The sequence below is a fragment of the Elgaria multicarinata genome, chromosome 16 (assembly GCF_023053635.1).
Source record: "Elgaria multicarinata webbii isolate HBS135686 ecotype San Diego chromosome 16, rElgMul1.1.pri, whole genome shotgun sequence".
NCBI lineage: Eukaryota > Metazoa > Chordata > Lepidosauria > Squamata > Anguidae > Elgaria > Elgaria multicarinata.
Window position 1 is genome coordinate 23,394,326 of NC_086186.1, and position 240,780 is coordinate 23,635,105.

At 43.2% G+C, this 240,780-nt stretch overlaps 2 protein-coding genes across 2 annotated transcripts; one reads left to right on the forward strand and one right to left on the reverse strand.

Moving 5' to 3' along the window:
- Positions 1-7,189: 7,189 nt before the first annotated feature.
- Positions 7,190-212,528, forward strand: IGF1R (insulin like growth factor 1 receptor). The gene is made up of 21 exons (XM_063142159.1): positions 7,190-7,355; positions 35,911-36,456; positions 157,627-157,936; positions 165,375-165,520; positions 169,753-169,897; positions 174,012-174,226; positions 176,576-176,702; positions 180,174-180,412; positions 183,679-183,846; positions 184,141-184,345; positions 188,214-188,500; positions 190,846-190,982; positions 192,396-192,555; positions 194,048-194,153; positions 196,588-196,658; positions 198,792-199,021; positions 200,883-200,993; positions 203,468-203,627; positions 204,167-204,296; positions 207,044-207,178; positions 212,123-212,528. Exons 1-21 carry the CDS (start codon positions 7,262-7,264, stop codon positions 212,487-212,489), a joined length of 4,089 nt encoding a protein of 1,362 aa, XP_062998229.1. The 5' UTR covers positions 7,190-7,261; the 3' UTR covers positions 212,490-212,528.
- A 2,454-nt stretch (positions 212,529-214,982) lies between these two features.
- Positions 214,983-238,237, reverse strand: PGPEP1L (pyroglutamyl-peptidase I like). The gene is made up of 7 exons (XM_063142657.1): positions 238,201-238,237; positions 232,139-232,191; positions 229,574-229,690; positions 228,468-228,697; positions 223,319-223,471; positions 220,875-220,977; positions 214,983-215,105 (listed from the first exon to the last, which is right to left on the reverse strand). The coding sequence occupies exons 1-7, from the start codon at positions 238,235-238,237 to the stop codon at positions 214,983-214,985; spliced, it is 816 nt and encodes a 271-aa protein (XP_062998727.1).
- Between the last annotated feature and the right edge of the window lie 2,543 nt (positions 238,238-240,780).

Genomic DNA, 240,780 nt, shown 5'->3' on the forward strand with positions numbered 1-240,780 from the left:
CTGCAGTTGCTATGGATATAATATTTCCAAGCCCAAAATGAGAGCAATATTATGTAAACCTATGTTTTCCTGAAACCTGTATGTTGGATCAAAACCTTGTGTTGAGTGTTTCAAAGCTCAGGACAGGGAGAGAAGGGAGTCCAAATACCTGAAAAAGAAACTGATTTCTGAATTCTTGTACTGCTTATTTCCTGACCACTCATCATTGCCGAGAGAGAGAGAGAGAGAGAGAGAGAGAGAGAGAGAGAGGGAAATGTATCGTGCTGCCACTCCCCACCCCAAAAAATACAGAAGAGGACCCAGATTTGCATTCATTTTGCATATGCAAACGTTTATCTATGAATACTATTTTAGAAATAATTACTGTGATTTAAACAGAAGTACAATATATTTCACCATAGCGGGAAGAATGAGACCAAGCGACCTGCATACCTGTTCAATCTGTTGTCCAGGTGCTGCTAACTTGACGGACATCTTCAAAGTGCCTGTTCTCACTTCCTATGGCTCCTTATCTCTAATCCAGATTTGGAATGGACAACCCAAGACAGCTTCAGCTATTGAGCAGTATAGAAAGGTAGTAATTCATTCATTCAATCAATCACTCAAATAAACCCTTCAAATAGAGGATGTCTTCAAAATAAAAGGTTTCACACAGAGGACTGTCCTTTGTAAAGTAGGACACACAACCACTTTAGGCTCTAGATGTGGAGTCTCCAATGTGGTGGCCATGGACACTAGTGTGCCAATGGACACCTCTCAGGGCCCACCAGGATCTCTGCTTGTCCTGTTCTATTTTTAACTGGGAGGCTAATATGATGCCAAGTGAAGTGCTGCCATCTAGTTCCATTTTTATTTGGGTTCAAAAGAGTGGGCTTGTATTTTGGATCCCAGCCCCAATTATGACCTCATACTTAGGTTCTTGGGCAAGTTCCTTTCCTTTTAGTCTTACCTTCCGGGAAATCAGTGTTTTGTGATTGGCCATGCCCACCATGGCAGCCATTTTGTGAGAGCGCCCATGACACTCTCTCAATATTCCAAATGGGCCCACTGACCCAAAGAAGTTGAGGATTCCTGGCCAACACCCTTTACAGCTGCCATAATGCTTAATGTAAAGGCAAGCTAATTTTGGAGAGCAAATAATAACACCAACAAAACTTCATTGTTGAAGAGCAGGCTGGGGCCAGAACCAAAAAACTTGTGATTGGTACCTGCCCGGACCCTAAGGTCATCCTCAGGGGCCCTTCTCCGTGAGCCCCTGCCAAAGGAAGTGAGGCAGGTGGCTACTAGGAGGAGGGCTTTCTCCGCTGTGGCACCCCGGTTGTGGAATGAGCTCCCCAGAGAGGTCCACCTGGCACCTACACTGTACTCATTCCGTCGCCAGTTGAAGACCTTTTTATTCTCTCAGTATTTTAACACTTAATTTTAACTTAAATTTAAATTTTACTGTTTTAACTCTGTATTTTAATTTTATATCAATTTTGCTGTGTGGTATTCTGGTTGTGCTTTTTATATTGTATTTTGTATTTGTGCTTTTAACCTGTTGGTTGTCTTTTATGGTTTTAATTTTTGTGAACCGCCCAGAGAGCTTCGGCTATTGGGCGGTATAGAAATGTAATCAATCAATCAATAAATAAATAAATTGTGAGGCTTAATGCTACACTTGATGGTGGTGGCAAGGCAGGCCCAAGATATTTGCTGCCTGAAGTGAAGAACAAAATGGCACCCCTTCTCATTCTATGTACAAAAGCCAGCTTGACTGGCGGATGTATCTGTTTTCAACACCAATGAGATAGCATCTTCCCCTGCAGCTGAAAGCAGTAGGTTAACTAATGGGCTGCACAGCAGGCAGGCCACACGGCACACAGATGCCTCCTCCAGTACCTTGCAGCCATAGCGGTCTGAGGTTACCGCTTCATTCTGCTTAATGGTAGACGTAAACAATAGGACTGCACCCTTAATTCATAAAAAGAGTAGTAAGGGAGGCCTGTCCCCTCACGTTAAAGGATGTGCAGGATGTTGAGACTTTTGTGAGGTAATGTCAACCTTAGGCATTATTGCAGCATAAAGTCAGAATGGCACCTTTTTCTCCCAATCTTTTGTTACCAAACACAGAAGTGGGGTTTAGAAATGATGACCACACATCTGGGATTAGGAAACAGGCAGGGCCAACCCATTATTAGACTCTAAAGTGAAGCAGCTTTTCCGAGTTGGGAGATTCTGAGGTCCTATTAACAGGTAGGAACTTATTCCGTTACTTAGCTTATATTATTATATTTTACCAAACACACAGGGGAGGAGGAAGTTGTACTGAATTTGTGGGAGATTCCGGGGTACTATTAACAGGCAGAAACTTGTTCCATTATTTAGCTTATATTATTGTATTTTACCAAACACACAGGGTTCTACTGAATTTTGCATTTCTGTTTCAGGGTTAAATCTCTCTGTCTCAAGTTAAGTTGGGCTGCCTTTAAGAGCAAGGTAAGAGAGACCCCAAATATGTAATGTAACTAGGTGCTCCTGTACCTTTCTCCAAGAGCATGTCCAGAGGACTCACAATGTCGTTACCTGTTGAAGCTCAGCAGGTTTGGGTGCGGATTATGCCTGGGTAAGGACCAACTTGGAACCCCATATATGCCCTTTGGAGTTTCATGATGGAAGAAAAGCAAGGTATAAATGAACTAAAATAAACAATTATTTTAAATAAATTATATATGGGACTTCCTCACAAGTACGTGTGTACAGAATTACTGCCTTAATTGTGGGGGAGGAAGGAATTTGGGTAGGTGCAGAGAAGCTTGTATATGCAGATATGATGAGGGTTGTTACATTTTAAAAAATACTGACTGCTGTTTTTCTCTTAATGGTCTAGCACATAGAAATCAAGCAGTTGAAACTTTTTGGAATCATAGAATGGGGAAGTACGTCATAGAGCAGGGGTGGGCAATTTTTCGCTCTCCAGATGTTTCCATCAGCCAGCAAAGCCAATGGAAGGGTAATGGGCATTGTAGGCAGACTAAATATAATTCGTTCTGGTGAAGAATCCAGCCAGCCTATGGATTCCACTTATATCTTGGCTTGTAAGGTAAAGGAAAAATATCAATAATTTGATTTAAGTCCAATATGTGGTGTGTGTTTTTCTCTTACTGTTGGTTTGTTTGGGAAAATAAATATTTTTTTTAAAAAAAGGAGTTGTAGGCTAAGTCATAAAGCAACTAGTGAATTTTCCCCCATCTGGCATTCCCCACGTTTGGGACTACAACTCCCAGAATTCCTGACCATTGACCATTCTAGTTGGGGCTGATGGGAGTTGATAGTCAAAACATCTGGTCAACACCAGGGTGGGGAAGGGCTTATCAAACCTATGCATTATTTCTTGTCAAAGTTCCATGGAACTCAGTGGCTGGGTTCGGAGAACATGATAACCAACAGTGGTTTAAGTAGTCAACTGTCAGTTGAGTGGTCGACTGTTGGTTATTGGCTGAGTTCAGAGGACACGCTAATCAATGGTTGTTTCCCGTTCTGTTCCTATTACCCCGCCAGTTGATTAGCGTGTCGTCCAAACTCAGCCATTGGCTGGGTTTGGATGTCACAATCAACGGGGGTGGGGGAAGAGGCAACTGTTAGTTGACTTGATTGTGTCGCGTGTGTTTGGGGGGAACACAATGCACACACAACTGAGAGTACGCTATTTCACCATTTTAAGCAAAGGAGAAAAACAGCAGGCTGCTCCGTTGCTTATCAAATAATCAATTGATTAAGATGTTGTGTGGAGGGCTCCCCCCCTCCGAGTGCAGTATTCCATTGGCCCTAGAGTTCTCTGGCAGGAGCAGCTGAAAAACACCCCTGCTGCTCCTATACAGCTGGCAGAACTTGCAATGGCTGATGGGATGCAGCCAGGAAGACTGTGGGAAGTTGGAGCACAGGCAGCCCAGAAGGACGCTGGGAGTTTCAGCCACGTGACGGGGCAACATGTCAAGTGAGGAGTACCAGGAGAATAATGCATGGTGAGTGCGTTATTACCCCCTCCAAATGACTAATACGCCATTTGAACTCAGCCATTGTGTTGTCCGTCAGGCAAAAAACACCCCAAGGTTGACTATTTCCCCAAAATAACCAACTGAGATAACCAACGCTCTGCAGAGTTGACTCTTTGCACAACCATTGGTTAGCGTGTTGTCTGTCAGGCTCAGTAGATTATTTTGCAGGGTTGAGGGGGCTATTTTGGCTGGCTACAGAGTTCCCGGGCAAGAGTGGCCAAAACTCCGCAGGCTGCTCTGCACAACTCACAGAGGCTGCTGGGATAGCACCAGGAGGACGGAGAGGGGTGGGGGCTGTGTTGGTCAAAGGCCGAGTTGACTATTAGTCCACTCAATGCCAGCCCAAACCACTCCACAGTCGGGTAGGAGTATGTGTATTGTTACTTCCAGATAAGTCTCAGGGGCATTTACTTCCAAGTTACAATGCACAGGATCAGCTACCATCCTTCGCACAATCGATTGCCATTCAGCAAAGCCACGTTGAAAGCAACACACACCCCTTAAACGCATTGACATTTACTTCTGAGTAACCAGGCATAGGATCGCGTCTTTGAGGCTACAATCCTACCCCCAGCTCTTGCTTCGTACGCCATCCCGTTGCAATTGACGCGAGACGCGTGCGTTGCGTCCAAACGATACGACGCACGGCTGCACCCGAATTAAACGCGCGCGAGGATCAGGCGCACTTCTTACAGCGCCCTGCGCGGCGGTTGTGACGCAAACGTGGCTTTTAGCGCTTGTTTCCAGTTCCTACGCAGGCTTATACAGCTTTGGCGGATTTCTGTGTGTGTGTGTGTGTTTGCGCGTTGCTTTTGCCTCTAGCTTTGCTGTTCTCTGCCTTGCATCTTCTTTCTTTCTTTCGCCTGTTGGCAAGAAGGCGCAGCCGCCGGTTTTCGCGTTCCTCCTTCCCACACAGCAGCCAAACGCTCCAGTCCCGGACGCTGGAGATTCCCGGGTTCCTGCTCTTACCGCGCGCCTGCCCGGGCCTTGCAAACGCGGTGCCTGCTTTCGCCTTCGCGCGCGCGCGCGCGTCGCCGGGGCTTGCTGCTCTCTTCCTCTCCTTTTTGTTGCTGTTGCTGCAAATCTCCGCCTCCTCCTTACGCTGCGCTTGCCTCTGCGACCCCGCGAGCGCGTCTGCGTGGCTCTCGCTCTCTTTCCACACCCACCGCCCCGTCTCTCCACCGTGTTGCGCGCGCCCCTGTGCGTGCCAGGAGAAATCCCCCACACCCCCGTTCCTCTCTCTAGTTATGGTCTCTGTGCCATAATCACAAGCAACCGCCGGAGCAGAGGCAGCGGCGGGAGGGCGAGCCCTGGTTGAGCCAGTTAGCATTTTGCAACCGGGCTCGGCTTTTGCGCAAAGGAGCAAAACACCCACCCACCTTCTCTCTTTAAGCACATCTATTTCTATATTAATGTGAATCCGGGGAAAGGCGGGGGGGGGGGAGAGGCACCATCCCCCGAAAGCGAGGCCGGGGAAGGCAAGACAAGACCCAGCTGGCGCGGCTGTCTCCGCAAGAGGAGGAGATCCTGTGCAAAGGGCCGGCCTCTGCAACGAGGAGGTGGAGAAAAAGGCGGAGGATTTCTGCGGAGGAAGAAAGCGCGCTCCCGACCCCCCTTTCCCTCCTCCTCCTCCTCCTCCCCTTATCTCTGCCAAGCCCGGGGAAGGAGCTCCAGAAGAGAGTTGGTGGCTTTTGTTTGTTTGGCTCTTTGCTCGCTTTGCTACGGAGCTTTGACCTTCAGAGACCGGATCCATCCACGCGTCCCTCCCCAACCGGCCACCGGGACGGCCGTCGCTTTTCCTCCTTCGGCGAGCGATACAACAGCCGCCTCTTTCTCTCTCTCTCTTTCTCTCCTTTGCAATCGGGAGTTTTGCTTTGGGCTTGGCCGGAGAGAGAGAAAAGGAGAAGCGGGGGGAACGGAGTAAAGAAAAAGAAGGCGAGCGAGGGAGACGACTTCTTGTTGGGGTTCGTGTTTTTGGGTGGAACAGGCGACCAGCAGGCGGTTTGCAAAAAACAAATAAAGGCCCTCTCGTGGATTTCATTTGTGTGTGGGGTCCCCCTCCTTCTTGTCCTCGTTGCAAATGGCAAACCGGCGCCTTCTAAGGATGGTGAGCAAGAAACAGCCGTGCTGAGAATCCATCTCCAGCCCCCCTCCCTTTCGCCTTCGTGTGCTGGGACTCCTCGCTCTCATCTTTTCTGATTCCCTTCCTTCCCTTTTGGAAGGAGCCTGGGAAAAGGGGAGGGGGAGAGAGGAAGGGGAGCGGGGGAAGCCTCTCTCTTCTCTCCATTCATTTTGATTCCGCATTTTGTCTCCAACTCCCAAGCAAAAAAAAAGAAAAGAAAACAGCAGCAGCAAGCAGGCTGAGTTGGTGATATCGGGAGATCCCTTTAAGGCAGCCTCAAGATTCCTTGCAAGACAAATAAATAAATTAAAATTAAACCTGTCTTTTTGGGGACTCCGATTTCCGCTCTCGGCAATTGTGGATTTTTGTTTTTTCATTTAAAACATCGCATTTTTTTCCATTTATTTTTTATTTTTGTGGCCTTGAAGACTGCTCGCCGCTCCTTGCATCTTGGATCCGTGGAATCCTTCCTTTTTGTTGCTCGGGAAAAACGCGCCCGACTCGCCTCTCCCCTGCCTCTTGTGTTTTTATTTAGAGAGAGGTGGGGGTGGGGTGGGGGGAAAGCGAAGAAAAGATGGAGGTCGAAGATGCGGACTGTTTGCTCCAACGTGTTACATGTTTGCTACTTCTGGATGACTGCAGGCAGCGCTGAACGCAGCTACACCGACCTTTCTCTAGCCTCCCGTAGTAGTTGGAGGAGGAGGAGGAGGAGGAGGTGGCTCGGAGAAGAGGGGGGGAGGCTGTTATTTTGCAAGCACCAAAACAGGCTTTCGCTCCCCCTCCCCCCTCTTGGCTTCATCCAGAGGGGGACAGAGAAATTCGCTTCCTAAAGAGCGGGGGGAAACCAACCTATTATTATTTTTTTACTCCAAATAATATTTTCCCTCTTTTCAACCTCTCCCTCCCCCCCCCCTTTCTGAGCTGCTAAGGGGAAGCTTGGATTTCCCCTCCCCATTATTATTATTGACATTTTTTCCTGGGGAGGGGAGACGTATCGAGGACTTAACTGTTGGATTTGTGTGTGTGTTTTTGGTGTGTGTGTGTTTTTTGTTTTTTTGCAAAGGCAGTTTTGTTTCCAAATTAAAAATATCCAAAAAGAGGAATGAAGTCTGGCGCCGGAGGAGGGTCCCTGACCTTATTTTGGGGGCTTCTGGTGATTTTGACCGCGTTTTGCCTGTGGCCGGCAAATGGAAAAAGTGAGTATTTGCGGGGGGGGGGAAGTGTTGTGTGTGGGGGCTTTCCTACATTATGGGACCTGGGTGGGAGGGTTGTTTGGGTGGGTGTGCATCTGTTCCTCGCATTGCGGTGGCGAAGGGGGTGACTCCAAACGCGCGTGTGTGTTTGACTTGTTGTTGAAATAGGTTCTGGAAACACGTATTTTGAATCACTCCTCCCCCCCTTTTTTTTTCTTGCTGGTGGTTTCCAATTAATTAAATGCACGATCAATTTTCTGAACCTTTTTATGAGAACGGAACCCGGTATTATTCGTCTGTTGACATGCATTCCAGGACTATTCAAACCTGAGTGTGTGTGTGTGTGTGTGTGTGTGTGTATATTTATATATTTTTTAAAAAATGGTTTCCCATCAGCCTGATATGTAAGCTCCCGAAATTCCATACTGCGTAGCAAACATTTTAAAGGCTGAACAGGAGAGACACTAGTGTCCTCTTAACACGCTGCTGGCCGTGGTATTCCAGAAATAACGATTTGAATCGTGCAAAGAAAAGAACAATAACCTATAAATCATCCTGGTGGGGGGAAGCATTTATGAAACGGGATTAGATTAGATTTCATTTTTCATGACGGTGGTTTGGAGTTGCCCAAAGGGATGGTGGTGGAAAGGCGAATCGGTTTCCGAGAAGAACCTTGCGTAAACAATAATGCAGGCTTAAGGTTGTTTTGAAGGGGGGAGGGAGAGAGAGTAGATGGTTTGTGGATATATTGATGTCTGGAAACACGAGTCTCGACAGTATTTGAGCAAACGGGAAGATCGGGAGATGAATCTGTAAGCCGAGCCGGGAGAGCTGGCTGACGGTACTCTGCCTTCCCCAGCCTGCGTTTCGTTTTTCTTTTGTGTCTAAACGTGTCTTCTTAAGTTCCTGCGTTGCGAAAACGTGGTTCATCGTGTGCGCGCCCTGCTGGTGCGCATCGCTCTGCAAATGGTTAAAGTCTCCGTAGTGTGTGGACAAAGATGTCTGGGGTGTGCGTGTGTGTGTGTGTGTGTATGTCACGGTGTCCCTTTTTAAAATAATAATAATACATCTTTTCGGGATCAGCGTCTGCTTTGGCTGCTTTAGGGGAATTTCGAAAGTCCGAGTGAGGCTTAATTTGGATTCCTCAAACCTTTGTCCGCCCACTGGGGTCCTACAAGAAATATTGGGGAGTGGAGGCTAATATATAAATACGTACAACTTGCAAGTAAAACCCTACTCCGCTATGGCTCACCCATCTAAATAGCCAAGATCTGAGAGAGGAGAGTCCTCTTTACTTTGCTCCCTTTCTTTACCAGAAATTTGGTTTATTCAGCCCTCTCCCTTCAGAGGATAGGGGTGTTGAGTGGGCTTCATCAGTTCAACCATTTTAACTCTGTGCTTTGCCTCCCCCTGTCTCCTAATGCTTTGGAACTGTGTGTGTGCGAGCAAGAGAGAGAATATTTTTTGACCCTGCAATTTGCAAATCCATAAAAACTGAGAAAAATGCATGCACAAATCAAAGCTAAGGATGGGGTTTCTTGTTGATCCTGCAACTTGGTGATAAAATGTCCTTGTAGAAAAGGGAACTTGCCTCCTTTGTCTTAAACATTTTTCATCCCAGAGGGTGATTTATTGTTATTTGGAAATCATAAGGGAAGGGTTTTTCTTTCTTGGACATAGGAGGGTTGAACCAGTTACATCAAAGGTTGAAGGAGGCAATGTCATTTTGTATATGTTGATTTCTTTTTTGACCATGAGGTGAAAATAGGGTATAGACCAATTTTTGAAGGGGTTGTGTTTGACCTTCTTTAAATACTTGATGGCCCAAAGCCTCAGAACACCTTGCCTTTTGGTGGGGAAGTAATTTTTTGTTGTTGTTAAAGCTACTTTCTGAATGGAATTGGGAAGTAGTCAGGTAAGCAAGTGTATGTGCAGTCCAATACCCTACACATTTACTTGGAAGTAATCCCCATTGAGTTCAATGGTCTCTGTAGTGTGGTAAATGCAGCCTTAATGTCTAAGAAGAACCACATTGAGCCTGGCATGATTTTTAAGATGTTCGTGTAAAAAAGTGAACTTTCACTGCCCCTGTTTTAAACTGTTTTCTTAGTTGTATTAGTAGCCAGACACCCCCCTGCCCACAAAACACAGATTCTTTTTTGATTAGTTTGGATTCCTGTTAACATGAATCCTTTTGGCTGTTATTTTTTTAAAAAAGAATAATTTGAGATGAAGGAGTCCTTAAGCTGAGTGTTGTAGATAGTAAACAAGATAGTAGATAGTAATAAACTCTTCCTCTTAATGTTTTTGTTGATGCTTGTGTTAAGAAAAATGGTTTCTTAAGTAGATTTTCTCTCTTTCCAAACTGTATTATTGCTCCTCCTCATAGCAGCGAAGGAACATCTAGTCTTAATTTTTATGTGGATTTTTTTTTTTTTTTACATAGAATGTGTCATAGTCGGCTCTTCCATTTTCGGTCATAAAAAGCGATGCATTCCAAAATAGGAATACACAAACGTTGGAACCAAGATAATGTGGGATGGCGGTATGTGTGGTGTGTGTAATGTTCAATTAATATACTTCTGAAGTTGCTAGAATGGGATTGTAGGCAAAAGAGTAATGAGAATACAAATTGGAAAGAAAGGAAGAATCTAGTGTTGACCCTTAGAGAAAAAGTCCTTTTTGCTGAGAGATGTAGCAAGTACACGTTTGAGCACAGGTGTTTGTGTGTTGGTACAAACAGCATGTAAGACTTTTTATCAAGCAGATGGGAGGATCCTTAATCTTCAGGTGGGTTTCACATGGACCCTAAAGCTAAATGCTCACCTACTCTTTAGGTTGCTACTATAGAGAGAATTGAAGGTTCCTTCCACCCTCCTTTTCGTGTTGACCAAGACAGCCTTCTCCATTTCTCATTGATCTGTGTGACCAGGGCTGGAGTTTGATGGGGAAATTATCCCAATTGTGGCCTGTGTTTCTGCTCTGAAACTGTTATTTATTAGAGCGTGTTTCAGCCCGGTTCAGCCAGATCCCTATCTCACGATACTTAGTGAAAACCCCTTATAGCTGTAATTACTAGTGTGTATAGTATCAACATCAATATCTCTTAATGTACTTGCTGATAAAGCAAATATGGTTAGCTCGAGCGACTGTATCGGGTAATTCCCTGCGTAATTTAGATATTGGAGTGTAAAAGGGTTTCACCACTAAGGGAATCGGTGTGCCAGGCGGGAGTCTAGAAGATGAAGAGACAGAATTTCTTTGCAAACCATCAGTCAGGCATTATGTCAGTGAATTCAATGCTGTGAATTCGACTTGCTCCTTTCAGTTCTTGCTGCCTGCTTGCTCTGCAAACCAGTCTATTTTCAAATTGTGGATGTTGCAAAATGTTTTGGTACCCGAGAAAAGGATTGCCTAAATCATTAGCTTCTACCATGATTGTGTAGTTCTCTACCTTACAGTGGATATCTCTTTATGAAATTGGGGATTGAGGACGGTAGTTCAATTACATGAGCAAATATTGTCAGCAGGGAATTCATGGGTCAAAAGCTTTGTCCAAACATACAACAAAAATAAGACTACCATTTGGCTCTGGGTTTTATGGCACTGAAAGCAAACGTTTTAATGGGGGCTAATACATAAGAAGATGCAGTATTATATTTCTAAGAATGAAAGCTTAAGTGCATCTACTTGGATATGTTCACTTGAAATAAACAGGGCTAGTTTCCAAATAAATGCATTTTTAGAATCGGTGGGACAGTGCAACATGTAGATTTTAGAGGGTTTAGCTGCCCTAAAGTGATTACAACTTTATGATCTGATCCTAAATATGTTGTGTGGATCTAGAAGTTACACTGGAAGAGCTTTGCAAATAGGTTCACAAATGTAAAGCTAGTGAGAAATTAGCAAGGTATTCCTATGTTAAATGCTTATGCCCTAAAAGGAAACACTTTTTTGCAAGGGAAAAGAATGCTTTTGAAAGCTTTTTAACTTGATCATTTGGAGGCAATTCCTGCCTCAGGTGACTAGGCAGACATCTATTTACAAGCTTGCACTGACTGGAGTAGAACATCTTCAGAATGCATGAAGAATTTGTGTATTTGTAGGCTTAGATCTTCGACTTACCTGTGTTGTGGATCAGATAGCTTAAAACAGCAAAAACAACTGGACATACTAAATTTAATACATGGATCTGCTTTCTGTACGTTACTAGTTTAGAACATTTTTATTCTGTGGAGTAGCTTTTAAATTGATTTGAAATTGACATCTTGGAGGAACTGATCATTGTGCTTTGATTAGTAGAAGTCTTTCTGTTCCTTGAAGTCTCTTTCATCAAGACTCTGTTTGGTTATAATGTTCGAACAGAGACTTCAATCGTTTCTTGCAAAGCTAGGGTTATTTTAAAGGCAAACTTTATCTTGGACATGCGATACATTCCAAGTTTTGTTGATAGTGTCTTAGTAGTGGTAAGGCTGAAATAACCACCTCACTACCTGTTCCTAAATGCTTTAAGGAGACATCTACTCTCAAAATTTGTTGCACTGCCTTTTAACTAGGTGCTTCAGATAAGAATGGGTGTCTGGTAAAATATGGATCCATTTGGACATTCTTACTGGAAAAGAGATGGTATTATTATTATTATTATTTATTCTGGAGGGTGGACCTTTATAATTTGCTCAGTTGACGATTCTTTAGCAGAGGAGAGATATTTTCTCTTTACCTGCTTAGTTAATCCTGCATGAGTATTGATATCTCCTAAGAGAAGTTTAGCAACAAGTGCTTTGGTTAAGCAGAGAACAGAGAATACTGGTTTGCATTTGATTCCCCCATCTGTTTTTTTAAAAGAATGATTTCATCATTGAGATCTTAAATATTCAAAGCTTGAACGCCCTTCCCTATTTCACCATATGAAGACACTTCCTTAAAAGAACAGTAGTATTGCAGCTTGCTCAAAACATTCTTGTGGTTATGGTTTTCGAGGTAATATTTCTTAGAGAAAAATCTCCACTCAAACTTTACTTGGAAGCATTTTGTAATCTTCGCAGGCAGTAAAATAGTAAGCAGTGAGAAGCACATCTCTTTAAGCGAAACTTAAATGTTTTGGGTTTTTTTGCTTCTGCCATTTAAAGAGTTTTTAAATGTGTGTGTGATTTTTGGCTTCCTCCCTAGTAAGTGTGCTAAATAGTATATTTTAAAAATGAGCAACTGCAATTAATTTCAGGTGTCCATGAGCTAGAAAACTTACTTGGTAACTCCTATCAAAACCTCACAAGCGCTTTTGTGTGTGGTTTAAAACCTGCTTCTAAACTTGCCAATTGCCTTCAACAGGCTGTTTAGCATCCTAACAGAAGTTGAGGTTTTCTTAGGAGTTGAGTAATAAGGGAACTTTCTGTTCAAGTTAATTTCGAAGAACAATGACCAGGTCATTTTGAAGGGTGGAGATAGTGTTCAAAGCTTGCAAATGTGGTCTTGCATAAAGTTGCATATTCTGTCTTACATAGGTGGAATGTTTGTTTTGAATTTTTGAATGCGTGTGTGTTGTTGGTTGATGCTTTTTAGATCTCAGTCCTGTCTATGTTGACTCAGAAGATATCTACACATAGGATTGAACCTCTGTTTCAGTAAGATTAGAACGATGGCATCTTCAGCAAGAGGTACTGGTTCTTTAAGAATAACCGCTGCGGAAGTTATCGTAAATCTCAAACTGAATTCATTTTCTTAGCGACTATGGACGCAGATAAAAGATAGCATTTTCTGTTTACAAAATCCACAGAGACCAATTTTGCTAATATGATTGGTGTATTCTAAACATGGGATAAAACATGGTAAATACTAAAATAGATTAAAGGCCTTCAGAAAGAAATTATCCTCCCCTTCCCCCTCTTGACACTTGTGTATCTGATTTTATGGGTTCAGAGTGTTTCACTTATATAATCTTGCCCAGAATGTGGATTGGGTAGAATGTCTGTATAGCGGATTTTGGGGCGGAGTGGGTTTGCTTCAGATACAGTGGTTTATTTTAAGCCAATTGTTAAGTCCGTGGCAAGATTTGAACCTGGCACCTTACTTTTACTGTCCTGTCCAGGAAATGTGTTCCTTATAGTGGTCTGGGTTTCCCCATATCCAAGCAGTTCCTTATGTGTTTGTTTAATTAAACTTCACAGGGACCCAATGTATATGTGATGAATTTATAACACATAATATGCAATTGAGTAGTTATTTTTTTTAAAAATAAAAAATGGTAGGCTTATGTTGTATAGCAGGTATAAATCGAAGTATTCTAACTGAAATAGCTTGGGGGGAAAACATGTTTAATAGCTTAGGCTGAACTACGAAGAGGTAATCATCAAAAGGAATTGTATCGTTTAGATTACGCCTTTTCCTTAAACCAACACCTGAGAACGGAGCGTAGGATTTCTGAACAACGCAGGGTACAGTAAGTCTGCACAGTGCTGCCTAGGATTGCAAAATGGGGATTAATGTTGAGCAACTGCCCCACATTGCAAACAGATTGCAAGTTGTGTAGGCTTGGGAGTGCAGCATCTCATGTTATTAGAATTCTCATCAAACAGAAAAATGCACTTTCAAAAAGATTTTGCTGCTGCAGTTTAGTGCTAATTCGTAATTGTTTGGTGCATTTTATAGTTGTTTTTATTTTGTAAGCAGCCCTGGATTGTTTATTTTTTATTAAAGAGGTGTGCGTGTGTGTGACAATGATTCCAGTGCTAAATCTTAAGGGGATGAATATAAGTTTCTATAGACTAACACAAGTCATCGTTTAAGCTTTATTTGTTTAAAATACTTAATCCTGCCTTTCCTTGTCCAGTTCAAGAAGGCTAATTAGAAATCACAACATAGGATACAAAACAACAAAATTAGAGGAGAAACTAGCCAGAATAATAGACACAGAAGGAGGATTGCATACCAGTTAGGCAAGCAGTGAGGGCTAAAAGCTTTCTTAAACAAGTTGTCTTAAAGTGTTAGCTCTGTGGATCCTGGTTTGAGGATTTTAGCCAAGATGCTTAAAATGTACTACAAAATATGCTGGTTTCTCAAATAATCCCTGATGGTTGAGAGCTGCCCTTCTTAAACCACCTGTTCCAACAATACCAAGCTTGAAAGCAAAGTTTGTTTTATTTATTTGAAGGATTTTTATCCCATTTTCAGCTGAGAAGGGCTCCCTTATAAAGGTCAGTTAAAAGACAGACCCTGCCCTCAGGCTTACACTCTAAAGATATGACACAAGAAGAAAAGGGATTGGGAGGGAGGAGGGGAAAAAGTAAACTTGGGCACTAGTTATTAGTTACGAAGTCCTTATAAATGACCAGCTGGAATAAAAACATTTTAAGGAAAGGGAAGAGTGAAACATTCCTGGTTTCTTGGAGGCAATGGGGAAGCCTTGCTTCCTGACGCTTTCTCGCTTCAGCCTGATGGAGTGTTTGGGATACTCTTGAACGTACGTCTACTTGGTTGGCCTCTTAATTGAGCGCAGAGTTGGTTAATGCTATTAATATATGTTAACTTAATTTTCCATAAAAAGAAAATTAAAATCTGTGAAATGTGTGTGTTCCACATTTGTTTGCCAATTCTTTTCTTTGCCTTGACATTTAATAGAAGGAATTTTTTACTGGTCTTAGCCAGGGATCCTAAGCATACTTAAAGGAAGATCCTATCAATTGGAATTTATTCTTGTTTAGGATTAGGGTGTTGTTGTTTTTCCTATTGGTTCAGCAGTTAAAGCTAGTAATAGTAGTTCAAGTTGCATGTCTCCATTTTGTGTTTTTTTGGGGGTCTTTTGGATGAGTACTTGAATCTAGTGACTTCATCTCCTGTGTGATGCCAAGAAATGGGATTAAAAAGAAAGTTATGTGAAGCGGTCGGTCTAGATGTTGTCATGTGCAAACCTGGCAAGCGCTAACCTTGTTTACTTAGAAGTGTGAACCGAGTTTGTGATCCATCTGGCTTTGCCTGCCTCTGCCATGTTTTGACGTTTGCTCTTGTTTGCAGTGGTGGTGCGGGGAACCGATTTTTTGGGGGAAGGCAGCTGAAGTGAAGTGCTGCGCTTTCTTGCACACCGCAATGCAGCGGTTCTGGCGCAAGATGCGGGAAAGTGATGCCGTTTGAGGCGATGGCTGCCGTGCTTTGGCAAACAGATCACTGACCTTCTTGACTCCTTCCTATCTTCACTATTTGAACAATCCTGCTATTAAAACAAAACACACAGCAGTGACAATCTAGCTTTTTAAGCTTTCTAGATATAAGGGAACTCTTTTATAGCAATGCCAGCCAGTCGATGTAGCCCAGTGACCTCTGCTCCAGTTGCCAGCAGTCTTGAAGAGCTGCTTCTAATTCACTTCCCCAGCCGTCCTATGTGAACTGCTTGACCTAGAGACGCAGGGAGCAAGGGGCTTGAACTTAGCATTGGGTCCTTCTGCTTACAAACCACACCTTCTACCTAGAAGAGAGGCTCTGTTGTAGTAAGTCAACCTATCGCCAACCGGATGACTTCCAGATGTGTTGGGCAGGCTCGGGGACGATGGGAGTTGTAGTCCAACTACAACACATCTGGAGGACGCCAGGTTGGAGGAGGCTGTAGTAAGGGCTGCAGTAACATTGTGCTAATCATAGAATCATAGAATAGCGGAAGGGGCCTACAAGGCCATCGAGTCCAACCCCCTGCTCAATGCAGGAATCCACCCTAAAGCATCCCTGACAGATGGTTGTCCAGCTGCCTCTTGAATGCTTCTAGTGTGGGAGAGCCCACAACCTCCCTAGGTAGCTGATTCCACCGTCGCACTGCTCTAACAGTCAGGAAGTTTTTCCTGATGTCCAGCCGGAATCTGGCTTCCTTTAACTTGAGCCCGTTATTCCGTGTCCTGCACTCTGGGAGGATCGAGAAGAGATCCTGGCCCTCCTCTGTGTGACAACCTTTGAAGTATTTGAAGAGTGCTATCATGTCTCCCCTCAATCTTCTCTTCTCCAGGCTAAACATGCCCAGTTCTTTCAGTCTCTCTTCATAATGGAATTGTGACGGCACTGTTCCTTCGCTGAGGCTCAGGATGGAGTAGGGAAAGGGCTCTAGGTTGGAGTCAGATGGAAAAAGGCCACATAGTTCTGCTCCTGATTTCTTTGGATAGGGCTGGGAGGCAAAATCTGGCCCTTTGGACTTCCCCAGAAGGCCACGCACGCTTTCCTTTACACCCTGTTTCCCTCAGGTTTTCTACCTTTCCTGCTGTTTCTCCCCCATTCTAAAAGTTTGAAATATCTCTTCTTAGTTACTGTCAGAAAGAGACCTAAGCTACAATATACTGGTATTTTTTGTGGTTTTGGTTGTACCCCTTTTGATTAGGCCCCACTCACCTGTGGGAGCTTCTCCAAAATTGAATTTGGTCCTTGGGCTGTCTTATGAGATTTGGGAGGAGGCTGTGGAATTCCACTCTCTTCCACCATTGCTCTTCTTTTCTCCTACCCTCCTTAGACAGTGTTCTCTTTTTAAAATCTGAAATGCCTTAAGGTTTCATTGGCACCACTGCTAACCAGGTTCCCTGCCTAACCAGATTTCTTAAGCAGTTTGGGGTGCAATCCTATGCATGTTTAGACAGAAAGAAGGCCTTCAGCTCCTAGTGTTCCTCAGCTAGTGTGGCTTGATGGGAATGCTGGGAGCTGTTGGACTTTTTTCCTGTCTAAACATGAGTATTATTATTATTATTATTATTATTTATTTATATAGCACCATCAATGTACATGGTGCTGTACAGAGTAAAACAGTAAATAGCAAGACTCTGCCGCATAGGCTTACAATCTAATAAAATCATAGTAAAACAATAAGGAGGGGAAGAGAATGCCAACAGGTACAGGGAAGGGTAAGCAGGCACAGGGTAGGGAAAAACTAACAGTAGAAAGTAACAGTAGAAGTCTGCACAACATCAAGTTTTAAAAGCTTTAGGAAAAAGAAAAGTTTTTAGTTGAGCTTTAAAAGCTGTGGTTGAACTTGTAGTTCTCAAATGTTCTGGAAGAGCGTTCCAGGCGTAAGGGGCAGCAGACGAAAATGGACGAAGCCGAGCAAGGGAAGTAGAGGCCCTTGGGCAGGCGAGAAACATGGCATCAGAGGAGCGAAGAGCACGAGCGGGGCAATAGTGTGAGATGAGAGAGGAGAGATAGGAAGGAGCTAGACCGTGAAAAGCTTTGAAGGTTAACAGGAGAAGTTTATATTGGATTCTGAAGTGAATTGGAAGCCAATGAAGAGATTTCAGAAGCGGAGTAACATGGTCGGAGCGGCGTGCTAAGAAGATGATCTTTGCGGCAGAGTGGTGAACAGAAACCAACGGGCTGATGTGAGAAGAAGGAAGGCCAGAGAGAAGAAGGTTGCAGTAGTCCAACCGTGAAATAACCAGTGCATGAACAAGCGTCTTGGCAGAAGAGACAGACAAAAATGATCGAATCCTGGCAATATTATACAGGAAAAATCGACAAGATTTAGCTACTGCCTCAATATGAGGAATAAAGGAGAGCGAGGAGTCGAAGATAAAGCCAAGGCTACGAGCTTCCTTGACCGGAGTAAGCGTAACATCATTGACAGTAAGAGAGAATGAGAGATGAGGAGAAGGTTTAGGAGGAAAAACAAGCAATTCAGTCTTTGCCATGTTAAGCTTCAAGCGACGATGAAGCAGCCAAGCTGAGATATCTGAAAGACATGCCGAGTAGGATTGTATCTTTGATGGCTTTGGTGTCTATGTCCTTTAACCCTAGCTAAGTTGGAAGAGAGGGAGCATCTGACCCCAAAGCCCAATTTCGTAACTGTGGCTAAGATGCAGGCTATTAGGTTTAGCCCGGGCAAGGACCAAAGTAGACGCGATGACAACTGCGTTGTTGGAATTCACATGTCTAGTTCTCAAAATTAAAGCAGCAGCCTTCGAATTTCCATCTGTGAAGTTGCTCTTTGACCCTGGGGCAGAAGCTTCCACTGGTGCCAATGAAAGCTTAGCAGATTTACCACATGGAGGATGGGATCCATGCCCCGCTCGTGCTCTTCGCTCCTCTGATGCCATGTTTCTCGCCTGCCCAAGGGCCTCTACTTCCCTTGCTCGGCTCCGTCCATTTTCTTCTGCTGCCCCTTACGCCTGGAACGCTCTTCCAGAACATTTGAGAACTACAAGTTCAATCACAGCTTTTAAAGCTCAACTAAAAACTTTTCTTTTTCCTAAAGCTTTTAAAACTTGATGTTGTGCAGACTTTATACTGTTAGTTTTACCCTACCCTGTGCCTGCTTACCCTACCCTGTGCCTGTTTGCATTCTCTTCCCCTCCTTATTGTTTTACTATGATTTTATTAGATTGTAAGCCTATGCGGCAGAGTCTTGCTATTTACTGTTTTACTCTGTACAGCACCATGTACATTGATGGTGCTATATAAATAAATAATAATAATAATAATAATAATAATAATAATAATAATAATGCGGAGGGTTGTGGCATGGACAAAGGACTGACACTCTCCTTCCTGCACACCACATCATGGTGCTTCTTCAGCAACTGCCATTTAACTTTATTTAAGTCAAATGCTTTATTTTAAAAACTAAGCATGTACATTACAATCATGCAATTAATGTCATGTCTATCTAGTTAGGCTTCAAAGTGTGGCTCAGATGAGGCAGGTCTTTTTTGGCATTCGAGGATGTGTGTGTGTGTGTTATAAAAGTTGAGTGACTGCTTAAGGTTAGCTATCAAAGTTTGATCAGGGCATTCTGTCTGAATTCAATGTACTGTACCTTCCATCTGGATTTGAAAGCCAAATTTTGCACAAATTAATTAACGAATGCGTAAGGTTGCATTGTGCATAAATGATGGCTCTAAAGAAGTCCGATAAAGTGCATGTTCCTTGGTTGAGTTCTTGAGTGATGCATTTTGTTTCCAGAGTTGAACTTTAGACATTCAGACTACAGAAATTCAACAGAAGTGTATAGAGGTTGGGGGAACATTTGGAAAGTATTTGTTCAGTAATAAAGGAAGTTCTCAGACTGACTTTTCTCTGTTCCTGTTTCTCTAAGGAAGCTAAATTTTCATGAAGTAGCAGGGTATTCTTAACCTTTGTTTAGCCTTTTGCAACTTGGTGCCCTCCGCGTAAGTTGACAACAACTCCCACCAACCCCAGCTGGCTGGGGATAATGGATGTTGTAGTTGAAGGTTGGGGAAAGCTGCTTAGCTTGTGATGAACAGTAATCGCTGGGAAAGCGGAAACTGACCATTGAACTACAAGTTTAACTGTATTCTCTTGGAATTTAATGGTGTACTAATTTTCTACAGTTTTGCTCTGTTTAATGTACCAGGAAAATAGATTTATGTTATCTTTACCAGGGTGGGGTGGGGAAATTCAGGTTGTAGGGCAGCAGTACTAAGAGCCAGCATAAAATGTTTAACCGTTGGTTTTGCACAGGGTTGAATGAGCATTTCAACATTTTTCTAGATTTTGTGGTGACCAAGCAGATCTGATTGTTGTCCAAGCCTGGTTATGCATCTGTTAAGATTTTCTTATACAGTGGTAATTTGAGGGTTACAGCGAAACTGGAGTGCCAAAGTGTATTTACAGATGGCGGGAAAGCACCTATTAGTTTAAGCAGAATGAGGAAGGGATGTGAACCGCTGCTCTGTTAACAGAACTGGTGTCTTGTACATCTTCCATTTGTAGACATGAGCAGATGGTGAAATTTCAGGGCTTGACTGGAAACTGTTACTGACATCCCTGATACAGTTGCAAAATTGTTCTTGGAGGGGGCTTATATCTTAGACAACACTAGGCCAAAGCTCATTGCCTCTGTGTGATAAGGTGCATGGTGGTTTAGACCAAGGGTGGGCAGAAGGTAATTTTATTTATTTATTTATTTATTACATTTTTATACCGCCCAATAGCCGAAGCTTTCTGGGCGGTTCACAAAAATTAAAACCATAATAAAACAACCAACAGGTTAAAAACACAAATACAAAACACAGTATAAAAAGCACAACCAGGATAAAACCACGCAGCAAAAATTGATATAAGATTAAAATACAGAGTTAGAACAGTAAAATTTAAATTTAAGTTAAAATTAAGTGTTAAAATACTGAGAATAAAAAGGTCTTCAGCTGGTGATGAAAGGAGTACAGTGTAGGCACCAGGCGGACCTCTCTGGGGAGCTCATTCCACAGCCGGGTGCCACAGCGGAGAAAGCCCTCCTCCTAGTAGCCATCTGCCTCACTTCCTTCAGCAGGGAAGGAAGTGTTTTGTACTTCAAATGTTTTGTACTTCAAATCCCAGCATAGTCAATGCTCAGGAATGGCTGAAGTTGAAGTCCAAAACACCTGGAAATTTAATTCCTGGCCACCTCTAGTTTAGACCCTGGCCTGTAATATTTCCAGTGTAGAGTAGAAAATGGTGCTGGGGCAACACAAAGAATTATTACAGCTTTCTTGTGTAGTGGCAAACAAAGTTCTGTTTATGTCCAGCTGTAGGATGTATATGCAGTAGGGTGTGGGATGAGACTTGAGCTTGTGTGCGTTCTTCCTGCTGGTATAAAACCCAGTCTGGTATCCTCCAGATGTGTTGGACTGGAAGGCACCAGGTTGGGGAAGGTTGACTTAATATGAAATGGGAGGAGAGAAATATGTAAAAACACAAGAACCTCCTTTTTCATGTTGGATGGAGCTCATAAGTGAACCATATAAGCTCACACTTAAGTTACTAGGGTGACCTTGGGCCAGTTGTACGATCTCAACTTCCCTTATTGTGAGGATAAAATGGAGGAAGGAGATCCTATGTACAGCACTTTGGCCTCCTCTTAAGAGTAAATGTTCTCTCTCCAACCAACCAACCAATAACCCACCCACCCCCACATACACCCTGTGAAGGTTGCTGTTTTGATGTGTGAAATCGAACTAGAGGGGAATTTTCTGCAATTGGAGAACGTTTGTTGTTGGTGGAAAGGTTATAGGGAACAAAGTTGCATAGGTGAACGTTGCATTGATCATGCCTTCCTTTTCAGTATATTTGTATCCTTCCTGCTCCCTTCACCCCCACAAGTGGCCCCAAATAAAATGGGTTTCCCAAAATGCAGGCTTTCCCCCCTCAAGTATGCAAGCCTTTGGTTCCAAACGACCAGCGATAATCTGGTTGTGTAATACTCTAGATCTCCAAAGAGCGCTGGGAAAGTGTTACAAGATGGGAAGAGAGTTTAGGGTGGGGTCACTGTCGGAACATCAAAAGCAATTATGCTGGTTTGGCTTGGCTAAAGTGCAGTGCGCTTCTAGAAGGGGAGGGTGGTGGTGGTGGAGGAGGAGAACGTGCCATCTTAACAGTTGCAGTGCTTATTCTAGAAGTTAGGTTTAAGGTATGCTTGGGCTGAACTTAAGGGAGTGGAGAAAGCAGCTATTGAAATGCAGGGCTGGTGTGTCAAGGGTTGGCAAAATTGGGCCATTGCCGAAGGCCCAGACTGCAGCAAAGGCCCACTGAAAAGAGCCTCCTGGAGTAGCACCCCCACTTCACTTGCTTGTTCCTTCTGCCTGCCCATCTGGTCCAGACAACGGTGGCGGTGGTGAGAAGCAGTAGATCCTTCCTTGGCTTTCTGCCTGCCAAGCAAGCAAGGGGTAGCAGCGCTGAGAAAGAAGGAGGAGGCGCAATGGCACCTGGTGAGAAGGGAGCTGAGAAGGTAGACTCCTTGAGAGAGGGGTGAGGGTGCCCATCGAGGGCGTCTGGCCAAGGGCCCTCAAAACCCTTTTCTGCTTAAAAGTAACACTCCCCCTCATCGGTGGCTGGAAAAACAGTTCTCATTCCTTGACACAAGATACTCCCGTTCTCAGACTTAAGAATTAAATTCCTAGGCCCCTTGGTCAGCAACTGGGGTAGGGAAAGCGTAACATACCCTCCTGGCCTCCGGTTTAAACAACTTTAAAGGCCCCTTTTCCAGGCACCATTCCAACAGATTTATCCAACCCTTTATTTTTGTGTCTGGTGGGTTGGCAATTGCGGGAGCAGATTTTATTTATTTATTTATTTACCCACAGCCAAAGCTCTCCGGGCGGTTTACAACAATTTAAAAATGGTAAACATTTAAAGTATACAAAATTTAAAAACCATCAAAAACATAAAAAAACAGTATAAAAACAGTATCCATTTAAAAACAACAATTTTGGGGTCCATTAAAAACAACTTAATGTTGTTAAATGCTGTTAAAATGCCTGGGAGAAGAGAAAAGTCTTGACCTGGTGCCGAAAAGATAACAATGTTGGTGCCAGGCGAGCCTCATCGGGGAGATCATTCCACAGTCGGGGGCAACCACTGAAAAGGCCCTCTCCCTTGTTGCCATCCTCCGAACTTCCAAGGAACCCAAGGCGGCCTAAATAATCCTCCTCCTCTCCATGTTATCCTCACAACAACAACCCTGTGAGGTAGGTTGGGCTGAGAGTATGTGACTGGCCCAAATTCACCCAGTGGGTTTCCATGGCCAAGTGGGGACTAGAACCCAGATCTCCCAACTCCCATTCCAACACCTTAGCCACTACACCGTTCTTTAGCTAATGGACTGTATTCTAATTCCTTTATTTATTGAATCTGATACTGTATCAAGTAAATATCTTTTGGAGCTCCTGCTTTCTGAATATTTTTCACAACCTGCATTTTGTTCACGTTATCAGTACTTCAGAATTTTATTTCCTGGGCCAGTTCCCAAGAGGAGAGATGCAAAACCAGAAACAGTTTAAGCTCAGCTGTTCCTGCCATTTAATGATGATACATCTCTAGAGATGTGAACACCTGGATCTTTGCATCTTCATGTGCACGATGGCGGCTGCATCTGGAGTTCAGCATGGGTGAGCACATATTCATGTTTCTCAGTGTGAGCCACCCTAGCATGAGTTCATAGCTTTGTCACTAAGTCCACAGGTGTTGCTGGCTACAACATACCTGTACTGGGTCATTAGAGGCTTCAATGAGCGAAATAACTCGCTCCAGGAAAGCTTTCCTGCCTGGTTTCCTGGAGGTGTTGATTATTTGCCATAGGTGACTACTTACTCACCAGCTTGCTTTATAGAGTGTATTGAGGAAGGCCTCACCTGTGAGTTGGTTTTCAATTTGCCAGTGCTGGGGCACATCAGCAGACCTATCAGAGGCAGCACCTCACGATATGGTTCTGGAACTGCTTTCATTCAGATGACGCCTTTTGAATATGCCATGTACCCAGACGGTAGGGGTGAGGGTGAAGCATCAGATACGGGATGCTGCAGCGGGCCTGCAGGTGGCTAAGGGAGTATCTCTTTACAAAGGGGCTGCATTTAATATACACACAGGAGCGTTTTGTCTGTAGTTTCTGTGTTTGAAGAAGGGACATAACCTTGCCTTCTCTTCCGTCGGAGGATTTTCCTGAATGATCCAAGGGCACTCAGCCTGGTTTTTTAATTTTATTTTTAAACTCACAAAATGGCAGCCTCTTCTGGAAGTGATGCATTATTTTTTAATTTGGGTTCTCATCTGTCTGTTCACATGGAATGAGAATAGGAGGCTTAATGGGGTGTTTGAAATATTACTTGGTCAGTGCCGACTTTGGCACACTGCAGTGTAGTCATGCAGTTGCTTTGCAGTGAACTGAGCCAAATCACAACCCACACTCCGCTGTGTCAGCGCAAAGACTTGCCCAGCAAATATACATCAAGTTGCAAGCTGAATGCATGCGGAAGCAGTTGCACCCCCCCCCCCCCATTCTGTCACATGGCAAAGGTCGTCGTAGAACTTGCTGAGCCCAAGGTGCAAATGCAAGTCGTGAAAATGGATTCTTGGAGACACCTGAGTATGGAGGCTTTTGTCCTGAGGCGTGAGGTGGTATGGTTGCCTTCTCTTCCAGTCCTCTGGTTCTATGTACAGTGCTGTCCTCCCTCATGACGGCTGTTGCCGAAATCATGCATAAACAGGCTTCTCAATAGTTTTGCAGACCTGTCTGTCACTAGTTCTCTGGTTCCTTGGAATAGATTGTAATGTTGCAAAAGTGCATGTCCCAAGCCTGGTTGGGAAATGTAGTGGTAGTATGGTTCGTGTGCTAGCATAAATAAGCTTTAAGAATCGCTTTAAGTATCTCTTTAAGCATACAAGTCCCCTGTTAAAACAGCTTCACTGGTTTCTGGTCTGTTTCCGGGCACAATTCAAAGTGCTGTTTATCCGCTCGTGCTCTTCGCTCCTCTGATGCCATGTTTATTACCTGCCCAAGGGTCTCTACTTCCCTTGCTCGGCTTCGTCCATTTTCTTCCGCTGCCCCTTACGCCTGGAACGCTCTTCCAGAACATTTGAGAACTACAAGTTCAATCACAGTTTTTAAAGCTCAGCTAAAAACTTTTCTTTTTTCCAAAGCTTTTTGAACTTGATTTTGATCTTACTTTTATACTCTATATAAAGAGTTTTACTCTACCCTGTGTCTGTTTGGTGCATTCTCTTCCCCTTCTTACTGTTTTATTATTATTCTATTAGAATGTAAGCCTATGTGGTAAGGTTTTGCTATTTTATTGTTTTACTCTGTACAGCACCATGTACATTAATGGTGCTATATAAATAAAAATCACTTATAAAGCCCTCTACGGCTCGGATCCAGGCTATTTGAAAGACCGTATTCTCTCATATGAACCTGCCCATGCTCTGAGATCTTCTGGGGAGGCCTTTCCCTTAGTCACACCAACATCCCAGGCATGCCTGATGTGTATGCAGGAGAGGGCCTTCTCGGTGGCTGCTCCAAGGCTCTACAACTCCCTTCCCAGGGAGGCCAGGCTGGCTCCCTCTGTGCTATAGTTTCAGAGCCAGGCAAAAACTTCTTTGTTTCAACAGGCTTTTGGAACTACACCCCCCTTTAAATTTGTTACAGTTTTTAATTTTTTTAAACATGTTTTTAATTTTATTGTAGGTTTAATTCTATTTTAACTTTTGTAATTTATATTTATATATTTTAATTGTACATGTTTTAATCTTGTAAACCGCCTTGAGTCCCAGTACTGGGAAAAAGGCGGGATATAAATAAATAAATATAATAATAATACCGTATTTCTTCGATTCTAAGGCGCCATCGGTTGTAAGACGCACACTAATTTCAGTACCACCAACAGAAAAAAAAGCTTTGATTCTAAGAAATAATAAACGCACCCGCGATCCTAAGATGCACTCTATTTTTAGAGATGTTTATATGGGAAAAAAGTGTGTCTTAGAATCGAAGAAATACAGTAATAACCTCTGATATTAAAAGTTTTAACTGGAGTTCCCGTTTTTGGTTGTTAGGAATGCTTGCAAAGTAGATTTCCAAGGCTGGCAACGATTTTACAGCTGCATATTTTTGTTACTATAATGCTCTCCTTTTCAGCTTGCAAAACTTAAAGTAGGGCTCGCAGTGGTTTCCCATCCAGTTACCGATCATATGCGTGGTAACAGCTAAAATGGTGGTAGCTTCCGCCATAAAAACACAATTTCCTAAAATCATGTGTTAATCCCTTTTAGAAGTGAAGGTAATGAGTGTCCATCTATCCTGTTGTAATATAATGGCTTTGATGGGGAACGTTGAGAATAATGTTCAGGATGCCTTCTACCTAACCAACCTGCCACTGAGGTCATTGGAGGGTGTGCTCCTGGTGGTTCCACAAGGACCTTTGGCCTCATTGAAATCCACCAGGAGAAGAGCCTTTAGTGTGGTGGCCCCTCCTCTTTGGAACTCTCTGTCCCTGAAGGTCAGGCAGGCACCAACACTAGGGTGCTTTTGGCGCCCCCTGAAAACAACTCTTTTCCAGGGAGCATTCCTCACTTGACCAGCCACTGAATTTATTGGCACTTAGCAAATTAAAATTGTTCAATTTTAAACAGTTTATTTTTATTGTTTTATTTCTAAGTTCACCGCTCTGGTACATCATCATTATCATCAATATGGCCCCTCAGGTGAGGCCTTACCCCTGGAAGCAGCCAGGGTGTGGAGAGAAGGCAAGAAGACAAATCCCCAGTGTTATCAAAGTTATATGATTGCTCTTCACTCTTTGAAACACAAGATGGAGGAGAGCATGTGTGCCTTGCTCGGAGTGACTTCAGTGCACAGGGGCTTTCTCTGTTTTGTTTACTGCTCCTTGAGACACTAAAACAAGGGTGAGCAACGTCTAGAAATCCGGGGACCACTTTTGCCCTCAGGGCTCCTGCTGCGGCCTGTGGGGTTTATTTTTTTGTGTTTCCAGTTTTGCCATAGTGTGTCAGACTTTTTATATTCCTCTACTTGTGATACTTTGGGCACAGGAGAGTTCTGTATATACCTAGAATGGAGTTTTCTCCGCCCCTGCCTTACAAAGAAGCAATTCTTCATAAGGTGCCACATACTTTCTGAGCTGTCTTCTGTTTGCGCCCTTTCCTCCTCCTCCTCCTCCTCTCTTCTTTTCCCTCCTTGCCTCCCTCCCTCTTTCCTGGCAACAATGGGATTCCAATAAGGAATGGAATATTTTAAATTTCTGCATAACTGGAATAGGGCTGTGATGACATAATCTTGTTGATTGAAGTTCCTGTTTTGGTAACTCTTGTAAAATATGCAAACCTCTCCCTGAGGGACAGTCTGTATGTTGGTTTGTGTGTATGTGTATATATCCTTTGTAAGGTCATAAAATTCTCCTCCTTGAGAGAAAACCCTCCTGGTAGCATAAGGGTTAAGTCAAAGTTCCACTGTGCGGTTTGCTTAGGATTGGGGGGTGGGGTGGGGGGAGAGGGAGATGCAAAATGCTTTGAATGTCTGAAATTCCTGACCCTACTACTACTTTGCTGGATGAAGGAGCTGGTTTATTCACGGGAGGCTCCGTTTTGCACCCTTAGAACTCCTTTCCCTCTACTTCCTGACTTGCCCGCTTCCAAGATTTATAGGGGGTCCAATGCTGATTGTTTCCCTTTTCTTCCCTATTGAAAGGTGGCCTTTGAAGAGGGGGAAATCTGTGCTTCCTGTCGCTGTGGCTTGAGGCTACAAAGCGAACAGATCTTGGAAGTTAGTCACTTGTTTTGGGCCATTTTGGGAGGGAATTCGTAATGGAGTCTCTCGATGCTCCCTTCCTCTTGAAAGCTGTTTTACATACTCACGGAATAAAGCTGTAGATGAAATGGCTGTGTTGGACTGTACCACTTACGATTGCGTTCTTGAATCCTATGTAAACCATACAGCTGAACTGAAATTTCTTAGAAGACTTCTTTCCCCCTGAGAAAATATTCGAGAGATTTTTTTTCTCTTACCCCCTTTGCAGAATTTTCTTCACTGTGTTTGCCCCACAGTGGGGTCTGTTCAGACAACATGTGAAGCCATGGTTAGGCTGCTAACCTATTTGCAGCAAATGGTTAGCGAGTGTGTTGAAACTGTGGTTATGTAGCCACCAGGGTTAGGAATGGTTCGCACGACACGCTAAGACACGGTTCCCATGAAACACTAAAGCCATAATGTTTAGCTCAAAGTGCTTAACTACTGTGGCTTAGCGTGTGGTCTGAACGGAGTCACTACCTTGGAACCTTACAGGGAAAAGTTGAGCTATTGCAACTCAGAGCTTTTGAAAAAGTAAACTAGTAAATCAGCTTCCCTCCCTGACGGGTGAGCTTTTAAAAAGCACATACCCACCATGGCTTATGACACTTCCTATTGGTACAAGTCGTCAATACTTTCAGCTTTTGCTTGTTAAATAAAAAGATGAATAGTCATAATGAACGGAAAATACAAGAGGAAATGTAAGAAAATTGAATGGTGTAGAAGGACATATTCTTAAGGTTCAGTTCTGTGTTGGAGTTTTTAAAGTTTCATTGTACACCGATTTTCTACCCAAAGCTCCCTCCCCACGGTCCAGTGATGCCAAGGCTTGAAGCAGAGAAATAATTAAGTATTTCCCCGGATATTTTTCTTCTGAACTTGAGATTCTGTCTATATGAGAGAGATTGAGATCAAATACTAAGGAATAACAAACTGAAGTTGAATCCAGACAAGACGGAGGTGCTCGCTGGCAAAGGCCACAACCTGAGTTTGGAGGTGTGTCAATCAGTTCTGGATGGGGTTACACTCCCCCTGAAAGATTGTGTTTGCAGCTTGGGGGTGCTTCTGAATCCGTCGCTCCAAATGACAGCTCAGATATATGTGATGGCCAGGAGTGCCTACTATCAGCTTCGGCTGATACGCCAGCTGCGCCCCTTCCTAGAGTAAGACCTAAAGACGGTAGTGCATGTGCTGGTAACTTTGAGCTACCTTTGTGCCTAGTCCGGAAACTTCAACTAGTTCAAAATATGGCAGCCAGGTTGGTCACTGGTACAGCTAGGGGTGATCATATTACACCAGTCTTAAAATCTCTTCACTGGCAGCCAATTAGTTTCTGGGCGAAGTATAAAGTGTTGGTAAAGTCCTACATGGTTTGGGTCCAGGCTACCTGTGGGATCGCCTTTTCCCGTACAATCCTCCCCGCACACTCAGGTCCTCTGGGAAGAATCTACTTCAGTCAGCAACGACTAGGCTGACAGGTGTTACCCAGAGGACCTTCTCTTCTGCTGCTCCCAGACTGTGGAATAGCCTGCTGGAGGAGACTCATCAGCTTGACAGTCTTTTAGCATTCAAGAAAGCTATCAAGACTGATCTCTTCCGGCAGGCCTATCCAGTAGAATTTTAAGATACTTTTAGTATGTTTTTAGTATGCTTTTAGGATGTTTTTAACAGTGTATGCTAGGTTTTTAATCAGTATTTTATGCTTGCTGTTCCCTTTCAAAACACGGGGCGTTTTAAGGGCACACTCTTTAAGGGCACCCTTGTTTTAAGGGCACACTCTTTGGGTTCTTCTAGGAATGTGATTTGCTCACCGCGTGCCTTGTTTTAAAGGGGAAATGTGGTTTCTTTGCTGCTGCTGCCATGCTGCCAAAATTCGGTGGTTTCGGCGGTAGGCGGTGTGCGTGTGTGTGGCCCCTGCTCTTGTAGGCTGTTTAGACTTTCTACTAAAGAGAATTTCTAAACTGATGATGCAAAAGTTTAAACCTGGAGGAGAAGCCTATCAATATTTACTAGTCCTGATGGCTATGTGCTACCTCCAGTATCAGAGACAGTAAGCCTAACACTTAATTTTAACTTAAATTTAAATTATACTGTTTTAACTCTGTATTTTAACCTTATTTCAATTTTGCTGCGTGGTTTTATCCTGGTTGTGCTTTTTATATTGTATTTTGTATTTGTATTTTTAACTTGTTGGTTGTTTTATGATGATTTTAATTTTTGTGAACCGCCCAGAGAGCTTCGGCTATTGGGCGGTATAAAAATGTAATAAATAAATAAATAAATAAATAAATATATACACCAGTTGCTGGTGGGAGGGTGCTGTTGTCCTTATGTCCTGCTTGTGGGTTTTTGGTTGACAGATGGTTGGCTACTTTGTGAACAGAGTCCTGGACTAGATGGACCCTTGATCTGATCCAACACAACTCTTATGTTCTTAACCTTAGTCTTCTGCGTGCAAAGCACAGGTGTGAGAGTGCCCTTCCAATCTGAGATGTAGGTTGTGTTCACAAGGGAAAGAGCCTTTTCAGTGGTGGCCTTCCTAGAGAGACTGCCTGGTGCCTTCCTGCATGTATTTATGGTGCTAGGCAACGGCCTTCTTATTCTCCAGCCTTGTAAACCATGGTGAATAAGGCTTTTTGCTTTATTCACTGTGGTTAAAGCTGTGGTTTAAGGTGTCTTCTAAACACAACCTGGCTTTCTGGCTTAACCTCGGTGGTTAAAGTCATGGTTGAAGGTATCGTCTGAACGGGGTCACTATCACAACGCTGGATTTGGTGTTGGCTTATGAATCCTGGCTTGTCCGGGAGCAGCCAGTCAGGATGTTGAGCGTAACAAGGAAGTCTCAATTTCAGATCATTTACCTGTCTGTGCGGATGGGAGGAGCAAAGCAGAAGAGAACAGGGTGTGGCCATGCCAGGAATCCTGGCTTGCCATTATGGGTGAACATGGCCTGTGTTTGTTTTGTATTAAGCCAACGTTTTTAGAGATCCACTAGGTGTATGGACCAATAACTTTTGCAGAATATTTTCTCAAGGCTGGTTTGGATTGTTCTTAGCTGGGTAATTCCAAAACTTGTCCTGTCAAAGAATTACCATGTAGCTTTTCTCCTCCCTCCCCTCATGCGTAGAGAGAACCACTGTTAATATTTTGTGAACTTCGCCTGTTAAAGTGCCTGCCTAGTGAAGGTTTGTGGTTAATAGGAGCTGGAGTTCAATTTGTTCTAACGAAACATTACCATAGAAGGCCAAGTAGAGTTGTTTTGTTTTCCTTGGGCAAGAGCTGAATAGTGATGTTTGTGCAACTGTATCTTGTGTATTGTTAGGTGGGGGAAGCTATGCACCTCTGTGGTTCTTGAATGAGCTGAGACATGTTACATCTCCTTTCCGTTCCCCCAAGTCTTTTAACTTTAAAATTGCAATTGTAAGGATTGCGGTGGTAGAGAACATTCTTCGCATGGATACCGTCCCACGTCCAATGCCCAGCGTTTCCAGATAAAGCTGTGAAAGGCTTCCTGTTCCGAAATTCCGAAGAGTTGCTGCCACTCAGTGTAAATAATGCCCAAGTAGATGGACCTACATTCCTGGAAGACTGTAGTTGGGTGTAATGATTGGCAGCTTGAACAAAGGACTGTGCGGGCCTTGCTTGGACTGGATCACGATTGCCAATTCAGTATGCGCTTCAGTGTAGATTGTATGTTCCTGGTGTGTGTTTTTTAATGCTCGTGTTACACTGTAACGTTGGGTTCATCAAATTCAAGAAAGGTGGGCTATAAATGCAAGGAATAGACTATGGTTTTGGGGTGTAGGAAAGATCTGTAAACTAAGTTTAGAGGTGGATCTTGACAAATGTAAGAACAGAAGAGCTGTGCTGGATCAGACCAAAAGCCTATCTGGTCCAGCATTCTGTTCCCACAGTGGTCAACCAAGATACCTGTGAGAAGTGCACAACAAGGAAATGAGTGCAATAGCATCCTCTTGCTTGCGTTCCCTTGCTACTGGCATCCAAAGGCATACTGCCTCTGAATCTAGAGATAATATTTAATTATTTATTACTACATTTATATACTGCCTTTTTTTCCTTTTGAGATGAACCCAAGGCAGCTTACATGTTCTTCCTCCTCTCCATTTTATTCTCACAACTCTGTGAGGTAGGTTAGGCTGAGAATTAGTGACTGGCCCTAAGTCACCTAGTGAGCTTCATGGCCCAGTGGGTACTAGAACTCAGACCTCCTGACTCCCAGTCCAGCATTCTAGCCGCTACACCAGACTAGTAGCCATTGCTCGCCTCAGAGTCCATGAATGTGTCCAATCCCCATTGAAACACAACTTCAGTTATCTAGAATTCTTAAGTTTATTAGCATTCTCCACCAATTCCTTTTTCTTTCCTGTGTAGAAAATGGAAATTATTATTATTATTATTATTATTATTATTATTATTATTATTTATATAGCACCATCAATGTACATGGTGCTGTACAGAGTAAAACAGTAAATAGCAAGACCCTGCCACATAGGCTTACAATCTAATAAAATCATAGTAAAACAATGAGGGGAAGAGAATGCAAACAGGCACAGGGTAGGGTAAGCAGGCACAGGGTAGGGTAAAACTAACAGTATAAAGTCCGCACAACATCAAGTTTTAAAAGCTTTAGGAAAAAGAAAAGTTTTTAGTTGAGCTTTAAAAGCTGCGATTGAACTTGTAGATTGAACTTGTAATTATCAGATGTGTTCACTTGGTAATTGTAGCTAAAAATGTGCAGAAGTGTCTTGATCATATTTTGGTTTGTTTGTTATATCCTTGTTCTTTCCCAGATGCATAAGTCAGGTAACGATATACCGATTATATACAACAATATAATAACTTTTAAATATCTTCCCCGTCTCTGTTTTCTATTTTTTGTGCCACCAAATGCTTTTCCAGATTTAAAAAGGAACAAAAAAAAGAACTGCTTTTGAGTTGTGTTCATTTTGGGCTCTGGTGAATCTCAAGAGTAAAGATATTTAAATATTGAGAAACGTGACAAAAATATGCATTGAGGTTTGAACCGGGAATGTAGGTGGTTGGGTGTGCTTTCAGGCTCATGAATTGGACATAGCAAAAACAACTGTTACACTATGCAATTGGAAATTGTATTGACGCTGGATAGGTTGCTATTGGATGTGGTAGTTGAATTGCCCTAAGAATCCCTGCCCCCAAAAGTGAAGGTTGATTATTCAGGATATCTGTGTCATTGAGCAACCCTGTCCTTGGGAGTCTGTTTGTCGCAATCGTGACATATATCCTCTTTTTTGGACACCTCTGAGTCGACCTCGGCAAGGAGAATGTGTCAATTGGAGATAGAAAAATGAGTCTGGAGCACTTCAGTAAATCCTTTATTTCCACTGGGTGCCATAGTGTTGCGTCAGAAGAAAGACTTGATATTATACGTAGTTATATAAATTATCTGAATTACGTAGTGGTAATGATGGAACTACAAAGTGTTTGCATAAAATGGTGAATGACGGGCATTGTGTTGGGTTTTTTGCTTTGAAAGACATCACGGTACGCACACAGACGCACACCGTGTTCTGTGTGTGTGCGTAAAATATAGTCCAAAGAAAACATGCAGCAGGCCAAAAAGAAACTTTAGTACTCTTTGAACTGGGATTAGTTTGTCTTTTTAAATACATTAATTTCAAGGCAAAATGAACAAAAATAAGAACTGACGTGTTATGCAATTATTAGCTATTGCTGAATAGATGAATTTTCTAGAAGGCAAAACAAGATAGGACAAAAGGGCAAACCCAGGTGCTAGATCTGATTTATTGTAAAAAATATTCCAATCTTCTTAAATCTTCATGTGAATTCCTATTAAAAACTCAGAATTCCTGATGCATTGTGAGTTGTAAGTTTTCCTTCAGGGGACTGGATAGGGAAGGCTTATTAAATTGCTATAAAAGCAAATGATTTATCTTCCTGGGTATATCCTCTCTCATTCTCGCAACACTGTTGCATGGTCAAAACACAGAACCCAAGTGGGGTTTTGTAGCCATCAGCTGACTTGGTGGTGGCTACCAGTGGCCTGACTTGCATATCACACTAAACCATAGGACAAAGATTTAAGGTTCATACACTTTCCTGTGGTGTGAATGTGAGCAGGAAATGTGAAGCTTATGCTATCAGTTACAATTAACTGCAGTTATTTGTTTGACCATGTTCAGACGTCATACGGTGGTTAAGTATTTTGAGCTAAACATTACGGCTTAGCGTGTCGTGTAAACCATTCCTAACCATGGTGGCTATATAACCATGGTTTAAAAATGCCCACTAGCCATTTGTTGCAAAAGGATTAGCGGCCTAACCATAACTTAGTAATTTGTCTGAACTAGCCCATTATTTCCAAACCCAAACAAACCATAGTTAGTGTCTATTGTTGTTTATGGCAGGGTTGGAATAACCTTAGGCTTTGGGGGTCTACTTTATTGTTTTAGTAGAACCATGAGGTCCACCAACTAGAGCCAGGTGCAAAATAGTGGCTCAGGAGGGTGGGCATATGCTAAGAATTAAGGAGGGGGTACCTCTGAGCACCTGCTCAACACAGCTGTTGACGTGGTTTACATGTAACAAACCGTGGTTAACAGACCATGGGTACAAACTCTGGGTTGTTGGCTCCCCAACAAGCCAGCGTTCCAGGTTCCTGTGTCGCGATAAACAACTCTGGAATGAAGTGTCCCTGGGTTGTTTATTGCAGTAGGAGCAGGAAAGTGGGGGTGGGGGTGGGACCAGCCTACATTCTCATCCCCACTCTCAGCAGTCAACTATTTGTTGCAGGAAGTCCCGTCTGCCCAAGCAAGTTCCATCCAACTCATTCCTTCCTTCTAAAGTTTTAAGGGTATTGTTTTGGTAGGCTTGGTATTGGTTGTCCTGTATGGGTTTTTGAAACTAACACAGCCCTTTTTGTGTGGAATTACAAATTCTAATTCCACTTGTTGGTTTGGGTAACATCTCTGGAAAAACTAGCCTTGCATTTCAGCACTGACCTGGTAGCTTTACTTGAGGAGAAGTTGCATGTAGATGAGTAGGTGAGCTGGTGGAGGAGAGACGGAGAGCTCATATTTCTTCAGCACGCAGCATAAAACCCAAGTGGGGGCTTCCAGAAGAAGAAAGCCCCTCCTCTGTGCCCAACATGAAAATGGAGCAGGCTGCTGCAGGAAAGATGAAGTTCTCTGCCAGGTTGCAGCAGTCTAGTTAAAACCAAATAAACCTTTGCATGATAGTGGGCTTATTTGTAAGGGAGGACAAAGTCACGTTTTTGTGGTACTAATCCCCCCTATCCCCCAGTAAGCATGGTGCACCCCGCCTTGTTGCTGGCAAAATAGACCCTGTTAGAATCCTTCAGGAGTTGCCTGGGCTCTTGATTTTGTCAATACCAAAGTTGGTGAGGTTTCTAGCATGTTCAGGTTTTGGAGGCATCATTTAACTCAGTGGAATGTGATGGAAATTATGGGTGTGGCCCCACTAAGGCTGTGTTTACTGTTGTGCAAAATGTATGTTAGGGTAGAAAGATTTCGCTTTATTACCATTTATATTGTGCCTTTAAGGATACAGTCGCTTCCAAGGTGGCTTACAAAATAAAATAATAATCAAAATATAGCCCTTCATCCAGGATTCTTTCCGGTTAGACAGCAATTAGTGGTAGATTGACCCATGGTGGGAAGCAAACAGGCAGGCTGTTTTTTCGGGGTGTGTGTGTGTGATGTTCTCCATTGCTGTCTTTGCCTGCCTCCTCTGTCTGTGTTTGGGACCTTGAAGAACCATCTGAGACTCTAGAAAAGGGAGAAAGAATGGGCCCTACCCTTGGGGCCTCTTTTAGCCCTTTATAATATGGGAGTGTGAACATATTCATTTATTTTACTTATTTATTATTACACTTATATCTTGCCTCTTTTCCTCTTGCAAGGAACTTAAGGAGGTTTACATGGTCCTCCCCCTCTCCACTTTATCCTCACAACAACCCTGTGAGGTAAGTTAGGCTGAGAATCGTTGACACCAGGGAGTTTCATGGCTGAGTGGGAACTAGAACCAGATCCCTCAAGTTCTAGTTCAACACTCTAACCATTACACCACATTGTCTGTCCATTGGCAGTTGGGAGCACACGGCCAGCAGCGTTGGATGGTGTTTGTACTGGTTGTCTATAAGAAGAATGATTTCTAATGCCTGGTATTAGATTTATTGATTGATTTGGATTTGTTTACAAGATGGTTTACAAAACTTCAGAGAACAAGGAATATAAACTAATGCAACCATAGTAAAAGGTTAAAAACAACCTTAAAAAATAACAATGTAAAAAGCCAAATCAAAACAATGCATCTTAATCACTCCCTGAATGCAGAGAGAGTGTTAACACCTACTCAAGAGTGTGTGTGGACCAAGAAATTGTTTTGTTTAACGTACATTTTCAAAGAAAACAGGTGTTTGTTGATAGTTCTGAAAACCTTTACTTATATCTTAATCTTGTTTTTTTTTACCTCTCCCCCCCCCCCCCTTTCATCCAGTGTGCGGGCCAAACATCGACATTCGCAACAGTGTGGACCAACTGAAACAACTGGAAGGTTGCACAGTGGTTGAAGGGTTTCTCCAAATTTTGTTGATTCCCCAAGAAGAAGACTTCAGCAACTACCGCTATCCAAAACTCACGATGATCACAGGCTATCTGCTGCTGTTCCGTGTGGCAGGCCTGGAGACCCTGAGTGACCTTTTCCCCAACCTCACAGTGATTCGTGGCAAGAGCCTTTTCTACAACTATGCGTTGGTCGTCTTTGAGATGACAAACCTCAAAGAACTTGGGCTGTACAACTTGAGGAACATCACCCGGGGTGCCATCCGAATTGAGAAGAATTCTGACCTGTGTTACCTCTCCACGATAGACTGGTCTCTAATCTTGGATGCTGTCTCCAACAACTACATTGTAGGAAATAAACCGCCCAAGGAATGTGGGGACTTGTGTCCAGGAACAGCAGAGGAAAAGCCACTGTGTGAGAAGACTTCCATTAACAATGAATACAGCTACCGCTGCTGGACTTCCAACCACTGCCAGAAAAGTAAGAATTGATGGATTGTTAAATTCTGCCCTTGTTTTAATTCAGCCTGTTTCTTATAAATGAAGGCATTTTTTAGAAGCAACATACTTCACCTAGGGATGGGAGAACCAGGGCTGGTTGAGCTTGCCGAAATTCTCCGAGCTTCTCTTTGAAGCTTGGTTTGGCTTGCTTCCATTTTCATTTGGGGCCTTGTTTTTTGATCCATTCGAACAGGGAAAGTATGCATTTCTGGACACATTTTTCAAAAGTGTGCACTACCCCCTCCCATTGACTAAAGTGTGAAAAAAAATGTAAAATGAACATTTCAAAAATTATTTTTTTGTAAAATGAGCATTTCATAATGCGATTTTTAAAAGAAGTATAGTTTTTGTGAATGTGATTGCACATTTGGAAATATGCTAAAAAAAATAATTCTCCTGAAAATGCTCCTGAAACAAAATTCCTATACATCCCCATCCTTACCCTCTAATAGCATGCATTCCCCATGTACTAGTGTTGTATTATCTGTAAGGGCAGAAATGTTCTTGACACAATTGGCGGACACATAGAGATGTTCTATGTGTCTTCTAATTGAAACAAATTTTAGGGAAGGACAGAGAATGGATAACATCCATACCTGCTTAGTATACTTTGGACTGCAGGTGGGGAGATTGCATCCTAGAATGCTCCACGAAAAAAATAGTTTACCATGGGGGGGGGGGGGCTGGGGGAGTCAGGCAGTATCCTTTCCCTCTTTTTAAGCTAGTTTTTGCTGAGCAGACTGCTTTTTCTTCATGGGGGGAGAAACACACAAGCATTCAATCCCTCTCCCTCAGACAGCTTCCTCAAATGATATCGTCCAAGGAAAAGATAATCATAAAGTTACTTTGGCAAAACTAGCCTTAGGTACTTCAGTATATGTGAAGGACGTCTTTCTGGACTGGCAGTTGAATGTTGTGGATCTTGTCCGGCCAATGTTACTAGCATTATTGCTAATATCCTGAATTTCATCACTGCCTTTTTCCTCGGATTGACTTTGTGGGTAGTGTGCTGTCATAGAGCCAGTGTGGTGTAGCGGCTAAAGTGTTGGACTGGGAGTCGGGAGATCTGGGTTCTAGTCCCCACTTGGCCATGGAAACCCACTGGGTGACTTTGGGCAAGTCACAGACTCTCAGCCCAACCTACCGCACAGGGTTGTTGTTGTGAGGATAAAAAATGGAGAGGAGGAGGATTATGTACACCACCTTGGGTTCCTTGGAGGAAAAAAGGCAGGATATAAATGCCATAATAATAATAAAATAATAAATAGAGGCATTTCTGTGCCTGCAGTAGCTATGAAATTACCTGAAATTTGAAGTAGGGACAGAATATAAGCCCCACTGTTTTACCCTTTGCTTCCTTAAAAGGATACAGCCTTCTAAGGGATTCTTTTTGCAGAAATGGCTTCTCCAGTGTTGTTGAGGAATACTTCCACACTCCAGTGTTTTGTTATTAAGCTGCAATGCTCCTTCCCTCTTGGCCATATTTCCATCTGTCACAATGATCTTTCGCTTGTCACTATCCACAGCTACTTTGATTGACGTTTCTTGAGTCAATATGATGAGCAGCGCATGTAACAAAGCGTGGTTTTTTAGTAACCGTTACAAACGAATGCATAGGTGAAGTTGCAGTGAAGTTACTCTTGTCACTTCTGTTTGCAGTTTTGTTCTTATCTGTGGCTGAGTTTGTCTTCGATAAAAACAAAACAAACAATTAGGCTGAGCCTTTCTGCTTTCTTTCTTTGTTTGTTTGGAGCGGGGTTGAGTTAGGGCAAATAATAATGGATATCTCATCCATTCAGGTGTTCATCCGGTGTTGAGAACATTGTTACAACAATGTGTTTGAAGCACTACAAATAAACATTTTTGAGCAGCGGTATACATTCTGTACTGTAAACTTTAATTAGTTTGGTGGATAGCAACAAGTCTTGAGTAGAAGCTTGTTATATATGGTATGTTATTGGTAATAGTGAGGCATTTAGGCTTTTGGGCCTTCTAGGTTTCTGTCCAGGATTCTCAACTTTGCAGACATGGGCTGGTTCCATCTCCTCCATTTTGGAGAGAAATTTCAATGAATAAATTTCATTTATTTAATATAGTGAAAATGAATAAACTTCAGTTATTCAGTCTAGTGCATTCCACATCAGTAATCTTTCCAACAACTCTGTGAGGTAGACCAAACTTATCCACGAATTGTTGATGATGGTAGCTGAAGCTACGTAGCTTTATCAACGGCTATCAAGTTGGTTCTTGGCTGAAGCGATTGGATTGGAGAATCCCAGCTGATTCCTAGCCATTATACTGTGCCAATTTTTGTCTGAATGTGGTAACTCCCTATCCTCTTTGTATCTCCCTACTCCTGGGATGGTTGTGTGGATTGGAGGAGACCCCTTGGTCCAAAACATGGTGCAGTCCAATTTATTCATTAATCTCTCCGTGAGGAGCATTCTGATGGCTTTGCCCCTTGATTAGGATCCTTTGATTTATGCAATAAATAAATAAATAAATGAATAAGAAGAAATAAAGTACAACCAAGGAGGGTGGCATCACAGTACTCTCCACACAACATGTTCTAACTCCACCATTGTGTGACTGTGGGCTACTGTGGAGTTGAGTAAAATCCTTTGTGGCATCTGATTGACAGTTCCTCCGCTCTCTGTCCTCCCCTGGTCCTTCTGATGGTATCCCATCTGCCATTGCTGCAAAAAAAAAACCAGACAACCCCCCCCCCCCCAACCACCACCAATCCTGGCAGCTCTTCTAGAGTGACACTTGTTCCTTTCGCCACTCTTGCCAGGGAACTCTGTAGCCAGTGGGAAAAGCCAACTCAGTGCCGTGGAAAACTCCACAGAGCCTGCCACACAATACACAACACAACGGTTGTGCCAGGAACACAGTGCAGATACTCAGCATGGAGTGTTTTCCAAAAAGCCTCCGCCGTTGCGTGGAGTTTTCCTGCCGGGCGATACAATTCTCAACGGTGTTGTAAAAACTCCACCATGGACTTCTAAAACCACTGTTGTCTGAACTGAGCCTATGAGTGTTGGTCTGGTTGCCACTGACTGGGACATGCTCTCATGTTTCTGCTGGTGCAGTCTGGATAGCGAGAGGTTGGAGCTTTTCCCTGCTCCTGTCGTACATGTGTTTCTTGTGGCAAGACTTCTCCCTACAGTACAAAGATTTTGCCAAAGGAGGAAGGGCAGCATTGTTAGCAATGGTTTGTTGAAAGAGACAGAGCTGTATAGGACACCAAATGTATTTCCCAAACTTAAGCAAAGATTGCACATTTGTCAAGATTCCTACGCATACATGAGGCCTAGAAACATTATAAACCAAACCGAACCAGGTAGGGATTGGAACAGCAAAATGGCAACCCAATAATGAAATCGTTAAGAGAGTTATAGGTCATGATGGAGGATGAAATATAAAGTATTATGGTGTTGTAGGCAGGAAATATCACAGCAATGCGCTTCAACATTCTACGTATTTCATGACTGAAGTTCCTCGAGAATAATCTTTAGATCCATGTTATTAAAAGGACTGATGGTAATGAGCCTGGACTGCAAGAAGGGAAACTTGGTCTTTGCCAGCACTGTGCTTGGAGGGGAACCACTGCCCTTTTGCAGGGAAAACAAGGGAAGTATAAATGTTCAATTGTTTAAAAGACAGCTTCCTGTTTACTCTGCTTGGTTGTTTGAGCACATTAGCAGAGGAGGAACAAGGAACACAACAGCAGCACAGCAGAAGGAGGGGGCAGAGAACGAATGCTTGGTATTTGGGGGTAGTAATTAACTTGGAGTCTTTACACTCCACATAAGCATCTCAGTCCGGTGGAACCATTTGCGACATTTCCCCAGAGCCAGCTAAATGGTTTTGTGGTAAGGAAGCAAAGTACGGTATTGGGCATTCAGGTCCTGGTGGCAGAGCAAAAATACAATGTGATGCTCATCCCATCCATCTTGCAGCATGAATTTGTATAGATTTATTTATTTTAGCATTTTTATCCCGTCCTTTAGCCAAAAACGCTCTCAAGGCGGCTTACAAAAACATTTCTTAAGACAGTCCCTGCCCACAGGCTTACAATCTAGAAAACATGACACAAAAGAAAAGGGGATGGGGAGGGAGGGGAGGGGGTAAAGAAAAGCAAATTCAGGCACTAGGTCTTTAGTAGCAAAGTTCAGCAGTGACAGTTGGTAGCAGGAGGGAGGGGGCTTTTAGCTGGACCCAGGCACAATGGAGAGATGCTTCCTCTCCCACTGATGGCCTCTTTATAGGTTGGGTATTAGCTTAGACTGTGATAGCTAATGGAGCCTCCATGTTCAGAGGTAATATACTCCTGTATTTTAGATCCTGGGGATGAACAATATGGGAAGGTTCCACCAATCTGTGGGATTAGATGGTGTAGCAGTATGTTGAGCGGGCACTTTGACCTTGTTCTTCCATCTGTATTGGTAACAAATTGTGAGCCGTTCCAGTTAATGCATAGAATCATGGAATAGTAGAGTTGTAAGGGGCCTATAAGGCCATCGAGTCCAATCCCCTGCTCAGTGCAGATATTGAGAGATGGGTCCAGTGCTGATGTTCTCAGAGTTCCTGCAGAGGGTGGGGGATGTAACTTGAACCCTTATCTTCCAGATTTTAAGTTTATTAAATGTGTGCACCTAGGGTAGATGGCTTCTGGGCTTGGCTTGGCTTCCTTCTAAAAGGGGAGCAATGCTTAGCATAACATTCCAAAATGCATCCTATGTAAAGAAACATTTGGGTTTCCAAGTGATTTGCCCTATCCGTCTGGACTTACATTTGAATCTCTGACCTTCAGTGTTCCAGTCTTACCACCACGAGCCACCCCAAAGCCTCCTATTCCCTTAAATGGGGTTGCAGAACCTCTTTCAGCCTGTGGGCCGAAAAGCTCTCAGGGCCCCGAATTCCAGTAGTGGGCATGACCAAAGGCCAAAAGGGGCGGGGCCAAAACACCACCTTAGTTTAGCTTAAAGCTCTGATTGCCTGTAAGTAAGCCTTTGAGAGGCATGCCAGCCTTTTAGAATCGAAGGGAAAATCTGCACAAAACCCAGGAAATCGAGTGATCCGTGGTTGGGGGTAACGGGATGTCGTCGTCTGGGAAGTTCCGGTGGGCTGGATTTCGCCTGCTGGCCTGGCCTTCTGCAGCCATTTGCCTTTGATGCCTTTTATGCACTGAGCTCTTCCAGGCTGCCCATTCCTTCCTACAGAGAACGCACACCTGCATTTACTCCTGATACTTCGCCCTCCGAGTCCTCCACTAACGGGAATCTCCACGTGGCCAGGAACCTGTCCTTTTGTTGTCGTATTGAGCGCTTTCAAGTGGCGTGCTATATAAATAAGTACATTTGGGTGATTTTTGAAAGGACAGCTTGCACGCGTGTCCTGTTTGCAGGCTCGTGGCAACAGCATGCTGGATGAAATGGGCCGCTGGTTTCACCCAGCACAGCCCTTTACGTCCTTCAGGCGGCTTCCTTTTTTATGCTTTCTACTGGCTGGCTTGACGGGGGTGGAGCAGGGTGGGGGTTGTTAGTGCCTCCACCCCCAGGAAGCCTGTATTCGAATCAGTTTGTCCTCCTCGAGGCCTCCCATTAAAGGATATCAAGTGGGTGGGTGGGTAAAAAGCTGCGTTGGGAACACTCGGTTCTTTTTGAGCAAGCTGGCTTGTTTAATTTTGTCACTGAGCAGAAGCTGGTTATCGCAAACAAAGGAGAGGAAAAAAAAGCCTTTGCTTCCTTCAGGATAACTTTCTCATGGAAACAATTTCGGAAGCGGGCATTTTCCAACAGCCAAGCGGCGCTTTGTGAGGCTTTTATAACAATAAATAAACTCGATGGAAAAGCGAAACTCCCCCCTTGTTTTAGTTAAAAACAACGACAACAAATTGGGTGTCTCCCGCTGCCTTTCCTCACCCCTTTCCTTTAAGTGTTTGAGTCCTTAAATCCGCGTTCGTTCCCACAGGCATTTGTAGCGTTGATCCTGCAATATTTACTCTTTGCTTTCTTCTGGGGCTTCAGGGAGGATGCCAAATGCGTTCCGCTTACATCTCCTTTTGGCAGTAGAACTGGAGAATGATGTTGCGATTCCGGATTTCCGGAAAAGCAAAGTGTTTGGATCTTTGCCAGCAGCTGCTGAGATGCATAGTTCGCTTCTCCCTCCCCCCCCGCTTTTTTTTTTTTTGCGGGGAGAGGGGGAAGAAAAATTAGGACACCGTTTTGGAGGAAAATTGGCACCGGAGTAAATTCTCCTGGAGAGCAAGTATTAGACTTCTGTGTTGCAATGCTGAGTTAAAATGTTAATGGGACCGTCTTTGAAAAACAACAATAAGCTTTTGTAGTTCTTGAGGGTTCTTCACCCCACTTCCCCGTCTTTTAAAAACCACCCAGGCTTTATTTACACTATACTAGTTCTTGAGGATTCCTTTGCCACTGTTCGGATTAGGAATGTCAAAGAAATCTGCAACAGAATCAAATATGTTTGGATTTCTATGAATCCCAACCGTGGATTTTGCAGCAGACCGGCCCTTTCTGAGTCACATGGATTCTTTTTGTTTTGTTTTTAACTTTCTGGAATTTTGCACAAATGTTGTCATTGAAAATTACAAAAGTAAATTAAAAAAAAACACCACCCACTGAAAATGAGCATTTCCCCCATAGGCTAAAGTGTGAAAATGCACACGTTGGGGGAACTTGTGAATTTGCAGAAGTGCAAATTTGCACAAGTGTGGATGAACACAAGTTTGGGAAACTGAGAAAAATAATATAACAATAATAATAATTTATTTCGTACCCGCCTCTCCGATCGGATCGAGGCGGGGAACAACAGAAAACATAAAATACTGATTAAAAACATAGTATACACCGTTAAAAAAAACATCCTAAAAACATCCTAAAAGTATCCTAAAATTCCACTGGATAGGCCTGCCGGAAGAGATCAGTCTTGATAGCTTTCTTGAAAAAACGAAAGGCGCCTGACAATTTGTGAAATCCAAACATCTATAGTAAGGATAAGCCTACTTTACGGTGTGGTAGGAATTGGCAGCTAGTGTTCTCTGGACCAGATAGGGCCTCTGAAGGAATGAGTGTTAGATATAATCTGGGGGCTTTATTAAGCCCTTTAGTGGCTTCTTTATGTGGGCTCCAGCACCTAACTTCAACCTCTTGATTTCCCCAAGGTTTTAAACATTCTTGCTGATCTGTTTTGATCTGACTTGTGCCTTATATTGTTGTATTCTTTGTATAGACCTGATGGACTTAGTCCAGGGGTGGGAAACTTGTAGTTCTACAACTCCTAGCAGCATAGGCAATGGTGAGGGATCATGCGAGTTGTAGGCCAAAACATGTGGAGGGCTACAAGTTAGTTATCCGCCCATGGCAGCCATTTTGTGAGAGCACCCACAACAGTCTCATATCCAAATGTGCTCACTGAACTGAAATAGTTGGCAACCCTGTACTATCCTATGTTTCAAATGGGAAGCTAAGATGGAGAGTGACTCGCCCAAGGCCACACAGTAAATCCGTGGCGGTATTTGATCCCAGATTGACATAGCAAAAAAGTTTAAACGTTTGTCCACTCCTGAATAAGGCATCTAAAACAGAATTCTCACCATAATGTGGTTCCACCTTTTAAGATTTTGTCCATTTGGCAGAGCAGCTGCTGCTGTGGTCAGGAACTGCTTTTATTCTTGGGAGTTAATGGCCGTAGTAGAAAAGCAAACAAAACGGATGAGGAAATTAGATGGCCCCATTGCTGTTGGTGTGTAGCTCAATCAGGTGGGCCTTCGTTTGTGCTAACGATTTACGTCTGTAGAAAGGCTTCCGCTGTCAGCTTCGCAGGACGGCTGAGTGAACCAGGAGTCTCCGGTCTCTGGTTCCCTCCTTCTCTTTCGGCTCTCAGAGCATGTTCTTTGTCCTTTAGAAAATATTGAATCTATGTAAAGTATGCAGGCATGTCTAGAAAAGGGAAGGGAGCCTTCGCCCCTGAATTGGTTCCTTCTGTTTTATTTATAAGCTGCAACGTGCATATGTCTTCGGCCCGGTGGAATGCTGCAGAAACCCGTGGAAGAACCTTAAAAGGAGCAACTTAATGTGTATCCCTATGTCAGAGTCAGTTCCCAGCTTCCCTGTTTGCCCTCCCCTTTGCTTTTCCCTGTATAAATTGCAATCTTCTCTGGTCAGGGGCCCGTTCTCCTGTACTCAGGAAAGCACCGTACATAGGGATGGTCATACATACACAAATATAAGTCTTAAACACTTGTGATCCATCATTGTTAAGAAGAACCAGAAATCAGGATGGGTTTGCACACAAATGCAGGCTAGATTTTAGCATTGGGACAGGCTGAGGACATGACAGCAGTGGGACATGACTAGAGTGCACCGCCTTGCAGTTCTCCCGTATAAATGAGAGAGTCTCCGTTCATTCCTATGGAGGAACAGTAAAGTGGTGGACGGTGTTAGGAAGAGGAAAAACCTTTTCCCTCTGTGTACTGGGCATTCCAACCTCCTCTCTCACAGGAGGCTTCCATATGGTGTGGTGTAGTGGCTAAGGTGTTGGACTGGGAGTCGGGAGATCTGGGTTCTAGTCCCCACTCAGCCATAGAAACCCACTGGGTGACTTTGGGCCAGTCACAGACTCTCAGCCCAGCCCACCACACAGGGTTGTTGTTGTGAAGATAACATGAAGAGGAGGATTATGTACGCTGCCTTAGGTTCCTTGGAGGAAAAAAAGGTGGGATATAAATATAATAAATAAATATGGCAGATGGGTGGACACTGCAGTCTTTTTAGGATGGGCAGAAGACCTCTTTCAGCTAGGCATTGAGTTCAATTTCAGAGAAGTTTCTGGACTGCATTCCAGTGGTGGGTGACTCCAAAGGGAAAAGGGGTGAAGTCAGAATACCCCAAAGACCAGCATGTCATAGCGTAAAAGCTCTTACTGACATTAACTAGGCGTTAGGAGGAGCATTTCCACTTTTTAGAATATAGGGGGAGGGAAAACATGTAAAAACTGGGAAAACACCAAAAGATTGGTTGTTGGGGAAATGGGGGTGGGTCCATGGGAAGGGGGTGGGGCTTCCTGGCAGATCCCAATAGGGAAGATTTGAGGTTAAACGTCCTTGTTCCATATCCGTCACCCATCAACATATCTGTTTTTCTTTTTGTTTATATAAAAAGGGCCTTATTTTAAATGAGACACTCTTAGAGTTGCCTTCCAGAGATCAGAATGCATCCAGTGTCAGGCATTACTTGCAAGGCAGTAATTTTAATTGAACTCTGTAATCAGCCTGTATTGGGAGCATGTGGATTGTCGCTGAACTGGGCCGTCTGCTTTCTGGGTAAACCCCTCTATTAAAGGTGCCTTGACAGCGTGGTGGAGAGCAGGTTGCAAAACAGCGGCCCTCTTCCCGTTTTTGTTTCTCTCCAAGCAAAATGCCTCTTTGAACAAGTGTGGGGAAGAAGTTTCAAAATCTGGACTTGAAATCTGGGTTCCTCCTCCTGGATACTTTGTTAGCATTTGTCATTGAATAAATTGTCCTGAATGAAAGCTACTTAGCCTTTTGATAGTGCTCTGGAGTGTTTGAAAATGCCTCACATACATTATCAAGTAATCCTTACAACAACTCTGTAAAGTGGGGTTGTGAGGGCTACTACGTGTTCTACGTCTCCTTGGCTTATTGCAGCTGGTGAAGGCCAGTCAAGCTGAGCTTGGTAAAGCTACTGGCTGTGATAGTTGCAGGAGGCACTTAGCCAGTCTCCTTAAAACAGGGGTATCAAATCTCAGGCCCGTGAGCCAGTTCTTGCCTGCCTGGGGTCCCAATCCAGTCGTCTGTGTTGGCATGTCATCCAGACCCAGCATGCAACATGTCATGGGTCGTAGGGTAGACATGAAGCCACCCCACCATGCTCCGGGTTCAGAGGGCACGCCAACCCGCCCTGCATTGCAGGGGATTATGGAGATGGTGGGCAAACCTGAGAGCAAGGAGAGAAGCCACAATGCCTCCTCCTTCCTACTCAATTGACTAAACCCAGTCACTATGTGGCAGAACCGTAGAACACCTTTAAGGATTTGGGAGTTGGCCAAGCGTAGCGTTCATGCGGCATGATGGAAAGACCTTTGTCCAAAACCTTTTGCTTCTGGGTGGTGATAGTGAGACCCACATAACCCCTCATGATACCATTACCCAATATTTTCTGTGCACGGGTGGGAGCAAGTGAGCATGATGCTCACTTTCCCTTTTAATCGCCAACATACGATCGTCAAATCATACGCTGTTGAGCATGACGCTGTGTCGTTTAGGGACTATACTAAACTACCCAGCGGTTAACCCAACAGCAAACCACGGTTAAACGCTGGTGGTTCAGCCCCTAAACAACCCAGTGCTTTCGGTTCACAACAATCTGTTCTTGTAGGCTAAGTCCAGGGGTGTTGCTAACCCTTGTCCTATGGGACTTTGGCTCTGAATCTGTTCCCCAAGGCCGCTGGTCTATTCGCCAGATCCCTACACGTCTATTGGTGCCAATAGCAGTTCCCCCCCCCTCTTTGCTCAGATGCCACACAGGAAGAAATTTTCAAGGGGAATTGCAGCTGGAGAAGGAAGGGTTAACCTTGGGTATGTTAACCTTGTGGGGGACGCTCTTTCCATGGGTGCCAGAGAGATTTTTACTAAGTGTAGCTGTCATGCCTGGGTGGGTCGGTGGGGGTGTTTTCCAGGGAATCATGGTTGTGGAGAGTAAGGTTAACCCTTTCTTTCCTGTCCACTGGGGTCCCCAAGTCCTCTCTTCACATAGCCATTAGACTTAGGAGGGGCGGGGGAAGAGCATTGATGCGAAAGGGAAGATTGGCTCCAAATCTTTTAAGGGCCTAGCAACTCCTCTGGATAAGTCTACCGATGGCTGATAAGGATGAGAGCCAGTGTGGTGTAGTGGCTAGAGTGTCGGACTGGGAGTCGGGAGATCCGGGTTCTAGTCCCTACATGGCCATGGAAACCCACTGGGTGACTTTGGGCCAGTCACAGACTGTCAGCCCAGCCAACCTCACAAGGTTGTTGTTGTGAGGATAAAATCGAGAGGAGGAGGATTATGTATGCCGCCTTGGGTTCCTTGGAGGAAAAAAGGCAGGATATAAATGTAGTAGTAATAATAATAATAATAATAATAATAATAATAATAATATGGTGCATACCAAACTTCTAAGGTTCACAGGCAGGATCCCACATGGAGCATAAGAATCTGCCTTGTACCAACCCAGACAACTTGTCCATGCTTGCTCAGTATTGCCAGTGGTGACTGACAGTGTTACTCTAGAGTCTCCGGCAGAGTTCTTTCCCATTGGCTGCCACCTGAACCTTTTAACTGGCCAGGGCCGGTCCAACCGTTAGGCAGAGTGAAGCAGTTACCTCAGGTGGCAGATGCTTGAAGGCAACAGCGGGGTGTTAGAAGAGGGAGTTGTATGCCAAGGGACCTGCCCAGTGCCCGCTAATCTAGCTGTCTTGCCTTCAGGTGCAATGGAGATGCTGTTCCATTGCCAGTACTGAAGGAACAATCCAATTAGCTTCTGTACATAGAGTGGAAGAGGGCGCCATCTTGTCCTTTTTCTCAGGCAGTGGAATGTCTTGGGCCAGCCTTGTAATAGTAGCTGAAGTTGGATAGCGGCAGGATGTTTTTTGCACGCAAGATTTTTTTCGGCATGTGCTCTTCTTTTCTGCGCTAAGCGAACTTGGAAGAAGGTGGCCGTGCCTCCAGGTTTAGGTGTGTCCGCATCCCAAACCGTCCCAAAGCAACCCAGCTTTCTCTACCCATGTCACACCCCTCCCCAATGTCCCAGGCTCGGAGAAGCCTTATGGTGCCATACACCCTTTTCTTCTCCAGTCAGGCTCTTAGGAGAACTCCTTGAGGGTGGGGAATTAATCCCCCCTCCACTTCTTGAAGCAGGTTTTAGTCTTTAAGGAGAATTGTAAGTTTAGGTCTGAGCTACACAAGCAGGGCTGTGGAGTCCTAAAACATAAAACCTCCAACTCCTTTATTCATGGCACCTCCGACTCTTTTAATTATATATCGATATAGGAAATAAATTTTCTATATATTTCCTACATCGACTGCAAGCACGCAACTTTTTAGAACCCTACCCTGTTAAAGCCCGGGTCTAAAGGCTATAGCTAAGACATTCTGTTTTTTTATTATTATTTATTAAAGAAGCCCCAAAATGAAAACAATGAGGTTATATTTTCTAAAACCCAAATAAAAATCTCCTTTACTGTGTTATGTGATATGCTCTCATTAGACCCGTGTACAACTTGCACACGTTTTAATGAGACACTCTCTCTCTCTCTCTCTCTCTCTCTCTCTTGTAAGGAATCTTTAGACATTGGTCATAGAGCGTCTGTGGCTAAGTAAGGTGATTCTTATCTAAATGAATTGCTTGACCTAGCCTTGTGATTGCTCTCAGCCCCATTCCTGTGTTTTTCCCCTCATCTCTCTTGGAGATGGAGGGGTGAAGACACCTTGACTGTTGGCTGCCTCAAAATGGAGTCTGTACTGCTCACTCACAGGAGAGCTACTTCGTAACAGCTGTATTTTATTCAGTTAAAAGTGAGTTTGTTTTTGTGCTTCCTTTCCTTCCTCCCCCCTCCCTCCCTCATACACCCCAAAAAACTCTTTCTTCCCCCACAAACAACCCAGCGGGGCCCAGCGCTTACCGCAACCAGCCATGATGACCAAACTCCTTCTTGTGCTTGGAACTCACATGCTTGGAGCACCTGAGTCATGGTGACTCGTCTGAGCCTGCCTGTGAAGGAGCAGCGGCACTCTGGAAATTGATCCATCTTTTTCTCTGCTGCTGCCGATCCGCTGAGGGGGTCTGAATTTCTCTGGCCAGCTGGACTGCGAATCCGAGATTTTTGTCCAACCAGCCGGAATATTTTGGAATTGGCTGGAATCCAGGACAATCTTGGTTTTCAGGGACATATTGCAACTCTATATACAATTTAAATTTATTAGGAGTCGGAGTCGGTGTCGGTACATTTTTACCGACTCCGACTCCAGTAATCCAAGAATTGCTTCCGACTCCGACTCCACAGCCCTGTAACACAAGTGCAATGTGTCTGAAGACATATGAGGCAGCCACCTTATTGAAGCTAAGCAGGTTTAGATCTGGTCAGTGCTTGGATAAATACATACATACCATATGGTGCAGCTCAGGAAAGTAGAACCTCATGTTTAGTCCCCTGTATTAGAACAACTTCTTGCCCATGGAAAGCTTGCGTCACAGTGGTCTACCTCATAAAATAGCTAATCGGATGAGATTTCTCTCCTCCCCCTGAAATCCGTAGTCAAGTGGCCGAGCAAGAACTGCTCCAGGATGGAATTCTCCTGATCATATAGCTCAGCCTTGGGATTCCTAGGATACTCCTGATGCTTGCTATTTTGGGTATGGGGTGGGGGTGAGAAGGAAGCATAAGATTTACAATGCAGAATTTCAGAAGCTAAATGGAGTGACGTTATTGGCCATGTCATAACCTGGAACTGTTACCCTACCTAAAATGTTGTTCACTGGGTAATTATAATTCTGGTGGCTTGATCCCCCCGTGCTAATTTGGCAATTTTTTTAGGCACTGCGGAAGAGTGACTACTATCTTGGGACATGATGGGGAGCGGGGGGGGGGGAAGCAGCTGAGGTATATAATAGGGAGGGGGTTATTCTTGGGCCTGGGCTGTTTGTTGCTTAGCCCTGTTGTGGGGTTTTTAACTTCGTGGTAGACTTGACAATAAGGGTTGGGAATGTGAGAAATGGCTCCCAGCAAGGCGGGGTGTGTGTGGGGGAGGGTGGATAGAGGGAAAAAATGTCAGAGAAATGTCAAGTGTGAAGCCAGCTGAATGCTATGTCTTACAACTGTCTGGGTGACAAAAGCTCAGTTTAGGATTAATATTTTTAAAACAATATGTGAAAACAGTGAAGTATTTCCAATTTCTGCATTGAAAGGAATCCATATTCTCTGTGATTTTGCTGTTAATCTTTCTCTTAAGTTGCAGTGCAGGCCATTTCCCCATGGTTCAGAACAGGCGTTATATAATTTTCCATTACTTAATTTTTTTTTAAACACACACACACACACTATTACACTTCAACTAATAATAAGACTTCCTCTTGAGTCTTTTGTTTATGGCTGTGGGAATGATCTTGTAATAGATCGATGCTCCGGTAATAGTCCATTAACGGAGATGGCTTGAAGTTCCCATCTTGGATGGAAGTGTATCTGCAGGTGCAGTCTGCTTCAATCGTAAAATAGTGGTGGTGTCTTCCTGTGCTTGCAATGTCTTGGAATGGCTTCTTATCTTTGGATGGTCAGTGGGACCGTACATTTCTCTGTCTTGGAATTAGGAATGCTATGACTTTCCTCCTCCTAAAGAGCACGTAGTGAGGTCAACCTTGCATTGTTTCAGTACAGTCTTTCCAATCCTCAGATGTTAACAAACCTATAAGCGTGCCCACTTACTACCTAACCTGTGTGCCCACATGCAACCGTGCTGGCTTTTTAGCACATTAGTGCACTGAAGACAATCTCTCTCCACTTCCTTTCAACAGAAAATGACTCAGACTGTGTTTGCCTGGTGCTAGTTCTTAACTACAGGTGACCAGGCACGTTTGAAGCCTGTTTCAGAATGGGGCTGTTCACACAATATGCTAATCCATACTCAGTGGTTGAGTGTGGGTTTTTTGTTGAATCGTAGGTTAGCGTGTTGTCTAAACCCAGGACACTTTCTGCAGGGTGGCTTGTTAACTATGTAGTCTGGCTTATTAACCAACCCGAACGACCCAGCAACACACCATTGGGTTGGTTGAGAAAAATAAGCCACATTTGTATGGTTAACAAGTCACCCTGTGGGAAATGCCCTAGGTTCAGAAAACACACTAAACCACAGTTCAACAAACAACCCATGGTTCAGCAACAACCCACACTACAACCCAGTCATTGTGGTCCTTAAAAATGTGGGGAATGCATGGATTTTGTATATGGAGATTGCTGATAGTGCTGCTGTAAGGAGCATCCTTGTTAACTATTCTTCCTGTATATACCTCCCCGGATGTGGGGTTTTGTTTTCGATTTGGTTCTAAGTACTACTGCTGACCTCAGCCTGTGCATATGAAACCCTCATATTTTAACGCTTTTTAATCTTTAAACTAAATAGCTGTGCTCTATTGAAGAACAAGGGCATTCGGACACATGTAACACTGGGAAAACAGCACCTTTGAGAGTCTGGAAGGAGACCATCCAGCAGTTTTGAGTCCATTCTGTGGAAAACTAACAGCTGCAGGAGAACATTTTTATTTATTTTTTTATTTATTTATTACATTTATATACTGCCCCATAGCTGAAGCTCTCTGGGCAGCTTACAAAAGTTAAAAACAGTGAACTTTAAAAGCAAATATACAAAATTTAAAACCATCAAAAGCATAAAAACAACCATATCCTTTAAAAAAAACTATTCTGGGGTCAGTTAAAAACAAACAAACTCAGCGCACGTCGTTAACTGCCTGGGAGAAAAGAAAAGAAAAGTCTTGACCTGGTGCTGAAAAGATAACAATGTTGGCGCCAGGCCAGCCTCGTCGGGGAGATTATTCCATAATTGGGGGGCCACCATTGAAAAGGCCCTCTTCCTCGTTGCCAGTTGGAAAGGACATTTTCCAGTTGTTCATTCTCTCCCTTCCATTTTCAACTTTTCCCCTCTCTTAACTTGCCTGCAACTTATTTCTGTTCACCATTGGGTGGGAGCAGATATGGCATCTCATAACAACTAGGCTTATAGAAGTTTAGGAGAAAAAAAAAACTAGGAAGGATGGGTTTACCAAATCGGCAGCCTTATTTATTTATTTATTTATTTTGCCATGTTAGATTTTATAAACCGCTTTCCTACCTGAAAGGGACATCCAAGTAGTAGACAACAAAGGATTTAAAAGTTTCACAGTTGTTATTTCTTTGCACAGTAAAAATGAAGATAATAATAATAATTTTTTAAAAATGATCATCATAGACAAAATAAAAACCAGCAAAAACCGGATAGCAGCACTACCACAATACACAGATCGTGGTAGCGGGAGGGGGAGGATGACGTGTAAGCAATACCAAAGACCTTCCAAAATAATACTGTCTCCATGCCAAGGGGAATAAGGAAAGGCCTAGATATTCCTGCCCTAAGGGAAAGATTTCCAGACCATGGGTGCTGAAACTGGGAAGGCCCTCTCCTGCTGACTGTACCTTTTATGGTAGAGGGTCATGGAGCAACTGATGACCTTGCTTGGTAGATGGGCCATGTGGGAAGAACCACCAACCGCAAAAGACACACATTTAGAATTAAAGAATTTGGATGCCAGGAATTTGGGTTGGTTTTGTTTGTTCTTATTTAGAACCAAAATGGAGTGGAGCTCGTTGACCCTTACACACACACACGCACACCTGGCTATCTGATCCCCTAAACTTACCTAGTTTTTAGCATTATTATTTAGGATGCAACAAGGGAGTCATTTTTCCAATGCTACTCCTTAAAAAAAGGAGTGAGAAATCCTTGCCAATCTACTGCAGATCCCCCAGAGATCTACCAGTAGATCCACATCTGCCATCTGCTACAGAATACCCTGGTCCCAAATTTTTAAGATCGCGTTTTCCAGCCAGGAAGGAAAGGAAAGGAACCTCTCGTGCAAGCACTGAGTCATGACTGACTCTTGGAGGGACGCCAGCTTTCGCTGACGTTTTCTTGGCAGGCCTTATAGCGGGGTGGTTTGCCGTTGCCTTCCCCGGCCGTGATTACCTTCTCATTTTACCAACCTCGGGAGGATGGAAGGCTGAGTCGACCCGAGCTGGCTGCCTGAGAACCAGCTTCCGCTGGGATCGAACTCAGGCCGTGGGGAGAGTTTCAGCTGCAGAAACTGCTGCTTTACCGCTCTGCGCCACACAGCAGCTCTTTTTCAGCCAACTGCCCTGCAAATGCTTTAGACCTCAATTTCCACCAGCCATAGCCAGCATGGCCACTGGTCAGGAATGCTGAATGCTCTCTTGTAGGAATAGGGTAAAATTCCGTTGCACGTAACCCTAAAACTAGCCTGTCAAGAAGAAGACTAGACAAGACCTCTTGCCCTACTTGTGCTAGCTTTCTACAGACAGGGCATTTGTGGCATGGTCAAGCATTCAGCCTGGCAAACCTCTTCCTGCAGTCCAGTGTGGTACATTTAGAAGTTACAGTTGTTTTTGTGTGAAGTGGCTCTGTATTTAGATGTCCTAAACAAATCTTTCTTCACTTTCTCCCCCCGCCCCACCAGCTCTGGATTAGAACGCTTTGACCTTCTAATAAAAATGCATTTAAATTTCAGGAGAATTCTTGGTGTCTTGCAATGGTCTCCCTCTTAAAGTTCAACATGTCCTTCCCAGGTACTTTGTCATTTTGCAAAAAGCTTGCACAAACTTTTATCTGAGAAAAATGACCTTTTCAGTTTGGGCCATTCTCTCCTGCCCCTGTTCAGTGCAGAATATGTAATTGGCAAAAGGTTTTTAGGGGCAGCCATAGATATTTCTCCTTTTCGATCCAATTCTGCTGCAGCTTTGTTAAAGGCCTGCACCTCTTCCGCCTTGGTGGGAGCGTCTTTATGTCTTGTTTTTGTTGTTAACTGAACTCATTTTTTATTTGCTAGTTTACATTAAGGAGCTGATCTTTCTTGCCTTTCCTAGTTAAGTGAATAAATGCAAATTATTATTATTAATAATAATTATCATTATTACTTTTTTTTAAAAAAAAAAAAAAAAAAGCATAAATGATGAATTGGATTCTGGAGAAAGGATGCATTGCATATCCACTATGTGGGCAAGATTTTGGAGACAGGGTGGAGTTCCCACCCCCTTCCCTTCTATGAATAGAAACTTCCAGTATAGGAGGGCAAACGATTTTGTAGGGTGTGTGTGTGTGTGTGTGTGTGTGTGTTGGGGGTGGAGGTGGGGTTGCCTGTCCCTTTAAGTGGGTTTATAATTGGCTAGGAATTTTTGTCAGCTTAGTCATTCTAGTACTGGGCGGATGAAGGGGGGGTGGGGGAAGAAGCCACAAGCCCCAACCGTTAGAGGGCCTTGGATAGAGATGTGTCATCCCTAAGGAATGCATGTGAACAAAACACGCTGTACGCGCGCGGCTGCAACCGTTGGCCTGAACAGTGATGCATTCTTAGAGCATGGCTCTGAGTCACATGGAGCCAGATGGATTGTTTCACTAAAATGGAAGTTGCTTGTCGTGGAATAGTCGTCCCAGTCAGGGCTTTCAGCATGGCTCACATCGATGCAGGGTATGGGTGTGTTGCGCTTACTGGAAATGGGCGGGGGAAGTCAGATGTCGAGGTGGAATTTTAACCATAATCAGTTCCCTCCTTAGCCTTTGCTTCCTCGTTGCACACGAGCACATACTGCTGTAAAAGGGGCCTATGGAAGAGTGGAGAGAACCTTGCAGGTCTTATAGAACTTTGGCCCACCAGCAGAATAGACTTGAGCAACCAAAACTAGTTACTCAACGGAATTATGGGGATAGGTTAATTGCAAAACCAAAATCGGAAATGGAACATTATGATACAAGATAGAGGTACATTTCTAACCATTTCCTTTGGTTCAAAAATACAACCTCCCAGCAACGTGTGTTGGGGATCTTCAGTAAGAGGTGATAGATGTGTAGAAGGAAGAGAAGATTTCACTACATGCAGACAATACGAACGGTTGTGCCATAATAGCATGACAGGACCCTTTCTCAGTGGTGGAGCACATGTGTTGCATGCAGAAAGTCCCAAGTTCCATCCTCAGCCTCTCGAGGTAGAGCTGGAATTATTTTTTTGCTCGAAACCTTGGAGAACCATTGCCAGTCAGTGTCTACAGTACTGGGCCAGATATACCAGTGGTCTAATTCACTGGCCTATATTTCACAACACAACAAACCATGATTAAACAAGCTACAGTTGGGTCATGTGGATCCAGCACAGTGGCTTAAATGAGTGTTTTAACCATGCTGATTATTATTATTATTATAACCCATGGCTTGTTGTTTGATTGTTGGCTGTGGCTTGTTTAAATCGTGGTCTGGTTTGTCATATGAACCCAGGACCATGGGTTGTGCATGGCTTGTTCCAAAAGACTACAAAGTAGTTTGGCAAGAGTGGCAAAAAAGCTGACCGCTCCTCTTGCCTCATGAACTCACCAATCATTTTCCAGTTGTCCAAGTTCGGCTGGCAAAAGCTGACAGAGGGTTCATCCTGCCTCTCTGTTCCATCTTGCATTTTGATGCTTTACAGGAAACTGCTTCCCATGATAGCGGCAGGAATTTTTTTGCACGCGGTCCCATGATAGCGGCAGGATGTTTTTTGCACACAGGATGTTTTTTGCATGTGCTCTTATCGGCACTGAGTGACCTTGGAGGAAGGTGGCTATACTCTCTGAGAGGGTTCATCCCACCTTCCTGCTCCTTCTTGCACTTTGACGCTTTCCAGGAAACCGCTTCCCATGATAGTGGCACGGTGTTGTTTGCATGCAGGATGTCTTTTTTGCATGTGCCCTTATCTGCAGCAAGCGACCTTGGAGGAAGGTGGCCATGCCTCCACGTTTAGCTGTGTCTGCATCCCAGAATGTCCCAAAGCAACCCCACTTCTCTACCTATACCACACCCCTCCCCAATGTCGTATGCTTGGAGAATCCTTGTGATACATCCCGCCACCCTTAGTAAACAGAAGCAGTAGTAGTAATCTAAGGACAAGCTCGATGCCATCTGGATCTCCGGGCATGGGAATTGGTGGGCTGACAGCTACCTCTGGACTTGTCCACTCCGTAGCCACTTTTACTTCACTCTGTAGCCACTTTTACAGTACTGCCTGCTACAAGATCTCCTAAGAACTGTGATGGCTAGGAGAACGCCACACTCACCAGAGTACACACAAATGCATAAAATGGCATACACTTGCACGCTCCACTTTTATACAATGTAGAACTTGTACTTTACTTTCATTAGGTATTGAGCTCCTACGTAGGCCGTTTTATTGTAGATGTTCCATAATCATATCAGTTATAGACTAAAGTTTATAATTAGTGAATTTCTTTATTTTGATTTATTATTATGTAAGCTCTTCTTCTGTTTGTTGCCATCGTTTTGTTAACCTTATTTCAATGTAAGATAAAAAATCATGATAAGCCCCCCACCCAACCACAATGGCTTAATTAACCCATGGGCTGTTGTGCCAACTGGCCCACTCACTATAAGGCATAAGAACAGAAGAAGTGCGCTGCTGGATCAGACCAAGGGTCCATCTAGTCCAGCACTCTGTTCACACAGTGGCTGACCAGCCATCGGCCAGGGATGAACAAGCAGGACATGGTGCAACAGCACCCTCCCACCCATGTTCCCCAGCAACTGGTGCACACAGGCTTATTGCCTCGAATACTGGAGATAGCACACAACCATCAGGGCTAGTAGCCATTGATAGCCTTCTCTTGCAGGAATTTATCCACCCCTCTTTTAAAGCCACCCAGATTGGTGGCCATCACTACACCTTGTGGTAGTGAATTCCATAATTTAACTATGCTCTGTGTGAAGAAGTACTTCCTTTTATTTGTCCTGGATCTCCCACCAATCAGTTTCATGGGATGACCCCGGGTTCTAGTATTTTGAGAGAGGGAGAAAAATGTTCGCAGAACAAGTTTACTCGAAATGACTGAAATACAGTAAATTTTCAAGATAACAAGGTAAGTACGGATAAATCTCAATAGATGAGGCTCCACTTCAATGAGGACTAAAATGAGTCTGGTATTAGAGACTGCAAAAAGCCAGTTAAATATTAGGAATATTTTTTATGAGGAATCCTGAGTAGGCTATAAAAATTATGAGCCAGCAATTAAGGGCATTAAAGATGTGGAACTCTGGAATGCATTAAGTGCCATGCCTTGGATACATATCCATAGTTTAAAAAGGAATATAAACACAATTCATTAAAATGACCATAAAGACAGTTGCATAATTGTGCTCTATTTTGGTTGCTAAATGTATCTAAAAAGGCTGTTAAAAGAGAAATTGTTTGTCAGGGGCGATGGTTTACCCATCCAATAATCCAAAAGAACAGGATGGTGTCCTATCGTCACAAAATATTTTCCTGGCCTAGAAAGTTTGCATAAACTGGAGGGGCCAAATCTCCCAGTAGAGATTCTCTTCTGTGCTAATTAATTCTAGATTAAATGAAATTATGGAGAGATGAGAAATATAACATGTTTATTAGTCCAGGTATCTCACCACTGGAACAGGGGTTACACCATAGTGAATTGAACCTGGGATATCAATTTCGATCACTTTTAGAATTGGAAAAGTACGGATTTAACTTGTAATGAAATATTGTTTTGCAGGACTGACTTACTAAAGAAGGAAGTCTAGCCCAGAGGCTTCAGTTCTTTCAATATTTAAAGTATGATAGCTTATTAGTAATGTGCCAGAACAGTTGGGCCTTAGGAGATGACAAAGGGAGAAAAAATATTAACAGAAGCAGAACAAGGAAGGATTATAGCATCATTATATCAAGTTTTATTGGAATTGAATCAAAATGAGGATAGATTTAAAGAACAGTGGCATAGAGCATTCGGACAAAGAAGAATAGATAGCTGTGTTTTTAAATGTGATATTGTGTTTACACTTACAAAAATGTTGCACATTAAAAGGCAGTGTAAAAATAATTTAAATAATACGTGTTATTTTGATACCAAGAAAATTAATATATAAGGTAAATCCATATTACTGCTGGAAATTGAGTGCTCCGCCCCTTACGTTAGGATTTACCCAAACTGATCAGATGGTATAAGATATGCTAATATAGGAAATACCCTAAATTTCATTAGGCATTCTTGACAGTACTACTGAAGTGATAGAATAGATTGGTAAGAGTAAGTTTTGTGTGTGTATGATAAATACTGGAAAGTAAAGTAGAAACTGACATATGGAGTGTTCGCACATAAGTAAGAATTGCTGGTTTATACTGGTTTGCTGTGAATGAGTAACACGCTGGTGCATGCATCTAGTTTGCTCCTTGCAATTTTATGTGACATCTGAACCCAGGCTTCTGCTTTGTTGCTCCCAAACAAACCAGGATTTGTAAGTTGGCCACAAACCTTGGTTTATTCTTGGCTTAACAAGCCAGGCTTGTTGGGGGAAGATGCACAAACCAGGAGCCCAAGTTTGGGTGTCTCCTGAAGTTCCTAATTTCTGTTCTGTTTCACACTCTCATGCAAAGCAAGGAGCAAAGGGAGAGTGAATGTGCAGAATTCGTCAGCATGTTCATCGACAGTAAACCAGCAGGTTTATTGTTATGTGCAAACGCAGCCGTTAAATGGACTGGGGCAGGTGAAGGAATTGTATTTGATTTCACTTGTGTTCTGGATAAATATCATAAGATGGCTACATCAAGTAGCTGTTATGTATGAGAATGTTAATTTCTCTTAAACACCTTTTCTTTCTCTGGCTTTTTTCAACTGCGCTAGCTGCCACACATTCCTGCCACTGATACTTAGAAGCATTACTTGTGGATATGCTCACTTAAGGATGTTTAAGACTGCATTGGCAATACATTTAGGGTTTATGATGCATTAGTTTGGAAGCACCAGTTGTGTGTAGGACAAATGAGACTTGGCCAAGATGAGATTTGAATTGGGGACTCCAGGCTTCCTGTTACCATAGCCACTATGCTTAAGTTTGGGGCTCCTTTGTAGATGCCCGTGTTGGGTGTTCTCCTGCTTCAATCCTAAAAAAAAGTATGTTTAAGGATTTTGCAGCTCCCAAGTCGGCTTCCCCGCTTGTAAAACACGGATGTTCTGCCTGCCCTTCTCAGCATCTGATGCCATAAATGTCTTTCCCTATATTGCAGTTCTAGAATGATTTTTGGAATAATTGGAAAGGCACCAGCTATAGCTCTTGGCTTCTGGCTCTGCAGAATGTGTGAGCTACCCGGCCAATCCCAGAGGCAAATGGAGAACTAGTTCAACAGGGACTGAGCGCTCCTGTTAAGCAAGCCAGTTTTAGAGAAATCTTTTAACTCCACAGGTTGGATGCAAACTCTAGTAACCCTACTAGTAGCAACTCGTTTCTCTCTCTGATGTATGGGTTATCCTGCCCTTTTGGACAGTAGCTCTGTATTGGTATACACATGTACCATGGGGTTTGTCAAGAGTACAGCTTGGGGCTACAATGGATGGGGAAATATTTCTCATTGCTCAATATCTTGCAATAACTTTATAGTTGCTTGCATTTTAGCTGGTCTGTAGCAGCAGCATGCAAGAAAACAACCATCCTATAGCAAACGTGTGAGTCACTCAGCCAGATGACCTTGTTGTACATTGTGCGCGGAGGAACTTGATGTATTAAAGCAGTCCATTTTTGAGGGTTGTTTGTAACTTCACCATCCTGAATCGATCAGCTCAGGGCTTGGCTGGCTGTAGCTTTATAGCAGATCTGCCTTGTTCGTGCAGGAATAATAAATGGAGGCTGCCTGTTGTCTTTTTTTATTTTTATCTGTACTTTGTAGATGGGTGGTATGCTGAAAGCAAGAGCTGGGATCCATAGCAATATGCCCGAGGCCTTAACAGATATTTAGTGGCATACTGGCGCATGCAAGCATCAAGAACCATGCTAAACTGAATCCCTCCTTGGTTTTGTAAGAGGTCTGCATTGTGTTTATAGCTGTGGTGGTAGGGAACTCAATGGCCACGTGCCACTGTTCCTGTTGTTTTGTAATAAGTCTTGGTTTGCTTCTGCAATTTGGCATCAAACTGCTACAGAGGCTTAGAATGGACAAATTTAGCTTGTTTTTCCATTTCCCACATTTTGCAGCAAAGGGAGAGTGCGACCCTTCAAGGTACTGTACCAAGAGTTCAGAAAAATACTGTAATAATTGCAAAATGATTGTCTAATTAAAACCAAATTGCACCTCACTTAAATTGAGCATAAGAACATAAAAACATAAGTCCCATGCTGGATCAGACCAAAGGTCCATCTAGTCCAGTACTCTGTTCACATAGTGGACAACCAGCCGTCGGCTAGGGCCAACAAAGCAGGACATGGTACTACAGCACTCTCCTACCCATGTTCCCCAGCAATTGGCGCACACAGGCTTACTGCCTCGAATACTGGAGATAGCACACAACCATCAGGGCTAGTAGCCATTGATAGCAGTAGCAGTTAGTGCATCCACAGCAATTGATAAAAAGCAGTCTTGAACAAGGATACAAGGATGTTGAGTTTTTTCTTTAAAGTTCCCGAAGAGGCAGCCACTCTTCCAGGAAGAGAGAAAATCCATAAATGTCTGGATCCTAGCCCTATTAAGCTTGCTCAGACCACATAAACTAACCGACTTGGATGGTAGATTTCTTCCTTATCATTTATTTATTTATTACATTTATATTGTGCTTTTTTTCCTCCAAGAAACTCTCCATTTTATCCTCACAACAACAACCCTGTGAGGTTCGTTAGGCTGAGAGTCTGTGACTGGCCCAAAGTCACCCAGTGAGCTTCCATGGCTGAGTGGGGACTAGAACCTGGATCTCCCAACTCCCAGTCTGAAACTCTACCCACTACACACTGGCTCTCCAAAAAAGTACCATAAATTCAGTTCGAACTAGACCTTCACCATCAGGAAAATACCGATTTTTCACTTGCCCAAAATTCCTTCCGTGTACTGACTTATTAAACCATATGTTTGAAGGAGTGTGGGCCATCAGATGTCTCCTGATCTCAATGTTATTTCAATTGGAGGAACAGCAAAAATGCTAGACAGGCATGAGTCGTGTTTGACATACAGGAGACTTGCTCCATTTAGATAATATTCTAACTACATTAATCCATATCCTGTTATTTCAAATTGCTCACTCCCTACTGCCGACTAAGTAACTAATGTGAACTAATTGCATTTGCTCTCTGAAATCAGTTAAAAAAAAGCATCTCAGCAGGAGAGGTTAGTATTATCAGCTTAGCTGCATGACTGGAACGCTGCGTACGGAACCCGAGTGTCCAGGGAAATTGATAATAGTAAAACTTCCTGTGGTTTAAATCATTTATAAATCAGTTATAGGAATTTTATACAGTGTTTTGTTTCCTGTGATTTAGCAGGCAAAGGCTTTTAGAATTATGCCTACAAGCTAGATCAACTATTCAAACTTGAAAGGAGATTTTGGGTGGGCGGGAAGAGAGGATATAACTCCCCATGTCACCTTCTTGGATCCTTCAGTGCGTATATTGTATTCCCTTTTTTATCTCTTGTTTTCTGTTTACGGATGGACTCAAAAGTAACAACCTTCTGACCTTCCTTACTTTGGGGAGAAAGTATGTATTGAATTCCCGTGATGGGACTTCTTGTAAACATGTTTTGGTAATAAGCCACTACAGCTGAGAGAAGCATCCTTAAGTGAAGTGCCTAAATATTGTCTGCTTGTCGTTGATCGGGTTTGGATGACATGCCACAGCTTGTGGGTTAAATAACCCATGATGAGCTGAGGTGCCTGTGGGCGACATATTAAATATACTACCCCCACTCAGGGTTTTCATGTCATTCGAACCCGATGAGCGTGGGGTATGGAATGCAAGGGTTAAACAACCCTCGCATAACACTAAAACTGACCATGTTGTTTCACCCTCTCATAATCCCAGTTTGCTGGGTTCGCACAACACAACAACTCCTGAGCGGAGGTTGCACATTCAAAATAGCGGCTTGACGCAACTCAAGGGCCATTTCCATTTGTTTTCTTTTGCTATTTGCAGGAAGTCAATAGTATTGATGTCTCTGAGAAAATAAGGGTGTCTTTAATATGAGGCCCACGCCAATTAAAATTGTCTTCTTGGAACATTTTTGGAGCCATTAGGCAAGACAGTTATAATGTGACACCTTCATTTAGAAGTGGTAAGTGTATAAACTAAATTCTTGTGTTGCGTTTGAATAACATGAGGAGAGCAAAGGGCCTTCTAGTCCAGCGTTCTCTTCCCACAGTGACCACCAGATGCTTGCAATAGGACATGAGCGCAACATAAGTGGTATTGCCTCTGATAATGAAGGTAATATGTAGCTATCATGACTAGCAGCTATTGATAGCCTTACTTGTAATGAATTTGGTAATCCCCTTTTAAAGCGGTTCAAGTTGTTGGTCATTGACTATGTGTGAAGAAGTATTTCCCTTGATTTGTCCTGTGTCTCCCAACACTCAGCTGACCTTGGATTCTAGTATTATTTATACACGACAGGAGCGGGGAGGGGGGACTTTTTTCCTATCCACTTTTGTCGTATTCCTCATAACTAGATGTATCAGCGGCTGCTGTTGTCCTGCCTTGAGGGGTTTGCCTAGTCTGCAGAACCTTCCAACTGCCTCCTAGCAGACTCAGGCTCCCAGCACAAAACCATCTCACCCGCCCAGCTGCAACAACTTTTTGGGACTGGGAGCTTAAGAGGCAGGCTCCCTTGGGGGCGGGTCCGCCACCCTTCGGAGGCGACCCCAAGGCGAAGGCCTGTCCCTTGTTTGTTTTGTTTTTACAATTTTGTTGTGTATTTTAAACTTTTTTTTTTTACATTTCTTTTCCTATGTTTTAAAATGTATGTTTTAAACTTTGTAATACCGCCTTGAGGCCCAGTATTGGGCAAAAGGTGAGATACAAATAAATATAATAATAATACCTGTTGTGAAAATGTTTGCAAGCATGTAGTAGCTTCATTAATCAGCGGCTTTACGCAATCTTGAGATTTCACAACTTTGTATTAAATTTGTATTAAAACTATATTGCATACCTGTTCAGTTCCACAATACATAAGAACATAAGAAGAGCCCTGATGCTGGATCAGACCAAGGGTCCATCTCGTCCAGCACTCTGTTCACACAGTGGCCCACCAGCTGTTGACCAGGGACCAACAAAGCAGGACATGGTGTAAGGAACCCATGCTCCGCAGCAACTGGTGCTCACAGGCTTACTGCCTCAGATACTAGATACAGATACTAGCACATAACCATCAGGGCTAGTAGCCATTGAAAGCCTTCTCCTCCAGGAATGTATCCAACCCCCTTTTAAAGCCATCCAAATTGGTGGCCATCACTACATCTTGTAGTGAATTCCATAATTTCACTGTGCACTGAATTATGATGGACTGTAACAATTAATTGTGAGGGTGTCGATTCTGTATGATTATTTTTCTGCAAATCTAGGCGTTGGCAGCTTTAATTTGCGACTGTTATGAAGTTGATCGGATGATATATAGGGGGTCAAAATGGAGTGAACAAACATTTGTGCTCTGCATTAATATATAGATTTTGCACACCTCTGTCGTGTCTCCCTTTTTTTTTATTTGCCTTTTTTTCTATGTTAACAAAATGCACCGTACAAACTGGGGCAATTCTGATGGGTTATCTGACTGGGCCACACTCTAGAGGAGGCAGAGTGGTCTCTAGTGTAGTCAACCAAAGATCTACCCATTTTAAAGCTTGGCCAGTTGAGATTTGTATTGCTTTTTGTTACTGCCTAGTCTAAAAAAAATTCCTGTGTGTGGAAGATGGCTTCTCTTCCCAGGAGTAGTTGAAGCAAGCTAGACTTCTAAACAATTTGCAAGGCACATTGAGATCTTGTGAGATTAAAAGAATTTTATGAATGCAAGATATTACTATTGCCCTGATCAGACAGCAAGTCTATTAAGTATTTGAGCCCTGCTCTGGAGTGCCTGTTATGAAAGTATAAATTAGTCAGAGAATAATGATAGCTTTGCAAGTAGAAAATATTACCTCCATTGCAGGGGAAACATAATTTAAAAGGATGGAGGATAGTTTCTACATGGGGATCATGTCAAAGCCGTGCTCGTACACAGCATTTCTTTGAATCTCTCCTGAATTTATTTGGCTGAGCTCTGAAATGGTGAATATCAAAGGTGGCCTGTGCTTGCTTTATTTTCTGTAAAATGCTACATGCTTCTTTTTTTTAAGCAAAGAACTGATTTGTGCATGAACAGAGTTGAGGAAAATTGCTTGCTGCAGACAGTAATATTTTGCAGATTAAACTAAGCAAACATGGGCATTCAGTATGCATGAAAAAAACTTCAGAGGGGTGAAATTCATCTGCCTTGCGCCCATCCATCTTGAACTTTCATTTATTTTTTCATGTTTGGACCCAGAGTGTGGGAGACTTCTCTCTATTTATCTTCTGCAAAGAAGCAAGCACACTGATTATAGAATCATAGAATAGTAGAGTTGCAAGGGGCCTATAAGGCCATTGAGTCCAACCCCCTGCTCAATGTAGGAATCTACTTTAAAGCATCCCTGACAGACGGCTGTCCAGCTGCCTCTTGAAGGCCTCTCGTGTGGGAGAGCCCACGACCTCCCTAGGTCATTGGTTCCATTGTCGTACTGCTCTAACAGTCAGGAAGTTTTTCCTGATGTCCATCTGGAATCTGGCTTCCTGTAACTTGAGCCCATTATTCTGTGTCCTGCATTCTGAGATGATTGAGAAGACATCCTGGCCCTCCTCTGTGTGACAACCTTTCAAGTATTTGAAGACTTCTATCATTTCTCTCCTCAGTCTTCTCTTCTCAAGGCTAAACATGCCCAGTTCTTTCAGTCTCTCCTTATAGGGCTTTGTTTCTAGATATCAATTACTGTAACCTGGCATCCTTGCCTTGAGGTGTCAGGCCACTTAACATACAGTTTTGGTACTGGTATTACTGGTTACACTCCATTGAAGCTTAAACCACAGACATTGCATTCTCCTCCACAGCTGCTTACAGAAGCGTTTGCTTATTTCAGAGATGGGGAACTTGTTTCCCTCAGAAGTTGTTGGACTGCAACTCCCACCAGCCACAGCCAGCATAGCTAGTCACAAAGGGTTGTGGGAGTTGGAGCTCATCAACATCTAGCAAGCCCCATAATCTCCATCCCTGGATTCCTGGGAGCTTAAGATTCCACCCTAAAGTGACTAAACTGCACGTTGGTAGCCTCAAAGCTGGATTTAAGTCTCTTATATTGGTACAGTTTCAGCATTATAATTCTGCTATAGCTGCAATTGTTCAGTGAAGATGATGCAAGGGAAATGCTCGGCAGACACACGTTGCGTGCCTGCCCATTGCAAAGTGGCCCTGGCCCAGAATAAACAGCAAATGCACTTTCTTAGTTAAGGCTCACAGATTTTCCCCAATGTCCTCTCTCTCTCTCTCTTCGCCCATTTTCTTCTTCTGCCCCTTACGCCTGGAACGCTCTTCCAGAACATCTGAGATCCACAAGTTCAATCGCAGCTTTTAAAGCTCAGCTAAAAACTTTTCTTTCTCCTAAAGCTTTTACAACTTGATGCTGTTTGGACTTTATACTGTTATACTGTTAGTTTTACCCTACCCTACGCCTGTTTACCCTATCCAGTGCCTGTTTGCATTCTCTTCCCCTCCTTATCGCTCCACTATGATTTTAATAGAATGTAAGCCTATGTGGCAGGGTCTTGCTATTTACTGTTTTACGCTGTACAGCACCATGTACATAGATGGTGCTATATAAATAAATAAATAAATAAATAAATAATAATAATAATAATAATAATACTTCTTAGGTGTTGTTGCAAAAACAGAACAACTAGGTCAGTGGTATTTTTTTTTTTGTTCTCTGGAAAGTTGTAGTGCCAGGGATGACAGTACTCCTAAAATATTATCCATTCAACCCAATTCAGGGATTCTGAAATGAAAACAACTGCTCCAAAGCATCCATTCACTCCCCCTTCAGATAGATGGCTACCTGGGATCCTGGAAAGTAGAATAGACATAGAATGAAGAAAATTGCATGAAGCATCTGTAATGCTCAGAAAGTTTATGAAATGGCACTAAAGTCGAACTTCAAACTTTCCTTGAGTTGATAAAATTACTTTTCTCTCTATGCTTATTTTTTCCTGTCACACACAGCACCCCCAAAATATTTCTGAATACCATACCAATGCTATAGCAAAGCCTGCTGCAGCTATTCTTGTGTTGAGCTGTTTTGGTTAGTGATCAAACCAATGTGATCAGAGCTGAGTCTATAGTGGAGAAAACCCTTGTCATGCTGGAACTTAGGAATCTTTTCATTCTTCGCTGCTTCTTTGTGAAAATGTTAAACAGGTGTACATAAAGTTCTTAGTGGGGAGGCTCAGTAGCCATTAAGAATGCATTTCCATATTCATAAGAACATAAGTGCTCTGCTGGATCAGACTAAGGGTCCATCTCGTCCAGCACTCTGTTCATACAGTGGCCAACCAGCTATCAGCCAGGGATGAACAAGCAGGACATGGTGCAACAGCACCCTCCCACCCATGTTCCCCAGCAACTGGTGCGCACAGGCTTACTGCCTTGGATACTGGAGGTTAGCAGCCATTGATAGCCTTTGCTTCCGAGAATTTATCCAACCCCCCTTTTAAAGCCATCCAGTTTGGTGGCCATCACTACATCTTGTGTTAGTGAATTCCATAATTTAACTACCAGGTGTCCATGTCACCGCCATTTATACTGTCATTGAGTAATTAGTTCAACTGAATTATTAAGCTGAATTTCCCCCAAATTTACTTTTGATCCCATTTTAGGGACTGTTCCTCAGGGGTGGGGAGGGTCGAGAGCTACTTACAAATCCGAGGGCGCAATCCTATACGTTCCCAAAATTCCTTAAGACAAGTGCCAGACTCTTCCAGTGCCATCTTCTCTGCATGCTCCTTAACTAGATTCCTCACAGCACCTATACACTATCAATCTATCTAGTCCAGTTCAATCTGGCAGCGGCTTTCAGGGTGCTGGTGCTTCCCAGCCTTATTAGTAAAAGTCCTTTTTACTTGGAGAAGCTGGAGATTGAATCAGGGAATTCCTGCATGCTATGCGTGAGCGCCTATCTCCAAGTCTGGGAGGGGCCATAGCTTAGCAATGAAGCAACAGTCACTCCTAAACTTATGTTAAAGATGTTCCCTTTTGTTTGATTATTACTTCTTTTCTGTGATTTGTAACACACCTCATCCTGAGGAATGTGAATGCACCATATAATCCTTGGGTTGCTTCAGAATCCCAAAGAGATATGAAAAGCCTACCAGCCCACCAAAAGACTCACCTGCATGCTGGCACATAACCTGGTGAGCTGACTCACCTATGAAGAATTTTGACTTGCCCTAGGCGAGTGGCTGATTCTTGATCTGTCTGAACTCCCAAGTGATGGAGAGGCAGGGTGGGCTCTTCTCCCACCCAACTAGCCAGACCCCACCCACTAAAGCCTAGGGCATGGGCAGAGCAGGAAAAATCCTAGACATCTGGGATCTCCCTCCTTCCTTCCTTCCTTCCACAGTGCTGAATGTGATACTGGCTCAAATAACTTTTATCCAAGAGCTACGGAATTTGAAGTATTTTTTACCCCATGCAGATATGCAGGTGCATACAGAAATCTATTACACTCTCTCTATCCAGTAAGGAAAGTGGATTATACATTTCTCCTTGCAGTCCATAACCTGTCTGTTCCTGTCCTCTCTACCAGTGTGCCTCTGTCCTATCCCCAGAGGAATGTACTGTATTTCTTCTATTCTAAGACGCACTTTTCCCCCCATATAAACATCTCTAAAAACGGGGTGCGTCTTAGAATCGCAGGTCATTTATTATTTCTTAGAATCAAAGCATTTTTTCTGTTGGTGGTACTGAAATTAGTGTGCGTCTTACAATCGATGGTGTCTTACAATCGAAGAAATACGGTAACTTGTGCAAAGGCAATGACCATAGTTCAGTGCTAGAGTAATGTTTTGCATATAGAAATTTCCAGGTTCCATTCCTGGCATTGCCAGGTAAGGCCGGGAAAGACCTCATGTCTGAAACGCTGGAGAGCCGCTGCAACTTAGCACAATAAATACAGAGCTTGAAAGAATAGTGGTTGGACTCTATATAAGGGCTGTTTATTTTATTCATTAAATAGACATATATGCACCACCTTTCAGGGCAAAAGCTGTCCCAAGATATCTTATAGAAACATACAAAACACCTCCAGATCAGATAAAAGCAGCCTCCTGCTCTCATGGTATCAAATAGGAAGCAAGGATAAAGAGGGGAAAAGGATGGTGGACTGGAAAGAAAAGGGAAGGAAAAGACCATTTATTTGTGCTCTATGCGTTTCGGTGAGCTATAAATCAAACCAATAAAAATAAGAATACTATCTTATAGACAGCACCCTGTTCCTTATCACAAAATTCAAGGTACTTATCAGTGGTAGAATCCCACATTCTAAAACAACTTTAAAAATCAAATCTCCCCTTTATATAACATGAGATTTCACCACATTCTGACTTCTAACTAAACAATAGCAAAAAAGCAGCGTCATTTTACGTTTACGTGACCTTTAAATAGGAAGCAAAATGCCTAAAGAGTTAGGTTCGCGCCTTGGCTTTATCCCACGTAGGGCAGATCTATCTTGGCGTAGCAGCAAAATGGACCCTCTGTGTTCAGAGGGAGTATAGATTAACAGGTGCTTGAGGAAAGCAGGACATGGCTACTGTAGTCAGGCTTTGCTTGTGAGTTCCATTTGCCTGTCCCAGGGGCGCAAAACCTTGGGGCTAAAGTCCAAATCTCACCTGCTTGTGGTCGAAGTCCAACCCTCTAGGGTTTTCCAGGTGGACATTCCCCCTTCCCCTCATCCCGCCCACCTATCATTTGGTGGCTTCTTGACTTTTGTTCAGTTTTGCTGTCAGTAAGAGCTTTAAGCTAAAATATTTTCGCCGGTCCTGCACCTTTGGCCACCGCTGCAATGTGGCCACCAAGAGCATCTCTAAAACGTTGTTGTTGTTGTTGTTATTACGCCTTTTTTCCTCCAAGGAGGCATACATAATCCTCCTCTCCATGTTATCCTCACAACAACAACAACAACCCTGTGAGATAGGTTGGGATGAGAGTCTTTGACTGGCCCAAAGTAACCCAGTGGGTTTCCATGACCATGTTACTCCGCTTCTGAAATCTCTTCATTGGCTTCCAATTCACTACAGAATCCAATATAAACTTCTCCTGCTAACCTTCAAAGCTTTTCACGGTCTAGCTCCTTCCTATCTCTCCTCTCTCATCTCACACTATTGCCCCGCTCGTGCTCTTCGCTCCTCTGATGCCATGTTTCTCGCCTGCCCAAGGGCCTCTACTTCCCTTGCTCGGCTCCGTCCATTTTCTTCTGCTGCCCCTTACGCCTGGAACGCTCTTCCAGAACATTTGAGAACTACAAGTTCAATCGCAGCTTTTAAAGCTCAACTAAAAACTTTTCTTTTTCCTAAAGCTTTTAAAACTTGATGTTGTGCAGACTTTATACTGTTAGTTTTACCCTACCCTGTGCCTGCTTACCCTACCCTGTGCCTGTTTGCATTCTCTTCCCCTCCTTATTGTTTTACTATGATTTTATTAGATTGTAAGCCTATGCGGCAGAGTCTTGCTATTTACTGTTTTACTCTGTACAGCACCATGTACATTGATGGTGCTATATAAATAAATAATAATAATAATAATAAGTGGGGACTAGAACCCGGATTTCCCAACACCAAAACACCTTACACCAATCCGGTCCTCAGGCTGAAAGGAGTTCAACATCCCCGGTCTAGCCACCGTTTCAAAGCGGAAAACCGGACTAGGTGATGTCTCCGCATGGCAAATAAATCCAAATTACTTGCCAACCCCCACTTATCCTGGAAAACAACAATCTGCTTTTGAATTTATACAAGCAAATGGCTCTTGAGTCTGAGATGGGGACCTTTACACTATCCTGATGATAATTGAAGGCTGTGGCAGTGGGGAAGGAAATAACCTGTGTAATCCTTCCCACTCTACGGATTCTGGGACAGGATGCTTCTAATGGGCCTCGGCTGACTTGAGTAGCTGAAATAAAATTCTGTAGTACTAGACGTGATTCACATCCTTTCGTAGGCTCCAAGCTGTGTGAACTGTGGAAATAGCCCTCTTGTCAGGGAAGCTCTGCGTGCAGACATGAAAACATTTTAGAGCGTCCTGCTTCCTGATGTGGTATAAGATGACAGATTTATAAACCGCTTTTCTCTCCCCCCTCCCCACCACTCTATTTATGGGAAGCGTACAGTTTTATAGAGCTGAATTTCATAAGCCAGAAAGTTTCTCTCCCCTTCCTCCCGCTTCGGAGTCTTTTAATATATTACCTTGAAAATGCACTTTACAAAAGACTGTTCTCTGTCCAAGAAATGTTCCAAAGGCTAAGAGCTCAAAGGAGCAATGTTTAATAATGTTTGAAATATCCTCCCTTGGTTAAGTCATTTTTTTGTAAACTGCCTAGGTTTTAAAACATATTTTAAAAAGAACAAGGCTCTCTAAATTCACTTCCCGTATGAAGTGTTAGCAGGAGCCAACAGTCTACTACAGACATGGTTCCTATCCTAATTCATAAGCCTTTAATTTGATTGTGGCGTGTGATCTTTTAAAATACAATTTAAAGAGCCAATGGGAACTTCACTTGAGCATCTTCAGATGTCTGTGGTGTGGAGGGGGGAAGGAAACTATAAGTTTGTTCCTATATTGAACATGAAATTTTCCGAGATTTCATTGCTCTTCCGTTATTTTTGTTTTTGTTGTTGTTATCATCATCATTGAATCATAGAATAGTAGAGTTGGAAGGGGCCTATAAAGCCATCAAGTCCAATCCCCTGCAGGAATCTACCTTAAAGCATCCCTGACAGATGTTGAAGGCCTCTAGTGGGGGAGAGCCCACAACCTCCCTAGGTCATTGGTTCCATTGTTGTACTGCTCTAACAGTCAGGAAGTTTTTCCTGATGTCCATCTGGAATCTGGCTTCCTGTAACTTGAGCCCATTCTGTGTCCTGCACTTTAGGATGATCGAGAAGAGATCCTGACCCTCCTCTGTGTGACAACCTTTCAAGTATTTGAAGAGTGCTATCATATCTCCCCTCAATCTTCTCTTCTCCAGGCTAAACATGCCCAGTTCTTTCAGTCTCTCTTCATAGGGCTTTGTTTCCAGACCCCTGATCATCCTGGTTGCCCTCCTCTGAACCCCTCCAGCTTGTCTGCATCCTTCCTGAAGTGTGGTGCCCAGAACCGGACACAATACTCAAGATGAGGCCTAACCATGGCCAAATAGAGGGGAACCAGTACCTTGTGATATTTAGAAGCTATACTGCTATTAATACATCCCAAAATAGCATTTGCGTTTTTTGCAGCCACATCGCACTGTTGGCTCATATTCAGCTTGTGATCTACAACAATTCCAATATCCTTCTCGTTTGTATTATTGCTGAGCTAAGTATCCCCCAGCTTGTAACTGTGCATTTGGTTTCTTTTTCCTAGGAGTAGAACTTGGCATTACTCCCTATTAAATTTCATTCTGTTGTTTTCAGCCTAGTGCTCCAGCCTATCAAGATCACTTTCAAGTTTATTTTGTTCTTCCAGGGTATTAGCTATCCCACCCAATTTTATTATTATTCTGCTCATAACGTAGTAGAAATGTACGATATTGGTTCCAAAAATGGGTTGTCCAAGTTGCAAAAATAAACAAGATATTGTGTGTGTGTGTGCGCGCCAGGACAGGAGATTGTGCATGTATACCAAAAACAGCTTTTAAATCAACCTGGAAGTAAAGGTTTGAAGGTATTGATAAAATGAATGTTTCGGGCTGAAACACAAGTCTGTACACAGGAGTAGAAGCCAGTATTTAAGCTCCAGAGTGAAAATTGGATAGGTTTGGGGGTTGTAAAGGATAAGCCATCAGTTGGATGATATGCTTCCTGCCCAAAATTTGTACTTGCCATCTGAGACCTTGTTATATATGTTCCTGTCTCCTAGAGAGTTGACATTGGGCGGTACTCGTAAGAGAGTCTTTTGTGGAACAGCACCACAGTGCCTGGCCTATTCCTTAGATGGCTGTTAAACTATTAAAACTCCAAGCTTTTAATAGTTAGTGACATTCTCTGTTTTTATCATTAATCCCTAGTTTTAAAGTTTGTTTTATGTTTCATTATTATTATTATTATTTATTTATATAGCACCATCAATGTACATGGTGCTGTACAGATTACACAGTAAATAGCAAGACCCTGCCGCATAGGCTTACAATCTAATAAAGTTGTAGTAAACAATAAGGAGGGAAAGAGAATGCAAACAGGCACAGGGAAGTGTAAACAGGCACCGGGTAGGGTGAGGCTAACAGTATAGAGTCAGAACAAACTCAATATTTAAAAGCTATAGGGAAAAGAAAAGTTTTTAGCTGAGTTTTAAAAGCTGTGATTGAGTTGGTAGTTCTCAAGTGTTCTGGAAGAGCGTTCCAGGCGTAAGGGGCAGCAGAAGAAAAAGACGGAGCCGAGTAAGGGAAGTGGAGGTCCTTGGGCAGGCGAGAAGCATGGCATCAGAGGAGCGGAGAGCACGAGCGGGGCAATAGTGTGAGATGAGAGAGGAGAGATAGGCAGGAGCTAGACCGTGAAGAGCTTTGAAGGTCAGCAGGAGAAGTTTATATTGGATTCTGGAGTGAATTGGAAGCCAATGAAGAGATTTCAGAAGTGGAGTGACATGGTCAGAGCGGCGGGCCAAGAAGATGATCTTAGCGGCAGAGTGGTGGACAGAGACCAGCGGACTGATGTGAGACAAAGGAAGACCAGAGAGAAGAAGGTTGCAGTAGTCCAACCGTGAAATAACCAGTGCGTGAACGAGAGTCTTGGCAGAAGAGACAGACAAAAATGGTCGAATCCTGGCAATATTATACAGGAAGAAACGACAGGATTTAGCTACTGCCTCGATATGAGGAATAAAGGAGAGTGAGGAATCAAATATAAAGCCAAGACTACGAGCTTCCTTGACCGGAGTAAGCGTGACATCGTTGACAGTAAGAGAGAATGAGAGGTGAGGAGAAGGTTTAGGAGGAAAAACAAGCAGTTCAGTTTTTGCCATATTAAGTTTCAAGCGACGATGAAGCAGCCAGGCTGAGATATCTGAGAGACATGCCGAGATACGATCGCGGACATCAGGAGAAAGTTCCGGAGATGAGAGATATAATTGTGTATCATCGGCATACAGGTGATATTGGAGGATATTTCAGTACTTTTATATATTTTAAACATTGTATTTTTACTGTAGATCGCCTTGAACACTCATTGAGTGCAGGAGGTGGTAGCATTTTCTTTGAAGAAACTGGATTCTTGTATTTATGCCTGGGTGGGGAACATATAAAATTGTAAGGACAGCAGTCTTCAAATATCTCAAGGGCTGACAAGGCAGAAGATGAAGCAAATTTCTTCTCTGTTGCTCTGGAGGGCAGGACTAGAACCAATGGGTGGAAATGGAACATCAGGATAAATTCTAACTGTAAGAGTTGTTTGACAGTCGAACAATCTGCTTCGGGAGGTGGTGGGAACTCCTTCCCTGGAGGTGTTTAAGCAGAGGTAGAATGGCCATCTGTCAAGGATGCTATATATGCATTCTACATTGAGCAGGGCTGGACTAGATGACCTTCAAGAGCCTTTCAGCTATGATTCTTATGAATAGGTGCAGAGATGCTGTTATAACCTTAGAACACAATTTCACACGTGAGCTCATTTAGACAAAAAAGGCAAAGCTCTTTTTTAGAAATGAGAACATGCCATGTTAGAATAGGGTGACCTAGCTCACCAATGACACAAACAGATGAATTATAAGAGTTTTGATTCCTGCACGCTTAGGAGGGAAAGCAGCTGATGTAAACCCCTCCTAAGTGTTGTGCTGCAGAGCACTCTGCATCAGAGAACATTACGGCCGTTCCTGTTTGCTCAAGAGAAATGGCAGAGTGACCTGAAATTACAGTAAGCTTTGCTCTGAACTCACAAGCACATCACCTCTCTGTTTACTGCCATCAGCCAGGCTATCGCTGCACCTTTGTTTGGGTGTCTGGCTGCTGATGGCGGTGCAGCTGTGCCGTACAGCATACGCACACACGCACGCACGCCCACACCCAGTTCATGTTCGCACGCAAAATGCTGCAGTCAGGCAGCAGTCTCTGAGCATGTATTGAACAAAGCCAGCAAAATATGGAGGCGAGGAGGGGCAAACATGCAATCTATCAATAACCAGGGTGATTTATTGTGTTTCAAACCGCCTCAAAATGAGATGAATTCACAGAAAGGTTTGCAGCAGGCTAATTAAGAATCCCAACCCTCTTTCCCTCGGGAGGATGGTGGCATTTAGCCCCAACGATTGCAATACAACATATCCTGCTTTGGCAATTGCTTCACATGGTAATTGCCACGTGGGGAGCTACTAATGAAGTAATTTCCAAATTGAGTGCCAGGTTTCTCTTGCAGGTTTCTCTTTCCCCCTTGCATGCCGCAAGAGGAAAGCTAGTATGCCAGAGAAATAAATTAAACAAACAGAGGCTGCCCGTCCACAGAAGAGAGGATGTTTGTTGTCTTCCTGCATGATTCACTGCTCTGGCCTAGGTTTCATCCGATCCACCTCCACCGGGGGAGCAGGTAATACTGCCATGCTTCTGAATGAAGCTGACTGGAGTTTTCAAGGCAGAGATGCCACAAAATCACTCTCAACAGGAATTGGCAGTTGCTTTTGTTTTCCTATGATCAGGCGCCTCGCTCAGAACAAGTTACACACACACACACACACACACCAGGATGTGTGTGTGGGTAACCTTGATGGTGGCTGGTTTTTAATGTCATAAACTTGCCTAATATTCATTAAAATGCTGAAAAGTTGCGTTCCTTCGCCTTCAGATTGCTTCCGATGGAGATGCTTTGCAGACTCGCTTTGGGTTACAAAAAAAGAGAGTGGAGGCTTGAGTGGCAGCAACTACGACTGCTAGAAGAAAGTTAGCACAACTGCAGCCCAAATACAGAAATATTGAGGGGAGGCTGGGTGGGGTGCAGCGGGGGTTGGGGTTGGCAGAGAGAGATGCGAGACGTATTAAAAGCAACAGAAAAGCGGCAGCTAAAAATAACGCGGTTAGTGGAACTTTTGTATCACTAATTCCGTTCAGGGGGGAAGTCTTTGTAAATCGAACAAGCAAAAGCATATCGGGTGATATTGAACTACGACAATACTTTTCAGGATATTTTCTAGAGGTATTTCTGGCCAGTGGCGGGCAACAGATTGTGAGTAGGGAAAAGACTGAGAGCACCATCCAGAAACTGACAGCCCAAAAGGTCGTGGGGAACAACTGCAGATCAGACAGGTAACTGACCAAGTAATGACCCCCTATCCAGTGACAAGCAGGTGCCCTCCAACCTATTAAGATTCTCCATCTTTCAACAACTCTAAATAGCACGGCATTCCACCCTGAGCTAATAGACCCCTCCGTAAAAGCACCACGGGTTTTTCTGCAGTGTTCCACCGTGTGCCCGAAAGGAATGTGCCACCACAGGGCCCCTGTGACTTTAGGTGCTGACAACTATGAGTCTGAGATTATACTGTGTGTTGAAACAACCTTCCTATATACCCCGAGCAAGTTTTCAACCACAACAAAAACACCAAAGATCAACCAGATAAGCTGCTCTTTTTAGAATGCCACTGCCTAATACCAAAGAAATGTTTAGCGAACCCTTTTGCTCCCAGGCAACACAGAGCATCCTGTTCTCCTATCCCACAGAAAAAGCAGTTAAGACACAAGGCTGCAAGTTCTAGCAAGCAGAACAAAGCCCTCACCTGTGACCCCCCTAAGCTAAACAGGCTGGTCCAGATAATTGGCTACCCACATTCAGGGCCTATTCATCAAGGGGCCGAAGTTTGTATGACTGTAGCACAGGAACGGGCAACTTCTGGTCCTCCAGATGTTGTTGCAATGTGGACTGCAACTCTCACCGTTGGATATGCTGGCTAGGACCAATGAAAGTGGCAGTCCGACATCACCTGGAGGGCCTCAAATGGGCTACACCTGCACGACGGACTTTTGAGGCCAACATAAGTGTTGCTCAAGAGGGGAGCCCAGCTTGGAAAGGGAACTTGACAAGTCCAGAAGCTCCTGTTGAGTTGAGGCATGCCAGATAGCAGCTCAGCAACTAGGTGTGAAGAAGACCATCCGCTGCGAGGCATTTAACTCCTGGCTCTGTCTGACCCATGTGCTCTACCCCATGATAGTAAGGGGGTTGTAGCTCAGTGGTAGCGCACATGCGTTGAATGCTGACGGTCCCAGATTTGATCTCCCGGCATCTCCAGGCAGGACTTGAAAAACTCCTGCCTGGAAGCCATTGCTGCCAGTCAGTGTTGACAATACTGAGCTATTCATTTATTTATTTATTACATTTTTATACCGCCCAATAGCCGAAGCTCTCTGGGCGGTTCACAAAAATTAAAACCACAATAAAACAGCCAACAGGTTGAAAGCACAATTACAAAATACAGTATAAAAAGCACAACCAGGATAAAACCACACAGCAAAATTGATATAAGATTAAAATACAGAGTTAAAACAGTAAGATTTAAATTTAGGTTAAAATTAAGTGTTAAAATATTGAGAGAATAAAAAGGTCTTCAGCTGGGGACGAAAGCAGTACAGTGTAGGCGCCAGGCGGACCTCTCTGGAGAGCTCATTCCACAACCGGGGTGCCACAGCAGAGAAAGCCCTCCTTCTAGTAGCTAGATGGGCAAAGGGTCTGGTTCAGTGTAAGGTGTGCTCCAAAGTTGTTAGAAGATGCTAACAGTATCCTCTTGCTCAGAAGGGTGCTCCAACCTGGCTTGCAAGCATGCAATGTTGCTAGTTCCTCTTTGTCTAGGTTATTAGCTTGGCCTTTTCTGGCTCAAGACTCATTTCTTCCTTTCGCAAGAAAGTTTTTCCTTCCGTTTGAAGAGTAGCCCCTCTCCATCCACTTCAGGCATTTAAAAAGGGTGTGGGTGGGTGTTCGACTGTGTTGAAGTTTACACTTGGCTTTCCTTGTCTGATAATGGAGGGTGCCCCTTTTTGTCAAGGTGTAGCAAACCCCCCATCCCCCTCTCTTTGAATGACCCCCTTACAGATAGCACATTCTTGCCTGCTGTTAATGTGTAACTTCAACTCTCTCTCAACCTGCTGATGCCTTTCTCCCTTTTGGAATCGGGCTTTGTTGTAACCCCTCCTCAAATGCCTTAACTCACAGCTTTCTCCAACCTGGTGCTCTCCAGATCTGTTGGAGTAGAACTCCTATCATGCTGTCTAGGAATGATGGTTGTTGTGTCTCAACACAGCTTGCCTTACCATAAACATCTCTCCACTTGTTGGCTTTCATCTAACATGAAAGGCAAGGATTCCAGCATTTGGACCCAGTTGGGCGCTCGCTAGCCAAGAGCAAATTTTATCTAGCTGGAGTCTACCAGGTTGTCCTGCCCTTTGTCCATCTAGATCAGTATTGTCAACACTGACTGGCAGCAATGGCTCTCCAGGCAGGAGTTTTTCAAGTCCTGCCTGGAGATGTCAGGGGATCAAATCTGGGACCAGCATTTGAGCTACTGCAAATCCTGAATGGGTATTGTCTAGCATCCCATTAGGCTTAGTTGGTCCTTTGTCAGCCCTCCTTTTCAGTACTACATTGTACCTATTCCCTTGGCTCAATAATTTTGCTCTATGGCCATGGCTAGACCAGGCCTATATCCCAGGATCGTCCCAGGATCACCTCTGTGCATCCAAATGACACACAGGGGATCCCGGGAGCAGGCAGGGATGACCTCTCCATTTGCCTGGGATAATCCTTAGGTCTAACTAAGGCCTAAGTCTAGTGTGTGTGTGTGTGTGTGTGTGTGTGTGTGTGTGTGTGTGTATTTTGGAGTGGCAGTGGAGAATGGGGATATATATGGGGCTGTTCACACAACACATTAACCCACACTCTGTAATTGAGTGTGCGTTGTTTTTGAACCGTGGGTTGTTTGTTGAGCTGGGGTTAGCATATTATCTGAACCAGGGCATTTTCCTCCGGATGGCTTGTTGCCCAGCCTAAACAATCCAGCAACAAACCATAAATTCTCAAGGAGTCTTTGAGGATTAGCAAGCCTGTGGAAAATGTCCTGGGTTTAGACAACACACCAATCCGTGGTTCAACAACAGTCCACACTCAACCACTGAGAGTGGGTTAGCATGTCATGTGAATGCAGTCTATATGTACTCGTATGAACTCTCTAATTTGGACTGGACTGGAATATTGGCTATTTTCTTATAATTACATTTTTAATTTATTAACAGCAATTTAAAACTATTAAAAACAAGAACATTAAAAACAGGAGAACATTAAAACATTGCCTTTCCTGCATGAATTGCTTTATTGCGGTACCCTGTACCTAATTGGTGACATTGGCTGAGTTTGGTCGATTTCATTCATTTATTCATTTCATGTTTATACTGCTCAATAGCTAAAGGTCTCTGAGCAATTCACAAAAATATAACCTCAAAATACAACATAATAAAACACAATATAAAATCTTTAACATAATAAACACAAATTAAAAACAATTTAGAACAGCTAAAATGGTTGCAATAAGATAGCCAGACCTGATAAAACAATAAGCATGTTGTAAAAGCCCCATCATATGCTGTCATCATATCTCTGCTTAATAATCCAAGAGCTGCACAAATGATTTTTCCGCCTATTTTTCCAGCCCTGCCTTTGCACAAGCCACAATTAAACCAAGAAGTCTCTGACTGTGGTTTCCTGTTTTATATCCAAAATGGGAAACTATAGCTACTACCTTCAGAACAAAGCGGGATGTTAAACCAACTTTGCATTGTGGTTTAAGAATTTCACTTGTTCTGACGCTGGTAAACATAGTTTTCTAGTTTGGAAAAATGGGAAACTTTGGTTAGAGACTTCCGAATTGCATTGCAGTGCACCCCAAATGCAGTACAGGCAAAAAGTTCGTTTGCATCTTGGCTTACTCAATAAATAAAATCCTGGGTATTTCCTGTTAAGCATAGTGACTGAGCAGGTCAGTAAACACCAGAGAAAAACAAAGAAGAGATACCTTTGTTTGTTTTGCCCAAAATTGAAGGTACTTTTGTTTCAACAAGCTTTTAATGTGTAACACCTAGTTTTATTGCTGCCAGTTTTAAGGTGCAATAAAGCTTCCGTTTAGCTTTTTGTGTTTTGTTTTTAAGTGTACGTTGCTTATAGAAATTGTTGTAGTTTTATTGATTATTAGAAGGTTATTGATTATGGTTACAGTGCATGGCTCTGTGAGTACATTTAGTAGAAAAGTGGACTGTAATTGTTGATTTTTATTTAGCGACCTAAACCGACTAGAACCTAGCTGTGGCTTGTTCATGTTAACAGGGATGCAGATATAAAGGGGATGCTGGCCATCTTTGTGCCTGTTCTGAGATGAAAAGTACTAAAATCACCCCTCGCCTTCTTTATTAAGCAAGTAGATTTGGGTAAGGAACATGCCTATATGGGTTGGTTGCCAAAGTTTTGGGTGAAGTTGTTCAGTACAACAGTGCAGTAGAAGGCCACTTTTCTTGCATTTTAATTTATCGCTATCTCAATGAAGCATTAAGGTTAGTTTGCATAGTGATACATTACAAATATAATTGTTGGAGCTAAATCTCTGAAACATACACACTGAACATGAAAATATCCTTATGGCATCTAAGGGTCTTTCATAAGTGTTACAGATTTCTTTTCAGCTCTATCTGTAATAAATAATGCTTTTTATTTACGCCTATTGCTTGACAGTTGATGGGCATAGCTATTTATTTATTTATTTATGATGTTTATGTACTGCTGAATATAATGCAATTTCTCAGCGGTTCACAATATTAAAATACAATATTAAACACATGATGTTAAACACATCCAACTACAGTACAAAATCTAGAAGCCTTAAAACTGGAGTGGTAAAATGGCTTACATTTTTCTCCCATAGAGTTCAATGGGACTTACTCTTTTGGAAGTGCACATAGGATTACAGTTTAGGTACACTTCGGATTACACTTTATAACTCCTTAGAAATCAGATGTTGTAGGGAAGTATTGAAAGACCTTGCTGGAGGCATACACTCATGTTTTACCTCATGGTAAGGATGGCAGATTGGGAGGGTTCGCACATAAAGATAACCCAGAGTTTAGACAACCCAGAGTTTACAACCCAGTAACAATGGATTCTCTGTCTGGTTTCCTCATGGTTAATGTGTGGACCAAGTGTGTGTGTGTGGACACAGAGCTATGCTTGGGACTGATTGAGCCAGGAATTTCACTGGTAGCCTTCAACAAGGCATTTTCTCCCAGCTTAAGCTACCTCACAAGGTTGTTGTAAGGCTTAATCGTAGTTCTGAGCTCCTTGGAGGAAGCAAGATACAAATATTCTATCCCTCTTTCTTTCTTTCTTTCTTTCTTTCTTTCTTTCTTTCTTTCCTCCAAGGAATTAAATGTCCCCGAACTGTTCCCACATGACAAATTACTCCTGCGGAGTTTGGAATGAACAGATACTTGATTTGCATATGTAACACCCGCCCTCCTGCCCTCCTGCCTACACCTTTTTCAGTGCATGATGATTAGCTTCTTTGAATTAACTTAAGAGGCTTCTAATTAAATATGGCTTTTATTATGGGGATGTTAACTCTTCTCCCCCCTCCCCTCCCACCCCGGGGGAAGATATCACCGCCCAAGTTGAGATGTATCATAGGAAAATTATTATTTTCCCTAATTTTAGAGCACTGGAATTATAGTTCTTACTCATGTGTTGGACTCTCCTGTTTAAAATAAACACACCAGGCAGAACTTGGCCCAAGACATTTTTGGTGGCTGAGGTAGGAAGTCTGGATGGTGGCAAACATGCCTGATCAGATCAGTGTCCTCCTACATAGAACATAGGAAGCTGCTGTATACTGAGCTAGACGGTTGACTCATCTAGCCCAGTATTGTCAACACTGACTGGCAGCAGCTCTCCAGGGTTTAGAAAGGGTTTTTTCCTGTCCGACCTGGAGATACGGGGGTGGGGATTAAGCCTTTGACCTTCTTCATGCAAAGCAGGTACTCTATCACTGAGCCACGGGTCTTTCCATTTGAGCTTTTTTGGTGTATCCACTATGGTGTTAGACCACTACGATCTTCAAGGGAGGCCTTGTTTGCAACTTCCCGTAGAGTCCCATCTGGCATTCTAAAATAAATAAATAAAATAATATGAGCCAAGCCTGGTTTGGAGCTGTTTGTGTGTCTGCTTAAGGACGACTGGTACACAGTTATAGTTACTAGCTTTTAACTGTTCTGGAATTATATAGAGCCTGTAGCTAATTTGCTACCAGCTATATGATTTCTGAAGTGTGCAACGATTAAGCTTTTACTGTGGGATTCGCTCCCATTAAAAAAAAAAAAGTCTTACTGGTGTCCTGTGGCAGAATGCCAGAGTGTGTGCTTGAAGAATCAGGCCCACGATGTAATGGTAGCTTACTCTAGGTGAAAAGCCTCCGGTCCATCCATGATGCCTGGTTTCATTCACTTTATTAAATAAATTGGAGGCCAATGTGGGTTAAGTGCCTAACCGTGTGAAAAAAACGCTCCAAAGGAAGTCAGGAAGTGGGTAAGCATGAAGTTCTTCTTTTGAGAACTGGCAGCCAAATGGGTTTGCCAGAACAGAGAAATTAAAACACTTGGACGACTTCACGAAGTCTCTAGTAGTAGTGGCTAAAGTACATAGATGGAGTTGTTGTTGTTGTTGTTGTTGTTGTAAAAAAATGTTTGGCAACCAAAACAGACATGTGGGGGTGGCATGCTACTATTATATTCATTATTATAATATTTCCTTATGCTTTGTAAATTACTTCTGGTAACCATTTAATAGCAATGTGGAAGATCTGTCCTTGCAAATATGACTCTCTTTTTTAATGAACTTCTGCTTTGTCTTCTGCACCTTGTTCTTGGGTAGGAAACCTTTCCCAGCCCCAGCATTAAACTGAGCATGCTGATGCAGCAGCCTGTTTTGAATCTTAGTCCCTTTAGCATGCATGTTGGACTTATCGATTCTGACCCTGTCCGGACATAACGGCTGCGTTGGGCGACAATTTGAGGGCCACTTCCGGTTTCATGGGACAACCTACGATTGCAGTATTCAGAGGTTGTTTCTGTGATGTCCGAACAGAGTACTTAGGGGTGTTTGTGAGTTCAACAACCCCAAGTTTAACCCATGGTTTGCAGTTAAGGACTGCAATAAATAATTGGAGTAATGGGAAGGTAAATGAGGCTTAATTACCTTCCTGTGAACAACAAAAAAAGTGTTTCTTAGGTCAGTAACAGTGGTAAGGAAAATACTCCCTTAAACTTTTGAGCTTTCTCTTTATTTTCCTCCCTTCCTTTTATACCTTGCATTTCTTTCCCAGTGGAAACATTCCAAAGCCTCAAACTCTACATTTATCAGCAATAGATCCTTACTTTGCTTGTTGCAGTTACACTGACCAGGAGGCATTGTCACTTCAGTCCAGTGAATTGCCCACCATCTGCAAAGGAACGGATTTTTGAAATGCAAATCTGTTGGGGTTTTTTGGATGCCTTTTTAAATTGCCTAAAAAGCTACTTCCCCTCTCCCCCCCCCCCTTCGTTTGGGGGTGGTCTTTGAAATGGGGTGGCATTTTAAGCTGTTTGTAGGTTTTAGGGGGGATTAAGAATGTTGGCAGGGACAGAGATTCCAGGAATTCCTTAACCTTGGCTCCTTTTAATTCCCCCCCTTACCTTACTGTTTAGCTGGTAGAGTAAGCAGCAAATGGGCAAATAAATACCAAATAAATAAATAAATAAATGCTAATGCGATAAAGTAGGTAGAAACTGTTTTGCCTTTTAAATTGCAGAGGCATCCAGCCATTTACAAGGAGCAGTGTTTACTAGGAAGATGAAAAACAAAACTGAAGATAGATTGAATTGGATTTACTGGGTTTTGTTCATAGGACACACTGGCTTTTGGTACCAGCCAGGTAGAATTGGTTGCATGCATTAGCACAATTCTGGGGGAGCTTAAGAAGCAAAGAATACATAGCATTGGGTATAGGGTTCATGTTTAAGCACCTGCACTTTAATTTAAACAAGAGCAAATTTGTAGCCTTTATATTTGCTGATACGGTTCATATTGTGAGGTCAGTGCCTGGTCAATCTTAGGAGCCAACAGAATGGCTGGATATTTAGGGCTTCCTACAGTCAGAGGGATATTTTCTGCTTCGGACATTGCCCTTCACGGAAGGTTGTTCCTGTTGTACCATAAGTTTTTATAAATCTAGGCATTGTAATTTATATATTTCCTCTCCCACCAAGGAAAGACCATTGGTGTTGGTTTGGAGACAATGAAAAGGGAAGAGGATTTAGGATTAAATCAATTGCCGCCTAGTATGTGCTATAGATAGTCACGAAATAGCGCAGTTTGTTCAGGGACAGCTTTGCTACCTGTAAATAGAAAATAATCCAAGAGAGAAACTGCCCTGCCGTGCAAATTTTGTAAATAAAGGAGCTTTGCCGGTGAACGTTCCTGATATGTTAGTACCTCTCCCACCCTTTCTTTGGTGGGAATGTTGATGTTGTGATCAAAGTCAGGTGGTAAAATATGGTACCTGTAGGAAGTTCTGTAACCTTCCCCCTTTTTGTGATTATGCTTCAAAGAGTTTTTCTATTTTTTTAAAGAAGTACGAAGGTTGCTCATTTCAAACAAAACTTCCTTCACATTTTACAGTGTTGGCAAGCTGCATAAAAACAAAAACATTATGTTGTCAATGAAATGAGTTACACTTGATTTACTTGCAGTTTGCATGGGGTGTTTTTGAAATAATGAATCCTTTTTTCTTCTTTTAGTTTCTGCCCATCATGGGCGACTACTGCCCATGTTAAAAGGAAGGGTGGGGTGTGACACTTGTGCAAACCGTCTCCAGCATGTTGTAGCTTAGCCGATGGAGACAACTCACTTTAGTGTCTTGGGACAAACAGGCTTTGCTTGTCACAGTGTACTGTACACACTACTGTTCCACAGCTGCTTCTGGAGCCAAACAGGTCTGGCAGCATCTTGAAACATTATCGAAACCTGGCAACTGTCTGTACCAGAAGTGAAGAGAGCATACGCACCACAAAAAGCAATTCCTCCTTTTTTCAAAACGCCTTTGCTTCTACTTTCTGAAAACTATTGTCCCATCTTCAGCCAGATTCTTTCTGCCTCCAGCAAAGGAAAAGAGGCATGGATTTAATACTAGGATGGGTGAGAAATTTGCTCCATTAAGTTGTTGTTGTTATTGATTTATCCAATTTGTACCGCCCAGAACTGAATGTTGGCTCAAAAGTAATTTTTGGTTGGAAATCTGTACATTTCTGACCTTAAAATGCATTCAGCAAAACACACACACACACAACATGCACACATTTGAAAAATGTGCAAAGAAAATTGTTTACATTTGAAAAATATGCACAAAAATGCATACATTTGCCAAATGTGTACAAAAATATGAGTTTCTACATGGGGGAACCTTGAACAGAACTGGGATAGAACAAGCTTGCTGCAAAAAGAAGAACCTTGACTAAATCAACATAGACAGAAATTCCTGCCCATAGTTCCCATTGCTCCTTGCTGCAGTAATTTACCAGGTTTGGATGACAGGCTGCAGCTGTTTATGGGTTAGTTAAGCTGTTATGAGCTGTGGCACCCCATTAGTGCCACGTTGCATGTGCAACCCATGCTTGGGGATTGCCATGTTGTGCGAACCTGGTAAGTGTGGGTTATGCTAGGGTTAAACATGACCCTAAACCAGATTATGGTTATGTGAGGGTTGTTTAACCCTCGCATAACCCACACTTGCCCAGTTCCCGTGGATCGGGGGATTGCATATTCAAAATGGCAGCCACACACACCGTAGCTTCACTGTGGGTTAACAAGCACAAGGTTAAATAAATAACCCCTGGTCATGCATGCAGCATTATTGTCTAGGTCCCTGTTTGGTCATGGCGTAGAACTTTGTCTGATGTCACCCATCTCTTTGCTTTCTTCCTTTGCGCCCTTGTAACTTGAAAAAGTGAGTTCTTCTGTTGCAAAATGAAACCATCCAATCCACCCAAGAAGGAATACTCGGTCCGTCTCCTAGTTCAAACATATAAAGGCTTTGAGGCGCATGAAAAAGGAACAGGAAAAAACCCTCTTAGAGAAAGCATTCCCAAAAACATACCAGGCCAAGATGGCTTCTAAATGACTGCTCATCTTTTGCATCCACACGCCTCCACCTTTTTTGCCGGCATAAAAATCTATTGGAGAATTGGGCTTGCAGGTTGGTTGCCATCTGTTAACCTGGACTGAGACCTTTATATCTCCTGCTACAGTGGTAGCAATGGCTGCTCCTGCACTCAGCAGTCCCGGCTTTTGTTGAGCAGGAGACCTGGAGAACTGGAATTACAGGATGGACCCAGGAGCAAAGAGGTAGTAATAGCTGCTGTGCTACCTGCTGTGAGCCATAAAGGTCTCGATCCTCAGTGAGAGGCGGCAACACAAGCTATAAGGGGGGAAAACTGAGCTGTTTAGGATTTTTGATCTGCCCCTTCTCCTCCTCATTCATTTAATCTGTATGGTTTATTTTTCAAATTATGGGTGTGGGTTTTTATTCGTGGCCAAGCCCTATTTGCTCTGCTTTTGCATTCCTGTTGTGCATGTGAGGTTCAAACAGACATGGTTTATTTTTTTAAACTTTTTAAAAAAGCGGTGATTTAAATTAATTTGGAAATGGTCTTTCAGAATGTAAGGCTAGAGCCGGTTCTGGATCATGAACAATATGAATTGTGGGCTCTGGAAAAGGGTCCAGTGTTGAGTTATGTACTAATATTTGTGCACAAGTCTGTTTCTTTTGGAGGTTAGGGACATTCATTCAAATCTCATCTTGGTCCACTTATGGGCCTCCTTGAGTAAAGGGGCCTTTGCCTGCCATCAGGAGGATAGCAGAGAAAGAGTGAGCTTAGCCTCCCTTGGGGAGGGGATTTCACAGCGTGGGAGCCACCACCAAGAAGGCTCTCTCTCAGGTCGCCACCAAACACATCTCGGATAGTGGCAGCCTTTCAGTAGGGCTGCTGTGTAAGAATTAATTTTCAGTAAACTTTGAAATAAAATGTCTGATTGCGAAGTAATATGGATGGCACCAGGAGAGGGCAGCTTTATGGGGCCTCTTCCATAGCTTGTGTTGTAGCCAGTGATGTGGATTTTTTTGGGGGGGGGGGAATTGAATTGGAAAATTTTCTAATGCTAATTAAGTTAATTTGCATAGGGTTATTTGCATATGAAAATTTCCCTTTGTATTGGAAAGAGTTCTGAAGCCCTGGAGCAGGTGTGGGCAACTTGTGGCCCTCCAGGCCTACAACTCCCATGATCCTTCACCATTGGCCAAGCTGGCTAGGGCTAATGGGAGTTGTAGGCCCCCCCCAAAAAAACCCCACCACCTTGACCACCCCTGCTCTAGAGAGATTTAATTTAGCATGTTTTTTATTATTATTGTTTAGTAAACAAAGCTAAAAAAAATACCCCCTGTCCCAATACACTTCAAGTATTTGAGCTGCAGGATTTGACGAAAACATTTAAAGCACCCTTAATGTGATTTAAATGTTCTATTATGTAGAATTTTTTATTGGAATACTTGTAAAAAATTTAAAGACAATAGTGTGAACTTCCCTTCTTTCTCCCCTCCCCCCGTTTAAATTTAAACAAAGGTACTGAAAACTGTTGACACACTAATTTATTTATTTAGAATATTTATATACCACTCCCCATTGAAAAATTTCGGAGCGGTGTACAAGATAAAATGAAAATAAAAACAGAATAAAAACAGTTAAAACAAAATTTAAAAGAAGCAATAACAGTAATCCAAGGCTGCATGTTAGAGAAAGGCTTCTTGGAATAAAGATGTTTTCAGGAGGCGCCGAAAGGAGTACCAGGTTGGTGCCTGCCTGACCTCCAGAGGCAGGGAGTTCCACAGGAGTGGTGCCACCACGCTGAAGGCTCTTCCCCTGGTGGACGCCAATCGGAGGATGGATCTAGGTGGAACCACCAGGAGCAGGCCCTCGGATGACCTCAGTGACCGGGCAGGTTGGTAAGGGAGAAGGCGCTCTCTCAGGTATCACTAATGAACTTTACCAACCCCAAGAAATGTGCATGGTATGAAGACAACCACTCATCTGTTTCAACAGAGTTCAACTCTCTCTCACTGAGATTGTTGGGGCATTTCATTGAACCCCATTCCGATGACACACTAAGCCACGGTGGTTGAGCATTTTGAGCTAAATATTATGGCTTAGTGTGTCATGAACCATGACTTTGCATGTTGTGTGAACCAATCCTAACCACGGTGGCTCCATAACCACGGTTTAAACACGCTCACTAATCACTTGCTGCAAAAGGGTTAGTGGCCTCACCGTGGCTTAGCGTGTCGCGTGAACAGGCCCAATGACATATATGTGTTGTCTCATGTATTGTTAAGGATCACCACCTGAAAAACCGTAATTAAAACTTGGAAACTGTCATGGTTGCCGAATATTATGTTGGCAATTGGCATACATTCGTTTTTATTAATGAACTTAGGAAACGGAAAATTTTCTGTGGAAAAATATTGCTGCCTGTTGACTTCCCTCTCCAAGCTATTCTGCATTCTCCCCATCTGGGCAGCGGTGCAGAATATGGCCAGACTCAGAGGGCGAGCAGTGGGGCAACTCAGGAAGGGAGTTTCTTCAGGGCATCTTGTCCCAACCCCCCCCCCCAAATAAAACTTGTAACAGATATTGTCACACCACCAGTGGTCCGTGCAGGCATTCCTTTTTACCGTTCTCCCAGTAGCTGCTGATTGAGGTGGTCTGCAATTTTAGGCCCTCCTGATAAGAATTAATTACACTGGGTATAAAACAAATGTTTACTACGGTCAAAATTCAGCTGTGTGAAGTGCTGTGTAAAAGCTGAATGGCGCCCGGTGCTTTTCCCGCCCTGGCTAGCCTTAACACACAAGGAACGGAGACACTTCAGCCGTTATTGCTTTGAACTGTCAGAAACAATTTAAAAGGCAGAATCGGAACAGATTTTGCCACTTGTAATCGACAAAACACATGCCACAGTTTGTTAAATGTGTTATGACAAAGTTAATTGCTGTTTTCAGGTGTGCTCACCTCTCAGCTGCGGAGATTATATAGAATGCTTAGTGTGAAGCAGTTGGAGTTCATGATCTGACCATGTGCGGTGTGTCTTTTTCCTTACCACTGCGTGAATGCAGCTGCTTTTGCACAAGTGGACATCTTGTAGTTCAAGAGGTGCAATTCTTAGGCAAGCTTGACCTACAACACATATTTGCTACCAGGCCAGGTTTAAAGTTCTAGTACTAGTGTACAAAGCCCTAACCAACTTGGGACCAGGATACCTGAGAGAGTGTTTTCTCCCTTACCAACCAGGGCAACCAGGTTGATCAGGGGTCTGGAAACAAAGTCCTATGAAGAGAGACTGAAACAACTGGGCATGAAGAGAAGATTGAGGGGAGACATGATAGCACTCTTCAAATACTTGAAAGGTTGTCACACAGAGGAGGGCCAGGATCTCTTCTCAATCATCTCAGAATGCAGGACACAGAATAATGGGCTCAAGCTACAGGAAGCCAGATTCCAGATGGACATCAGGAAAAACTTCCTGACTGTTAGAGCAGTACGACAATGGAACCAGTTACCTAGGGAGGTTGTGGGCTCTCCCACACTAGAGGCATTTAAGAGGCAGCTGGACAACCAACTGTCAGGTATGTGGGGTAGGGTGGATTCCTGCATTGAGCAGGGGTTTGGACTCAATGGCCTTTTAGGCCCCTTCAACTCTACTATTCTATGATTCTATGAACCTGCCTAGTCACTGAGGTCATCAGAGGGCATGTTCCTGGTGGTTCCACACGGACCCATGGTCCTATTGGAGTCCACCAGGAGAAGAGCCCTCAGCGTGGTGGCCCCTTTCACATGGAATTCCCTGCCTGTAGAGGTCAGGCAGGTGCCAGCATTGTATTGCTTCCGTTGCCTCCTGAAAACTTTGCTGTTTCAGGATGCTTTCCCAGCCACAGTTTTACCCGTAATGGAGGTTTATAAAACTTTGTTCTTTTACAATTCATATTTTTAATATAGGTGTTTTTTATTGTTTCATTCTGTTTGTGGTTCACCGCTCCGAAATCTTTTGGATGGGGAACGGTATATAAATATTGTAAATAAATGAACAACCACTTCTCCCTTCTAGAAAGAAGCCCTTAAGATGCATCTTGATATGACTCAGGCTTAGATATCTGAAAAGGAATCAACCGTATCTTCATGATCAAGGGCGTTGCTAGGCCTGTCTATGTGGATCCTTGGCCCCAGGACTTTTTCCCAGGGCCACAGATCTATTCTACCTGATTGTACATTGGTTCCAAAGGAAAGGCTTTTTAAAACAATATATTTTCTCAGCTAAATTGCCATACAGGAGGGGGGCAAAACCAACCCCCCCATCCCAATCCCAATATTCCATTGCACAGCAATGAAAATAACTTTTCCCATTGGTTTGGGATGTTCTGGGTTTATGATGCAAACTAATTGAAGAATTTATTTTATTTGAGGTAGTTTGGATGAGAAATGAATTGGCTTTGCTTCATGTGGAATTTAAATAAATCCTAGTATATATTTCTAAATTTGTGGCTATAGATATAAATTAGCATATGCATATACAGATTTCATGCAGATTTGAAATGATTCTAATTTTATAGTTTCATTACTATTCAGCTGTTGGCTTCATGATAGTTTTCCATGTTGACAACACCTCTGGCAGAAGGTCTGGGTGCAAGTGTCTGCTTACGAACGAAGGTTCATGAGTTAATAAGTGGTTTGTTTCAAGATCAAATTGTCTTTGAGAGAACTGAGAACAAGAGTCAGCCTTCCTGACGTTTTCCCTTTTCCTGTGAGCCTTATGGTCTCTATTCTCTCTGCCCCTGTTTCTGTAATTGCTAAAACTTGGAGATACCTAGAAAATAACATTTTAGTGGGTTAAAATTCTCCTGATGTATTGCGTACTTAGGCACCAGCACCACCAGCACACCACTTCACAATCTGTTTATATAACCCAGTGGTTCCCAAACATTTTCAGGTAACCTCCCCCTTGGTTCCACAAACTCATGCCCAGTGCCCCCTACCCTTACACTATAAAAATTATTATTCAGAATAGCGGTTTTCAACGACCCCCTAAGGACGATAATAACAATAACATTCAAAACAGAAACAATTAATGGAATATTTATTCAAAATCCAAAGCACCCGCTGCAGGCTTGCCGAGGGAGGGAAAAGAGAGCGAACGCCTCTGTTTTGCAGCCAGCGTGGCGGGGCACACCACGCAGGGTATGTCTCTTCATTAGCGTTTTGGTGCATTTGAAACATTTCAATTCACCATTAAAACGACTCTTCTTAAATGGTATTAATACATGTGTGGATTCTTCCCCTATATGGCCTGGGACCAAACTACCTTCCCCCATAAAAATGTCCCTGGGTTTTAATACCTTCTGGAGAGGCGCTTCTCAGAAAAGACCACCTCAGGTGCCCCCCTGCCCCCCCTTTGCCTCTTAGCGCCCCCCCTGCCGCCCCCTTGCCTCTTAGCGCCCCCCTATGTAATCCCACCGCCCCCAAGGGGGCAGTACCGCCCACTTTGGGAACCACTGATATAACCAAACATAGTGGATGTTTCTGCAGCCTATTTCAGACAACATGCCAAACCATGCTGCTTAGCCACAAAATGGTTAAGGGAATGCATTAAGGTTAATGCACTGCCTTAACCGCTTTGTGGTTAAGCAGCGTGGTTTAGCGTGTTGTCTGAACCAGGCCTGTGTGTCTTTGTACAATGAATCCTGCCTGAAACCCTGGAAAGGGGTCATTACTCAGTTTGATAGAGCACATGCTTGGCATACAGAAGATCCCAGGTTCGATCCCCGGTTTCTCCAGGCAGAGCAAAAAAAACAATCCTGCCTGAAACCCTGGAGAACCATTGCTGCCAGTCAGTGCCGACAATACTGGGCTAGATGGATCAATGGTCTGACTCAGTATAAGGCAGCTTCCTAGGTTCCTATGAATATTTGCTGTAAACGTGCATTATGCTGTTGCACCACAGGCAACAAAGACCTCACAGATGCCCACTGTTGTAAAAAGAGGAATATTCCCAGTCTTAACAAATTCAAGTATTTTGTCTGCTAGAAAGTAAACGGCTGCTCTGATTATTTTAAGACACATGTTATAATAACTGCAACGCTATTTCGGAATTAAAACAAAACAAAATCACCCAGCAAAAATGATTAGTTAGATTTCTCTTTTCTGTGGATCAATTTTGTATTCATAAATTTACACCCAGCTCTTCAAATAAAATTTCCCAGGGCAGTTTACACATCAAACAATCCAGTTGATTAAACAAAAATATATATAAAAAATAAACTTCCGTTACAGCAGGATAAAAAAGGATTGGTTGAATACCAACATTTTCCGCTGAAGAACCAGTAGCACCTCCATTTTGTCTGGATTGAGCTTTGGTTTATTAACCCTCACCTAATCCATTAGAGAAGCCAGATACTGGTTCAGTGACCTGACTCATAAGTGAAAGAGAGAGACCTTGGTGTCAGCATGTGGTGATACTCGACTCCAAATTCCCAGATGATCTCATTCAGGGGTTTCATGAAGGTCTTAAGTATGAGGAACAGGGTGGACCCTTGCAGTATACCAGCGCATAAATGCCATGCAGCTAAGCAGTAGTCCCCCAGCACCACCTTCTGGAATTGGCCTTCCGCATAGGAACAGAAATACCATAAAACAGTGCCTCTGCTTCCCTCCCCAAATAGCCTATTCTGGAGGATGCCATAGCTCAGGGGCAAGGCGGGCAATGGTGCAAACAGTGGCCTGGGGGAGGGTGTTAGAATTAAGGAACAAGGGTGCCTCTGAGCACATGCTCAGCCCAGGAATTTGTTTTCTGCACCAAAATTGAGCACGCTGTATTGCCACACAAAGATCTACTCCAGGGTTCCACCCCACACTTCCTTGCATCTCAGCAGCCTAATTTAGAAGGAGCAGGAGGAGAAAGCAAAACAACTGGGAGTCAGAAACCCTTAGTGATCTGCTGTGAATCACCCAGAGATCTACCAGTAGATCCAGTTCAACCTTCTCCCCACTGCTGTGGTAGTTGATGACACCGAAAGCTGCTGAGAGATCCATGAAGAATAAGCAGGGTTGTGCTCTCCCCACCAGCCTCTTGGCTTAGGTAATCCATCGGGGCGTCAGAGGCAATTTCATTGCCAAATTGGGAGCTAATGCTTGATTGAGAAGGAGCCAGATTTTGTCTTATCCAAGAGATTTTGGAGTTGCGCAGCAACCACTCACTCCAGCACCTTACCCAGGAAGGGGATGCTAGTGGCTGTTCAATAATTAACACAGCCATCTTGGTCTAGGGAGGACTTCTCCAGGCGGGGTTTCTCAACGTGGTCCTTCAAGTTGGCCAAGGCTGTTCCTTCTCAGAAGGGGGAATTTATCTCTTTGTGGACCCAGCAGCAAGAGTCTAACGTACAATGATAGGTTGCATTTGTCCAAGAAACCTGCCCACCACTTGAGGCAGGTTTAGATAACTCGGATGCAGAATATCCTTTTGTCCAGATAAAATTTTGCTTTGCCATTCTCAGTAGGAGTTGCGTGTCGCAGATTATTTAGGAAGCTGTTTTCTGTGACAAGTTAAAGGGATATTGCAGCTTTTGAAATACGCTTTAGTCGTAAATTTGCAGTCTGAATCCGGAGATGTTCTGTCTTCATAAACAGAGCTGTTGCCTTATTTTCCCCAAGGAAAAAGAAGAAAGATTAACTTTTTATTTGGGGTGGGTTTTGCTGTGTCTGCAGTTAATGATGGGATTGTACCGGGGCTTTTCGCACAACACGACAATCCACCATGGGCTATTTAACTCACAGTGAGACTGCAGCACATGCTGCCACCATTTTGAATATGGTCTGCTTTAGGGTTATGTGACGGTTGTTTAACTATCATATAACCCACGCTTGCCAGGTTCACACAACACAACCCCTGAATGGGGTTGTATATGCAATTTGATGCCCGTGGCCCATCGGGGTTACATACCCCATGAAGAACTGTGGCATCTCATTTGAACCCAGTCACTGTGTTCATCCCCCTTTTAAAAACACATAATGGAATTTGTCTTACGAAGTGTGAAAACTCTCTACAAGTCTTTTTTTTTCTTGCAGAAGGAATACCATTTGCTTTCAAACAAAGGTTTTCATATTAAAAATATTTATTCTCGTGCACCCAAACATTGGATTTTTGTTATATTTTGTGAGTCTGTGAAATTGGAGGCTGAAGTCCACCTCAGATAGTCTTGTTGCCTTGAAGTGAAGACCTCCAGTGACTTGTGTGAAACAAATATTTTGAGATAAAACACTCCCTCGCCTTCTTAATCTAGTTGGTTTTTATTCAGCAGCTTATTGCATTTTTATCCTACCCTTCCTCCAGGACTTCGTACATGCCCCTCCATTTCATCCTCACAACAACCCTGTGAGGTAGTTACGGCTGAAATAGAGTGGCTGGCCAAGCTAATCTAGGGAGCTTCGTGGCTAAATGAGAGCCAGTGTGGCATAGCTAAAGTGTTGGACTGGGAGTTGGGAGATCTGGGTTCTAATCCCCACTCAGCCATGGAACCCCACTGGGTGACTTTGGGCCAGTCACAGACTCTCAGCCCAACCTACCTTGCAGGGTTGTTGTTGTGAGGATATAATAGAGAGGGGGAAGAGGATTATGTATGCCTCCTTGGGTTCCTTGGAGGAAAAAAGGTGGGATATAAATGCAATAAATAAATGGGAATTTGAACTCAGGACTCCTTGATCCTAGTCAAACACTCTTTATTGCCACTATACCACTCTGGCTCTCTGTTGGTTAAATGACTGACAATCACAAGTTGTTAGTGTGTTGTACCTTTTTATTTTGTTCTGTGCCTGGAAATGGTGCTGAGGTGTTACTGCACATAGCTCCAATCTTGTCCTATGGAAATTTTGCGATCAAATCTGGGTCAGTGCCCTCCAGATATTTTGGATGGCAACTCCCATAATCCTGACCATTGACCATGCTTGCTTGGGCTGATGAAAATTGTAATGCCAAACATTTGGCTGGTACCAGGTTGCCTATTCCTGCCTTAGACAAATCACACACACACACACCTAGTTCTATACCTGCCATTAGTATTGCAGATTTAGGAATCCCTGAAGCATGCGTTTTTAAAGGTGGAAAGTCTCCTTTTTAACTAAGGCTGCAATCCTATGCACATTTAGACCAGCTGGGGAAGAGTGGAAGTTGTAGGACTTTCTTCTTTCTATCTATCTATCTATCTATTTATTTATTTATTTATTTATTGCACTTATATACCGCTCCCATAGCCAGGGCTCTCTGGGCGGTTTACAGAAATATACATAGGAGTGTATGAACCTGTTAAGACAACATGCTAAACCATGCTGCTTAACCACAAAATGGTTAAAGAAATGCATTAAGGTTAATGCATTCCGTTAACCATTTTGTGGTTAAGCAGCATGGTTTAGCGTGTTGTCTGAATGGGGCCTATGCATATTTAGCGTGCTTCGAAGGTGAAAAGATGTTAAGGTGTAGCCGATCCACACTGAGCGATGCAGAGTGTATCCTAAAAAGCTGGGTGTTGTTCTCTTCTTCCCCCATCCATAACAAATGCTTACTTATGCCATTTCCCCTTCTAAAGATTGTTTATTAGAAGGCACAATTTGAAAGTTATGTGTAAAAAATATTTTCATCGGTGTGCTCACCTCGATGTGATTTTTTTTTTTAGTATTTAAATTAAGCTAACTACATGACTTCTAAGCATGCTGTTGGCTCACATTGGTTATGTATTTTTGTTGTTCCTTTAACTCTCGGGAAAGGGGCAATGAAAGAAGTTTTTTTAAGAACAGCCGCTGAGTTTGCTACTCTGCCCACGATGAGCCATGCACGGTTGGATTCCACATCCCCTGTTCATCAACTCGTCTATGTTTTATAATTACTGTTTATTTTTAAGAGCCTCTTAAAGCCACCCGGAGAGGAGGTGAATCATAGGGACTCCTGGTCTTTGCAAAAAGAAACCTTCTTGTGTGTGCGAAAGTCAGGCTTAATCCATGGAAACACTCCCCGAAGCTGAAATTTGGCAAAGGCGGTAGCTTTTGCAGGCTGGCATAAGAGAGATGCTGGATCTCGAAGACCTCAGTTCAAATCCTGCTTTCATCATGGAATCATTGTGTGGCCTTGGGCGAGCTACTTGTAAAATAAGAATTGACACTTCCTTTGAAGAAAAGAAAGAGAAAGGGAAACTATAATTAAATTGCCTCACAATTTTTATTGAACAGCAAAGAACACAACAGCTGTGGTAGACAAGGTGCAGTCTAGTAGGCCCCCTTCCACAGTGATTTACCTTGGTCTTGCCACACCCAGTGACTCTCCCACAATCCCCCTGGCATAAAGCCCTAGGATGCTCTGGTTTATTTATCACTTTTTCTTGTTAAATTCTCCCTTTCCCCCATTTGTTAGTTTTTCTTTTCTCTTTTAATATAATACCATGACAGACATATTAAGCAGTTGTGAAAGCGATAATTGTAAATAGTTTAATATGTAAGACACAGAACTTAATACATATCATTAAAGGAAAGGGTGGCGGTGAGGGAAACGCGTGGAAATGGAGAGTTATGGATATATGTCTTGTATACTGAACTGTATCATTGGGGAGGAGGGAAGGGGGTTCTTTTCATGGTTTAAAAAATTACCTAAAAAAACCCTCTTTCAATAATCAATAAATCTCAAAAAGGGCTCTTGAAAGCAGCCTTCTTGCTAACACATTGGGGAAACCACGGATGGTTGGAGTAGATTTGGCTTCCCCAACTTGCTGCCCTTCAGATGTTTGGGACTTTAGTCCCTATCAGTCTCAGCCAGTGGTCAGGAATGGTGGGAGTTGTAGTCCAAAACATCTGAAGGCATCAGGTTGGGAAGGCCTAGTTGGCAGCTTGATATGTATACTGATAAGGCATCTTGATAGGTATACTTGGAAAAAAAAATATTGGCCTACTTGGTTATTCCATGACCAACAGAATGTCGTCAGGTGATAGCACTGAAGTGGGCCTTCTAGTACAGGCACAGACCCTCTGGAACATTCTGCCACATGTGGTTTGAGAGCCAGAAACTGGCAAGCGTCCAACGCTGCATGAAAAGTTATTTCCCTGACCTGTAAGGGATTATTTATTTATTTATTTATTTATTACATTTCTATACCGCCCAATAGCCGGAGCTCTCTGGGCGGTTCACAAAAATTAAAAACATTCAAAAGTATAAAACAACAATGCAAAATTACAATTTTTTAACACATTAAAAAACATATGTCAACAGAAAGTTGGGTAGTTCAAAACATTAACATTTGGGGACATCTTCTCAAAGATGCTGCTGTTTAATTGCCTGCACTCATGACTGTGCTGCTGTGTTTATTGTTGTCTTTGCTGTAATGATTTTATTTTTTATATTGTATTTGTGCATTTTAGTATGAACTACGTAGCGATTCCATTGGATTAAGTGGTTTAGAGGTGTTCTCAATAAATAAATTAGTAAATTAGTTATGTGAACTGCCCAGAGAGTTTCAGCTATGGGATGGTATACAAATGCAATTAATAATAATAATAATAATAGAAATAATAATAATAATTATAATAATCTGGTTTAAATGACACACAGATTAGATTAGCTGCCAAACCTGGCAAGTTCAAAGTGTCCCATTATTTCTTCATCTTGTTGAAGAGGGAAGCACATGGTATAGTCCCCTCTGGACTTCAAACATAGGGTATTGGGGGGGGGGAGAAAGAAAAGGAGGATTCCTAATCCAGACTCAAGCTGCCTGACCCATCTGCCTTCAGACCATCATGTCCCTCTTAGAGACCTTAGCTCCTGCCCACTTAAGCTGTATTGGATCACTGGACAGTGTTGCATGGTGGAATTAAAGACGACGACAACAACAAAGCCGCCAGTGATATTTGGCCAGGGCCGGATTAAGGCCAGCTGATGCCCTAAGCACAGCCCAATAATGGTGCCCCCTTGGCCCTTCCATTGCTTAGCCGGAAAGACATTAAGACTCAAGTGCTTAAGGAGAAACAAGACATTCACAACTCAGTTTTCTTCAAGGCCATTCCCGACACCAGAACACACAACTATATTAAATGCAAACTGTTTTTTTTATTATATTTATTTAACCGTAAATAGCAGCAATCAATATAAGCCAATTACTTATAACTAGGGCAACAGGAAAAAAATACATTTTTTTATCACTGTTTTATGCATTTTTTAAAAAAACAACTGTTATAAGGGGGGAAATACAAATGCAAAAATTTATTGAAAACGATTTTTAATCTGGAATTCCTTAAAATTAGATGGCTGTAGCTATGGTACCGGTACTCTGTGGTGCCCCCCTTCCCTTGGTGCCCTAAGCATCTGCTTATGTTGTTTAAAGGTTAATCCAGAGCTGTATTGGCTGTGTGTTTGCGACCTTTACTGTGTTGCAAAATGATTTTGCTGGATAATGCATCCCTTCATGGTAGCCCAGGAGCGTGTCGAAGGCTGTCCCTTTAAAATGCTTGCATGGCAGCACAAGGCCTTCTCCAATGCCTTTTTACTTGGTGTGCCAGGATGCCACTTAACACACATCTGTCAGAAGCATGAGCTGGCAGCTGTTGGTGCTTGGAGGTTTACCTTTCTGTCTGTCATCACCCGACTCACCTGACTTTGGACTTCTGGAAGGGGCAGGCATCCATTTTGTAAATGGTCTGAAGACAGCTGGGTCAGGTAGCTTGAGTCTGGATTAGGAATCCTTCTTTTCTCTCCCCCCCCCATGCAATACACTATGTTTAAAGTCCAGAGGGGACTGTACCACATGCTTCTTCTTTTTTTTAATGACAGGGGGTTGGTTAACTCAAAGGTCACATGTTAGTCATATGGATCACTGGGGGATCTTGACACAGTTTATCTGTCTTGTGCCTTAAAATATATGCTTACCTAGCTAGTCTTTTGGTGGCCCATGCCATATTGGTTTAAAAGAAACTTACCTACCTGTGAGAATATGTTTTGATTACACCGGCCTTCTGTTTCCAAGTACCTGTGACTTGGAAACAGTTCTTCAGCTTTTTATGCTAAAAAATCTTGCTAGATCTGGAAGGGGTGAAATGGCTACAGCAACTACTCCTGAATTTAACAGTGCGACTTTATTTATTTATTTAAAATATTTCTATCCCATCCTATATCACTAAGATCTCAGGGCGGCGTACAGATAAAAACATGCAGTATAAAACAATAAATATACACAGTTAAAAACAAATTAAACCATAATCCAAGTTAAAACAATATCTAATTTAAAAGCAATAGATGCAATTTCCCCCCCTCCCCTGAAGCCAATGGTACAAATATTTTGAGCTCTTAACAAGATGACTATAGAATCTGCATGCTTTCCTAATTTCTGTGTGGAAAATGTTGTGTTTTTGTAAACTCCAAAGGAAGTATCCAACTGTCATTCCTTTAGCACAAATAACGTTGCGTTAGCCGAAACTTAAGTTCCGAACTATGCGCAAGTAACTATGCGTTACTTTTGCATAAGCGATTGTGCATTACGTTTGTGCATCTGGTTGTGAAACTGCTTCGGGATCCCTCATCCTGCTCTGTAATGTCTTACTAACTTTTTAAAGTACAATCCAGAGCAGCTTCCACTTGTGCTGACTTGCCCCATAGAGGTAAAAACAAGAAGAGAAAAATGGGACCTTCGTAAAATGCTTAAGCAGGAAGGCCGTTGAGAAGATCGGAGGTGTGTGTTTCGAGGAGCCGAGAAAGGGGACGGTGAAACTGGTGCCTCTCCCTCACCCCGCCCCCTCCACGTCTTTGCTGAGGCCCTCTGCTTGTTCAGGCTGCTCCAGGCACTGGAAGCCTTGCGCGTCACTGAGGCACCTAGAAAGGGGTGGTGGAGGAGAAATGACGGGTGGTCTGTTTCCGCCCTTTGTGTATTGGGGAAGAAGGGGAGGGCTCTTTATTTCAAACTGCCCAAGTTGCTCACATCCATTTGCTCAAACACTTGGTTCTTCTGGCCATCCCCTCGCATGCCAACCCCGTTTTGGACATTGTAATCCATCATGACCATTTGGTCAAGGGGTTCTCCATTTGGTACCGGTGGCTGCAGTCGTGAATTGTGTATGTTCTTGTCTGAGAAAGTGGAGGGAGGGTGTGGAGGAAGCAGGCAGAAGCAGAACATGCTTAATAGTTCCTCTCCAGCGCTTATTTCCCCCCACCCCCCTGCTCCTCACCCACTGTGTTAGAAAGCAAAGAAGAGCCGGGTTTCCCCCCTCCTTAGTTGCCATGTTTGTTGTAAATTCCTGTAACGGGCAGAGTGCACTTGCCGCTTCATAGAGCAGTAATCTGTGCCCCACATTAACTTCACTGACCCAGTACTTCGCCTCTGTACAGTTTGTGTAACCATTCCGCTCGGGATCAAAAATAATGATATTCACAAGCACCTCCATGTTTTGTGTTCCTGGTGAGGAGAAAGAAATGTATATCCCATTTTTTTTGAGAAGCTAAGGATGTGTTTCTAGTGTTAACTGTCCATGATTCTTTTGGCCATGACCATGTGCATTGGGATCGTTTTTGTTGGAGAAAAGGCTTGGTTCGAGGAGATTTTTTTTTACATCTAAACCTAGCAAGGAAAATTGAGTTCCTATTTATTTTCCATTTATATCCCGTCTGGCCTCCTAGGGGCTCAGAGGAAGGGGGTGTACATGGTTCTCTCCCACCCACCCCATTTTATCCTTTCTGCAATCTTGTGATGTAGATTAGGCTGAGGGATCATGACTGTTCCAAAGTCACCTAGTGAAGCTTCATGGCTAAGGTAGAAATTTAAACCTGGGCCTCCCCAGCCCTAGTCATGCTCTTAACCTGGGTTAAGAGTATGGGTTGTAGTTCTATATGTTGCAAATCAGTGGGACATAAACATGGTTGGGTTTGGACTCTGTGCATTTACTTAGTAGCACAGGTTTGTAGCATCTTAACTCTTTGTTTGGCCTGGTGAAGTCACAGTGCTCCTGACCCTCCTAAATATGGTAAAGAGATGGAAAAACAAGACATGAACCTGCTTGTTCCCTCCTCTCCTCATATGTAAATTCTCCAGTTCCTCTGGAGCCAACTATGATGCACTGTCACATCTGCACCACTATTAATGCTAACCATGGTTAGCTTCAAGCCATAGTTTGAACTGGGCAAGCACAGACTGGTGCAGTTCAGACCAATAGTTTAGCCATCACAAACAGGTGTGCTCCCATGTTCTCACCATGTCCTCCCTCCTTCTGTCACTTGTTCATGATAACCATGAGTTAGGCAAACCATGGTTATCTCAAACCATGGCTTGCTTTCAATTCAGGGTTTCTTATTCTGGTTTGGCTGCAGATTATAGTTTTGTCTGAGTTCAGAATAAGTACAAGCTGACTACCATGAAGGGAGAGAAGCAGTTGGAGCAGATGAGAAGGGGCAGGAAGTGAACAAGCACAATTCTGAAACCAGTTCCACCACGGCATTGGAACTTAGAAAAGATTCAAGCTAACCATGGTTGATGAACTTTGATGCAACTTTGAACTACAGTTATCTCTGAAAGGTGAAGGGAGGGTGGATCTCTGGGAGAGGAAACATGTAGCTAGCTCTTAAAATCCTAGTCATGGTTGAATTAAGATTTGCCCCCAACCCTTAGCGTGGTTAAAAATTGAACTCCCATAAGTTGTTTATGGCAGGAGGCAGGGGGAGAATACAAGCCATGGTTCCAACCCTTGGGCGGTTTCCCACTTTTTCCTTCCTACCACCGAAAAACTAGTGCTTTAGAATGTTTTGCCTGTTACACTCAATGATATGGCTGTATTTTGTTTTGCGAGGGTGGGGGGAGTCATCCGTATATTTCAGGGAGATCAAACCTTGGAGCGCAAGCCCAGATATGAAAATTGTCAACCTCCCGGCCGCTGCTGCTAGTGGAAATTTTCTCCAACAAACATGTTGATTTATTTGAAAGAGAAAAAAATATCCATGTCTCCGTTGAGTCTGGTTCATTGATAAGCTGCTGAATTTAGAACCTTGGGTTTTCCATATTGAAGCGTTCCTTGGTGTGAGTATTACACAGTCCTTGTATTTATGAAAGAAGCTGCAAGGTTGGGGCAGAGTAAGGAGAAGGCCAAATCAACCTAGCTAACTTAGACAAACCATGCTTTTCATTTCAGTGTTAATATCTGCTGATCATGCAAGAATTTTTGGTAACACAATTTAAAATGTCCATATATTTCATCGTTCAAGGAGTTCAAAGTACTCTCTACCAACTTGATAAACTGTCCCTCCTTCCTTTTGCCTTGCTGGCTTTTTTTTTAAACCAGTATATTTGGGGCATGTAGATTAGGATTTGGTGGAAAAGGCATTTTATGCCACGAACACGGAGTTTCTCCCACCAGATTGCAATAGTTTATCTTGCTTCCTGATAAGGAAATAAAGGTATCTTTTTGCTTTTGCAGGGCTTTTCGGAGTAAAAAAGAGCCTTCGTTTTGCTAGTATCAAACCTCATGATATTTTGAGCTTTTTCTGGCAATGCAATTAAAAAAAAAATGCAGCCAACCTACCCACCGGTGTATTCTTACTGTCTTCTTTGGTACATTGATTTTTTTTTTTTGAAGCGTTGAAGCTGCAATGGGAGCCAGTTTGGGTTGAAAAGTGGGATATAGGTTTAAACCATGATGCAGAGCCTTAGACCTGGGGGCTAAATGTGGCCCTGCTTGGTTCTTAATCTGCCCCCTCCCCAGTCAGCCAGGCCCCCATTTCCCTGACCACTGGCTTTTGCGCAGTTGTTTTCACCCTTTCTAAAAGTTTGAAATGCCTTTCCTAAGCCTTAGTTACTGGCAGCTTTAAGCTACAATATGCCAGTTTTGCTTCCCACAATCGACTAGGCAAATGGATATTTACGAGTGTGTCTTCACCTATTTGTGTCCTGGGACCTGTAATATAGTAAAACTATGGAATTCACTGCCATGAGACATAGTGATGGCCACCAATTTGGATGGCTTTAAAAGGGGGGTTAGATAAATTCCTGGAAGTCTTGATGCCTCTATGCTACCTTCAGTATCAGAGGCTGTATGTCTATGTACACAAGTTGCTGGGGAACATGGGTGGGAGGGTGCTGTTGCATTCATGTCCTGCTTGTGGGTTTTCTGTGGGCAGCTTGGTTGTCCACTGTATGAACAGAATTCTGGACTAAATGGACTTTTGGTCTAATACAGTATCAGGGCTCTTATGTTCTAACATGCTGTTGAATCAACCTTGTACCTGAGCATGTGGCTGTCTGTGGCAAGCGTACAAAATGTTTGCAGGTGAGCAGGTATAGTATTGAGGCCACGGTGAAACTCACCTGAATAGACTGTTGCACCTGGTTTTCTCCTGCATCTTGCCCTAGCAGAGAGAAAGTGTCCTAGCTAACAACTATGTGTCAGCCTGTCCATCTTAGAAGTAAATGAAAAGCACAAGTACCAAGTACAGAAACCCAGAACACCTATGTGTTATTTGTTGGATCTATTTAGGATACAATCCTATGCATGTTTAGACAGAAAGAAACCCTACAACTCCCAGCATTTCAAAGACTTCTTTCGGTCTAAATATGCATAGGATTTCATCCTTAAAGTATTTTTTTTAACCAGCCTTCATCCTAATGGATAATAGGAGAGTTATACAAGAGTCATGGAAATATTAAGATACTCACAAACACAATATAATAAGAGTAAAACAACATCATAACACAAAGGCATAAAAGCAACAGGCTTTAAAACTTTACACATGTGTCATTAGAGGGCCAGAGGAACAGGGTCTTTGTACTTTGGATTTTGCGGTGTGGGTTGTGGGACGGCCTGTTTCTTCCTCAGTAGTGGATTCTGCTGGATCCCTTTTATTCTCTTGTGTAGTGATGTGTTGTTGTTGTTGTTGTTGTTGTTGTAACATTTGCTTTTAACCTCCTCTTCAGTTTCAAAACGTTTTGGTAAATCCCTTTAAATCTTAATCTTGTCCGTTTTGCTTTTGTACGGTTATGCACAGTATTTCGCGACGACTTTAGGCAATTGTTGGAAATTTTTTTTTTAAAAAAAACAATATAGGAAGCGTTTTGCAAAAAAACGCCCCTCCAGAATTCCTCTCAAATGACATACAAGCACCTCAAATTGCAGCGTAGCCCTGGTACCCGCCTGTTGCCCCTCCTCCAATTTAAGTCAAGCGCTCAGCTTTCCTGAAATGTTCAAGTTGAATAACAAAAGCTGCAGATTTTTGACTAGCTTGTAGTGGGGCAGTGAACTGAATCAGATTTAGAGGATAAAGTTCCCCTTAGCGAATCTGTTTTGCTTTTTGAAAAGAGAAACTCATCCACACTCTCTAGTTTCTTCTGTGTTTCCTCTCTCTTTAACTCTCGGTTTCTGCAGTTGAATATCCAGAACAGCCATTTATAAGTGAGGCACCATTAAGAGGAGGAAGGGACTTTCTGATACAATAACAGCCTCGCGCTCGGTTTCATGCAGGGGTTTGTAAACGGCTGCTTTATTTAATTTTTTTAAATGGATTCCCGATGCTGCCATTTAGTCCGAGTGCCTCTTTAGAGGTACAATTGTTCCTTCTTCATGCGCTTTCGTCAAACCTCTCCACATCCAAAATTACTGTGTTTGTGTGTGTAGGTTGAAGAAGACGTTTGGCCCTGCCTTGGCTTCTCCCTGCCAGAACTGCCCCTTGCTTGAAAGTACAGTACTGGTTTACCCCCACCCCCCACCCCAATATTTTGGCTGTAGAGATATTCTGGAAACTGTGTGACGACCAGAGAGGTGGCTGAATAATATCTCTGCTGGTTGAGGATAGAGCCGAAGTGCCTTGATTGCTCCTTTTAGCGCACATACACATCTCAGCAAATTGAGAATAGGTTAAGCAAATGTCATCAATTTGCTAAATTCATACAGGTATTTTGACTTCCTAGGTGCAGATAATTTGGACTTTGTAGGTGCAGACAATTTTTTTTTTAACCTGCCCTAAAAGAGAAGACAGCGACCATAGCTCAGAGGCAGAGCACATGCTTTTCATGCAGATGGTCCCAGGTTCGATTTCCGTCCTCTCCAAGTAGTGCTGAGGAAACCCTCAAGAGCTGCTGCCAGCCAGTGTCGACAACACTGGGCTAGATGAACCAACGCTCAGTATAAGGCCGTTTCTTATGTTTCTGTGTTGCCTTTTAGCTCAGATGATGAGGGATTGTCTAAATGGGGAGTGGTCGAGTTTCTCTTCCCCAGCCCCCTCCCCTTCTTACCAGCGACTTTGGGAAGCTAGTTGTTTATGCACTTCAGTCCCTTCCGTTGTTCACAACTGAATTACAGCTCTCTCCCCCCCCCCCCCCGACAATGGCACCCTCGTCTTCCTATTCAGAGGAGGAATGAAGAGACTAGCCATTGTTCCCGGGCATAATTGAGCCTCTATCGAAACAAAAAAACAAAGAGATGGACAGCCCAGTTTAAAGCTGGTTGTTTGAGCCTCCTAACAGTGGTGACTGCATAGGGCGAGAAACCTAATTACCAACAATAAACTCTTTGAAGCTGGTGCTGTATCCCCTTTATAGATAAGGACCTGCATGGCAATCACTGAGAGAAAGAGAGAGAGGGAGGAAGAGAGAGAACTGTCCGCACCCACAGCATTTTGGAAATATTTCTGTTTGCCTTTGTGGCATGCCAGAAATATTGGGTTGCCACTGCTAATTTTAGGGAACAGGAATACCCCAGTTCAGGTAATCAGTACCTGAATAGGGCTGAATAGGGCTCAAAAACTCCTCCCCACCAAAAAACAATTCTTTTTTCCTCTTGTTCTTTTTTCCTCTTGTTCTTTCAGTGGCTGTTTTGGTGGATGTGTGAGCCTTGAGAAATACCAGCATTGTTCTATATTGGTATTCAAGTTCTGTCTCTGCCACAGACTCTCTGGGCAAGATCATTTTTTATCCTCGTTCCCTTGAACGTAAAGAAGGAATAGTCTCATCTAAAGCTTGGCTTTGACCAAGTATCAATTAGGAATGGGTGAGCTCTCCTCAGCTCTCCTCTTGGACTGGCTCTGAAATGATCTGAGTTTCTTCTCACCCCAAACCAGAAGAAGAAACTGCATAATTTTCTGATTCGTAGGCTCTGGACAATGTCACCCCATTCTACATCTTTTGTAGGCAGGAACGGGAATCCTAAGCCACGAAAGGTCTGGCCTATGCCAGTATGTGGGTTTTCATATTAGTAGAGGAAAGATGGTGCTGCTTAGGCAGATGCAGGAGATGAGCTAGACCAGAGTTGGGCAATCAGTGTGGTGTAGTGGTTAGAGTGGTTGGACAGAGAATTGGGAGATCTGGGTTCTAGTCCCCACTCGGCCATGGAAGCTCACTGGATGACTTTGGGCCAGTCACTTACTTCCAGCCCAACCTACCTCACAGGGTTGTTGTTGTGAGGATAAAAAGGAAAGGAGGAGGATTGTATATGTTTCCTTGGGTTCCTTAAGGAGGAAAAACAGTGGGAAATCAATGTAATGGATAAATAAATAAATCAGATGTTGAGCTCCCACCCTCATCAATGCCACTAGCATGACCAATGGTCGGGGATGATGGGAATTGTAGTCCAATATGCAAAGGGACACAGGTTCTCTACTGTGAGCTAGACCTTATGAAAGGAAGGAAGGTAGGTTTTGCTCCATTAGGTTCTAGGAGGTGGGGACGGGGCATCAGGGACCCACAAGGACAAATTTGGAGGGTTAGGGAGGGTATCTACAGGAGCTAGTCTCCCCTGCTGTTCTTGTAGGTCTGCCCCTTTGGTTCCTCCCCCTCCCCCCCCCCCACCTTAGACCCAAAGGATCAAAATCTGAGCTGGAGAAGAGCTTCACCTTGCTACATCTCACCTGAAGGCTAAACTAACTTTTAACTTTTGTGAACCACCCAGAGAGCTTTGGCTATTGGACGGTATAGAAATGCAATAAATAAATATAAACTAAAAGTTTGCAAATCTCGCCTAGCACAGCTATGTGTAATTGGAGTATTTACTTCTTTGTAAGCACACACATCCCTAATTCAGATTGGGACCCTGGTGCTCCGGGGGGGGGGGACTTAAGCTTTTCTGTCTCCCGAAATTCCACCCCTACACAAAGTGTGTGTGTGTGTGTGTGTAAAGTAGAAGTAGAAGAAGTAGTAGTAGTCACCATTGGTTCCATTGAGAACAGCTCTAACAAGCCCATACAGCAGGGGTAAAAATGTGTAGCCCTCCAAATATTGGTGGACTGCAGCTCACTTAGCTGGCACAGCCAATGGTAAGGGTTGATGGGAGATTTAGGCACAAACATCTGGACTGTAGGCCATAACATCTGGAGGGCCACATGTTCCCCGTCCTGTGCCCCAACATTCATTTCTCATCCTGGTTCTTCCAAAACATTGCTGACATTTCTAGTGTAAATAAGTCCCTAGTGAGATCTCGCCTCAGCCACAAATTGACTCGTTGGCCTTAGGCAAGCATCTGTTTCATTAGCCAGCCCATCTGTAGTACGTAAGTAAAGGGAATAGTACTGCCCTTCTTCACTGGGCTGTTTGTAAAAGTTACTAGCTTGGCTTCCTTGTTTTTATCCTCTTAAGACTTGTTGAGTTTATATTTTGAGTGTAAGTAAGAATTTAACTGATTTTCACACTGTTGCTTGCGACATTGTTTTGTCTTACTACAAAGTTTTTTCCAGTAGTTGACACAGATTGCCTACGCGTGTGTTATCTCTTCAGCCTTAATGGACATTTGATCGCTTTGTTACAGTTTTGGGTTGACGCTGAGCTGTTGTAACCAGCTCCTTAAAGAGCCAGAGTAGAAAAAGGGAAGCCCAGGATTTCACTTACTTATAGCCCTTGCTTAATGGTGTCTTTGCTTATTAATTTTTACCCTCAGTATAGCCCTCTCCATCCCGTGGGCTCAGGGTGAGTAACAATATGTTTGTTATGAGATTTTGCATGTGGTGCTGCTACTAAATGCCAGATCAGTTTGTAATCGGATGGTTATTTATCTGGGAGTTGAACTTAGATGAGCGAGTTGAGTAGCTTATATCACCATGATGTGAGTGGCTGAGCGAGCAAAGCAGGAGATAATCTTTCCGATTTGTCTGTACAGTTGCTTGGTGCAGCAGTAGTGTAAACGTGACAGTCAAGTGGTTGGTTGGTTGGTTGGTCTCTGTCTCTCTCTCTCTCTGCCTGTTTCTCCCTCTTCATCTCCAGGTTTCATGGCCAATGTAAGTCTTTTGGGTCATCAATGGTAGGCCTTTCCTGCCCACATTTTTTTTGGTAAAAAAAACAACAAACACATTTTCTTACTGGCAGCTGGGATTTCTGTGAAATAGGTTTCTGTTGATGGTGAAAACTGTGGGTCCTTTGAGTTGTTTAGTGTGTTGGGGGGCTCAGACCTCACCTCCGACTTGTACTCAGTCCTTGGGATAGGTTGCTTTTCCTTTGCTACACCTCTCATACCAGACATTTTGTAGTGGCAGTCAGGACAATTTCTCGAATTGCCAACCATGCCAATAGTGGGAAAAAGTTGCCTATCTCTGCTTTATACCTTGTGTTATTATTTTATTATTATTTATCACATAGGACATATAGCCTGCCATGTCTGGTTGGATTATTTGTCCATGGACCCCAGTATTGTCTGTTCTGGTGGCAGATCAGCCACCAAATTAAACTGTAATTGAGGTTTTAATTAAAAAAAAGAATGGCCAGTTTAATTAAGGCTAGGCTACCAGGGTGGATTAAGGATTCTACTTATGGGCTGATGTAGCCCGCCGCCTTTTTTCTGACTAAACTGATGGAGGTGATTTCAGATCTGATGTTGAGGATTCCCAGATCCTTTTTCTGAGGACCAACACACATACAGTTTAAGAGAAGTAGCTAGCAGCTACATCATTTTGTTTTGTTTTGTTTTAGTTTATAATAAGTGCAGAGCCTTTGGATCAGAACACTAGCTTGTGAGGGTAGCAGGCCTTTAATCTTTCCCCCTGCTGTGGTCCCAATCCAGATCGGGGCTGAGTATCTGCAATATTGCCAAATTTGGCAATGTATATATTGCAAACATAATGCCCCCAATCTAGTTTTGGACCATAGTAGGGTGGGGCGGGGGGGGGGCAGTTAAAAGCCCCCTACTCCCCCAAGCTAGGGTCTCATTGCCTGCTAGGTTTTTAACTGCTATCTACGCCATTAAAAGTAACGTGTGCTTTGAGCCTGTGGGATGCCAATGTCTGTGCAGAAACCTCCTCGATTGTGGTAGGTCAGGACTTCGTGGCTGTCATTTCTGCGTGCCGTCAGCCCAATGTATTTGGTGTTCCTACAAGCCCTGCTCAGGCATTCCACTTTAGGGTTTAACACATATGTTTACAGGTAGAGCAAGGATGAGCATTTTAGCACCACTCCATTTCTGCAATGGGTAGTTTTTTCATCATTAAATTTTTAACCAACTAACGTAGTACTGGTTTTTAGAGCCATGTTCAGAGTGTGAATTCAGCATACACCACCATCCCCCCTCCCCAGCTGTGTAGGCTCCCTGCACATCATAGATCCCTGGTTCTTACCCTCTCTTTTACCGCTTGCCTGTTCTTTAAATCCTAACATTCAATGGCTGAAGAGAGTTAACCAGGCAGTGGAATGTTGATATGAGGATGGGAGATTTCTTTGCAACTTGTCTGGGATCAGACCCACTTCCTGTGTGGTTTGCAGTGTAATCCTATGGTTGTTTAGACTGCAAAAAGTTCTACAGCTCCCAGCGTTCCCCAGCTGGCCATGCTAGTTGGGGAATCCTGGGAGTTTTAGGTCTTTTTTTATGTCTTAGGCTCTTACTGGTCGTGATCCCCATTTGCAGGGGTAATGGAGCTGTTAGGGAAGAGAGGTCTCCATATGCGTTGAGCGTTAGGGAGGTGTTTACAGTCTCATATGTTTAAAGTTGAGTTGGGGGGAGTTTCCGAAAAAGGCTGGTTGCAACTGTTGGAGGGTAGTTGCCTGGAAGGAACAAAATAGAAGAACTGCTGAGTGAACGATCATGGTGGAACTGTTTGGGCTCAGAAACATTCTTCCTGTAAGGCGCTGCTGTGGAGGAAATTTTCTGTTTGAAGCTAACCAGCACTATCCATACTGAAGTCATTCTCAGGGTATGCTGAAGACTTCACAGTTCACTCTTTTGCACCTGTTTTGGGATGATCTAGTATAGAGCATTCCCGACTTTGCTGCAGAATGTGAAATATCGCATTGAGACGGAAGGCAGGGATGACCAAATGGGTGTGGGGTGGAAGGAAGAGAGAGAGATGGTGAAATAGGTACTATTTAAATGTAGTATTTCTTCTCTGCCCGGCCCCCAAAAGCTTGAGTGGGCAGAAATGATCTGTTGAAGTTTTAAAATGGGCATTTTAATCATATGGGTAGATTTATTCAGGTTACTCTGTAAGTACCTCCAAAGCCTTCCAGGGTTTGAACACGATTGGCTTAGGTGGAATTATAGTCTGGAAACTCTTGTTAGAAATGGATAACGCAGGTCTGGGATGGATGATCCAGCACTGTTTTCTATTCTGCACATGTAATTCTTCACCTTTCTGCTTTGTCCTGTTCAATGGGATTGCCGCGGTGTATTCTGAGCTCAAAGGGAAGCTGCTAATTAAAATACTTCCCAAATGTTTTGGGAGTACCTAGTTTGTGTTATTATTCTACTGGTATGTGACCATGAAGGGGAACTCTCATGCTTCTTTATATTTGTAAAGCCGTTATACTTCTTCAACTTTGATGTTCTGTGTGTGTGTGTGTGTGTGTGTGTGTGTGTGTGTGAGAGAGAGAGAGAGAGAGAGAGAGAGGCAATACATATATCTCCTCTCCTTACTCTCCCTCCTGCATTTGATTTTGCAGTTTCAGCTACTATCTGTGTACTTGTATCCAAGAGTGACCATCTGGATATCTTAAATATGGGAAGGAAAATGGCCTGTATTGGCAAATGGGTTCAACCTTGTAGGCTTTGGGTGACGCCTAGCTATTTACAGAAAATGAGAATGCGACCAACAGTTCTATCCAAACTGGTATGCTTGTAGGGGGAACAGATTGGCTCTGTGTGTGCCTATCTATTCTCGACGTATTTCCACTGGTATCAATTCATTCAGCGGGCTTACTAACACCCATAGAAAACGTTCTGTAATGTATGATTTTTTAAAAAAACCCAAACTCTCAGGAACCCCATAATTACTGTAATCGCCGTTCGTTCCTCCCTACCGGTAAACTGGGAAGACGTTTATAGGGCATTTGGGGGAGGAGAAGGGGTTAAACCTGTCCCCCATCCTGTGCAATAAACACACTGTTTGCAGAGGAACCCTAGAGGCACCGAAGGCAGAGATTGTAAATGGCTACTCTTCACATGGCCCTGCCTGTCAGGGGGGCCTGGAGAAGGGAATATCTTACTTGAGGCCCTCCTGGTCTGCAGCTGTTTTAGTTTCCAAGTGTATGCACGTTTTAGGAAATAATAAGGCCATAAAAATGGGGGTGGGGTGGGGAGGGGGAAGAGGAATGTCTTGAAGTGGCAGTGCCTGGATAAAGGCAGCCATTTGGGCAAAATGGTAAATAACAGCTAGGGGAGCTGGTGAATAAGTAGGCCGATTTGTGTGGCAGGAAAATAGAATTTGGGAGAGCTAGCTTGAAAGTGGTGGAAATGACTGTCCACGCATGCATTCGAGATTGTAATTGGAGTCCGCTGTGAGTTGTCAAAAGTTTTATGAGCAGTTTCCATCTCTTTCACTTGAGTGTGTGTGTGTGTGTGTGTGTGTGTGTTGGCGACTCCCTAGAAAAATCCCTCCTAGAATGAAAACGCCAGATATTTGTGAAGATATCGCAGTTCTGTTAGCCTTCTTGCCAGGAATGTGACCGTCTTTCTGTGTAGTGCACTCTATTTGGGAGCAGGAATGGTTTGTAAATAAATAAATGTGTGGCCCTGCTTTGTTCTCTAGATCTGGTATCCTGGACTGGGACTAGTGTGCTCTCGCTTTCCACTTTCTGACCTGCTTTGCAGATAATGCCAATTTGTGGGTTGTTTAACCCATGAATTGGTGGGGCCGCAAGTGAGGAAGCGAACACACCGCCTCCTGCTCGCTCATCATTTCACTTTCAATCAACTTTAATCAACAACCCAGGGATGTCCCTTTATTGTTTTTTTTTGATGTGACATCCCAACCTGGCATCCTTTCTACATCTAAGGGTTATCCCAGGAAAATGGAGGGATTGTCCTGCCTGCTCCCGGGATCCCCTGTGTGGCATCTGGATGCACAGGAATGATCCCGGGACGATGCTGGTATAGACATGCCCTGGGTTGTTTATAAACCTAAACAACCCAGAATGCCAGGCTTGGATGTCATACCAAACAATAAAGGAATGGGATGTTCCTGGGTTGTTGATTAAAGGTGATTCAAAATGGAAGTGGTGAAAGCCCAGGAGTCCACACATTCATTTCTTCGCTTGTGGCCCTGATAACCTATGATATAATCACCCATGGGTTGTTGTTATGTGGCAACCAGACTTCTGTTTTGCTTTCTGGTTTAACTAAGCCAGAGTATTAGACTGTGTCCTTAGGGTTTTTTCAGTGTTGTGGGAGCTGTAGAGGTGCCAATCCTTCCCATAGTGCCAGGGTAACATGAGAACTTTGGGAGAATAGAATGGGAGGGGGCACAGCGTGGCTCTTTCCTAAATCAGTGTTAACCCATTTCTCCCACTAAGACTTGATGTTAGGATAGGGGTTGGCTTTCTACCCCGTGGGTTACTTCTCGTGGCTGTGCACTTCTCTCACACGCCTTAACCAGTGTTTAGATAATACTGAGATAGTTGGAGAGCTTCATATTACCTCCTGGACTGAGTCAAATGCGAAGGGCGTGAAGCTTTGCTACTATCAGAGAAGCCTGAAGCTTGTCAAAGGCCCAGCCATTTTGAGTATGTGGACACTTGTTATCAAGGAAATGGATACCCAGAAGAAGTAGGCTTTGTAGAGGCTATAATATTGGTAGAAAAACTGGAAACCAATCAATGTGACCCTGAATGGATTACCATCCCACCCCCCACCCCGAGGAATGTGGTCCTGAACAGAAAGAAAAAAGGGTTGCCTATTCTGACAATACAGGCAGGCACATGTGGAGAGAGGCCGTCCTCCAGGTACTTTGCTCTTCAAGCTGTGAAGGCCTGTAAAAGTCAGTTTTGAATTGGGCCCGGAAATTGACCAGGAACCAGTGTGGTTGGTGGTACATCAGCAAAATATCATCATTGGAAACCCACTGTTTTCCCCCGTGAGCTGTCGTTTCTGCCCTCCTCCCAAAACGTAGGTGGGACATGGAATGTGATTGGCAACTTTTTTTCCCAAACAGTGTTCTGGGAAATGAGACTATGAGTCTATGACAAGCTTCCCTACTATTACTAATCCTGCCCTGGTGTGGGGCCAGAGGGGGAAATTGGGTGTGTACTTTGGGACAGTGGCCAGGCCGCTTCTCTCATTGAATGGTGTGAGTACCTTCAAACAATTGTCTCCATTGTCTTCACGTCCAGAATCCTTGTGCTAACTGTAAACTACAATATGAGACCTGCATTTTCTTTACCCTGTGACCGGGTTTGCATGTCACAGCTTCCCAGGATTTAAACAAAGCCTGGGTAGCCATGAACAGGCAGGTGCAAGCGAGCATGCTGGTTCCTGCTGTAATAAACCATGCAAGGACATCCCTGGGTTGTTTATTGTGACGTCCAAACTCGGAACTCTGTCGTTTTGGGGCACAAACAAACCAGAGTTTGAACCTACCAACCCAGGGAATGGGCTTACTCCCTCTTCAATTCCAGCAACCCACTGTTTGTTAATGGGTTGTTGGCAGTGTGCGAACTGGGTCTATATGTCCATCTTTCTCTTCTGGTTAGGGTGACAAAGTGCTAAAGAGTACAAGAGGGCTTCTCTAGCTCTGTTGATCATTCTGAAGAGGGAACTTTGATGACAGATTATTTTTTTTACTGTGTAACAAACCGCAGATAGCAGAATTACTTTTCTGAGGGCTGTTAAAGTAGTTCCTTAGTCATTTGCATCTTGTTTTTAAAAAAGGATTCGTTCACCTCAAAGCGTGGTTGATGCAGTAGGTGTAACACACCATAAGGTTGAGTTGGCCATCTACCTATTGAAGACACATGCCCTAAAGTAGCCTTTCCCAGTGTCTGTTGGCAATGCTGGTTGGGGTTGATGGGGATTGTAGTCTGGAGGGCACCAGGTGGAGAGAGGATGCCCTAAAACGTACCCTATGCCATATTCTGGGTAGGCCTGGACGGGTTTCTTGGCATCAGTTGAACCCTTTCTAATTGAGAGGTTTTCAGATCTTCATATGCTGTGGCGATCCTTAGACTTGTGGTCGGCCAATTAGCTGCTGCTTAATGCAGCTTTTGTACACATGACCATTGACTATGCTGGCTGGGGATGCAATCCAAATACATTTAGAGGACACCAGGTTGGGGAAAGTTCCTCTAGATCAGTGGTTCTCAACCTTCCTAATGCCGTGACCCTTTAAAACAGTTCCTCATGTTGTGGTGACCCCCAACCACAAAATTATTTTCGTTCTTCTCTACATGATCCATTGTCATGGGATGGTTTGCTAATGAAAATAATACATAACAATAGCTTTAATAATACAAAAGATGATACATGACATAGTTCAGTCAATACAGTTTCCTAAGACCATCGGAAATATGTGTTTTCCGATGGCCTTAGGCGACCCCTGTGAAAGGGTCATTCGACCCCCAAAGGGGTCCCGACCCACAGGTTGAGAACCGCTGCTCTAGATCAACCTGTCCATGTCTTGAGATCCTCAAGGAAGGTTCTTCTTTGGGTAACCCCATAGGGCAAGTATATTATTTGAAAACAGGAGGGAGAGCCTTTTAATAACATAAGAAGAGCCATGCTGGGACAGACCAAAGGTCTGTCTAGTCCAGCGTTCTGTTCACACAGTGGCCAAACAGCTGTTGACCAAGGACCCAGAAAGAGGACACAAGCGCAACGACACCCGCCCTCCCATGTTTCCCAGCAACTAGTGTATATAGGCATACTGCCTCTGATACGGGAGGTAGCATATAGCCATCAGGACTAGTAGCCCTTCTCCTCCAGGAATTTATGCAACCCCCTTTTAAAGCCATCCAAATGGTTGTCCATCACTATGTCTACTGGTAGAGAATCCCATTGTTTAACTAGGCACTATGTGAAGAAGTACTTTTTCTAGGATGCTGACCTGATTGTACAATACATTTCCCATAAAAGCCCGACTGGTGCTGCTGCTGCGCGTGGGGCCAACGTGATCCTTTCTGCTGCCAGATAATAAAAACTGTTTTATTTGCTCAGCCATTTTAATGTCAGCCTGTTCTAACGTTTTAGCTGTCTCGCAGCTGTTTCATTACAATGCCGTCTTGTTGTTTTTGTTCTGTGTGGCTAATTTTGGTCATGATTTTGTACATCGCCCTGGCCTCACAAGAATGAAGGGCGGTTTAAAACATTTCAGTTATATAATCGTGACGGTGATGTTGATGAATCTGATGATGGCGATGGATTTATCTGATTGCAAAGCAGGACTGTGAGTAGTGGTTGTGAGGGAAAGTGCTGTGGTTTGAATATCAGCTATGTAGGAATAATGGCAAAGCAATTCTGGCTTTGTGTGCGGAGTAAAGGCTAACAATTTCTTTTAAATTGTTCTTATGCGAACCTTCCTTTTGGTAGTTCTGAAGAAAGAGGGGGAAAACAGTTACAGCTGGAATTGGGGAGGAGGACCGTAGTCTTGAAGGGGATTGGAGAGGGGAAATTTCAGTAGTGAGAAGCCCCAATTTTGAAAGCAATCCTTTGTGTTCCCCCCTCCCCCTTCTCTCCCCCCTCCCCGTCCCGGCAACCCGCTTTGCCCATGGCAAAACATTACACAATCGAGCTATTGTTTGTTTGGGAAAAGCTACAGCATCCTATTGCAATTATTTATGGAACAAAATATTTGATGTTTTTCTAAGGGGCGGGAAAGCTCCTGTTCCCTTTTATCCATTTCTTTTTTTTAAAAAAAGAAGAAAACTTTATAAAATACCCCTCTTGTGGATTGTATGGGAAGGTCCACGCCATTCCAAAGTTATATTAAATGTAGCTGCTGTTTTCGTATAGGACAGCTTCACAAGCTAAACCGAAACACTGGTATATCAACCAGCTTGCCAGAGCATCCATTTAGGGATAGCAGTAGCGTGAAAAGGCTGTAGGGAACCTAGAATTTCCCTGACCCTTGAGTAGCTGTTTACAAGCCTGATAAAATTCCTTCTGCTGGCTGGAAGTGTATGTGTTCTGTGGCTCAAGAGTTGTTCCATGCAATTAGAAAACTTCATAGTGAGAAGAGGGTTTTTTCAGGGGCCGACAACAAATCCAAAGTTCCTAGTCCTTAAGGTTGTAAGCAGAGGCTTGAAAGTGTATCACTTGAAGAAATGTCTGCAGTGATATAGGGAAGGGCCAAGAACAAAATTTCTAGGGGATCGGGGTGGTGTCTTTTATTATCTTTATGCTTCCGACAAATGATGCAAATTATTATTATTTATTATTATTATTATTATTTATTTATATAGCACCATCAATGTACATGGTGCTGTACAGAGTAAAACAGTAAATAGATGGAGGTTTGTAGAGGCTGAAGACGTCAGCTTTGCTTTGAGTTAATTTACTCAAGCTCTTCAATACACAGGGTATCCATAGCTCTTTTCAGCAATTGCTCAAATACATTATGCATTTGATGTTTCATACAGCTCTAACAGTCAGAAGTTTTTCCTGATGTCCAGCCAGAATCTGGCTTCCTGTAACTTGAGCCCGTTATTCCGTGTCCTGCACTCTGGGAGGATTGAGAAGAGATCCTGGCCCTCCTCTGTGTGACAACCTTTCAAGTATTTGAAGAGTGCTATCATGTCTCCTCTCAGTCGTCTCTTCTCCAGGCTAAACATGCCCAGTTGTTTCAGTCTCTCCTCGTAGGGCTTTGTTTCCAGACCCCTGATCATCAGTGGTTATTCGACCTGATGGGTATATGCCACCTCCAGTATATTCTGTCCAGTTCTGGGCACCACACTTGAAGAACAATGCAGACAAGCTGGAGGGGGTTCAGAGGAGGGCAATGCGGATGATCAGGGATCTGGAAACAAAGCCCCATGAGGAGAGACTGGAAGAACTGGGCATGTTTAGCCTGCAGAAGAGAAGACTGAGGGGAGACATGATAGCACTCTTCAAATACTTGAAAGGTTGTCACACAGAGAAGGGCCAGGATGTCTTCTCGATCATCCCAGAGTGCAGGACATAGACTAATGGGCTCAAGTTACAGGAAGCCAGATTCTGGCTGGGCATCAGGAAAAACTTCCTGACTGTTAGAGCAGTACGACAATGGAATCTGTTACCTAGGGTGGTTGTGGGCTCTCCAACAGTATTGGTCTTCAAGAGGCAGCTGGACAGCCATCTGACAGAGATGCTTTAAGGTGGATCCCTGCATTGAGCAGGGGTTTGGACTCAATGGCCTTATAGGCCCCTTCCAACTCTACTATCCTATGAGTCTATGATATATTACCTCTAGTATCAGAGGCAGTATCTCTATGTACATCAGTTGCTGGGGAACATTGGTGGGGAAGGTTCTATTGAACTCATGTCCTGTTTCTTTGCTTCCCATATGCATCTAGTTGGCCACTGTGTGACCAGAATCCTGTACTAGATTAGCTGTTGGTTTGACCCAGTATGGCTGCTCTTTTTTCTTTCTTTCTTTCGAGGAGTTAAACATTTCTCACTCATTGGACGATCTTGTGAAAGGTGGAATCAGAGGAACAGGATGAAGACCGATCCCAGAAAGAAGGCATTGCCAAAGGAAAGGATTAATGTTCAAGGCGTTAAAAATTTATGTTTTGTTCCAGTTGTCCTCCATGTGACTTAACTGGTAGATTCCAAAAAAAAGTGTATTCTCTGTTCTGGCAAGAGGTTTCGTGTAAATAGGCTTACAGTAGAAACCTCTTCATGATTGATCTTCATTCCATTAGGAAATGGTGTACTTGCTCCAATGCTAGAAACATCTTTTCAGTACAACCTTGTCTGATCTTCCTCTATATTTTCTCTGTGTGTGTGTGTCTGGTTCCCAGTCAAATAAGCCTCTTAGGATATTTTCTGTTTGGCAAATGCATCTGGAAATCTTTCCAACATAGTTGTCATCCCTAATCCATCTAACTGATCCTGGGCAAAAGAATGGCAATCCGTCTCCAGGTTCTTGTTTTGCAGTTCCCAGGCCTAAGTATATCTTCAAATGTCCTTGTTGTAGTAGTAATAGTTGTTTTTTGTTGTACTGCCCAATAGCCAAAGCTCTCTGGGCGGTTTACAAAAGATTAAAACCTTAAAAATACAATATGAAACATAATATAAAAAACGTTTACATACAAAACCAATTTAAAACAATGACCAATAAAAATCCCAGGACCAGTTAGAATCTTATTGTATGCTGTCAAATGCCTACGTGTAGTGGAAAGTTTTAACCCTGGTGCCAAAAGGATGACAGTGTTGGTACTAGGTGGCTCCCTTATTGAAAATGACTTGTCTCCTCCACCTACCTTTTTGTTTATATTTCTTTTGTAAAGAAATTCAGGAAGTTTAACTAGCGGGTTGGTTTGCCCATTCACACTAGTGATTTGTGTCAGACGAAGAAATACCTTTTCGAAAGATTCCTTGTCCGGAGGGAATCTGTATCCAAGACCAGACACGTGGATGTTTCGAAGTGCACTTCTCATTGGCTTAAAAAAAATTCTAGCTATTATTCCGTAATCATTGGTGTTCTATATTCTAAATAGGTATATATGTATTTTATACACACTTACTGCTCTTTCCTCAGAACTCCCGAAAGATGTGCTGTGTGTATATGCCTTTCTGGAAAAAGTGGGTGTCACCCCATGTTACTTTTGGGGGGGGGGCTTCCTATTTTGCAGGGTGATTTGATTTAAATCGCAATTTAAATCAATACTCAGAAAGACTTGATTTAATCATGTGACTTCCCCTCCCAAAAGTGCACTCTTCCTCGCTATATTTTACACAACTACCAAAGACTCATTCTTGCTGGTATCATCTTAATATTTACAACCAGATGAAGGTTTCATTTTTAGAATAGCAACTTTTCAGATTAGTTTTACAGTTCTGTCAAGAAAACACTGATTTGGTTATAATATTAGAAACACATCATAGATAATTATGAAATTATTGCGAGGTGAACTATCTCCAGTTTAATAGATTAATCATTCATATTTGGACAACTTTTCTGTTGTACTTTATTGGAAGGAGAAAAATAATCTTACAGAAACCTCTGGAAGAGCATGACATTGTGAATGGATTAATGGAATTCATTTACCAAAAAAATGTAAACAGCCTCATGCTACATAATTAAAAACTAATCCTTATTTCATAATGAATAACCTTTGGGCTATAATGTATCTTAAATAGAAAACTATCTTTAGATAGATTTTTTCTCAAAAAGCATTTTATTAAAAAAAAAACCCAATTTGAATTAAAAAATCGATTTAAATAAAAAAAATCATTTGTTTATTTTTTTTAAAAAAAATCATTGATTTTTATCCACCCTGCTATTTTGTCATGATTTCTACTGCTACCAAAAAACACAGCTCCTTTTGAATTCCTTTCTGCCCTCCAAATGTCCCTTTTGAACTCTGGAGTTTTCTCTCCTGTCTCACCCCCCCTTTTTTTTTAGGAGTGCATTACAGTTCAGAGCAACCGATCTTATTTTGTTTTCACTCTACAGCAACGTTTGAAACTTCATTTGCCCTGTAAGCAACACCATGAGCTAATAGGGGATATTTGCTCACGCGTTCCTCATTAGTGAAGTATTTCTCAAACACAAGAGCTTAGCTTTCTACCATCTATGCCTTTTGGCACTGGCTGGGAAGGAAAAGGAGCAAACCAGAAAGGGAAAACAGATCAACCCGAAGTGGTAAATTCTGCAACGTTAGTCTATTAGTTTGTGAACTGGTTTCCTTGATGCATCGGCAAAAGTTCTATTGGTGGCATTAAATCTGTGACTAGTTTGCTCATGCAAATTTTATGTCACATCTTTCTAGTGCTTATGCACCAATCAGGTCGATTTTGCCGTATGGTGAAATGCCATGAGAGAGGTGCCAGCTAAGCCTCATAGGCCTAAAAGATTCATGATTTAGGAGGGGGAACATAAAAACGCCTTGCTAAATCGGATTAAGGATGACCTAGATGTTTAAGAATTCCAGCACTAGGTAGCCACCAGAAATTGACCAGTGACCCCCATATCTACTGCCCCCACCCCTAATATAGGACTAGTTGCTGACCCACAGTATGTATGGCTGAGGTCACCTAGTGGTCAGAGCATATTGTTCTGAATTGTGCCCAGCATAAAAGCAGTTTCTGAAATATTAAACGTTGCTGCCAAATGCACTTTGCTTGTAAGTCAGGCATCCATATTTTGCACATGCTTATGGCAGCCTTTGAGCAGCCTTCAAGAGCAGTCCCAAGTAGAATGCTTTTTTATGTTGCTTCCACTTTAGTGGATAAATGACTTGTGAAAGTGGAGAGCACCAAAAGTGGGAGAGTGGGATTGAAAAGTTCTGTTCTCCAGTGGTGAGTGGGATCTCTCTTTTTGAAAGGAAACTTGCTTCCTGAATCAAGGACATGTTCACATGAGCAGGTAAGTGCTACCATTTTTTTTTTGTAATGCAATTATGAAACCTACATTAAACCTTTCCTTTCCTTTGTCCTTTAGTTTCCAAGGCATTACTTAATACTTCTACAAATACCTTGATTTAAAAAAATAAAATTAACAATATTAAAAGAAAATAGACAGCCGATAACAAAATAGCAGATTGAACAACTTACTCAAATGGAAAGAAAGCAGTATAAAACAGGAGTCGAAACATCAAATAAGCTGGCAAACAAGAAATAAAAGCAGACAGTTCATGTTAAAAGGAGTGAGCAAATAAAAATGCCTTCACCTAGCATCTAAAATGTAAAAGATACATTTTTAGCTGGTTGCAATATCTGCCACTTTCCTTCTTGTGTTACCATCAATTTTATGGCACACTAAGTCCAGCAAGTAATATTCTCCAAGTGTGGTGACAGCCACAACAGCCCTGTGAATAATTTCATGGCTGGTCGCCTGTGGCAAGGAAGTGTCACCTCCAGGTTACTAAGCAAGGAAGTACAAATGTTGGTACATTTTTTCATTTCAGGCCACGAATGAGTAGCTTAGAAACTTGTGGGTGGCTGGGCCATTAAGAACTGGTCAGGGCTAACCTCTCAGTTCTTTGTGGGCCAGGTTTGGAAATGACTCCCTCACGTGGGCTGCCTCAGTGGCCCTTTCGTGCCTTGGATCATTGGAAAGCATCTATTGAAAGAGACATTACAGGAAGAATGTCATGTTGGAACTCATGATCATATATTTATGGGGAATGTCTGGAATAGATGGAGCTGCTATTTTTTGGTCTGTCTCCCCCCCTCCCCCTGGCAAATTTCTGTGGAACAAAGTAAAAAAGAAAAGAGAAAAAAGCAAGCAGTTTAAAGCAGAGGTGTACAACTTGTGGCCTTCTGGATGGTTTAGAACTCTCCTAGGCCTTAGTTAGCACAGCCAATGGTGAGGCGTGATGGGAGTTGTAGGCCAAACCAGCTGGAGTTGCCCAGGCCTGGATTAAGGGATATATATATATATATATATATATATATATATATATATATATATATGCATGCATATATAGCTTAGCATGTGACTGGGGAAAGGAGAAAACATCTGGCAATATTAGAACAACAAGGGAAAGTCTTTAAGGGGAAAAGTAGAAACTGTAAGATCATATGCTGAATCTATTTTCAGCTTCCCCGACAAAAACACTGCTATTCTTGGTTATTCATCATGATGTACGGGTTGAATGAATGCAGGCCTTCTTGGGGCACTTCCTTGTCTAAGCTTAGCCTGTGTATATTCCTGTAACGAAAACGTGTGCAACTGTGAAACATGTGGTTTGCACAAGCTCATTTGGTTATGGCAATCACCATTGCTAGATTGTGTATCATTTCCTTTTCTCCCCGATAACACTTTGTCTTGGGCTTTTCAGTTCTGTAGGTTTACCTTCTCTTTTTGTAGTTTTAGGGGAAATGTAACTTTCGGCTTCTACTTAAAAGATCTCCTTTTAAGCCCCCACATGTAATATAACCTTGCCAATGGAGAAACCACCGCCTTTTCTCCTCCGAGCTGCTTGGATTGAGCTGTGTGAGGTCTTGGAGCTCAGGAAAGCTGGGACCTGAGATTTAAACACGAGACAGCTCAATAATAAAGTGATGTCACAGCTAACCAATCAGGAAAGGCAGTATTAGCTTCCCTGTTGAGACATGCTCTGCATGCCCTCCGAGAGGAGAGAAAGAGAGAGACAGGCAAAGTTGTCTCGCTTTTGCCCACCAAGTCGATTGTGAGAAATCAGGCGGTTCAAAGCTGCTGTTTGTAGATCTTGGTGCATCCAACTTTTTCTGGGCCAGTGAACTATTTTGTGGCTTCCAGTAATTGCCCAGGATAGCGATCCTTGATGAATGTTCAGTTCACATGGAGGGTGGCTGGTGACACATTTGGCTGCTTCTCCCTTGCTGTGCCTCTTTTTCAGGTGCTGTTGTTCCTGTTCTTGCTAAGGTGTGTTTGTGTATATGTGCACATTCGCACGCATGTTTGGGTAACCCCTAAGTACACTTTAAACTACTCTCATTCTAGTAGTCTGGTTGGTGGATAGGGAACAGTAAAAAGAGGCCGTAGCCAAGGCATAGGTGAAGTGCCTCAGACTTATTCCTTGGCACATGTCAAGGTGTCCGAGCTCTCCCACCTAATAAATAAATAAAAATTATCACAGTTTCTTACCAGCTGATGGGATTGCTGTGAAAGAGGTTTCTGTTTGTGTTGAAAACTGTGGGTTCAAAGGTGTCGCTTAGTGTGTTGGGGCTCAGACCTCACCTCTGCCATGTACTCAATTGTTTGGGTAGGTAACTTGTCCTCTGCCATACCTCCCAGGGCAGCCATTTTGTGGCGGCGCCCAGGAGAATTGATCAAATCACCAGATGTGCCAACAGAGTTCAAAAAGGTTGTCTAATCTTGCAGTAGCCATTTTGGTTGAAAAACCCATTGACTCGATCGGTTTCTGGAAACCTCCTCCACCCTCTGCTCCTGCGAAATACTAGTATGTTTGTGTATGTGGCAACAGGTTCTGCTCAGGTGCCCAAGTCCTCCCATTTTCGCATTGTATACATGTACACCATTTGTTTGCTTGTTGAACTATGATGGCAATTCTTAGGGCGAGGGAGGAGGAAAGAAAAAGTAACATTCGGCTGTAAATACTGTTAACTGGCACAGACAGAACTCTGATTTCCGTATTCACGTATATGGATGTTTTTGCTGGATGAAGTTTAAAAGTTTATTCTCGTTGCCTTGACCGCAAGATACTGTTGTCCCTATTGTTGTCTCTCTTACTCCTTCCTGTTTTGGAACATCCTGTGACTTTTACATCTCTTTTAACATGTAGCGATTTCGATCTTCAAGAAACAGTGATATCGATACATTTCCCCTTCCTGTCTCCTGAAATTTTATTCGGCATGTTTACATGCTGAAGAATAAAATGCTTAAAAACACAGTTTTTTCTCTCTCCTCTCCCAACACCACTTTATGTGGGACTCTTACCGTTTCTTAACTATTGACTAGCAGAATTCTTATAATCACAACAGGCATGGGGTTATGCAGGAACTCTTGTCTGGCACAGCATTACTTCATCCTGGTGCCCTCCAGTTGCATTGCACTAGTTCTCGTCACCCTCAGCAAGCTTGGCCATGCTGGATGGAGATGATGGGAGCTGTACCGTATTTCTTCGATTCTAAGACACCATCGATTCTAAGGTGCACCCCATTTTAGAGATGTTTATATGGGGGGAAAATATTCTGCCATGCATGGGGAGCGGACTGCAGGCAGGTAAGGGAAGAGATGTGGGTGGGAGCCAACCGGGGAGCACGTGCAAGGGCCTGGAGGCTTTACCAGTTGCCACCACTTCTCGCAGGGAGCGGGAGGGGGTCGTTCACGAGGCACAGGTGCGAGTCCCGGAGCGCGTCCCGCCCGCTCCCCGGCCCAGTAACTCACCTCCCGGGCGTCGCCTCCGTCTTCCCGGCCGGCACTGCTGCTCCTCCTCTGCTGCACAGAACCAGCAGCCACAAGAAGCCGGCGGCGCCCACCCGCCTCGCACAACCCTCCGCGAGCCCTGCAGCGCCCGCCCATCCGCCCCGGCCCCATGCGCAAGGCGAGGCGCGCGCCAGGCCTGACCCGAACGTAGTTTATTAACTTTTAATAAAAGTTAAATATATATATAAAAACATACAAGTCAGACAGCGTTTCTAATAAATACACAAACACGATTTCTGTAGATGCCGAACCGAGCTTGTTTCCTTCAATTTACTGTGGTCAGAGGAAGATTTGTTAAACCAGAGTTGGATGCCACATCTGTACCATTGATGTAATCGAGAAAAGGAGACCATATTTCATTGAATGGGTCATAGCTAAGTTGGCCCGATGAGACTCTGTGGTGGTAGGTTAATTTTTCAGAGCTTTTTGAGATACGATCATGTCATTTCAGAACTGGCCCTTAAACGTGATGTGTCTCTGGGCCGGGTTTAAACGGATACTCTTTGTGTTCTGCATTTGCCCTTGTAAGGAGTATCAGTATCAGTACAATAACTATTAGCTATCTGGCAAACTTATGCATAATATCCGTGCTACGTTTTGGCATGTTTGCTGCGTCACCTTGGCCAAGTCTTTTAGATGTTGAAGGTGTCTTGGAAGGCTGGTTGCTGTTGCTTCCTTTCCGTTTCTTTCATGTTGCCTGATCTTGAAAAGTTGCAAAGGACTGTTTGTATCGGTTTGAAAGACCTCTGAATGGAAAAAGTAAGGAACTAACCGGGGGGGGGGGGGGCTGAGTGTATCTTCATGTGTCTCCCCAATGCCACATCTCGTTTGTACTTAAAATGGCTTGCTTAACATCGGGCTAGCCCTACCTTAACTGTCCACACTTAAGGGACCATTTCACCCGTTTTGTTCATGATTGTAAAAGCATCACAATCCAAAGGAGCGTTGCTGGTGAGGGCTGTCCGGTGTGGCTGTGGTGTGCCCCTCAGAAGAGAAGATGCAGTGCCTCAAGGTAGAAAAACATTTTCCAAAAAGGGCACAATTTCAAAGGCTGAGGTTCTGCAGAAAGCACTTGGTGCCAAAAACGTAACCTGTTTTTCATAAACATGGTGGCCGGTTGCAGCCAACACAAACAAGGAGGGTCCTTAAATGAACCCGAGGGAAGAATGGGTTGCTGTAGCGGATGGCTTGAAATTTATAATGCTAGTTTAAATATGCTCTTGGGGGTGAGGGACGACGACGAAAACAACCCAGGATGTATGTATCTACTGTAGGCTATGGAAAGTGGAGGGTCCTTTACGAGTTAAAGAATTAATTGAAGGAGCTGCTGAAATACGTACGCAGGTTTTTGAGGGCCGTTGTGCAAGACACCCTGAATGGGCCCTGTCCCTCAGTGAGAAGTCTACCTTTTCACCGCCGTTTTTTACCAGCTACTATTGCGCCTTCTCTTCTATCTCTTCACTGCTACCACTTGCTTGCTTGACAGGCAGAGAGACAGTGAGTAAGTAGGCCATGGCATCTACTTCTCCCTTTCTCACCCCGTTGTCTGGGCCAGAGCGAGCAGCAGGTGGAAAAGGAGGTTGTAGTGGTGAAGAGGAGGGACAACTGCAGGGGGGTCTTCAGTAGGCCCACTGCCTACCCGTGACACTGCCCTTCTACTTAAGTTCCTAGCAAACTTGGTACACTTTTTTATGTGATTGCACCACATCGTTGAGTGAAAGGAGTAACTTGACAACCTGAACATGTGGAACAGTTACATCTGAGAAGAGCACGGGTCAGAGTTTGCCCAAGGCATGTGGGAGAGTGCTGAACCTGGCCACATATACTTTTAGGCTACTCAATTCCCGTTCTGCCGAAACCAAGCTTAAGCTAAATTCAGTATGATGATGCCAACAAGACCATACCTTTTCCCATCATAACTCTACGTGGCGGAAACAGAACATACACATTTAGCAATCAAGGAAAGGGGTAATACGTACAAGGAAAATGCTGTCTTTAAAAACTTCCTATCTGGGCTGAATGTGCATTTTTTGAGCCCCTGAGAATGCTGCCCCATCCACAAAGCAAGTCTGGAGGCGTTTAAACTTGGACCCACAGACGCTAGGAAAGTGATTTTAAGCGTGTGTGAAGAAACAAACATCCGATTATTTATGAGCTGTTGCAGATACTGGGCTCCTGCGTGACGACTTCGTCTCCTGAATGCCTCATCAAGGAAATAGAAATGGTTGGCTTTTTTGGAATTCACCAAGGCTGGGATTCCTACAGAGGTGTCCTGTTTATCTAACTTTACCATGAAGCGTCTCTTTGGCAGCCAGAAGGAAGAATCTCTCTTCCATCTATCAGCTCCGGGAAGCTTTGCAAAGCCTCATCAGCTTGGCTTGAGTGCTTGTTTGACTTAAAGAAAGCAAAACAAAATATTGTAAGCGTAAACTGAAAGAAGATGCAGCGAGGGCAAAGAGTTGACAACAGTCCTCTCAGAAGTGAGGATGTCAACAGTGGTGTTCTGATTCTTTATAAAAATACTTAATCCTTGTGCAGTATGACACACACACACACTCTCTCTCTCTCTAACACACACTCACACACTTCCCCTTCGAATGATGACCTTGCTTTTCTTTCATGCCCTGATGCCTCTTGAACTTAAATTTCTTATTGTTACTTTTTTAGAAAAAGGAAAGTTAATGTTTTGGTGACACCACCCCAAACCACTTTCTCCAAAATTAAATTTGTGCTTTTATTTCTGAACTCTGCAGAATATGGATCATAGACTGAGAATGCAGATGTGTTTATTTTTATTTATACCTTTGTTTCCAAAGAGTTCTGAGTGGCATACAAAAAGCCAATAATTTAACTATTAAAGACATCATTCCAATTTAGAATGTAACACAAAGTCAGCAGTAGAAAACCACAACACCACAGCAATCACAACAGAGAATGATTAGAACAGCAAATTAAAGTGGTACACTCACTGACTGGCTTCACAGAGCACGACAACCCATACTCATGGTTGGCCATGGGTTGAGCATGAGTTGTAGTTGAACCGTGGCTTGTTGTTGAACTGTGGATTGTTGTGATCTGTGAACCTAGCTAAGTTAACAAACCATGGTTTGTTAACTACGAAGAACCCACTGTTTGTTGGGTTCTGAACTGAGGCTTGTTTGAGATTTGTTTGCACAGCTGGGTTCATACAAGACAGCAACTCACGGTTCAACGACAACCCACACTGAGCCTTCAGTGTTGGTTGTTGTGTTGTGCAAACCCAGCCATTGAATGCCTCCCTAAAAATCATGCACATTTTTCTCATTTGGTGATTTATTTCTCAGAATTGGTAACTTCATTTCTGTGTGTATGGGTGTGTGTGTGGGGGGGGAGCTGATCTCTTCCTCAGCAGGGGAGGGGCTGTGGGGGCACAGAGTAGTCTTTTAAAAAACAAACTCAACTCAACTCAACTGGAATCTTTCTGGGCAGAGGAAGCTCAAACTCTATGATAGGTGGAAGGAACGGGGCCTTGCCTGGAAATGCAAGAAATGAGACTGTTTTACTTTGGGTGGTAGGAAAGAAAGAAAGAGACAATCATTGTTTTCCCTGGTGCCAAGTCCTTAGACAACAATTGAGCTATTGTTGGGCTGTGATCCCAGTTGCTAGAAAGTAATGTACGTAGCAAAATAAGCACAGTAGATTTCACCCAGACAGCATTTCTTTACCTGCAGAACAGCATGTGGTCATGTAAATCCAAAGGGTATTGTACACATTTTAAACAATATATGGAGTTGCTGATTTCTACCTCTTATGTGGGTCCACAGTTGCCTGTGACTTTTCCACGCAGAAGCTGGCCTTTGGAACAAAAAACAAAATCCTTTCTTCAGGCCCAATGTTTTCTGAAATTTTTGGAAATAATAAAATAATAAATAATATGAATTTATCAGTACACAAACAACACACTCATATTCATACAGTGGCTAAAATAAGAAGGGGTGGAGGTTTCATCCTAATATGGACATGTGCAATCCAGTATGTAAAATTTTGAGGGTCCCTTTTGGTGAGTCAAATTGAAAAAATGTAGTGTAGTGGCTGGAATTTGTGGACTTAGATTGGGGTCAAAGTCCCTGCTGATCTGGGCGATCTTGGGCCAGTCACTACCTCTCAGCCTAAACTACCTTACAGGGTTGTAGGTCATAAAATGGGTAGGAGGACCCATTTTACCTCCTTGAGCTCTGAAAAAGAATAGCATCGTGAAAATTTAACTACTGCCACTAATAAAGAACCAGTTTGGAAAGATTTTTTAAAATTTCCTGACATCTTGGGTAAATGTATTTAGAGGCTGAAATGCTTTACTCAGGAAGACTTTTGGTATCTTTTGTTATTGAGAGCTGCTTTGATCTATCAGATAATTCAAAATACTGCTTTGTTTTTCAGGTTGCTGTTAAAATTTGATTTGGAAAGAAAACTCTGTGTAAACTCTAAGCTAGCTTCTGGCAATTGGTGCTCTCCAGATGTTCTGGACTTAAACTCCCATCAGCCTCAGCCAGCATGGTCAATGGTCAGGCATGCTGGGAGTTGTAGTCCAAAACACCTGGAGGGCACCAGGTTGGCAAAAGCTGCTCTAAGCATTCAAAGCGTTATGCATACATAATTTCAGTCCTTCAAGAGAGGCTAGTATTATCACCATATTACCAGGATTTAAAAAAACGAATTGCCTAAGGCCCAGCTAGTGAACTTCATTCATGGCTGCACTGAAATTGACTTGACTCACGCTTTCTCTCACTAAATTAGCCCAACCCTCTGTGTGCTCCATTGGCTGGGATTGGGTTAAACCTAGGGTAATAATTTCTCAAGATGCATCCGCAGGAATAATCAGATAGAAGTTCTGCAGTGCCCAGAAAAATATTTCCAAGCACAGTGTATGTGTGTGCACCTAGCCGGGGAATTTTGCGGCTTTAAGAGGAGCAAGCAAAACACTTTAAAAAATCCCCAACCTTGTGCTTAGCTGCCTGGCTTAGACTTCTACTTGCTGCAGGTCTACAGGTGAATGGCTGTTTACAAGCCTGAGAGAGAAGCATGTTCAATTCCCCTAACAAGCGTTGATTCTTCTGTAAGAAAGCATCCGCACCCCAGGGTGACATCTTGATGGTGGTGTAGTAGAGGGCATTAACCTTAATCCACAAGGTTATGTTTATCAGGAAGGTGTAGTCTACAGTTAAGACATAAAAGTATACTCCATAATTTGGATTCTGTATAACTTCAAAGCAAATGCCATTTTAAAGTAGTGGTCATAATAGGATGGGGAGAAAGTCCATTACCTACAGTTAGAGAAAGTGAACACTGAAGAAATTCCCATGAGCGTTATGCCAAGTGGCCTTCTTTCTTTGTCACAGACGGGTCTGTTTGTTTTGGGTTAAACATTAATTTTTTTAAAAAAAATGATTCTATATTAAGGGGATAGCAGGTAATTCTCCCCTTTATCTGTTGTAAATAAGAAAACATTTCTCAAGTGTGAACAAGCAACCTGTCTTCATTCGTAAATGAATTGGTTGACCTACTTTTTGTCCGTTGTAAGATAGGGTTTCATACATACATTGCACTTCTGCTATCACCAATGGCCAGTGTGGAAATAAAACTGACTTGAATGGGTTTTGGGACATAGAGGGGTTTTGTGTGTGTGTGTTTTAATTGATGTTGTAATGTAATGTTGTCTTAATGCAAGGTTGGAAGGGAGTTAGGAAATGGCTTAACTGTGTGGTAATTGCATATGGAGGAAGAAATTAAGATTTGTTTTGACGTTCAGAATGTGTTGGGTTAATGAGAGATTCATTGAAACATTTTCTGTGTGACCTTTTTAAAATAATTTTTAATTAGTAGGCTGGGTTCTTCAATAGGTGTTTCTATAACTCCATGAAGGTGATTCGGAACCCACACCACCAATATCCTTTAAAGTACTGTTTGTTTTCCAAGCTCTGCTTTGGGGAACTGGGCGGGTGTTTCTGGTGCATGCCTATACAGGGGGCGGGTCTGTCAGGCACTGTCCCACTCCATCCTCATGCATTCATAAATGAGTTCACCAATCACAACCTAAAATGCACAGCTGCGAGGGAGTATTTGTGCCTTTAGTGCCTACCGGAGGCGTAGTAAGCCTGTATGAATTGTATGCTTTCCCCAGAAACCTTTGCAGCATACAGGAGGGGGTTCACACATTCACAAATGCACGAGGGAGGATGAGATCACACCTGCTCCACCATCCGCCTGCCTGCTGTTCACCAGTATAAAGCACCTGGATGCTCATAGAATTCCTCTGTGTGAGTCCTGGGAATGTATGCACAAATGGCCCCTTCACAATGGCCAGGAACATATGGCCAGTGGTGGGCAGGTGTTTCTGGTGCATATATATGCAGGGGGGCGTGGCTGTCAGGCACCGTCCCGCTCCATCCTCACGCATTGGTGAATGTGTGAAGGGAGGTGGTGCGATTCCCTCTATGGAAACTGGCGGGTATGCTGTGGTTACTCCATATCCAAATCATGTGGCAAAGGGTTCCCTGGTGGGGAAACGATTGTTTTATACTTTTTGGGAGTCCGATTTGCTCTTTGGTTCATTTTAAGGATGCTAAACGAAAAAACTCATGTTGAAGTTCAGTGAGAGCAGTGTACTTGGAAACAGCAGGGGTATTTACATCACAGTCTTGGTTTGGTGTGTGTGTGTGTGTGTGTGTGTGTGTGTGTGTGTGTATGGGACAGAGTTACAAACCGCTCTGGGTTGTCATAGATTCTTATTTTGGAAGTATAACGGCAACGAAAAGACTCTCAAGTGGATTGTGGTTTAGCGCTCAAAGCAATGTGATAAAAGGCATGTAGGCATTGTGCAATGGCCAATCCGTTATCCTTCCAAGATTAGTAAGTGGGGAGAGTCAAGTGTAATTTCATAAGCATTTTCCAGAACATGGAGAGAGGAGCTCGCTCGGTGTGGATGAATTTCCACTGAATTTGCATACTACCCCAGTCCACAGGAAAGCGAAAGATTGCTTATTTTTGCTGTTTTAAAGAAACATCCCAAAAATTCTTTGGGATTTGGATACTTTGCTTTGCCTGGTGTTTCGGCAGAGGCAGGGATGTCGTGTCAGACACGGAGACTGCTTCAACCCAGTTGTTCGGAGCGTGTCAACTCGGCAAACTTGTATGCAAGTTTAAAATGTCTGTTTACTGTTGCTAGGAGAAGCTTGTCAGTAAGCTAGTGTTACTGCGGAAGAAGGTTAGGGAGGGAATGTATTAGAGGTGACAACAAGATGCACGTATGGCTGCAAGTCAGAGAAGGCAATACTAGACCACATGGGCAAATAGTCGGACGAGGTATAAGGCACTGTCATCAGTTAGTAACTTTGTCAGCTTGCAATTTTGTTGTTCTCCTTAATTTAAGATGATCTTACTTGCCTGCAGATGGTGAGGAGATTCTAACTATACTCCGTGATGCTACATTTTTCGGCCTAGAAGGATAAGGACTACAAAGTCTTTCACCTGTATAGGTTTTTTTTTTAGGAGTGGCACTGAGAGCCAGTGTGTTGTAGTGTTTAGAGACTTGGACTAGAACTTGGGAGATTTGGGTTCTCGTCTCCACTGGGCCATGAAGCTCCTGTGGTTGACTTTGGGCCAGTCTCGGACTCTCAGCCTAAGCTAACTCAGAGGGTTGTTGTGAGGGTAACATGGAGAGGAGGGTAAAATTGTCCTGGGCTCCTTGCGAGAGGGGAAAAGGCAGGATAGAAATGTAATAATAAATAAAATAAAATAGTAAAACTTTGTAGAATGTCTTTCCTGTAGAGGTCCACTCTGTATTTTACACGTCTAGCCACTTGGCCAAGACCAAACGTTGCTTTGACTGGTTAGTCATGGACATTTTGCTTTTGTTTGGGTTTTTTTTGGTGACAGCAAGGCTGCACCAAGACAGAATGAAACAGAAAGGAGAAACTCTGGAAAGAAAAAGAGCAGACAAAATTGTCCAGTACGCATTTTCCTGTATTCTCATACGAAGGCTGCAATCCTATACCCACTTACTTGGGAGTAAGTCCCATTGAACTCAATGGAACTTATTTCTGAGGAGACATACAGTGCTGCTAATGTTAAACTGTCTCTGTTGATTGTCATATGAAGGACCCTATTTGGGAATATTTTAAAGACATTAGCTATAAGTGAAAAAGGGAAGCGTGCAAAATATATACAGTGAGACAAAGAGATCCAAAGTCTGCTTGTAAGAATTACTTAGTGGAAATAATATTCTATTTAGTCGTAAATTAAGGTGGCTTAGTGGTCAAATTTGCACCATTGTTCAGTAAACATGAAAAAAAATCAGTGGGAAACTTGAATGAAAACAATGATTTAAATAAAAATATATATGCTGATTTAAAACGCCTTGATTTAAATCCATCCATCCTGCAAAATCTTCCAAACCGGCTCTAAAGGCAGCCCCAAAATGGCTTATTATATTCTATAGCTTCATAGTCTAATTTTGGGGTGTGGGGAGGATTACATGCAATATGTGAAATGACATTTCAAAGAATGCAGGATTGGCTAAATAAAAAGCGTTAAAAATTAACCATACAATGTGAATAAGACAACTCCATCAAAGCTTTCTCATAGGCACCCTAGGAGTTCTGCAGCCTTGTGGTTTCAATAAAACTGTCTCTTGGGGACACAGAACATAATGTCCTTCCTTTGGGAGGTGGGGGAAACCCGTATGACTTCTGAATACAAACACACTTGTTTGATTTATTTGTTTAATGTAGGTGGGGGAAGGTTTGAGTCTTTTCTTCTCCTCTCCCCAGTTCCTAGATGAGCTGGTATAAACTAAGGTATCACTTCTGCCATCTTCCTACGGTTTTAGTATATTTCATCATTTTGATCAAGGCGTGTGTTACATGTAGTTCCATTTTGGAATACGTAGTGTGTCCACAACCTAAACAGCGCTTCAGTGACAATGTTTTTGATTCATCTTTTTTCCCTCCTGCTTTTTGCCCTGATCTTAGCTAATTTTTAAATTTGGGGGGGGCGTGGATATTTTGAATGCAGCAAGGCGAGTTGTAGGCAGGATGGGAGGCAGCATTTGAGGTGCTTCAGAAAACGTGGAAGGGCTTAGAGAGCCTTTTCTGGTGACTGGGAGGGTGGGTGAAGATAGGGTGACCATATAGAAAAGAGGACAGGGCTCCTGTATCTTTAACAGTTGTATCGAAAAGGGAATTTCAGCAGGTGTCATTGGTATGCATGCAGCACCTGGTGAAATTATCCCTTCATCATAACAGTTAAAGCTGCAGGAACTCTGCCCTCATGACCAGATACAAAAGATAGCAGGGCTCTTGCAGCTTTAACTGTTGTGATGAAGAGGGAATGTTGCATGCCTACAAGTAACACCTGCTGATATTCCCTTTTCTATACAACCATTAAAGATACAGGAGCCCTGTTCTCCTTTCCATATGGTCACCCTAGTGAAGAAAGCAGTTCAGGGGTTTTTGCTAGGGTGCAAAGAGCATGAGCTATAGCACCTGACCTTGTTTCCTTCTGTTATTCCAATTTATCGTTTTGACCAGCTGTTAGGTTTGGCACACGCAAGCGGTGGTGATGAGTAGCTGCCCCTGAGCAATTTACCTGGGTGGCAAACTGCACAGATGTTTCTGCCTCCAACTCTGCCTGCCCCTCTTGCTCCGACAGTACTTGTCTCACTGCAGCCTTGAGTTTAAGATGTTGGGCATCCATGGCCCATATTCATGGGTCCATATTTGAGAGGCAATGCCAGCCTCTTATTTTCCTATATATTCTTTAGGGGGAGGACTAAAAAGTTCAGTGGTTGAGCACTTGTTTTGCATGCAAAGGGTCCCCTGTTCAAACCTTGCCATCTCCAGGTAGGGCTGGAAAAGAGATCTTTCTGAAACCCTGCAAAACCACTGTAGATTAGACAATGCTGAGCAAGGTCTGATTCTGTATAAGGCAGATTCATTCATTATTTCTATGTTCCTAAGAGGAATTCCTACTTTTATATTGAATAATACCCTGGTGCGTGCGTGCGTGCGAGAGAGAAAAGAGGATATGCATAAGCAGCTCAAATGCTATAAAACGATTGTATTGCAAAAGGCTATTTCTGTTTTACTTTCTTTACGGATTGTTGGATGCTTTTATTTTATCAGCAACAAGATGAAGTGTGTGCGTTTTTCTAACAGTTTTATGTGTGAAAATATTTAGGATGACAGTGATTTATTTATTTTTATATAAAAAAGGAGCAGTAATGTCTAAACATATGAGAATATGCAGTTGAGAGAAGGGAATAGGGTATTGCACTTGAATAGAAATTATACAGACCCTAAAAGATTTATGGTGCAGGGGTGTGGAGGAGAATCAGCAATCTTACAAAAATGGTCCTTTTTAAAGTATGGGATGTAGTTTCTAAAAAGCCTCTGAAATCGTGCAGTGGGAAGAAAAGATCTGACTTCCAAAGCCTTCTTCAAAATCCTTTGCTGTGTGAAAATACGTCTCCCCATCCCTGTTTTCTTGGGACTTCAGCTCCACCTCCAAGCGGCTCTTCCTTCCTTCCTTCCTTTTGTCTTGTAGTGAGCCACTCAGAGGGAGAAGGTTAAAGGGGGGGCGGGGATCACGGCGCCTTTTGTGCTCACCTCCGTCTCCTGCCAGCCAAGAGAGAGGTTGTTTACTACTTTCTACTCCAAATAACACGCCAGTCATCTGGAACCGCCCTCCGTGCCATCCAATTGGTTCCTTCGGAAATTCCACCTTTACAAAGCTGTACAAATTCCACCTGTACAAAGCTGGCTGGCTGAGACTTCTGCAAATGGACCAAGCGGGCATCGCCCACTGATGTCGCAGCCATAGTATTGTAGGAGACCACTGTTGGTAGCTGGGGTGCAATCAAAGGATTCCTTCCTATACATACGGGAGGGGGTATCAGTGCGTACAGCAAAATTGGAATGATTCCAGGGAGGCAAGACGCAGCCTTAAACCCACACAAGCGCACCCAGCCCACCCTCCGAGAAAGGATTTTTTTTAAAAAAAAGAAATATGGCAAAGCGATTCCGCTTTGGAGAATGTAGTGACCTACACCCCATCTCTCCCCTGTTTTATTTTTATGTTTTGCCTTCAGTTCTAAATGCACTGTTCTCACTGATATGTGAGCTGTTGTGATAGAGAAATTGCAGGTTAACTGGAAGGTTTTACTTTTGGGAGGGGCGGGGAGGAGAGGGAAATGGGAAGAGGCTTTTGTTTTTATTTTTTGGTCTCATTTGCATCTCCTTTATCTGTTCGCCTGCCAGCTAATGCTAACAAGAGGAGTTCCTGAGAATAGACTGGAAGCCTCATCTGGTTATTAGTAAAGGCACATCAAACAGGCATGGCTGCTAAAAATGCACATAGAACCATTTTGGGTTGCAGCTAGGGGGAAACAAAGCCTTGGGCTGTTTGTGTTACACCCTCCCCCAATCCAGTTTTAGGTTTCACCGCTTTCCTCTACAAATTTTTGCATTTGCAGATCGCGGTGGAAAAGTAGGAGGTGGTATTGTGTTCAAATCAATGTTGTGGTGTGTGCGTTTAAAAAAGCTTTTTTGCTATGACCAGAATTAGGTTTCGTATTTCTTCACGGCACAATGCGCCTGTATTCAGTGTGACAGACGAAGTAGTGGATATGAATTATTTGTGACAAGGCTGCCTGTAACATGCGGAATGGAGTTTTTTTTGGTTTTTTTTTAATGCAGAACGGAATTACTCCAGTGTTAGGGGCTGGCTTCTGTGTTGCGTTTGTTCTTTCTGTTAAGAAAAATGCAGTGTATGGCTGTGTTTCAATTTGGTTTATTTTGGAAAACTTGAGTTGTTGATTTTCAGATACCTCCTTGGCTGTGTTAAATCTGTGAGTCAAACTAAGAGAGGCTCTAAGAAACGCCTTGCATCAGTATCAGGCGTTGATTTATAACAGAAATTGGTGGATTGATTTAATTCGTTGTGGGAGATCAATGAAGTAATGAAAGCCACCATGGGGCTGGTTTTCTGGATTTCCCCTATTGAGTGGCTTTACATGAGACGTCACAGCTCTTTGTGGCTTATTTAATGGGCTGTTCCAGGGTTATGCGAGGGTTATTTAACCCACGCAGACTCCCTGCTGGCCGGGTTCGCACATCATGATGAGCCACAGTCAGGGGTTGAATTTTATCCTGTGGTTTAAATGGCATCGTTCTTGGCCGGATCTACACTACTGCTTTAAAGCGCTTTATAACAGCTTTATAGCGCTTTAAAGCAGTTAAAGCGCTTTATAACTGTTATAAAGCGCTTTAAAGCAGTAGTGTACATCCTGCCCTTGTTTCACAAAAAAGCATAGGCAGCTGTGTTGGGCCGCTAGAAAAAAAATACTCAATCTGCTAGGACCAAGTAAAATGTCACAAAATAGTGAGTTCTTCAGAATTCTTCAACGCTACTGAGTGGGCGGGTGGTAGAGAGAAAACAGGGAAACTATTTCCCCAAGTTTGTCACTTAATGCTCAAGATTGCTCTTCAGTAACTTGATAAAATTGTAATAAAACAAATTTGTGACAGTTCAGTTATAGCGGAAACTGTGGTGCATTATATTCCGGGTTCAAATTTCAGCCTTGCCTGAAACTCTCAGGTGGCCATAGGCAAACTGCTGTGTCTTAATACACAATACCACTGCCCTCACTCACAGGGTTGTTGTGAAGGATACTCAAGCCCAAAACAAATCTTTCTTTAAAGGTTTAGCTGCTAGGAAAGCTTCCTGAAATAGCAATGTTTTCAGGAGGCGCTGGAAGCCACACAATGTGGGCACCTCCCTGACCTCCAAAGGCACGGAATTCCGTAGGAAGGGGGTCACCACACTGAAGGCTCTTCTCCTGATGAACTCCAATCAGACCATTGTCCATGTGGAACCACCAGCAATCCATAAAATAAACAGATCACTATTTTGCAATAGAAATTGCAGGCGCAGGGGGGAAAAAAACCCAATCAGGAACTGGTCCAAAGTGGGATATGTGTGTATATTAAAGCTCCTAGGTTCTGATCCAGAGTGTGTTAGAGTAAAAAAAAATGAAAGAAAGATGCAGCTATACCTTCAAAGTAACATCAGATTTGTGTCTGTTTTTGTCCTAAATTTCTATTTGCTGATCAAATCAGTTGCATCTTTTATACACCTTGTATACTATGGCATGTTCTATCAAACACCAGCTAGCCTATTTGTAACAAATGTGATAAACTGGTCTATCTTAGGTTAAGCAGGAGTATGAAGGGTTTTTTGTGAGGGTTATTAGGAAAGAAATTTTGCATTCTTACTACTTGTAGATCCTGTTCTGAAAACAATAACCCTACCAAGAGCAGAGTGAGGGCATAGCCATTGACTTCCTTAACTTTGCTTCTTTCTTCTTTTAAAAAATGAACTGATTGGAGGAGACAGTTAAAGGTTATTTCATGCTACCTTTTCAAGTTTCAGCACGAAAAATATATTCCCTCCACACTTGGGTGTCAAGTTACTCACCTGGTTTTGCAAATGAGGTATATATACCATATGGGCACACAATTGAGAAGCTAGGATTTGACCGCAAGTCATGGTAGAGTGAATTTTGTGGCATCCCTGGGTCTCCACCTGCTTTTAATGAGTGAAATGATCTTCACGATAAAATGTACGGAAAACCCAGTGCTGGCTCCAGCTTTTTGTGGGTTGTTGGGCAAGGTGCCTTCAATGGTTCCCCTCCCTCAGTGAGCCTATCTCCTGACCACCATTGTCACCACCTTCTATTGCTCCTCCTTTCTTTGTCACCATGGCTATCACTTCTTTGCTTGGCAGGCAAAGAACCAGTGACCATTGTCAGGGTCAGAGTGAGAGGGGAGGTCAGCCAGCAGGTTGGAACGGTGAAGTGGAAGAGCGGCTCCAGGGAGCTCTTGTTGGGTTCCTGTGGGCGTCAGCTCTGGAAGAGCCCACAAACTCATCTAGAATATGTTGGTATCTGAGAGGAAGAAGCTAGGAGCTAGAGGAAAAGCTGGCATGCCTTCCCCTCTTAGTGGAGATGCACTTATGTGGGCCTGCTAGTTCCTTCCTTCCTTATTTGCATTCTCGATTGATTGCTTTGGGCAAATTAGTTAGCTTTGTTTTCATTCTCTAATGTCATGGGTGTTTGTGGTATTGCACCTAGCTAGTCTCTGCGTTCCAGCATCCACAGTAAAAGTATCTGGCAGCCAAACTGTTATATTTTGAGCTGCCAGAAGAGGATTCTTTGCCTGCTCCCCTTTAGGAAGGCTCATTTGCACAGATATTTTAAAAATAGAGGGGGAAATTCATAAGAAACCTCTCTCTGTTCCTCCCTATCCAGCCTCTTTGAGCTAGTGATTAATAGCATGGTCTAAAGATGGCCTTAGATTTCTCCATCTGCAGTATGGAGGTGTTGATACTGAACTGGTCTACCTTACAAGGCTGTTGCAAGGCTTATTGTGTATGTGGAGCTTGGTGGTGCTTAACATAAGCTATTATGAATGCTCAGAATCATTAAAGAGGTTGAATTACAACGTGGGCTGAGTACGTTGCAAAATGCAGAAATTGCAAGCCCCTTAAATCACAATCCTGTGCATGTTTTGACCAAAAAAAAAAAGGCCTGCAATTCCCAGCATGCAGCCAGCATGGCCAATGCAAGACCACTTTGAGTCGCACCTAGTTTTCTTTAAAAAGCGTTTTGCTGCATATCTGCGTTTTACTTCTAGTCTTTTCCCACCCCACCCTTCCAAGGTTTGGCTTTAACCAGACAGACATCACAGTAGGGATGTGCGTGGCAAAAGCAAGCTAATGGAACTTTTTGTTCTGTCTAGACTTTTTAAGAACAATGTTGACAATAAACGAGGCAAGAAAATCTGGTGGATTAAAAAAGCAGCCTGATAACCTCATGCAACAATAGCAGGAGAGAAAGAGGGGAAAAAATACTGCAGTATTTCTGTGTGTTCCAGGCAGTTCAAGGTTGTTTATGGGTTTTGCTGCTCCTTGTCATTGAAATTTTTTTATGAATATGAAACAATGTTGGCTGGAAAATAACCTTTTTGGAATTGGAGTCCAATATGTGTTGAATGGATTATGAAGGCATAAAAATATCTGTAAGGATTTCCTTTCTATACAGCATTCATTTCTGAGTGGCTGGGGTTCTTTTCTTTTCTTTTTTTAAACAACAACAACAATAGAAACTCAATGTCTGCAAATTGCTTAGCGTTTAACTATTTTTTCACATCCCTATAAGGTTTCCCTCAATCATGAATTGAGAAAAGAAGAAGAAAGCAGGCAGGACCTCTGGATGAGTAGTTAAAGATAACAAAGAGTCTTGTGGCACCTTAAAACCAACACATTTATTTTAGCGTAAGCCGTTGTGGATTCATGAGATGCATAGAGAGTTACAGAGAGTTTCAGGTTTAGATGCAGTACATATGGTGGGTGGGAGGGATACATGTAAACGGTGAAGTCAGAATGAAATTAATGCAGAAAGTCCTGACAGTGGCAGTCACATTATTAGCAGTGGTCATTCACAGTACAGTTGCTACTGATAACACAAACATCCTGGCATTAGGTAAGCCAATTGTACTAGTGTGATAAAAATCCTTTATCCTGATTCAAGCCTCTGGTAATAGAATTGAACCTGCTGATGAATTGTAATTCAGCAGTCTCTTACTCTAATTTAGAACACTGAAGATGTGGAACAAGCATATCAGGAATAGTTTTGTTGGTGGGGTATTAGTATTGGTTTTGCATATTGCTTTTAAGCGTTTAAACTCCTTCACATGAATTATTGAATTGTAATCCTTAGAACAACCCTGTAAGGTTATTATTTTCCATATTGGAGATGGAGGGATTGAGGCTGAGAGAGGGAGAGAGAGAAGAGGGTGGCAGGCTTGCCTAAGGCCACGTAACGAGTTCATGGAAGAGGCAGAATTTGAACTGGGGACTCGATGATTTGTAGTTCAGCCTCTCAGCTAGTATGCTGCACCAGCTTTCCATTGTGAAATGCAAAATCTGTTTCATTAAAGCATTCTTAAACTCCATATTCCTTTGGTAACAAGTAGATAATTTTTAAAATTTGTGGATTAACTAATATCTCTCCATGCAAATTATGAAAGCTTATAAAAAGAACCTCGCAGTTATGTTACATAGGTAGTCATGCTGTCAAAACTTTGTCCTCGGGAGTCCACAGATTTTCTAGGTAACGTTTCTAGTAGTTCTGCATCTTGTTTCCTGCTCCAAAAGGGTAAACTAGATGTGTTGCTTTTGTGTTTATTTTTGTTGTTGTTAACTGCGTTTTTATGCCACCCATTAACAATAGGTTCTGTGGGGGGTGTACAAGAAAAATAAAACCCATAAAATATAAAAAATACAAACAAGCATAAAACAAAACTTCTTGGCTAGGTGATTCTAATAGCAGGCTGTGAGTTTGTTAAACCTTCAGAATTTAAATCTAATCTTAGCAGAAGGCTCAATCTGCCCCTGTTTTGAAAGAGAGGTATTCTCCTTCCATATCTTGCTGATAGTGGCATAAGAAAGTGCTACCTCTATGGCCACGTATACTGGAAGGTGTCTTTGTTGGTGGCTAGAATTTAATTTTTGGCAACCAGATTTGTGGGCTCATATTTATCAGTCATCAGACGGTTGTCTTCAGTGCTGTCACAGAAATCGCGCAAGAGAGGCTGATGTGATTCCTGTTTCACTGATAGCTGCAGAAGTGAGTGCAATGCAGAGACGGGACTTGAACCCAAGTCTTCTGGGTTTCCAGGTATGGCCTGTTACCTGTCTTCTGCAGCACCACACCTTATCAGCCAAATTACGATGTTCGTTCTCCCTCCGGTCATCAGTACTCCTGTGCAAGCAGTTTTCCTGGTCTATCAACTGGGATGTATCTACATTGTTTTATGTGTTCTATGCCCAGACCTGTATCATATATTAGTTTGCGCTGTGCTTAGTTAGCTGGCTGTTTTGTTTGTTGTTGATCACAGATAGGTGTTCGTACATGTTCATGGACAAAAGTAACAAACCTGAAAGGATTTAAAATGGCTGAGGTTTTTATTTTATTTTTGTTCATTGCAAGCAGCTGTTTTATTTCAAAAAGTTAAAACTAGTAAAACCAGCAAGACATACGCTATGGTGGGACATGGGAGAGGGCTTTCTCTGTGGAGGCACCCTGGCTGTGGAATGCCCTCCCCTTGGAGGCCCGACTGGCGCCGGCACTGGCTTCATCTCGGCACCAAGTTAAAACATAGCTTTTAAACCAATGGCTAACTTCACCAAGCTTGCACATAGTTTTAATTGTTTTAATAGGTTTTTGCTGCTTTTAAATTCTTTACTGTTTTTTTTTGCTTGATTAATGGTTTAATTTGTTTTGAGCTGTGTATATTTATTGTTCTGTATTGTTTGTACGATTTTACCTGTACGCCACCGTGAGATCCCATTGATATAGGGCGAGATACAGATGCTTTAATAAATAAGTCAATAAATTGCTCACGGTCTAGGGGCATCCGCCAGGGTGCCTCATGAACCTTATTGGAATGAAAAGATGTTGTTGGTTAGTGAATTGCTCCCCTTATGTAGGCTGCAGGTTTAAAGGAAGGCATCTTCTTCTTCCAAATACTTTCCAAACACTAAAGACCCCCTCCGCTCGCCACATTAATCCACTGTTCTGCTTTTGGATTGTCATCCTTGTTTTGCCTCTTTGTGCAAAACGTTCTCTCTTTGTCCTAGCTGTTGTCAAATACCTTGCTAGATATTCCTGGCAATTTCATTTTTAAGAAATATATACCTTGCATGTGCATCGTTGGGCGCACGTAACAGCTTTGCACACGTAAACGTACCTTGTGTGAGCATGCATGCATGTGCCTTGTGTCTTTAAACCTAACACTATGCACACACGTTTGGGAATGCTCTCACGGAAGGTGTGTGCTACACAGACAGAACCAGTTCTGTGTGTGCTTCCTCCTCTCCCTCCTCCTGCTGAAGTAAATCCCAAGATTCAAGGTTTGGCTTAAACGTACAAATACGATGCACATTTGTGGGATAGAAAATAGGAAGTGGGGAGCGAGGCGGTGAAGAGCCTACGTTGCTTTAACCTTGGTTTGCAGTAGACCTCCCCCGTGATGCCTCCTGATGGATGTGTTGAGACAGCGCCATTGCCCCTGGAATCCCTACCCGTCTCCTTATAAGCAGGTCATTGCTGTTTGTGTTGGCAAAGCTGTAAAGCCCTTGTGTAGTGGAGAGAAGGAGGAGGTGGCGGCAGAGTATCATGTGACCCTGCTCCAGACTCATAAACAACCATGTCATGTGGTCTGTCCAGACCTTCAAAGCGTCAGCGTAAAAGAATACGAAAGAAACCCGTATTCTCCGCTGGGCTCTTCTCTCGGCCATCGAAGTGATGCTCATGTCCGTTTTCTGGGGCCAGTTCCCCAACACAACAACCAAGTGTTCCCTGCACACACCCTCTCTAATTATACATATTCCTTGTCCCTGTATTTTAGCTGCAAAAGCTTGCATGGTAGGTTTTCGTTTGTTTGTTTAAACACTGAGCCTGAATAGAAGATGATCAGCAAGACTTTTTTGTTGTTGTAATCTGACCTATCTAACATGGTAACAGGGAGGGGGGGGTGTCCTGAGAAGTCAGCAGGCTTTTGTACCAGCAGTTGCACTCAGCTATACCCAGTCTGATTTCTTGTCAGTCTTTGGTGAAATATGCAAGCCACAATACCACTTGTAACTCTACCTGCAGGCTGTTACAACCTGGAGGACTTTCTGTAAAGCACAGTTAATGATGCAGATAAAGAAATTAGGCTTGAAAGGGCTCGTAGGGTTGAGTATCAAAACATCCGCGCTGGTGTTTCCTTTTAATACACCTACTTTCATCTCTCTAGTGGGTCCATTTTAAGCACGTGCAAGTAGAGAGGTATAAATTGTGAAGTTGCGGAGAACTGCAGAAAATGCACCATATACACCTTAGTCTCTTTTCACTTTTGGGAAAGTCATCTCCCCCCACCACCTTTTTTTTTTTTTAAAAAAAAGTCAGATTTAAGCCTCCAACTTTAGGAGTGGGTTATCATATACCCTCCTCACCACCACTCAAGAAAAGCCACACAAGCATTGTCATGTAGCCCACACTGGTGTGGCTGTTTGGCACAACGAATTCCACTTTCACAACACAATCCTGGGATCACATTGTGAAGTAGAAAACACCCTTCCAAAAATAGCATTTGAGGCAGCGGCAGATTGTTGGAATAAAGCCGCAAACTGGCCTGATTTTAAAAGAAGAAGCAAGGAAGGGGGTTTGGGGGATTTTTGTTCCCCACCTTTTCTTCTTCTCACCTGAAAAATACACCTGGATAAAAACGCGGCATAGTCCCACCCTAAACTCCTGCCTCATCTTTCTCATCCCCGACTCAAACCATGGTCTCTGTTCCATGCCAATCAGGGAGTATAAGATGGCAGCTTCCTCTTAACGTCCTGCCAGCAGTGACCACCTGTATGACGCTTGCTACTCTACATAGCTTTATTTACGAAAACTTAAAGCAGTGAACAATCGAAAGGAAAACAATAACAAAAGCAATGACAAAGGAGTTGCAACTGAAAGAACGTGAAAGTGCTACAAACAACATTAAAACCAGGGCTGTTTACGCCATGATTCCGCGGGAGCACTTAACTCCCCACGAAATGCAATAGTGGGCGCAGAATTCAGCTTCCAGATTTCGTTATTTATTTATTTTAAACTTTAGGGTGCTAGTCCTTATGGCGACAAATATACGCTTGCAGGTATGTGGGCAGTGGCTGTCTGAAATCCCAGAAGCCAATAAAGGATACGGGGTTCCAAATCCCCATTTTGTCCCTTTCCCCTCCCTTGGACTCAACAAAACGCTAGAAGGAAAGTACACAAAATGGTAGGAATGGCAGAATTATCCAGTTCTTGATTTCTGTATACATTATTCAGGGGACACACAACTGGATTTCCTTCGGAGAAAACTTTGGATTACTGTTTAACAGAACTTGAACATCTTTCCAGTGTTGAGTTTACAGAGCCCTGACTGGTACTAGCAGCCCATCCATTACAAATCAGAAACCTTTCCCCCAAAGGGGAACGTCTTCGTTCCCTTCCAAAACTCTTAACAGATACAGACATCTTTGGCAAACACAAGGGTGTTTGCTCCTTAACAAACAGCTTTATTGTGTCATAAGCCTTCATGGAATCGAGCCTACTTTCATCAGTTGGGGTCTACAATTCTTGGCCGGCCTTAGTTGACTGCCTCGGCCAGTTTGGCCAGAGAAGCTCCCCCCAAAAAACTCACGGAGCTCAGAAAAAGGATCTGGGAGGGTTGCTCATTTGGCCCTGTGCAGCTGCTTCGGTTGCCAAGGCAACACAGCAGCCAAACCACTTCCTTTCCATTTTGGAACAGGGGCGAGGGTGGGAACCTCCACGCAACAACATTATATTTGTTCTTACGCTATGTTTTAATTAAGGTTTTGGTTTTAATCTCAATTTTATTGTTAGCTGCCTTGAGCACCCTTTTGTGGGGGGGGGGCATGTCAGAAACGCAGGATAGAAATTAAGTGAACTGCAGGGAACTCTGCAGATCGGAAGCTGGAAAGAAGACTGAGGTTTGCCTGGGTGTGGAAGCAGCTCATCCAGATGTGGCAAGTGAAAACGACCCCCTGTTCATCAGTCCACGGAAGCTTACATAGCAGCAGTAAACTGGCTAATGGCTGCCCCCATTTATTGCCTGCATTTGAGTCCATTTTGCTATTGCAACAGCCCTGTGAAGGAGGGAACTCCATAATTATCCCCGTCTCACAGATGGGGGAACTGATCCTGTAGGCTAGCCATTTGTTTGAGGCTACAGTACTGAGTACATTTCAGCGATGGAGTTCCAATGCATCACTTGCAGACCAGAACCCGAGGGTCTGAGGGGATGTAGGATTGTTTGGAGTTTGCCCTCCAAGGTTGGAGAGAATGATCCAACCTTGGAAGGGGCAGTCAGAGATCCAACAACCCTCTCCCACCCCTTCGCAGTCATTACGAAAAGAACAGCACTGGTTGGCCTCCGAGGTTGGGGACTTGACCTCAGAGAGAGGAAAAGGTCTTTTGGTGGGTGGGGAAGGGAGTAGACTGGAGAGGCCAGGATATGAGCTATCCTGAGGCCTCTCCCACCTCCTTTCCTCCTCCTCTGCAGCGCCTCAGCTAGACAGGCAAAATTTTCCTGTCTAGCTGGGCAGGAGGACAGGGAGTTGAAGATTGCCTCCACCTCTCCTCCTGGCTTGCATAGGATGATTGTAAGCCCCCGAGTTTGGGGAGTTGCGATCATCGAAGGCACAATCAATAGCATTGCGCCCTCAGTTCCTTGACACCCTAAATGACTGTGTCCCAGAACAGTTGGTCATGGAACTGACCAAAAGAGAGGAGAACCTGGATTTAATCCTAAGTGGCGCTGCCCAGGACCTTATAAAAGATGTGAGTACTGTTGAACCAATTGTTGGTAAGAAAATAAATTTAAAAAAAGAAGGTGGGTGGGTTAGGGCAGCTCTGTGAGTGTCAAGAAAGGTCTCCAGGGGCACACTAGCGCATGGGGGCACCACATCTCCGACCCTCGTTTGTGAGGTGCCAATGGATTACACTGGATTTTCTGTAACAGACTGTCTCATTTAGAATGAGCCACATTTGCTTCTTCGTGGGAGAGATTACCTGAAGAAATAGCCAGTATAAAGTTCAGTGAGTTCTCATTTATGAGAGAGTGGTACACCTGCTTCCTTGGGAAGGGCACTCCATGGATCAAGAGATCTCACCTGGGTTTCATATCTACAACAGTAAGATAGGTATGTGCTTTTTATTTTCCCTTCAGGCACTTGGGTTTAGGGCTTTTTGGGAAAGGTAAGTGCGGTTTGGCTTTAGAAGATGGGTGGGGTTGTTTTTTTTTGTAAATTAAGCATGCAAATTCATCCACTGCATTCCTGCAGTTCCAAATGAGTTGCTTTACATTCTGTACATTTGCCTGTCTTGCCAACAGTAATCCATCAATTCTATCCTGCTGCATGTTTCACTCGTGGTTTGATCCAGCCAGGGAAGAGTGCATGGACTGTCGAGTTTCCCCCCTCTATCCTCCTCCCCATGCCTGCACAAGAGATGCTGCTTCTCGGTTGCCACCCAGCCCTCTCACATATATTTCTACAATACTCATCTCTACTAGGGAACAATTGCCTTAATCCTGGGATGAAAGGGAGGGTGTGTTCAGCGATGTCTTTTTAACAGGAACTGAATTTACAAGCAAAATAGGACTGGTAGGACTTTAGCGCTAATTATCGCTGTGATGACATCAGCCTGTGGTTTTTCATTTTGTTTTGTGTTAGGGATTCCTAATTGTTTGCAAAACGTGTTCTGAGGTTGGCGACACTTGCCAGTACTTGCTCTGAGCTGTTTTAGAGTTTGGTGTGTTTCTCCCCTTTCTTTTCCAAATCCCACAGACGCGAGTGCATTTGAACTCTTTTGCTTTCTTTCTTTTTTTAGGTAAGGATTGTTAGAGGGCACAGGGAGCTAGGGTGGATGGGGCAGGGAGAGCTGAAACCAAGCGGTTAACGAATCGGTAAAACTGTACTAGGACTGTTTCAGTCCAGTTATCTTTAACTTATTACATTTCTATTCTGTTTTCAAGGAACAGAAGGTGGCTTAGATGGTCCTCCTCTCTATTTTATCCTCAAAACAGCCCTGTGAAGTAGGTTAGGCTGAGGGTCAGTGGCTGGCCCATGGTCACCAAGTGAACTTCATGTCCAAGCAGGGACTAGAAGGTGGATCTCCCAAGGCCGGGTCCACTACACCACACAAATTTTCTTTGAAATGGTAGCTGTCTTGAAGGCAAGTTGGGGAGGGATCATTATAATCAAGCAGCTAGGGAAACAGCCTGCACGTATCCCACGGCACCAAGGCCTAGTTCACACAGACGAGGTGATTCATGTTCCCCCAGCTGTATAACTTCATCTGCCGGTGGGTGGTTACATAACTGAAGGCGCTTACACATGAACAAGAAAACAACTCCCTGCATGTAGAAATTCCCACAACAGGAAGAAGAGTCCTAACCTAGCCTGAAGAAACTGCTTTATCAGACTATTTGCCTGCCTAGTCCGCAGTAATTTCTGCTCCAGCCTCCCCCAATTTGACAGCCTCTTGATGAGTTGGACTGCCAACTCCCACTGTCTCCAGCTGGCTGACTGGTAGTGGCTCTCCATCGTCTTTCTTACCACCTGCTTCCTGATCCTTTCCCTGGAGATGCCAGGAACTGAAGGGACCTTGCTGTCTTCATCATGGGCCTCAAGGCACCATCATCCAGGCACTGATGAGACCCACACCTGATTTGCTCCAGCAGGGGGGCTGTATCATGTGCTCTTGAGACCATAGATTGGATCTGCAAAGAATGGCTGGGTTTGCACAACAAGCTAACCCACACTCAGTGGTTGAGTGTGGGTTGTTGTTGAACCATCGGTTGTTTGTTGAACGGTGGGTTCGTGTGTTGTCTGAACCCAGGACATTTTCCACAGGATGGCTTGTTAACCATGCAGTGTGGCTTATTTTTCTTGAACCAGTCACTTTGAAAATCCACGGTATGTTTTGGGGTTGCTCAGGGTGGTAAACAAGCCTAATAGGAGTCCCTTAAATTGGGGGCCATGCTGAAGATTTGATTAGAAGTCAGTGATCCCCAATCTTTTTAGGTGGGCCCATTTTGAATTTTGAGAATATCCTGTGGGCACTCTCACAAAATGGCTGCAATAGAGGGGTTTGCCTATTCATTAAAAGGCTACCACGGTGGGCATTGCCAGTCATGAAATACTCATTTCCCAAAAGGCATGCTGGTGAGATTAAAAGAAAGATAACTTGTCTAAGAACTGAAGTACAAGGCAGAGGGAGGGGATGGGGGCAGGCCTCCAAAACCAACTCCTTTGAAGCCAAATTTAAGATGGTGCTAGAGGGACACACTTCACTTTGTCACTTGCCAGTCTCCCAGTAACTTTTCTTCTTAAGTCAAATAAATATTAAATAAATAAAAACCAGGCACAGGGAGCCTGGCCAGAGAGAGGTGTCTGTGACCACATTGTTACCTGCAGTCACCACACTGAAGGCCCCAGGATTAGATGTTCCTAGTGGCCTGGTTGAGCATCTCAGTTCTCCAGTTGCCTATTCCTGATTATTTGGTTTTAGTATTACTACAGATATATTCGTTAATCCTTTATTTAACCTTATGTTAAACAGAAATCCTACCTAAATCCTACAATGTAAGTTACCAAAACACACACACACACACAGAGAGAGAGAGAGAGAGAGAGAGAGAGAGAGAGAGGGGGAGGGAGAGAGAGAGAATTGAACGAAATGGTGAAGGAATTATGTATCGGGCATTTTGGTGTGGAATTATATATGAGGCATGAAATTTACACATAAATAATATCTGGTACCAGGTTTGAGAGAGACTGCCCAAAGCCTCTTTGTGTATTTGAGCGCAGAATTTGGCTTCTACTTGTTCCTCTCGTGGACGCAAACCTTCCTTGTTAGGAAATCTGCAAACTTTGTGAGCCCACAATACCTCACATAGCACTGTACACAGCAACAAAATGTGGAAATGGGGCTATCGATATAAACAGCCCCAATGAGTGATTAAATATAGAATACCTGGAAACCGCTTCGGCTGAAGAACAGGGTAAAAAGGTTCAAATAAATAAATAACCTGAAACCTGCATTACATAACACCTAGTTAGAATCTAACACATTTAGGGCTGTGCCTCTCCCCCCCCCCCAAAAAAAAATCTTAAGAATCCGACGATGAGATTTTCATGACATTATCTGCTTCCCCTCTCGTTCTCCCCCCCCCCCCTTTTTGGAAAATCCTGCTTGATGAAGAGATCTGGAGATGTCGAAAGCTTGCCCACAATTTTGTGCATATTTAGTCGGATCGAATGATACGCCAGCCCCAGGTTAATAGCCTGCAGGGTTACAATCTAAAAAGGCATGACCCACAAGGAAGAAGGGAAGGGAAGAGGAAAAAATTAGGTAGGAATTCACCAGGGCTGGTGCATTGACCCTGTTTCACATGCATCTCCCCCTTCACAGCCTGTTCAATTGAGGCTGCTGCTGATAGTTGAAGAAGAAACAGCGTATTCCTTTGGGGAAATAGTCATCCTGTCACATGTTGCAAGTAGTTCACCTCCGATATGCGTCTCCCTTGCTACATCCAATGGGAAAAGGTCCCAGTATCTATTCCATAGTCAAGGAGAAACCTGTTCAGAGAGTTTTAAAGTTCACCAAAAATAACCTTTTTGTGATGTGGCTGCTACTCCAGCATTTCCTGTGAAGGCTTCTAACTGGATGGAGAACCACGTATCTGTCATCTCTAGAAGAGTTATTGGAATGAAGCCGGCCATAATGTTTGGCTCCCTGTGTAGCTGGAGCTGACAAGATCCATGTATTTATTTGCCACGTGGGACTATTCTCATCAGAGGTTGGACATGTAATAAGTAAGCAGAAATATCTCTCTCCCAGCCCCCTCAAAAAGAGAATTTGGAAATAGCCGTGTTTGTGTGTCTGTGTAGAAAATTGCCAAAAGCACTGTGTAGAAAATTGCCAAAAGCATTCACCACAGAACATTCTCAAAGGAATTGCTTACATTGGCCATTTCTACACCTGCCTTTTTTTCCAGGGATCGTCCTGGGAACATCCCTGTGCATGCAGATTTATTTATTTATTTATTTATTTATTTTTATTTATTTATTACATTTTTATACCGCCCAATAGCCGAAGCTCTCTGGGCGGTTCACAAAAATTAAAACCACAATAAAACAACCAACAGGTTAAAAGCACAATTACAAAATACAGTATAAAAAGCACAACCAGGATAAAACCATGCAGCAAAATTGATATAAGATTAAAATACAAAGTTAAAACAGTAAAATTTAAATTTAAGTTAAAATTAAGTGTTAAAATACTGAGAGAATAAAAAGGTCTTCACCTGGCGACAAAAGCAGTATAGTGTAGGCGCCAGGCGGACCTCTCTGGGGAGCTCATTCCACAACCGGGGTGCCACAGCAGAGAAAGCCCTCCTAGTAGCCACCTGCCTCACTTCCTTTGGCAGGGGCTCACGGAGAAGGGCCCCTGTGGATGATCTTAAGGTCCGGGCAGGTATATATGGGAGGAGGCAGGGATGACACACAGGGGATCCCAGGAGCAGGCGGGATGATCCCTCCATTTTCCTGGGATAATCCTTAGGTGTAGAAGGGGCCCTTGATAGTGTGAATGATGAAAAACCGGCGCATTATCGCCGTTGCACTACTCTCTCTTGCACCTGCTTAAAAAGCAATACCCAAAAGCATTAAGGTATGACTTTGTGAAACAGACTCTTTTCAACCCCTCCTCAAAATGCCAGTCAGTGTCCTCAGGTGCTCTGGTCATCTCAATGAACTCAATTTCTGCCTGCCATTTTTTAATGCAGCCTGGAGGCCTTCCAGCTTCCTCTGTTTCTCTCCAGACACGAGAGAGTTACCGTGATGTGGTCTGTGACAAGAACATTTCCATAGTCTGTTTTGGGTGAATTAACCCACCTAGAGTCAAATCCTCACACTAATTCATGCTGGTGATGGACTTTTAATTGGGGCAGGTGGGAAGGAAAAAACGCGTTTCTGGATTTTGTTTAATGAAAACCATCTACCCTTTTAAATTTTAAACAGTCCACCTGTATTTATCCCCGCAAAGAACTCCAAGCATCTGCCACTGAACTAACAACAAAAGATACTTTTGCTTTTAAAACTTTGATGGATGTTTTATTTTTAGCAAAAACATTTTGCTAAGCAATATATGCAAAACTGTGGCTTGCTGAAATCTACAATGAGATTTCTTTACCCTGTATGAGGAATTTGTCTGTGCAAACATTGTGGACAGTCCTTTTTTTAAAAAAAATAAATATTTCAAGTGTTGCTTCATGTTAACTTCTTTAACTTGAGCAGCCTATTTTTAATGTATGTATTTATATTTTTTCATAAGCGAATGCTGAAAAGCATCCATTAAATGCATTTTAAGCAGTACACGATTCTATAAAACGTATCACAGCATACCCCCCACATACTTGAATTCAAAATAATGAAAAATAGCATTTTGTGTTTGAATAAACTAAATGAGCAGTTTATTTTTGCCTCATAAAATACAGCAATGTGATGTTCTGAAGTAGCGTATCTCTTAAGGCATTTTGGTTCAGTTTAATGATAGTAGTTTAGATGTTTGAATGAAATCTTTGCTAGACCGGCAAGCCACTTTTAGCTGTCCAGTTACGAGAATTTAGATAAAATATTTGGGTTGTGTGTGTCTTGTTGAAAATCTGCAGTAAGTTGGCATTTTAACTCAGGAGTGACATGCTTTAGGTTTGCAAGGGGTCTACTTTGTTTTCCACTAGAACCCAGGGTTGAACTGGAGAGCAACTGGAGCCAGGTACAAAATAGTGGTTTAGGAAGGTAGACATAGGCCCGTTCAGACAACACGCTAAACCATGCTGCTTATCCACAAAATGGTTAATGGAATGCATTCTAAACCATGCTGCTTAACCACAAAATGGTTAACAAAATGCATTATGCATTCCATTAACCATTTTGTGGTTAAGCATGGTTTAGCGTGTTGTCTGAACGGGGCCATAGAATTGAGGAACAAGATGTCTCTGAGCACGTACTTAGCCCAGGAATTCGTTTTCAGTACCAAAACTGGATCTCATGCCCAGAAATGACTCCTATCCCACCCCAGGCTTCCCTGATTTTAGCAACCTAATTTAGGAGGGGAAAGGGCCTCCCCCCCCCTTTTTTTTTTTTTGGCTGATAAACCGTTGGGAGTTGGACATCCTTCCCATTCTACTGCAGATCAGCCAGAGGATCTACTAATACAGTGGTTCTCAACCTTCCTAATGCAGACCCTTTAATACAGTTCCTCATGTTGTGGTGACCCCCAACCATAAAATTATTTTCGTTCTTCTCTACACGATCCATTGTCATTGGATGGTTTGCTAATGAAAATAATACATAACAATGGCTTTAATAATACAAAAGATGATACATGACATAGTTCAGTCAAAACAGTTTCCTAAGACCATCGGAAATATGTGTTTTCCGATGGTCTTAGGCGACCCCTGTGAAAGAGTCGTTCGACCCCCAAAGGGGTCCCGACCCACAGGTTGAGAACTGCTGTACTAATAGATCTTGATCTACTTTCTGCCTTCCCAGTTTTAACCAGTCGCCTCAGTCAAGCAGTTGATAGAAGGACAGTTCATTGGCAGATCTTTTAAAGCTTATTTCTGCCTGGAGTGCCGTTTTGCTTGGTAGAAAGGTGGGGTGCAAATCAAATAAGTTAATGAACAATAAATAAATAATTTGATTATTTATTTATACTTTGGTCCAAGTATTATGTTCTAAAGAATAACCCCACCCGCCACCATCACTGAGCAACACTGCCAACGGAAGCTAAAGGGATGTTAATTCTGGAGAACCTCGAAGAATCCTCATCATAGAATGGAAACATGGAAGGATGGGGTTGTCCTTGAAATGAATTTGGGTTAAATATCATTCTGTGGCTGTGGCAACCTTTCCAAATGCTATGCAAGCGGCAGCAGTTGTATACCAACTTGAGTTTAAAGCAAAGAGAGATAATTGCTTGGGATTCTTCGCACCCGGAACGGCAGTGTGAATAAAAAGCTTTAAATAAGTCCTTAGCAGGTTAAAAAAAATATCATCCAGAAAGCTTCTAATTATGGTTTAATTATCAGGAACAAAAGTAAACCATTCAGTATTTTGATGCCTGCTGTTATGACACTTTTCCCCCTTCCCGTGGGTTCCTCCTCACTGAAGTGGCTGCCGTTCTCCCCTATCCCATCCTCTTCCTCTTTTTTATTAAGTTGGTTTGGTAAAGAAGAGGAGAATTTACCACAAGACTGGATAGTGGTGGGAAATAGGAGACATTACTGGGAACCACTGGAAAATGGTCTCGGAGAGCTACTTAAGAAGGAAAGCGTATTTGCCGTGCACTTGCATAGGGGCCCGTTAGCATTTACATTTAAATTAATATTCATAATATCACAAGCTTAATTTGCATTTCAGCTCTGGCTGTGAATCATCAGAAATGGGAGAAAGAGGGCCCATCTACACCAAGCAGATATTCCACTATGAAAGTGGTATGAAAGTGGTATATAAAATGCAGGAGCCACGTTACTGCTTTATAGTGGTATTGAAGCACACTGACAACTGTTGGAGCCCATTGACACATACCATATAACGCTTTCATACCACTTTCGTAGTGTTATATCCTGCTTGGTGTAGATGTGTCAATGGGCCCCAACAGTGCACTTCATTACAACTATAAAGCAGTAGTGTGGCTCCTGCCTTTTATATACCGCTTTCATACCTCTTTCATAGTGGAATATCCTGCTTGGTGTAGATGAGCCCAGAGAGAGAGAGAGAATATCCCAGTTTGCTTTCTTCTCTACCCAACCTCTCTCCTGTTGTTCTTGTATTTACTCTCCCCTGCACTGGTTCTCTAGCTGGATTTGAACCATGCAGACCTGTCTTCAGAATTAGGCTATGCCATGAGTGGGTTGCTCAGCTTCTGTCTTGCAGGAGTGTTGTGAAGTACTGGTGGGCTAAATCTGTGCACTCCGCCCTTCCCTTCTCAGAAAAAGGTTCAGGTCTACTTGTGCAGGACAGGGATTTTCTAGCTGCTTCAGGATGGTGTGCTTAGGGTGTGTTCCCAAACACGCTAGCAAAAGTGCATAGCCCCAGGTACTTGCGTAAGGATGATTTTGGAATAGGTAATCTCTTCACATGCCTTCCACCCTTTTATGTACAAAGAGGAGTAAATATCTACAGAGTTCATGGAGGGCAATCAGCAGTATCTCACAACCATTTCCTTCTGCCGTGTCTTTATTTATTTATTTATTTATTACATTTTTATACCGCCCAATAGCCGAAGCTCTCTGGGCGGTTCACATGGGTCTTTCATCCCATAAGTCCAAGCAAATGCTTTCCAAAGTGCTTTTTATATTGTATTGTGTATTTGTGCTTTTAACCTGTTGATTGTTTTACTATGATTTTAATTTTTGTGAACCGCCCAGAGAGCTTCGGCTATTGGGCGGTATAGAAATGTAATAAATAAATAAATAAATTGTTGACTATGCCTCACTGTTTCCTGGAAGTAACTGGCCCAAGAGAGGAACAGGTTCTTTCTAACAGGATTGACATTTATTGATGTTCCTAAAAAATAATAAATTAATAAAAGCAAAGGTGCAGTTTATTTCTTTTTATTTATTACATTTATATCCTGCCTTTCCTCCAAGGTCTTCATGGCTAGCAGACATGAAGTGAAATCTTACCTTACAGGGTGGTTGTATGCATTACTAAGGTCCTGTACGTGGGTAACTATATAGTCTACATGAAGCACTTAGAACATTTTAAAACACACTTAATAAATACAGTAAATACAGTAATAAATACAATTCTTATATGATGTGCAAACAGTTACAGAAACCTCGTGTTGTTGTTTTCTTGAAAAAGCGAGTCTTCCAAGACTTATACAAGTTGTATAAAACTTGTATAAATCCCTTTTTTCTTTTCATAAGTGAAATCAGGCAAAGTTTATGTACACAGCTTGGCTGTTGCCTTCTGAATTCCCTACATTTTTTGTTGAAATACTTGGTTAGATGAGGATATTTTTTTCCGAGCAGGGGAGGGAGAGGGGAAAGGAAGACCTGGATATCGTTTTACAAGAAAGGGAAGGATCTTTAAAAATAATAATAATAAAAACAATCCCACACTTGGCAACACGGCGTCTGCCCGCATGCAAATGGCAATCGGCCAACCTTGGCGGAGGCTGTGGTCTTGGTATGCCAGAAGTCTTACCCTGCTGGGTGTACATTTTTCATTCCCTCCAACTGACTGTTTCTTCACCTGATTGTTCCGTTTCAGCCTTGCAGAAGTCATGGTGTTTTGGAAGCGATAAGAACAATTAGCTTGTCCAAACTGTAAGGCAGATCCAGCAAAGTGTGACAGACCTTAAAAAGGTGGCCAGAAACCTTAACAGAGAAAGAAAGAAAGAATTCCTGAAAAGTTTGTGCTTTGACATAGACTGCTGCCACATCCTCCTTGGAGTTGTAATTTACTAAGAGGACCTCCCCTGACGTAGTTTTGAGTTAGAAAGACAAGAAAGCTTCCCTGCTTCTTAAACTGGCGCCTTTGCTTTTATTAATTCATTATTTTTTTAGGAACATCAATAAATGTCAATTCTGTTAGAAAGAACCTGTTCCCATTTAATTGCATTTTGAATACTTTCTGAAACGTAGGAGACTCAAGAGTGTGTTTTGTGGTTTGAAGCGTTGCACTCATTGGTGCCAGATTTGGTGGGAATTGATGGAGTCAATTGACCCATGGTGTTTGTGTGGTGTCTTCTTAATTATTATTATTTTTTTGTGGTGCAAAGTGATTACACTAATAAGCGCACATCATGGCGCATAATGCTCTCTAGGTATCATGAGCTGAGTTCTTTAGAGGCATGGTATGTGTGTGTGTGCCTGTGGCTTTGCTTGATATCCTTGTGTAAACGGGAAATCTCGTTACCGTACTAAATCTTACGTTTTGGCACTCGTGGGGAGCGGCAATCCATCTGCTTGCAAGACGCGCTGTCTGGAGTTGCTAAAGAAATCCCTTAATAGCCTTGGAGACTTCTAATATTTACGCACATTCAGATCAGGCACAGCTCAATGCAGTCTAACAAGTCTGGAATCAGAGCAGAGAGCCCTTGTAATGTCAAGTTAACACCAGTTCACTGTTCCAACCACTTGTTCAAAGCAATACTGGGAATGGCCATAAGGTATCTTTAGCCTGATGTGAAAGGGGAAAAAAAAACTAGCTGCCTCCCATGGCAGGATTCGCAAACATTCGAACTTCTCGAGGGAGAAAGTGTCAGCAAAGGAATGTTGATATACTGCACAACTCCCGTGAGCTAAGTAAAAAGGGTTGTGGGACTGTAGGCCAGTAGTAGAGCACATTCTTTGCATGCACAAGATTGCTAGGTTCAATCCCCGGCTAAAAGAATGAGGTAGCAGGTGATAAGAGAAACCTCTGCTTGAGATAAGTAAGCTTCTTCGGGCAGATTGGCTAGGGGAACCTCTCCTCAGAGAGGAAGGACAGACAGTGTTGCTGGAGTAACTACCACTCTTTGGAGGCATAAATCTTAAAAAACGAGAGACCTTGTGAGGTCATGCCTGAGGTGGGATTTCAACCTGGGATTTAGCCTGAGATGGAAGAGACGGGATTGGATCCAGGATTTGTCTTCCGCAAGGGAAGGGACGTTTCTTGTCCCTTCCTCTTGTGGAAGGTCCCTCTGCCTGATTTTTGGGGATCCGCCTCCCGCCATTCAGGAGAGGCTAACGACTCTCTGTAAAATTTCAAGGAGCTGCCATGGGGAGGAGGGGGCAGGGAAGTCCGCTTTGGCCAGCGCAGTTGAACCAGCTTAAATCTGAGTCCAACCTTGTATGTTCACAAATTCTCACATGTCACTTAAAAATTGGATGTTGGTTGATGACCTCTATCAACCGCATTGAAGCATGACCGATAATTGTGCTTCAGGTATGCCGAAGCAATATACCTCTGAATGTGAGAAGATGACACTTGCATCCTCTGTTAAAGAAGCTAGACTTGATATTGCTTACCTACGTGTGTCCAGGATAGACAGTTACAGTTCTTCTAGGTGGGACTGCCTTTTAAAACCACTTGGGAACTCCAGTTGGTCCATAATGTGGTGGCCGGACTTTTGTCTGACACTTGTCAATTGAAGCCTGTAATGCCTATCTTGTGTAATCCATTGGTGGATTGTTTCTGGGTTCAATTTAAAGTGCAGCTTTTGGCCTTTAAAACCCTGTGTGCTCCAGGACCAAGTTACCTCAAGGACCATCCCTGCTCACACAGGCTTTTCTGTGCTTTAAGATGAGTTTCAGAGGTCTTGTTCCCTTTGCTACCATTTTGGGCTCATGAGAGATGGACCTACTCAATTGTAGTGCTTTAGCGCTGCTATACTCTTTTGGCAGTGATACGTCAGGCTCCTTCTTAGATTTCCTTCCATCAGAAGTGAAATGTGTTCGCTGGGCATTGAATATTTAATTTCACTGCTGCCTAGTTTGTTTTTGAAATGATTTAAAATGCTGTTTTTACTTTTAAAACTCTCATTTACTGTATTTGCTTCTTGCCACGTGCCCTGTATTTTATTTTATTGCAAAAAGAAAGGGGGTGGAGGGGAAACTACAAAATATTATGAAATCACTATGAATGCTCTAGGAATAGAGGAGCAAAATGTAATTAAATAAATTGATAAAGCAAAGTATAAACAGATAAATGTTACATCATTGTCCTCCTCCGGGTGCCTACTCCGAAGGAAGCTCGGAGGATGGCAACAAGAGAAAGGGCTTTTTCTGTGGTGAAACAATCTCCCTGACGAGGCCCGCCTGGTGCCAACATTATTATTTTTTCGGCGCCAGGTCAAGACTTTTCTCTTCTCCCAGGCATTTAGCAATATGTAATTAGCTTGCGTTTATTTTTGTATGTTTTTGTGATTTTACATTTTTGTACAGTTTTTAAGTGTTTTTATCCTATGTAAACCGCCCAGACAGCCTTGGTTATGGGGCGGTATACAGATGATGATGATGATGATGATGATGATGATGATAATAATAATAATAATAATAATAATAGTAGTAGTAGTAGTAGTAGTGTTTCTGTGGCCTCTACCTTTTGCAATGGGTCCCTTTATTAATCCTGCTCTGTTACCTTTGCAGTGTGCCCCAGCTCTTGTGGCAAACACGCTTGCACAGACCAGAACGAATGTTGCCACCCGGAGTGCTTGGGAAGCTGCACTGCACCAAACAACAGCTCTGCGTGTCTGGCGTGTCGCAACTACTACCATGACGGAAACTGCATCCCCACCTGCCCACCCAACACCTACAAGTTCGAGGGCTGGCGCTGCATCACGAAGGAGAACTGCTCCAGGACTCTCTCCTCCGAGTATGAGTACGAGAGCTTTGTGATCCATGACGACGAGTGCGTGCCGGACTGTCCTCCTGGATTCGTGCGCAACGATACGCAAAGGTAGCACATGAACACACGCGCGCACAAACACACAAGTATTCGAGGCAGTAAGCCTGTGTGCACCAGTTGCTGGGGAACATGGGTGGGAGGGTGCTGTGTTCTGCCTTGTTGGTCCCTGGCCAGTGGCTGGTTGGCTACTGTGTGAACAGAGTGCTGGGCTAGATGGACCCTTGGTGTGATCCAGCATGGCTCTTCTTATGTTCTTAAGAATTCAATTTGCGGTGTTATTTGAGAAGTTGGAGCTGGAGAGGGGAGAGAACAACTTCAAATTCTGGGCATAGCCATCCATGTGTGCTTTTAAATACTTTGAAGTTGGTTTAAAAAGGTATTATACCTGCGACAGGAAACACTGAGCTGCAATGGTGTGGAGAATGTGGATAGAGAGACATTTTTCTCCCCCTCTCAAAATACTAGAATCCAATGGGGACATCCCCTGAAGCTGGTCGGTGGGAGATTCGGGACAAATAAAAGGAAAGACTTCTTCACACAGCGCATAGTTAAATCATGGAACTCACTACCACAAGATGTAGTGATGGCCACCAATTTGGATGGCTTTAAAAGGAGGTTGGATCAATTCCTGGAGGAGAAGGCTATCAATGGCTACTAGCCCTGATGGTTGTGTGCTACCTCCAGTATCCGAGGCAGTAAGCCTGTGAGCACCAGTTGCTGGGGAACATGGGTGGGAGGGTGTTGTTGCACCATGTCCTGCTTTGTTGGTCCCTGGTCGACAGTTGGTTGGCCAGTGTGTGAACAGAGTGCTGGACTAGATGGAGCCTTGTTCTGATCCAGCAGGGCTCTTCTTATGTTCTTATGTTATTAACTTGCATTGGCCCTTAGCCAGCAGCATCTGGGCTAGAGCGAGAGACTGGTGAACAAGCAGATTGAATGGCGAAGCAGAGGAGCAGCTGCGGGGGGTCTTGTGAGCAGGCTCCTGCTGTGGTGAGAGCCCTTGGCCGGTTACCCGACCATGCCTCCTCTTGACGCCAGCTCTGATCTGAAGTCTGGCTGTACATACAGACCCAAAGATGTGAGGCTAGCATGGAAAATAGTAGCTCTGTTCAGATATTTGGTGACCCCAAATCCGGGCACAGTTTTCTTCTCTCTGTTGAGCTGGCCTGCTGGGTGTGTGTGTAGCCTCGTTCTTGAGTGTTGCGAATGACCCTTGAAGGCGTTGTGTGCGAAGTGGCCCGTAAGGTTTTTTGGGCATCAGAGCATTTTCTGTGCTCTCCGAAGTGTTCCATTTAAACTTTGGTGAGACATTCTGGAGGATGACCATGTTAGTCTCTTGTGACAAAAACAGAGAAATGTGTAGTAGTGGAGAGAGTTTTCGTGGGCCAGAATCCTCTTTCTCAGAGGCACAGTGTCCAGGATGGCCACACCTTGAGAGGAGAAGAGGTTCAGGGACTGACTTTGTTTAAACCCTACCTGTGCACACCCAAGGTAAGAGGCCTTTTGAAATCTCTAACGGTGGGGTTCTGACTTTGCCATTCCGCCTCTCTTTTCCGCTCTAGGTAAGCCTCATCTTTTTACTACAACTCTGTTAGATTGACCTAATTTCTGTTAGATTAAGATAAGGGAATTTTGTGTTATTTTCTGGGAAGTTTTCCAGGTAATACTGAGTATGCGAGTCAGGTTGCCCTGAAAGAGGGCTGAATACCAGGAACAGTTCTGGGTCCAGCACATTTGCTCACCTGGAAAGGCTTTGGCCTGCGGTGGGATGGATGTTGTCTGCTGTGGATTATTCACAACGCTAAGGGCGCAATCTTATGCACTGTGCTCCTGATAGACGCAAGGGTTCTGAATTCAGAGCCTGGAAAGGTGAGAGGAGGGCGGAGGTAATTTCACATCCATTCCTCCGTTTAAAGTACCAAAAGGACCTCTGAGCTAGTCTAGCCAATTTATGCTTTGGTGGGCAGTGAGGGTACTTGATAGGTCATGGGATATTGTGTATCCTGGCCCCTTCCCGCCCATCAGCATGGCCCCTTAACCCCCCTGCCATGACACAGGCTCTGAACACCAAGCCTGGCCGCGGCTACTCCCTGCTCAAGCCAAGCACCACCGCTTGATACGCCTGAGGCGAGGGATAAAAACCACCTTCCTCCAAACTATGTGGAGAAAAGCTTCAAATGGAAAAGCTTCAAATGGAGATTTAAATGGAGAAGGATTTCAATATATAAAATAAAACACTGTGAGTTATATGTGCTGAGGTGAATGATTGTCAGAGTGGGTGCTAAATGTGTAAACTTCAGATGATAAATGCCAAACAGACACGTGGGATTTTTGTGGTAGTTAAAAACAAAATAATTAAAATTTATTTTTAAAAGTTCACAAGCTTTGTTTCAAATAAAACATTTAAAACCCTTTTTGAAACCTTTCATCCAAGCCTTTCACTCATTCACATACACGCTTTCCTTTCTCTCACACAATCACTCTTGAGCTTTCTTTATTATCAGTATTGATTAATATACATCCACTACGTGCACACCACACTCCAAAGACACCACTCTCTACCCTGAACCTCCAATTTCCCAGAATTTAAGTACTCTAAACACAGAGAGCACTAAAGACTCTAAGAGTACCCAAAAAGTCCCCCACAATCCCCTCCGTCATTCCCTTATATATCCCTCCTCCCCCTCCCCAGACATTCTAACTCCGCCCACTCAGGCCAACATTCTAAACTCACCACAGACTTACAAACCACAGACATACATTTGGGAACTGACTTTTGGGGTGTAACGCCACACACCCCTCTTCATTTTCCTTTTACGAGGATGCAGTTTTGACCTTGTAAGAGAAGCTTTTTGCTACAGCCGGTTGGGCAGATCTACGCTCACCTCCTCCATCCTGGGCACTGCCTTGGGGATCGCCGTCTCCGAGAACCTTGGCATTCTCATCAGTGGCTGATCTTTTAAAACACAACACACCAAAATTCTTCCTACAGACCTTTGATTTTGTTTATTTTTTATTTATTTTATAAAGGCTTTGGACTGTTTGCCTTGTATGTGGGCCGTGAGTTGAGTTCCTGATGACACCTGGCTTTTCTTGCTTTGGTGCAAAGCTGTCTAAACAAACCTCCCCTTTCCCGTAAGATTTTCTAGTTTACATACAGGTGCAACCAGTGATCTCTGCCCCTAGCTAGAAACCAAATGTTTACTGGGAAATGTTTTTCCTCGCCACTTATCTGACCACTTGTGTTTTCAAGCGATTAAAAACACTCATAAAAAAAAAAAGCAAACCATTGCTTATCTTATCCGAGTTTCAGTGTATTAATAGGAAAGATGGGCAGGAAGTGGAGAATCTAAAGCCAGTGAAATGCATGCTGTGTTTTTCTTTCTCCCCTCACCTCCCATGATAAAACACTAAGAGCTGCAAGTTGAAGGACTAAACATTCTTGCTGTGCTTTCTTGAATGGTTTCTGGCATGTATCAGCAGTGCCTTGTGCTGAAGTGTTTGAAATATGAGCTTGTTAATTCATGTAAAAGCACATGCGGGCAGCTGACTTGCAGAATCGCCATGTGACTCAGCCGGGGAGTCAGCTGACAAAAGCAAAAAAAAAAAAAAGAGAGAGAGAGGCAGGTCCCTGCCCCAAGGACTTCCAGTCTAAATTTTGACAGTTTTATTTATTTATTGCATTTTTATACCGCCCAATAGCCGAAGCGCCTTGGGCAAGTTGCAAAAATTAAAAACCATTCAAAGTATAAAACAAACAGTATAAAAACATGATATAAAATACAATATAAAAGCACAACCAGTATTTGGAGGCAATCCTGTGCATGTTTAGATAGAAAGAAGTCCTACCACTCCCAGCGCTTCTAGCTGCCTAATCATGCATAGGATTGTGCTCTTATCCCACAAAGCAAGGGAGGAAAAGGTGACAAAGAAGAAGTATGAACCCACATCGTTGCATGAACTTGCACTTTATTTCAGTTGCAGTTAGAAGAATAGAAACACAGAATTGTGGAGTTGGAAAGATGAACAGCCCCGTCCTATGTAGAGTTAGGTCTGCTGAAGCCGGCTAATTTCAAAGCCTTAGGTGTGCATTCTGTATTCTATTGAGCTGTTGGATCTACATGGTGTACTCAGACTTAAGCAAAGGGTTCATTATAAACAACTCGGGACCAAAATACCTAGTCTGCCCCTATATCTGCAGGTGATGTGATACGTATGGTATAGAACTGCCCCTATATATACCCAGTTAACCTTTAAGGCAGTGGTTCCCAAACTTTTTCAGGTAACCGCTCCCTTGGTTCCACACACTCATGCCCAGTGCCCGCTACCCTACCCTATAAAAATCATTATTCAGAATAGCGGTTTTCAACGATCCACTAAGGAAGATTATAACAATAAAATTCAAAACAGTAACAATTAATTGAATATTTATTCAAAATCCAATTACATTTTTTTACTTTATTCAATTAAACATAATTGATGAACTTGATACAGTGATATCATCTTTTCAAAGTCTGATAGTCATTTAGCAAGAATATTAGATACCACATTTAGTAACTAGGGTAGAGGACCTCACTATTCTGTAAATTCTTAATGTGATGGGTGGGCTTGATGAAGTGATACCAGTTTCCCAGTGTCTGGTTTAAAGTCACATAACATGAGTCTTAAATCACTACGTTTAGTAATCTGGAGTTGATTTCTTTGCTTGGAGAGAAGTAGGTAGACCACACTAAAACCACATTCCACCAAATATGATGTTGGAAATGCAACCAGGAGCTTCTGAACCACTCTTCATAGTGCAGGATAGCGATCAGAAATTTCCTTTTGTAACCAAAACTCCTGGTACGGAGAAGACCACCTCGAGCGTCCCCCTGCCGCCCTCTTGCCTCTTAGCGCCCCCCTATGCAATCCTACCACCCCCAAGGGGGCAGTACCGCCCACTTTGGGAACCACTGCTTTAAGGTCTTCAGAGGAGGCCTTTCTGGTCATTCCACAACCAAACAAATGTTACCACCAAACATTCGGAAACAGGTCTTCTCAGGCCGTAGGTAGACGGGGCGATCCCCGGGATTGTCCCTGTGCGTCCACATGACGCACAGGGGATCCCGGGAGCAGGGAATCCTTTGCCGTGGGATCTCACCCTCCCCTTCAAGCCCGCTTTTTCCACCGTCTCGGGATGATCCTGAGACCGCAGAACATGTGTGCCGGTGTCGTGGTTTTTCCCGGTTCCTCGTGGTTACTTGCGAGGAGCTGGGAACTGCGCACGGGGTGCAGAGCCCATCGGGGGTGGAGGAAGTGGGGAAATTCATTTAATTTTTTTTAAAAAACTTACCTTTTGCGCATGAGTGTTTGTGCGCGCTTCTTCTTCAAGAAAAAAAATGGTGGCCGCGACGTCCTCGAAATGTCTCAAGATCCTCACCCCTCCATCATGCTAGACCCAGTAGGTCTAGCTGAGGCCTCAGTTGTGGCATCTAACTTCTGGAATAACCTTCAGTTTGGTTCAGGAGAGAGAAAACGTGGTGTGTTTTAAATGCCCTCTGAAAAACACTTGTTTAAGCAGGCCTTCTGTGGCTTGTAATCAGGATACTGCTCTGTTTTATTGTTTTTGTATTGCTATTATTATTATTATTATTAATATTATATCTGAAATTGTTCTTAATAGTGTATGTTAAGCTGTGGTTTTAAATTGTTATTTGTAAACCGCTTTGGGGTTTTATTATATTAAGCAGCATATAAGTATAAATAATGAATTATAAGCAAAAAAAGGACTAACAGAATATTAAAACATATATTTTAAGCTAAATGTTTTGGCTTCCGCCTTCATCCATAGCTTTTCTATGGAGGGTGGAAACTGAAACGTTTAGCTTAAAGTATATATTTTACTACTCTGTTTTTAGTTTTTCTTTCTTATACATTTTATCTGAAGGCTGACTGCATCCAAAGTGGAGCCAGAGTCTCCTTGTTGCTTTGATGTTGTGTCACTTTACAGCAAACCCTCTCTCTCTATATATATATATTGTAACATTTACCTGTTCATTGTTAATCTTTGTTTATTTTAAATCCAATTAAACAGTGTGGGGATTGAGGCACTTGAAAGGGAAGGAAGCATGTAGGGTCTTCCAGTTGTCTCCCAACAGGTAGGTTACAAGCCACCCTCAGATAATAATAATAATATATTTATTTATTTGTTACCCGCCTCTCCCTCTGGATTGAGGCAGGGTACAACACAAATAAAAACACCATAAAATACATACAACTAATTCAAACATTTAAAACCAGTGCATCATTAAAAGCAGCACACCATTAAAAAAAAGCATCTTAAAATTCAACTGGGGAGTCAGTCTTTATGGGTTTCTTAAATTCTGGAAGACTGTTAAGTTGACGAATCTCTCCTGGCCAGCCATTCCACAAACTGGGAGTGTTTGGGTTGTGGTAGTGCTGCCACAGCTGTTGTGTTTTGTGGGGCGGGTGGACCCTTCCCTCCCCCCCGCCTCCCCCCCCCCCCCGGCAGGCATGACCATGGAAATGGATCCTGTGATGCAAATTAGGTTTCCAGGTGGGCCTGAGCTCTTGGCCAGTTGAAGACCACTGTTCCAGGAAGAGGTTGTGTGCATATGAGTCGGTGAGGTAGAGTTGTTTAGAAGAGCGACTTTGGAAGAGCTGAAGATTTGGATTGGAAATGTCACAAGTTATGCCCAGAAATAAGGGCAAAAAGGTAGAGTGGAACTGAGTCCCTAGAGAGCTTTAAAGGTAAAGAGAATCAGTTTGCGGATGTGGAACGGGAACGGGAAGCCCGCGCAGGGATTTGACGAGGTGCATCACGTGGTCTTGAGTGCCATCAACAGTTATTTAACTGTTTCAGGAGTTCTGGATATTTATTTATTTATTGCATTTCTGTACCGCCCAATAGCCAAAGCTCTCTGGGCAGTTCACAAAAATGAAAACCATTCAAAGTATAAATCAAGCAGTATAAAAGCATGATATGAAATGCAGTATAAAAGCACAACCAGAATAAAATCAGCAGCAGTGCAGAAATGCAATTTTGAGACACAAATTTAAACGGCAAAGTTAAAATTAAGTTTATAGACTGTTAAAATGCTGAGAGAACAAAAAAGTCTTCACCTGGCATCTGAAAGAATATAGTGTAGGTGGCCAGGCGAACCTCCTTAGGGGGCTCATTCCACAGCCGGGGTGCCACAGCAGAGAAGGCCCTCCACCTAGTAGCCACCTGCCTCACTTCCTTTGGCAGAGGCTCATGGAGGAGGACCCCTGAAGATGACCTTAGGGTCTGGGCAGGTACATATGGGAGGAGGCATTCCTTCAAATAACCTGCCCCCAAGCTGTTTAGGGCTTTAAATGTTAATACCAGCACTTTAAATTGGGCCCGGACCTGGATAGAAACACGCACAGCTCCATTTTTAAGCAAAGGTCTCCATTGGACATGGCCAAGTTTTTGTTGATCTTTTGGCACCCCTCTTCTTTTACCCAGCATGTTCTGCAGCCCCTGTGAAGGACCCTGCCCCAAAGTGTGTGTGCACGAGAAGGTAATGATCATCGACTCCGTCACGTCAGCGCAGTTGTTAGAAGGATGCACTGAGATCAAAGGGAACCTGCTGATCAACATCCGCCGTGGCAGTAAGTAGATGTTCCACCATGGAGGAGTTCACGAGCTCTGTTGGGGTTCCCAATGTGAAAAACGAGTTCTTGCCTTTTTTGTGTTCGTCGACACTGCTCTTGTTGCTTGGGAGAGGCCTTCTCCATTTTCGGTACCCTGCAAATTCCGTGACGCTGTATGGGAGAACATGGGGCGCTTTGTGTGAATGACAAGGTTTCTTTGGACACCCATTTATCTGTTTGTTTGTAATTTTTAATCTGCCCCATCGCTGGCATTCTCTGGGTGGATTACAAACAATACAATACAAATAGTTAAAAGGATACAGTGGAAAACCACAAACGGCACAGGAATAGATAAACATAAAGAGGAAGGAATAGCCAAAACATCTAAAGACGAAGTGTCTGTTACGCCCGGAGAGGTCTTCTCCTGGTTAGTGTGGGAAACGTGGCAATTAGAGGCTCTTCTCAGATTAGGGAAATGAAATTCCCAATGTATCCTCGAAGGAGGATCCCAAGATAAGGACTTCAAATGCAAACTTTGTAAGGAGAGAGAGAGAGAGGAGATGCCATGGCATTGCCATTTTAGGTTTTTTTGTAAGGCTGCATTTTGAAGTTGGCACCTCCTATCACACAGACGTTGGGTGGCATGTCTGTGGATTAAGGTATTTGCCCACTGGCAAAAGTTTTTCCTGCAGCGTACATGGTGCCCTCTTTAAATACTGGCGCCATGGCCCCCATCTCTCTGTTGCTCCGTGCGGTACTGGCCTTGTCTAGTACGTGTCTTAACAGAAAATGAGTGTTTAGTTAACGATTTGTCAGAGTGATGATTCATCCTTTGGGAAGATTCCAACTGACGCTAATCTTTAAAAAGTGTTACTCTTTTTTCCTTTCTTTCTTGAACTGCCTGCTTCAACCCTATTGAAGCAGAGCTGGAGGAAGCATCCAGGGTGGTACGGTATAAGTTTGTTGTGTTGAGTGGAGAGGCCAACTTTACCGGTGAACCCATGTTGGACACCCCATGTTTGTGGCTTCATTTTACTCTGATCGCTCATTTCAGCATTTGAAGTAGGGTTTTACATTGTGCCTTCAATCATATAAGTTAACTCATAATGGCTCCACGGTGGTTAAGCCAGAAAGCCAGGCTTTGTTCAGAAGACACCTTAAACCATAGCTTTAACCACGGTGGTTAAGCCAGAAAGCCAGGCTGTGTTCAGAAGACACCCTAAACCATAGCTTTAACCACGGTGGTTAAGCCAGAAAGCCAGGCTGTGTTCAGAAGACACCCTAAACCATAGCTTTAACCACGGTGGTTAAGCCAGAAAGCCAGGCTTTGTTCAGAAGACACCTTAAACCATAGCTTTAACCACGGTGGTTAAGCCAGAAAGCCAGGCTTTGTTCAGAAGACACCTTAAACCATAGCTTTAACCACGGTGGTTAAGCCAGAAAGCCAGGCTGTGTTCAGAAGACACCCTAAACCATAGCTTTAACCACGGTGGTTAAGCCAGAAAGCCAGGCTTTGTTCAGAAGACACCTTAAACCATAGCTTTAACCACGGTGGTTAAGCCAGAAAGCCAGGCTTTGTTCAGAAGACACCTTAAACCATAGCTTTAACCACGGTGGTTAAGCCAGAAAGCCAGGCTGTGTTCAGAAGACACCCTAAACCATAGCTTTAACCACGGTGGTTAAGCCAGAAAGCCAGGCTGTGTTCAGAAGACACCTTAAACCATGGCTTTCACCACAGTGGTTAAGCCAGAAATCCAGGCTGTGTTCAGAAGACACCTTAAACCATGGCTTTAACCACGGTGGTTAAGCCAGAAAGCCAGGCTGTGTTCAGAAGACACCTTAAACCATGGCTTTAACCACGGTGGTTAAGCCAGAAAGCCAGGCTGTGTTCAGAAGACACCTTAAACCATAGCTTTAACCACGGTGGTTAAGCCAGAAAGCCAGGCTGTGTTCAGAAGACACCTTAAACGATGGCTTTTACCACGGTGGTTAAGCCAGAAAGCCAGGCTGTGTTCAGAAGACACCCTAAACCATAGCTTTAACCACGGTGGTTAAGCCAGAAAGCCAAGCTGTGTTCAGAAGACACCTTAAACCATGGCTTTAACCACGGTGGTTAAGCCAGAAAGCCAGGCTGTGTTCAGAAGACACCTTAAACCATGGCTTTAACCACGATGGTTAAGCCAGGCTGTGTTCAGAAGACACCTTAAACCATGGCTTTAACCATGGTAGTTAAGCCAGGAAGTCTTGCTGTGTTCAGAAGACACCGTAAACCATGGCTTTAGCCATAGTGAATAAAGGAAATGCCTTATTCACCATGGTTAAAGCCACAGTTTAAGGTGTCTTCTGAACATGGCCTGGCTTTGTATAAGGTGACTTCTGAACGGGCCCAATTTGTCTTAATGGAGTTGCCTGGCACAAAATGTCTGAGATAAGCTACCTGGTTAAAAGCAGTGATACACTGGAGAAAGAGCCGTTCCTTTTGGCCTGAGTCATTCGACAACCCTAGGAATGAAACAATTTATTTTTCTTCATGTTGTGCTATAGCAAAGCCTGTAGGAAATATTTTCCTCAAAGAAGTGAGAGCAATTTTCCTAAAAGCTGTAGAGAATCTGCACTCCATTCAGTTTTCTATTGTAAACATTCCTACATGGACTACCCTGGTTATCCCAATTTAATTGCAGCCCCAAAGGTGGCCCTGTGAATGGTTGTCAAGCTGAATTTTTACTCACACTAAAAGGATTGTCAGTCTGTCAGGGCCTCAACAAAAGGACGGAGACAGTGGAAATTCTAGTATCCCAAGTTACCCAGTGAAGCTAAGTAATTTATTTATTTCAAACATTTCTTGGCAGCCTTTCAGGGCAGGAGCTTTCACAAGAGGGCTTACAACAATAAAATACATAAAAACAGTTAAAATATTAAAAGCAATAAAAATATAATAACAATAAAATAACCATTAAAAACAATAAAACTGACACCAAAACCAGAAAGAACAATAGCAGCGATAATAGTACTCGTCATGGGAAGGCCACGGTAAAATAAAACGTTTTTAAGGCCTTCTTAAATGCCCGCAAGGATGGTGCATGGCAGACCTCCGATGGGAGTTTGTTCCAGAGGTTTGGGGCCACTGCAGAGAAGGTCCTCTCCTGTGTGGACACCCACCTAATTGCTCTGATAGGTGGGCAGATTAGAAGGGCCTCTCTTTCTGATCTTAAAGCACGGGCAGGCTGATACGGGCGAAGGCAGCTCTTCAAGTAACTTGGTCCCAAACCGTTTAGAGCTTTAAAGGTGAAAAACAGCACTTTGAATTGGGCTTGGAAACACACCGATAACCAGTGCAGCTGGCGGAGTACAGGCATTATATGTTCAAACTGCTTTGCTCCTACCAGTACCAGTACTCTTGGTCCTACTATCAAAAGAAGTAGTACTTCCTGGGACTTACTGCTAGCACAATAGGAAATTAGCATATCCTGCAGCAGCTAGTAATGAGCAAATCACTTGTTTCTGAAACAGGGCAAGCCAGTGGGGTTTGTAGAACCCCTTTCCACTAGTTTCTGGAATTGCTGTTGCAACCTCTAGTTCTTGTTGTGCGAACGGTGGGTCCCGCTAGCACAACGGAAGCAACAAGAGACCAGTGGCAGTATTGGATACTGTCTCTATGTTCAGAAACAAGATATCTCTGAATAATTAAAGGCCTTGACTAAGCATTAGAAAGGACATTGACTATCATGTCCTACCTCTGAGATTTCAGAGCCTTCTGACTAGACTAGATGGTTCTTTGTTCTGAGCCTGTTCTTACGAACCTTCCATTTTAAAGAAAAATGCATACTTATTCTCTCCAGGATGGTCAGCATAACTTGAGACCATGTGGCCATAGTTCTTCTCGGTGGGACTTTTTCTACCAGCATTAATATGGTGAACTTTACATCTGTCACAGAGCGTAACAGGACTTGCAGCTTCCTGTATGCTTAGATTTACAACTGCATACGAGACTCTTGCCAAAACACTGGCTGTTGAAAGCTGAGAATTCAACGATGGCATTAGGAGCGAGCATTCATAGGAGAAGCGAAGGCCATCGCACCAACCGAAAAGTTAACAGTGTAAAATCGTAGCGGTATCTAGTTTTGCATTCCGTCTGCCGTGCTTATCATAGGTAAATAATACAGGTTGGGTTGCTGTGTGTGGAGTCGGTATTAAACGGAGAGGGCTGACGTTAGCCTTGTTAAGGTGATTGTGTGTAATTCTTCTTTCAGACAACATTGCCTCAGAGCTGGAGAACTTTTTGGGCTTGATAGAAACCGTGACTGGCTTTGTGAAGATCCGTCATTCACATGCTCTGGTGTCGCTCTCTTTCTTGAAGAACCTGCGATATATTCATGGAGAGGAGCAATTGGAAGGGTAAGCGTTTAATTGCTATAGAATGATATTCTGTTTCCGCTATCTGTCCTGAACATGGTGTGATTGGAGAGAGATCCTCTGGCAAATATCCTTTATTTTTTTTAAAGGGTGAATTACTCCAGCTTTTTTAAAAAAAGCAATTGGAAGTGCAAATTTGCTTTATCTGAAGACTTTCATTTCCTCTTGTCTTGTGAATGGTTCAACATGTCTCGCAACTAGGAGCGAAAGCTACCTGAGGAAGCTTTCAGACGGCGGGTATGGCTGAGTATGTGCCTGGGTGCATGTGGGACATTTTGGGGACACATTGAGCCTGTTTGCACATAACGACAGCAAGTCCTGGATTAATTAATCCAGGATTTGTCAGGGACATCCCACCGTCATTTTGCATATGCAGCTTCCAGTCAGGCCAATCAGAGGTTGCTATATGATGTCCGAACCTGGACAGGTTAACCATGGGTTAAATAACACACAATTAAGCTAATAACTAATTGTAGGTTAACTGTGGGTTGTTTAACCTATGATTGTCCTATAGTGTCTGGGTTCAGATGGAGGTTTCATATGCAGAATAATGGCAGAATGTGCCCGGCATGCACTGCAGCAAATCCTGGATTAATTAACCCACATTTTGCTGGTGTTACGTGTGAACGGGGTCATTGCATAGGCCAAACCTAGATTTGCCACAGCGTGTACAGTCAAGAGGCAGTTGTAAGTAGCCCAGGCTGCATCTCTATCAAATGCATGTTCATTGCATTCACACTTGACGTTTTTAGGTATGCACTTAAAACTTTTCAGTCTATAGATTATACTTTTCTAGTGTATACCTACAGACGTACAGTGTGAAAAGCTCTATACCAAAACAAAGAGGAAAATACTTTTGAGGACTTAAAAAGAGACATGAATGCATCTCTGACCTTGCGTTAAGGATATTTAATATGAAGTAGTTCAGCATGTCTGCAGAAGAGACTTTTATTGTAATGGCTTAATCTTCATGTGGTGGTCTTTGATCAGGTAAATGCTAGTGAAATTATTGTACCAACTAGCTTGGTAGCTTTCTCCCCCCCCCACCTCCCACCCCATATGTGGAAAAGAGGGAGTAAATTGATTTTGATTTGGTCCTGCAAGGAATCCTTACAATGTTGCTTGATAGGACAACATCTGCTATGCATTCCGTACACACTTCAAGATGACATAACTATTGTTGTTTGCACCCAAATGAAGTAAAAAGTGATGCTCTCAGCTGATTGTACTAATGGCTTTAAAGGAAAAAATGTCAGCTTTCTCTGCTTCTTTCTCTCAAATTGTATTTCAAGACCAGCTTAATTCCCCTGCCTGCATAGGAACGTATGAAACTGACATATATCAGGTCAGATGATTTTGTCCATCCAACCCCAGTACCGTGTGCACTCACGGGCAGTGGCTAACTAGAGTCTTAGTGAGAGGTCTTTCTGAATACCTGAAGCTTTTTAAACTGGACATGGCCTGGAATTGAATCTGTGGCCTTCAGTGTGCAAAGTATGCGTTGTACCAGTGAGCTATGCTCAAAGTATGCGTTGTACCACTAGAAGAGCAAGGAGGCCCGCGGTCCACAGAGACCCTTCTCCAAACTATTAAAAATCTTATTCAGCCACCCTGGCTTCTGAAATCTTGCCTGGTATTTCCAAGTACCATGAAGGCTAGAAACTTGATGTTTTAACAGTGTCAGAATACTGAATTCTGCACCTGCCACAGCATCCTGTATCCCCCCCCTTTCTGGGCTTGTGTATAATTGTGTTAGTTATACTACCTCGAATAACGGCCATCCATGTAAAGTGTTCAGAGCAGGAGGACTTGGTAATATTTTGTTGAAAGTCACAAAATACTGTTGGGGAGCTTCTATATATCCTGATGCAGCATATTCAGTTACTTGTGGGCTCAAATCAAGGAATAACACCCACCTTTCTATCATGTTGCATGAACCAAGGTTTATCAGTAGAGGGAAGAGAAAAGCTGTCAAGTTAGGACCTCTTTCTGGCAGTGGAATTTGGCAAATTGCTGGTGTGTGTCTCTGCCCCCCCCCCCCTTTCTGCATTTCTCCCTACTCTTAAGTGTAACAACTCCTTTCAGTTATAAGCTGTGGCGGCAGTTAATAAACAAGAATTTGGGGAAACTGTTTGAACAAGGTGGTAGCAAGGTCATGGGAAAGGCACCCTGTGTGTCTGATTTATCTGGCCTGAAAGGATTATGTTACAGCGTGAGGGTTTCTTCGCAAACCTCCCTTTTTTCTCAGGCTGTGCTTTGGTCAGCTTTAAATTCTTAAAATTCCACAGTGTGATGGAACAAGCTGTAAAGGGCAGCTCTCGTTTCCACGCTTGAAAAGTCCCACTGTCTCTTTCAATAGGAGGTGCGTTGCCCTGGCATTGAGGGCACCAACCAGGTTGTGTCCCCCGCCCCAATGTAATTACAAATTGCGGGACCTGCCTTTCTGCCTTGATTAAGGCAGGCCCCAGTCTCCAGTCACTGTGCTGAGGACATCCCACGTGAGATATAGGTAGGGGAGGGAGGAGGGGGGTGTCCTAATGGAAGTCAACCAAATTTTAACAATGCCCAGGACACAGCAATCACTGGTGTTGCTTTTTCTTTACAATCTTTTCTTTTGAGGGCCACTTCCCCCTTGGGTTATCTGTTGGGAGCCATGTGGCAATTGTGGGTGGGGCTGAAGTCTTCAATGGATAGGGTCAGAGCCAAAAGTGGGTGGGACACCCTGTTCTCATGTTCTCTCTCTCTCTCTCTCTCTCTCTTTCTCTCTCTTTCTCTCTGCCACCCCATTTTCTCTTTTGCTCTCTCTGCCATCCTCTCTCTTCTCTGCCACCCTATTTTCTCGTTTGCCCTCTCTGCCATCCTCTCTCTTCTCTGCCACCCCATTTTCTCGTTTACTCTTTCTGCCATCCTTTCTCTTCTCTGCCACCCCATTCTCTCTCTCTCTCTCTTGCTCTCTGCCACCCCTTCTCTCTCTTTTTCTCTCTGCCTCCCCATTCTCTCTCTCTCTGCCACCCCTTCTTTCTCTTTCTCTCTCTGCCACCCCCTTCTCTCTCTTGCTCTCTCTGCCTCCCCCTTCTATGGGTGTCCCCCCTAAGTACAGCCCCCGCCTTCTTTTCTCAACAGCTTAGGAGCAGGCAACCTTCTGGTCTGTAAGCAAGCAACTCTGCTAACCAGCCAAGTGCCTAGCCAGCCCACATGTTTCTCAAGGCAATCAATTGTGCATAATTATTGAAGACTTAAGTATTCTCATTCCCTGCAATATAAGTAATGTAGAAGGTATCCCTTCCTTGAACCAGTATGTGACAACATTTAATAATATGGTCAGTTAAAAAACAAAATTGTAAGTCATCCTTGTAAGCAAGACCACAAAAAGTTCCTCGTCCACACGGGTTTATTCACACTCGCATTCCTAAATTGGTCATTTGTAGGCTAAAAGAGTTAGGGTACAGGGGAACTAACGTCTCTGCCTGATCTCTCGGGGTGGTGGAATTCTTTACTCACCATAGGTGACTAGTTAGGTGTCTGTTTACAAGGCAAGAATATTAAAATGTTCTTACTGGATCAAGCTAGTGGTCTTTTCGGCCATTATCATGCCTCTATTGGTTCTGGATGCTTCAAAAGAAGCAAGCAAAAGCCACAGTGGGAATTAGTGCACTATTTCTTAATGCATTGGTTCTCAATCTTGTGTACTCAGATATTGGGCTATAAATCCCATCATTCCTGATCGCTGGCCAAGCTTCTGCAATGAGAGTTATGATCCAGACACCTCTGGGGACCCACAGTTGGGAACCACTGTGGCATTAAAAGCCATGGAAGCCTACATTCTACTGCACCCAGGCAGTTGGATTAGATTCATTAACCTTCTGTTGTAGCTTTTTTGGGGTGAGGTGGGAGCGATCCTCCATAGGAGCAAAGAGTGAACTAATGCCTACCCACTCACCCCCTTTTCGGTGCAATTTCCCAGCTCTGTGAGCTCCCTGTCATAATGTGGATTTTGATTATTTGTATATGGAGACTGCAAAAACAAGACAAAAACCCAGAAAATGTATGTATCCATTTGCATAGACTGATTTGCTGCAAAACCTCCCCTTTTTAGGAATTACTCATTTTATGTTCTGGACAACCAAAATCTACAGCAACTGTGGGACTGGAGCCATCACAACTTAACCATCAAAGAGGGGAAGATGTACTTCGCTTTTAATCCCAGGCTGTGCGTTTCTGAGATTTACCATATGGAAGATGTTACCGGAACCAAAGGTCGACAAAGTAAAGGCGATATAAATCCGAGGAACAACGGGGAGAGAGCCTCATGTACGTAAGAACTTCAGTGAAGGGGTTCAGTCGGGGTCGGGGCAGTGTCACCTTGAGATAAGGATGCCTGTTTTTGTAGGATAAATCATGGCAATAAGAGTAAATGGGGAACAATGTAGAATAATAAATGCATCTTTATATGGCCTTTTCACCATCAGAAGAATGTTTGGTAAGGGATGTGGCCTTCTCGGTGGCCATTCCTATACTCTGAAACTCCCTGCCTAGGGAGGCCAGCTTGGCCCCCTCTTTGACCCAGTTCAACACGACATCACATCCCCCCAAGGCTTAATTTGGATGCAAAATTGGATGGCTTTTGAAGTTTGGGAAATGCGGGAGCCATGCGTCGCTGGACTTTTTCTTGATGTGGATCCAACCCAAGCCATGAAGGCTTGACACCGATCGGCTGAATAGTTTTTGTATGAAACAGATTGCATGGACTTGACGCTAGTAGGGCTGATTCACACATGCCTGCTTTATTTATCTAATTTTTTAATTTTTGAACTGCCCTTTGTCTATGAGATCCCAGGGCATTGTGTACAACTTCAAAAACAAACCATACAACCCCACATTAAAAAACCAGATAAAACAGCAAGAACTCTTCAACCTGCAAACCAAACAATCAATTCAGTTTAAAGGGATCTTAAAATATATATTAGAAAAATATAATTATTCAAATGTTAAAATGTCTAAGCAAAAAGAAACATTTTAACTTTGTGCTGAGAACTGACCAAAGTCAGTTCTAATCATATCTCCATTGGAAGGACACCACTACAGAGAAGGTCTTTGCGGCGTTACCCCACAATTTAGTATCTTGTATATGTCTAGATTAGTATGTCTGGTAAGTATGGGATGTTAGAACTGAGTGGGTGTGGTTTATGGGGGGAGGAGGATATAAGGAGAGCGTTGGGAGTTTGTGGGGTGTGTGAGTTTGAGGAGTGAGTGAGAGAGAGTTGTTCATTGAGGTGTTTGGATTCTAGGGACTTAGGGCTGGTGTGAAGACAGCGAGGTGGTTGGTGTGTGAAGAGTTTACATTAGGCAGGATTGAAAGTATTATATTTTTATTTAAAGCTTTTAAATAACAATAAACCTATTATTTATGTATTTATTTATTTATTACATTTCTATACCGCCCAATAGCCGGAGCTCTCTGGGCGGTTCACAAAAATTAAAAACATTCAAAGTATATAAAACCATAATATATAATACAATATAAAAGCTCAACCAGATAAAAACAGCAGCAATGCAAAATTACGAATTTAAAACACCAAGTTAAAAATTATTTATAGACTGTTAAAATGCTGGCCTTCACCTGGCGTCTAAAAGCATATAACGTAGGTGCCAAGTGAACCTCCTTAGGGAGCTCATTCCACAGCCGGGGTGCCACAGCAGAGAAGGCCCTCCTCCTGGTAGCCACCTGCCTCACTTCCTTTGGCAGGGGCTCGCGGAGAGGGACCCCAGAGGATGACCTTAGGGTCCAGGCAGGTACATATGGGAGGAGGCATTCCTTCAGATAGCCTGGCCCCAAGCCGTTTAGGGCTTTAAATGTTAATACCAGCACTTTAAATCAGGCCTGGACCTGGACTGGCAGCCAATGAAGCTGGAAAAGGACTGGCGTGATGTGATCTCATCGGCCTGTCCCTGTTGTAACCGTGCTGCCCTGTTTTGTACCAGCTGAAGTTTCCGGACCGTTTTCAATGGCAGCCCCATGTATAACGCATTGCAGTAATCCAAACGAGAGGTTATCAGAGCATGGATAACTATAGCTAGGCTATCTCTGTCCAGATACGGTCCAGATTATTATTTTGTTAGCTACCAAATACCCTGTGTCAGCTTGGCATTATTTACCAGCCTTACAATTATTAAACACCTACACCAGATTATACCCGCAGTATATCCAGAGAGATCCAGTATTAAACCTGTTTCCCTCATAGCTAGGGGAAAGGTTTTAATTAACCCTCCCTCAGGTTTTCAAGTGGTGGTGCTTGGCCTGAGAAGGGTTTAGGCGATGGGCCTAGTGTAAAGGTCGGTGATATCGCAGGCTTCTCCTCTGTAGAACTTGGGTGTAGGAAAAAAGTACATATGCATTGTCAAGCTAAAGGAGTATTGACTACCACGGAGGAGAAGGCAAAATCCACACCCCATGTCATTAGCCAATTTTACCAGGGAAAGAAATACTTTCGGCCCAACGATATGGCAGTCCATCACACCCCTGACTGTGAGAAGAACCTCGGTACAGCTCTCAGGAGCATTTCCAAAACCAGAGTAATAGGCTGTCCTGCAATGAATTCAGAATGTTCCACACTTGTGTGTTTGTGGCTCTTCCAACTGACTTGCTGTTCTGTGTTGTAGGTGAAAGCCACATTCTCAGATTTGTTTCCAACACTACCATAAAGAATCGGATCAAGCTAACGTGGGAACAGTACCGCCCTAAAGACTACAGAGATCTGATTAGCTTCACCGTTTATTACAAAGAAGCGTGAGTATGCACATCTAGATGAAACCACTGAGGTCATGGTGAGGCCTTGCGAGGGGGGAATAAGGCACACATTGACCTGGTTCACACAACACAACAATCCTGAATATAGGTTGAACCTTGGGTTGTTGCTGAATTGCAGGTTGTTGTGTTGTGAGGACCCAGCCATGCTGGGTTCACACAAGAGCAAGAACCAAAGTGTGCATTTTGGAGTTGGCGACTGGTCTGTCAATGGCTACTAGTCCTGATGGTTAAGTGAAACCTCCAGTATTAGAGGCAGTAAGCCTGTATACACTAGTTGCTGGGGAACATGGGAGGGAGGGTGTCGCTCCACCGTGGCCTGTTTGTGGGTCCCTGGTCGACAGCTGGTTGGCCGCTGTGAGAACAGAGCGCTGGACTAGAGGGACCCTTGGTCTGATCCAGCAGAGCTTTTCTTACGTTGGCTATTGTAATGCCCTTATTTGCACTCTTCCTTTTCCCCATCTTGAGTCTTTTTCTTCTGCCCTTTACTCTGCTTCTCAGGGGTTGTTCTTTCCCCCCTGCTTCTATCTTCTTCTCTTCTTTTTTCACCACTGGCTTTCTTATCCTTGGCATTAATTTTCAGTCCTTGTAAATGTTTATACTCTCTGGGCTCCTGTTTATCGTTATTATAATTTTGTGCTCCCTTGTCTGCTTTTATTGGGTTTGCTATTCATAAACTTCATAAACTTAAGAGTTCTTCATCTACTACTTATCTATTTGTTTGGTTCTTTTATTCTTGGAATATTCTCTTGACTGACATTTTAGGTGGCCTTGTCATTTCCTGTATTTAAAACGTTCTGCCATGTGCTCTGTGTGGGGCTGCCCTTGTGCCTGCTTCAGAATCTGCAGTTAGTGTTAACTGCAGCAGCTAAGGTGCTCACTGGGACACCCAGCTATGCTCAGATAATATCTGTGATAAAAGAACCGCACTGGCTGCTTGTTAGATGCTGAGCCATGTTCAAGGTTATGCTATTCTCATACACAGCCCTAAATAACTTGGGGCCAGGATATCTAGCAGACCACCTTCCCTTACGTATAACTTTAAGATCGTCAGAGGAGGCCTTGTAGGACATTCTGCAACCAACAGAATGTCACCACGTCACACCTCAATGGTGGGCCTTCTCAGTAGCAGCGCCCAACCTCTAGAAAACCCTTCCTCATGCATTTCAGGAGGCAGGAAATGTGGCACGTTTGAGGCACCTCCTGAAAATGCACCCGAACACCCAGGCTTTCCCTGTCTTGTAATTACTTGTAATTAATCATGCTGCTCCATCTTCCTGCCCCCTGTATTGCCCTGTGCTATTATTGTAATTGGAATTCTTTTTAAATAACATATTTTAAATGTGATTTTAATATTTATACGTGATCCGCTTAGCCATTTTATTATATTAAGCATTATAGAACTATCACAAATAAATAAGAGAGCATTCCTATGGGCCCTAGACAGTGTCTGAGGATCCATAGGATAATTTGGCTTCCTGGATTCGAGGTTGGAGACACCACTCTGATCTAGACTCAGGTGTCTTGAGTTCCCCTCCCCATTGCAGCTGGTGCAGAGAGAACTGCAGTGGCTGCTGCCTCTCTGAGCTTGAGGGTGCATTTGTCGTGACTAGGCCTGTTCCCCTTAGGCTGGGGGAAGGAGTTTTAGGTGATCAATTGGAATCAGATTCTGAAGCAGAAGAGACGGCACCAGAAACGTACCAGCCTACACGGGAAGTGGGGGAGGTGATTCTCACGGGTTCATCACCAGCTGGGGATGAACCTTCGCCAGACCTTATCACTGAAAACGTGAACAACTCACAGTCTGTGAGAAATCAGTATTCTTCTGAGTAGGAGGGCACTTCAGAGCTAGCTGATCCTAGAGTCCGCCGCAGACTCAAATGGGCGGAGCTAAAGGAAGGCGAGAAAAGGTTGGCTTGGCTAGCTTCTCTCCAAAGGCTTCTTCAGAACCAGCCTCCTTGAAGTCAAAGCATTCCCTTTTTCTTGAAAGGACAATTGTCTCCCTTAGTTTGCGTAGTTTTGCCTAGAGGAAAGTTCCTAGAGGTTAGACTCTCTTCAGGTTGGAAGAGGTGTTTATTGCCTGACTAAAGCTTTGTGGATTACGTGGCAGACCTCTTTATTGCCTCCCAATAAGGTGGGAGGTTTTGGGAAACATGGCAGGTGAGTATTCAAGATGTACACAAAAAGGGGGGAGAAACCTCAGGATGCTATTTGAAAAGTTTATTAGACAAAAGCCCTATGCATTTTGGGCTCTAGATTTTTCTGCCGTCTTCAGAGGGTTGTTATAATGTCTGCAGGAATTATTAAGCCCTAGTCACCATCACAAGACAATTTTGTCGTTAATAATTTCTGCAGACATTATAACAATCCCATGAAGAAGGCCTAAAAAACAAGAGGCCAAAACTCGCTGGGCTTTTGTCTAATAAACTTTTCAAATAGCATCCTGAGATTTCTCTCCCCTTTTCGTGTGCCTCTCCAAGCTCACAAAAATGCAGAGCGGGAAAGCGTGGAGGCGAAGATCGCTTCCACACTCCCCCCGCTTTGCATAGGATGCTTGTCAGCCTCTGAGTTTGGAGGCTGACGATATCCAGACAGGATTGCGCCCTTAATAATATAACTCCCATGAAGCCTTTGGTTGTAGTCCAAAACGTCTGGCGGGCCCAAGTTTCCTACCCCGGTTGTAGGGTTGCTTTATTTTATTTATTGAATGCATATCCCACCTTTCTGCTAAAAAAAAAAAAAATGGCACTCAAGGTAGCTAACGAAAGTATCATTCCAATAAAAACAGATACACAATTAAAACATAAAAACATAAAAGTAAAATACATTAGATTGGGCTAGATTTATAGACCTTGGCAGAGCTGCTGTAGAAAAGGAATTCCCTCGGTTCTGGTCGGTTACGGTCATTTCAACATTGTGATTGAGGAGCAAAACAGACCCAAGGGATGGGGTGTCAGAGCAAGAGCTGAATTCCATACATTGATTTGAACTAATTAGCCAATTCCTTGACTGTAGGCTGCTTGTATACATCTATTGACAAAGAGAGAGTGGAAGGAAATTCTTCTTTCCTTTACGGCCAGGGAGTGGCTGAATAGTAAACTGTTTGTGCTTTTTCCTTTCTTTCCCCCCCTTTTTAAAAAACTTCTTCAGTTTGTAGGAAGGAAAAAAACTATTATGGCCTGCCTCCTTTGGAACTCCCTTGTCATTTCAATAACTGCAGCGGCTCCGTCTCTTGAATCTTGCTTTTCTTCCCCTTTTTTTTAAAAAAAGAACTTGAGAAGCCAAAACTCTTTAAGTGCTAGGATTCTCTGTCTTTATCCTCCTATAAAAAACAAAGTTTTATTATTATGAGTTTCATTGGGCAAAAGCCGGCATGAGAATTCCCCCTTAAAAGTTTTAAGAGTGGTTTTGCTAGGAATAAAATTCACAGCCTCTTGGGTTTGCCCGTTTCAGACCTTTCAAGAATGTGACGGAATACGACGGGCAGGACGCGTGCGGCTCTAACAGCTGGAATATGGTGGATGTGGATCTGCCTCCCAATAAAGAGGACAATCCGGGGATTTTACTGCAGGCGCTAAAGCCGTGGACTCAGTATGCTATTTATGTCAAGGCTGTTATGCTCACCATGATGGAGAACTACCATGCCCACGGAGCAAAGAGCGAGATCGTCTACATACGAACTAAAGCTGCAGGTAAGAAGAGACATCATGGCAATTCTCAGCCGAGATAAATGGTTGTGGGCCTTAGTTAAATTGGCATTGATTTGGCAAAGAGGCCTATGTGCTTGGAAGATATTCACGATGTCTTCAGTGTAATTTAAACTAGCAATAAATCTAAGTGTTTTGGCTTCATTAGGTTTTGGCTACAGGCGTGGGTACTAGGATGCAAGTTTGATTTCTTCCTAGCAAGTCCCGGTGGGACTTCCTTCTGAGTGAATGTGCTGTTAGTCTGTAGCTTGGCAGCTTGTATTGGAATGGGGACCATTGTGAAGGATTTATTTATTTATTTATTTATTTACTTATTACATTTATATGCTGCCCCATTTCCTGTGTCTGGCCACAAGATGCAGTTTGCAATGTCTCATCCAAGCTTCGTTTAGGTCGTGGATTCAGGGTTTTAATATTTATTTGTTGGTTGGTTCATTACATTTATTTCCTGCTTTTCCTGCCCATGGTGGCGTACATGATCCACCTCCTTTCCATTTTATCCTCACAACTATCCTGTGAGGTTGCTTAGGTTGAGTCAGGGACTGGTGCAAAGTCACCCAGTGAGCTTCACGGCCAAGTGGAGGCTAGAACCTGGGTCTCCCCAGTCCCAGTCCAACACTCGAACCACTACAACACACTGGCTATAGCAGTGTGAAGTAGGAACGCTAACAACGTTGGGGTTATTCCAGTGGTAAATATAGTTCTAAGGCATTTGGAGGACACAGAAACCTTGGAAGACGTTGGCCAGTTCATACATGTATGTTCATCATGTATGTCGACCAGTTCATACATGTAATGTCCTTCTGTTGAACATGCAAACTGTTTCTGTTGAAATGATTCCTGAATTTAGGTCATCGCTCCGTGCTACAGACAATGAATGACATATGAACTGGGTTCTCAGATGTCCGTAGCCAAAATGGTTCCGAAATGATTGACGAGTGATGACTCATTAGCAATTTGGGCCCCCATTCAAAACAAGGGAAGTTGTCTTGGCGAGGCGATAGAAAAACCTCGATCTGTGCAGCTCCCTACACTGAATTTGAGGAGGGTTTGGTGCAGCAGGAGAAGAATGAGGACTCGCCTTGCAGCCACCCCATGCAAGTAGGTCTTCAGTGGCAAGGGACAACAGCTGCGCTTGCCTTTGAAAACCTACCTGCACAGCAAGTCTTCACTGCTTCCCTTCCTTGCTTTGTACGTGGGATCTGCTTGGTCGCATATTGGAAGCCCCCCCACCCCCATCCCCGCTAATGGCTTTAACTCAACCTTTCTCAGCCTGGCTGGTAGCTGGCGATTACGGGAATTTTAGTACACTTCTGGTTAGGAAAGGCTGCTTTAATTGTCTGGGACCACTCCGACTTGCCAGAAATAATAATAATAATAATAATAATAATAATAATAATAATAATAATAATAATAATAATATTCCCTGCCTTTTTCCCAGTACTGGGACTCAAGGCAGTTTACAAGATTAAAACATGTACAATTAAAACACATACATACAAATTTACAAAAGTTAAAATAGAATTAAACCCATAGTAAAATTAAAAACAGTAACAAATAAAAATAAAATAAAATCCAATACATTAACACAGATTCAGAGTATTTCCAAAAGCCTGCCAGGGCAGAAAAGTTTTTGCCTGCCTCCAGAAGTGTAGCACAGAAGGAGCCAGCCTAGCCCCCTAGGGAAGGGAGTTCCAGAGCCTTGGAGCAGCCACCGAGAAGGCCCTCTCCCACGTACTCATCAGGCGTGCCTGGGATGTTAGTGGGACTGAGGGATAGGCCTCCCCAGAAGGTCTCAGAGCACGGGCAGGTTCATATGGGAGAATACGGTCTTTCAGATAGCCTGGACCCAAGCCGTAGAGGGCTTTATAGGTCATAACCAGCACTTTGATAACCAACTTAGATGCATCCAGTACCAAGGGCTGTGTGGAGAGGGGACAACTGTCCAATGAATCAAACACAGGGAAATACCCAACAGCATTTAATTACCTTGAACAAAGTCTCTCTAATTGAGGGTGGAAATCGTATCTGATTAGGTGGTGGGGTTATGGATAGTCATCCGTCTGTATTGAGCCAGGGAGGAGGGATGGATCCCTGATACACTGCAGATGGAGGTGGGCAGCTCTCATTTTAACTGAAATTTTGATAATTTGGGTGTGATAGTTTGGGGCTCTGTGTATTTCGTTTCCTCCTAACCCTCCCTCCCCACCTGTCCTGCCCATGCTAGTGGGAGCTAAATAAATTACTTAGATTTGCACAATCACGGTGCAGAGCAGGGCTGTGTTTAACACAGAATGTTGTTTAACACAGAATGCTGACTATAATGAAGATGGCATGAGTTGCTTGTTTATTATCCTTCAGTATCTCTAATTACACTTGAATCCCATTCTTCTTTGGAAACCCTAAGAGTGGTTGGTGACATGGAGATCCCAGTGGTCTCCCATCCAGGTGCTGGGCCTCACTAATGCATTTCCTTTGGCTACTAGACAATTTACTGGGCTAACCTGCTTAGCTGGTTATGCCTTGATGCCATGGTTTTGAAACGTTTCTCCTTCAAGGAACTTTTTGCATATCAGATGGTTTGCTGAAGAACCTCTGTGCATATCAGATGGTTTGCTGAAGAACCTCTGTGCATTGCAGAGGGATTGGGGGTGGGTGGGTGGGTGTTCCTGGGGGGTCTCCTAAGTTGCATGCTTCCTTCCTGTGGGCTGCTGACTACGTCTCTGGTCCCACCATTCTTCAATGTGAAGAGAACATAGATCATGCTAGAACTCAACTAAAACACCCCTGTGGTTACTTTTTGCCGGGGTGAAAGTTGTCTTGTCAAAGTGCACCTGTTATGTTTCCAAAGAACCTTGGCTTACTGAGAGCTCAGTTTAGAGCCCACTGCCTTTAAAGTAGTGTGTTAGATTGGAAGACTTCCATGTTCTTTCTACGCATGCAGTCCTGTGTTGCTTTAATGTAGGGATGGGGTACCTTTGGCCATCCAGATATTGTTAGGCTACAGCACCCATTCACCATTGGCTGAATTGCCTGGGACTGATGGGATCAAGAGTCCAATATCTGGAGATCCACAGGTTCACCAACCCTGCTTTAGAGGATGCTATATGGATGAGCCCAATGTATGAGCAAGGTTATCGGCAATGGAACCAATGGCTTTCTTAACCCTACCTCTGATTTAATTAGTTTCAGGGTGTTATAGGCTATTTGGAGAAATGCTTATAGTTCTCTTTTTTTACACTTCCCCCCAGTACCATCCATTCCTCTGGACGTCATTTCAGCATCCAACTCCTCCTCGCAGCTGATTGTGAAATGGAACCCGCCCACTTACCCTAATGGCAACCTGTCATACTACATTGTGCGATGGCAACAGCAGCCCCAGGACAGTTACCTTTATAGGCACAACTATTGCTCCAAAGGTGAGGCCAAGGTTGAAATGCCCCTATGTGTGTGTTTTAGAGGGCTCCCTGCATGGTTAACAAGCCACCCTGCAGAAAATGTCCTGGGCTCAGAAGATGTGCAAACCTACAGTTCCACAAACAACCCACATCCGACCACCGAGTGTGGGTTAGCGTGTTGTGCGAACTCAAGTCATTGCGCGGCAGGGAAGCAGCACGCTTTACATTTCAGAGCTGTATGTCACGAGGGCAGTTTCTTTGTCGGTTCTTCTGCAACGTCTTAATATTTTGCACGCTTCTCTTTTTCCTTTAAAGATAAAGTCCCGATCAGGAGATATGCTGACGGGACTATTGATACTGAGGAAGCCACCGAAACCACCAAGCCCGAAGGTGCTGGGGGAGAAAAGGGACCTTGCTGCGGCTGCCCCAAAACGGAGGCAGAGAAGCAAGCTGAGAAGGAGGAGGCAGAATACCGGAAAGTCTTTGAGAATTTCCTCCATAATTCCATCTTCTTGCCCAGGTGAGGCGGTTGCTTTCCAGCACTCCTTGTGCAACCAGAGGGGTTCAAGGTTGTGTCGGTTATTTTGCCCGGTGCAGAAAATATGTGTTTGTTTGCTGTTGATTCCAGGGCCGTTTACACAATTATTGATTATCTCTCATGCAGCACATGGTTGCCAGTGGCTACCAGACTTTATGGCTATGTGCTACTTCCAGTACCAGAGGCAGTATGCCTATGTAGACAAGTTGCTGGGGAACATTTATTAGAATGTAAGCCTATGCGGCAGGGTCTTGCGATTTACTGTTTTACTCTGTACAGCACCATGTACATTGATGGTGCTATATAAATAAATAATAATAATAATAATAATAACATGGGCAGGAGGGTTGTCTTGTAGTTATGTCCAGCTTAGGTGTGAAAAACCATGCTGAACTGATCCAGCGTAGCATCTTTTGTTCTTGTCTTTTATTTTTATTTTTATTTTAAAAGTCTTTAAAATGTAAGTTTCCTTTTTTGACAAAGTCTAAGAAATCTTAATAATAATAATAATAATAATAATAATAATAATAATAATAATAATAAATTTATCCAGCATCCCTACCACTGACATAGCTTCTACCTGTAGCGGCTCCCTGCAATTTAGATCTTTTGATTTTCCAGAGTTCTAAATCACGTGGAGAACTTCCTGCTATTATTATTATTATTATTATTATTATTATTATTATTATTATTATTTACATTTGTATACCGCCCCATAGCCGAAGCTGTCTGGGTGGTTTACATGAGATTAAAACACTTAAAAACAATATACAAAATGTAAAACTGCAAAAACATATATCTAAAACAACTATAAACAGCTTTAAAAACAAATCTAGGATCAGTAAGGCTCATCACGTATTGCTTAAATGCCTGGGGAAAGAGAAAAGTTTTAACCTAGCGCTGAAAAGATATCAATGTTGGCGCCAGGTGGGCCTCGTTCGGGAGATCATTTCATAATTGGGGGGGCCACCACAGAGAAGGCCCTCTCCCTTGTTGCTGTCCCCCGAGCTTCCCTCGGAGTAGGCACTTGGAGGAGGACCTTAGATGTTGAACGTAGTGTACGAGTAGGTTCATGTCTGGAAAAGCGTTACGTCAAGTATTGTGGTCCCAAGCCATGTAAGACACTCGCCTTAAGTGGCAGGGGTGAAAAGGGGCAGAATTAGTGCGTTTGACCACCACCCCCTCCTCGTGCGTAGGGCCTGTACACTTTCAAACAACTGAACTTGGCTAAAATTTGAATGAAGACTCTGCAACCCAAACCTGGTTTTGATGCTCCATCCTCCTGCCCCCACCAAGAGAAGGTGTTAAACTGTTTGCAGTTTTGTTTCTTCTTGTTCAACTCCCCCCCCCCCCCCGGCTTGCCTGCATTCTTCTGCCAGGCACGTTCTAGGACCTTTCTGACCATTGCCCCTTGGCAGGGTCCAGGACAGTCGAAGCGACACTTCGTCAGTAAGAGTTCCATACATGAGCGGCCTGTGGATTTCCACACTGGCTTCTTCAGAACACTTTAACCGATGCCGAAATGACTCAGCAAATACTTTGCCTGGCTTTAGGGAGATTTGAAATGCGCTACGGAAACTAACATTGCCACAGACAATATATGTTTTTAAGACTTCTGAGTCGGGTAGCAGAACGTGATAATAAAAAGATGTTTTAAAAAGTCCTAACCCAGGCCCAGAGAAAACCACATAAGAACATAGGAAGTGCCATACTGGATCAGACTGAGGGTCCATCTAGTCCAGCACTCTGTTCACACAGTGGCCAAGCAGCTGTCAATCGGAGACCAACAAAGCAGGACATGGTACAACAGCACCCTCCCACCCATGTTCCCCAGCAACTGGTGCACACAGGCTTACTGCCTTGGATACAGGAGATACCACACAACCATCAGGACTAGTAGTCATTGATAGCCTTCTCCTTCAGGAATTTATCCCACCCCCTTTTAAAGCCATCCAAATTGGTGGCCATCACTACATCTTGTGGTAGTCAATTCCATAGTTTAACTCTGTGCTGTGTGAAGAAGTCCTTCCTTTTATTTGTCCTGAATCTCCCACCAATCAGCTTTATGGGATGACCCCATTGGGTTCTAATAGGTTTCTTCATGGTTATCCTGGTTCCCCCACTTTTCCTTCCCTTTCTGCTGTGCTCTTTAGGAACAAAGTCACTTTAGGAACAAAGTCCTGATTGCTTTATCACATTGCTGACATCAGGGCACTTCTCCCAATCATGGTTAGAAGCTTTCTTGCACCACTGAATACCTTCACTCATTCATTACAACCCTGATTTCCTATTTCAGCCAATCTTTTAATTTTCGAAGCTGTGTATGTTTGGAGTGAGGGTGGAGAAAGTAACCAAATGGAGTATGCATCCTGACCCTACAGGGAAGCAGTAGCAAGTTATTAGCAATCTTGACATTCGGTAGAGGGGAAAACATAAATGGGAACGATTTGCTAATGCATGTCTTGACTGCCTCTGCGTCTTTCCTCCTCTTTGCTCAGCTTGCGTTCATAATTGGTGCATTTTTTTTCCTATTCAGCGTTGTAAGAGCCGTAGTGGCTGAGCCTCACGGCTTGTAACGAGCTGAGCAGCTTAAGTGTCTTTTAAGAACCCCAAATATCAGGGAAATGTGAGATTATGACTTGGGTGAGATTTCTCCATGGGATCCATCTTAGCAAGTTGCACATGTCCGTCTGTCTCCCTTTCCCTCCTCTTCATTGCTCCCCCACCCCCCAGGAAGAGAACAATTCTTATATCGATACAACCGTCATTACATGGTGCTTTTTGCTGGAGTCTGAATTGTGAAAGCAGCAAAGACTTCTAAATAAAAGCTCCCCCGTCCTCGGATGTGTGTGTGTGACAGAGAGAGAGGGAGAGGGAGGAGGGTGGGGTGGGGTGGGGAAGAAAGACGGGCAGACAAACTGGGTTCACACAACACATTAGTCCATGATGGTTTATTTTCCAGAACAACCCATGATGGGTTTGCATGTTGACTTTGGGATGTTTCCCCCTCCACGGTGGGTCATTTCCCGCAAATAAGCCATCCTGAGAACTCACGGTCTGCAGTAAGGGTTATTTTACCTATGGTGGGTTTGCGTGTTGTCTGTTGCACCAGCGTGGGTTACGAAGGTCTCCTACAGAGCTGCTTGGCAAGAGCGGCCAAAACTTCTGTCGCCGCTCGCTCCTTTAAAGCAATCTCTATTCCCTCCGCAAAGGAAGCTGGGAAGCTGGGATACCTACCCAGCTGGACGGCAGAACTACAGGAGGAGGAGGGGCGAGGGTGTGTGTGAAATAAACTATTCTCTGTAGCACATTTGCCCTGATCGTCTGATGAGTTAGTGTGGAAGACAGACGTCACAGGATTGGTGATCTACGTAGGATTGGTTGTCCTCAGCCTAAGACATTGTTAGGACATATCTGACCATCTGCCTCTTGCAAACGTCCAAGGAAAGGGATGTAGACCTTGCCTATATGGCATGCCCTGCTGCTGAACTTCACCTGAAGTTCCAAGTAATTTCATTTTCTCATAGTCGTGTTTGCCTTGCCGTTTCACCTAGCTGTAACCTTTCTGTTCCTTTTTCCAGTGAAATGTCTTCCCTGGGCTTGGATGTGTGATTTGACTATAACACAGGCTTATTTTGACATGGGTGTTACATGCAGGGTTTGGACATCTGTCAGTCTTTAGCGTTTTAATATATTTTGTTACAGTTGTCCTTTTAAAAAAAATTGAGGCTTTTGGCTGCAAACTTGAATTTTTGGCAATATAAGTTCCCACCCATTCGCCCCCCCCCCCCAAAAGCACTTAAAGCGATGCGTATCCCACTTCTATGGGTATTCTTGTTTTCCTCTGCAGGCCTGACCGGAAGCGGAGGGACTTGTACCGAATTGCAAACACGACTTTCGCCAGTAAGAACAGGACTGCGACAGTCCCAGAAGAGTTTGCCAATGCCTCGAACCCCGAGGAGAGCGAGGCGGAGTTCCTCTTCTCGGAAACCAGAGTGGAAGGCAGGGAGCGGACGCTCATCTCCCATCTCCTGCCTTTTACGCTTTACCGTATCGACATTCACAGTTGTAATCATGAAGCAGCACAGCTGGGCTGTAGCGCTTCGAACTTTGTCTTTGCAAGAACCATGCCTGCAGGTACAGTCCCCAAACCTTACCTGCTTCCTTCAGCAAACAGTGGGATTTTTGTTTTGGGGGCAGGGGGAGAGATTCTATCCTGATCTCTGCACTCAAAGCAGCTTACGCGTAAAACTCGAAACGGCATCATAATCATCCATAGTTAAGGTACAAATAATTTGATTGTGAAAAGCCATATTCAGGCCGGAAAAGGCAGCGGTTTGTTATAGGGAACATCTAAAAGACTAGAAAGGGCTTCGCTAAACAGCTGAAGAGCTGAGCCCTGGTAACAGAGAGGGTGCACAAGATCACTGGCTGTGGCCGGTGTCCCTCTCCACTCCTGCAAGGACTTATAGTTGGTGTGGAGCAGGTTGGGGTTCCTTCCCTACAATTGCACTGTATTTCAGAGGACCTTTTGAGTGCCTCCAAAGTGCACCACGCCAAGCCTTTGTCCTCTCCCGAGCCTGGAACTGGAATTTATTTATTTATTTATTTAATTTAAGGATTTGTATGCCGCCATTCAGCCAAAAAAGGCTCTCACGGCGGCTTACAAAAGTATTTCTTGACAGTCCCTGCCCACAGGCTTACAATCTAAAAGACATGGCACAAAAGGAAAGGGGATTGGGAGGGAGGAGGAGGAGGGGGGAAAGGAAAGCAAATTCAGGCACTACAATCTTAGTTTCAAAGTTCAGCAGTGACAGTTGACAGCAGGAGGGAGGGGTGCTCTCAGCTGGAGCTGGACCCAGGCATGATGGAGAGGTGCCTGGCTGCTGCTTCCTCCCTTGCTGGTGGCCTCTGCAGAGACAGTTGGTGGCAGGAGGGAGGGGGCTCTCAGCTGGAGCTGGACCCAGGCACGGTGGAGAGGTGCCTGGCTGCTGCTTCCTCCCTCCCTCACTGCTGGCCTCTGCAGAGACAATTGGCTGCCAGATACTTTTACTGTGGATGCTGGAACGCAGAGACCAGCTAGGTGCAATACCACAAACACCCATGACATTAGAGAATGAAAACAAAGCTAACTAATTTGCCCAAAGCAATCAATCGAGAATGCAAATAAGGAAGGAAGGAACTAGCAGGCCCACATAAGTGCATCTCCATTAAGAGGGGAGGGCATGCCAGCTTTTCCTCTAGCTCCTAGCTTCTTCCTCTCAGATACCAAAATATTCTAGATGAGTTTGTGGGCTCTTCCAGAGCTGACGCCCACAGGAACCCAACAGGAGGGAGGGGGCTCTCAGCTGGAGCTGGACCCAGGCATGGTAGAGAGGTGCCTGGCTGCTGCTTCCTCCCTCACTGGTGGCCTCTGCAGAGACTGTTGGTAGCAGGAGGGAGGGGGCTCTCAGCTGGAGCTGGACCCAGGCACGATGGAGAGGTGCCTGGCTGCTGCTTCCTCCCTCACTGGTGGCCTCTGCAGAGACCGTTGGTAGCAGGAGGGAGGGGGCTCTCAGCTGGAGCTGGATCCAGGCACAATGGAGAGGTGCCTGGCTGCTGCTTCCTCCCTCACTGGTGGCCTCTGCAGAGACAGTTGGTAGCAGGAGGGAGGGGGCTCTCAGCTGGAGCTGGACCCAGGCACGATGGAGAGGTGCCTGGCTGCTGCTTCCTCCCTCACTGGTGGCCTCTGCAGAGACCGTTGGTAGCAGGAGGGAGGGGGCTCTCAGCTGAAGCTGGACCCAGGCACGGTGGAGAGGTGCCTGGCTGCTGCTTCCTCCCTCACTGGTGGCCTCTGCAGAGACAGTTGGTAGCAGGAGGGAGGGGGCTCTCGGCTGGAACTGGACCCAGGCACGGTGGAGAGGAATGGGGAATTAACCCTTGTAGAGCCACCCAGGAGTGGCATCCCAGGGCCAGAGACATGGGTGAGCACAGACTTTGGCGGGTTACCAAGCCTAGACAAAACTTCTGGATCTCTGACTGGCAGGTTTGGTTGGGAACTTCATTCCACAATATGGAAGCCACCCATTAGCTTGACAAAAGTTCTACTCAAGGTAGAGATGAAAACTGCTAGAACTGGTTTGATATGGTTCAACGCAACTGCCTGCACTTTGGGCTCTCCTTCGAGCGGAGTTACGGGGATTCTCCTGATGTGCGCCTGCATTTCAGTTTACCACTGTGGAAATTGTGTGTCTAGCTATCTGTGCTGTGCACGGTATGTGTGTGTGTTTAGAATGCACCCTAGGGAAAAATGTACTGTTGTTCCCTACCATGCTGGTCATGGCATATAGCACCCGTTCAAGAGCAGTCTCTTCCCAGCCCTTCCCTTCCTCCTTAATTTTTTTGTAAATGTGTGACACTTGATCCAATTCTGCTTGGGGTGTGCAAACTTCACGCCGTCACCCTGCCTCGAATCACATGAGCTCTTGCACATTTTTCCACAGAAGGAGCTGATAACATTCCAGGTCCAGTAACATGGGAAGGGAAGGAAGAAAACACGATATACCTGAAGTGGCCGGAACCGGTTAACCCCAACGGGTTGGTTTTGATGTATGAAATCAAATACGGGCAAAATGGAGAGGTAAGGAGAGCTACAGGCCATATCATCTAACTGTTTTGCAAATGTCACATTACTCTGTGTGCTCATGGCCTTGATTCTGAAGCAATTAGGAGAAAGGCTGTAGTTCATTGGTGTAAGAGCTCATACTGTGCTTACAGTAAGTCTCAGAAGGAATGCCTGAGATCTCCAAGTAGGGCTGGGTAAGGCTGCCAGAAACCCTGCAGAACCACTGTCATCCTTCTGCAACCTAGATCCCTCCAGATGTTTTTGGCCTACAACTCCAGCCAACATAGCCTGTGGTAGAGAATGGTGGCAGCTCTAGTCCAAAATGTCTGGGGGCACCCAGATTGGGAGAAATTGGTGTAGACCATACTGAGTTAGATGGACCAGTGGTCTGACTCGTATAAGGCAGCTTCCTAAGATTCACGTGAAGTCCCTTCTTGAAAAAAGTCACAACCAGTTTCTCTTTCTCGTGGCCAAAGACCAGAGCCAGTGTGGCGTAGTGGCTAAAGTGTTGGACTGGGAGTCGGGAGAGCCGGGTTCTAGTCCCCACTCAGCCATGGAAACTCACTGGGTGACTTTGGGCCAGTTACAGACTTTCAGCCTAACCCACCTCACAGGGTCGTTGTTCATAGAATCATAGAATCGCAGAGTTGGAAGGGGCCTACAAGGCCATCGAGTCCAACCCCCTGCTCAATGCAGGAATCCACCCTAAAGCATCCCTGACAGATGGTTGTCCAGCTGCCTCTTGAAGGCCTCTAGTGTGGGAGAGCCCACAAACCCCCGAGGTAACTGATTCCATTGTCGTACTGCTCTAACAGTCAGGATGTTTTTCCTGATGTCCAGCTGGAATCTGGCTTCCTTTAACTTGAGCCCGTTATTCCGTGTCCTGCACTCTGGGAGGATCGAGAAGAGATCCTGGCCCTCCTCTGTGGGACAACCTTTTAAGTATTTGTTGTGAGGATAAAATGGAGAGTGGGAGGAGGATTATGTACACTGCCCTGGGTTCCTTGGAGGGAAAAAAGCAGGATATAAATGCAATAAATAAATAAATAAAGCTTAGGAGCATTTGGGTAGCTTTGTCTCTCTCGTCCTGGTGACATATACTTCAAACTGCATAGTCTAATGGAGTATTGGATTTACATTTAATTGAGCTTTCTGTATTACAAGTGAGTTTGTGATCCTTCCCCGCCCCCCTTTTCTATAACAGCCAATATTTTGCAAGGTTGCTCAGTTCTTTGCATGTTGGAAAACAAATATCAATAATAAGAGGCTTAAGAGAAGAAGGAAAAAAAACATTTGCCCTAGTAGCTGGAGAAGGTTCAGGTAGAAACCAGAGCTACTGGTTTCAGTTCTCTGCATGCACAAGTTGGAGGAATAACAATTTATTTAACCCTTTCTCTCCTCTCTTTCTCCCCCACTTTCCTTTCGTAGGACAAGAGGGAATGTATTTCCAGGCAAGAATACAAGAAGCTTGGAGGAGCCAAACTGACAAATCTGAACCCTGGAAATTACTCTGTTAAAGTGCAAGCTACTTCTCTGGCTGGGAACGGATCCTGGACGGAGCCCATCTCATTCTATGTCCAACCCAAACGTAAGAATTTCCTACACAGGGGGAGGGGTGGGGGAGATGGGTGCAGTTGGAAAGCAGTTGATTTTCTCTTTCTTTCCTCCTCCCCATCCCTGCCCCTTATTTCACAGATTCCTTAGATGTAAGGTTTTCATTGGGGTTCTGTACAATTGCGGATGATGGGTCTTCTTCTCCCTGGATATTTAGTCACAATTGCTTGGAATAGAACATTTGTGCTGAGAGGCGGCACATTTCTGATAGCTGTGCCTGTCTTTGGCTGCTTTTGACAGGGGTGGAAGCATAGGCAAGGGGCCTAGAAAGGCCAGGTCCTGGAAGGGGACCTTCATTCAACGGGCCTGGTCAGTGGGTTGTGGGGAGTCCACTGTAGAAACAGACTTCCAGGGTGATCTTAATAGGCTGGAGCACTGGGCTGAAAACACAACAGAATGAAATGTAATAGGGAGAAATGCCAAGTTCTACACCTAGGAAAAAGAAACCGAATGCACAGTTAGAAGATGGGGGATACTTGGGTCAGCAATACTACAAGCAAGAAGGATCTTGGAATCGTTGTAGATCACAAGCTCAATAAGAGCAAACCGTGTGATGTGGCTGCAAAAAAAGCCAATGCTACTTTGGGCTGCATTAATAGAAGTATAGCTTCCAAATCAGGCGAGGTACTGGTTCCTCTCTATTCGGCCCTGGTGAGGCCTTATCTTGAGTATTGTGTCCAGTTCTGGGCACCACACTTCAAGGAGGATGCAGACAAGCTGGAGGGGGTTCAGAGGAGGGCAACCAGGATGATCAGGGGTCTGGAAACAAAGCCTTAGGAGGAGAGACTGAAAGAATTGGGCATGTTTAGCCTGGAGAAGAGAAGATTGAGGGGAGACATGATAGCACACTTCAGGGACTTGAAAGATTGTCACACAGAGGAGGGCTGGGATCTCTTCTCGATCATCCCAGAGTGCAGGACATGGAGTAATAGACTCAAGTGACAGGAAGCCAGATTCTGGCTGGACGTCAGGAAAAACTTCCTGACTGTTAGAGCAGTACGACAATGGAACCAATGACCTAGGGAGGTTGTGAGCTCCCCCACACTAGAGGCCTTCAAGAGGCAGCTGGACAACCATCTGTCAGGGATGCTTTAGGGTGGATTCCTGCAGGGGTTTTGGACTTGATGGCCTTCAAGGCCCCTTCCAACCCTCCCATTCAGTGAGTCTTTGAGTAACAACCACCAGAAGAAGTATGCTGTGTTACGTGGGCCTTCTAAATCAGGGGTAAGCAACCACAAATACCATAATCCCTGATCCACTTCCAGGCTGGCTGAGATTTCTGGGAGTCGCTGTCTCAAATGTCAGGAAGGCAGCAGTTTACGTTATCCGTGTTTTGAATCATCTGATTGAGCATAGCAATTTGTTTTGGAGAGATTGTCTGGCTGGGCAGAGCAAATGATGTAGACACATGAATAACCATGCATTTATTTATTTACTTATTTACTTACTTGTTTTGATTGCTGCAGCACCAGACTATGGGAATTTCTTGCATTTAATCATTGTTCTCCCCATTGCTGTCCTGCTGATTGTCGGGGGACTTCTCATCATGCTGTACGTCTGTAACAAAAAGAGGTGAGACTTGATATGGGCGACTCTTGCTTAGGGACAGAGGTGAACTCAGTGCAGATTTACTGGTTCAACTCAATTTGATGTTGATCTGATACACAGGATCACATCGGAGAGGATTTTTAAATGTGTGTGTGTGTGTGTATCTTGATTTATTTATTTTTAAAAATCACCCCCTCCACAAAAAGAAAATCAGATCCTTATATTCAGTCTTTAAAGGGGTATTGCCTTCCTGAACTATATAGATGACAACTGATATTTAAATATGTGTGTGATATAGGTCATTAAGGAAGTAGGTATATCCTTTCTGACCCTTTTTTTCTTTTACAATTTTTAATGATTTCCCTGCTTTTCCTCATCCATTCTTTTTAATTGGGCCCATTACTGCTTTCCACTGCGGTTGCAAAAGTTAGCGATATTTATTTATTTGTTTTATTACATTTCTATACCGCCCCATAGCCGAAGCTCTCTGGGTGGTTTACATAAAATTAAAACAATTAAAACATATAAAAGAAATTAAACCATAAAAACATACAATATACACGAGAACATACATTTAAAAACAACTATAAGCTGTCAGCTGAACCTAAACACAGATCTGGGATCAGTTAAGCTCATCACATATTGCTAAATGCCTGGGAAAAGGAAAAAGTCTTGACCTGGTGCCAAAAAGATAACAATGTTGGCACCAGGCAGGCCTTGTTGGGCACTTCATTCCTTAATTGGGGGCCACCACAGAGAAGGCCCTCTCCTTTGTTGACGTCTTCCAAGCCTCACTCAGCATAGGTACCCGGAGGAGGACTTTAGATGTTGAACGTCGTGTACGGGTAGGTTCATGTTGGGAGAGGCATTTCCATCAGGTATTGTGGTCCTCAGCTGTGTAAGGCTTTATAGGTTAGAACCAGCACCTTGAATCGGGCTCGGAAACATACAGGCAGCCAATGCAAGCAGGTCAGAATCTGTCTTATATGTTTGAACCTCCTGGTCTCCGTTATCAACAGCCTTGATGTTGCTGTTACATTTGAATTTCTCTTATTAACTTGTTAGCACCACTTACTTCCACATAATTAAACCAGCAGGTGTAGGCCTCATGGTATCTTTTATAGTTCGTCATTTTTTCACTTGCACTGAATACAGTTTCCTGCAAAGTCATGGCTTTTTTTTACAACATCACTACAGGTGATTTTTTGAAAAAAGCCTCCTTTGGTGCAATTAATGTCTGTTTCTCACCCCACCCCGGTATTATTTGCTAAGCAAATCTTGCACAGCTGCTTGGGTGTGATAGACCAATGTAGTGCTGAGTTTCTGAGTAGGACTGGGGAGCCCCTATAACAGAGTGAGTCCCTTGCCATCTCCTTGCAGGAAGGGCAGGATGCAGATCAATAAATACCTCCCAGTATTTTGTTGCCTTTCCCCCTTTGTTCTTTTTAATAAGATGGAAAGTGTGGAACTCCCTTGTATCAGTGGTTGGGATTATTTCAGATCTTGTGCCCGGATAATGACTTAGGACATAGCTAGAAGGGGCGATATCCTGGGGATCGTCTCGGGATTGTCTCTGTGCGTCCACATGACACACAGGGCATCCTGGGACCAGGGAGGAATGATCCCTCCATTTCCACGGGATATTGCCCTACCTTTTAATCCCACTTTTTCCGCGGTCTTGGGATGTTCCCAAGACTGAGGAACGTGTGGGCGGGCGTTGCGGGTTGACCCGGCTCCTCGCGAGTAACTGCGGGGAGCCGGGCACAGGTGGGGTGGGGGTGGGGGAGCAGGGAAATTCATTTTATTTTATTTTTTAAAAAATGACCTTTTGCGCCACGAGCGCTCATGCGCTCTGTCTCCTTAAAAAAATGGCGAGCGCGACGTCCTGTTCCTCCTAGGATGTTGTGCGTCGCGTGTACACAGAGGAGAGATCTTGCGTAAACATATTGCGAGATCATATCTCCTCCGTCACGCTAAACCCGGTAGGTCTAGGCCTTAAATATGACAGGACCGTACACATCTTAGCTGGAAAAACGTACGAGGAATCGAAGTGCTCCTCCCAATTGATTATTGTTTCTTGCTTCCTGATGTGCATTGTACTCATCCAGCACTTTCTGGTCAATCGCTTGAGTAAGTGGCAGAGAGCAAGACCTCTTTTGCCGTCTTCATTTTGCTGCTGCCAGCTGACCCAGCTCCTCTCTGCTTTGCTTTTGCTTTTTTTGGGCATTCATTCAGAGAACGTTTAAGGGATCTGTCACTGAGCATAGGTACACGTGGGAAACAACTCAGCTGATACCTAACACCTCTATGAGAACCTGCCAAATGCTGCGGTTGGTGTGTGTGTTAAAAGCAAGTCCCGGAACAGAGCTCAAAGTGAGAGAACCAAAATAGAGTGAAATGTTGCTCCTTTTGGAGATGGGTGTTGAAGTGAGGAAAATACCCTCTTGTATTTTAACAGGAACAGCGACAGGCTTGGAAATGGAGTACTTTATGCTTCTGTGAATCCTGAATATTTCAGTGCTTCAGATGGTAAGTCCCTCCTTCTGCTTCTGACACCTTTAAGACAGCAAAGTCTTGGAATAAGGTGAATGTAGCTCCTGCAAAGCCACAGGTGAAATCATGGAAAGTTTTGTATGAAAGGTTATCAAGACAAACTCCCCCTTCAGTCATTGAGCCAAACAGAAAGGAACTTGTGGGAGTTCTCTTTTAAGTTCTCTCTCTCTCTTTTAATGGCTAGATATGTCAGATGATACTTGAGTTACTCAAGTTGTTCTTCAAAGCACAATGTTCTCAACTAATAAATTATAGAGCTTCCCTGTAGCAGCCAGGTCTCTGGCTACTGTTAGGGGGCTCAGGCATTCTTTTATCCAGAGGTAGTGGAGACATGGAAACACAGATAAGGCCCTTTTCCCCCCATTTTCCCTTGCTATAATTCAAGCAAGGTCAACTGTGTCCTTAGCCGACAACCATTTCCCTCTGTTCCTTGTCGTCTTTCCCCCTCTCCTGCACTCACAGCAGGCAATGTTTTTTGTTGACCTGTAATGGGGGTCACACCCTCCCAATTGTAAGCTGGGCATTTATAGGTTACTCACTTGGATTTCATTTTGGGGCAAGCAGTTGAACTCTGGTATCCGAGAGTAAGAACGAAGGTGTGAATTTTGGAGTTGGGTCCTGGTCTATCAGTGCACTTAGTCCTGATGGCTAAGTGCAACCTCCAGTATCAGAGGCAGTAAGTCCTGTATACACTAGTTGCTGGGGAACATGGGTGGGAGGGTGCTGTTGGCACTCATGTCCTGCTTGTGGGTCCCTGGTCAACAGCTGGTTGGTCACTGTGTGAACAGAGTGCTGGACTAGATGGACCCTTGGTCTGATGCAGCAGGGCCCTTCTTAGGTTCTTAAATCTTGATCATGTTCTTGAAGTCAGGAGTGGGAGTGAGGGGTGTTCTTGTCATTTGCTTAAAAAAATGTGTCTGTTGGGGAGGCAGCTAGCTGAAACGTGCTGATCAGGTGTCTGTTGATGAATATGAGTCATGATGAATTAAGTTGAACATACCCATATGTCACAACTGAGAACTATTCTCACACTATCGCCCCGCTCGTGCTCTTCGCTCCTCTGATGCCATGTTTCTCGCCTGCCCAAGGGTCTCTACTTCCCTTGCTCGGCTTCGTCCATTTTCTTCTGCTGCTCCTTACGCCTGGAACGCTCTTCCAGAACATTTGAGAACTATAAGTTCAACCGCAGCTTTTAAAGCTCAGCTAAAAACTTTTCTTTTTCCTAAAGCTTTTAAAACTTGATTTTGTTCTGACTTTATACTGTTAGTTTTACCCTACCCAGTGCCTGTTTACCCTACCCTGTGCCTGTTTGCATTCTCTTCCTCCCTTATTGTTTTATTATGATTTTATTAGAATGTAAGCCTATGCGGCAGGGTCTTGCTATTTACTGTTTTATTCTGTACAGCACCATGTACATTGATGGTGCTATATAAATAAATAATAATAATAATAACTAATACTTGGCTTTTAACCACATTATTCCCTATTTAAACAACGTGTATCAGATACTAAGCAGAGTATTCTTTTCCTTTCCTAAGACTTCTTTGACATTCTAGCAGCCTCCTCCCCCCCGCCCCCCCCAGCCTGTTGTCTTCCAAATGTTTGGACTTCAACTCCTATCAGCCCCAGCCAACATGGCTAAAGGTTAGGAGTCGTGGGAGTTGTAGTCCAAAAGTGCTGGAGGTTATCAGGCTGGAGAAGGCTGCATTATGCCGTGCTACCTTGCCTGGCACACGAAGTGCTGAAAATCTTGGCATTTTACCCTTTTCCTTGGCGCATTCAACTAATTGTCCGTGTTAGTTTGTGTTTAGTTTCTTGCCCCGCCCTTCCGATTTGTTTTTATGGCCTACTTCGATTCTAGAACTCATTGTGTATTCTTGGCCATTATGTTTTGTCTCAGGCCCTGTACCCGATCTTGCAAAATTGGGGCAACTTTACAATGGGGCTGTGCAACAGAAAGATTACCCAGCATTAAAACATTAATGTAATTATGAAAATAATTCTCAGAGCTTTGTAGTGTGCTATAATTGAAGAGGAAGTTGCTTTCATTCTATCCGCTTTTATTGAGGCTTCAGTTCAAAACAGCTTGTGATTTATTTATTTTTGCAGTGTACGTGCCGGATGAATGGGAAGTGCCCCGGGAAAAGATTACCATGTGCCGAGAATTGGGGCAGGGCTCCTTTGGAATGGTGTACGAGGGGATAGCAAAAGGCGTGGTTAAAGACGAGCCAGAAACCAGGGTGGCCATCAAGACGGTCAATGAGTCAGCAAGCATGCGAGAACGGATCGAGTTTTTGAACGAGGCTTCGGTGATGAAGGAGTTCAACTGCCACCATGTCGTAAGTTGCGAAACCGTGCAAAGCTCCACAGTGCCAGTGCGGGTGGCGTTGTCCATTTCCCCCATCTCCTTCCCTCCATCTCTTTATCAGAGCGCGGAAAAATGCAGTTTTGCACAAGGAAGCCAGATCACTTCTTTGCCTTCATGATGTCTTGGTATAGGACCTGGATATAGATGAAATGGTGAATCAGATAGGAGATGGCATTAACGTCCTTCCTTTGAGCTTTGGGGCTGGTTTTCTCCGCGAAATATACATTCTTGGCATGTCTTACCGTGTCACATTGAATGAAACGATAAAAACAATAAAAATTCATAGTTGATAGTAATGAGAGATTCTCAAGAAATAGAAATACAGATGCGTTGATAAATGGTCGACGAAGCCGCTACAGCTGAAACAAACCGATGCGTAATCCATACAGAAGGGTGGAGCAAAGCTCAGTGGCTGAAGCAGAGGGAGAGCCACGCAAGGCTGTGGCATCGTTCCACACCATTTGAGCAGTAATTGAAGAGGGGATGTTATCTAGGCTGACATGGTTACTCCTGACACTCGGGCGGCCCGCGCCCAGCCAAAACGAACGCACGGCACCTCAATGCAGATGAGGTGCTACTGCTCCTGTTAAGATCCCAGCTCTTCTTGACTAAAAGGAAAGCGCGTTTTTGTTAGAAAAACAAACTATGCTTGAATCCAGAAGTGTTAAGACTGATAAGCATGAGGGTGCCATGGACACATTCCAGAAGGGGAGAGACAAATCCCATTCGTTTTCTGATTGGTCTTTGGTCCTTTCAAGGATTTTCAGGCTTGTCCCCATCGGGGTAAGTCTCTGCAATCCTGTATCCTGGTGGCTGTTTCATTGGCCTTTTCCTTACCTGTGATAGTGTTGGTTGTGCTTGTCACCCAGTGGAGGCTGGTGGCTCTGAGAACAGTGGGGTTTTGAATTCGCTCTGGACCAGACAGAACTCTAAAGGAGCTCTCCTTGGAGAGCTCCTTTAGAGTTCTGACTGGAACCTAGAACGGATTCACACACACACACACCCACTGACATTGGAGCCACCATCCTTCACTGTGACATCTGAAGGTTGTCTTCCATAGAGTTTCATGACTTTTAACGGGGTCTGTCTTGGGCATGTTTCTGAGTAAACAATTGTTTGCAGAACACACCTAAACCATCGGACCATGTGCAGAGGTATTTGGAAGTAGATCCTGCTTGGTTTTAGTGAGAATTACTCCAATGGAACTGTGACTAGGGATGTAATCCAGATTTATCTTTGCTGCCTTATAGTGCAGACTGGGGGAGAAAATGTTCTCTCTGGCAGGGAAAAGGACCAGAAAAGGCTCCCTCCCTCTCCCCCAGTCAGTCTGTGTAGCCCTCAATCGTTGTGGCTGCTTTGGCAAAGAAGCGGTTTGTTATTTGCTCTAGTGGCAATTACTTTGAGAGACGCGGCTTCCGGGGAAAGCACTTCGTTTGTGAATATAGCCACAATGGCTGAGATTTCTTGGATGCCGGAGGGGGGGTATAATGTCCTCCTGTTTCCTCGAGACAGCACAAGGCTGGTGAAGGACATGAGCCTATGCACTTGGCGCATGGAAGGAAGTGGTGTTGAACCCAATAGGATTTGGGTTTTTTTTAAGTAAACGTATGGTTAGGGTCAGTGGAGGCTGATGGCTCTAATGTCAGTGGGGTGGTGAATCTGGTCTTTCTCTCCCCCCCCCCCAGCCCACCCATTCCCTCTTACTCCCAAGTCGATGCATGTGGGGTGCATGGTGAAGCTTCGCCCCCTACAAGAACAAAACAAAAGGCGGTGCGCACTCTTTACTAAAATGTGGTTTCTTCAAGTGTGTAATCCAAGCATTTCTCTGTCAGGTGCGACTCCTGGGAGTCGTGTCTCAGGGCCAGCCCACTCTGGTCATCATGGAACTCATGACCCGCGGAGATCTGAAGAGTTACCTGCGGTCTCTCCGGCCAGACACGGAGGTGAGTGCGGTGGGGTTTTGCCTTTCTCGGTTGCAAGAAAAGATGGTCTTCAGCAACGTCTTGAGTTTTGCCGGTTCTGGCACTCAGCTGGGATGTCAGGAGAGCTGCTTGCGTTCTTGCCATTGCATGAACTGGCTGTGCCATGTTTTGCTTTCGGTTAGCTGTAGCTGTCACTTTAGCAAGCGTACAAACGTCTGGTGTGGATGCCTTTCAGTAATGCATAGATAACGTCTTGTCAAGCTGCAGTCTTGAATCGCAAGGGTCCCCTCTTCAGTTTTTACAGTGTAAGTAAGGGGATATAAAGAAGAGGCGTAATTGGGTTGTAAGAGGCGTAATTGGACTGCCAGAAGCGCTCTCTTAATTTCTATCTGAAAAAAAGGAAAGGAAAGGAACCTTGGTTAACCATGGTTTGAACAAACCAGTTTCCTGTATTTGTATATAATGAGAAGGGAAGGGAAGGGAAGGGAAGGAAAGGAAAGGAACCTCTCATGCAAGCACTTGAGTCATTACTGACTCCTAGAGGGACGCCTGCTTTCGCTGACGTTTTCTTGGCAGACTTTGTAGTGGGGTGGTTTGCCATTGCCTTCCCCAGTCGCAGTTACCTTTACCCCAGCTAGCTGGGTACTCATTTTACCGACCTCGGAAGGATGGAAGGCTGAGTCGACCTGAGCTGGCTGCCTGAGAATCAGCTTCCGCTGGGATTGAACTCAGGCCGTGGGGAGAGTTTCGGCTGCAGTAACTGCCGCTTACCACTCTGCACCACACGAGGCCCTAATTTCTATCTACTCTCATGTTTTTCTCTTTGAACTTGTAAATTGCCTTTGGTGGCAACCTGAGAGAGGGCCTTTTTGGTGGCAGCTCCCAGGCTATGGAACTCCTTCCCAAGGGAGGCTAGGTTTGTTCCCTCTCTGCAGTCGTAAATAAAGACTGCTTTATTTAAGTAGGCCTTTAATAAGTGGGTTTGGGTGCTGTTTTTAATACTTTTTCTCGAATACGTTTTTGTTGCAATTTAATACATTGTTTTAATCACTTCACATTGGTTCAGTAAGCCGCCTTGAGTGCCATTTTTGATAGAAAGATAGGGTGCAAATTAATTAATTAAAATGGCAACGGTTTGGCCCTTTTGCCCATCTCTGCACCCAAAGTTTCGCTTTTCTCCTACAAGTTGGCTGAAATCAGGAGTTCTGTGCTTCTTTTCTCCTGGCCCTGTGCCACGAAATCGGCTGTTTTTCAGGCCTGAATGAAACTTTCTGTGTCTTCTCTGTCTTCAGCCATTATGGTCATTTGGTATGACACGGATATGTTAATTGCTCATGATTTTAAATGCTACATGCTGCTCCGCTTTGTGTTCGCCCTGAATTATAAATGAGAGTTGCAGCAAAAACTAATGTTTAGTCATGGCACCCGACAGTTAATGTCCATGCTGGCAACAGAAGGTTTTGGAGATGGCCACATACGTTCTGTAAGGTCCAAATAGGGCAGGCAAAAGGGAGACCCACAAGAGCTAAATACGACTGAAATTAGGGCCGCTTATGGGTTTGGTTCTCGATGGCTTTGTTGCGGACAGTTCCAGATGTAAATAATTTATAGTGACACAATGGGAGCATCTGGCATTTAAGGGAGAAGATTAAAATTTGATTATAAAGTGAATGATGTTTCTTCCTTGAAAGAGATGGGATGAGGAATATCCTGCCTACCAAAAACACAGCCCTAGACGTGGACGTGGGGAAAGAAGGTATCACACAGCCGAGAGAGTACATGGGTGGGGGGTGTTTTCCCTTTCTGCCCCTCTCCTGCTCTGTACTTTTCCCCTTTATACCTATTTTGTTTGATCTACTATTGGGAAAGCAGAGGGTGGACCCTAGGGAGAATGGCTCCTAGTCCACCCTTCCACATTCTTTATTATCAATGGCCCACCAGCGAGATGAGTCGCCCCCAAGGGAAATTAAGAGGAGGGCAACCAGGATGATCAGGGGTCTGGAAACAAAGCCCAATGAAGAGAGACTCAAACAACTTGGCATGTTTAGCCTGGAGAAGAGAAGATTGAGGGGAGACATGATAGCACTCTTCAAATACTTAAAAGGTTGTCACACAGAGGAGGGCCAGGATCTCTTCTCCATCATCCCAGAGTGCAGGGCACGGAATAACAGGCTCAAGTTACAGGAAGCTGGACATCAGGAAAAACTTCCTGACTGTTAGAGCAGTACAGTAATGGAACCAGTTACCTAGGGAGGTTGTGGGCTCTCCCACACTAGAGGCCTTCAAGAGGCAGCTGGACAACCATCTGTCAGGTATGCTTTAAGGTGGATTCCTGCATTGAGCAGGGGGTTGGACTCGATGGCCTTATAGGCCCCTTCCAGCTCTACTATTCTATGATTCTATGAAGATAAGCCAAATGTAAAGATTTTGGCATGGCAGAAAGCAGCAGCTTTCTCAACACATGTTGGGGCTGTCTTCCGTTCCTCGTTGTTCAGAATAACCCAGCGCAGACTCCTCCAGTGCTAAAGAAGATGATTCAGATGGCCGGCGAAATTGCCGATGGCATGGCCTACCTCAACGCCAACAAGTTCGTCCATCGAGATCTTGCTGCAAGGAACTGCATGGTGGCCGAGGACTTTACTGTGAAAATTGGAGGTGAGTCTTTCCTCTCTCTTTTCGACTGCGTGTGAAGTGCAACGGAAGCAGGAACTAAACTCTAAATTGGGCATTTGGCAGAAATGTACCGACAGTGGGATTTCCTAGTACAGCTATTCGGGCTGTGCCTATTTTCACGTCCTGTGAGCGACACCGTGCAAGTTGGTGCCTGGTGCACAACTCAGTATCTTGAGAACCTTGGGTTTAACCAAACAAAAGCAAGTTGTTGGCCATTTATTGTGATTGTGTAGAATCACAGCTGTGGGGCAAAATTTCCAGTTCTTTTCATATGGGTAGAATTCCGATGCCTTGCCTGCCTCCTTGTTCTGGAAATGAAAAAGAGGCTCACAGTGCATCCCATGCATGCAGAGAGGCTCAAAACACACGCTCGCAATTGAGCATCAGCAGTGACAAATGGCAGGATGCTTTCAACCTCAAATTGTTTAGAGGTAGGTTGCTGGGTCCCTCAGCCAGTATGCGTCCTTATCCAATTTTTATTGTGGTTTGTTGAGCACACGTGTCCCTTGTGTACCGTGTAGATTTTGGCATGACAAGAGATATCTACGAGACGGATTACTACCGAAAAGGCGGCAAGGGACTGCTGCCCGTCCGCTGGATGTCGCCAGAGTCACTGAAGGACGGCGTATTCACGACACACTCGGACGTTTGGTAATAATGAAAGTGTTCTTAGCGATATTTAAGTGCTCTTCCCCGGGCACCTGCAGCTTGATTATGGCTCAAAGAAAACACTATGTCAAGGTGTTGGTTTTTTTTTTGACAACTCTAGTTTTTCCTGTTTCCCATTCTGTTTGCAGAGTCCTTGCTCCAAACTCTGTGTAATGTACTCTCAGGGTGTTACTTCCTCCTCTTTGGAACTTCTGTCATGCTAAAGCCCCGAAAGCGAGTTTAAACAAATACCTGTATAGTTTTAAGGGCTGGTTCAATTCTGTAAGATCTGTGTTTAGCTCAATTCTGTTTAGCTGTGTTTAGCACGCCTCTCCAAAAAGGGAGAGAGGGACAGGTGGGGTGGGGTGGGGGCGAACCAAAGATCTGGCTGGAAAACAGCAGACCTTTTTTAAAAAAACAACAACAACACATCTTTGGATTAAATTCTTTGACATAACAGACTTAAAGCTATAAAATTAAAAATTGTGTCATTTTGTTTCTGTACTATTTTCCCACAGCCCCAGAGAAGCATTTTGAAATTCCCAGGCTTGGCAGTCATGCTCCTTACATAGATTAGTATATTTTGGAAACCACTTGGCTTCTCACTGCAGAATTCTTGGGAAGGGAGAACCCATTGCTCACTTGTAGTCTTCTCTTCTGGAAAGGCTAACTTTGGAGCTCAGCTACGTAGCTTTTATTTCAAATTCCATCGACAGTGTAAAAATAAACTACCATCCAAGGCAGAAATAATGTTTGGGGTGAGGGGTGGGATGATTTGAATCCAGACCCCAGAACAATTTAGATTCTAGTTGCTAAAAGGGGTTTGATTTCTGTTAGGGTTGATTCCAACATCATGCAATTGATCCAGGGGGATTCCTGTGTTGTAGCATACTAAACAGACTGTAAAGTATTACTTGCAATGAAAAATCCATGTCTGTTTTACATGAACAAAATAGGGCAAGAACCTTCTCTTTGTAGATCATTTTCTACAAATCAGCACTGGATTTTTATCATGGTGCTTATATATATATATATATGTGTGTGTGTGTGTGTGTGTTGTGTGTGTGTTTAGTATATGGGTAAAAAATGGAATTGGCCCTCCCTTTTGCAAAAGATTCATAGCAGCTAAAAATAACCAACCACTTCCCTAAGCGTTGTACCACTCGTTGCTTTTTGCAGCGTAAGAGAGGTTTTTTTCCAGATCAGAAGAGGTATTTGCCCCATACCATGCAAATGACATCCTGCATGGTTTATTTGGTGTGGGCACACTCGCCAGAACACCGCTGCATGTATTGGTTTCCGGTTCATATATTCCAAGGCAGAAAAATCCGTCTCGTACCTTCATTATCTCACAGAAGGGATGGTGATGTGTTGTTGGCCGTCTGTTGAACACACATGCCTCGCTTTATGGCCCATAATCAACAATGCATCCCACGCAATTTCAAACTGGAATGCTTTGAACTTTTCATCCGATATGTGAAAACAGTCTTTCGTTCTGAGGGACACCCCATGTTTTCCTACTTGGAGACCTGCTCCATTTCTCTTTGGTCATGCTTGATTTCACATGCCTCCGGATTTTCTGCCCTCTTGCCTGGCTGTCCCTCCTTTTGAGGTGGGGGATATTGTCCTACCGTTGAGATCTCCAGGGTTAGAAAGAGACTCTATATTTGATTATGACGATATGAGTAAAATAGCTGCTCCGCTCTTGAATGCCTGCAACATGTGTGTAGGGCTATGTTTGTGTCTTTATTTTTTCCCCATGGCAAAAGAAGGCAGCTTTGGCTCAATGAAAACCTCAACTCAGTGGCAGCAGTGAAAAAGGCGTGTTCTATCAATAGGAAAGGGTTGAAAATAGTAGTGATGTGGGCTTTCTGGAAAAATTTTGAACTGGAAAAAAAAAATCTGGGAAATTATCTGGTGCCCTAAATCAATTGGGAATCTGATTTACCGTGTTTGACTTATGTTCAGTAAACAACACACCAAGTTAATTTTACATGCTGTATAAATATTTCAAATAGGCTTCTTCTTCTTTTTTCAATAGCCAAAAGTTGTTTGAACTGAACTATTTGATTAGAGGGGAGGAAAAATCAATAAAGCTCACTTAATGTAGGTTGAGTGTTACATTCAGAGCTTTACTAGGAAATTACTTTTATTAGATACTTGTCCTATCTTAAAATGTTTACAATTCAGTAGCATGCACTTGCCTTAGAATAGCCACATTCATACTTAATGCTAAACAATGTTTTAGCATTGAATGCACAACAGGCCTCTGGTATTCCTGGACCCCTTTCCTCCCTCCTTCCCTCTGCATTTGTGGGGAGGTGATGCAGAGCTTCCAGGGAAGTTTGTAACAAATCCGTTTCCTGCTTCATTTTCCCATGTCCTGTTGCACAACTCCTGCATGGCACTTCATAACAAACAATCTTTACGTGAAGGAGACTGAACATAGTTTATACTCCTGCAGCGATGCTGTCCATCAAATCCATTACATACAGACGATGCAGATAGAAGCTGTATTGTTTTCATGGAAGAGGCGCTTGTTCAAGTTTTGCCACAACACTCTTGTGTTGCCTTTTCAGTGATTCATGCGTGATCTAGCCATAGGACAGGGAAGTGCTTCACCAGACAGCCCAATAATTGCCCCAGGCGGGCACTGCGCCGGACAAAATACACAAAGTAATCAATTCTGTTTCAGCTAAGTTTACTGGGTTCGGCTCAAATGTTTCCTAACTTTTAGACTTCTGTCGTAGGTCTTTTGGCGTTGTCTTGTGGGAGATCGCTACGTTAGCGGAACAACCTTACCAAGGCATGTCCAACGAGCAAGTCCTTCGCTTTGTGATGGAGGGAGGCCTCCTGGAAAAGCCAGACAACTGTCCCGATATGCTGTATGTATTTCCCAACATTTTCCATCCCTCTTTATCGGAGTTCTAAATATCAGGGAGCCCTCCTCGGACAGAGGAGGTTTTCTGCTTCAGACTCCGCGCCCTCTATGCGTGGAGAGCAATGAGATTGGCAACCGGGGTGGGTGGCGTGGTGCTAGCATGTTTATTTTCCTCCTCACCTTCCTCATGTGTAGAGCCTACACACACTTCCTAGAGGCCTGAACAGGGCTTTTATGTCATCTGGGCTCAGTTTTGGTTCAGTTCTCCACGAAGTAGCTTTCTGGAAGGAAATGCCATGCCTGGCTTTTTTCTTTTTCTTTTTTTCCGTTGGAGGCCCGCATGAGGGATGCGATAGCTTAAGGGGCTCAGCTGCTTGGGATTCCTGGGAAAAGAGCTTATTTGGCCAGAAGGCTTGGGCTGGTGTCAGGTGACAATTCAGTGTTGTTTTTCTGCTTGCTGGCTGGCTGGGCTTGGGCAAGAGGAAGAGACTGTTGGAGGTTGCCTTGGAACTGGATTCTCCACCTTAATTCTTTCCCTTCTAGGATGGGAATCTCCAGCGGGCTCGGATGGCTTCGAAATTGCGCTTGACATTGTGGGAATAATTTGACCCAGGCAGGCAAGGGAAAAAGAGCATGGCGGGGTGGAGAACTGTGAGGCAAAGTTTCCCCATTTTCAGAGTCTTTAAGTCTGAGTTTTCCCCCAGTCAAAAGCGAAATGTTTTTAAAAGACACTTCGGTTTCCTCGGGCATTTCTGAGAAAGTTTTTATAATTGATCGCAATTCGGAACTTGGGTGGGAAGGACCGTCGGCTGCAGTTTTAACATGGAGCTCCTAATAGATATGCGTTGACATAATTCCTTCGATGAAGGAATTATTTATTTCGTGGGCTTATCAAATTACCTTGAGCGGCTGGCCAAGCTTTACGTAATTACTCTTTGGAATCGTTCATAGGATAAATAACTCCCTTTTTGAAAGCAACTGATTATAGCAGGTGTTTCGATTCCATCACCGCCATAACCCTCCCCACCCCCCACTGCCCCAAATATGTAGTTACTACAGCTTGATCCACATGTATGTACATTAACATGGTGGTCGCTGAAAACCGCCTCATTATAGCAGGAGTTCGGTGGATGCCTGATATTTATAAACTGTACTTCGTGGCATATGAAATTTCATTAAAAAATATTTTATTTTATTTATTATAGGACTTCTATCCTGCCCTTTAGGCAAAAAAAAAACTTCTCGAGGCAACTTACAGCAACAATTCTTAAGACAGTCCCTGCCCACAGGCCTACAACCTAACCAGAATAAGAAAAAAGCAATCCAATTAAAACCACAATACACAAACTGAAAATATCTCAGCAATGAGTAAAAAGCGGTCTTAAATTTAAAAAATCCATTTAAGTTTTTCCTTAAAATTTCCAAGGAAGCTTTCCTCAGATTATGAGAAAGGGACTAAATAGAGAAGAATTAGAAAGAAAACTTCTAAGCAACCCACAGACTCCACATATATTTTGCTCTGCAAAGCAAAGCAAAAAAAAAAATGAATATAGATTAAATGTACCACCGTCGGTCAATAATTTGATTTAAATTCAATGTATTTCTTTTTCTATATTTCCTTTTATTATATTTTTTCATTCTTTTGGTTGATTTTGTTTTGGAATATATAATAGCTCCAAGGATGGGCCCACACACATTTTCTTGCATGTGGAATGTTGCCACAAGTCAACATAGGTGCTCCTAATCTTGAGGCCCATGCGTTAGAGCGCAAGAGGCATGGCAAAGAATCCATGCATTATCCACATAATAATGTATCCTGCCTTCCCCAAAGCTATGGTTTGTAGCACACAGCAGAGTGTGCGGTTTTATTGCTTATTAATATGTATTGTGTTGTTTTTATTGTTGTTTTGATTAGGGTGACCATATGAAAAGGAGGACAAGACTCCTGTGTCTTTTAACAGTTGAATAGAAAAGGGAATTTCAGCAGGTGTTATTTGTATGCACGCAGCACCTGGTGAAATTCCTTCTTCATCACAACTGTTAAAGCTGCAGGAGCCCTGCCTAGCATGACCAGATACAAAGAGAACAGGGCTCTTGCAGCTTTAACTGTTGTGATGAAGAAGGAACTTCACCCGGTGTTGCATGCATACAAATGACACCTGCTGAAATTCCCTTTTCAATACAACTGTTAAAGATACAGGAACCCTGTCCTCCTTTTCATATGGTCACCCTAGTTTTGATGCCATTATAGTTTATATTCACCACTATAAATCATCATCGTCGTCATCATCCTACACCGTACTATACATACTCACCCGAAACAGTCTTGGAAAATGCAGATTATAAAAATACTGGGACAGAACAATTCATACGGACAAGACAATATCTTGCAACCGACCAGACATAACTGTTACAGACAAAAAAAGAAAAACACATGTACCTCATTGACACAGCTATACATAATGACAAAAATGTTGTAGAAGAGGAAAGGAAGTTAAATAACTATGGCAACAGGAAAAAGTCACAATTATTTCATTAGCCACGTCAGTCACCGGCATCACATCAAAAAACTGTACAGAAAACCTTCAGAAACTGGGCCTACCAAACTACATCCACATCAACATCCAGAAAGCTCTCATACTTAAAACATGCTCAGTTGTTCCTGTCATGCCTGTCTCTAAAAATCGCCACAAGTGAGAAAAGAGATAATGATGATAATAATAGACTTTTGACAGCAGTCACATGATGGGCAGCTAAGCCATTAGCTCTATTCAGAATCTCCCATGGAAAAGAGGCCACTGTTAGCAATTTCTTTCCTTTGCTCCCTCGTGATGGCAAGTAAGAGCATGGCTCCATCAGCTTAGTTATTCTCCCTCCATTTCGGGAAGAGCATTCTGTTTCCGAGACGCTGTAAACAAGAGCTCCAATCCCCACCGGGTAAGGAAAACTTCCTTTTATGGGAAGCGGTGGAATGGCTTAAAGGAAGTGTCACGTGTGTTTGCTGGCACTGATGTCACATGTGTGCTGTCCTGCTGGTTGTGGTATCTCCTCAGCAGTTCCCCTCAGGGCTACAGGGCAACGTGCCAGCCGATAGCCCGTGTTCCTGGTCCCAGCTGGCGCTTTTATCCGGGGACGGAATAGTCAGCTGGGGAGGAACAGCAACGGAGGAACAGAAATGGATCTTGGATATTTATGTCACAGCCTTTCTCCCTGGTTTCAGGCGCTGTAGGGAGGCAGAGTAGTAATGACAGTTGCTACCGGGTAGCTGCTTTCAAAATAAGGGAAGTTTCAAAAACATTTGGTTATCGTTTTCCTGTTCTATCTTTCTTTCGTTTTTTGAAGGTGGGGGAGTAGCCTTTACCCCCATATTTTATTTATTTATTTACTGCATTTTTATACCACTCAATAGCTGAAGCTCTCTGGGCTGAAGTAAAACCATGAAAAGCATTCAAAATATAAAACAAACAGCATAAAAGCATAGTATAAAATAAAATATAACATCACAACCAGGATAAAAGCGAGCAGCAATGCAGAAATTAATACAGACTTAAAATAAATATTTTAAACAGCAAAGTTAAAATTAAGTTGAAAATGCTGAGAAAATAAAAAGCTCTTCACCTGGCGTCTAAAAGAGTATAAACTTGGTAAACACCAAGTTAAAAAATATTTATAGACTGTTAAAATGCTGGGAGAAGAAAAAGGCCTTCACCTGGTGTCTAAAAGCATATAACGTAGGTGCCAAGTGAACCTCCTTAGGGAGCTCATTCCACAGCCGGGTTGCCACAGCAGAGAAGGCCCTGCTCCTGGTAGCCACCTGCCTCACTTCCTTTGGCAGGGGCTCACGGAGAAGGACCCCTGAGGATGACTTTAGGGTCCGGGCAGGTACATATGGGAGGAGGCGTTCCTTCAGATAACCTGGCCCCAAGCCGTTTAGGGCTTTAAATGTTAATAGCAGGACTTTGAACCAGGCCCGGACCTGGACTGGCAGACAATTTTGAGGTGGAGTTGCTGCTAGAATTTTGGTTGGATTTTTATAAAAGTATTCCTCATCTTGGTATGATTCTTTTTCAGGCATTAGGTTGTGGCTGCCTGCATTTTGGGTCCTAAAAGTCAACATTCTGCATTTTTAGAAATTATTGTTACGATCATTTCATTTGAAAAAAATGGTCATTCCTGTACGGCATACTTCATGGTTTATAGGTGCATGATCTCATCCTCTCTACATGATGACTAAGATGGATGTATTTGGAGCGTCCAGTCTCTGTAGCCTACCTGCCTTTGACCTCTCCACACAGCCTATAGTGTAGAGCAAGGTGGGCAATCTACAGAAGTTTTGGCCTACAACATCCATCCACTTTAGCTAGTATAACCAATGGATCATGGGAGTTGTAAGCCAAAACACCTGCAGGGCCAGAAGTTGCCCAGCCCTGTGTTCATGGCCAGGTGTACCGTCTTCCCAGAGAGATTTGTAGTGTTTTGAGTAGGAAGAGAGCAAGTTGTTTTCTCCAGTTCCCACACTTGTGGCATTATCTCTAGGCAGCCAAACTGGATGCATGGGGAGGTTTTGTGACAGCGTGGTTTGTGGCTTTGCCTGCTCATTCACAGCAAATTGTCTCGGCACTCAACTTCCTGTGGTACAGTTGTCCTGATTCTGGCAAACTGTCACCTGCGTTGCATCGTGTTGATCTGGTGGAAGCTGGCGTTGTGGCTAGGATGACGTTGCCTCAGGGGGGTTTGACGTAATGATCACCTTTTGACTGAAAGGGTCGTGACACTTTTGACTTCAAAGGTGCATTTGGGAAACTGGTTTTTTCCCAACCAATGAAATCTCTCCCCCAGCTTATGTTTCGGAAACTCTCTCAGCACTGAAAAAAAAAACAACCCAAAAAAACCACACAGAACTGTAGCCAAATTAGGTAATGTATGTCTCCCTCTCTTCCCTTCCCAGTTTTGAATTGATGCGCATGTGTTGGCAGTACAACCCCAAGATGAGACCCTCTTTCCTGGAAATCATTGGAAGCATTAAGGATGAGCTAGATCCAGCCTTCAAAGAGGTCTCCTTCTTCTACAGCGATGAGAATAAGCCGCCAGACACCGAAGAGCTTGATTTGGAGACGGAGAACATGGAGAGCATTCCTTTGGATCCTTCCTCGACCCTCCAACCTTCCGACAAACACTCAGGACACAAAGCCGAGAATGGCCCCGGTGTGGTGGTCCTGCGGGCCAGCTTCGAGGAGAGGCAGCCGTACGCGCACATGAACGGGGGGCGCAAGAACGAACGAGCCTTGCCTTTGCCCCAGTCTTCGGCCTGCTGACCTTTAGAACCAGGTTTTGCAAAACACATGTGCGTGCGTTGGGGGTGGTGGGAAAGGGTGGGGAAAGAGAGCAAGCGAGGAGGAAGAATAACAATATATTCAAAAGCCTACTGTACCTCAGTGGATCTTCAGAACTGTCATAGCTGCACACAGGAGTATCCTCTCTTCAGTTAGAAGTTGAAATAACTTTTTTTCTTTTTTCAATATGCAAGCAGAAGATTGTTTCAAGCAAAAGAACTCCATACATGGGGCGCACAGTCAGCCTTCTAAAACTTTAACGTTAACACTTAATAGCAACAGAAAACTTGAGAACCTGATGTGTGTCTCTCCTTTCTCTCCTTTCTCTCTGCTTCATAATGGGAAACATATCTGCGTGAAGTTCAACTGTATGGCACTTTTTTTTAATCACATCAAAGAAAATTGCAGGCCAAGCGGCTCTCTGTTCCCCCTTGCAAGCAACTGCCTAACACTGTAGGTTGTTATAAAAACAAAACAGGATTTAAAGGAAAAAAAAAGACTGGATTTTTAATATTATTCCTTTACTTTTTTAGGATCATATAAAATATTGAAGGGCCATTATTTGTCCAAGGTTGTAACCGTTTTCAACGCTGCCAAATTTTGCCAAAAAAGAACTTGCTTTTAGGATTTTTTTTTCTTTTTTGTAGGCATGGGAGGAGCAAAATAATCATATGCTCCATTTAAATGAAATACAGACCAATACACTCCAATCATACACTGGCATTTAAAAAAAGATCAAATTGTCTAGTTTTTTTTTTTTTTTTTTTTTGACTGGACAAAAACCTGTTGTTGTTTTTTACGCGTTTGAGAACATAAAGGGGTAGAGGTTGAATAAGTGGCCTACCCTTACATTCTGGACAAAACTGGCACCGATGAGCCAAATCAGAGGGGGGGAAAGATATATCTTGTGCAGAAATTTCAACAGCACTCCAAAAAGGAAATAAAGACAGACAACACCAGAAGGGATTTCCATGAGTTGTTCCTGCTGCCCTCGGCAGGCGTGTGGGAAAAAAACTTAGAGAAACACAAAAATTGGAGAAGAATAGCCAATTAAACGGATTCAAGCATCCAACACTTTGTTGACCTTTTTTCTCTCTGTTATTAAGACTTCAAAGGGTCTTGCAGTTCTATGTTAGACCATGGATCATTTGCATACACATTGTCTTTTTGTGTCACTTTTATAACTTTTTTACAGTTCAGATACTCATCTATATGTCTGTACAGAAAAAAAAAAGCTGCTATTTTTTTGTTCTTATCTTTGTGGATTTAATCTATGAAAAATCTTCAGGTCTACCCTTTTCCCCCCTCCTTACCCCATTCCCAACACATTTCTTATGCTTTGTACTATAATGTGTAACTTCTATTCTTTGCCTACCACCACTTTCCCAAGATGCGATACCTGAAACATGATTTGCCATCAGCTGTTTAATGCCTTTTATAGATACATTTCTGCTTTCTCTCTCTCTCTCTCTCTCTCTCTTTCCCCTTCCCTTTCTGCTACTTTATTAAACAGTATCTAGGCTGTTTGGGTTAAAGCACTCTTTGTGGGGCTGGAGGAAAGGGGATACGTTTCTGGCAATGCACTCATGTCATGCCCAGGTATGTGTCAGCCTCTTTATCAACAATACCCTCCTTTACCTCACCCTTTGCCCATACAGCACCCATGTCTGTTACAGTGCAAGGTATGATGGAAACTCAGGTCAGGAAAAAAAGTTAACTATTTAGTACATTCTTACTCAGTGTTCATGTTCATATTGGTGTTGATAGCCTCACCCTGCCTTCTCGTTCCGGTTGTGTCTCAAAAACCACCGCACACATAAAAGTACACACATATGTATTTTAACGATTGGGTGCAAATGGCTGTTGAGCTGCAGATACCAACCTTTGAGGTCATTATTATTTTTCCCCCCAAAAGAAATGGAACGTTGTAACCCTTCCATCCTATGAACAACACGTATCTTTAGTTCTCAGCCAGTGGTATTGTATAGAAGGTCATGAACCTTTCACTGATTTTTAACACGCCGAGGCCGTTACCGAATTGGGAAAAGAGGATTGTTAATAGTTAATTTTGTAATAAATAAATAAATTGGTGGACGGTTCAAAGTGGAAGCAGGCTGCAAAAGGTGTTGAGCATTTGCTGCTGCCGCATATGTGAACCAGGCGATCTTTGTGGTAACTCCGTATAAGTTCATGCCAGGAGTTCAGACCCGACTCCCAAAACAAAACTTGTTAGGAACTTGTTAGCTGAGTTACACGCGTCTTGTTGAGAAAGAGGGAGATTCCAGTTTCCAAAATCAAGGTGCCTTAACTCTTGTTAATTCACCTGTAGTTACTTCATTGAAGTTCTATATTAGCACTATTCCGACCAAAAGTTTGGCAAGCAAAGAGAACGGTTGTTCTGAGATGGAATGTTGAATTTAATCATTTTTTGTTGTTGTTGGGGCAGGGTGGCGGTGTTTGAGTAAGAACAAAGAATTAAAATATAACTGCTAGATGTGACTGGAGATAAAGATATGTTTGTAGTACTTTTCTCTCTCGCTTGTGTAGCTTCAGTCCCACCAACTTCTTTTCACCTCTCCCGTAGTTAGTTATTTTTCCCTTTTTAAAAAAAGAAAAAGGAAAAAAAAGGTATTCTATGTAGGATTTTTTTTTAATTTATTTTTGTGCTATCAGTTTAAATCACTGTAGAGATGCCCCATAATAAATTTTAAATACTGAGAAAAGGGTTTTCGAGTTATGACAGGGGGACAGTTTTATTTCTATTTTTTTTTTCAAACATTTATCTACCTCACTCTTTATTTTTTGTGTGTATATATAAAAATATACATCTCACATTTCTCAGCAGCCGACAATATACTGTTGAATACTGGTAACCTCAGTCATTGTACAAAACACCCCCCCCCCCGGGTTTTGGAGAAGAGAGGTCACTGCTGATTCAAAAAGGTCACTTGGAAAAGTTGGTAGCTGCTGCTTTAAAACACACATATTCTTTCTCTGGATGGTGTGTTGAGGGTTGAAAGTGATTATCAGTGATCATTTGAATTAAAATCAAAAGCTGCTCTAAGTCCTGTTAAACTGAATGGGCATGGGGGGGGGGGAAATCCCAGTGAAATACACCTACGATCTCTAGACATGTAGGGTAGTAAAAGCATGACAGACTCAGGTCATCTGGGGTGTGAACTAGCTGCTCTCTGGGGTTTTAAAAAATGACATGGGTTCATACGATTGTTAAGCACTAGCCATATACTAAATTTGGGTGGTCACTCTGCTAAATATGGCAGACGTGTGTTCTTCAGATGCCCGAGGGATGTTGAAATAAAGTGGTACTTGCTTAATGATGAAGGGTGGCCGTTTTGATTCTTTGGCCAGATCAAAGGATGTAATGTGATATCCTCAAAGCAAGAACCCTCTCAATTCACTCTTCAGGATTGGCAGGTGGCGGTGGTGAGGTGCTTCTGTTCAGCGTGCACACCTAGACGTGTTTTATTCTGCACTGATAATTTAATGTGCTAGAAGTCCCAATGTCCTTTCCTACGACTTCAAACCAGCTTTTGAATGGGAGCCTTTAAAGGACTTTGTCAAAAGCTTTTTGGAAAGGTGTAGATTCTGATCAGCTAATTGTTAAAACTACAGCTGTTTTACAAGCTTAAGTACGATCAGAACTAATCCACCACTGAGATTGTACATTCTGCTTCCCTGATTTGGGCAGCTGTTCCTGCAGGTATCTGCTTCTGGCATCTGAATAATGTGTGACTTGGCTAGTTTGAGAGAGCATTATCGTCTAGTTCCTGTGTTTGATTTGGGGAGTGGGAGTGGGGAGGGGGTGAAGAGGGGATTCCTGATCTTCTGGGCTCCCCCATACTTAATATCCTTGATTTTGACTTTCTTCTTGGTGGTCTTTTTGTCGTTGCAGTGGTGGCCTCTCCTCTCTTGCACATATTAATCTCCACAACTGTGGAGATCCTCAAATCATTCAGCTGGCTAAGAGGGTTTTGTTTTAAAACTGTCCAAGTTATTATTATTTTGTAATTGTTATGTAGGTGGTTTAAAAATATTAGGAGAGAACACTAACATTATAGTGCCCATTCTAAACACACATTTCAGAAGCATTCATGTGTAAGGCGGTCATGTGACTGAAGTGGGCCCATAAAATAAGTCAGCCCATCTGAATCAAACCACCTTGACTCTACCAGTGTGTCCTACACTCACAAGTTTTGTTTTTTTAAAAATCCATTTTGGTTTCCACAGCTTTTTTTATTCTTATTTTTGGGATTTTGTGTGTGAATGTCCCAGTTCTTATTACCTACCTGGCTTTTCCTATACAGTCCTTCTGATGATAATAAACCTTATTGTTGATGCATGTTAAACAAAGAATTAATGTTGGCTTGATACTGGGGCATAAGGCTGCCTTTTCCTGCAAGGCTGTTGTCTTGCATGAGATGGACAATTTATTTTAGATCTTGATGGGTTTGAATTAAAGTCATTAAAAATGCCTACTCATGTTCTTAATAGTAACTGGGTTCTTCAGTCACCAGACGTAACCATCCACAGCATAGAACTATATTGACTTCACTGAGGGGATCAGAAAGTTAAATTACTTGACCCATTTATGTGTTGAGTTGAAAACAGAATAGCCCCGCTGAATCAGAGCAAAGGGTTAGGGTAACCCTAACCCAAGCAGTAGCCAGACAGATGCTTCTAGCCAGTCAGTCATAAAGGCAATAGCAACTCCTTATTCGTCCCTGGGCAACTGTTATTCAGATATACATTGCATCTTATTTCAGTGGCTTTAACTCTGTATTTTCTTTTATGTACCCGGAATCTCCTGCCAGTCAATTTCATTGGGTGACCCAGAGTTTCTAGCATTAGAAGATGGAGAACTTGCTCTATCCATGTCCTCCATTTTATGCATGTTTTTAAAACTTCTGTTATCATCCTCCCCTTCCCAGGTTTTGTATCCAAAACCAAACGACTTGGAATGTTTTAGCTTTCCCTCACAAGGAAGATGCTCCAACCCCTTGATCATTTGGGTTGCCTTTTTCTGCACGTTTTCAATCTCTGTGACATACGCATTGAGATAGGGTGACCAAAATTGTACACAATATTTCGAGAGGATTTGCCCCACAGATCTATGACAAAGCAGTATGATATTTGCCATTTTATATATATAGTCCCCTTCATAACAATCCTTAGTATTGAATTTAACTCTTTCATGGCCACACCACATAGCTAGTCACCACAACCCATGATTTTGAAAACTACAGACCATTCAGATCACGTCAATTTTTATGTGTATTTGGGATATTTTTTCCGCTGCAGTGTGCATCAGTTTATATTGAATTGCAGTTGTCATTTTGTTATCTATTTACCAGATTTGGAGAAATTTTGTGGGGAGCTTGTTGTCACCTTAGATATTCATCATCCTGAAGAACGGTGTCATTCAACAAACCTGGCTACCTCACTACTTACCGCTGACTCCAGATCATTTATGGATAAATTAAATTGTACCTATACAGATCCTGCTTGTATCCCTCCTTTATTCTCGTCCTTTGCTTCCTTTTTTTATTTTTTTACAAATAACAGGATCTGTTCTCTTATTCTATGACCACTTAGGAGATTCTGAAGGACTTTGTCAAAAGTTCTTCGGAAGTCCAAGTATATAATATCTACTGGATTATCCACAACTACATGTTGCTAAAACTCAAAAGATTCTAAAATGTTGGTGAGGCAGAACTCTTTGCAGAAGCCATTTTATGCTGCTTCTATTTCATCATACTTTAATGCATTCAACTAATTTTACTGGGGCAGATGTTAGTTTAAAGAGCCTATAAATTCCAAGATATCCCTGGCTCCCTTTAAAAAAAAACATTGGTAGGTTGGCTACCTTCTAATCCTCCAGTAAGGAAGCTAATTTTTAGTGACAACTTGCATTTTTTAATTAAAATAAGCTCTCTTTTTTTTTTAGCTTTCAAAGAACCCTTACACACATGCTATCTGAACACAGTAATTTGTTGACTTCTAATTTATCAATCAGCCCTAGAACGTCATGTCACATCACTTCTCTTTGATTTAGTTTTTTTCAGATGTGCCCCGCCCCCAAATAAAGTGGTTCGGGTACAGATACCTGTCACAGTTCTTTCAGTGGTATGCAAAAGGTGGTTTGGTTTCAGAGAAAGGAATCTTGTATCAATACAGAAGTGTTACATACTGAATATCTGATTTAGTAACCAAGCTTGTTATGACAATAGCTGGACATGAAAGCAGAGCATGAGACCAAGATGGTTTCCAGCTAAATTGCTTCCTCTGCTCAACACTTCTGTGCCCTGAGAATGGTTCCAAGTAAAGTTAAAACTGTCAAAGTCTGTTATAGCACTGATATGCTCCTGTTGATTTAAAAAACAAAAACCAGTTATCCCAGGGCTGGTCACAAGATGGAACTGCTGTTTAGATCTCTGGGAACTGCTGAGGATTGTTTAGTACAATCCATGGCTATATGAATGACACTCCTATTGTTGGTATAATATTCTATATAGTTATATTTTTTAAAGAAATCTTTCCATTCCAGTAGTCAGTAACACTTTCTCGTTACTCTCTTTTAATTTTGTTTGTCAACTGTGTATTCCATCACTGGTTAACAAGGAGTGGATCAATTGTGACTCCTTCCATGGTTGTGTATCTCAGTGATGAACTCTAGATACTGAGACGCCATTCTTTTTTTAAACAACAACAACAACGAATAAATAAATAGTTGGCACAAACTAAAATAACAAGAGAGCATGTTCATATAGGTTGAACACTTTTCTGGAGGTGCTGAAGATACAGAACGCATGGGGTATACTCAATAAGCTGTTAGTTGGCATCTCAGTTTGGAAGTCCAGTTGGTTCTGAGTTGAAGCACTTACATTTCTTTTAATAGGTTTTAAGAGCCACAATGGGCTCTATCCAAACTGAAGGCAGAAATATACAATGCTGTGCAAAAACAGTTGTGGGACAGGAGTACTGGTCTACCAAGGCAGAGTTTGATCGAAATTTAGGGTAGTTTGCAAGCATAGCAACATCAATGCTCAGAATTCACCACTTAATTTGCAACTTGCAGCATTGAACTCTAATCTGACAGCGTCTTTACTGTGGAGTCAAGTACACTAAGTAGAACTTCATATAGGCTATTGATCATTATAACGTGTTTATCCTTATCCAGAGCCCCATATGTACATGGAGCTCCTGCACACATACGTTTCTCTATTCATCTTAATGGAACACAACTCAGTTGGAGTAAACGGGGAAGTCCTTGATGGGGAGAATGAGCTCTATGTATGAATTGGAGCATTTGGAAGGGATTGCTGGACTGGGTCACTTAACCATAATTAAGTGTTGCACAAGTTCCAGATGGCTTTCATTAGATGTTGTGCATGTGGAATGAGTGTGTACATGTGTATGGTTGTCATCATTTAATTTTGTATCCTTTTTGTTGACTAGCAATCCATTAGCATTTTCAATAGGGCTCTTATGTCCAGTAGATTACGGGTAGTCAGTTGACAAAGATCTGGTTTACCAAAACTAATTACATGTTTCATTGCATTTTGTAAGTACATAGAATAATTTTTATAAAAATGTTTGTAGTTTATAAATGCCTAATGATAATTTAAGGGCACTTTTTGGCGTGAGTGAATGTGTGTCGAAGGTTTCCTTTTCCTTTTTAGGATAGTGGTTTTACAAGTTAGCTTTACAATATGCCAAAAAAAGGATGCTGTATCAACTCTTAAATCACGGCTCATTTTTTGTCCCAAGTACACAGTAAACCCAGAATATGTTCTGTATCTTCAGTAACCTCGTCTTCCAGAGCCCTCTGGATGGGTGGGATCATTTTCAACTGGTCATTTCAGTTTTACTGTGTGGGTGCAAGTTGGGGAAAACCTCATTGGTTAAGGAAACAGAACAAGTATTGCTGCTTAAGCAGGCTTTAGCAACAGTCCTAAGCACATTTCCTTGGAAGTAAATGACACTGAAATCAGTGGCGCTTACTTCAAGAAAATGTATTTGGGACTGCAATTATGTTTGCATTATTTAAGTACCTACTTTATTGTTGCCTAGGTTGATTGAAGGATTTGACTGCATAGTAGGTGGCATGGTGAAAGGCCATTTTCAATGCTTATCACTGAATGAAAGACAACTATGTTTACAGATTCCTTATTGCTTTCTCTTAGAAGGTGGTTTAGAATGCAGCCTATACAATTTATTTAGATATTTAGCAACATTAAATCTTTGTTTTAAATGACCAACAAAGGTCCCTATTTATTATAATTATTTAAATAAGAATGCTGAAGATCTTTTTCCCCCCTCCAAATTGAAAAAAGGTTTTTTTCCTACCCAAAGGATTCTGGGTGGTTTAATTGCCTTTTTGAGAATCATTTTTCTGTTTTCTAAACCAGTGAGGTTTGAGAAGAAAGGACTGGCCAGAGATCTTCTACCTCTGGGACAAAAAAAAAAAAAGTTAAAATCAAAACAAGCAAAACACAAAAACTAGAAAGTGCTATGGAACTGAATGAATTTGCAAACACAACATTTTCCAAGTTACCTTGTTTAAAATATAAAAGTTTTTTTTTAAAAAAATAAAAAAATAAAACAGTAATAACATGGCCAATTTATTACATAAAGACTTGCTGTGTATAAATTATTCCTAAAGAAATTCCTGTGTTTATATTAAAATGAATCAGTAGATGATGAAAAAAAATTCAAAAATGTTTTTGTATATTCTGTTGTAAGAATTTATTCCTGTTGCGATATACTCTGGATTCTTTACATTATAAAAAAAGAACCTTTGTCTATTTTGAATGGCTGAAGCTAAGGCTCCTTTAGTTTCTCTTACTCTGCTTTTTTCTAGTAGTTACAGTACTACATGATTAAGTTAAATAAAAAGGATTCTGTATGCATTTGTGCCCATTGTGTTGCTGTTTATTGAGTAGAATACTTCTAAGACACACTGGAATCAGAATATTAAAACATTCTTTTATTTCCCATGGGTTTTATTGTCCTCTTTTTGGACAATTCTTCGCCTTAACAAAAAGATCTGCGGTAATCAATGTGTAATTGATAACAGAAAAGTTTAGGGCGTAAACAAACAAGGTTTAGTACACTAATAAAAGCAGATTATAAAGAGCACTTATAATAACAAAATCAATAGTGTAATCACACAATTAAAATGGTACCAAAAGAAAAGTGCTCAGCAAACTTGATTAGCTTGGCCAGACGCGTTTCGACACGAAGTCTTCCTCAACAGCCAGTGTACTATAAAAATGCATAAATCAAGTTTGCGGAGCACTTTTCTTTTTGTACCATTTTAATTGTGTGATTACACTATTGATTTTGTTAATAAATGTGCTCTTTATAACCTGCTTTTATTAGTGTATTAAAACTTGTTTATTGTTTACACCCTTAACTTTTTTGTTATCAATTGTATTGTTTTTCGGTTAAGGTTCGCACCTTCTTTGTTGTGCCTGTAATCAATGTGTAACCATGTTTTCTCATCAAAACTAGAATTGCAGAAAGGCTTGCTTTTTAAAAGCCATTATTATTATTATTATTATTATTATTATTATTTCTTACCCGCCTCTCCATTTTGATCAAGGCAAGGAACAACAGTAAATATAAAATACATAAAACTGAATTAAGAACGTAATATACATTGTTAGAATATCCTAAAAACATCCTAAAATCCCCCTGGATAGGCCTGCCGGAAGAGATCAGTCTTGATAGCTTTCTTGAATGCTAATAGTCTGTCAAGTTGACGAGTCTCCTCCGGCAGGCCATTCCACAGTTTGGGAGCAGCAGAAGAGAAGGTCCAATTTTTTTTAAATGTTTCCATATTTATTTATTTATTATTATTATTATTATTATTATTATTATTATTATTATTATTATTAATTTATATAGCACCATCAATGTACATGGTGCTGTACAGAGTAAAACAGTAAATAGCAAGACCCTGCCGTATAGGCTTACATTCTAATAAAATCATAATAAAACAATAAGGAGGGGAAGAGAATGCAAACAGGCACAGGGTAGGGTAAACAGGCACTGGGTAGGGTATTATTATTATTATTATTATTATTATTATTATTATTATTATTATTTATTTATTTATATAGCACCATCAATGTACATGGTGCTGTACAGATAACACAGTAAATAGCAAGACCCTGCCGCATAGGCTTACAAAAGTCAGAACAAAATCAAGATTTAAAAGCTTTAGGAAAAAGAAAAGTTTTTAGCTGAGCTTTAAAAGCTGCTGTTGAACTTGTAGTTCTCAAATGTTCTGGAAGAGCGTTCCAGGCATAAGGGGCAGCAGAAGAAAATGGACGAAGCCGAGCAAGGGAAGTAGATCCCCTTGGGCAGGCGAGAAACATGGCATCAGAGGAGCGAAGAGCACGAGCGGGGCGATAGTGTGAGATGAGAGAGGAGAGATAGGAAGGACACACACACAGAAAAAAGGTATGTTTAAACAGAGAGAGAGGTGGTTCCACACCTGCCAAAACTACCTCTACTATCCATTGTGGTCACAAGGCTCCAATGCATACAGGAAGGCTCTTTTGCTCCTGGGTGTTTCTCTATTCCATCCCTCAGAACATTCAGAACTACTTAATACATTGCGCACATTTTGTGCAGTAAACTACAATGGGTTGCAGTGGTTTTTTTAGACTTGCTGCAGATGGCAGCCATGTTTCCATGGAATTTGGACAAAAATGAACATCCCATGTAACACTTTTAATGTGTGTTTTTAAAAAACAACACCACCACCAATCCTTATTTCCTACTTGCATTGCTTTAACATTTCTAAGATAACTGTTTGGAGTGCTCTTCCTAGAAATTCTGCTGTTACCCACTTGGATAACGGAGGCACGTGGATAAACGCTGCTCTTCCATTACCATGGTAAAGTGAAATGTAATAGGTATAATCGCAGATGTACCTACAATGTGGAAAAAAGATATATTTAAAGCATAATTATATACACTACCTGCTAGCTCCATCTTGGTATTAATTACTTGCTTGAATACATTGCATCAAAAATAATAAGGTTGCCAAAAGCTCAAAAACATCTCAGTACATTGGATAACTTCAGAATATTTACAGTCTTGTGATTATTTTACACAGGGCAATTACGTGGGTGAAATTGTTTCATAATCAGTCGTCCCAATTCAAGTATGTGTTAATTCATGGGAACTCTGCTTCCCATTCATTTTAAAGGGAGGATGTAAAACTAAAAATGTATTCTTTTGTGCGTGTGGATCTGCTCTCACCACTGACATTGATGGAGCAGCTTGTAGCAGGGTATCAGTGAGCATCAGTGCATGCATGGATCACAGCACTACCTTGAGATCTGCTGGATACTAGGGGTGTGCTCCGCTCCGTTTCGGATCCCCAAATCCGAAGTGGAGTGGCCCGATCCGGACCTCCTAAACCTGGTTCCAGAGCGGGTCGGGGGAAGTCCGGATCGACCCAAAGCAGGTTGGAACAGTCCGAATCGATTCGGACCGTTCCAAAGCTTCAGAGCCAAGTAAGTGGGGAGGGGGGCTTACCTGGCTCCACCATCCGCCACTGTGCTTGTGTCTGACGGCTTCGACTGCCATCGGATGCCTAAGGCCAGAAGTAGGTGTCGGCGGCAGTTGAAGCCACCGCACGGACTGCGGCAGTGCCAGGTAAGGGGGGAGGAGGGCTTACCTGCCTCCGCCACCGCTGCAGTCCATGCAGCAACGGTGGCGGAGCCAGGTAAGTGGGGGAGGGGGGCTTATTCGGACGCCATTTTGTCCCCACTTACCTGCCTCCACCGTCCGCTGCGGAGGCAGGTAAGTGGGGAAGGGTTGGCAAAATGGCAGATAATGGTTGGGATCCTAAGAACTACTTTAAAGATGCCCAAGAGCTTGTATGCCCTGAAGAAATAGTCTGTGCCTCGATTTCAGGAATGGCTTGTGTTACATCTTGTGTCAGGGGCCCTCTGCTTCTAGAAAGACAGAAGTCTGGGGTGCGCAGAATGGCTCAAACCACATGTAACACTTAACCATGGGGTGTTACAAAGAAGAGCTACAGTCAACCTCTGACAAATGCTCCCCCTTCACTCTCCTCCAGCTAGGGCATGAAGACATCAGAAATGTTCACAGTAACAGTTTCTGAACTCCTTGCACCACGCCAGAGGGAGGGACTTGGAAAATTCCTCACCACAGTATTGTTTGCTTTTGTATAAATCGAGATATGTCATTGACCTTAACTATTCTAGTACAACCTCAACTCAGTGTCTTCAGAGGCATCAAACATGTTCAGCTAATCTGAAGGATAAAGAATGGAAGTTCTTTGTGGTCTCTGTGACTCATATATACATATGTGTTCGGAGCCTGCACAGAACAGTCATTTGGAACATTCTAGAGCAAAACAATTTTAGGCGGGAGCCCTGCCTAGCTCTTTGGCGCAGGCTTTGGGCATGGCTCCTGCCTGCCTCTCTCTGTTTCTTTTGTCCGCCGCAACAACTAGCAGCATTTGGAACATTCTCTCACCTTACAACAAAAATAATAAAACAATTACAAAATGTAAAAATCATACTATCCCCACCTGGGAAACTAAACAGAGTTCTTTTCTCTCTTCCTTTTTCTCACTGTCCTAACTTCTCTGAGGTTTCTATTTCTTCCCAGCCCCTTTGGGGTGCAAGGACTCCAAGGCCGCCTTCAAAAATTATACCCACTATGACGAGAAGATGCCACTGATTGATGGACACTCCAACTGCCTTTTTTTGCCTTGGAGAGGCACGCAGGGTGGACTCCTGTACCCACTGCCAGGCTTTTATAATAGAGTGGCACGGCTCTCTGTCCTTTTGTGAGTCCTCAAGGCAGCAGATACGACTACACCGAACAGACCTCTGCCTACTGCCTCAGCTTCCATTTGCAAGAAACCAGCTTCAAGTCTTTCTCAGTTTCTTCCAGCGCATAACATAATAGAAAGCACAACAGAAAGCTCATTAAGACTACCAGCCCTTGCAATACTGACAGCTTCAGCCGTCTGCTTGAACCAACAGGTCAAAACCAGCCCTTTGGTACCAACGGTGGAGACCAAAGAGGTCAAGCAGACCAAGCCCTGAAACAAACAACCCACTAACCTCTGGCCTTCTGGATCAAAAAGCAAAAAAGAAGACAGCTTGTAGGATAGAGAGTCCAACATCGAACCCAAGCCTATGCCGGCTCCAAATTAGCCACGCTCAGTGCAGACAGCACCTCAAACTCTCATGCGATTGCCAGTGCCAATCCTAGAGAAGCTACAGCACCCATGGGACCGTAACTCCCCGGATAATATCCAGTGCCTGGGTTCGGTATCAGAAGGTGAATCCAGGGAACATGTCCTGTTGGAACTATACTACGGCCTACGCCAAGACCATTCTCCAAGGAAGTATAGTCCCGTCCCGCCCCCCCAGTACCAACAGACCTCACCAGCTTCCTTGGCCTCTATGGGAGGCTTTCTTCATCATCGATACAATACATTGGATGAGACTCATAGGTCTTCTCAATATTATCAGGACCATTCACCACCAAAATCATTATGAGGGATAGAGACTACCCAGGTTACAATTCCCATGGCCAATGTTCTCATTCCCCTCACTGTCTAGAATGATATGAGGCAACTTCTAACCGTGCAACACCTTCTCATGGTATGTATACCATGTGACACTTAGTTACTGGAACCTACCATGGTACCAAGCTTTATGAGATTGCCATTCTCTCCACCCTCCTCTTCTGGGCAACTTTTTCCAGGAGATCATCCTGAAAAAACATGGAGCCACTGGCTGCTACACTGTCACTGCTGGCAGTAGATCTTATCCAACCATCGATGACCCCTAATGCACAAATATTGACTAACAAACCCTCTTTGGTGCAGGATGACTATTGCCACCATAGGGGATCAAAATCCTTTCTTCCTGTTTAATGACATCATGACATACGTGGAACAAATCACAGAATGGCAAAATCCCTTGGATTAGAGATGAAAGTCCCATTTCCCTGTTTCCTGCCCCATGGGCTACCAAGTATATTGAACACTCTTCTTTCTTTGAAATCTAGAGGTTCAGCTGTTTCCTCTATCAAAGTTCACTTAGCAGCCAAGTCAGCTAATAATGACAGTATTGAAGGTTTCTCTCTCTTCCCACATCCTCAAGTTAAACAGTTCCTTAAATGACTTGCTAACCCCTATCCATCAGCTGGCCCCCAGAGTCTGTCAGTGGTACTGGCTCAATTAATGGCCAAACCCTTTGAAAGCTTGGCTCTTTCCACCAACGTTAGGCTTCTCACAGTGAAAGTGATTTTCATAGAATCATAGAATAGTAGAGTTGGAAGGGTCCTCTAAAGCCATCAAGTCCAACCCCCTGCTCAATGCAGGAATCCACCTTAAAGCACACCTGACAGATGGTTGTCCAGCTGCCTCTTGAATGCCTCTAGTGTGGCATAGGTAACTGGTTCCATTGTCGTACTGCTCTAACAGGAAGTTTTTCCTAATGTCCAGCCGGAATCTGGCTTCCTGTAACTTGAGCCTGTTATTCCGTGTCCTGCACTCTGGGATGATCGAGAAGAGATCCTGGCCCTCCTCTGTGTGACAACCTTTTAAGTATTTGAAGAGTGCTATCATGACTCCCCTCAATCTTCTCTTCTCCAGTCTAAACATGCCCAGTTTTTTCAGTCTGTCCTCATAGGGCTTTGTTTCCAGACCCCTGATCATCCTTGTTGCCCTCCTCTGAACCCCCTCCAGCTTGTCTGCATCCTTCTTGAAGTGTGGTGCCAAGAACTGGACACAATACTCAAGATGAGTTCTCATCGTTATTAGATTGACATGCACAGTGAGTGAACCATGTGCTCTAAGGCATGGCCAACGGTCCCTAGCTTTTCATAGGGACAAAGCAGTGCTACATCTGGACTGCTCTTTTCTTCCTAAGGTTGTTTCACAATTCCATCTAACTCAGGATACTTTACTTCTTCAACCTACCCTCCTCAGTGGAGGTAAAACTTTATTCCCTAGATGTCAGAAGAGTACTTTCATTCTATGTCCATGGAACTCCATCTTTTAGGAAATCTACTCGTTTATTTGTCTTCCACTTGGGATTCAAGAAGGGGGGCCCAGTGCCATCCCAACACTTAGACAAGTGGGTGATTGCGCCAGGCAATCTTACCGCCCCCTCTACGAGAACACTTAACTAAAGCCAGAGCATCCTCTGTCACTTTCCTCAATGGTGTTTCGCTTCCGTAAGTCTGTAGCATAGTGACCTGGGCTCAGCCCTCTATCTTCATCAAACATAACCACCTGGATATCAGAGCTCACACTAAAGCAGCTTTTGGCAGAGCTGTTTTTCTTAAATTCTGGCCTGACATCTCCCTCCTCTGGTAAGCCTCTTGCTTTTCAGTCACCCATATGTCTGAATCATAAGAGACCACAAAGATGCAGGATAGGTTGCTTCCCTGTAACTGGTTCCTCGAGTGGTCGTTTGTGAACTCACCCACCCCACCCTCATCCCCGCTTCTATGTCTCATCTTTATTCCTCCGCTGTGGAGGACTCAGAGCTAAGAGGCAGGCAGGAGCCACACCTGGAGTGTGTGCAGAGGAAGTGGGTGGGACTTCTGCCCAAATCTGTTTAGCTCTAGAATGTTTCGAATGACTGTTCTGCACAGGTGGAAAACCCATAGCTGTGAGTTCACAGATGACCATTCGAAGAACCACAGTTACAGGTAAGCAATCTGTCCTTCAACATACACAGTTTAGATAACATATACCATATTAAGTCTTTCAGCCATTCTAATCAGAAAACAATGCTTTCTCAGACCTTTCCAACTTTTGAAAACATTTTGTTTGGTACGAGTGTCTTCCTTCAGAGAAAATTTCCTGACTTGTATTACATCTCCTACAATTGACATGGCTTCTTATTACAAAAAAATATTTACCTTCCTGCATCTCTGGAAAAAATGACATCCATCTGTTCCATCTGAATGCTTTTCCAGACCCTCTTCAAATTAATTGTAGACTCGATTCTTTCTGGTCCCTCTAAGACACAACAGCCATCTTCTGGACAAAATCCGCAAACATCGATTTCTTTGTAGCCTTTATTCTTTCCACACTGCTCCAGAATTATGGTTGCTTTTGAGGTAGGAGCCAGCCCAATGTGAATCATAAGCTGTAGAATGATCAACAAGATATATATGTGATTATCTGACTTCTTAATTTTTTAAATTTATTCTAATATGTACGCGCCCCACTGTCTCCTGAAATATTAGCTTCCCAATAAAGAACCTAGTCTACAGAAAAAAATGTTTTCACTGTGAGGGCTTTTGTGTATCTAGATATATCAGTGAACTTTCTGAAGATCCATGTACAAGATCTTTTAAGCAAGGAGAGGTTCCGAGACCTGTTGTTCTTTGCACAATGCAAAACACAAAAACTTTACAAATATTTAACACATACTTTCCTAAGATCCTGTTTCCCCTCAGTTTTCTGCTCCTCCCTCTGATTCAGAATAATTTTATTGCTAAAATTATTAAATGAGTTGACTTTAAACACACATTTTGAAATACTATGTTGCGTTAACATGATGCGAGATTATTCTAGGTTTCCTCAGTTGTGAACATGGGTGGATAGGTAGAGGGCTGGGAAAGATTGAGGCTTCACGTCTTGTTTTCAGATCCATTACATTCTTAAGTACATTGGGAAACTTAGGTCCTTTGCTGCGGTGAGGGGAAAAGTACGCTTTAGAATGAGCAAGATTTTCTCCAATGCAAAGATCTTCCACTCCTAATGTTAGTCCATAAATTCCACTTGATAACTTAAAAATCTTCCTCTTATGAGTTCCAGTAATGGGAACATAGAAGGAAAACAATATAGCCTCACAGAAGATTCCAAGTACTTAAACTGCCTACGATTTATCAGATATCCAAGAACTTCAGATTTTACTCTTGAACATAAGAATACCTATAGTTTACATCCTTAAATGTTCTCCTGTGGTTCAGTGTAGCTTAATTCCAAATGAAACCCTGTAGCTTGTTTTGTCACTTACTTGGGGCTGAAAGCTTGACCATGCTTTACAGACAATCTCTTTTGCTTTTTGGTAAACCACTGGCAGTTCAATGATGTGCAGGTCTACATCATTACCGAGGCCAAGTTTGGAGAGCTCCTGTGGTGGCCGGTGGAGAGAATTAAAATATTGGACTTGTTACGGAGGAAGGCTGCAGAATTTGGCACACATGAAAATGTAGCCCATGACTTCATATCCCAACTTCTCCTAAAGTCTAGTCCTTAGAGCTGATTGATCAGTTTGCTGAGGAAGGAGATGGGTCATGTGACCATTAAGGATTAGTGATGACTGTTGATTAAACCATGTTTGTATCATTCATTTATTCATTTTACTTGTACCCCACCTTTCCACCAAAACATGGCACTCAAAGCAGCTTGAGTATGTACATTATTTCCAATTAGATGTTCAGGAGTTCAAAACTTTGCAAGCTTGTATTTTGAGAGAAGCCTATACCAACAGCCTTACCCAGTACACTTCCCACCAAAGCTAGATAAAACAGAGACACGGCCTTTGCCTAGGATTAAGCTACAATTACTTTACCTTCCACTTCTCCAACACCTGCCTTTTCATCAGCTATTATAGTCAAGCTCTGATCAATTCTTGCCTAAAGTATCTACACTTTGGTTGATTAAATATACATCTCTGGATGTGCTCCCCAAGATTGGCCCTTGTTTAAAAGTATATGGATGTGATTTTGCTAGCTAGAACTTTCCAAACTTTCACAGAAGAGGTACTTATTGCACAAGATACAGGTTAGCATGGAAGGAGACACTGACCAAGATTTCCCTGATACTGATGTGTTAATGGGGCAAACTTATTCTTGAAGGTTGGCTTCCTGAGTAAACTGTTACAATTTCCTTGTCAGCGGAAACATTGATTAGCTGTGGTCAATAAACTGTTTGACACAAACAAGCAAACAATTCTTGCAGGCGAAGTAAACACATTAGGAGAACACAGCCAGCTGTGTTTTTCCTGTGGCACGAATGGTCTTGGAGAGGCTATTGCATCATCTAGCATAAGAATGCAGTGTTGTGTTCGTTTTTCCAAAAGGACAATCCATGCCAGCTTACAATTAGCATTTTATTTTCTCACACACATTTTATTTTCTGTGTTTAATGAGACACTCTTCTATGACTGGTCAGGCAATGGTCAAATGACCTACTATAACCTCCTCCAACCCTTCCATTCAGGAGGCCAAAGCCAAGAATAATAGATAGCAAAACAACCACAGTTTGGCTGTCCATGCTGAGATGAATTCATCTTATAGTTAAAGTAAGAATGGTGTATATCTGACCAGAATAGAATGTATTATACACCCACTGAAATCATGAGGCAGTAGGTAACTCATGTTACTAAAACAACTTCCTCTTCCCAGCTTTATATGTGCCCTAGATTAATCTGTTAACAACAGTTTCACTTATTTTCTGATTTCTGTTAGTCCTATAGAAGGTATATTATCTAGATGAAAATAAAGTGTTTAGTTTATTGGAAGTCGGAACAGCTTAAAGCTACAACTAATGAAATAAAAGGTTTGTGTGTTTTTTTAGAATTTTTTCAGGCTCCTGCAGTGTCGGGACATTATGTAACATGAGCTAAAAGAATCTACAATTAAACATACCAAAGTCCTGCAGTACATTAAAACCTCTTTCCTTTTTGTTTTCCTACTGTGGTTGCAAAAATAAATTACTACCCATAACTGAAGATGAGATTCTTGTTGCAAGGTGATGGAGGCTAAACCAGTGGTTTATTCTGGCTAGGAAAAAACACACACAATTCAGTAGGTTCAAATCAATTGAGAATATAATTTTACCCTCCTCTCTTTTCTGAGTAGTGATGTCCAAGTGTATGTCCAGAGCAACCAGATAGGTTTGTCAGTTATATACAGTGACACTTCCTACAAGCAGTACAGCATCTGTGCCTAATAAGATTCATGTTTTGCATAATAATGTGTTGGGAGAATCCTGCACAAGCTCTAAGAATTATCAGGTTTGCAAAGAAAAGAGAGAAGAAAAAGGAATTATCTTCCTAGCAATTTCTTTTCTGTTCTCTTTTTCCTATCCTAAACAAACAACTTCTTGGGGGTATTTATTTCTCCTGTTACTTTACTAGTGAATTGAATAAATTATTGCAGTCAACATACCAGAATTAATAGTACTTGGAAACATATTTCCGAAACAAAATCCAAATAACATCAGCTCAAACAAACAACTCTACAAAAAACAGAACCCCTAATGTAGCCCCCAGAAATACAAAAGTTAGTGGGCAATTTTATGGGACTAAGAACTATACTTTGGGAAAGTTTACTGGCAAGTCTGGTTCTCATGGGTGGGGAATGATTTCATTTATTGAGATTTTGCTCTACATCTTAAACCACATTTAAGTCTTGGATGGCTATGAATGCAGCTCTGCGATGTACCTATCATCTCCTACTAATTGTATGCACGTATAATTATAGAACTCTAAACTACTTGTTTAAAACTTGGTTAAATTTTAAGCTTCCCACTCAAACAATCCTTTTTTAGGCAACAGTAGAAATAGCTTTCTTACTTTTGTTGCTTCCCAGCTGGAGTTAACAAGATGCTGCCGGAAGGGACCAAAGCCTGGACACAAATAAAATGCACGATTATATTTACAACCTCTTAAAATTCTTGTTCTTGATCCATATTGCCTTGGAGGAATTTGCTCAAGGGGCTAATTTTTATATTGAGGTGGGGGAAAGTTTCCCCTCCTCTACTCCCCAAAGTTGCATTAAAATTAACGTTGCTATACTTAATGGACTAAATTTTTAGATTAATTGATTTAAAATACTTTTAATCAACAAAAAGGACCCTTTAAATTATTAGACAGCAGGTTTCTTTAAAATATTATTTCTTAATGCAAGTACAATCTTAAGAGACATTGCCACTTCTCTCTCTCTCTCTCTCTTTATGACAGGGGCTAAAGGAATCTATGGCCCTCCAGACGTTATTGGACCACAACCCCTGTCATCCCAGACCACTGACATCCCAGACCACTGGCCATGCTGGCTGGTACTGATGGGAGCTGGAGTCCAACAACATCTGGAAGGCTACAGTTTCTCCATTCCTAGTCTAGAAGAAAAGCCTTTTCTAAGAATGTCTCTTCTGGTATGACACATGCATGTCACCTAAAGACAACGTTTGTTTCTTGCTTCAGAAAATCATAAGAGGTGGAGGAGATCTCAAAGGTCATCTAGATCAACCCCCCACTAATGCAGGAAATCCACTCTTACAGCATCCTTTATTGATGCTGGACAGCTATAAGAATATAATCATAGAATCATAGAATCATAGAATAGCAGAGTTGGAAGGGGCCTACAAGGCCATCGAGTCCAACCCCCTGCTCAATGCAGGAATCCACCCTAAAGCATCCCTGACAGATGGTTGTCCAGCTGCCTCTTGAATGCCTCTAGTGTGGGAGAGCCCACAACCTCCCTAGGTAGCTGATTCCACCGTCGCACTGCTCTAACAGTCAGGAAGTTTTTCCTGATGTCCAGCCGGAATCTGGCTTCCTTTAACTTGAGCCCGTTATTCCGTGTCCTGCACTCTGGGAGGATCGAGAAGAGATCCTGGCCCTCCTCTGTGTGACAACCTTTTAAGTATTTGAAGAGTGCTATCATGTCTCCCCTCAATCTTCTCTTCTCCAGGCTAAACATGCCCAGTTCTTTCAGTCTCTCTTCATAGGGCTTTGTTTCTAGACCTCTGATCATCCTGGTTGCCCTCTTCTGAACATGCTCCAGCTTGTCTGCGTCCTCCTTGAATTGTGGAGCGCAGAACTGGACGCAATACTCTAGATGAGGCCTAACCAGGGCCGAATAGAGAGGAACCAGTACCTCACGTGATTTGGAAGCTATACTTCTATTAATGCAACCCAACTGCATTAGAAGTGCCCTGATGCTGTATCAGACCAAGGGTCCATCTAGTCCAGCTCTCTGTTCACACAGTGGCCAACCAGCCATCGACCAGGGATGAACAAGCAGGACATGGTGCAACAGCAGCCTCCCTCCCATGTTCCCCAGCACCTGGTGCACACAGGCTTACTGCCTCAAATACTGGAGATACCACACAACCATCAGGGCTAGTAGCCATTGATAGCCTTTGCTTCCAGGAATGTATCTAACCCCCTCTTAAAGCCATCCAAATTGGTGGCCATCACTACATCTTGTGGTACTGAGTTCCATAGTTTAAATATGCGCTGTGTGAAGAAGTACTTCCTTTTATTTGTCCTGAATCTCCCACCAATCAGCTTCATGGGATGACCCCGGGTTCTAGTATTTTGAGAGAGGGAGAAAAATGTCTCCTTATCCATATTCTCCATACCATGCATAATTTTGTACACCTCTATTATGTCTCCCCTTAGCCTCCTCTTTTCCATGCTAAATAATCCCAGTTGATGTAACCTTCCCTCGTAGGGGAGATGCTCCAGCCCCTTAATCATTTTAGTTGCCCTTTTCTGCACTTTTTCCAGCTCTATAATATGCTTTTTTAGGTGTGGTGACCAGAACTATGAAGCTATGTGCTTCAAAACCTCTAACAAAGGGGAGGCTCTCCACTGTCAAACAGGAAGTTCATAATGTTTAGGCCAAATCCCTTTTCTTGTAATTTGAACCTGTTGGGTTGGGCCCTACCCTCTGAATCAGTAGAAAGCAAATTTGCTCCATTTACGTGATAACCCTTCAAATATTTGAAGATGGCTAGTATATCACCTCTTCTCCAAGCTAAATGTATCGAACGCCTTCATCTACATTCCAGTTTGTAGATTCTTCCTCTTCAAACTGTGTTGACCGGAACTGGACACAGTACTGGTCAACAGAGCGTGGTATGCTTGGGGGACATTGCATTCTAGTTTCTCAACAGCTCCATGTCCAACACTCTATTGTGCTGTCCCCAACCTGATGCCCTCCAGATGTTTTAGACTACAGTTCCCAGTATTCTTGACAATTGGCCATCCTGGCTGGGGCTGATGGGTGTGGAAGTCCAAAACATTTGGAGGGCATCGATCAACTCTGCCACATAACAAATGTGTGTGGGAGAAATCCAGATATGATTTCACATCTGCTCCACTGCTCTTTTAGTGAAAGAAAGGCAGTGGTTGGGAATTACCCCTGAAAAGGTGGACAGTTTAAAATTCAGGGTAAACATCAAGTCCTGAACTGGTTCACTGAAATGTTTACGCTGCAACTGTGGTCATAAAAAATTGCGCTGAGGGCTATGTTCTATGAAATGTGACCACCATGAGAAGGTTTTTATGTACTGGAGTATCTAAACCAGCACAGAAATTAAATTCATTTAATATTAGATGCGACAACCAGGAGGAGTGCCAATGATTTTATTACAAGCAAGTGAAAATTTGTCTGAGACATTCAGTAACGACTTTATCTGCACATCTAGTAGACGTAGTGGGCCCCGCAGCAAAATGTTGCAGTGCAGTGCTCCTGTTCAGACAACCAGCAAACTAGCCACGTCCTTTTTCATTCCACCACCACAATTACCAGTTTCCCTCCCCATCTTCCACTGTCCACTCATTGTTTCATGTTTGTTTCTCTGTGTTAGGTTTTCTCTAAATATACTTTTGTAAACCTTGGAGCTCTCCCACAACTGATACCTCTCCCTTGTGCATGGATGGTGCTGTTTTGGCTACATATGGATCCATACGCTGGGCTATTATTAGTATATATTATTAGTCTATAGTATATGGCAGCCTTTCCCGCCCAGTGCTTTCTAGATGTGTTGGAATACAGCTCCCAACATCCCCAACCAGCATGGTCTAGGGATCATGGGAGATGTAGTCCAACACATTTGGTAGGTGCCAGGTTGAGGAAGGCTGGTACATAGGCTATTTTTGAGAACTATTTTTAACACATGCAAAGCTGCATCCAAAAAGCCCCATGTAGTAAAGAGGGAGTCTTGTTTAGACACCTGTTTCATAGAAAGAAATATCAGAATATAGAATAAGCCTTTTTCTGCATTAAACCCTATCTAGATAGAGAAACAATTGCAATGAAAGGTGTTGTCAGTTTGCAATTTTAAGATGCAAAGAATTTTCCAGCACTAAACAACTGTCCCAATATCCATGTGTCAAGCGTTTATTCCTGCACTTGCTTTTGCACATGCCTCACTGAATTACATGGGTTTAACAGAATGGACTTGAACAATGTTAGTCCAAGTGAACAGATACGTGACAATCCAATGTACAGCTTAAAGGTGAGTGGTAATAATATAATCCACCCTTCCCCAACCTGGTGCATACAGAAGTTTTTGACAAATATAATCCCTGATAATTGGCTACGCTAGTTCAGGCTGATGGGAGCTGTAGTCCAAAACACCTGGAAGGCACTAGAGTGGGGAAGGCTGGGGGGGAAAACTCTGTTTAAAAAGAGATTTCATAGCCATGGGGTATGGTGGAGAAAGTGGATATTGTTGGGGTGCCAGACTTGGATTGGGTCCTAGAGCCATATCCTATCAATGTATTTCTGTAGCTTTAGGCAATTATTTTCTCTCAGCTGTGTTTCCCCATAGCATCCAGAATAAAGCACTCCAAAAGGGTCTTCTACCTGCTTTGATCCCCATATCCCCATGCAGTATAATAAATTGCTCTTTCAAGCTCTGCCACTTTCAAAAGTGGTTTGGTATGTTGTATGGGGTTGGGGTCTGATTGCGAAGCAAAACCTACAAGTCCTTGGGATGGGCGGAACTAATTGTGTAGCTTGCTGGATTCTGGCCTACATGAAGGATTATGATATGAGCAGGCGTTAATAGAGTTTGCCAAACTAATAAAAGTCCTGTATAAATATAGTACCATCTCACCACTCCCTAAGAAAGCTAGATCTAGATTCTAAAACCTGGAACCATAAATGTATATAATCTGTATTGAGGTTTCCGGTTAACTTCCTTAAAGTATGTTAAGTAGGGTGGGGTGAAGAAGAGAGTCTGTTTTGTGATTAATCTGCCAATGGTTATTGTAGTGGCAGATTAATCACAAATCAGGTTGTTAGCCTTCTAAAAGGCTAAGTGACTTCTCAGCAATACTACAAACGAGAAGGATCTTGGAATCGCAAGCTGAATATGAGCCAACAGTGCGATATGGCTGCAAGAAAGGCAAATGCTATTTTGGGCTGCATTAATAGAAGTATAGCTTCCAAGTCACGTGAGGTACTGGTTCCTCTCTATTCGGCCCTGGTCAGGCCTCATCTAGAGTATTGCGTCCAGTTCTGCGCTCCACAATTCAAGGAGGACGCAGATAAGCTGGAGCGTGTTCAGAGGAGGGCAACCAGGATGATCAGGGGTCTGGAAACAAAGCCCTATGAAGAGAGACTGAAAGAACTGGGCATGTTTAGCCTGGAGAAGATAAGATTGAGGGGAGACATGATAGCACTCTTCAAATACTTGAAAGATTGTCACACAGAGGAGGGCCAGGATCTCTTCTCGATCATCCCAGAGTGCAGGACATGGAGTAATGGGCTCAAGTTAAAGGAAGCCAGATTCCAGCTGGACATCAGGAAAAACTTCCTGACTGTTAGAGCAGTACGACAATGGAATCAGTTACCTAGGGAGGTTGTGGGCTCTCCCACACTAGAGGCCTTTAAGAGGCAGCTGGACAACCATCTGTCAGGGATGCTTTAGGGTGGATTCCTGCAGTGAGTAGGGGGTTGGACTCGATGGCCTTGTAGGCCCCTTCCAACTCTGCTATTCTATGATTCTATGATTCTCTGCCTCTCTTCCACTTCCCCATCCCAACCAGTCAAACAGCTATTTCAACAAACCCTAACATAATCTAAAATGGTGTGTTATTTGGAAAGGAAAGATTCAGGTTCTCTTTGATGTCACTTCAATCTCAGTCCTGTGTCCTCAGCTGGCTTATAGTGGAAAACTATCCAGTAACTCACATGTCAAGCCTATACGTAATTATTGCCTTTAGAGCGGCCAGTAGCGTAACGGAGAGCAACAGCCTGCAACGGCATTCCAGAAGAGTTTTAACCTTTTAAAGCTCAATCTCTCTCTAACTGGTTACGTCTGCAACTGTGATTCAGCATTAGGTATAACTGGCAAGAAAACCTCCAAATCTGGATCCATGGACTTGTATATTTAGGCATGTTCCATCGACACCATGTTTTATATAATACACACACACACACAAGTTTTGGTGTGATAAAACTGTGGTTCCTCCTTGTTTTGAAACTGAGAAACTGAAATTTGACATGTGATTGCTCTAATTTTGGACCCTGATGTGGAATTGGGAAGCCGTCTTGCTCCGTGGTTCTTTTTAGGTAATGCTTAACTAGTTTTACCTGGAGGCTACATGGTTTAGACAGGACAGGATGTCAACAGATATTTTCAGAAGTGACAGGAATAAACTGCAAACTTTGTTGAATAAAGGATAGCATCTTTTTTAATAAATATTCCACTGACATACCACCTGATTTTCTTAGCAAATTGCAGTACTGAGTTATTTTCCATTTGGAAATGGTATGTCCAATTCCAGGTTGCTGGGCTCCCCGCCCCCCTGACCCCTTTCCAAGGCAGACAAAGAACAGGCCAGCATATATGCATTCTGTGGCTAAAAGAGGACATTTTTGTATGTAAAAATCTTACCCGTAACAACCACCACTGTGCTGGAACTGGCATCCATTTAATTTGGATCCTGAAGGTAAGCTTGACACCAATAATCAACTCTCTCTTCATTGGTAACACGCAGCTGCTGGTATTATATTCTTTTACCATCTGTTCCAAAATGTCCATCTTCCTATTGGTCAGTGGAGAAATACTTCACCAAACAGGGACTGTTCTGGTTTCACATGATGTGAGATAATTTTAATTACACAAGGGCCCTGCAATATTGATGGTTACTCAGCTCCCTCCTCTCAACTATGCAGTATGACTTAACTACATAATCTTAGCTATTGATTTCAAGTCTAACTTTGAAACCCGATTAGAAATGACCCATCCATTTTATTTTTCTGTGTCTCTGTTGGACAGCAGTACTAAATTACCAAATATGTTTACCTATGTCTTTATTTTATATTTAGGTTTTAAAATTACCACCTTGTTCCATAGAATATTGACTCATAATATCAGGTAGGAAGGGACTGAAAAACTGGTTCTGAAAGAATACAAATCTCTCCATGCCTGAGAGAGAGGAGGGGGAAAATCCTCCTTCGCCGTTTTAATTATTATTAGCTATTTGCTAGCGGTTCCTTGGCAAGGAGTTCAGATGAATGGGGAGGCAGAAATAAATTTCAAAGGCAAACTGTTGTACAGGGATCAAGGTATATTTACATTGCATTGGCCATTGCTACATACACCTAGTGTCATGTCACTTTCTTGGTTACAATGATCTCTCCAATAGCCTGTAGCCTATTTGGCTTCCCACACGTCAATTACAGCTCAATTAATTCCTCCCTTAGGGCCTGTTCAGATTGGGAAGTGCAGGCAACCAGGGAGGCTGCAGAGTAATGAAGAGATGTGTAGTAGACAGAAAAGAAAAAACTACAAGCCAGCACCCTTAGCTGCCTTACAGTGATTAGGTAAGTTCAAAAACCATGATCATGTTATCTGCCCATGCTACTCCACTTCTGAAATCTCTTCATTGGTTTCCAATTCACCTCAGAGTCCAATATAAACTTCTCCTGTTGACCTACAAAGCTTTTCACCGTTTAGCTCCTTTCTATCTTTCCTCTCACACTATTGCCCCGCTCGTGCTCTTCACTCCTCAGATGCCACGTTTCTTACCTGCCCAAGGGTCTCTACTTCCCTTGCTCGGCTTCGTTCATTTTCTTCCGCTGCCCCTTATGCCTGGAACGCTCTTCCAGAACATTTGAGAACTACAAGTTCAATTGCAGTTTTTAAAGCTCAGCTAAAAACTTTTCTTTTTTCTAAAGCTTTTAAAACTTGATTTTGATCAAACTTTTATAAGGTTAGTTTTACTCTACCCTGTGCCTGTTTGGTGCATTCTCTTCCCCTCCTTATTGTTTTATTATGATTTTATTAGAATGTAAGTCTATGTGGCAGGGTTTTGCTATTTTATTGTTTTACTCAGTACAGCACCATGTACACTGATGGTGCTATATAAATAATAATAAAACATCATAAAATAAATCACCTGAAAATGAGGTAGAACAATGGAAACCAATTTCAGGAAACTGGAGGGCAGAGATTTTGACTCAACACTCGCTCCACCTCTTCCCTGCGGGCCAGACACCACACTAGGGTGACCATATGAAAAGGAGGACAGGGCTCCTGTATCTTTAACAGTTGAATAGACAAGGGAGTTTCAAAAGGTGTCATTTGTATGCATGGAGCACCTGGTGAAATTCCCTGTTCATCAAAACAGTTAAAGCTGCAGGAACCTTCCCCTCCCTAGAGTGACCAGATACAAAAGAGGGCAGGGCTCCTGCATCTTTAACTGTTGTGATGAAGAGGGAATTTCACCAGGTGCTGCATGCATACAAACGACAACTGCTGAAAATCCCTTTTCTATTCAACTGTTAAAGATACCTGTCCTCCTTTTCATATGGTCACCTCTGCTGCTCTCACAGCTGGGCCAGCTTACCAACACAGCTGCCCCTGTTTCTACTTGCAGAGGCAGTGCAAACACACACCCTTGCAAAAAAGAAAGAAAGAAGCTGAACTACAACCTCTGTGAATGGTGAGTCCTCCTAACAGTGGGAAACTAGGGTGACCATCTGAAAAGGAGGACAGGGCTCCTGTAGCTTTAACAGTTGCATTGAAAAGGGAATTTCTGCAGGTGTTATTTGTATATATGGGGAACCTGGTGAAATTTCCTCTTCATCACACCAGTTAAAGCTGCAGGTGCCCTGCCCTCTTTTAAATCTGGTCACTCTAGTATAGTTCCTGCAGCTTTAACTGTGGTGATGAAGACAGAATTTCACCAGGTTCTCCATATATACAAATGACGCCTGCTGAAATTCCCTTTTCTATGCAGCTGTTAAAGATACAGGACCCCTGTCCTCCTTTTCATATGGTCACCCTAGTTGTATTGAAAAGGGAATTTCAGCAGGTCTCATTTGTATATATGGAGAACCTGGGGAAATTTCCTCTTCATCACAACAGTTAAAGCTGCAGGTGCCCTGCCCTCTTTTAAATCTGGTCACAGTATAGCTGCAGTATAGCTCCTGCAGCTTTAACTGTTGTGATGAAGAGGAAATTTCACCA

Coding starts and splice junctions, on each gene's coding strand:
- IGF1R (XM_063142159.1), top strand. CDS start 7,262: ATGAAGTCTGGCGCCGGAGGAGGGTCCCTGACCTTATTTTGGGGGCTT. Junction 7,356..35,910: donor GTGGCCGGCAAATGGAAAAA/GTGAGTATTTGC, acceptor CCTTTCATCCAG/TGTGCGGGCCAAACATCGAC. Junction 204,297..207,043: donor ACGACACACTCGGACGTTTG/GTAATAATGAAA, acceptor CTTCTGTCGTAG/GTCTTTTGGCGTTGTCTTGT.
- PGPEP1L (XM_063142657.1), bottom strand. CDS start 238,237: ATGGATGCCAGTTCCAGCACAGTGGTGGTTGTTACGG. Junction 228,698..229,573: donor GGTCAAGCTTTCAGCCCCAA/GTAAGTGACAAA, acceptor ATCATTCTACAG/CTTATGATTCACATTGGGCT. Junction 220,978..223,318: donor GAAATGTTAAAGCAATGCAA/GTAGGAAATAAG, acceptor TTTTTGTCCCAG/AGGTAGAAGATCTCTGGCCA.